This window comes from Eleutherodactylus coqui, chromosome 1 (genome assembly GCF_035609145.1).
Source record: "Eleutherodactylus coqui strain aEleCoq1 chromosome 1, aEleCoq1.hap1, whole genome shotgun sequence".
Classification (NCBI taxonomy): Eukaryota; Metazoa; Chordata; class Amphibia; order Anura; family Eleutherodactylidae; genus Eleutherodactylus; species Eleutherodactylus coqui.
The window spans coordinates 437,491,768-437,729,251 of NC_089837.1; the positions used below are offsets into that span (position 1 = coordinate 437,491,768).

At 43.5% G+C, this 237,484-nt stretch overlaps 1 protein-coding gene across 2 annotated transcripts; it reads left to right on the forward strand.

Moving 5' to 3' along the window:
* Positions 1 to 67,811: 67,811 nt before the first annotated feature.
* SGCG (sarcoglycan gamma) lies at positions 67,812 to 198,220 on the forward strand. Of its 2 annotated transcripts, none has more exons than XM_066582234.1 (8): positions 67,812 to 67,959; positions 104,298 to 104,492; positions 140,342 to 140,443; positions 144,222 to 144,309; positions 162,757 to 162,876; positions 176,965 to 177,037; positions 190,483 to 190,606; positions 197,434 to 198,220. In XM_066582234.1, exons 2-8 carry the CDS (start codon positions 104,298 to 104,300, stop codon positions 197,608 to 197,610), a joined length of 879 nt encoding a protein of 292 aa, XP_066438331.1. In that variant the 5' UTR covers positions 67,812 to 67,959; the 3' UTR covers positions 197,611 to 198,220. The 2 variants fall into 2 exon arrangements, with proteins under 2 accessions (XP_066438331.1, XP_066438322.1); XM_066582225.1 differs by having other exon boundaries at positions 67,814 to 67,959; positions 104,295 to 104,492.
* Positions 198,221 to 237,484: the final 39,264 nt, after the last annotated feature.

The window sequence follows — 237,484 nt, forward strand, 5'->3', positions numbered from 1 at the left end:
TATGGCGATGGGGAAAGCAGTCTTCCCCCTATCTAGCTCACTCATAGGCACTTGCCAGTAACCACTGGTTAAGTCTAGGGTGGAGAAGTAGGCAGCTGTACCCAAGGGTGTTAATGATTCTTCTATGCCTGGCAATGGATAAGCATCCTTCGGGTTACCTTGTTTAAGTTATGATAATCTATGCAGAATTGGGTGCCCCCATCTTTCTTCTTTACTAATACAAGTGGGGCAGCCCAGGGACAATAGCTTTCTCTGATAATCTGACTCTCCTTCATTTCTTTTATCATAGCTTTTACTTGTTGATAAGATGAAGGGGGAATAGGTCGGTACTAGAGATGAGCGAACTTACTTGTTTAGGGCGTTTTTGCACTCGAGCACCGCATTTTCCGAGTAACTGACTACTCAGACAAAAAAGATTCGGGGGGCGCCGGGGGGCGGGGGGCGGCGTGGTGAAGCGGGGGGTAGCAGTGGGGAACAGGGGGGAGCTCTCTCTCTCCCCTCTGTAACCCCCCGCTCACCCCCGGCGCCCCCCGAATCTTTTCGCCCGAGTAGTCGGTTACTCGGAAAAAGCGATGCTCGAGTGCAAAAACGCCCTAAATGAGTAAGTTCGCTCATCTCTAGTCGGTACCCTTCTTTATTGGGAGTATGGCCATTCGTGGGTATTGTGTGGAAGATGCCTTTTACCCTGCCAAGGTCCATGCTATGTTGATTAAAGGCAGCCTGCTTTTCGATAGCTACATCTCTGACACCTTAAATCTGAGTGGCAGAAGTTTGAGTATTTCCTATATAAAGATCATTCAACCAGGCTGGTGAACTACTTGGATCTGAATGAATTGACTGCGCCTCCTGCTGGACACTATTTTTTCCACTATCTAAAATGTCATAAGGTGAAAGTAAGGTCACTTGTGCAACGGCCGTGTATTTTTTAGCTGAATGGGGACATTTCCAATATTAATCAGACGGGTTGGGACTCTCCTGTCTTTGACTGTGACTACACTTTGAGCAGCCATTAAGAAAGGGTGCTCGTCAATATCTATGGGCTCCACTAAGGCCTCATATTCACGGCCAAATAGGCCAGGCCATGTCTGGCACCACAATAGGAATTCAGACTCAGGGGGACTACAACTGGTCTGATATCCTTTACATGGGCTCTGCCCGCATGCCCCTGTGGGTTGGCAAATCTCTGCTGTCCCGTTAGTGCCTTTATCGCGGCCTCGCTGAGTCTGAGATGCTGCGGGAATGGTACTCTGTAAAGCCTCCAGCATCTCTGCATAACAGTTGCGGAGGATATTCATATCCAGCGTTATCATAGATGCATTTTTATCTGGCACATCAACAACCATAATGCCCTGATTACGTAGCTTAGCTTTTCTGGCTATAACCGTAAGCTCCCAGTACCCGACTATTAGTTGAGGTAGTCCATTACTGGCCACAACATTTATCATCTGCTTTGGTGGGCAACTTAGTACATCAGGTGACCAGTATTTTTTAAAGTCAATTTTTCTTATTGTGGTCACCTGCGATCCAGTATCTAATAATGCAGGCAAAGGCATACCGTCAACATAAAGAGTTACTTTCGGATGGAGGCCTACATATTTAGATATGCCTTTAGGTGGTTTTGGACCTACTGTTTGTCCTCCCGGGTATGGTCCTTCTTCCCAGGGGTCGCCAGTTTAAAACCCCGCATGTATTTATCTTGTGTCCATATTGGTGGCAGTGATCACAAAATGGCTGGGGTGCATGCAAGTAACTTCTGGTAGGCCAGGGTGTTCCAGGCGGTAGCCTGTGTTCAGGGACTTGTGGCCGCGGCGATGGAGTCTAGCCCTGTAGCTCACTCAACTTTTTATAAAGACCCGCTATACTGTGGGTTAATTCCGCCATTTGCCGCTGCACTTTTAGCAGGGGCTCATCAGCAGGGGCATTAGACTGTTCAACCTGCCGGAATACTTCTCGATTGTGGGGATCAGGACAGCTTATCATCCCCCATTAGACATACAAGGTTTAGACTCCTCTGCTCAGTATTTGAATTGCTAATTCTTTAAACTTTATGAAACTGCTGTCCGGATGCTGTACAGAGAACATTTTGAGTTGGCTCCAAGAGATTCCCATTAAAGTTCCCTCTATAAAATGTTCCCTTAGAGCCTGGTCATTGCCATCGGCTTCTTTAGGGTCGACATGTACTACCGCCTTCATATCCTCCTGTAAGGACAGTTCATACTCACTAAGTGATTCACGCACTTTCTGCTTTTTATTAAAGAATCTTTTCTTTATTTCCAACATTGTGTGCATATCAAACATATTTTGCAATTGCTCAAAGATATCTTCTACAGTTCATTTATGCTCACGCGGCCATGTTTTTACCTCTCTAGCTGCAGCTCCTTCTAACTTTCCCATTAGGATCTCAACTTTTTGTTCTGCTGCTAATGGATACAGCCTAAATACAGCTCCCATCTTTCCTTTGATATCTCTTAAAGGGGTTGTCCCGCGCCGAAACGGTTTTTTTTTTTTTTCAACCCCCCCCCCCCGTTCGGCGCGAGACAACCCCGATGCAGGGACGTACAGAAAGCTTACCGGAGCGCTTACCTTAATCCCCGCGCTCCGGTGACTTCTCTACTTACCTGTGAAGATGGCCGCCGGAATCCTCTTCCTCCGTGGATCGCAGCTCTTCTGTGCGGTCCATTGCCGATTCCAGCCTCCTGATTGGCTGGAATCGGCACCTGACGGGGCGGAGCTACACGGAGCCTGCATTCTGCACGAGCGGCTCCATTGAAGAGAGCAGAAGACCAGGACTGCGCAAGCGCGGCTAATTTGGCCATCGGAGGGCGAAAATTAGTCGGCACCATGGAGACGAGGACGCCAGCAACGGAGCAGGTAAGTAAAAAACTTTTTATAACTTCTGTATGGCTCATAATTAATGCACAATGTACATTACAAAGTGCATTAATATGGCCATACAGAAGTGTATAGACCCACTTGCTGCCGCGGGACAACCCCTTTAAGCTTCTCTCTGCTATAAAAAGTGAAAAAGTTGCTGCTCACTTTCCCTTCATCCCTTGGCATCTAAATTTTCGCGGCTGTAGTCTAACGGATTCTTTGCTTAACCGCCCAGTCCTGCCGGCATTACATATGGGAATACACAGGAGAAAAAGTTGGCTTCATGTGAAACAGTACTTTACCTTTATTAAATTGTGCCAAAGTGCATTAGACTAGATAGAACACGTTTCAACTCACAAAGGAGTCTTGATCATCCCTGACAAGTAAGGCTGCTTGTCCACAGGCGATGATCATGCTCTGTAAAGCTTTCCATAGGATTGTTATGGAAAGCGTAACGCCGGCATCCACGAGTGGAGAAACACAGCGATTCTCCGCTCAGGGGATTTAAATCGCGGCACGCTGCGATTCTCCGCGGTGAGCCTATCTATAACATAGGCTCATCTTGGAGACCTGTCAGCTCTCCCCTCTCCTCCCCCGCGGCGGAATATCACTAGCGATATTCCGCCTTGGCCGTGGATAGGGGGCCTAAGTAACAAATGCAACTATTTAAAAACATATGTGTAATTAAAAACAATTTAAAATATCTGAACTAACCCTATGTATGCCTAACTGGCTATAGCTGATAAGAACGGTGTTTTAACCCCTTACTAACCATTATACCCGGTTTCCCTGAAAATAAGACCTACCCTGAAAACAAGCTGTAGCATTATTTTTGAGGATGAAGAATGATTTTTTAGGATTTTTGAGGATGCTTGAACTATAAGCCCTACTCCAAAATTAAGCCCTAGTTACAGTTAATTAAAAAAAAGTCAATGTGCATATTGTCCAGGCAGTTATACATGTAAAAATGTAAAATCTTTTGGAGCACAAATTAGTATAAGACACTCCCTTTTAAACATCATATATAATATTATTAATTATGAGCAGATTACTGGAATGTAAGATCAGATTTATTATACATTTATTGACACTACAGTTCCCGAAATTAAAAACCCAATATATAATAACATATAATGAATAGAGATGAGCGAGCGTACTCGGAAAAGCACTACTCGCTCGAGTAATGTGCTTTATCCGAGTATCGCTGTGCTCGTCCCTGAAGATTCGGGTGCCGCTGCGGCTGACAGGTGAGTCGCAGCGGGGAGCAGGGGAGAGCTGGCGGGAGAGAGGAAGAGAAAGATCTCCCCTCCGTTCCTCCCCGCTCTCCCCTGCAGCCCCCCGCTCCGTGCCGGCACCTGAATCTTCAGGGACGAGCACAGCGATACTCGGATAAAGCAAATTACTCGAGCGAGTAGTGCTTTTCCGAGTACGCTCGCTCATCTCTAATAATGAAACATAGGTTCATGCAGGTCGTTTTTTGGTTTGTTTTTTTTTAACCCCTTAAGGACATGGCAAATTTTGGGCTTAAGGACCAAGGCTTATTTTTCAAATCTGACATCTGTCACTGTGATTCTGAGATTGTTTTTTCATGGCATATTGTACTTTATGCTAGTGTAGAAATTGCATCAATAAATTTTGTCTTTATTAGAAAAAAAAATCCAAATTTACTGAAAATTTGGAAAAATTCACAATTTTCAAACTTTAAATTTTTCTCTTTGTAAGGGCGCCTACCCACTTGCGTTGCCTATTTTCGCGCATGAAAAACGTGGCGTTTTTGCGTGTTTTTTGCGCGTTTTCCACGCGTTGTTTGCGGCATTTTTTGCAGCCCTCCGTTGACAATCATGGGTGCATTAAGAGAAAAATAAGGACACATATGCAACTGACAGTTCCTATGTGAAAAAACCCCACGAAACGGAAAAAAAAACCCAGATGGACAAGAACAAATTCTATACTAATTGCTCTTGAGAAAAAACGCAAAACATCACAGGAAAAAAAATCGCAAGTGGGTAGGCACCCTAAGGGCGCCCACCCACTGGCGATTTTTTTTTCTTTGCGTTTTGCGTTTTTCCTGCAGAGCCATTAGAATTGAATGTACTCCTGTCCACTGGCGTTTTGCGTTGCGTTGCGTTGCGTTTTTTAACATAGGAACTGTCAGTTGCATATGTGTCCTTATTTTTCTCCTAATGCACCCATGAAAGTCAATGGAAATTAATGGAAAAGCCGCGAAAACGCCGCAAAAACGCGGCAAAAAACACCGCGAAAAACGCGGGGAAAACGTGGCGTTTTTCACGCACGAAAATCGCAAACGCCAGTGGGTGGGCACCCTTAGACAGAAAGTCAAACACCACAACATAGTTAATAATTAACATTTCCCATAGGCCTACTTTGCACTTCAATAATTTTTTAAGTGTTATTTTATCTTTTTCAGACTTCACAAAGTATATAAATTTAGCAGTAATGTTTTACATTTACTAGCAAATTTCAAAACCTGAATTTTTTAAGGACCAATTCAGGTCTGACATGGATTTTAAGAGCCTGTATATCAGAAAATCCCAATGAATCGTCTCTTTTAAAATCTGCACCCTTCAAAGTATTCAAAATGGCATTTAGGAAGTTTATTAACCCTTTAGATGTTTTACAGGAATTAAAGGAAAGTGCCTCAGAAATTAGAACAGTTCCATTTTTCTACAGATTTTCAATTTAAAACCATTTTTTTCCATAAAGCAGCAGGAGTTAGAAAAGAAACAAAACTTGAAATGTATTACCCACATTCAGCAGTTTTTAGAAATGCCCAATATTTAGGTTTAGGCCCAGATTTTTATTTTTTACCAGGGGTAGAAGGGCAAAAGGTACCCCATGATGTGTTACTCAATTGCTCCTGAGCACAGAAATGCCCCATATGTGGACATAAACTGTTATTTGGGTGCAGGGCTCAGAAGGGAAGGACTTGGTATGTGGCTTTATGTACAAGCTGTGTGGAGTACATCAGGGTAAAATGTCAAGGCAATAATAAAATTAAAATTTCAGGGAATTCTATGCAGAGTTTTATACATAGGCCAGGTTGTGTGGGGCACATTTCACAATGGTATATGGTGTCCTTCCTTATCCTTCCTTTGTAGCACACTCTGCACTTCTTCCCAGTGGAGGACATTTCACCAGGAAAGTGTTGCCCTGCACAACAGGGCCTCGCTTCCAGAAATACTGGGTTGCTCCTCCACGTCCTGGTCCCCAAATATTAGGGCCTTGATGACTTCCTCTTGAAATTCAAGGAAGGAGCCCCTCTGGCCTGCATCTCAATACAGCACGTAGGCATCATACAGTGCCATTTGTACAAGGTGCATGGACAGTTTTTTATACCACACCCATATTTTCCGCATGGCATTGTATGGCTCGAGTACTTGGTCTGACAAGTCAACCCCTCCTACGTATTTATTGTAATCAAGGACGTAGTCTGGCGTGGGGGTTTCTATACTGCTACCTCGTACTGGGTGGGAGGTACTGCTGTGGCCGTGTATTGTGGTCGATATAAGGACTTTGTTGCTGCATAGTGCCTGGCTCTCCCCTTCTGAGCGTTTGCCCAAACAGCGTCTTAGGAAGGCTTTTCTGATTTTTTCAAACAGTGCCACATGCCACTGTTCCTCTTGAAGCAAGGCTCTGGAATAAGGGGACACTAGTATAAAAGTTATCCAGGTAAAGATGGTAATGCTGGTCTAACAGTGGGTGCACCACTTCCCACCAAATTTTTCCTGTTTTCCAAGCACGGGGGGCATTCTAGGGGCTCAATTTTGGTGTCCTTTCCCTCATAAATGCGGAACTTGTACCCTTATGTGCTCTCGTACAGCTTGTACATTTTCACCCCATTCCATGCCCTCTTACTGGGCAGGTACTAGCAGAATTTAAGCCTCCCTTTGAAGTGTATGCCTGGGCAAATTTGGAATTAAAATGCTCTATTACTGGCCTGATTTTATATAAGCGAAGTACCCCGCTGCCAGGACGTACACTTACGTCCTGTGATGGGAAGGGGTTAATTAAAAGGGATTTTTTTTTGCATGTGCTAATATATATGCATATAGAACATTGTATTATGCAATTTATGTAATAATAACATAAAAGGAACATGAGATAATTCCTTTTTCTTGTTTGTCATATATATTGTGATATGCTGATTTATTTATGGGTATGTATTTCATCTGTGGCTTTCATTAGGTTTAGTATGATATGGAACCTTATACATAGATAAATGTTTAGTCCAAATTTATTAGTTACATTACCTTCAAAAAATATTGCTGTTATTATTGTATATCTCTAGTAATCTGCTCATAATTAATAATATTATATATGATGTTTAAAGGAGAGCTTCTTTATTGAAGATAAATGTGGGAGAATCCCTATAATGGCTAGGAGGGAGTTAAAACTCTGTTTCTATCAGCTATAGGCAGTCAGGCATACATAGGGTTAGTTCAGATGTTTTTTATTGTTTTTAATTACACATATGTTTTTAAATAGATGCATTTGTTACTTACTTGATAGAGGTGATCAAGACTCCTTTGTGAGTTGAAACACGTTCTGTCTAGTTTGATGCACTGTGGCACAATTTAATAAAGGCCAAGTGCTGTTTCACGTGAATCCAGCTTCTTCTCCTGTGTGTTCTCTCCACTATACTTTGGCAGCCATGGAGCACCACGTGTGTACGGCACAGAGGCGTTTGTATCCTGTCCGTGATGCCAAAGCATGTGTACAGCGTCTGCCATTGTGGAGGAGACCACAGGGAAGCAAGATGGATGTCTCAGGTGGCTCTGTGATCTCTCCTGGCAATGGTGGCAGCGGTGCCTGACTCGGTCATTGCACAGTGGCAAAAAGGGTTTTACAGTCTATGAATACTAACAGTGCCTGTCAAGTGACTCAAGCACCTCATCTGGGACCTCTAGGGTTAACAACAAAATAACTGACACGGGTCTTGGTAGCTTTGATTAGTAAATTGGAGGTCCGCAGTTTTACTTTAGCTCAATTTTGTATTCACAACAACAACAATGGCAGTCCTGCAGTAATGACAGAGATATTACTTTACAGTAAATAAAACGTTGATTCACAGTTGAATTCAGTATAACACAAGTAAATCTTCAACGCTCTCTCTATCACAGAAACTTGGAAGCAGCAGTCTTATAACTCCCATAGCCCTAGACTGGAAAACAGGCGTAGTGGAGGAGTAGGTGCTCTTCTCTTCCCGAATTGTACCTACCAGGTCATTTCCCCGGACCCTCACTCACTTTTCCATCATTTAAGGTGCATTCTCTATGACTTTTCCGTCCGCTGTCCATGCGAGTAGCACTCATCTTCCGCCCCCCAGATGCTCCTCGTCTGTTTCTGTACCACTTTTCCGCCTGGCTCCCCCACTTTCTATCCTGCAAAATTCCAACCCTCATCTTAGGTGATTTTAACATTCCCATAAACGTCCCCATCTGCCTCTCAGCTTCTATCGCTCATGTCCTCCTTTGATCTCTCACAACTCACAGCCTCTCCCACTCATAAGGATGGCAATACTTTTGATCTAGTCTTCCTCAGTCTCTGCTCTGCTTCCCACTTCAGTAACTCCCCTCTCCCACTCTCTGACCATAACCTTCTCTCTTTCTCTGTCAAGCTTCCTAGTAACTCCCCAGACCTTTCTATCTGCGGTACACACAGGAACCTTCAGGCCATTCACACCCAATACTTTGCTGAGTCCCTACAGTCCTCTCTGTCACTTATCTCTTTCCTCTCCTGCTCCAGCCTGGCTGCCGCACACTACAACTCTACTATCAAACATGCCCTGGATGAAGCAGCGCCCCTCCATGACCCAAGTCATCCCATGCAGACCTCGGAAACCCTGGCTCATGCCTCAAACGCGCTGCATCTGGTGGTGCTCTAGATGTGCTGAACAACTGTGGAGAAAGTTGCAAAAGTCAGCGGATTTTCTTCATTACAAATTCATGCTCAGAACCTACAACCTAGCCCTCTACCATGTCAAACAAGTCTACTTTCCCTCTCTCATCTCCTCACTATCTCACAACCCTAAACGTCTCTGTGATACTTTTCACTCCCTTCTCAGCCCTAAACTGCAGCCCCAGTGACAGATCTCAGTGCTTGAGAGCTGTCTGCTTACTTCAAAAAGAAAATCGACGACATCCAGTAGGAAATAACCTCTGATTCCCAGACTAGCCTCGACCCATGTCTTGTCAGTACCAGCTCCTGCTCACTCTCTGTACTCAGACCAATGACAGAGGAAGAAGTCTCCAGATTGCTTTCCTCTGTTCGCCCCACCACCTGCACTAGCAACCCTCTCCCCTTACACCTCCTCTGGTCCTTCTCCCCAATGGTTATCTCCCATCTCACCACTATATTCAACCTCTCTCTGACCTCTGGCATTTTTCCCTCCTCTTTCAAACATGCCATCATATTCCTGCTGCTAAAGAAACTGACTCTTGACTTGACTGATGCTGCTAACTACCAACCCATATCAAATCTCCCCTACATCTCCAAACTACTAGAACGCCTTGTTTTCTGCCACCTTATAAGCTATCTATCAGAAAACTCTCTTCTCGACTCCCTACAATCCATCTTCCGCCCCCTACGTCTACGCTCAGCAGAAACTGTCCTTACAAAGGTGTCAAAAGACCTCCTGACAGACAAATTGAGGGGCAGTTACTCCCTATTGATCCTCTTCGATCTCTTCGCAGCATTTGACACTGTTGACCACAAACTTCTCCTCAGTATGTTTAGCTCCGTCAACCTAAAGGACACCTTTCTCTCCTGGTTCTCCTCCTACCTATCTGAATGCTCATTCAGTGTTTCCTTTGCTGGCTCTACCTCCCCTCCTCTTTCCCTTGCTGGTGAGGTCAAATTCTGCTGTCTAGTGTTTAGCTGGCGATACAATAACTCACTTATAGACATTGATATGCGCTATCTTTTGTCCGAGAATCAGACAAGAATAGGGCATGCTGCAATTTTTTTTACTTGGACTTAAAAAAAACCCATGTGCATGCACTCATTCAAATGAATAGGTCCTATCACCATTCGATTTTCACTGGAAACCTGTGCATGCACCCTTAAATTTAATGTAAAGTAGATTGCAAAACAAAACATATTTATAGGATTTTTCGGCTAAAATAAAAACAACTGGTATGCGTGATGAGTATTTCAAAGACTTATGTAAAAACGTTCAAGTTACGGGTCTCGGGGTGTACAGTGCATTTGTTTGTTAAACAGTCAAATATCTTAGCTTTTTTTGTATTCAGTCATGGTCCAGGCTGTTAGTGATATATTGGAATATACGCAGGATGAGAATCCTGAAGGCTCTGTCACATTCCTGACACACATCATGTTTTACACTCTACTGGCTTACATTCAATCAAACAAGCCTCTCCATAATATGTGTGACGGATACTCTATGTGATTGACTGCCAGGAATGACGGAGAAGACTAAGGACAGACACTTTATGGGTGAACAGGGGGCCTAAAAAGCAGTTCCTTGAGAGCTAATATGGCTGATGATAATAATTGCCAGTGACTTTCTGTCTAAAGCACAAACATTTGAATTTACAAGAGTGCACTCATTTAATGTATATTCAGGACTCCAAGACCTTTTGCACCAATTATCAGTAACCTTGGAGTCCATGATGACAAGCTAAATGATTTCTTGATTGATGGACATTGGTTTTCTACTCCAAAAAGTGTTTGTTCCTGCTAAAAAATGAATCCTGGTCATTAAACATAATCACCCCAATCTTCACATTTAGCTTTAAAGAGTTGCTCCACCTTTTGATTTTGGCCATTGTCCAAATGTTAAAGCACCATAAAATGTAATATAGCATGCAGCACAGAAGTCCTATAAGCACCAACTGGTTGTCATGACCAGCGCAGACTTCGGGTTTGCTGTAGAGGACAGTAAGGCTACCTGTCCACGGTCGTGACGGAATATGGCTTGCGATATTCCACTGCGGGGGAGCAGGGGGAGAGCTGACAGGTCTTCACGATGGGCCAATCTGATAGATAGGCTCACCGCGGAGAATTGTACGAAATCACAGAATGCCGCGATTTGAATCCCACGAGCAGAGAATCACTATAATTCTCCGCTCGTGGACAGGGGGCTGCGCTTTCCACAGTTAAGTCTATGGAAAGCATTTATTACGTTCCCCGCGGCTGTATTATCACCGCGGATAACGCAGTGACATATCGCTCATAGACAGGAGGCCTAAATTGTCAGGTTAGGGAGACTGCTTTAATAATAATAATAATAATAATAAACTTTATTTGTATAGCGCCAACATATTCCGCAGCGCTTGCTTTACCATATCTACCAGTCAGTGGCTCTCCTGATTGCAAGAAATTGGAGATCTGCCGCCTCTTCTTCTATGGAATCCCTGATAGATTTGGTTTCCAAACATTGTCTATATGAAAGCTTATTCCACTCTAGGCAGGTTAGGTCCTCTACATTACATCTTTGGTGGGACTCTTGGACCCACAAATTCTCAGGATGGGACCTTCCCCAATGACTTCAGGGACTTCTCGGTTGTAAAGCCGGGTTTTGACAGGACCTTAGCCGACGTTGGGGCACAGAAAACAAAATACCGTTCCATGAGCCTAGACATGATTGTCTGTTCTACTCCATCTGAATAGTAGAAGAGCAATGAAACTCCCATTCCCACTTTTATTTTATTTTTATTTTTTTGTTCTGTTCATGCTGTTTTCAAAGGATATCTTAATCTGCGACATACTTATTTAGTGTAGTGCGTTGAGTTGGGTTTCATAGCAATAGATTTGTACTAAAACATTCTCAATCTGTATTGATGCAAAAATGTAATAAAAATCTTTAATGAGAAAAAAAATGTGGTATTTGGGTAAATAAAACTTTGGTGAGATGTAGAGGTCGGTAGGACTTGCCAAAAAACGTACTTTTCATGTTATGCTTGGAATTTTACTTTAAATGGCCTGTGAATGGCGCACTGAATGACCCTTATGCAGCAATGGTGCACATGTGTAACAACCGCTCCATTCACTTCTGTGGGACAGAGGGAAATTTCTGACTGCATTTATCTTTGCTTATCCGATAGAAGTGAATGGATTGATGGTCGAATATGCGCACCACCTTTCCAGTCACATGGGGCATTTAGGTGCCATTCTCAGGATCACTGGGGGTCCCAGTAATCGCACCCCTCAGTAATACAACATTTATCCCTTATCCTGTGGATTGGGAATAAATGTCTTTGATGGTAAATCTCCTTTAGGCCACCTGCACACAGGCATTTTTGCATTGCGGAATCTGGAGCGCCTCCGGCAGGTTCGCTCGTATGTCGGCTGAGTACAGGGTCGGATTCCGCTGCGGGATTCACCATGCCGAATCCACCCCACCTGTGTGTAGGCGACCTTAATCATCTTAGATATGCCATTTTTGGGAAGGTGTGTTTATATGGAGTATCCATGAGTAATTATGTTTATGTATAGTGACCCAGAACGGTACTACAAATCTCTAATGAGAAACTCAGGTAGTTTTGGCACTTACTCCAGGTTCAGGAATGGGTTAAAGCTGTGCCCCTAACGGGTGAGTGCAGACAGCCGTGTTGGATCCCGCCGTGAGAATTCTCGCAGCCGGATGTGACCTGTGCCCCTCCTCCGGTGTCTTCTCTCTGCTCTGCGATGTGCCGGCTGGCGCAGAGCCGGCGCGTTAGCGGTAACGTTATTGTGTGGGCTTCTGCGAGGCTCGCACAGAAATAGGACATGCTGCAATTTGTTTACCGCGCGAGTTTTCACCTGGTCAAATCGCGGCTGTTTGCATAGGATTGCATAAACCAATGCAATCCTATGGCGGGCGGAAATTCTGTGGGAAATCTCGCCACGGAATTTCCGCCCGTGTGAATTCACCCACAGAGTAAGGATGTCTGCCTAGCGACAGGGTATGATAGACCCTTGTTATTGGCTGCAGGCTGCGATTTTTCTGTTTGGCCAGTCTGAGAAATAACAGGATTGATCAGAAGACAGTGGTGTGAGAACAATACAGAGCCTGGGATTGGGGGAACGGTTGCCTAAGGGATGGAAGGTCCTGCTGAGAGAGACCCGCACGGATAGGACGTGTGTGAGGAGTCTGCTTACAGAGAGACTCAAAAGTGAATCCTGCGAGCAGCCTAAGCTACAAGCAAGTGATTGCGGAGACACTGCTACTGCTACTGGTGACAGAAGATCCCATAAGCCACCTTATTATTGGAGAACAGAGTGGGAAAAGTGGAGGAGAACCATGTATAGTGAATCGGAAGGCATCCGGAGTCCTCAGCCAAACCGGACCCATGAGTGCCAAATCCAGGAAAGTTCGATTAGTCACTTTACCCAAATAACAGGGCTGGAAAACCCTCACAGGTCGACCCGCGTGCTGAGGCCAATTCTACATTTAAACGCTCTTCCCCCCTATTTGAAAATTGGGCTGACACTCAGTTCAGCTGGGGGTTCAATGCTAAATCTCTCTACAGTCTCCCGCCATTTCTGCTTATATAGAAATATAATGCTGTTTACTACTGTCAATGCAAATGTGCTGTTATGAAAGTTGTAAATCAGTGGATATCTACCGTACTGATTCAACTCTACTCTCTACTTCTGCATTATTGCTATTAACCCTTCCCAATCCAATTTGTATCCTGGTTTTCCTAGGGGGCTTACTCTTTTTCTGCCGTTATACAATGGCGCTATATGCTGGCTAAAGCCAGTACTGCATGAGGTGACACGTTGGATAGGCTCCGACAGCAGACAGGCTGGCAATATACAGTAAGAGAAACCCGACGGACGTCTTCCAACATCGGAGCTGTACAGCCTTAAATCGTAATGTCTTCAGAGGTCAAACAGTGGATTGGAAAGGGTTAATTCCATAATTGTGCCACACAGCACTGGAGTCACCATTATCATTTACAGTAAAAGGCACAAACGCCCATGTCAACCGCTGCAGGTGCTATTGGTGGAGGAAAGTGTTGGTGATAATCACCGTGATCCAAGTTACCGACTACCACCCTCATCATCTGCAGATCCCTCCAGCACGCTGCATATGTACCAAATGTAATTATATATTTGTATACTGTAAGTTAACAGATTTCCAATGAAACTCGTCAGTAGACTCATGCTGCTCTAACTATGGGCAACATTAGATATCGAAAGGCTCCTCCAGTATAAAGACCTACATTTTAATCTACTACTCTTGTCTCAGAAATAGTTTTCAAAGAAGGAGGACAAAGAAAGTAGTGTTTCTGGGTACCTCCTCTCTGGCGTCTGGCTGCCCAGTTTGACATGTCTATTTGTGTATAGGAAGGGACCTGACAATTTTAGTGAGTTGGGCAGGAAGTAACAGAAGGGAAACTGCAGTCCTAAACTCTCACTCAGGACCTGAAGGTTGCGAGTTCAATCCCCTCGTGGTTCAGGTAGCCGACTCAAGGTTGACTCAGCCTTCCATCCTTCCGAGGTCGGTTTAATGAGAACCCACCCAGCTTAATGCAGGGTAATAAATAAATTACCTGAAAGCACCGAGGAATAAGTTGGTGCTATATCTTTTTGCGGTTTATGCAGAAGGCTGCCATAGAAGTCTATGGTAGGTTAATATAATCAAGAAGTAAGGTGTGACCCAAAGTACAAAGCAGGGAAAAGAAGACAGCTGGCCCTTAGTAGGCTTTAAATAGCCATTCTATTTCATGGAAAGGGAGTAACATGCTCGTGTGTGAACTGGCATTGCGAACGCAAAAATTACAGTACTGTGTGCTGACACGTATATAAGCCTGATTATTGCGATCTCCAAACCTTGTTCATGCACAAATATGTTCTGTTGCGGCGAGTGTATTTGCGCATACGTTCGTCTGTCAAAGCCCTAAAACTGCTTTTTTTCTGAAATGGGATTCTGCCAGTATTTTATGATTAGGACAGCATGAATATGATGGCAGGTTCCCTTTAATAGAATGTGTCAAAATGCTTAATTTCATGAATTAGAGTTTATATATTTTCCAGGTTGATCAGTGAGGGCCCAATTATTTCCAACCTTAGGAGTTTTAGAGTTTGATCTTCTGTAGCATGATAGAAGTTATGAGATGTACTCTTGTCTGAACTCTATCATGGTTCCGTAATGGAATCTAAAAACGATATAAATCACATTAATTATCGCACAACACACTGGAATGTTCTTATCACATATTAATTAATATTCTATATTATATCATTAATTGTTTCAAAATACTCCAGATTCGGCTTACTTTTCATAATTTATAGTGTGTGCTGATTTTATTTTCATTTAATTAGAGTTTTAGACGGCTTACCTTCAATATTTCAACATAATATGTTCCCCTGGCTTAATAAAGTCCATAGGGGATTTACTTGTGTAATCATTTAATTAATACAACTGAATTCACAACAGAGCGTACAGAGGAGCGACGCTTTGATGTAAGCTGCATTCTTAATTTGTTTGTTTTGCCTCGTCAAAGTTTTGTGAACTCGTAGACTACAGCGAACAACAAATAAACATGGAAATTCATAGCTCCTTACTGACCTCATTCTTGCTTCCAGCATACTAAAAATAGAGCTGATCGCAAACTACACACAACCCCCAACATTTCAGGGTGTGAAATAATACAGAATTTGATGTATAAATCACCTGAGGTGAGACCATGTTCATTTCCAGAATTAAGGGCCTCCGGCACTTCAAGTTGCTACCACTTCGTTGCAGGTTCTTTATGTGACATGGACACTACTGTGGAAGTAAGACTTCATGCAAATGCAGAGACAGGGTTATTCTGCATGAGAAAAGTGGAGAAAAGCATTGTATATACAACATCCCATGGAGCACTGCCAAATTTTTATCATCCTGAATCCTACAGAAATAGCTTTTCTATGCCTCTGTATAAAATCAGAAAATACTGTATGTAGATGCTAGCACACCCCAATAGGGGCAGAGGTGTAGTACAATATCCAGAAGTCACATTGTCATAGGCTCCATCTTCTGAAACAATAGAACCTATATATCAGCCAGCACATACTTGGGAATAAATATAACATTTTTGAAGGTTTATTAGAAAAGCTTCAGATGTACAAAGATGGAACAAAGTTTTGGGCAAGGAACTCTTTATCAAGCCAGAGAAAAACTGGACCAGGACTGACGGTGGTGGTGATGAATGAGTGGAACAGTTTGCCACGGGAGGTGGTGAGTTCTCCTTCAATGAAAGTCTTCAAACAACGGCTGGACAGACATCCGTCTGGGATGATTTAGTGATCTTGTATTGAGCAGGGGGTTGGACCAGATGACCCTGGGGGTCCCTTTCCCACCCTACCGTTTTAGGATTCTATAATCTGTGTATATCTGGAGCATTTCTTATAAACCTTCAAGAATTTAGCATTTATTCTTATGCATGTGCTATCCAGATTCTACATTCTACTGTATTAAGTGAGAGGATACCAAACGTACAGTAGACGCCATAGTAGTTTGTAAATGCCATACAATCTTTGGTAATCATGTCAAGCCTTGTGAGTTTCTTTGGGTCTCAGTTCACTGGCTTTCACCCATGAAGAATAGTAATAATGGAATCTCTTACATGGACTGTACTTAAAATGAAGCATCCAATTTCTTACATTTTTTTACCCATAAGCAAACATTAAAAGTTTTTTCTGAAAATAAAAAAAAGTTGAAAGGCCTAAAAATTAAGAAAAAATGAATACTTGCCTGTCCTGGCAGCTCCACATCCAGCACTGAAGCCTTAGTGCCTGCCACACAGAACCTGGAAGAAGCAATGGGCGGTCCCATGCAGTTCATTGTGCACGTAACTGCTCAGCCACTCACAGGCTTCAGTGGTGATTCTTCTATGGCCTCTTAAGCCTGTGAGTGGCTAAATGATCATGTGCACTTCTTTCAGGTTCCGTACAGTGGGCATTGGGGATGCAGTGCTGGATAGGGCGCCGCCAAGATAGGTGAGTATTATTTTTTTCTTCATTTTAAGCTCTTTTAGCACTTTTAACTTTTTTTTAATGAAAACTCATTTAAACTCCAGGGACGCAGAAACCTTTTGTATATACTATATGTTCCCAATAAGTGTGGTAATTGTTTTACTTCTAGAGCGGAATGAGTGCCCTTACCCAGGATGTGACCAGAATTTAGGTGGCTGACCTGCCTCAGGGTGCATTCACACAAGTGAGAGCCGGTCGTACCCAACATTCTTGAGCTCGACTCGCATTGCACAGCATACGAAGACTATGTCCATGTGTTGTGCAAAGTGTGGAAGACCGCACATCCACATGTTCTATTCTTGTGCGAGATTCCCACAAAAATAGAGCAAGCTGAGATTTTTCTGCCTCGCAGCATCACTGCAAGAGAAAAGTCGCCCATGTAAATACGCCCATTGCAAATAATGGGTTGCATTCTTATGTGAGTTTTGTGCAACTCGCAACACACAAAACATGCATGATTTTCTCATCCACGTGAATGCAACCTTATTACGAAAAAGAGAAATAAACCAGCTCACTAAAACGGTCAGTGGTGGCAGCGAGTACCTTTTGGACATGTAGAACAGTGTCAGGATGTGACTTATTCCATCTTGCAATAAGTGCAGGACTGAGAGAATGGAAATAAGTCAATCACATACGGTTGAATCAGTGTCACAAGGCATGAAAGCCTTCTGTTGTGAGAAGTGGCTCTTCTGCGGAATTGGACGGGAGAGTCCAACCTTTCGCTCTCCATGTGCATCAATGAACCTTTGGCACCCATGACCCTGTCACAAGTTGATTAGTTGCTCATACTTGGACACTTTTAGTAGATACTAACTACTGTATGTCTGTATAAACTAACAAGATCTTCTGTTTTGAAGGTGCTCTAGCCTAATTGTCTAGGCATCAGAACTTTGCCCTTACCAAAATCCCTTAGAGCATTACACTTGCCCATTTTTTATCCTTCCAACACATTAAGTTCAAGAAATGACTATTTACCGCCTATTATATCCCAGCACTTGACTATTGTAACATTGTAATGAGAAATAAATAAAACAAAGGGTCAGAATAGCGCTCCACAAAGTAACATAAAAAATAAGTAAAGTTGGCGGGACGTACCCGGTACTTAATTGGGTACCGTGTGAGGGCACCGCACTAGTACCTCCATGTCCCAGTAGGCTTGTAATAATAGGTAGATGTTCCTTCACGATCCTTTTTCTCAATCCTTAAATCAGGAGAGCTGCTTCGTGTGCTTGTGTCCCCCAAGATAGGGGACCCAATAGTGAATAGCTGAGATAAAACAAGGAAAAAACACCCAGGATGGACCATAGGATTCTTCTATCATGTATGGTGTAAAATTCTTTTATTGAATATGTAACGCGTTTCGGTCCGTTCTCTTAGAGCCTTTATCAAGGCTTTTTCCTTATTTTATCTCAACATTGTAATGAGATAATCAATGTATTCACTTCACCTGTCCCTGGCAAATGGGTGTAATAGTATATTGTATATAATATTTTCTTTAAAAATCCACATTTCTAGAAAAAAAAACATTTTTGGTGTATCATCTTGTAGAATTGGGTCAGTTTGTAAGATGTCCTGATGCTGTACGATAGTCTGTTTTATCCAGATGTGTTTTTAAAAATGTGGTATTAAAATGAGTACTGAAAGTTGGGGTACATTTTGGTTTCAAGCAAGGTTCAAAGACGAATTTCAATATCCTGTCACACGAAGATCTTATCAATATGCATGGATAGCCTTTAGTTAGGAATATGTTAATAATACCGGACAATTTGTATTTAACATTCAAGGCATAAGTCCAATTTCTTCAAGTTCTCCTCATTTCTCTGAAACAGATGTAATTTTTCCCATTTTTATGCTGACAAGTTTTATAGTCTAAGTAACTTAACTATTGGCGACAACCTGTTTGAAGTACCTTTCTCTCAAGAGATTTGTATCCTTAAAGGGGTTGTCCCGCGGCAGCAAGTGGGTCTATACACTTCTGTATGGCCATATTAAGGCACTTTGTAATGTACATTGTGCATTAATTATGAGCCATACAGAAGTTATAAGAAGTTTTTCACTTACCTGCTCCGTTGCTAGCGTCCTCGTTTCCATGGAGCCGACTAATTTTCGGCGTCTAATGGCCAAATTAGACGCGCTTGCGCAGTCCGGGTCTTCTTCTTTCCTCAATGGGGCCGCTCGTGCTGGATGCCGGCTCCTTGTAGCTCCGCCCCGTCACGTGCCGATTCCAGCCAATCAGGAGGCTGGAATCGGCAATGGACCGCACAGAAGCCCTGTGGTCCACCGAGGGTGAAGATCCCGGCGGCCATCTTCAGCAGGTAAGTAAGAAGTCACCGGAGCGCGGGGATTCAGGTAAGCACTCTCCGGTGTTCTTTTTTAAGTCCCTGCATCGGGGTTGTCTCGCGCCGAACGGGGGGGGGGTTGAAAAAAAAAAAAAACCCTGTTTCGGCGCGGGACAACCCCTTTAATATAAATTTTAGACCGAAGAATATCTTCTCCATTTGGCTGATTTGTGCCAAGAACTGCAACTTCCCTCCATTCACTCCCTAGTAAAAATGGTAAAATCGACCTTAAGGCCTTCCTAAATAACAATAATAAGGTCATCAGTCCAATGCTTAGAAAATGTGAGCCGTGGATTACTTACCGTGTATTGCATTCAAAAGCCCCCATATATAAGTTGGCATAGTACAGTGAGCATTTTATATCCGTAACTGTTCTTTGGGTATGAAGATAAAACTTTCTAGTATATGTAAACCAAAATCTAAAAAGTTTTTTTCTGTATCTCCATTAAAAAAAAAATTGGAACTTTGCCGTTCTGCAACACCTAGCTGTGTGTCTACATCATACTGAAATAAACATCAGCCATGATGTGTATGGAGGCATCCTGACTATCCTCCAGATATCCAGGTAATAAGGACTGGGCTTGTTTGATTTTAACACGTCCACTTGTTAGGGCTTTTTTACACGGGATGACCTGTCAGGCGAAGATGCCCGACAAGCCATCCCAGCGATGATTTCTGCTGTTTTTTTTTACACAGGAATGGTCATCACAGCGTGAATGGAGGTGGAATGGGTCGGGTATCGTTCTGGCCTGCTTGCCTCCATTCACAATAAACAGGCAGTCGTTCATAGATGAACAACTGCCTATTTACACGGACCGATCATGCATAAACGGAACGACGAACAATAAGAGGACAAATTATCATTCATCATTCAGTCAGTGCATGCATTTGGAATGAATGACAATCATTCAGATTCTTGCTGGAGTGCTGGAATTGGAACAATTTATCTGGCAGTGTATAAAAGGGTCTTAGCTGCAGTAACAGATAAACTGCTGGCCAAGGTGTCTGATAATGGAGCTGTCTCTAGTAAATTTTATATATATTAACCTATCCATTTGGTCGTGTCTGACTCATAGGGACTTTATAGGCAAACATTCTCCATGTTTCCCTGTCAAGCACTGCTTCTTAACTGCTTTATGCACATATTAGTATCTATTTTGATGATGTTGAGCCAGCGTGTTCTATATATACCGTTTCCCCAAAATTAAGCCCTATCCTGATTTTTCAGGGGGAGTGGGGGACTTGAAAATATCTGCACTACATTGAAAAAAAAAGAATACATTACCTAACAGGTATGGTCCAGGTCTCTCACGCTGCTCTCTGGAGCTCCGACAGTGCTTCTTACAGCCCTCGGACATCCACAGAAAATCACTTCCCTCAAGAAAAGGATGGCTTTGATTGGTTCTCGAGCACTCCTTAGCCATTCAATGCAGCGCTCAATGAACCAATGCTTTGGCTGTGATTGGTTCTCAGGGAAACATGGCATATTTGTGTATATATATGTTCAACCAATGTTTGTACATGCCTACACATATCATTTGAACCTCTGTATCATAAAAAATCATAGCCTTGATGACTATTCAGATATATTAAAAGGGTCGTACCCTTTATTAAATTTATAACTAGAGATGAGCGAACGTACTCGGTAAGGGCGATTTCGCAATCGAGCACCGCGATTTTCAAGTACTTCACTACTCGGGTGAAAAGTACTCGGGTGCGCTGTGGGGCGGGGGGTTGCAGAGGGGAGTGGGGGCTAGCAGCGGGGAACAGGGGGGAGCCCTCTCTCTCTCCCTCTCCCCCCACTCCCCGCTGCAACCCCCTGCTCACCCACAGCGCACCCGAGTACTTTTCACCTGAGTAGTGAAGTACTCGGAAATCGCGGTGCTCGATTGCGAAATCGCCCTTACCGAGTACGTTCGCTCATCTCTATTTATAACCTTTTAATTGGTGAAGGTCTAACTGCTGGGACCTCAACTGATCCCATGAATGGGGGTCCAATCAGTCCCTGAGTGCCAGAAATTGCCGAAGCAATGACAGTGCCAGAGATTGCGGAAGCTCCTGAATTCGGTAATCTCTGTCACTGAAGTGAATGGTAGGCAGTGTGTCTACGTGACCTTCACTCCATTTACTTGGCGGCCAACTGGACCCCTGTTCTTGAGATCGGTGTGGGTCCCAACACTTCAACCCCCACCAATCATAAAGCTATCCCCTATCTTGTGGATAGAGTATAACTTAAAGGGGTTGTCCCGCGCCGAAACGGGTTTTTTTTTTTTTCAACAGCCCCCCCGTTCGGCGCGAGACAAACCCGATGCAGGGACTTTAAAAAAAAAACGCACAGTGCTTACCTGAATCCCCGCGCTCCGGTGACTTCTTACTTACCGGTTGAAGATGGCCGCCGGGATCTTCTCCCTCAGTGGACCACAGGGCTTCTGTGCGGTCCATTGCCGATTCCAGCCTCCTGATTGGCTGGAATCGGCACGTGACGGGGCGGAGCTACACAGAGCCGCTCTCCGGCACGAGCGGCCCCATTCAGAAAAGAAGAAGACCGGACTGCGCAAGCGCGTCTAATCGGGCGATTAGACGCTGAAAATTAGACGGCAGCATGGAGACGAGGACGCTAGCAACGGAACAGGTAAGTGAATAACTTCTGATAACTTCTGTATGGCTCATAATTAATGCACAATGTACATTACAAAGTGCATTAATATGGCCATACAGAAGTGTATAGACCCACTTGCTTTCGCGGGACAACCCCTTTAATAACTTGGCACAATCTCTTTAAGAAACTAAACTGTACAAAATGAGGTACCATGGTGTTAAAAGATAGACCTCCATTGTTTATACACATTAGATCAAAGTCTGTAAACCCACCAACATCAGTGATATCAACTTGAATTGTTTTTTAATTTGCAAAGGACCACAATATAAGAAGATGAAAAAAGTGAAAGGGTCTAAAGACTTTTCAAATGCATTGAATAAACTGTATAAACACTGTATAAAAAAATTGTAATCTCTTTATTTCCATGTGGCCATTAAAATGTCTTTCCTATGTATGTTTTCTATATCGAAGGTTGGGTCCTCTTGCAACCACTTGTCAATATTATCAACACCAGTTGGCCACAGAGCAACCTCAATCAGCCAAGATCAGATTTCACACTTTCACAAGGCAACATGAGAATCCAGAATGTGTGCAGCCACGATCTTCCATAAGTGCACAGTTAAGCCAACCACTGCAGCTTGCTGTTTCTTGTATCTTTGCCCAGCAAAATAACAGTTAATAGTCCGTCTGAGTATACTTTAGTATTTCCTTTTAATGTTGATAATGAATTCACAAGTTAAAATACATTGTTGAGAGGGGTGTAACTGGAGAACTCTGGACCCCATGTCACAATTTCTAATCGCCCTCCCACATCCCGCAACCCAGTGATCGCTGCACTATGAAGCTCTTGTTTTATTATTTTTTATGGTGATATAAGGTAGATGGAAGTCCTAGAGGAGAGGATAAGAAGTCGCACTACCAATCCTGCTGGACTTGCAACTCTAGTTGAGCAGAGCTATGATGCACAATAATAACCAAACGGAGGAATCAGATCAGATCTACATGATTCAAGAGTGATCTTCGCATAATCAATACTGTAGCTTTCAACTGGATGTATATCTTGGGAATGCATATCCAGTTGAAAGTGCTTGGAGATAAGAAAAAAATAAACTCTTATGGAAAAATGTGGAGCAAAATTAAAGCTAGATATACAGAATCAGTAAAGACAAAAACTATAATAAGTTTAATTAGTAATAACGTTGCTAAGAAGTAAAGAATGCCATAGACATTAGGGTGTAGTTTACTGAGCAAAATGAGCAAGAGTTCAGTCTCGAATTGCACTGAATATGGAATGTGCGAGATTTAATGTGTTGTAGGTGATTTTTACACCGAAGTGGAGAGTAAAGAGCATCTACAGAAAAGGGATGTGGCTAAGAGAAGCCAAAATATGTGCTAAATTTATCTAAAACGTGCTCCATGCTTTGTCTCAAAATATTGGTATAAATGATCGCAAAGAAGATTCAGCACGGGGAAGACCAAAGTTGCCTAACATGCTTAGCAAGTTGTGCCAGTTTTACTATGCTATGTGCACACTTTTTGTAAATCTAGTATCATTTTCCACATGCATCTTGTGACACTATTGAGAGGCTGTTCTTGTGTGTTCACATTCAACTTGAGCAAGTTTTTTTTTTCCCAAGAGGCTGGCCACACCAGAGGTCCTTGGCCGCCACCTACCCTATGTTCTGTTATAATAACATACTTGAAGAAACACATTTTGCTTTGTCAAATGTGTTTCTTCAAGTACCCTATTAGAAGGTTCTGTCCCCACTCTAAAGCAGTGGTTCCCAACTCCAGCCCCCAAGATCCCCAACACCCAACAGGTCATGTTCTCATCACTTCATTAGTATTGCACCGATGAGGTAATTATTGTCAGTACCTCTGAAATGGCCACACATGTTCTCTCTATAGAATATCCTCAAAGTATGACCTTTTGGGGAGTTGTGGGGACTGGAGTTGGGAAACACTGCTCTAGAGGACCCATGGACTGTCCTTTGTTTCCAGTGGGAAGTGTGTAAGGCTTCATTTTAGCTATGGTGGCACTACAAGGGAACTGAACAGTTGTGCAGGCTAGAGACTACATCTGATTGCTGGAGTGTTCAGCAGTGGGTTATATGAAGGAGTTGTGCCAAGAAGGCCTCACTATAGCTCTGTTTTTTTTGCTCCCCCTAAGCACGCTGCAAGGTGAAACATGCTGGGGTGGCTATAGGTTAGATTTTAATAGGGTTAAGACACACTTTCATTCATCTTTGTATTACAGGACAGTCGTTGTGTAATACTACATTTCCCCACTGCAGGGAAATGCCTGTCTGGATGCGACTTTCTCTAGAAAAATCTGCTTTATGCTGAAGTATGCCGGGCTTGGGACCCGGGGTATATAACTGTTCATCTAGGGTTCCTCATTCTGAAAGGCCCAACCAGGCTTGATGGCCCACCCCCTTTGAGTGAACATGCACAAACTGCAATACCAGGCACGGCTTATAGACAAGAGTGGTGCTGTTTTTGAAAGATTTTTAAACACTTTTTGGATCCCCACCAATCAGCTGATTGATGGGGCTGTGGTGCTCCTACAGGTGTTGTGGCCTATTCAATGTTTATATCTGAGCATGATCGTGTACATAGTGCAGAACGCCATATTAATAATTGCTAGAATGTCCAGGAAAAAAATACTGGGAATAAGGTGCAAGTTGATAGTTGTATCATAAGAAGCACAAATCTCAAGATTATGATCTGAATTCTTCATCTATTTACAGTACTAGCATAAAAACTTGTTTCAATAATGGCTCTACTTTTGGAGTAAAGAAAACCTAGATGTGTCTTTAGGTAAAGGGTAAAGTTCCCTGGTGCAAGCACTGAGTCATGGCTGACTCCTAGGGTGACGTCACATTGTCTTGGCAGACTATTTTTGCAGAGTGGTTTGCCATTACCTCCCCCAGTCATCTTTTACCTCCCAGCGAGCTGGGTACTTATTTTACCTGCAACCTTCAGGTTGTGAGTAAGAGCTTAGGACTGCATTTCTGCTACCCTAACACTGCACCACACGGAACTCCATCTTTAAGTAGAAGAGAGCCAATGTCATTGACATTGATTTGGACATGTCCAGGTTTCCTCTGCTCCACCTGACCCCAGCGCTACTGAGGAAAAGGCATTACTGTCTCAAAACACATCTTTCTGCTGGTACTGTAAATAAATGAAGACGTCAGATCATAATCTTGGGATTTGTGATTTCTTTAATACAACTATCAAGTTGCGCCTTGTTCCCAGTAATGTTTTATCTTTGATATTGCGACTATTTACGTGCCCAGCCTTGCAGGTATAGTGTTCAAGTTTGTTGTCTGCTTCTGAAGTTCCATACCAAGGACTAGATTTATATCATTGGGAATTTTTTTCTTTTCTCCCACTACATAGGAGCTATAACTCTATACCACCCATCCAACATCGGGAGCGCTTCTCTCCTTCTTCTTTATCTACTACTATTTGTTTCATTGAGGGGCTGTTCTGAGTACTACAGGCTTGTTCCAATATGGCATTCTCAGATGTAAATATTGTTGTGTTGTTCATATATGTGCTGTGGCTTCTTCAATCAGCGGATCCCACCAATCAGATATTGATGGCAAATCCTGAGGACAAGCCATCAACTTTACATATTTTGGATAGCCCCTTCTGATAGATATGCTGGGTAACAAAGGATATGCAAGCAAGAATGCTCACAGTTGTGAGATCTGGTTAGCACAATTTTAGCACTCCAAAAATAGCGAGGGCTCAAGCTGGAGAATACAAAAAGGTCATTTTTAATTTATGACTATAACACAAAAACACCAAGGAGTAAATACTGATGATGTACAACTAGCTGCCCTCTGAGGTCCAACATGTGCTTTATGTGTTCACTTCTAAACTAAAAAACACCTTTGTGCTTTCCCCAATTTATGGGTCCTTGTTGTTTTTGGGTGCAGTTCCAGTACCTACAGCAATGACTACAGTTTTCAGTAACTCAGTGTTCGCTTACAAGAATAAACCTTCCATTTATTTTTAAGCAATGTACCTGCAGAGAGAAGGAAATTGTAGTTTAGCATGTCAATTTGAACAATGATCGTGCCAGTATAATGGAAAACACATAATAAAAAGATCATAGACCCAGGGGACCAATTTTTAAGGTCGGCGCAGACAACAAAATAACTGTACTATTTGAAGACAATCCATCAAAGTATCAGTAATTTACTGAGGGTTAGTACAATTGAGAAAATTGCTAGATACAAGGTGAAAGTGAATATTGAAATAGAATTGTGTCTTGATTTATTACTTAGAATGTCGGAATGATTCTACAAACTGGCATTTTCATTAAACATTTATAGACTTTTCACCCTGTACTGAATCATCAGTCCGATGTACTCTAAACAGAAACATCTACAGAATGTGACTACTCTTATCTGATCAAGTCAGCTTGTGGGAGAACCACCTTAAACTCCAATTCAAGGCAAAAGTATATGGGATGCAGAGGTAGCAGTTGTAACTGGCCCTGGCGCCTGAGGGGTCCAAAGCCTCGCTTGCCACATAAAAAGAAACCAGTATTACAAATGGAACATGGTAGGTGGGATCCCTGGTGCAGATTTTGCATTGGGGTCCAGAATATTCAAGTTATGCCTTTGAGGGCTATGTACTTGACTATTTTATGAGCATCGTGTCGATAGGTTTGCATAAAGGACAGTTGAGAGCAAATGTAAATTTAAAAATCTTTCCTTCATATTTTAAAATAGGAGCTTCACTGCCAACTTTTCAGGGGCTACTTAACCCGTTTACGCAATCCAACATTAATACAAATTGGAGGTACATAGGGTTAGTATGCAGTGGGCTTGTGAGCGGATGGTAGGTGTTAGCAGCATTTAAATGGTTTGTCAGAGAGAGGGGATTCCATCTGTCTCCTGAATTGTCCCTCGCAATGAGATTGCAAGGTGCCGTCAGGTGTCATGGTTCCCAGAGCTACCATATATTTCTGCCTATTAAGCCGTACGTGTGGCAGAGCTTAAAGTGGTTGTAGCAGAATTTCAAGTTATCCCCTATCCACAGGATATCCCCATCCTCCTCACTGCAGGGTTATTGCACCCCCCCATAGTGAAGTGGAGAATGAAACGAACACTGACCATGCATGTGCGGCCAGTGCTCCATTCAGAGTGACGTCACTGAGGGGGGGAAAGCAACCGACGCAGTAACAGGAGAATGGGACACATGAGTCGGCGGGGGTCTCAGTAGTGAGAATAGGGGATAACTTGAGGTCTACGACAAGCCCTTTAACCACTTAATGACAGCCCATGTGGCTTATTGGGGCTGTTAAGAGGCAGAGAGCTGTGTGAGTGTCATGGCAGCTGGGGGCCTTCTGAAAGGCCCCATGGCTGTCATGGGAAAATGCCTATCAAGCCGTTCCCGTGGGGTGGCTTGATAGACTGCCTGTCAGATTGCTGTATGAAGTAATGCCATATTTAGAATAAAAGTATGAATTTAAATAGTAAATTAAAACCCCATATTTAGTATCACTGCATCCGTAAAAGACTGATCTATCAAAGTAATGCATCATTTACCGTGAACGTCATTAGAAGAAAAAAAAAAGAACACCAGAAATGCATTTTTTTGGTCACCTTGTTTCCAAGAAAAAATGCAATAAAAAGCGATCAAAAAGTTGTATGTATTGCAAAATAGTACCAACGCAAACTACAGGACGTACTGCACAAAATGAGCTCTTGTACAACTATGTTGACAGAAAAATAAAAAAAGCCGGTAGTGTGGTCAGAGGAAGCCAGGGGTCAGTAAGCAAGTCATCTCGTTTGCAGGCAGGTAGAGAAGTCAGGGGGAAGCCAGAGGTCGGTACACATTTAGTAGCTATTTATAGAAGGAGGAGCTTGACTACAGGTTGGGAGCTCAATAATCATGCAAGGATTGGAGGTGCTAGGCCAGATTATATAGGGTAACTAATTAGGAAGCAGGGTGGAGCTAATCAGGAAGACAGAAGCAGGAACAAAGAATAGGTACAAGGTTTAGCAGGAGAGCTGTCCAACAGGCTGTATAGTTCACTAGGGAGAGCAGTTGCCCAGAGCACAGGAGGTCCTGGGTTCGAGTCCCAACACTTATTCTGAAAAGAATCCTGAAACAACAGGTATACTTTAACTCGATTACAAAACAATATTCAGGAAGCTCCTAATTTTTGCCTACTAGTGTCTGCAGGAAACAAAGGTGTTATGACTTTAAGGGCTGTCCAGATTCTGGAAAAAAAAATATAAACAGAGCTTCAAATATTATTAAAAAGCTGCTCCTGGGGTCCTACTGGCTTCTGTGCTGAGGGGTGATGCCACTTGCACTGCATGTAACTGCCAGAGCCATTGATTGACTGCAGCTTGTAAACAAGAACAAGGACATCTGTGCAGAATCATTGGGGATTAAGGAGGTGAATAGTGTTTTTTTTTGTCATACTGACCCCCACTTTAAAGTGGTTGACTGCTGAAGAAGGAGGAAGTGAAGTGCAGCCCACAGTTCTGTAGTTTAGGGAGTTGCAGTGCTCTTGCTGAAGATCTTCGTCTATTTTATCCTATACCTACTTTTGCATTCTTGCACTTATACTGGAGTCAGATGATATTCTTTGCCTTTCCTTCAAATGCCACCTCTAGATTGGCACGAATTCACAAATAATCAGCCCAATCTTCCTCAGAAGATACATTTCATGCCCTAGTAGACCTTAACATGCAGACTCTAACCGTGTGGGTGTTTGTGGACAGAAACATAGCAAGCGCACCGCAGGAGGCACATGTTTTTCAATTTCATAAATTAGTTTCAGCGTCAATGGTCCATGCAAGCTGAATAAGAACAGGTAATGAGATTTACAACTGGCGTATAGATAAACATTAGTGGATTCCTGCATTTGTCCATACAAAGAAAATGGCTTGTGCTGAGCTTTAAACACAGAATATGAGCAAAAATAAACTAAAACAGATTTTGAGGCTATCAAAGTGATGGTCAAGTTTTTACCTCCGGAGATTGGCAGACTCATCTACGATGTGTTCAAGGATTATCCCGGTATACAATTACAACCTTTTTGAAGTCTGCACGATTCAGTACGACATATTTGCACCGAGAACGAGTCTTTTCTGTGTGCATATCAACGTACGTTAATTATACTCTTTCCGCATGCAAGTTCTGTTTTTTGCGTGCAGGACACACCCCCACTTTAAATGGCTATTAATCCCAATGAGGTCCAGATATGTTTTTCCTGTTGTACTGCTCATCTCCTTCCATACTACACGTGCATTTCCATACCCCTCATTGACTTCTATGGGGACCTTTGCATGCTGCATTTTTTTGTGCATGTAAAAAGGGGGACTATGCGCAAGCGCAATGAAATCAATGGGTTCTATTCTCTGCGTATGGCCGCCTGCAGACGAGCGGAAATCCCGCCGCGGGATTTCCCGCGGGATTTCCGCCGCTGAAAGTCTGCATAGGAGTGCATTACAATACGCACTCCTATGCAGACGGCCGCGGTTTGGCCGCGCGAAATCTCACGCGGCAAACAAACCGCGGCATGTTCTAATTTTCTGCGGGGCACGCACTCACCTGGCCGCCGGCTCCGGTCTGCGCATGCGCCGGCTGCGCGGCAGCCGGCACATCAAAGAGCCGGGGCCGCCAGGCGCGGGTGAGTACGCGCTCGTCCCTGCAGGCTCTGGGGTCGGATCGCGCGGCGAGATTTCTCGCTGCCGGATCAGACCCGCTCGTCTGCAGGCGGCCTATCCCCTGTTCTTGCATGCTCATTCCATGCATGCAAAAAATGTGCAGCATGCTCTACTTTTGTGCACATTTGCACACCAAAGGTCCCCATCGAAGTCAGTGGGTAATGTGCAAATGCATGCGCAATATGCAGGCGGATGTGCAATACGCTGTGCAATTCCGCATAAGATGTGGTGTGCAGCTCTACATGCCAAGGAGCAAGGCCAAAGCTTGCCTAGTCATCAGTCCCTATAAAAGGCTCCTAAGCTGGAGCAAGAGGTCTTTGTATTAGATGTAACATTTATACCCATTCGCTGGATGGTCCCATAGGGACTGGCCATCGGTTTCATTCAAATTCAGCATCTCCACTTCATCTGGGAGAGCCACATATGGCTTGAAGAAGCGATAGTTGGAGGAAGAATGCAATCTTGATCAGTACAGCAAAAACATGACCATCAGAGCCACATATTGTTGTATAAACTTGCTTACTTCAGCTGCAAACTCATTACCAACCCCGGTAACTAGTAATGATAGTCTTTATACTAGCCAATTCCACACAGTCAAGGATGGCGTGTAGTAGATGACTCATGAGGCATGGTAACTACTTTGCTAGATATCTCTTACATTAGAGGCAATTATATGTTTCTTATATACATCCTTTCATGTGAGTTCTATTGTCCGTTTTGCTGAATGACATGAATTCGGAATCCCTGCTCCTCATTGACATGTAAGGTTGTGGATGACATCCCTTTCCAAACAAATTGATATACTCTGTTATTATGAACGTGTATATGCATATGTTAATTGGAACATTTATGACATATTATAGGTTTTAACCCTTAAGTAATTTTATTTGTATGGCCATTGTCTAGCTACGTAGGCCTGGCAGTAGGAAAGTCCTGCCCCATCTATCTTGCACATGGGATGTGTAAATCTTGGCCATGGCACTGGCCGGTGATGGTAAAAGCATTAAAACAGTCTTCTGTCGGTGGCAACCCTGCATGTTACTGTATCACCAGCTTACAGACATTCAGGCCTGTGCAAAAGTTTTAGGGCAGGTATAGAAAAAAATGCTGCAAAGTAAGAATGCTTTCAAAAATAGAAGTGTTAATAGTTTATTTTTGTTAGTTAGCAAAATTCAAAGTGAATGAACAAAGGTAAGGTAAAGTCCCCTGGTGCAAGCGCCGAGTCATGACTGACTCCTAGGGTAAAGTCACATCATGACGTTAACTTGGCAGAGTGTTTTTGCAGGCCAGTTTGCCATTGCCTTTCCCAGTCATTTTTTACCCCCCCCCCCCCCACCACCCACCAGAAAGCTCATTTTACTGAACTCAGAAGGCTCAGTCAACCTTGAGTCGGCTACCTGAACCAAGTGGGGATTGAGTCCACAACCTTCAGGTCATGAGGGAGAGCTTAGGACTGCATTTTGCTGCTTTAACACTCTGCAGCACACGAGGCCCCAATGAACAAATGAGAATCCTAAATCAAGTTAATATTTGATGTAACCACCATTTGCCTTCAAAACAACATAATTTCTTCTAGACATACTTGCATAAAGTCCAGGATTTTGTAAGATTATAGCCAGGTGTATGATTAACCAATTATACCAAATAGGTGATAATCATCATTTTCATATGTAGGTTGAAACACAGTCATTATCTGAAAAAGAAACAGCCTTGTAGTAAGCTTAAACCTGGGGGAGGAACAGTCAAAGTCTACCACAAAGGTGAGGTTGTGGAAGACAGTTTCATGTCACAGGTCATACACCATGGTAAGACTGAGCACAGAAACAAAACACAAACATCCATTGGTGTGTGAGCACCTGAATCCCCTCCATCCATTGTTCTGCAAGCACCTGAATGTCCTGTTTGTTGTGTCTGGTGTGGCTGTTGACTCCTGTCTGTCTTGTGCCTTTTCCTAGTCCTGTTGGCATTTCCATCTGCTGTACATCCTTCCCTATCCTCTATCTAGGCACAGGCTAGGTTCCTTAGGGAATGATCTCTTTACTTTTAGGTAGGGTCATCCAAGCCAATATTGGTGAGGGGTATCACACCCAATTCTGATTTTGCTTCATCCCTTGTTTTGATGTTGTTATATATGTGCTATTTGCGGCAGCAGCGCCGAGTGACCTAGCTGAATCTGTTTATGGAGTTGGTGGGTCCAGGGGCGTAACTATAGAGGATGCAGGGGATGCGGTTGCACCCGGGCCCAAGAGGCTTAGGGGGCCCATATGGCCTCTCTTCTCCATATAGGGAGCCGAGTACTATCAGTAAAGCATTATAGTTGGGGGTCCCGTTACAGGTTTTGCATTGGGGCCCGGGAGCTTCAAGTTACGCCTCTGGGTGGGTCGGTTATCTCCGAAAGGCGTGCAGCTTCCTTTGTATGCTTGAGGATGTGTTGCACTGTCAGCACAACTGAATCAGCTAAGAGCTGTCTTATTCAATATATATTTCTCAGTGTGAAGGTCTCCTTGCGCTATGGAGCACTTATAACTTTTCAATTAGATCTATTTAATATCTCATACAGATCCTTCCCTATATGCTTTACTCTGTATATCATGGTAGATGGGATACAATGTAGTCATCCGGCTTTTGAATGAGGTACACAGCCTCATTCCTGTGTGGCTTATTTCTTGTTAGTGGGATATGTTGTGATCGGCACTCTGTGGGGTTCTTCAGACTTGTGCTCCATCACAAACTAATTCCCTGGTGGCGTCCGCACTATCTGACATAGCCAGCAGTTTTCATTTCTCCTTAACTCAGCTGGAAGTTACTTTGTGTTCAGCTTATTTTCTTAGCACTGTACGTTCTAATACAAATAAAGCCATTGTTATTGCACACAATATTTGACACTTGCCAACTCATCTAAACGAATGAATAAAGGGACAGAGATGGAAGACGTAGAAAGTGTGTATCCGATTAAAGGTAGAAAGACGCCACACTGGTCTGTTTTTACAGAGGGTTGAATGGAATTGTCTTCTTTTGATGAAGAACAAGCAGTGCTGTTAGAATTTATGTTTAGATTGCATTTTGGGTCAAGTTTGGCGCATAGAATACGTCAGTGAATTCATTCAAAAAAAAGTGTGTCCTACGGCTGGTATATGTTAGTATATTTTTTTATTCTTTTGTATTAAAAAACATTGTCAACTACACTTTTCAATACAACCATATATATAAAAAGCATCATGTAGTATACAACTGCAAAAAAAAGTAAGTGAACCCCTTGGAATTACCTGAATTTCTGTAGTAAAGGGGTATTCTGGGCATTTACTATTGTTGACCAATCATCATGATTGGTCCTCAATAGTTGATCAGCTTGGGATACCTTATATTCAGCTGATCCTTCAGCCTGCTGTCAGTGCAGTGGAGCCATTCGTCCACATCAATGGTCAAGGCAAGAAGTGTAATAGACGGCTTCACTTGCATTGAAATTAATGGGCGCAATGCCTTCTTTTACATTTCGAGCTCCTCATTACCATCACACCTGGAAGTGTAATGAAAGGCATCACTTCCATTGATTTTAATAGGAGTAAAGATGTAGACATCCGGCCTCTCTGCACTGACAGTGAATGTCCAGAAAACCCTTTTAATTACTAATAACATGAAGCTTGATAGCTATCTACATCACAATTACATACAAAAAATCTAACTAAAGTACTAATGCATACACAGTTGTACCATTCATATGCATTTTACTGAGCATACAATATCTACAGTGCAGAGAGAAAAAGTAAGTGAACCCTTGAGTTTAATGACCTGTAGATCCACTTTTAACACTAATCAGCTACAACAAACATCTCCTGTAGCTGCAAATAAGGTTTGCACAATGTTGAAGAAGGATTTTAAATAGAGATGAGCGAACGTACTCGTCCGAGCTTGATATTCGTGCGAATATTAGGGTGTTCGGGATGCTCGTTACTCGTAACGAGCACCACGCGGTGTTCCGGTTACTTTCAGTTTCCTCTCTGAGACGTTAGCGCGCTTTTCTGGCCAATTGAAAGACAGGGAAGGCATTACAACTTCCCCCTGTGACATTCAAGCCCTATACCACCCCCCTGCTGTGAGTGGCTGGGGCGATCAGATGTCACCCGAGTATAAAAATCGGCCCCTCCCGCGGCTCGGCTCAGATGCCTTGTGAGTTAGCTGAGGGACAGTGGTATCGTGCTGGAGCTGCTGTAGGGAGAGCGTTAGGAGTTAGTGTAGGCTTCAAGAACCCCAACGGTCCTTCAGAGGGCCACATCTAATAGTGTGCAGTACTGTGTTAGCACTGTATTATTTTTTTTTTTCAAAATTGGATTTGCAGAGCATTGCGCCCTGCAATAGGGACAGAAGTGGTGGTTAGGCAGGGAGAGTGTTAGCAGTGAGTGTAGGCTTCAAGAACCCCAACGGTCCTTTCTAGGGCCACATCTATCCGTGTGCAGTACTGTCCAGGCTGCTGTTAGCAGTGTTGCATTTTTTTTTTTTTCTTCTCAAAACCGGCTGTGCAGACCATAGCACCCGGCATTAATACTACAGGGATAGAATTGTGTAGGCAGGGCCAGAAGACATACATTATTCATTGAATAGACGCAGTGTGGCTTGTCCTTTGAAAAACAAGGAAAAAATTCTATTTCGCCTGCCTCTGACAGTCCTCAGGGCTCTGGGTACGTGTGTGCTGCGTGCAGAACGTTAAAAAAAATCAGACGCAGCCAGCTACGTTTTACTGCAGGCTTGCGCCAATTTTTTTCCTGCATGGGAAATCCCTGATCTGCTGGAGCCAATAACTTTGCATCACTGCAGTTCTCTGACACATTTGCAGGGCCACAACACAGTTATTAAACTTAGTAGTATTCATTGAATAGACGCAGTGTGGCTTGTCCTTTGAAAAACAAGGGAAAAAATTCTATTTCGCCTGCCTCTGACAGTCCTCAGGGCTCTGGGTACGTGTGTGCTGCGTGCAGAACGTTAAAAAAAATCAGACGCAGCCAGCTACGTTTTACTGCAGGCTTGCGCCAATTTTTTTCCTGCATGGGAAATCCCTAATCTGCTGGAGCCAATAACTTTGCATCACTGCAGTTCTCTGACACATTTGCAGGGCCACAACACAGTTATTAAACTTAGTAGTATTCATTGAATACACGCAGTGTGGCTTGTCCTTTGAAAAACAAGGGAAAAAATTCTATTTCGCCTGCCTCTGACAGTCCTCAGGGCTCTGGGTACGTGTGTGCTGCGTGCAGAACGTTAAAAAAAATCAGACGCAGCCAGCTACGTTTTACTGCAGGCTTGCGCCAATTGTTTTCCTGCATGGGAAATCCCTGATCTGCTGGAGCCAATAACTTTGCATCACTGCAGTTTTCTGACACATTTGCAGGGCCACAACACAGTTATTAAACTTAGTAGTATTCATTGAATACACGCAGTGTGGCTTGTCCTTTGAAAAACAAGGGAAAAAATTCTATTTCGCCTGCCTCTGACAGTCCTCAGGGCTCTGGGTACATGTGTGCTGCGTGCAGAACGTTAAAAAAAATCAGACGCAGCCAGCTACGTTTTACTGCAGGCTTGCGCCAATTGTTTTCCTGCATGGGAAATCCCTGATCTGCTGGAGCCAATAACTTTGCATCACTGCAGTTCTCTGACACATTTGCAGGGCCACAACACAGTTATTAAACTTAGTAGTATTCATCGAATACACGCAGTGTGGCTTGTCCTTTGAAAAACAAGGGAAAAAATTCTATTTCGCCTGCCTCTGACAGTCCTCAGGGCTCTGGGTACGTGTGTGCTGCGTGCAGAACGTTAAAAAAAATCAGACGCAGCCAGCTACGTTTTACTGCAGGCTTGCGCCAATTTTTTTCCTGCATGGGAAATCCCTGATCTGCTGGAGCCAATAACTTTGCATCACTGCAGTTCTCTGACACATTTGCAGGGCCACAACACAGTTATTAAACTTAGTAGTATTCATTGAATAGACGCAGTGTGGCTTGTCCTTTGAAAAACAAGGGAAAAAATTCTATTTCGCCAGCCTCTGACAGTCCTCAGGGCTCTGGGTACGTGTGTGCTGCGTGCAGAACGTTAAAAAAAATCAGACGCAGCCAGCTATGTTTTACTGCAGGCTTGCGCCAATTTTTTTCCTGCATGGGAAATCCCTGATCTGCTGGAGCCAATAACTTTGCATCACTTCAGTTCTCTGACACATTTGCAGGGCCACAACACAGTTATTAAACTTAGTAGTATTCATTGAATACACGCAGTGTGGCTTGTCCTTTGAAAAACAAGGGAAAAAATTCTATTTCGCCTGCCTCTGACAGTCCTCAGGGCTCTGGGTACGTGTGTGCTGCGTGCAGAACGTTAAAAAAAATCAGACGCAGCCAGCTACGTTTTACTGCAGGCTTGCGCCAATTTTTTTCCTGCATGGGAAATCCCTGATCTGCTGGAGCCAATAACTTTGCATCACTGCAGTTCTCTGACACATTTGCAGGGCCACAACACAGTTATTAAACTTAGTAGTATTCATTGAATACACGCAGTGTGGCTTGTCCTTTGAAAAACAAGGGAAAAAATTCTATTTCGCCTGCCTCTGACAGTCCTCAGGGCTCTGGGTACGTGTGTGCTGCGTGCAGAACGTTAAAAAAAATCAGACGCAGCCAGCTACGTTTTACTGCAGGCTTGCGCCAATTTTTTTCCTGCATGGGAAATCCCTGATCTGCTGGAGCCAATAACTTTGCATCACTTCAGTTCTCTGACACATTTGCAGGGCCACAACACAGTTATTAAACTTAGTAGTATTCATTGAATACACGCAGTTTGGCTTGTCCTTTGAAAAACAAGGGAAAAAATTCTATTTCGCCTGCCTCTGACAGTCCTCAGGGCTCTGGGTACGTGTGTGCTGCGTGCAGAACGTTAAAAAAAATCAGACGCAGCCAGCTATGTTTTACTGCAGGCTTGCGCCAATTTTTTTCCTGCATGGGAAATCCCTGATCTGCTGGAGCCAATAACTTTGCATCACTTCAGTTCTCTGACACATTTGCAGGGCCACAACACAGTTATTAAACTTAGTAGTATTCATTGAATACACGCAGTGTGGCTTGTCCTTTGAAAAACAAGGGAAAAAATTCTATTTCGCCTGCCTCTGACAGTCCTCAGGGCTCTGGGTACGTGTGTGCTGCGTGCAGAACGTTAAAAAAAATCAGACGCAGCCAGCTACGTTTTACTGCAGGCTTGCGCCAATTTTTTTCCTGCATGGGAAATCCCTGATCTGCTGGAGCCAATAACTTTGCATCACTGCAGTTCTCTGACACATTTGCAGGGCCACAACACAGTTATTAAACTTAGTAGTATTCATTGAATACACGCAGTGTGGCTTGTCCTTTGAAAAACAAGGGAAAAAATTCTATTTCGCCTGCCTCTGACAGTCCTCAGGGCTCTGGGTACGTGTGTGCTGCGTGCAGAACGTTAAAAAAAATCAGACGCAGCCAGCTACGTTTTACTGCAGGCTTGCGCCAATTTTTTTCCTGCATGGGAAATCCCTGATCTGCTGGAGCCAATAACTTTGCATCACTTCAGTTCTCTGACACATTTGCAGGGCCACAACACAGTTATTAAACTTAGTAGTATTCATTGAATACACGCAGTGTGGCTTGTCCTTTGAAAAACAAGGGAAAAAATTCTATTTCGCCAGCCTCTGACAGTCCTCAGGGCTCTGGGTACGTGTGTGCTGCGTGCAGAACGTTAAAAAAAATCAGACGCAGCCAGCTATGTTTTACTGCAGGCTTGCGCCAATTTTTTTCCTGCATGGGAAATCCCTGATCTGCTGGAGCCAATAACTTTGCATCACTTCAGTTCTCTGACACATTTGCAGGGCCACAACACAGTTATTAAACTTAGTAGTATTCATTGAATACACGCAGTGTGGCTTGTCCTTTGAAAAACAAGGGAAAAAATTCTATTTCGCCTGCCTCTGACAGTCCTCAGGGCTCTGGGTACGTGTGTGCTGCGTGCAGAACGTTAAAAAAAATCAGACGCAGCCAGCTACGTTTTACTGCAGGCTTGCGCCAATTTTTTTCCTGCATGGGAAATCCCTGATCTGCTGGAGCCAATAACTTTGCATCACTGCAGTTCTCTGACACATTTGCAGGGCCACAACACAGTTATTAAACTTAGTAGTATTCATTGAATACACGCAGTGTGGCTTGTCCTTTGAAAAACAAGGGAAAAAATTCTATTTCGCCTGCCTCTGACAGTCCTCAGGGCTCTGGGTACGTGTGTGCTGCGTGCAGAACGTTAAAAAAAATCAGACGCAGCCAGCTACGTTTTACTGCAGGCTTGCGCCAATTTTTTTCCTGCATGGGAAATCCCTGATCTGCTGGAGCCAATAACTTTGCATCACTGCAGTTCTCTGACACATTTGCAGGGCCACAACACAGTTATTAAACTTAGTAGTATTCATTGAATACACGCAGTGTGGCTTGTCCTTTGAAAAACAAGGGAAAAAATTCTATTTTGGCTGCAGGCTTGCGCCAATTTCTTTCCTGGCTTGGAAATCACTGGTAATACAGCATGCTGAGGGGTAGGGGTAGGCCGAGAGGATGTGGACGCGGCCGAGGACGCGTAGGCCCAAGTAAGGGTGTGGGCACAGGCCGAGCTCCTGATCCAGGTGTGTCGCAGCCGACTGCTGCGCGATTAGGGGAGAGGCACGTTTCTGGCGTCCCCACATTCATCGCCCAATTAATGGGTCCACGCGGGAGACCTTTATTAGAAAATGAGCAGTGTGAGCAGGTCCTGTCGTGGATGGCAGAAAGTGCTTCGAGCAAGCTATCATCCACCCAGAGTTCTGCGCCGTCCAGTGCTGCAAATCCGAATCCTCTGTCTGCTGCTCCTCCTTCCTCCCAGCCTCCTCACTCCACTACAATGACACATGCTCAGGAGCGGGAAGACTCCCAGGAACTGTTCTCGGGCCCCTGCTCAGATTGGGCAGCAGTGGTTCCTCTCCCACCAGAGGAGTTTATCGTCACTGATGCACAACCATTGGAAAGTTCCCGGGGTCCGGGGGATGAGGCTGGGGACTTCCGGCAACTGTCTCAAGACCTTTCAGTGGGTGAGAAGGACGATGACGATGAGACACAGTTGTCTTGCAGTGAGGTAGTAGTAAGGGCAGTAAGTCCGAGGGAGGAGCGCACAGAGGATTCGGAGGAAGAGCAGCAGGACGATGAGGTGACTGACCCCACCTGGTGTGCAACGCCTACACAGGACAGGTCTTCAGAGGGGGAGGCACGGGCAGCAGCAGGGCAGGTTGCAAGAGGCAGTGCGGTGTCCAGGGGTAGAGGCAGGGCCAGACCAAATAATCCACCAACTGTTTCCCAAAGCACACCCTCGCGCCATGCCACCCTGCAGAGGCTGAGGTGCTCTAAGGTCTGGCAGTTTTTCACCGGGACGCCTGACGACCGACGAACAGTGGTGTGCAACCTTTGTCGCGCCAAGATCAGCCGGGGAGCCACCACCAACAGCCTCACCACCACCAGCATGCGCAGACATATGATGGCCAAGCACCCCACAAGGTGGGACGAAGGCCGTTCACCGCCTCCGGTTTGCACCGCTGCCTCTCCCCCTGTGCCCCAACCTGCCACTGAGATCCAACCCCCCTCTCAGGACACAGGCACTACCGTCTCATGGCCTGCACCCACACCCTCACCTCCGCTGTCCTCGGCCCCATCCACCAATGTCTCGCACCGCACAGTCCAGCCGTTGCTAGCGCAAGTGTTGGAGCGCAAGCGCAAGTACGCCGCCACGCACCCGCACGCTCAATCGTTAACCGTCCACATAGCCAAATTTATCAGCCTTGAGATGCTGCCGTATAGAGTTGTGGAAACGGAGCCTTTCAAAGCTATGATGGCGGCGGCGGCCCCGCGCTACTCAGTTCCCAGTCGCCACTACTTTTCCCGATGTGCCATCCCAGCCCTGCACGACCACGTCTCCCGCAACATTGTACGCGCCCTCACCAATGCGGTTAGTGGCAAGGTCCACTTAACTACGGACACGTGGACAAGCACAGGCGGGCAGGGCCACTACATCTCCCTGACGGCACATTGGGTGAATTTAGTGGAGGCTGAGACAGAGTCAGAGCCTGGGACCGCTCACGTCCTACCCACCCCCAGAATTGCGGGCCCCAGCTCGGTGGTGGTATGTTCGGTGTATGCTTCTTCCACTAAAGCACCCTCCTCCTCCTCCTCCTCCTCAACCTCTGTCTCGCAATCTAGATGTGTCAGCAGCAGCAGGACGTCGCCAGCAGTCGGTGTTGCGCGGCGTGGCAGCACAGCGGTGGGCAAGCGTCAGCAGGCCGTGCTGAAACTACTCAGCTTAGGAGATAGGAGGCACATGGCCCACGAACTGCTGCAGGGTCTGACAGAGCAGACCGACCGTTGGCTTGCGCCGCTGAGCCTCCAACCGGGCATGGTCGTGTGTGACAACGGCCGTAACCTGGTGGCGGCTCTGCAGCTCGGCAGCCTCACGCACGTGCCATGCCTGGCCCACGTCTTTAATTTGGTGGTTCAGCGCTTTCTGAAAAGCTACCCACGCTTGTCAGACCTGCTCGTAAAGGTGCGCCGGCTCTGCGCACATTTCCGCAAGTCCCACACGGACGCTGCCACCCTGCGCACCCTGCAACATCGGTTTAATCTGCCAGTGCACCGACTGCTGTGCGACGTGCCCACATGGTGGAACTCTACGCTCCACATGTTGGCTAGGCTCTATGAGCAGCGTAGAGCTATAGTGGAATACCAACTCCAACATGGGCGGCGCAGTGGGAGTCAGCCTCCTCAATTCTTTTCAGAAGAGTGGGCCTGGTTGGCAGACATCTGCCAGGTCCTTCGAAACTTTGAGCAGTCTACCCAGGTGTTGAGTGGCGATGCTGCAATCATTAGCGTCACCATTCCTCTGCTATGCATCTTGAGAAGTTCCCTGCAAACCATAAAGGCAGCCGCTTTGCGCTCGGAAACAGAGCCGGGGGAAGACAGTATGTCGCTGGATAGTCAGAGCACCCTCCTGTCTATATCTCAGCGCGTTCAGGAGGAGGAGGAGGAGCATGAGGAGGAGGGGGAAGAGACAGCTTGGCCCACTGCTGACGGTACCCATGCTGCTTGCCTGTCATCATTTCAGCGTGTATGGCCTGAGGAGGAGGAGGAGGAGGAGGAGGATCCTGAAAGTGATCTTCCTAGTGCGGACAGCCATGTGTTGCGACAGGTACCCTGGCACATATGGCTGACTTCATGTTAGGATGCCTTTCTCGTGACCTTCGCGTTACACGCATTCTGGCCACTACGGATTACTGGGTGTACACACTGCTCGACCCACGCTATAAGGAGAACCTTCCCACTCTCATTCCCAAAGAGGAAAGGGGTTCGAGAGTGTTGCTATACCACAGGACCCTGGCGGACAAGCTGATGGTAAAATTCCCATCCGACAGCGCTAGTGGCAGAAGGCGCAGTTCCGAGGGCCAGGTAGCAGGGGAGGTGCGTAGATCGAGCAGCATGTACAGCCCAGGCAGTGCAACAGTCTTTAAGGGCCTGGACAGCTTTATGGCTCCCCAGCAAGACTGTGTCACCGCTCCCCAGTCAAGGCTGAGTCGGCGGGAGCACTGTAAAAGGATGGTGAGGGAGTACGTAGCCGATCGCACGACCGTCCTCCGTGACGCCTCTGCCACCTACAACTACTGGGTGTCGAAGCTGGACACGTGGCCTGAACTAGCGCTGTATGCCCTGGAGGTGCTTGCTTGTCCTGCGGCTAGCGTCTTGTCAGAAAGGGTGTTTAGTGCGGCTGGGGGAATCATCACAGATAAGCGTACCCGCCTGTCAACCGACAGTGCCGACAGGCTAACACTCATCAAGATGAACAAAGCCTGGATTTCCCCAGACTTCTCTTCTCCACCAGCGGACAGCAGTGATACGTAAGCAATACGTAGGCTGCACCCGCGGATGGAAGCTACGTTCTCTCTCACCATCCAAAACGGGGACATTTCTGCTTCATCAATCTGTGTCTAATATTCCTCCTCCTCCTCCTGCTCCTCCTCCTGAAACCTCACGTAATCACGCTGAACGGGCAATTTTTCTTAGGGCCACAAGGCTCACTCATATAATTTTTCTAAAAAATTTTTATACGTTTCAATGCTCTTAAAAGTGTTAGAACTTTAACTTGAACCAATTTTTCGTTAAACTGGGCTGCCTCCAGGCCTAGTTACCACTTAAGCCACATTAACCAAAGTGATTAATGGGTTTCACCTGCCATCTTGGTTGGGCATGGCCAATTTTTACTGAGGTACATTAGTACTGTTGGTACACCAATGTTTTGGGGCCCTCACCTACAGTGTAATCATAGCAATTTGTATGTTCTTCGCCTGCACTCATGGTACAGAAGTGTGTGTGGGGTTGGCCTACACTTTAGCTACATAAATGTAACTTGGGCCTTTGCTATACTGCAGCTACTGAAATGGAACTAAGACTGCGCTCCCACTATACTGCTGCTTCGGAATTGTTCCTGGGGCCTGTGTAGGCTGCTAGAATGACTTAAATGGAACTAAGACTATGCTCCTCCTATACTGCTGCTTCGGAATTGTTCCTGGGGCCTGTGTAGGCTGCTACAATGACTTAAATGGAACTAAGACTATGCTCCTCCTATACTGCTGCTTCGGAATTGTTCCTAGGGCCTGTGTAGGCTGCTACTATTACTGAAATGGAATGAAGACTGCGCTCCCACTATACTGCTGCTTCGGAATTGTTACTGGGGCCTGTGTAGGCTGCTACTATTACTGAAATGGAACTAAGACTGTGCTCCCCCTATAATGCTGCTAGTGATATCTTAGTGGGGCCTGTCGCTAATGCTACGGCTGAAATGTTACTAATTCTGGGCTCTGCCTATACCACTGCTAATGGTATGTCTCTGGGGTGTGGAAACAGAGGCTTCCCAAAGACATGATGGCGGCGAGGCCATTTCCCACCAACGCTGTTACTGTTAAGGTGCATATAACCACGGACACGTGGAGAGGACACGTAGTGCCTCCAAAACATCCCCCGCCACGGCCCACTTAATCCTGGCCACATTACGAAAACCAACAAAATAAAACCGCGCTACTAGGTCCGCAGTCACCACCACATTACCACCAACGCGGTTACTGTTAAGGTACATATTACCAGTCTGACTGGGGCATGCAGTGTGGGCCGAAGCCCACCTGCATTAAGCACGACATTACTACCTCAGCTGTGTTGGGCAATGCAATGGGATATTTCTATGTACCGCCGGTGGCTTCCTGGCACCCACCCATGCTGTGGGTCCACAGGGAATTATAAATGCATCTGTTTCCACTTGTAAAGAACCCCAGTCAGACTGGGGCATGCAGTGTGGGCCGGAGCCCACCTGCATTAAGCACGACATTACTACCTCAGCTGTGTTGGGCAATGCAATGGGATATTTTTGTGTATCGCCGGTGGGTTCCAGGGAGCCACCCATGCTGTAGGTGCACACGGAGTTTAACCTACATGTGTCCACTTGTAAAGAACCCCAGTCTGACTGGGGCATGCAGTGTGGGCCGAAGCCCACCTGCATTAAGCACGACATTACTACCTCAGCTGTGTTGGGCAATGCAATGGGATATTTCTATGTACCGCCGGTGGCTTCCTGGCACCCACCCATGCTGTGGGTCCACAGGGAATTATAAATGCATCTGTTTCCACTTGTAAAGAACCCCAGTCTGACTGGGGCATGCAGTGTGGGCCGAAGCCCACCTGCATTAAGCACGACATTACTACCTCAGCTGTGTTGGGCAATGCAATGGGATATTTTTGTGTATCGCCGGTGGGTTCCAGGGAGCCACCCATGCTGTCGGTCGACAGGGACTTCACAATAGGGAGTTGTACCTGCCTGTGTCTATGAATTAAAAAGCCCGGTCTGACTGGGGCATGCAGAGACACCTTGTCAGAATGAATAGTGTGTGGCACATAGGTTCCCCATTGCTATGCCCACGTGTGCAGCTCCTGATGGCGGTGGCACAGGATTCTATTTCTCATTGCTTCTGTACAGCATTGTGGGCTATCGCCCCGCCCCTTTTAAAGAGGGTCGCTGCCTAGCCGTGCCAACCCTCTGCAGTGTGTGCCTGCGGTTCCTCCTCATGGCAGACGCACTTCTAAATAGACATGAGGGTGGTGTGGCATGAGGGCTGCTGAAGGCTGCGCAGGGACACTTTGGTGTGCGCTGTGGGGGGGAGGGGGGGCGGTTGGGCAGCATGTAACCCAGGAGAAGTGGCAGTGGAGTGTCATGCAGGCAGTGATTGTGCTTTGTTGAAGGTAGTGTGGTGCTTAACAAAGGTATGCCATGCTAATGAGGGCTTTTCAGAAGTAAAAGTTGTTGGAAGGGGGGGGGGGCCCACTCTTGCCGCTATTGTGGCTTAATAGTGGGACCTGTAAACTTGAGATGCAGCCCAACATGTAGCCCCTCGCCTGCCCTATCCGTTGCTGTGTCGTTCCCATCACTTTCTTGAATTGCCCAGATTTTCACACAAGGAAACCTTAGCGAGCATCGGCGAAATACAAAAATGCTCGGGTCGCCCATTGACTTCAATGGGGTTCGTTACTCGAAACGAACCCTCGAGCATCGCGAAAAGTTCGTCCCGAGTAACGAGCACCCGAGCATTTTGGTGCTCGCTCATCTCTAATTTTGAAGCATTCCTCCTTGCAAATGTATTTCACTTTATTAATATTTCTGGGATGCCTTGTGTGCAAAGCCCTCTTAAGGTTATGCCACTATATCTTGATAGGATGAAACTATTTTGATACATCTGAGAATTAAGGCACAAGGTGTCCAGGGCCTGAGGCAGGAAAGCAGACCCAAACTGAGATTTCTGGAGTTTGTAGACTCTTCTTTAGGTCTTTGGCTGTTATTGTTGAGTTCCTTCTCATCTCTTTCAGGATTACCCATTGTGCTCTTGGATGGGGATCTTAAGAGGATTCCCACTTTTAGGGACAGTAACAACAAACCTGAATTTTCTTCATCAGTAGACAATTTGTCTAACCATGGATTCATGTACACCCAGGTCTTTAGGAATGCTTTTGTAGTCTTTTCCAGGCCAGCTTCATGAGTCTCTATAACATGTCTTCCAAGATCTTCAAAAAGTTGTTTGCATTGAGCCATGGATCACACTAATCAGCTTTTCTTGAAAAGAACAGATTTATCAATAACCAGACTTTGTGCACTTTTATTTAACAGTCTTGGGTTGACTGCAAAATGCGGTATACAACCGTTACCGTGGTGGAGTGACGTCTTAAGTATGATGCTAGTGACCAGTCAAGAGCCAGGGGAAGGGGTTGAGAATCGCATCGCCCAGAAAGCCCAGGACCACTCTCTGTTAATAGACCACCCAATAAATAGTTTGCATACATAATGAAATGCCAATTTTGGGATAACTGTTGCAGCCAGAGCCACGAGGGCGGTATATTATCCTGCCCCCAAATGTTTTCTGTGCTACCGTTTTAGTAGTCGAAAATATGCTGACAGGTGTTCTTTAAAGCAGTATTCAAATCCAGAGTCATAGATTAAGTATTGCATTAACAGCGAGGCACTACTTTGTGCAGCACTCAAATCCCTCTTCAAAGCACACCTAGCCTAAAGCTGGCATACCCCAGAAGTGACAATTATTCGCATCATGATCATAGACTAAGCATAAAGCCAGATAATGTCCCTTTAAGTATAAATATAGAGATGAAGATGATGGGAACAATGAGATCTTCATTTTATACCAAGCTGGGATTCTATATCTTAAAATACTCTGCCACATTAAAATCATATGCTAACAGCTAACAGCTTGAGCACCGCTACAAAAGATTTCTGATAGCCCTGGAATTCCGCGTCCACCGCTTACATTTGGTCCCTCTTTATTAATGACCCCGCTCATGAATGTTACTCCGGTCCCCTTTTGTTTGTGTTCACAAGAAACATCAGATCATCCCCAAATATAGTCATTTTCTGCTGGCAAAATCAAGTTAAAAAGGTCGCATGGTGAGAAAAAGAATGTGAGTTAATGGCTGTAGCGTGTCAGTCATGAGCGGCTGAAGCTCATTAATAGACTCGGTTTTCCCATAAAAATAAGCGCGGTATAAAGGCTTCAATTACTGTTAAATCAATTTATATAGTCAAGACTGAAACGTGAGTCAAATTTGTAAGCACATAATTTGTAATCTCTTGTTTAATAATCTTTTCACAAATGCACTTTATGCACAGTAGTCTATAGCCGTGCCAGAGGGGGCACTCAGAGCCCTCTCTGTGGGCACGTGCGCCGTCACCCCAGCACAGACGAGCACTGACATCACTGCTAAGGTCGTTAGTGCTCATTCAGAGCGTTTACACAGGCAGAGTCCTGCCCCATTTAGATGTGACGAGCTGTTGGGCAAACAGTGAACAATAGCTTGTCCCAGTGATGCTCGCTACTGTGCTGCTACACAGGAGCGAGTATCACTATTATCAATGAAAGAGCTGCTGGCATGGAGGCAGGGTGGCCGGGGAGCACTCTTGCGATGCCCGCCTACAATCACTGTTGTTTACACTAAATGGCGCGTCGTTCAGTTTTCTGCATGCATTTACACGGGAACGACTATCGCTCACATTCCCGTGGGAGTGTGGGAATTTGAACAATTCTGAACGATTATCATCCCATGTAAATGGCCCTTTCGGCACGGGATTGCAGTATTCTCGCTCAGAGCTTCACCGTCTATGTGAAGTGGAGAGCGTTTACATGGAACGCGATCCAGCTAGTTTTTATGCTGACTGAGGGCTTAAACACATGGGTGTGATTTCATCCCGTTATGCAGATGTGATAATCAAGGCAGCGCTAATGAACTTCGAACGCATGGTGAGTGATTTTTTGCATTTACTCCACATGATTATTGCTCAAATTCGTTTGTTTTAACGAATTTTGAGCGATAATCATCCCATGTGAATGGCACTCGGTCGCCAAAAGGTTCGTCATCACTGATCTATAGAGTCTAAAGGTTGGAGCTTCACTGAGAGCCTGCTGGGTGATCAGCTCTCACCAAGGGCTTTTACCATTAAGGCCTCATGTCCACGGGCAAAAGAAGAATTAAAATCCGCAGCGGATTTTAACTCTTCTCCTGCCCGTGGATCCGCATCCCATAGGGATGCATTGACCACCCGCGGGTAGATAAATACCAGCGGATGGTCAATAAAAGTGATTTAAAAATAAATCGAGCATGAAAAAATCTGGACCATGCTCCATTTTCGTGCGGGTCTCCCGCGGGGACGGCTCCCGCAGGCTTCTATTGAAGCCCATAGAAGCCGTCCGGATGCGCAGGAGACCAAAAATCGCAATTTACTCACCTGCTCCGGATCTTCCCTTCGCCCCGGCTTCATCTTCTCTCCGTCGCGGCTGGATCTTTTTTTCTTCGGGCCAGCGCATGCCGCATCCGTCGGGCCGAAGAAAGAAGATCTAGCCACGACGGACAGAAGATAAAGCCACGGCGAAGGGAAGATCCGGAGCGTGCGAGAGGTGAGTTAATTCTGATTTTACTGCCTCATGTCCGCGGGGCAGGAGGGACCCGCTACAGATTCTCCATGGAGAATCCGTAGCGGGCCTGATTTTCCCCGTGGACTTGAGGCCTTAAGGCTTTTATGGCATAAATGCCTGATAGATGATGGTACCAGTGGTGGGACCCGCATATGTCAGACAAACAGGGGTCCAATGACCTTTTTTTCTCCTTTTCTGTATAGAAAGCAGTGGCTAGAGGGTCTCGCATGCGAGGGGCTCTCTTAATTGAAGTTTATGAGAGTTGCACAAAGAGCCAAACAAGCTTTGCATCGGCAAAGGCAAGTCTCTGAAGCCACATTCTCCTGATAGTTGAGGGTCCTAGAGGTGAGAAGTGTACATATCAGGCATTTATTATATATTCTGTAGATGATAGTACCCTCCTAAGTACTTGAACAAGAATAGGCAGGGAAAGAACGTTTTTGATTAATGGGGTTTTACCAAGAAAGGCATTTATCCACTATCAACAGGATTGGAGATAAACGTCTTATCGATAGGGGTCCAAATGCCAGGATCCCCAATGATCTTGAGACTGGCGCATCCCGAATGCATCTCTGAATGGAGTGCCAGTGTGCTTACTTGACCGCTGCTCCATTGATTTCTATGGGAAAGGCAGAGTTTGATGTGTCATGGCAAGCTCCATCCATACCATATGAGTGAATGGAGCAATAGTCACTCATGCACGCCGCTATTCCATTTACAGCGGTATTTGGGGGTGCCATTTTTGGGATCTGTGGAGGTATCAGCAGTCAGACCCTAGCGATCAGAGATTTATTTCCTATCATATGGATAAAGGATAAATGTCTTTCATGGTAAACCCCTTTAAGGTTTCTGTGAGTAGTAGCAGCTTGAACATTCCCGTATCAGTCCTGAACACCCCTCGCCAGACATTCGCATTCAAGGCTGATTTGGGTCATTAGGATACGCTATCTCTGACAAATCTCAAATTATTGCTTTTGTCAATAAGAGAAATTTGAGTATCGAACTTTCTACCCAGGCTAGATCCGATCCTTCGAGAAACCTGCTGCAAGAACAGGCCCTCCAAAAACTAAGATATTCGTTTCTTTACCAATTGGTCTATTGGTGACCTCATATCATCTATACTGTCTCTACTCAATCCCGATTTATAATGCTCCTGATGATCCACGAGAATTGAAGTGGTGAAACGCGTCGAGCAATTAAATACGAGAATCAGCATACTAAAAAGGGAAATTCGAATACGCTTGGGTCAAGGATTTATACTACGACCCTTATCTATAGAGGCGAGGCCGTCCTATATTAACCGGGAGACTCTCTCTGGAGGTTGGCATCATATATATCTAGCAACCTCGGGAGATGATCCCTACGGCCAAGGCCAATTCCGACTATCCATTTAGGAATTGGTCAGGTACCTCTACCCTCCTTTGAAAAAAAAAAGGGGGGGGGGGTAAAAAAGAATTGTGAAGAAACGAACGTTCAAATCACTAAAAATTGCATCCATCTACGGTGTGTGGGCTTTATAAATAAAAAAGACCAAAACAACTGGGGATAATCTTACAAACCCCAAGTACCAATATACCCCTGCCTCATACATTACCGGCTTTAAGCAGGACAAAAAAAACTTTGTGGTCGCCGGTGACCAGATCACACAAACACCCACACACACAGTACAATTGGACGCCCATCTTTAGTGACGGTGTGGTTGGATGGTATTTACCACGCCCCTTACTTATCTTTTTTTGTTTTTGTTGTTTTATGTGTTGTGCCCCTATATGTGCATTTTAAAAAGTTCAAAATAAAAATTATATTTTTTAATTGAAGTCACCACTGTGAAAGGGCCTTTAAGGTTTCAGAGTTATTTTAAATAATCTGACGATTCAAAGTGAAACTTATATCCTTCATAGGTGATAACATATAATTTTGCAATATAATTGTGCCAACCTGGGGGTACTTGCTCTCTAGGATCGCAATCTTCTCTATCCAAGATGGTTGGCATCACACGCATAAGGGCTCAGGACCAACGAATGACTTCAAATTCTGTTTTCCACCAGTTTTATTTCATACACAGCAAACACGTACTGGAACATACAACGATCTCAGGGTTTACAACCCACTGTGTCCCCATCAGTATCCCCCACCTGGGGTGTCTAGAGGCATCCTCCTCTGTCAGACCTTGTGATGGGCCTAGTCTGGTCCACGCCGGACCTCAGGCTCCCACTTCCTCATACTGCCTCTGCAGCCTCTCTCTCTGGCTTTCTGCCAACTTCCCACTGAGTGTGACAGGAATTGATCTTTTTACCTTACTTCCTGCCACACCCGCAGGTGTTCTCTCTCATTTCTGGTACAAGAATGCCTGTCTACAGCCCAGTAGAGGCCATTCTGTGTACTGTCCTACTACTAAAGTCATGACTTGTTTTACAAAGCTGCATAGATATGGCTTTACCTGTGATACACCCCTTCCCCTTTTAAATGGCAGTATGGAAATCTGAAGGTGGCTAGAAGGCAGAGGAGGTGCAGGTCAGCAAAAAAAGGTACTGGAGATCAGTTTGATGATTTAGATAAATGTTTGGAATAATGGCAGTAAGTGGAAACATTAGAGCAATTTTTTACATTTTGCCCAGTCTCCATAATACTCCTTTAATACAAAATAGTCTTATTATCTTCTTATAATATCATTCCACCATAGTCAGAAACTAAAATACTTTTTTGACAGTGCCCTAAAAGATAGAGCATACTTAAAAAATGACAATTTGTCAATGCTGAAATTTAATACAAAGTGTGTTAGAAAATTTCAGGACCTGGGAGTCTGAGTTCATAGCCACAAGCCACTTTTGTCTTCACCACGGTATTTCAATACAGTGCTAGGGAAGTAAAGTGAATAACTATGGTCAGAGCCAACTTTAAGTTAGATAGCACCTTGTGCGGAATGTATTTTTGGCACCTCCTGATCATAAAAAAATACTATATATTATATATAATACTATATATCAAGTGATAGTGAAAAATACTATATATATTACTGCCTGTATTCTGCTTGTACAGAACGCAGCAAGATAGCAGCATGCCCACAGTAGAAAAGCTCATTGGATAAATAATCTACTAGAACCAAGCTTATAACTTAACTACAGCATGAATCAAACTCCTCCCATGGGCACAATACCAGAACCAAGCTCATAACACAAATACAGCCACCGAACCAAGTTCATGACATAAATACAATAGCAGAACTAAGTAATAAGGTCAATAGGCTGACACCTTGGAACATCAGAGGGGAGAAGACCGAGCCAGGAAGAGAGTTATTCATGCAGTTCCACAAGAAACTGACACAGAAAGAAGATCATCAGACCTAAGGAGGGATTACCTGTAGCCTATGTCCACCTGATGTCCGCTGGTCGCTATGCTAAGGCCGTCCATGGCTATGACTGCTGAAATATGAAAGCATAATGGAGAAATAGAGCAGAATCCTGAACCATTGATGAGACAGGAGGTTTCTTTTAGACCACCTCAGATTTACTTTACTTTACAGCTTAGATATCATGCTGCTTAGTTGCAATCACTGATCATCGTTGTGCCCTAATGTTCCTAAAAAGCAGCCAGGCAGGCAGCCCTGAGTACAATAAATAGCAGGTAGGCATCACTTCAGCGGGAATTCTGCTTTCACTGTTTTTCCCGTGTCATGGAGTTTGACCCAAATAATAAGGAAACACAGCAAAACAACAAGGTTAGAATTAGGAGAGAGTATTAGCAGTATCATTGCATTTTTTGTATTGCATCCCACATGATTCAAACCCTTAACTAGATCTTATATTACAATACTAAAAAGTTTTCCTTTCCTGTGTACTGCAATCTTGTAATTGTGTTAGCAGAATTGCTCGGCTTTGCATGACTCTATTTCATGTAAGTAAAATCTATTCACAGAGAGTAAAGAAAAATGTCTGGGTTGTTACACACAGAGATTTGAAGTCTCGACAATGGTATTACAAAGAGACTTTATTTAAAGAAGTTGTCTGGTTACTGGACAACCCCCCTTCAATAGGACCCCCTGTATTAAAATAATAAATCAAACTATACTTACCCCTCTGTAGCCACCAGGATCCAGCACTGCAGCCGCGCTGTGGTCCCGGTGATTGTAGTGACAGATGATGTGACAGGAAATCAAAGGACCACTGCAGCCAATAAGAGGCTTATTCTCCTGGCATTGGTGCTCTTATTCTGACCGTCATAATGCCAGGAGTTGAGGAACGTGATTTGATCACTGAGGGTAGATGAAACGTCTTGCTAGAGGCATCTGCATTTGTCCCCCATTCGTTTATCCTTTACGAACCTTCCCGGGCTTCTGCACATGCGCCCACCAACAAAATTGCGTATACATAGGCCGAAGCTGGAGAGGGCCCGGGAAATTTAAAATCTCCTTGCTTCTGGCTACCAAAGGTAGCAGACGGCCTGGAGCTGTGACTGGAGGCCCCAGTGAGCGGTCCCCGATCACATGATCGCCGTTATCCCATGGTATAAAAAGGTAGCGATCTACCTTATTCAGATTACTACCTGTAATATGTAATTTACAATAAGCCCCGGGAACGCTCACCTTCCTGCAGTTCCAGGAGCAGCTTGTTGAGCGCCTTCTGTTTGAGATCACCGCACCTCAGCAAGCTTACAAGTCTGAGGAGGTGTGAAGCCTCACAGAGCGCCACTTTCTACACCCCATCCCTGCCACTTAGGTCAAGAAATAACCCCCCAAAAATGTCGGGTTTGCAGCAAGCATGGGAGGAGGAGGGATACCTGGTTTTAATGCCTTATGTGCCCATCCTAAACGGTCCTCCATAATTACCCCTGCTTAGAGACATACCACACAGTTAACATTATTACTTTTATCTAGGATTTAGGGAATGACAAAAAGGATGGAAGGATCTATTTAGGGAGTCAATTTAAAAAAAAAATTTTCTGCACGAGTCAGCAATGGGGCCTGGAATTTATTCAGTTGCGCCCTGAAAGCCAATGAGTGTTTCCTCCATTATAGGCCTAATGTTATGTTCACCACTGCTGACTCACAGTGTTCTGTTACGTATCCTTCATGTGTTAACTAATGAACAACGAACAGTCCTCACAAGTAGAAATGACATACTCTCCATCGTTTTGGGAGTTCAAGGACTCTACAAGTGTGCTATGGGGCTTGAAGCACCTTCAAGCAAAATGTCTGTTCTGAAAGCCAATGGCTGCTCCTTTCGATTTGGGCCCCATTGTGCATACAGACATAATACTAGGGCCACAATGGATATGTTTCTGAACACAGGACAAACAGAGGTATCGATTTTGGTGTGAAAATCCTCATTTTTACATGCACTATAGAAAAAACAACTCTAAATTGTATAAACTCCCGAAAAGAAATTGTGAGGTCAAAATACGCATGACACCCCTCAGTGAAAACATTAAGGAGTGTAGTTTTTAAAATGAGGTATCTGTCATTCTGACACCTACAAGCCTTTGCAATCTTGACTTGGTATAGGAAAACACAATGTTCCTCAAAATTGTAATAATTAATGTTACATTTGTACGTCTCCTAAATGGTTAAAAAAATAAAGTTTTTACAATGTGCTTCCAAAATAAAATAAACAGATGGAAATATATAACTTATCACAAATTTGGCACTTTTAAGAAATATACACAAATTCTATCTGTCTAGGTTTATTACCTAAATGAAGTACAATATGTGGCAAAAAAATGTCAGAATTACTTGGATATGCGAAACCCTTATGGAGTTATTCTATGTTAAAGTGAAACATGTCAGATTTCCAAAGTTTGGCCTGGTCGTTAAGATGCAAACAGGCTTGGTCACTAAGGGGTTAAGGAGAGGACATAGGAGGTGAATGAGGAGACTTGTCAGGCCATGCATGCTCCTCTGGGAAATATATGCAAATAAGAAAGATGGTTTTCAATTCCTAATCATTGTTACAATGACCTGTATAAAGGGTCGGACATTGATTTGCAGGAATGCTGCCATCCAATTGATGGCACTGCAGAGGTATTCTTCCATCTTCCTTAGCAAAGAAACATAGAACAAGGCTGGGTTTCAGCAAGGAACTGTCCAAATCTTGGATAGCCCAGGGAAGAAAGCTGCTGTCTCGCAGCGTTGTACTCATCACAGGCCACTCTTTCTGCCAGCAGAGAGCTGGCAAAGATCGTGTGCGGGTTGTGATTGGCATTGCGCATGCCCGGGATTCTGGGGTCACGAACATGCACAGTGTGACTTTTTTATCCTCCAGATCGCCCGTTCTGCACAGAGTGGGGCTCCGTATTAAACGCTGTCCATTGGCAGGCATTGCAAAGGGCAACGTTTCAATGCACAATCCTTCAAGGGCTGCAGATGAAATGCGGAGAAGTAGAGCATTCTGCAATTTATTTCTCCTGTGTTTTATATTGATGTTTTAATGCAGGTGTGAATATAAGAATGAAATCCCTTAGACTTTTCATTGCATCCATTCACTGCGTTTTACACACCGGAAATACGCGTGCGTAATATGCGGTGACAATACGCCCGTGTGAATAAGCCCTAAGGAACCTTTGACACAGGCAGAATTGTCCCGTAACACACAGTGAAATTTTACTGTCAGGCAGAAAATTCTACACAAAAATCTGCATGGCTAATATGCAGATTTTGATGTGGAATTGAAAATTGCATAATTCTGGCTGCAGTTTCACATCAAAATCCACATTTAGACTTGCAGACGTCAGTGTGGTTTTCCGCTGCGGCCTGCATGTTGCAAAATGATTCAGTTGTGAGAGGTCCCTAAGGTCAGTTTCACAAGGCCAAAATTCTCGGATGAATATGAACCCCATTCTTTTGAATGGGGTCATACACATGAGCAATGTGATGCAGGAAAAAAATCGCAGCATGTTCAATCTTTGGGCTTGCCCTTGCATCGCATTGGCCATTGTTTGCAATGGGGCTGGCAGCGTGTGCACTGCGAGGTCTCCCCTTTAAAAACAATAGGAGACACTCTGCGATCCTCCACTGCGACTGACAGCGGACAGGATCGATACAAACCCTAAAGTGATGCAAGGCGGTTTTGATATAAGAATGCCTAGCATCTGCGGGGGAATTGCATGTTGGTGAGTGCGATATCACCTAAGGGTAACTTCACACAGGTTAATGCAATATTGAGCCACGAATCACCAATAGTCCAACTGCCGGTCGCAGTCAGTGTTTCACCACTTGCATTTTGAATGCAAGACACTGTATTGTAATAGTAGCCTATGAGTGGACACCCACTGACTATATGAAAGCCTTGTGATGCGAGAGTGAGTGAAAACGCAGGATAATGAAACCAATGATTTTCAATGGTTTTATCTCATTTGCGATATTTTCACAGTAATCTTGCATGGCAAAGAAGAATGTGCGATATCGCCCATTGTTTTCAATTGCACCAGCGGCAGCACCGCTGGCCCCATTGAAAACATAGGGAGAATATTGTGCTCCCCTGACACAGCTGCCACAGCTATGGCAGGGGATTCCTTCATCCTCGCGGGGACCGCGAGGATGAAGGAATCCTCTGCCACAGCTGTCACAGCTGTGGCAGAAATCAGTGATGCTATCCCATTTCTTCCAATGTGGCCGGCACTGCTGCGGCCCCATTGAAAGCAGTGGGTTTGCAGCAATGATTTTCGCAGAAGGGCTTGAAATATAAGCCCTTCCTTGAAAATCATAGAAAGCTGTAAAAAAAGTTAAAAAAAAGATTAACTCACCTAGAAGAGCCATCCGGCTCTTCTCTCCAGCCCCGGCAGTCTTCTTCTCTGTTCTGGAGGCCGAGGATTGAAAGCGCTGCCTCTGATTGGCTGATCGCTGTGGCCAATCAGCTGCCTCTGATTGGCTGAGCGCAATGTTCTCCCTATGTTTTCAATGAGGCTAGCGCTGCAGCCACTGGCCCCATTGAAAACAATGGGCGATATCGCACATTCTTCTTTGCCATGCGAGGTTACAGTGAAAACATCACAAATGAGAATGAAACCATTGAAAATCATTGGTTTCATTATCATGCATTTTCACTCACTCTCGCATCACAAGGCTATCGTATAGCAAGTGGGTGTTCACCCTAGAGGTGCTATTATACATGTGGTAGAGCTACGGTATGCTCACGCGTTTTATCTCTAATTACTGTGCTCTACCTGCAATTTGAAACCATGGCAAGTAGAGATGCAGCTCGCAATTAGCAGTAATCCCGTGTAATAGCATTCTTACTGCAAACAGTCTTGGTGTAGTCCTTGCCTTCCAGGCTTTCAGACCATCTCTCTTCTCACTATCCTGAGGCTAATTGATATTACTCTTTGAGGTGTAATAAACAAGGTAATTTCACTCAGGTAGGGTGCTTGTCTTCAAGGGTCACCAGATCGGAGATACAAGAGGAGCAGCTAATCAATGTTATTTTAAGTGGAGAGCGGTGGTGACCGTGTCCATTTGTCTTTTATGCACATTGATCCTAGAAACAAAGCAAAGTATATAAATACATCCTCATTACAGGAAAAGTCTTGTGTAAATGGTACACCCGTCTTAAATCAACTTGAAATCAGTGGAGGAAGTTGAATGAAGGTGAAAAACTTAAAGAGGCTGTGCAGCTCAAAAAAAAATGAGGAAGCAATGTTTATGTGATAAAGCCCACACTAACCCGATAAACCCCATCACTCCAGCATCGTTACACCCATGGTACCCCCGCCAGTCTCTTGACATCACAGCAATCGTACATCCTGGCATCACTACTGATTGGCTCTGGTCAGCTTCTGGTGAGGGTTATATAGACATGGAATAAGGCAACCTCCTATTCTTAGTCTTTAAAAGGACTATGTCGTAAAGCCAGCTTATGTCCAAATGCCCAGTTATGGGCATTAGAGGAAAGGCTTCATGCATAGAACCCCTTACTATGAACCAAATTACTAAGTAAGAACAGCTACCTTTCTGGTGAGCTTGGGCTGTCCATGTATTATAGTTGACTATGCATTTGAATGACATGCATAGAAACATACATTGGCACAACAGCAGACATACACTGTCCTACCCAAAGTAATTGGACACCTGAGCTTAAGTCAAAAGTAGTATTTATTTACATATGTACATATATAGTGGGGCTTTTTGGCCATGAAAAGTATCCAATGTCATTAAGGCCAAAGGAAACCCCACTAAGTAATAACATATGGAAATAAAAACTACATCTTATTCTTGCTTTGCTGTCCAATTACTGTCATATAGACATGCATGTCCTATCTTTTCGCGTTCCGCTGAACGCATCGCCCATTGTTTTCAATTGGAAAGTAAAACACGTTGCACTGCATGCAATGTGCACATGAGTGCGATGTGAGGTTTCCCATTGAAAACAGTGGCAGACACTTTTTGATCCTCTAAAGAGGCTAAAAGCATCGCTACTTCACAAATTTGATAAGAGGTGTTTTTGCCAGAAAAACGCTTCGTAAGGACATAAAAACACACGCTGGGGAGCACGATACCAAGTAGAGTTTCTTGGCCCGATATCTTGCTCGCCCATGTGTAGGTAGCCTCACAGTAAATTTGACGGAACTACAGACCTTGGCAGGATTTATTTATTGAAAGCTCTGAATTACATAAAATTATGATCTATTAGTATTCTAATAGTAGTCTCTTTCACACGTGCTGCTTAGCCCAATTCCTCCCATTCTGTATGTGCTTTCTTCATTTTTCTTGCCCAGATGTAGGACTTTGCATTACTCCTTGGTAAATACCATTCTGTTAGTCGCTGCCCACTATTCAAGCTTTTGTAGATCTTTTTGAATACTCTCTCTCTCTTCTCTAGTGTTAGCTATCCTTCCTAGCTTTGTGTTGTCAGCAAATTCGATCAGTTTCCCATCAATTCCATCCTCCAGATCATTTATAAAAATGTTGAACAACATTGGGCCTAGGACAGTGCCTTGTGGTACCCCACTTGATACATTCTTCCACTTGGGTGTGCAGCCATTAATGACCACTCTTTGAGTAAGATCACTCAAAAAAGACTTGTCACTTGAAAAAGACTTTGGTATACTAATAGATCATAGATTGAATATGAGTCAACAATGTGATGCAGCAGCCAAAATGGCAAACACAATTCTGGGATCTATTAAGAGAAGCATAGAGTCTAGATCACATGAGGTAATTTTCCCCCTCTACTCTTCCTTAGTCAGACCTCATCTGGAATAGTCTGTTCAGTTCTGCGCACCCCACTTTAATAAAGACATAGACAAAATTGGAGCAAGTTCAGAGAAGAGTTACCAAGATGGTGAGCGGTCTGCAAATCATGTCCTATGAAGAACGGTAAAAGTATCTGGGAATATTTAACTTTCAAAAAAGAAGGCTGAGAGGAGACTTAATAGCTGTCTGCAAATATCTGAAGGGCTGTCACAGTGCAGAGGGATCAGCTCTATTCTCATTTGTACAAGGAAAGACTAGAAGCAATGGGATGAAACTGGAAGGGAGGAGACACAGATTAGATATTAGAAAAAAAATTCTGACAGTGAGGGTGATCAATGAGTGGAACAGGTTACCATGGGAGGTGGTGAGTTCTCCTTCAATTGAAGTGTTTAAACAGAGACTGGACAGTCATCTGACGGGGATGATTTAGTGAATCCTCCATTGAGCAGTAGGTTGGACCTGATGATAATAAGAAACTGAAATCTTATTATTAAGGCAGGTGTCAAACCGCAACGAAGTAATTATTATGGGGGACTTTAATTATCCAGATATAACATGGAAAACAAAACCTGTAAATCTCACAAGGGTGTTAAGTTCGTGAGAACACTTAAAGATAACTACCTTACCCATCTGGTGCAGGAGCCAACTAGAGGGAAGACCACTCTAGTACTAACTAACAAACCGGACCAAATAATGGGGGTGCAGGTTGAGGGGCACTTGGGAAATAGTGACTACAATATAATAAATTTCCAACTCTCATTCAATAAGAAACCTTACCAGGGAGCGACAAATAAACTAAACTTTAGTAAAGGAAAATTCTGACAACATCTTCAAATATATCAGTACAGACAACAAGTGGGAAAAGTTTAAAAATATCCTAGTTACCTCATGTGAGCAGTTCATAACCTTTAAAAACAAAAGAACTACAAGTAGAAGGAAACCAATGTGGCTCGACAAGACTGTAAGGGGGGCAGTAAACTAACAAAAGAAAGCATTTAAACTACTAAAACAACAAGGCAGCGAAGAAGCACTAAAATCATACAGGGAAAAAACTAAATATGTAAAGGAAAGATCAAGATTGCTAATGAAGAGGCAGAAAGACTGATCACCAAAGAGAGCAAAAACAGCCCTAAACTATTCTTCAACTATATTAACAGCAAATGGAGTTGCACTGAGAGCACTGGCCCTTTAACGAATAATGCAGGAGAAATCATAGAAGACAATGGAGGGAAGGCAAATCTATTAAATGGTTTCTTTTCAAGTGTATTCACGAACGAAAAGGAAATGTCACATGAGATGCAGGGGAATAAAACGAACCACCCGCTACACTACATATAGCATGTCTAACACAGGAGGAAGTGCAGAGCGAGTTAAAGAGGATTAAAATCGATAAATCACCAGGTCCAGATGGAATACACCCAAGGGTTCTAAGGGAACTAAGTGATGTGATAGCTAGACCACTATTTCTTATATTTATGGACACAGTCAAGACCGGGGTTGTACCATTAGATTGGTCGCATTGCCAACGTGGTTCCAATTTACAAAAAGGGGTCTCAAAGTGAGCCTGGAAACTACAGGCCGGTAAGTCTCACTTCAATAACAGGAAAAATATTCGAGGGGTTTAGAATACCTCCAGGAGAACAACGGAATAACTCCTCATCAGCATGGGTTCATGAGGGGGTCGATCATCTCAGACCAATCTGATCAGCTTCTACCATGAAGTTCTAAGCTGGACCTGGGAGAGTCTATTGATCTCGTATGCCAGTTCTGGACACCGGAGCTCAGGAAGGATATTGTAGTGCTTGAGGGGGTAACTAAAGAAGGGCAACTAAACTAATAAATGGAATGCGAGGACTAGAATATCCAGAGAGGCTATCAAAATTAGGATTATTCACCCTGGAAAAAAGACGGCTAAGGGGCGATCAAATAACTATGTATAAATACATGAGGGGACAATACAAGGATCTCTCCCATGATCTGTTTATACCCATGACTGCGAGGGCATCCGCTACGTCTAGAAGAAAGCAGGTTTCATCACCAACACAGAAGGTTTTTTTTACTGTAAGAGCAGTGAGACTGTGGAACTCTCTGCCTGAGGACGTGGTGATAGCAAATTCCATTGAGGAGTTTAAGGGCTCAGTCAGATGAGCAGCCATCCGCGCGGTTCGGACAAAAATTTTCACCTGCCAGAGAAAGAACATATGGGTAGCAATGGACGTGGTCATGCGGATTTTTGCCCGCACGTGGTGCGGACGTTTTACCGCACAGAAATACACGCGGATCACCGCTCGTCTGACTGAGCCCTAAGAGGGGACTAGATGACTTTCTAGAGTGGAAGGATATTACAGGATATAGACATTAGGTGACCAGCGGGTTTGTAGTTCTGGGCCTAACAGTCAGGTAGGAACTATCAAAGGTTGATCCAGGGATTATTCTGATTGCCATTATGGAGTCGGGAAGGAATTTTCCCCTAAATGGGCTAATTGACTTCTTCCTCTTGGGGTTTTTGCCTTCCTCTGGATCAACTAGAGGGTGGAGATAGGCTGAACTAAATGGACATGGTCTTCATTCAGCCTAACATACTATGTTACTATGACTCAAATACCATTCTATGATTCATTCCCTATGCTTCTGATCCTGATTCTGAATTGCTCCTGATCCTAACCTTGACCTTGTTCTTAGATACTGCTCTTAGTATGGGGCTCGGAAAGTAACATGAGCTATTGCAGGCAAATGGAGGGGGTTAAAACAGAAATAGAAACACTAGATGTATCAGCAGCGGTGTATCTGTAAAGGTAGCCAGCCTGTTCCACTTTTCAGAGGACATGACAGTTCCTCTTAAAGTGTACACTATTTAACCAAAAGTATTTGGACACCCCTATTAGTAGAATGGATTGAGCCTTATTAGCATGTCACGTGTCCTAAATCATGCTACATAAGATGTAGACCCTTGGAGGTATCAGTGATGGGAACTGCATTCTATTGGATATACAGGATAGGCTGCTGTACACAAGCCGTCCATCACAAAGCGCAATGCATAAGCCCATCCACAGTAGTGCAAGAAGTGTTGTCATTGGACAGTTGAGCAATGAAAGAACGTTATCTAGAGTTCAAATCAGATGGAGGTGCCTTGGTGTGCAGGATGCCTGGGGAAAGCCTTTTGTAGTTAAGTACGGTGGGGGTTCCGTTATAGTCTAAGGAAGTTTTACGTGGCATGGTATCGGTCCATTGGTTGTAGTGGTAAGAACCATGAACACGGGGGGACCTTGTCATTCTAGACAATAATGTGCTGCCAACAATGTAACAATACTCTGGGAATGGTCAGTTATGCTTCAAACAAGACAACATGCCTTATCACAACTCCAATGCTGTTGTTACGTGTGCTGCTGAGACATGTTGTACTACTGTGCTTCCAGCAGCACAGCATTCTCAGGGTTAATGATTGAGCTGGCTGGGTGTGGTTCTTCCTGCTAGCCAATCTCCTGGGTCTGTGCTCACATATAAACCCAGCTCCTGCTCAGTCTCTGTCTGGGGTTCAGGGTGAGCAGTCATGACTGAACGCCAGACAGAGACTGATCAGGAGCTGGGTTTATATGTGAGCACAGACCCAGGAGATTGGCTAGCAGGAAGAACCACACCCAGCCAGCTCAATCATTAACTCTGAGAGTGCTGGGCTGCTGGAAGCACAGTAGTACAACATGTCTCAGCAGCACACGTAACAGCTATTTTATGTTGACTTGAGGACATGGATCTTCTACAATTCGACTGGCTGCACAGAGTCCCAGCCTGAACCCTTTTAAACATATTTGAGACAAACTGGAACGTCGGGTCAGGAAATACGAAAAACATCCATCTTCTTTGGGAGAACTTGCCAGACGTTTGCAGGATGAATGCAGAGAAAAGCCAGCTAAAATGTATCAGACGTTAGCAGAACGTAAGCAAAGGAGAGCATCTGACGTCATTAGGGCCAAGGAAGGCCTCATTAACTATTACCATATGCAAATAAATACTATTTTTGACTCTTGCTCAGGTTTCCATTTACTTTTGGCAGGAAAGTGTGTAGGGCTGAGCTGAAAAACCAAAGCTAGCCTATTGGCCACACTGTTTCGGGAAGAAAATATGTCCTGTTTTTTAAGTTTATGCAAACCCTTTAAATTACTGTATGCTTTATAAATGTAGAATTATAACATTTAGTCAGGCCCTTTACAACAGCCAGAAAAAATGTAAGAGAATAGTTTCCTCTTCTGTGACTTTGCTTTATTACTATTAAAAATGAAATCATGGTTCAGCTGCTGATTAAAATGTTCATGACAAATGATGGCTTGTATAATTGCTGGCATGTTGCTTTGATGAATTATATTTGCAGTGACTTTGTGAAGAAATGTAATTATTGTACTATACAGCAAATATTAATGCAGCATGTGCTCACTTCTCATGTAAATCAATAGAGTCATAATTCACCAGAGGCAAAGTTTGTTTTAGGCAAAATCAAGAAATAAGTTTGGAGGGTTCGGTATAGATTTGTTAACTTGCTATGCTTTAGTAGACTGCCAAATCCAGTCAGCGAATGTATTGCTCATATCTTTCAAATACTCAAATCCCAGAGGTTGTACGATAAGATTAATTTATAGCGGAAATTCATAGCTTAAAAATTGAAATTCATATTGCAAATACAGTAGGCCAAGGTGACAATATTTTCCCTATGGCCTTCCCATAACATGAAACCACCTTGAACAGAAATGCGCAAATATGAAACATGCAATTGACTGGAATGCCGATACCTACTAGTAAATGCAAATACACACATCGCATTGGAGGCAAGTGCAGATACTTAGAGGGCAGCTTATGGCTGAGGGCCTAAACAGATAGGCGTAGAACACCGCAATTTTGCGCATGGGAAATCTAGTGTGCGTAATGTGGAGAACAGATCCCACTGATTTCAATTGTGTCATTCTCACTTATTTTTTTTTACAACTGCTGTTTTCGCAGGCGCAAAAAAAAATAGAATCTGCCCTATTTTGCGCATGTTTGCGCACTAGAGAGTCCCATAGAGGTTTGTAGGACGTGCACAAACATGCACATCTGCCGGCATGTGCTAAATGCAGTGCATAACTGCGATCACCGACACCTCTTTAAGCAAATTAGGCTTTTAAATCTGGGTCGGGTGATTCCCCCGCCCGTGTGAACAAGCGGTGCCTGCGCAAATACCCACTGTATTTCCGCAGGTATGACTGCAAAATACACTCGTGCACTGTGCAAACAAATTGTGCAGGAGCGAGCGTATTACGTTATTCGCTCATCTGTCGAAGCCCTGAAGTTCATGAATTGATTAGCTTTCTAGTAGTGCCTGCTGTTAGTGTGCAGGGCGGCGCGGGGTCCCGCGGTCAGCGCGCGCCGCCCCGGCCTCGGCTCCGGCATCCTGGAGCTCTGACGTCAGGGCTTCCCTGGCGATGTGGGGCGGCAGACGTGCAGCGGCGTGGGCGTGTCCGCCCGTAGGGTGCCGCCCGCACTCCTCCGTCTCTCTTGTACCGTGAGTGCGGGAGATGGCTCCTCCCACTCTCCGCCCCTGGGCGGAGTCTTGTAGTCTTAAGGCTGGCGGTGACCTGAGCTCACTGCCAGTCATTGGTTCTGTCAGCTCCTAGTTAGTCCTGTCTGCTGTTCTCTCAGTCAGTACCCTAGTTTGCTCATCAGCTTCCTTTTCCAGCTTTGCCTTGTGCTCTGTATTTTCTGTTTGGTCACTCCATCTGCCTTTCTTTGTCGGTACTCTGTCCCTCGTTAGTTAGTTACATCTAGCGCAGTCGCCAGGTCCCTAGCCAGGGTAGGGACCGCCGTCCAGTTGTCCGCCTGGGGTTAGCCAGGTCGAGGCAAGCAGGCAGGGACAGTGGGGTGCGGTAAGTTCAGGGCACCCCACCAGGCGCTCGGGGGGGTCAGAGTGCCGTAACACCTGCGGTATAATACATTGTCAAAAGTACTGTACTGCTTCTACCTGTACTACATGTATTGTACTATATCTGCTTGTATTACATGTACTGTACTGCCCTCTACTTGTACTACATGTACTGTACTAATATCTACCTGTACTACTTGTACTGTACTGAACTCTACTCGTACTACATATACTGTACTAATATCTACCTGCACTACATATACCAGTGATTCTTAACTGGGGTGCCGCGGCTCTCTGGCTGGAAATCACATCGGTAGTGGGGACATGCAAGATGCTGCTGGAGGAATGCTGCCAGGAGCAGAGACTGAGCAGAAGCACAGCTCTGCTCACAAGGGACATGCAAGACGCAGCTAAAGGACCTTCAAGGACATGGAGGAAAGCTGCCAATAGGGAGTTAGGGGTGTATCAGGGACGTTCCTACATCCCTGCACTGTCAAACCCCTAGCTTCCTGGTGGTGTCAAGATACACCAATACCAGGAGGTAAGTATATGGGTTTGGGGGGTTAATGTTATTACTGGAGCGGGTTTTTGTTGTTACTGGAGAGGGGGGTTAGTGTTGTTACAGAGGGAGGTGAAATGTTGCTACTGGGGGGTGAAATATTATTACTGGGGTGGGTTATTGTTATTACTGGGGGGGTTAATGTTGTTACTGGGGGGTTAATATTGTTACTGGGGGGTTAATATTTTTGCTGGGTCTACTGGGGCCGCAATAGGGGTCGCTATAGCTACTGGGGCCGCAAAAGGGGTCGCTATAACTACTGGAGCCACAATAGGGGTCGCTATAACTACTGGGGTCGCTACTGCTATGGGTGGCTGCAGTAGGGGTTGCTATTGCTACTGGGGCCGCAATAGGGGTCGCTATTGCTACTGGGGCCGCAATAGGGGTGGCTATTGCTACCTGTGTCATCGGTTAATGCCGGAGCCGCAATAGGGGTCACCTGTTACTGCCAGGGCCGCAATAGGGGCCACCTGTTACTGCCAGGGCCGCAATAGGGGCAACCTGTTACTGCTGGGGCCGCAATAGGGGTCACCTGTTACTGCCGGGGCTGCAATAATTACTACAGAGGCCACTGTGGGGCTGACCATTACTACCGGTGCCACCAATATAGGGGGTCGCTTTTACTAGTGAGGCCACCAATATAGGGGGTCGCTATTACTAGTGCGGCCAGCAACATAGGGGGTCGCTATTACTACTGGGGCCACCAACATGGGCGGTGGAACACTATTACTACATGGGGCGGATTAGTTGTGGAATCCATAGTAGCTGTAGCAGCAAAGTGGATGAGATTTTGAAAATCATCCACACGGTGTGGAAACAATCTGTATAAAACCCGTGTGGACACTGACATGAGGTGTGGGATTTAATTTCACAGCATGTTAATTTTAAATATAATGTATATCAGTAGCCCACCCAGTACTCCAACGTTCATCCATGTATGTTTTTTTAAACAGCCCTGTCCTTTTTATAATGATGGAGGTAAAAATCATATGTGGTAATAAGTCACACAGTAGCCATGCCCCTGACCACACCATAGCCACACCCCCTTTTGGGAGGGGTGCCGCACCATAAAAATTTTTCCCAGGGGTTCCTGTTCCCCAAGGCTGAAAAGGTTGGGAAACACTGACGTATACTATACTGCCTTTACCTGTACTAAATGTGCTGTACTAATATCTACCTATACTACCATAACTGTACTGCTCTCTTCCTGCACTAAATGTATTGTACTAATATCCACCTGTACTACATGTTCTATACTTCTCTCTAACTGTACTGTTTTCTGTACTAATATCTACCTGTATTACCTGTACTATACTGCTATCTACCTGTACTACATGTATTGTTCTAATAAATACCTGTACAACATTTACTTTACTGCTCTCTAACTGTACTACAAGTACTGTATTAATATCTACCTGTACTACAAGTACTGTACAGCTCTCTACCTGTACTGTCTATACTATACTAATATCTACCTGTATTACCTGTACTGTACTGCTCTCTACCTGTACTACAAGTACTGTACTAATATCTGCTTGTACTACAAGTACTGTACAGCTCTCTACCTGTACTGTCTACACTATACTAATATCTACCTGTATTACCTGTACTGCACAGCTCTCTACCTGTACTACATGAACTGTACTAATATCTACCTGTATTACATGTACTGTACTGCCTCTACCTGTACTACATGTATTGTACTTTATCTACCTGTATTACATGTACTGTACTGCCCTCTACCTGTACTACATGAGCTGTACTAATATCTACCTGTACAACATGTATTGTACTTAATCTACCTGTATTACACGCACTGTACTAATATCTACCTGTATTACATGTACTGTACTGCCCTCTACCTGTACTACATGTATTGTACTTTATCTACCTGTATTACATGTACTGTACTGCCCTCTACCTGTACTACATGTATTGTACTTAATCTACCTGTATTACACGCACTTTACTAATATCTACCTGTACTACATGAGCTGTACTAATATCTACCTGTACTACCTGAACTGTACTAATCTCTACCTGTACTACTTGTACTGGTATATACATGTTTTCTTTATAGATGGAAAGTAAAAGTGTATTTTCAAAAACAGATTTGCTTTGTACATCTTACAGTAGTTCATTCCTTTGTTTGAGCACAATCATAAACTAAACTTGGTAAAACTTCTTTCGCTGCATTTTTATTTGCTTATCATATAAAACACTTTGTGTGATTAATCAGAAGATCCCTAACTGGCTGAACTTGCCTGAAAAATCTGCATGTGGTTGGCTTAATAGAGTACCCTGGCATGTAATGTAAGTAACTAGAAGTTCCTGCGGAGCTCACAGTGCTCTGGTTATAGCCATAATTGGTGAAAAGAGGCTTCTTATTCCCCTGGCCGCGGATTACATAAATATCACTGTATTGTTATTATGTTAGTGTTTTTATGTTTAGAGCCGATGCTTTGCTAACGATTGCACTAGCATGAAATACATTGTTCTAAGTATTGCAGATGCTCCAGTAATTTAGTTAGAAAATGTTTACACCTTTTTGAGTTTTAGTATAGAAATTAAATTCTTATAGTCAGAGAACAATTCACAGGAAATATTGTTTACTTTAGTCGGCCCTAGGGAAAACCTCCAAGTTCTTCATAACTTATTTCTTTCTCCTAGTTTCTCACATGATTATCACAAATTATATAATTCCCTTCTGGCCCAGGGGATTATATTGACCACAGGGTAAGTAAACTTTATAGATAAGATTAAAAAAGGCTCCAGGATCGGAAATACAGTACATAGTTGTTTTCTTCTGAAAACAGCACCACACCTGTGCACAGGTTGTGTGTGGTATTGCAGCTCAACCTCTTTCACTTCAATGGAGTTAAACTGCAATACTAGACCAAACCAATCGACACGTGTGGTGCTGTTTCTGGAATTAATATTGAATCAGGAATGGCCATCTGTTTGGGACCCCTGCTTATTTAAGTGGCATGTTCTCAGGGCTGTGACATTACATTCATCGGCCACATGGCCTAAAAGCTGCTTAGTCCCATTCAAGTGAATTCAATTGAGCTGCAATACTAGGCACAGCCACTGTGAAATGTGTGACATTGTGTCCGTTATGCAGTCAAGTTGAGAATGGGCCTGATCTGAGTACCACGGCCACTTCATTTAGTTGATCGGTGGGGGTCCCAAGCTGCGGGCCCCTAGAAATTTTATATTAATCCTTTGCAATCCGATTTTGGATTGAGGGTTGCCTAGGGTGTTTTCTCTTTCTGCCATTTTACAATGGCGCCATCTGCTGGCTAGAGCCAGTACTGCAGTATGTGACATGCCACAGAGGCCCCCAACAACAGAGCGGCTAGTAATGTACAGTAAGAATACCCTGCCGGACGTCTTCTGACATCGAGCTGTACAGGCTTCAATCAGAATGTTGGAAGACGTTAGACAGAGGAGGAAAAGTCATCAGTATCCGAAAAACACCCTTTAATTACATGTACATACACACAGAATATATCACCAGTAAGATGTAATTATTTGTGAATCATCCCATAAGAAATAGACCCTAGCGACAAATGATTGGCTCTAAAGTTGCTAACAAATGGGATTGTTTTCTACTGTACTTTTGGCTCATTATCATGTTGGCATCTTGGGCTTTTGAAGGATCCTCTGTTGGGCAAGTCCAGTCCTGCTTTTCTGCATTAGTGATTCAATATACTTGGTCTACAAAGGTGTTACCATATCCAAGCAGTGCTTTTACTTTCTGAGAAGTCCCTTTTGACATCATTGCACTATAAGGACAATGTCATGTTCCTCTCTGTATGAAGCTGATGTGCAAAGTGCTCTATTTATTCCAGAATCTGCATTCGTTCCATTCATACTAAACGCTCTTTCTAAGAGTAGCCTCTTCACTGACACTTATGTGTTCCCAGACATTATTTGTCAAAATATTCTTTTGCGCAGCAAAATGCATTTCTATCAATGGACCTGACGTCTGCAGGCTGGTTGAATGTAGAGCGAAGGAGCCAGCGACAATATAACAGAGTAATATTAGCTGAGTATGTGGCTGCAGTGGGCTGGAATGTACTGTACAGCCAAACATGTGAATGCGTTTTGCCTGTCTGATATTTGGCCTGTCTTAAAATATCTTCCACTCCCGGTCTGTAGGCGGTGAAGAACCTCCAAGACACAAACTCTGTCTGCGTTAAACTTTACCAAACTTTGTTTTTATCCATACAAACTGAGCTCCAGACACCAGAGGTTAGTTACTTTTATATTACCTTTTATGCAGTAGGTTATTTGCATTGGCTTATGACTGTATTGAAATCAGTTATTCTTGAATGGTATGGTATTGTCTTTTCTGGAATACTATACTTTGCACATGCAGTATGCTTGAGAAATGATTTGTTGTTATTGTGGAACTACAGCTTTCAGCATGTTCTGAGAGTTATAGCTGCAACTGAAGAACTACTGGTTGAAGACACATTTTTTATGTATATTTGATTGTTTAGTAGCATTTCTCTACCTGAAACCGAAAATCTGTTGTTCCGTAGTGTCTGCTGCATGCACAAATCTGGACACTGCAATTTATATTTTCCCTGTGTATCACTATGACCATGGCAGGTCTTAGCTACATGTGCCCCGTGCAGTCGCAGAGGGTGCTGGTCACTGGTTTGTAGCAGTGGCGGTGGGGGCACCTGATGGATGTAGGCTGGAGCGACCACCCCGCTTATGTCCGCCTAGCTAGATTGTGTTCTTCCTCCATTTGGCAGCAAGAATCATCCTCCTCCTGTCTCTGTCTCCTTCTGATGTTCTGAGGTGCCGCTGTCAGCCCAGCTCAGCCCCATAACACAATCTCTGAATTCTGCTGCTTTATTTATGAGCTTGGATCTAGTATTGTTTCCATGTACTGACGTTGGTTGTGCTGTATTTATGCTATGTGCCTAGTTCTTGTGCTGTAGTTGTTATGAACTTTGTCGTGGAGCTGTATTTATGTTGTGAGCTACATTCTGTTGCTGTATTAGTTATGAGTTTTGTTTTGGAGCCGTATTTATGTTACCAGATTGACCCGCGAACATAAAATGTTTTAAAAGTGGTGGTTGGGAACTTCTAAATCTGCTTGGTTAGGTGATTATTTAGAGCGTCACTTTGTATTTGGAGCAGATATCTAATTTTTTAAAAAACCTACAGGTCTCTCTCTGTCTTTCTCTCTGTCTGTCTTTTTCTATCTGTGTCTCTCCGTCTCTCACTCTCTCTTTCTCTGTCTGTCTGTCTCTCTCTCTCTCAGTCTGTTTCTGTCTGTCTCTCTCTCTCTCTCAGTCTGTTTCTGTCTGTCTATCTCTCTCTGTCTCCTTCTCTTTCTTTCTTGGTATCTCTCTGTCTCTTCTTTTCTCTTTCTGTCTCTCTTTGTCTGTCCTTCTCTGTCTGTCTCTCACTCTCTTTTTATCGCTCTCTCTTTCTGTCTCTCTATCACTCTCTCTATGTCTGTCTATCATTCTCGTTCTGTTTATCCATCTCGTTCTGTCTGTCTATTGCTCTCGTTCTGTCTGTCTATTGCTCTCTCTCTGTCTCTATTGCTCTCTCTGTCTGTCTATCACTCTCTGTCTTTCTATCTGTTTCTCTCTGTCTCTCTCTCTGTTTCTTTTTCTCTGTCTCTCTATCGCTCTCTCTCTCTGTCTGTTTCTCTCTGTCTATCACTATTTCTGTCTCTCTACTGTTCTTTCTGTCTGTCTCTCTATTGCTCTATTTGTCTATCACTCTTTCTGTCTTTTTATTGCTCTCTCTGTCTGTCTGTCTCATTATCTAAGGTGCAGCTTAGCAGTGTATGCTGCGTTGCTTAGCAACGCTTCACTCATTCCAGCGCATGCCTGAAGCACAGCAGCACACACCCATAGGCTTACATTGTAACTTTTTACCCGCTTGTCAGCTCTCTGAATGTATTAAACTCACATTTGATGATTTTATGAGACGGATGAGCATGTGTGTCACCTAATGACACCAACATCATACACCAAAGTTACAGCAAAGGGGACAAAGTGTGGTGCAAGAAAAAGCATGTACCGTATATACCGGCGTATAAGGCGACAGGGTGTATAAGACAACCCCCCAACTTTCACCTTATACGCCGGTATTACAATGGAGAAAAAAAAAATCATTACTCACCTCCCCCGGCGTTCTGTCGCACTCCGGCAGGATGTCGCTCGCTCCTCATCCCCGGCGCAGCATTGCTTTCTGAATGCGGGGCTTGAAATTCCCGCCTCCAGAAAGCTAATACACACGCCGTCAGCCAGTTACATCCATTCAATGACATCATTGAATGGCTGTGATTGGCTGAAGGCGCACGTGGCTTCAGCCAATCACACTATTCAATGACATCATTGAATGGGTGTGATTGCTAACACACGTGCGCCTTCAGCCAATCACAGCCATTCAATGATGTCATTGAATAGTGTGATTGGCTGAAGCCACGTGTGTTTTAGCCAATCACAGCCATTCAATGCTGTCATTGAATAGCTGTATCGGCTGACGGCGTGTGTATTAGCTTTCTGGAAGCGGGGATTTCAAGCCCCGCATTCAGAAAGCAATGCTGCGCCGGGGACGAGGAGCGAGCGACATCCTGCCGGAGCGCGACAGAACGCCGGGGGAGGTGAGTAATGATTTTTTTTTTTTACACTTTTTTTTTTGTATTACCGGCGCATAAGACGACCCCCGACTTCAGAGCAGATTTTTCGGGGTTCAAAAGTCGTCTTATACGCCGGTATATACGGTAGGCTTATTTATATTAAATGAGATTGGTTCTGCTGCTGTAATTATGCTGTGAGTTTGGTTCCGATACAGTAATTATTCACTGAGCTGTTCTGGTATGGGTATGCTGCTATCTTGCCACTCTGCGCAAGCAGAATACAGGCACACTGCCTATCAGCACAATATATATTGCTTTTTTTTCTTATGATGAGGGGAGTGGCAGCAAAAATTTCATTTAGGGTGCCATCTAACTTGAGGCTAGCACTGACCATGATGCTGACACATGCTATGGCACTCTACAGAGATTGAATTAATGAACTTTTCATATGTGTAAAATAAGGTTTCAATGAAGACAAAATAGTGAAGTAATAAATGTTCTAATGTACTAAATGTACTAATTTCCTCCCCAATCCCTTGCCATTCCTTGTCATATTTATGAAACCTTTATAAAAACATAGGCAACCAAAAGTACAGTATCTTATGACATAGTCTACCCTCCTTACACACGATATGGACGAGTCAGGCTCAGAAAACAGCCTTTAAAGGGAATGCACCTATATTTTTATATACTAAAACCAGATAGTGAAACATCTTATTTTCTTTAATCTGTTTTTATTTTCTGATTATACGTGACTATTGGGGTGACAATCTTGACTGAACTACAGTTAACAGAATTTAGAGATATGTCTTACAACAGAACACATGGGCTATAGACACAATGGATAGGCGAGAACCCTTAGACTTGTATGGCAGAGTTTCTTAGCTATGCTCTGTAACATGTGCAGATCTTATTGTGCAGGGAAGAGGAGGAAGTCAGCTGCAACCCACACTTAGGCCTCAGATGACGGATGCGCATCCGCAAATCGCATGACCGGGGCTGAAAAATCGCCGGAAAAATCTGCTCCTAGCCACGTTTCCTTTGAAACGGGCCCAATCACAGGAGTGCTGTCCAGCCCATTGAATTCAATGGAGCCGGCAATACAGCCGGCTTCATTGAAAGCAATGGGCTGCCGGCGAGCACAGGATGAATTTTCGGGAAGGGCTTAAGAATATAAGCCCTTCCCTGAAAATCATCGCAAAAATGTGTAAAAATAAAATATATATATATACTCACATTGTCCGTGCAGCCGGAGTTCAGCCGCGGCCGGCCGGCAGTTCTCCTCAACTGCTCTGAGTAGTATTCAGCAGGCGGGAATTTAAAATCCCCGCTTGCTGAATGGGCTGCCTCTGATTGGTCACAGCCCTCACCAATCAGAGGCAGCTCTCACTCACCCATTCATAAATTCATGAATGGGTGAGTTAGTGCTGCCTCTGATTGGCTGGCTCAGCACAGGGACCAATCAGGGGCAGCCCTCAGCTGTCATTCAATAGCTGAGAGTTGTATTGCCGGCTCCATTGAATTCAATGGGCAAACATCATTCTTGTCTGCCACAGCTGTTACAGCTGTGGCAGAGGAGAATGATTTGTGTAGTATATGTTCTCAATGGGGTCGGCGCTGCTGCCGCCGGCCCCATTGAGCGCATATAGAGAACACAAGGAATCGCAGATCGCATATAGGCGCGATCTGCGATTTCTTGTGTCCTATAATTTATCAGACAAGCACATAAAAAGCGCCCATGTGTCCGATGCCATTGCAAAGCAATGGTTCTATAAAATCACCGATCGCATGCGCAAATCGCGCGAAAAATCGCCCGTGTGACCGAGGCCTTATTGTGAATGATGGATACTATGTTATATATATATATATATATATATATATATATATATATATATATATATGTCACCATTTATTCTAATCCTGCCAGTGAAGATAGTGTGATTGCTGAGAAGTTTTCTCTACACAACAGGAAGTGTCAGACTACTATTCAGCTTAGTGGTCAGTGTGAAAACAGCAAGATTTTAGGAAGCCTTTGAATGGCAGATACTATTATATGGCATTCATCACGGGTCTTATTCGGATATATATATTGTGAGTGTATACAGTATCTCCCACAGAAGTATCAAATGTTGTGGATAAAGAGTCTTAGTACCCAAGATCAATAGAATCATAGAATGGTAAAGTTGGAAGCGACCTCCAGGGTCATCTGGTCCAACCCCCTGATAATGCACGATTCACTAAATGATCCAAGGCAATTGTCTGTCCAGCCTTTGTTTTAACATTACCATTGAAAGAGACGTCAATGCAAGCCATCCCTGCAGGATCCGCAGGAAAATGGAGCATGCTGCGATTTGTTCCCACACGTGCGATCTGCACGGCGGGAAAAAAAATCCCATTTGCATGCTTTTACTTGCCGTGCAGATGCTAATGCATCCCTATGGGTGGGAAAAGGTGCGGATCTCCCGCCTGGGAGACACAAGCGGATTTTAATTATAATTTGTAGTGGCCAGACTGGTGACATTGACACCACAAACAAAGAACTGCAATATTCCCCACACCAAAGCATAGTTAGTCTGTCTGCTTTCCTCCTATATACATTGACAGCAGCAGAAATTTGCCCTCTCCCAATGTACAGACCACGTTTTGTATAAGCATATCATAAAATCATAGAATAGTAGAGTTGGAAGGAACCTCCAGGATCGGGTCCAACCCCCTGCTTAGTGCAGGATTTACTAAATCATCCCAGACAGATATTTGTCCAGCCTCTGTTTGAAAACTTCCATTGAAGGAGAACTCACCACCTCCTGTGGTAGCTTCTTCCACTCACTGATCACCCTCACTGTCAGAAATTTTTTCTAATATCTAATTTGTGTCTCCTCCCTTTCAGTTTCATCCCATTGCTTCTAGTCTTTCCTTGTGCAAATGAGAATAGGGCTGATCCCTCTGCAGTGTGACAACCCTTCAGATACTTGTAGACGGCTATTAAGTCTCCTCTCAGCCTTCTTTTTTGCAAGCTAAACATTCCCAGATCCTTTAACCGTTACTCATAGGACATGATTTGCAGACCACTCACCATCTTCATAACTCTTCTCTGAACTTGCTCAAGTTTGTCGATGTCTTTTTTGAAGTGGGGTGCCCAGAACTGGACCCAGTATTCCAGATGTGGTCTGAATAAGGAAGAGTAGAGAGGGATAATTACCTCACGTGATCTAGACTCTATTTCTTAATACATCCCAGAATTGTGTTTGCCTTTTTGGCTGCTGCATCACATTGTTGACTCATGTTCAGTCTGTGATCTATTAGTATACACAAGTCTTTTTCACATGTGCTGCGTAGCCCAATTTCAATTTTCTTGATCTTTTTGAATACTCTCTCTCTCTCTCTTCCCTAGTGTTAGCTTTGTGTCGTCTGCAAATTTAATCAGTTTCCCATCAATTCCCTCCTCCAGATCATTGTTCCCAGACACTCTTACTTTCTTAACCATTCCCTGTTGGTAAGAATTAAGTCCAATATAGCAGATCCCCTTGTTTTCTCTTCTACCTTTTGGAAGATAAAGTTGCCAGCAAGAGCAGATACGAATTTGTTGGATCCATTACTTTTACCTGAGAGAGATTCCCAACAAATGTCTAGATAGTTAAAATCTCCCATGATCACCATGTCATGCTTTTTTGAGAGCTTGGCCATCTGATGTAGAAAGAGTTCATCAATATCTTCTGCTTGTCCAGGCGGCCTACAGTAAATGCCTACAATGGTGTCCTTTCTGTTGTTCTCTCCTTGTATTCTTACCCAAACAGTTTCTGCAGAACTCTCATGCTCTGAAGCTTGAATCTCCGTGGAGATTAATGTTTTCCTAACATACAACACAACACCTCCTCCCCTTTTTTTAGGTCTGTTTCTTATAAAAAGGTTGTATCATCCCACCATGTTTCCGTGTTGCCTATGACATCATATTTCTCTTCCTGTGTTAGCAGCTCCAATTCTCCTTGTTTGTTTCCCATTCTTTGTGCATTTGTGTAGAAACATTTTAGTTTGTGATCGGTGTCTCTTGCTCCTCTACTTTCCTTCTGAATTTTTTTGTCTTTGTTCTTTCTTTGCACTTCTAATAGCAATGTTCTCTAATGTATTAATTAGCTGTATATTTTCACCTGGCCTTTCACTTCCCTTCCCATATTGTTCTAGTTTAAAGCTCTCCTAAAGAGTGTAGCAAGGCGCTCACCAAATGTATGCTTATCTGTTTTTGTAAGGTGCAACCCATCTCTAGCAAACAGTCCATCGTATAGGCAATTCTGAATTTGGGACTGAATTTCAGCAGAATATTTCCTATGTAACTTTTACAGTATGCTCAGACTATATAGCGGATCAGTCAATCTTTTCCTCCTGCAGACGGCTCTACAGAACCACATACACTGCGCTGGTTCTTCAGATACACTTGACATCTGGTCTGCATCGTCTGGTCCTAGTGCTGTCCACCCGTGATAACAGGTTCATTTCAATGCAGAGGGTCATAAAGCGAGATATGCTATTGGACTTATATTTGATTAGTATGGAAACTGTGGTTGGTAGTATGTCTGCTTATTAATATGTTTGCTAATTAAGCCTAAATATTTTCCTAAAGACAGATAAATTATAGAACACCTGAGAAGGCTGGAAGCCAGAGATAGTAATCTTCAAGCAGAGATAGGCGAGTTCAAGTGTTCAGCTATCTCCAGCAGACCCATTGAAATAAATGGAACAGCGGTGCACATATGTGGTTATTAATCAATTTATTTGTGGACACTCCCAACCCCTGTTCTCCCAAATGGTCCCAGTTGTTGGATCTTCACCATTCATCTAGTTATCCCCTAAGCTGTGGGCAGGGATAACAAATTTGTGGGACAACCCCTTTAACCTCATATACATCATATCACAGTACACAAAAACTGTTCTGTTCTACTTTACTTACCCTAATTATTACTTCCTACTACTTTCAGAGCAGAATAGAATTTACTGGACTTCACAGTTCTGTATTATAGCTTGAGTCTCATTGTAATCAAGCTTCAAGAGCAGTTAGGAATATCTATATGAGAAAAAAAGTCATTGTTAGAAATCATGCTGCTCTCAACAATACTATAAATTGTCTAGAGGTGAGGCTAGTAAATGCAGCCTGATGCAAGAGTTTTTGAGAACAAAAGCAGTTGCCTTTGTAAAAAGTGCCCCAAAGTAACACTGCTAAGCAGAAGTGTAGCTTGGACTTCATTTACCAGGACATAAATTCAGTTTTCTGTCCTAGTCTTGTATATACTTTGGCCAAGGTACATTGTGCTCCTGGGACCTGTGGTTCTGTGGGTTTCCAGGAGCACACTGCTGCAGGTGTGGCTGATTGCGTGGTGTTCTCCAGCTAGCCAATCACCAACGCTCTGCTGCATATAAATACCAGTCCCTCTTTCTGGAGCATGCTGGTCATTTATTCAGACTCTCATTTCCACTCAGAGTTTGGGGGTTATGCATAATGTTAGTTTGAAGTGTTTCTCCCACCTTCCCTGAGGATGGTCTGTACACCTGTATTCCTCTTCTGCATGTTATGCAGGCCCCTTCTCCCTTTCCCTTTGGCAGGTGCGGCCTCCAGACGTCTGCTGTGTTGTCAGGTTTGGTGTATAATGGTCTTTCCTCATAGTGTGAAGGCACTTGCACTAGCTTTTGTCTAATATCTGTATGCATGAGTTTTCTGAGTGGGGTTTCTGTCATTAGTTGGTGTGAATGACAACCTGTTCAGTGCCTGTGTAGGTGACTAGACAAGAGATGTGAACAGTTACTTGTTCAGGGTGTATGTCCATTGTCTTTTGGTGCATGTGAACGGTGTCCTGTTTCTTACCATCTAAAGCAATCCAGGCCCCTAGGTTCCAGCGTGGGGCAGTCCCTATAGGGACGATTGCCTCGCTTATAGATAGGACTCCTTGGGTTAAGTTGTCTTGTTAGAGTAGGTACTCACGAGACAACGAGGATCCTTACCATCTAAAGCGAGCCAGGCCCCTAGGTTTCAGCCTGGGGCCGTCCCTATTAGAATGATTGCTCTGCTTATAGATAGGACTTCTTGGGTTAAGTTGTCATGTTAGAGTAGGGACCCACGATACAACGAGGACCCTTGTATTGGGCTTGTGAGCTTAAGTATCTTGACCACAATATCAAACAAAACCTCGTATGTACTTTAGCTATTCCATCTGCTTATGCGTGTTAGTATTCTAGGTAGGTTTTTTGGTGGTTGTCAGTCATTGTTGGATGCCTGCTCGCAAGTACCGTTTGCAGTTCACTTTGTTATAGTATTCAGCATGTATGCACGTTCCCCTATCCCAATATTTTTCAGCCAGCCCATATTTGGGTTGTGTTCGGGTAGATAGTTTCCCCCACAGCCTGCCTGAACTTGAGACATTGGCTCGTTCACTCTTCTTCCTAGCATCCAAAACACAGGGAACATGTGGCAGCAGCACTCCACCACCACCACCACCCAACTATCCCCCTGATTAGAAGAACCATTAGAAGTCAATACAAAAATGGCAGTTGTAACGAGATTTCTTGCCAAACTTTTGTACATCAATTCCCATTGTGGCGTACAAGTCTATTGTGCTGGGTTGTGGTCAGAAAAGAAGAAGTTGAGCTTTAAAGGGGTTGTCTCGCAGCAGCAAGTGGGGTTATACACTTCTGTATGGCCATATTAATGCACTTTGTAATATACATCGCGCATTAAATATGAGCCATACAGAAGTTATTCACTTACCTGCTCCGTTGCTAGCGACCCCATCTCCATGGATCCGTCTAATTCTGATGTCTTCTTGCTTTTTTAGACGCGCTTGCACTGTGCGGTCTTCTCCCCTTCTCCTAGGTCCAGGCACGAGCGGTGTTCTGGCTCCGCCCCCTTCTACGCGTCATTGCGTAGCTCCGCCCCGTCACGTGTGCCGATTCCAGCCAATCAGGAGGCTGGAATCGGCAATGGACCGCACAGAGCCCACGGTGCACCATGGGAAAGGACCCGTGGTGCATCGTGGGTGAAGATCCCGGCGGCCATCCTGGTGAAGGAAGAAGAAAGAAGAAGGAAGACGTCACAGAGCGGGGATTCGGGTAAGTAATATGTTTTTGTTTTTTTTTTACACATCCCTTGTGGTTGTCCTGCGCCGAACGGGCGGCCTATGGGGGGAAAAAAAAACCGTTTCGGCGCGAGACAACCCCTTTAAGTTGAGTGGTAGATATAGGGCTTCCTTAAAAGGACTATAACACCAACATTTTTTTTGTATTAATTATAACCAAATAGTGACACATAATCCATTTTTATTTTCTGAGTGTATAATTTGTTATTCTGTTGTCTGTACATGACGATGGGGGCTGCCATCTTTCCTGAGCAATATTAAACAGCTTTAACAGCATTAAAAGATTTCTTTACAGCAGCTTCAGGGGCCATTCACACAATGGACAGGAGGGATCGGCTGACTTGTACAGAAGACTGTTCTAGGCATGCTCTGTATCCTGTGCAGAGGTCATTTTGCAGGGAGGGGAGTAGATAGTCACAGCTTATCACCTATTTTGAATGGTAGATCCTGTGTTATCTACATAGAGGTGTTACCTCTCAGTGTAATTCTGTCTGTGATGTTAGTGAGATGACTGCTTAAATGCTTTCTCTACACAAATGAGGAAGTGACAGACTAGTATTAGGCTCTGAAGTCAGTGTAAAAATGCATGGATGTAGGATTTTCAAAAAAATACAGATTATCTGCAAGTTAAGGTACATATTGTCAGGACCTACCTGGTCCCATATTGTGAATGATACCTTGGAATGTTAAAGATGTATGTACATATATTTTGTTTTTCTACTCTGTAAATGTTGAATTGCAGTTTTATATGGAAAACTTATAAATCAAGAATTTAAAAAAAATAATACAGATTGTGACTAGATATGAGCGAACGTGCTCGTTTAGGGCAATTACTGAAACGAGCATCGCTTTTTTCGAGTAACTGCCTACTCAGGCGAAAAGATTTGGGGAGGGGGTGGGAGGTGGCAGATGAAGCGGAGGGGAGCAGGGGGGAACAAGGGGGAGCTCTCTCTCCCCCCCCCCCCCCCCCGCTCACCCCCGGCACCCCCCGTAACTTTTCGTCCGATTAGGCAGTTACTTGAAAAAAGCAATTGCAATTTCTGCAAGCAGATTTAAAATCGCAGCATGTTCTATTTTACTGTGGATTTCCGACGGATAGCTTCCACTGAAGTCAATGGAAGCCGTCCGACCCATAGCCTATCCGCAATTGACACTGCAGACAAGCTGTGGGTACCCACGTCATTGCCTAGCAATAGCGTGGGAAATGCAAATGTTATTAAAAAAGAAAAACATACTACGCATGACCGCCGAGCGTCCGCGGTCATCCGCAGTACAGAAAAAGAAGGTACACAGGGGTGTCCGGCTGCTGTCAGAGCCGGATTCTGCTGCAGACTCCTGCATGCAGAACCCGACTCATTTGTGTGCAGGTGGCCTATGGCTGTGATCATATAGTTATTTATGAAAGGCTGAATTCAGTTCTTGCATTCTAAAAAGCAATTTAGCCCAGTGGGCTGAGCAGTTACTTTATAATCAGCTGACACAACCAGAAAGTATCTCTCTTATCTCTGACCTTTGCAACAATATCAGACTGCAGGCCAAATATTACACTTCTTAGAATCCCAATTGTCAAAGTGATTTGTTTCCTATTTCTTTCAATACTTACATTCTGTACTTGTATGTCATTCTGGTCAATACTGTATTCTTAAAACTACTGTATTTTAAGACTACTGGTGTAGAATGATTAGAAGTAACCTTGGGCAGCTCTGGCCTGCAGAGTTCCCAGAAGTAGCCGATGAGCACCTGTTTGGATGCTTTGCTGGACTCACGTGATCTATTTTTTAATTAAAAATAGACAATTGGCGAAAATCCCAGGCATAGATAAGTACATACCTGACAGATAACTCTGAGAATGGCATATTTCCTCATAAATGCATAGAATAAATAACAATTACTTTTGATAAGCAGGTTTGCTAATGATACAATGGCATAAAGCCTAGAAAAACAGATGTGAATATCGGATGTTTTGATAGATTTATGTGAAAGATGACGTAGGTCCACCATGATTGTTTACCTTTGGCAAATTCCTGTCTTTGAAATTTCTAAATAGCTACTTACTGTTCATTTCTGATCTTTTGACCACGCAAATTAAAACTTGCAGATGTGAATGACGTAGTAGGGAAAATTCCAGTGTTCCCACATTCCATGCACAAGCGCAAAAGATCATTTACTAATAAAGAAGGCTATATAAATGATGCCCTTGTCACAATAAATCTGTTGTGCCCCAATATGCCCGCAAATGAACTTTGCTCACTACACAAATATTCATCGGAAATAATATTTGTAGAAAGATCGCATTCTAATGTCCAATGATAGACATTAGATGAGCAGCGTTGTTTAGGGACTGCTTATCCCTCTCTGTGGGGCTGTTTGCTGTAGGTCGCTTTTGCAAGAAGTTCCGTCTCCTGTGTCAACGAATGATTCACAAACGTAGTGTATCCGCTTTCTTTAAAAACAAGGTCTTCCTGTAGCTGCAATGTGTTTTATATAGTTGCTCAGATTGGCCCTGTGTGCCTTCGGGCATGTTGCCATGGAAAATCTGGCACTCACACAGATGCCATAGTTAATGTTTTATACTGATCTGAATTTTCAGACCTCCATTGACTCTTGTGGAGAATAGTTGGCTTGCGTACAGCATCTATAGAAGCATATAGTATAGGAATAAGATAAATGTATCTAAGTCCTTCAACTAATACTAGCTGTGTATTTAAAAGGGTAACAGATCCATAATGTACAAAAGTGCCCATTTCCCTCCTCCCCCATCCTTCTCCTCTTCCATGATGTATGTCTATGGGGGTTTATTAAAGGGGACGTTCACATGTTGCAGAAACGCTGTTGTTTTTTGACAATGGATTTGGCTGCCTGTCTTCAAGTCAAAATCCTTCCAAAAACCTACAAGTAACATATATGGATTTTGATGCAGTTTTTGATCCGAACTCAATCCACACCAAAATATTAGGCATTTTATTCTGCTGTGAAAATTCTACAAAGTATGAAAATTCCCTGAGGTGGTCTACAGAAATGGGAATCCTGGGAGCCTGCATTCTACAGTCAGGGGATCCTGATGTTCGTCAACTTGTTTACCATGGTTCAAGAAGAGTGTCTTTTTACCTTGGTGTATTGTATTTGCTATTGTCTTTTTAAGGCTGCCTGCAAACGGGCAGGTTCAGAATTTCTGAATTACGGCATATTCTATTTTACAGCGGAATCCGCGACATAGTGCCCACTGTTCTCTATGGTCTATACACAGTTACATTATGGACTGCTGGTACCCATGTCATCGAATATAAACAAACAAACAAAAAGTTGTACTGCACGGTACCGCCTGCGTGAGTATGCGGCCGTACGCAGTGTCACAGCTGGCCTGACAGCTGGAATTCGCTGCATGTCTCCGCAAGTGGATTTCACATACAGCTGTGTGAGGCCGGCCTGAGGGCAGAAGCAGACAGTCTATGCAACTATGTTCACCATTACGGTGCATTGTTGCACATGAGCAGGGTTTTTTATCTTTCTTTTGGACTTTTCAAACTCCACGCTACTGCATGCGAGTTTTAAAAAACAGCTGAAAGAGAGGTAATGCCCTATCTCACCCATATTATTAACAGGCGAGAATCCAGCTAATGAAAATGAAACCATTGACATCCATGGTTTTGTCCCCTTACGTAGCCGTGATTATCACGGTCACATAACAGGACGAAATCACACCCTTGTGGAGAAGCCCTTAGTCGGTGGAATGGACATGGGTCAGGAACGCTATCTTTTCTCCTTAGGGAGAGCACCTAGAAGGTGAATGAGGAGACTTATAAGGCCATTCATGCTCCTCTGGGTAATATGCAAATAAGATAGACAAAACAATTCCTCTGCAGCACCACCTATTGGAAGGCAACATTCCTGCATGTCAGTGTTAGACTCTTTATACAAGCCTTGTAACAATAACTGGGAATTGAAAGCCAAGCCAGTATGGATTCCCAGTCATTGTTACAAGGCTTGTATAAAGAGTCTAACATTGACTTGCAGGAATGCTGCCTTCCAATAGGTGGCGCTGCAGAGGTTTTGTTCCATCTCCCTTATTCGGAATGGACATTTCATGTTGGTAATGTGAAATTAGTGTAGAATTATTTTGGTGCTGCTGATGCCTTCACTTATTTATACCAAATCTTTTAGCAAATTGTATCATGTAAGTGGTCTGCAAATAGTTAATCCTCACAGCAACCACTCCAAGTTCCAAAAAAAATGCTTTGTCTTTTCTAGCTATAAAAAGAAAGACCGTTTACTTCTGGTATTTTCCATGTGCATATATTATTTTGCAAAAATGTTCTCCCAGGCATTGTGTAATCAAAACGAAGCCAAGGAGAAAAAGTGCTGATGAAGACTGAAAAGCGGCCCCCCGTGTTTGTGGAACAGTGTGAGGTTTTTATTAATGCACTGTCACAGCAGAGGGGATATTGTGTATAAGCCATATTTGATAAGAACCGTAATTGTATTTACCACAAGAGCCCAAATCCTTTTATTCTTTATGAGCTCTGCTGATGCATTGTCACCAGAATTGCTAGCATGGTTGATGAATTGCAAATAGCTTACCATTTTTTTACATTACCCTCTAGTCTCTCCGTAGTTTTGCTGTCAAAATTCCTATTGAAGTTGCAGGTTATTGGCTTGCTGCAGAACACTTAAGCAAGACTTTTACATACTTATTCCTGCTTAGCGAGTGAGGAGATATTTATAAACCCATATTTCAGTGACACTTTTACAGAGATTGGGTGCGCTAAGCCAGAGCAATTTGGAGAACGCACTTTTGGAGCATTATTTTAAAACTTGGAAATAGCTCATTTTTTTTATTTTACACTGCTGTTCAGTAAATCAAATGAGGAAAACACTGTGTCCAAAGACAAAACTATTACCTTTCCTTTTCTGTCTGTTGACGGCTTGTCTAATGAAGACAATCTCCCCATCGGTCATGTGGGACCCCTCAGACAGGTAGATTTCTCAAACTTTCCTCACTGTTTTTTCATCTCCACTTTTTAAGTGCTATAACTTTTTCATTTGTCTGTCGAACTAGTTCTGTGAGGTCTTGTTTTTTGCAGAAGTAGCTGTATTTTTTAATAGTATGATTTAGCGTACCAAATAATGTACTGAAAGACGTGTCAAATTTGTTAAGTGAGGTGAAAGAGAAAGAAAACACAATCGGGTTTTGCTTTTGCATTGTGTACAGTGCAGCAGAAATGACGCTAACTTTATTCTGCAGGTCAGCACAAATATGGCGCTACCAGATTCATACAGGATTTTACGTATTATGACTTTTAAGGAATAAAAGAACCTTTTTTTTAAAAAAAATGCTTTCTGTCGCCATATTGTAAGATTTATAACTTTTCATTTTTCTGTCAATGGGTAGAGGGGTTATTTTTGTGGGGCAGCTTATAGTTTTTATTGGTACCATATTCAATTTTTTAAAGAGACAGGGTGCATTTTTTTCTTATAACACTCACCAATAATGATTTAGTTAAGTAGTTTGGACTTTAGGGGGCGCGATGATTAGAGTTGAGCAAACATACTCTTCCGAGCTTGATGCTCGTTTGAGTATTAGCATGCTAGATGGTGCTCACTACTCAAGCGAGCATGACACCGTGTTCGACCCCGCCCCAGTTTTGGCCCCTCCCCGACGCTGATGTGTCAGATTTGACCCCTCCCTGCTGCGACGCTGCACATGTTAACGGTAGTTTGAGGCTGGCTTGGCGGAGGAGAGAGAGAGAGAATACGGAAAGAATACACAGGAAAAAAAAAGAAAAAGCTCGGCAACCGGCGGGTCCCATACAAAAATGCTCAAGTCTCCCATTGAAGTCATTGGGGTTCGTTACTTGAATAGATCTCTCAAATTTTACGAAAAGCTCGACTCGAATAACGAGGACCTGAGCATTTTGGTGCTCGCTCATCTCTAGTGATGATACCAAATATGTTTCTTTGTTTATTTATTTATTTTTGTAAGGTGAAAAATGGTAAAATATTTTTTTAAATCTTTTAATATTGTTAACAGTTTTATAAAAGTTATTTTAGTGTATATTTTTTTAGTCCCCACAGGAAACATGAACTTGCAATCACTTGATCGCTACTGCAATGCTTCTGTATAGCAGTATATTGTGCATTTCAATGTTAGTCTATTAAGCCTTGCCACTCAGGTTAATAAACTGCAGTACATAGCAGTCTTCACTAGGCTCCTGTCTGCCATGTGAACCAGGGCTCTCTTGCTGCACCCTGCTTTCAACTGCATCCAACCTCTTCCACTATCACGAACACGATACTGCAGGGCTTTTCACAACTCAAACAAACTGGGTGCACCCAACAGCTTTCACATGTCATAAGTCCCTGCTACTGTACTCTACACCCCAGCTCTCTCTACCACCGCAGCAGCAACAGAAAGAACTACACTTGCATGCCACATCCTTCCATTTGTACCACCTACAGGCACCTCCCTGTGGGGTGAGACATGGCTTACCATTTGTACAGTGAACTCACACACCGCCCACTCCGGAGAGTCCTGTAACTCAAGCATAGTTGAAACACATGAAACATAAGTAACATAGTATGTTAGGCTGAAATAGGGCAATGTCCATCTAGTTCAGCCCGTTTCCAGCACCCTTGTTGATCCAAAGGAAGGCAAAAAAAAACAAAACAGTGAGGCAGAAGCCAATCTAGCCCATTGAGGGGAAAAAATTCCTTCCCAACTCCATAATGACAGCCAGAATATTCCCTGGATCAACGTTTTAAAGTTCCAAGACTCGGATCAACAACCCCGTATTTCTCTCTATAGCATTTCTCTCAATAAATAGGACTGGTACTTTCATTCCCCATACACTCCATATTCTTAGGGCATATAGAGGGGGGGACAGGTTCCCAATGTGGACCGACACAGTTGATTCCGAGCAGAAAGCCGTTCACAAAAAAGGGTGTTGCTCTGGCTTGCTCATGTATTATATCATCAGCTGTTAATTTGAAAGGTTGGTGCATGATACTACCTTTACTGTAGAGACTACGTATGGCTCTATGGTATGGTGTAAGCGGAGAAAATCGTATAGTAAAGTACTTTGTGCACAGGTTAAAGAGTATATCCATCTAAAGTTGATTTTCTGACATATCATTAGCATGTGCACCAGTACCCTTGGTCTACATTCACATAAGCACTAGACTTTTCCCTTATTCTGATTGTAGGAGCCGAACAACGAAAATGATGGACCCAGCACCTCACGAGCACAAATGGTGTAGACAGATCCGACCAATTAAATTGGAGTCCATCAAGCTTCTGACTTGATACCTGACAAAATAGCACAGCGTGCTGTTGTATTTCATCCAAGCTTTTGTGCCAAACGGTGCCTCCAACACAGATGTCAGCAAAACTGTAGAATGCCTTGCCAAAGATTTTCTTGGATACTAATCGTTAAGTGGCACCAAATGGGTTTAGGTGCTCTACAGTTTCACAAAGCAGTTGACATAGAAACTTAGTTGATGATCTTGTAAACTACTATATTGTCTCTTTGGTGCAGTAGACATATGCATTAGGTTGATTTCCTCTTCAAAGGGATTCTCTGTTTTGGATAATCCTTGATTGATAGAAGGTCCTTTGAAAATAAGCAAATCATAAAATGTCCCTCTACTGTAATCTGAGAGACAATCTGGCCGTACGTATTCGATTTTCCTGCCTCGTCACCACAGGGGAAATTAAGGGGAGTCTGTCAGCAGTTCTGCCGATGCAAAAGTGCTGACAATGCTTGATATCGTCAAGAGATCAGGGTGTAGTAACATCTATGAGCAGGCTTTTAGTATCAGCATTACTGACAAAACAAGTTTCAATCACTGTTGCACTGCTGCCGCAAGTATCATGAGGGCGAAACTTAATTTTGAAGTGCCCTCCACTCTGTTTATTGAGCTGCTCCACAGCTCTGGCTGACAGCCGTAGCATCCAATCAGGAGAGTGCTACAACTGCCAATCAGAGCTGTGGAGAAACTCTGTGGACAGCTATTCAAAATATTTGCTAAAGAGTAGCGGAAGCATTAAAATAAAATAACTATTAGTCATCTGGTAAATCTCCCAGTACTACTGCATTGCCAGTGCCCCAGTCAGTCTTTGTTAGCTGCCCTGCAAAGATGATGTTCCGACTACTTGTATAGATAAGGGAGATGGAATAATACCCCCACAGTGCCACCTATTGGAAGGCAGCATTCCTTCAAGCCAAAGTCAGACTCTTTATACAAGCCTTGTAACAATGAGTGGGAATTGAAAGCAAGACTCCATGCACAGACAGCTGTTTCAGGATATTTGCCGTTCATCAGTGTATAGTAGGAGTCTGGCTCTGCTAGTGAGAGGCCTGTGTGATTGTTCTCAGTGAGAGAAACCAAGTAATCTTGTAGATACAATACCTTTTATTGGGTAACAAAAATGCATGATGTTACAGCAAGCTTTCGGGGATATCGCGCCCCCTTCGTCAGGCTATTGAATGAAACTAGTTTGGATGGCACATAATTATAACATACAGATGAAGAGGGGAGGGGAACACATTCCTCTTGATCTAAATAAATGTTCACACACAGAAATTTGAGACTGTTTTGCACTCAAAACTTGAAACAATTGACAAACAGAGCGGAGACATACATCGTAAATCAGTCCACTGAGCTCAGGACAGTTTTATGATGTGTATTATCTTTCCTACAACCTGCACATGGAAGGAGAAGCAGCACTACCTATTGGATTGCAACATTATTACAAGTCAAGTTCTGAATTTTTATGAAGTTTTGAAGAAAGGAAAAAACAAAATAAAATATGATTGGGAAGAAGACATCCCTCTTGACCTCCTTCAGACCCTTCATACTTTCCACTTATACAAGAATCCCGGGCTGAGGTTCATTCCTGGGACAGGGGGTAAGAAATGCTATCTTTTCCCCTTAGGGAGAGCACCTAGACAGTGAGTGAGAAGACTCAAAATGCCATTCATGCTCCTCTGGGTAATATGCAAATAAGGGAGATGGAATAATACCTTCACAGTGCCACCTACTGGAAGGCAGCATTTCTTGTCTCTATTACTTGTGTGTGACTGCTGCAGGAAATCACTGGCTGCCTAACTGGCTGCAGCGGTCACACACAAGTAGTAGAGACAATACCGCAAAGCACTAGACAGCATGGTGAATGTCTAGAATATATAGGAAACATTGTACTGCTATGTATTACAGTGGAGGCCTTCCATTACCTGTTTTGAAGTGAGTTGTTATAAAAATCATTCTTGTTCTCTTAAAACAAGTTGTGAAAAGTCTGGATTCTTCTTTGTAAAGGTCAGCCATTTTTCCTTAATGTCACTTTACAGTACTAATATTTCTATAGAGAACTCCTGTCTCCTGAGAAATAATCTCTGTAACCCTCAATTATATTGCACATGTCTAGACTATTGTACTTTGATATCTATTTCTTAGCTGTATAAATTTTACTACAAACAAAACCTTTTGCTCAAATTAAATGTGACCTACATAGCAACCTGTGGAAGACAGTATTAAAGGATTTTTAAAATTAAATTTTTTTCAAATACTCAATTAGTCAATTTTAAGTTAATAGAGGGGGTCCGGAGAGGTACAAAGAGCACCTCCTGCTCTGGAGTAGATCTCCATGTTTGGATTTTCAAGATGTTCTAACATTTAATGACTTCTTTCCAGGGTGATCATATAGCAAGGGGCTCCCCAAAGGGGTTAAGCTGTTGCTATGGTAATGAACACTAAAATGCGGCACAAAATTGCACCAAGTTATCGCATGCACCACAATCTGCACCAGAGTTTGATGCAGTGGTACTGAGCGTGCTCTCTGATATAGAACTGACTAGTAATTATTGGGAAATTAAAATTATAGCAACAGTGTTTCTGGTGGCGCAATGCGTCACACAGCTCTGCTACACGCACGTCACACACACTGCACTACTAAAGGTACATCACATCCAGCTCTGCTACATACATTTTCATCCCATGCAACAAGGATCACAACCAGCACAGCAGAATCCTGCATACACTGATCAACCCTGGACTCCTCCCACAAAGGTGATCACATGACGATGACATCATCACAGGTCATGTAAGCACATGGCTGTTGTCTGGCTCTGTAGGTTTTTAATAAAGTAAAGGACATGTGATGACATCACAGTTATGTGATCAAAGGCGGAGCTCAGACCCCGGGGGACTGATCCCATGATGGTGGCATCTTCACATGTAACTCACACAGTCACTTACTTACAGACACGTGGTTGTTAGTATTCCATAGTAACTGAGGCCACAGGGGGTTGTAGGGGATATAGTCTGCCCGTAATCTGAACAGGGATGAAGGACCTGTGATGACATCACCATCATGCGATCAGGGGCGGATCATGTAACTCACTCACTCAAGGACACAGAGCCCAGGTGACTGATCACATAGCAGTGACATCATCACAGGTCCCGTAAGCACACTGCTGCTGTCAGGCTCTGCATGTTTTATGTATGAGGACCTTTGATGATGTCACCATCATGTGATCAGGAACAGAGCATGTAACTCACACAGTCACTCACGGACAGGTAGTTGTTAGTATTTTGATGGGATGATGCCTTGGATATAAAAAGGAATCTTTGCTGCACCACAGGGACAGCACAGATTGTTATTTGCTGATCTGGAGGTGCAGCCTGAGAGCTGCTGGAAATTGCAGGGAGCAGCAGTGGAGAGGGCACAACAGAAAAGAAGAGACGGCTGCTGACAAAGAGTGAACACAAGCTAGATAAAGGAGCCGAGTAGCGGGCTGTAAGGAGGGGCTGAGGAACTGTTCCCAAAGCTGCTGCAGGAAGGTTCCATGGCTCTGAGTAGGGAAGAGCCAACCAACACTGTTAAGGACACAGAGAGGAGATCGAAGAGTTCGAATGCAACAGCTTGTAAGTGAGGCTGGGCTCAGTAAAACTGCTTGGTTGTGCACACTGATAGGGACAGTACATTAGCAGGCCTGAAACTAGAAGGGCTAATATTACAGACACTAATATTTTCCAAGTTTCTTGCACTCTAATCTGGGCTATGCACTATGTTATTTAAAGAGACATTATACTTATTATACTTATATACGGGAACAAACCTTTCTAAAAGACTGCGTTGGGGTGGAGGTGAAGGTAGTGTGTTGTATTCCACCATATGGTCTTGTTAATTATTGAGTGTAATTGACATTGTCCACAAAGTGTTACTGCTATTACTTATTGTGCATAGAATATTATTACTCCTACATTTTAGCTAGCAGTAGATAACGCCTAGAAACTCAAAAGTACAAGTTCAATTGGTTAACCATTATTATTCAGTTATTTACTGTTATTTCTACGTTCACAAATTAATTTTGTATATTTTGCTTGCCTCGTCGCTAATATCCCATCCGTCGCTATCCCACCATCTGTGACAATATCAGTGCAGAAGTTTGTTCCTCTCTCATAGTAGTAACATCAATAAATATTCTCCTAAAAAATGAATGTTTTAGGTGAAACAAAGAAAAAAAAACTGCAAACATGCATTTCTGATATTAATATATGATAACTCTAAAAATACTACTCCTAATATTAAACCTCACTATCACCTTACTACCTATTATATTTAAGGGGGATTTCAGTGGCTTTAAAAATAATTTCAGTGGCTCAGAAATGTATAAGCTAAAGGACAACCACATACTGAAAAAGGTGACAGCTGCCTGGAGTATCCAGAAGAAGCCAACAGGCGGTCACATGCCTTCATTGTGTATGTGATCGCTCAGCCAATCGCAGACTTCAGCGGAGATTCTTCCATGGTCGCTGAACCCTGTGATTGGTTGAGTGGTCACATGCACAATTCTCGGCACATGACAGCCTGGTGGCTTCTTCCGGGTTCTAAGCTCCAGACCACAGAGCTCCAGTCCTGGACAAGTGCTACTGGGGCAGGTGAGTATGTGGTTTCTCTGTATTTTATACATTTCTGAAATTTTTTTCAAGACCAAGAAAACCCTTTTAGTGCTCGGGTTTGTTAATATTATGAGTAGCATTTTCGTTGAAAGGGGTTTTCCGAGAGTAAAATAAAAATTCTGGGCAGGAAATAAGCTAAATTAAAAAAATAAGCCTTGGTTTCTGCGGCTTCAGCCTTGGAAGGTGACAGCAGTGTCCATGTGCCATTCATTCTACACCGGACCACTCAGCCAATCACTGGCTTGAGTGGGGATAATGCTATGAACAGCACTTGACCATTGAAGGCGGAGGTTGTCTGAGCAGTCACAGGTACTGTACAATCACCATCACATGACTGCTGCTAGCAGCTTCAGTTACTTGGGTGGCTGGCTGCTGTGAAATTGGGGGGCACGAATTAAGAATGTGATTACAATTTATTTTTTATTTAAGCCCATTCCTTCACTAGAAAATGTAGCTTTTTGCGCTATGAAAACCTCTTTAATTTATAGAAGTAGGAAAATACTGTAACTCAGTCATCTTGGTAAATCCACATGATGTTTGTAAGGAAGCATGTTTGGTACAAAAGAATCTCTTGTCTTCATAGAACACACCCAATGACCTCGACAAATGATCTGCTAATAGCATGTCTCCAGGCAGTACATTAGAATAAGAGTCTAGTGTTTTCCTGCTATTCATAGCGATCTGTGACATCTGCTCCAGAATTAAATTAAGACTCACTGCTGTACTTCTGAAATAAGATGTGCCCCAGTTAGTGTAGCAGGAGGCTGCTTGTTAAAAGGGTTGTCTGAGGTCCATATTTTGTATTATTTTATATTACAGTGATCAGTAACATTTTTGTAATATACTTAGCATTAAAAAGATGCCCAATTCCACTGGATGGCTGCATATCCCGGCAGTCAAAAATCCCAAGCTTCTACTGACATCATATACAGAATTGAGGAGCTTTCGTGGCTTGTTGTCTACATGTACATCAGCAGCTGCATCCCTGTATGCATACACACCAAGCCTTGAAGGGCCCTGGGTTGCGTAAATCATGTCAGCAAAAGTTTGGGATATAAAAATAATCTATTAGACCTTACTAAAGCAAGCCGTAGCGGAGGCCCGAAGGGCCTTGGGTGGGAGCCGCCCATGACAGGGTTAACAGTGAAGACTGTAGAGGGAAATAGGTACAAAAGTGTGGGAAAGAAGAAGGAAGAGCTACACAAGAGGGGGAAGACAGTGTGGAGAAGAAGACAGAAGAGTAAACAGCAGGAACGAGGAAGTCCAAACCCAACTGCCCTATGGAGGAGATAAAGAGTGGTTGGGATGGGTAATGTTGTTACGGAGGGGTCATTGGATTCGGCATAAAGTAGGTTGGGGAGAAGGCAAGGGCTGGATAGCCACCTTCCCCCTTTGACTAATGTTATGGTGGGTCTGTCGCTTCTTGGCTATGACAGGGCAGAGTCCTTGCAGAGAAGGTGGTGTTTAGTCTTGTAATGGCTTGCTGGGAGGTGGGCGGCAGGAGGCAAATAGCAATATTGGGTCTCCCGAGTCAGTTGGCTTGTGGCAGGAGGCAATTAAGAAATTGGGTCTCCCGAGTCAGTTGGTGTGTGGCGGGAGGCATTATGAACCAAAATGGTGAGCTGACAGATGTTTTGGGGCTCCAAGGACCTCCCCCTTTCAGTTTTATGGTTAAGAGTGGGGTTTAACGACATGTTAATTTATGTAAAGTTATGTTTGAATAAAATTACTACTATAGCCAAATTATTAAAAAATAAAAGGATGTATGTCGTTATTTGAAAGGGGGGGGGGGTATTGGTAGAGATATAAAATCGGTAAGGCTACAGCTGGGAATGACTCCATTATACCCAGGTCATGATAAGTCCTTTGTGTATCATGATAACAATAAAGATATGAACGCAATTAAAAAACATGATTTGTTTATAGGACGAACCTCAATCATTTCCTATGGTGGGTCCGAAGAAACCCAGTGTGACACAGGTATAGACCTCAATTCAAGTGTGGTTGGTCTTAAAAAATAGCTGTAGGGTATATTCACTATCCTTGTGCTACTTGTCAGATTTGTATAATCAGGAGGAATTGATGAGGCTACCAGAACAAAGTCAAGACTAGTCAAGGTGAAATAAGGTACCTTTACATGAGGCATATGGCCCGACAGTTGTCCCAGGTAAAGGTACCTATGGGTACCAGTTGCTGCTCTTAAATCTTGACTTGAACCCTTTGAATAGTTATATATTCAATTACATTGTGTTACATAATTAAATGTACAAGACGTTTTAGAAATTCACTCTTGACATTGACATTAAAGAGTCCTTTTCTGTTGAAAAGTGTCAAAATAATTATTAAAGGTGATTCATATTGTAGCATATGCATGGATATGTGTTAGACAGAGACAAGATGCAGAGATGTAAGTAGTTCTAAACTAGTTTAGTATGAATAATGTATAATAGAATGTCTTTACATTCAAGTGAAATTGAGGGACATTCTCTGCAAAATGCTGAATATTCATCAATTTCCAAGAAAAAGACATTGAGCTGAATAGAAGTGTTATCCATTGTTCTTCTAAAAGGAACACATTTTCAACATGCTAGTTACCCTACACCATATTATCATGTGGGAAAAGTTATTATATACGTAGCAGATTGGAAAACTTTCTAGCGGGAAACAAAACCGGCACAAATTGCAATAAGCCAAATGCTTCCTATTTACTGTTAAAGGGGTGGTCTCGCGAAACCAAGTGGGGTTATACACTTCCGTATGGCCATATTAATGCACTTTGTAATGTACATTGTGCATTAAATATGAGCCATACAGAAGTTATTCCACTTACCTGCTCCGTTGCTAGCGTCCTCGTCTCCATGGTTCCGTCTAAATTCGCTGGCAGCTTGCTTTTTTAGACGCGCTTGCGCAGTCCGGTCTTCTCCATTCAGCACGAGCCGCTTCAGTGTGCTCCCCGCTACAGCTCTTCTGCGCATGCGCAGACGAGCTGTCACTGCTCGGGAGTGCGCTGCAGCGGCCATTCTGTACCTTCCTCTGTTAGAGGAAGGTGCAGAAACTGGAGCTGCCCAGCGGAGAAGCCCAGCCCAGCCCAGCACCCCCGAGAAGCCTCCCAGGTAAGTGATTTGTCGGGGGGGGGGGCTGCCGCTGCGCCGGGCTGCGCCGGGGGGGGGCTGTCGCTGCGCCGGGGGGGGCTGCCGCTGCGCCGGGCTGCCGCTGCGCCGGGGGGGCTGTCGCTGCGCCGGGGGGGGGGCTGCCGCTGTGATGGGGGAACTAGCGCTAGGCCGGGGGGGCTGTCGCTGCGATGGGGGGGCTGTCGCTAGGCCGGGGGGGGCTGTCGCTAGGGCGGGGGGGCTGCCGCTAGGCCGGGGGGGGGCTGCCGCTAGGCCGGGGGAACTAGCGCTGGGCTCCGGAACCTAGCGCTGGGCTCCGGGGCCTTCACCTGGGCTGAGGGTCTAGCGCTGGGGAGCCGGGGGCTAGCGCCGGTTACCTGCTGCCTGGCGGTGGGCGTCTGGTCGGCGGCTGCGGGGCGTCTGGTCGGCGGCTGCGGGGCGTCTGGTCGGCGGCTGCGATGCGTCCGGTTGCCATGGAGACACAGCTGGCGGCGTCTCGGGAGCGCGCACGTCGGGCTGCAGCGAGCGACGGGGAAAGAGCCGGCGGCCATCTTGAGGAAACTTTTATAAGTTGCTGAAACGCTGGAACGGTAAGTACGAACCAGCTAGAAATGTCATTTACAGGGGGGCTTAGTAATGTGTACTTAATGGGGGGGACTGGGCAAAAAAAAAATTTAACTGCTTCCTCGAAACATCTCCTTTAAGGTGCTTTGCAGGTCAAGTGTCTGAATATAATGTTCATGCTCAGGTTATGAGTCTAGTTTTTCACAAATGAAATTTCATAACAGAAGCATTTTCATCAACTTGAGATTTGCTCCAGCTGGTTATGAAATAATAGACAATATTGCCATGTACACTCATTGTAAAAAAAAATCCTCCCCTAGAAGGAGTTGTCGGAATGGAATGAAACTTTCTCTGTGTGATTGTAACGTTGATATAAGTGATTACAATATCAGAGCAACAGGATAATTTATTGTGGAAAACTGACCCCTTGAAGGGAGGCTCTAGTACCCTGTTGTATTGCCTCTAGCTTAGATGCAAGATGTGATACAAGGGGCATGGAGGCTCTAGTACCCTGTTGTATTGCCTCTAGCTTGGATGCAAGATGTGATACAAGGGGCATGGAGGCTCTAGTACCCTGTTGTACCACCTGTAACTTGGATGCAAGATGTGATATGGGCGGGTATGGAGGCTCTAGTACCCAGCTGTACCGCCTCTAGCTTGGATCCAAGATGTGATACGGGCAGGTATGCAGGCTCTAGTACCCTTTTTTACTGTCTCAAGCTTGGATACAAGATGTGATATGGGCGGGCATGGAGGCTCTAGTGCCCTATTGTACCACCTCTAGCTTGGATACAAGATGTGATACGGGGGGGCATGGAGGCTCTAGTACTCTGTTATACCGCCTCTAGCTTGTATACAAGATGTTATATGGGCGGGCATGGAGGCTCCAGTACCCTGTTGTACAGCCTTTAGCTTGGATGAACTTGGTATACAGGTGGGCATGGAGGCATACTGGTTCTGTAAGGCACCCTGTGGCATATCGCTCCACATTTGCGGTAACTGAGCTTCTAGATCGTGCAAACTCATAGGCTGTTGAAGTTGGCATCCCAGATGGTCTCATACATGTTCTATTGGTGATAAAGCTGGTGACTAGGCAGGCCACAGAGGTATGGCAATGTTATGGACACATTCCTGTGACACCCTTGTGTGAGTTGAGCATTACCCTGCTAGAAAATGCCTCTTGGAAGCTGCCATGAGAGGAACACATGTGGCTGCAGGATGTCCTGAACATATCGCTAAGCTGTCATTGTCCCTCGTACCACTACTAGTGGTGACTGACTGTTGTATTTGATGCACAGACCATCACACCAGCAGGGGGCAGTGTCCGCTTCATAGTAAAGTCAGGATTGAGGCGCTCACCCTGAGGTCTCCAGACATAAACGCAGCTGTCGTCAGTGGCCAAACAACCTGAATTCATCACTGAAGACAACCGGGTTCCACTTTTCGGCAGTTTAGTTTCGTTGTTCACAGCACCACTGCACACAGAGGTGGTCAGTAGATGGGTGACAAAGGCAGTATACATAATAGGCTGCATGAGACCAAGTGTCTGGAAATGGTTCCAAAAGGCATAGGGGCCTGTAATGATGGTACTACATGTCTCTGGACAACAACAGTTGGAGCCGCCCGTCTTTGTTGGATGATCAGACGATTCTCTACTGGTGGTCTGTTGAAGGTGTTCTGAACTCAGTCGCCTTGTGGGTATGCCCTCCTCATGTATGCACTGATCCCAACACCTCCATCAGTCTAGTCAGAACGGTCCAGCTGGCTGGCATTTTGGCGATACGACGATCCAACTCGTATTCCAATAACGTGCCCCTCTCAAACTCTGTTAACTGATATTATATTATTTTTTTCAACTGGCTGCAGTGTGAGGATTGGGTCCAAGCTGACATCATGCCATCAGTCCCGACTCACAACATCCTGATGCTGGCACATGCTCTTTATCATTTCAACACTTCCTTTGGATAAGTGATAGATACCAGATTGGTTGATCAGCTGTTTGAAGAGGCCACAGTGTTTGTGTGAGCACTGTTGCGCCTTCAATGAATACCAGGCAGAGCGCCATCCATTTTGTAGTGGCAGTGCCTGATATTGCAGCTCAGTCCTATTCACGTCCACAGTGCCTTCAAACTATCACGACCTTTCACACGTGTTCCCGCACATTTTACTGTACTTATTTACGCTGCCGGGCCCGTGAAATTGTGCAGTTATGCTGGTTTGAGAACGTAAATGTGCACAAAAATAGAGCACACTGCGTATTTTTTCTCCGACTAAAGTGCGGGTGCAAAAAATCTGAATGTGAAGGAACTCATTGGAATCAATGGGTGCTATTGTAAGCGGTTTGTGTAAGTGATCTTGCGTGCACATAAAAGGGCGCAAAATCGCCTGTGTGCAGGAGCCCTAAAAATTTTGCTTGCTTATGATTATAGTAGAGTCTCCAGGGCGAGGGGTTAATGAACATGTATGATACATACATCACATATGTGCTCGGCAGCAGCTGCTCTTTCCAATAATAGCGTGTTGGGTGACTTCTTATTCACAGACGCAAACAGCTGTTTAGAAGCAGTTGGCTATTCCGTCGGAGCCCAGTGACAGGTCGGAGAGCTGTGAGTGACCTGCAGGTTATTCTTTATGAACTGTGCCATGTTCTGTCTGGAGAAGTGAATGCAACAAGTAGAAAATGTTCACTTAGATGTTGTGTTTTATTAGTTTACAGTCGCCTGGTTGCCAGTGTTTGAAATAGGACCGGATTGATTTTTTCTTCTCTGTGCCTCAGAGGTAGTTTTCCAGTAGAGAGCAGTAATAAATCAGTTTTCTTTCTCATTTGTTTTATTATGTGCCACTGTCCTTCATAGGCTCAGTCTGGTACTGCACTGGAATGGAGCTGAGCTGCAATACTAGACAGAGCCAATGTGCAAAAGTGGCGCTGTTTCTTAAAATAAATAATAATCTTGGACAACTCCCTTAGGCCTCAGTCACACGGGCGTTTTTTCCCGCGATTTGCGGATTGCATAACGGATGCGCACACGCAAATCGCGTGACCAGGGCTGACGATTCGCTGAAAAAGCTGCACCTAGCAGCGTTTGCAGTGAAACTGCCCCGCACTGCCCGCTATCCTCTGCCACAGCTGTACCACAGCTGTGGCAGAGGAGAACGATGTTCGCCCATTGAATTCAATGCAGCCGGGAAGGGCTTAAAAATATAAGCCCTTCCCTGAAAATCATCCAAAAATGTGTAAAAAAAAAAAAGTATACTCACCTTTTCCCTGCAGCCGGAGTTCAGCCGCGTCCGGCCGGCAGTTCTCCTGAACTGCTCTGTGTAGTATTTAGCAGGCGAAGATTTAAAATCCCCGCCTGCTGAATGGGCTGCCTCTGATTGGTCACAGACCTCACCGATCAGAGGCAGCTCTCACTCACCTATTCATGAATTCATGAATGGGTGAGTGAGTGCTGCCTCTGATTGGCTGAGCACAGGGACCAATCAGAGGCAGCTCTCAGCTGTCATTCAATGGCTTATGACTATCTCTAGGCACGATAGGCTAGCATGCGGACATATGCTATCATATTGAATAAATAAAATATGATAAAAAAATGTAAATGAACAATAAAGTTTTGTTAAAAAACTAAATAGATGCAAATGTATATACTGTATAACACAAAATAACCCCCAAATATCTGGAATGTCCATGAGCATAACAACGAAAACATCAAAGGGGTTTTCCACCTGTAAACTACTGATGGCCTATCCTCAGGATAGGTCGTCAATAGTAGAGCAGTGAAGGTCCGTCGGTATGGACTGTTCTTTGTGCTGATGCACTCATGCACTGAGCTGATGTCTGTAGGAAGGTAAGTTCCCACTGCAATGGCCAGGCTTGGTGTTATAGGCAAATTTTGCAATAAAATGAATGGGAACTTTGACTGTAATACTAAGTCAGGCCACTGCAGGGGAAACGGAGCTGTTTGTTTCCTCCAAAAATAAGCTCATGGCACAAACGTATTGACATATATATATGAAAAAGAAACATGGAGAACTTGTATTGTGTTGTTCGTACTAAAAAAACTGACTTGATTGTTTTATTGGAACAATAATGGTCAGAAGCGGCGCTCCAGTGGTATAATGGGAAAACAGAAAAGGCTTAATACGTATGGGGACTTACCGCAACTGAGCCGGTCCTTGGGTTAAGGCACCGGTCAGTTTATTAGTCCACGTGTGCCTCTAAGGTTGGAATGTGGTTACTGTCAGGTCAACGGTCTTGAGACATCCCAGAGGGAGAGCAGCAGAAGAAGATAACTCCAAACATATGTTTAAGGAGGAAGAAATTTGCAATCAGAACAAATAAAAATACTTCAGCGCTTCGTTGAGCTGTAACAGTAAATGTCAAGATCTTACTTGTTTGGGGGTGCCCGATCTCCTGGCACCCCTCACCTCCAAGGAAGCAGAAAACCCAATAGAGAGTGGCGTGTTCTTTTTTAGGTAAAAATTTAATATTTTTAAAACAAATTAATAAATAATGCGACGTGTTTGTTTTAAAAATATTAAATTTTTACCTAAAAAAAAACACGCCACTCTCTATTGGGTTTTCTGCTTCCTTGGAGGTGAGGGGTGCCAGGAGATCAGGCACCCCCAAACAAGTAAGATCTTGACATTTACCGTTACAGCTCAACGAAGCGCTGAAGTATTTTTATTTGTTCTGATTGATTGTTTTATTATTATTACTAGCAGTAAAGCACATTTGGCTCTCAAAGAATTTTGTTGGTTGTTTCTTTAGAAATCCCCTCTGTAGTCTACACAACGTTGATGCTTTTATATGGGCGCTGTACATATGAAATACAAAAGGCTCTATGTACATAACATGAGACAATAAAACATTAAGTACATTAAACATAGAGAGCAATAGACAAGTATAGAAGAGAGAGAATCCTGCTCACAAGAGTTTACAATCTACAAGGGAAGGGGGAAAGAGACAGTAGGGGAGGGCAGAAATCACCGGAGAAATCCTGTAGAAGATGATATGAAAATAAAAAATTAAATGCTAATGTATATGAACCTCAAAATGGTTCAACTAGAAATTGCAAATTTAAAAAAAACAAGGCCTCTATTAGCCATGACTAGAAGGAGAAGGAAGAGAAGTATGGCGGATCAGCGGTTAGCACTGTTGCCTTGTGCAGTGAGCTGAAGTGGGCAGAAGTAGCTTGAGTGTTTTTTTTAAACTCAGGCCTAGTCACAATGGTGGCTACTCTGTGTAGAGCACTGGCCCTGCAGACAATGGATTACACAAGGATGACTGATGTCAGCAATGGTTAATAGTTCTACGTGATGCCAGTGTCTCTGAGTATGATGGTAACTGTGAAATAAAGACTCCAAACAGATAAGTTTTTGTAAAACCGGAGTGTGATTGTTCTCAGTAAGAGAAACCAAGTAATCTTGTAGATATGATACCTTTTAATGGCTAACAAAAATACACAATGTTACAGCAAGCTTTCGGATCATCTATTGATCCTTCCTCAGGCTAAAATGGAACTGGTTTGGATGGGCACATATATAATACACAAATGCAGAGAGGACACGCCTTTTGATTGAAATACAAATTTTCACACACAGAAATTTGAGACTATTTTGCACTCAACACTTAAAACAGCAGACAAACTGAGCTGAGACATAAATCCTAAATCAGTCCACTGAGCTCAGGACAGTTTTATGATGTGTTTTACCTCTCCTTCAACCTGCACATGGAAGGAGATGCAGCACCACCTATTGGATGGCAACATTATTACAAGTCAAGTTCTGAATTTTAATGACATTTTAAAGAAAAAAAATGATTGGGAAGAGGACATCCCTCTTGACCTCCTTCAGACTTATCATATTTTCCACTAATGCAAGAATCCCGGGCAGAGGTTCATTCCATTCTTGAGTGTATCAAACATGGCCATAAATTTGTGCTCCCAAATTCTTCTGTGACGCTGCCCTTCAGTAGGATAACTCTCATCTGCTCTATGCTGTGTCCCTGACCACAAAAATGTTTTACCATAGGTAGGTAGTTCAGTCTTTCCCTCTCTAATTCAGTGGCGATGAGATCTCATCCTGGCATGTGGAACATGTGAATGTCCCAGGGATCTTATAGTCCTTCTGTGTGTTGGGGATCCGTATCCTGTCCGCAGTCAGTATATGTGAGCAAAACCGGAGGCACACAGTTTTTACTGAATCTTTCCAATATACGGTAGGTAGCATTCACGTAGCATGTCCAATAAGCAATAGAAATCTTCAGTACTTTACACAGACAAGCAACAACGGTTTATGCATTTCCTAACACTCTCTCTCACACTTTGGATGAGACGGTGACTATTTGTGGAGAAATGGAGGAACTAGCACGGGCTTGCCAGGCGGCACACTGAGTGGATGCTGCGCAGGTACTGGTAAGACTCACGATTATGTGCACTACTCTCTTTCCAGTTTTCGCGGGCCTGCCCAGGGTCCAGTTCCATCCTGCAGGGTGGAAATGGACTCCACATTCCCTTAGACGCTGTCGAGTACAATCCTTCTCTGACTCCCAACTAATTTCTTTGCACCGTGCTGATTTTCCAAGCTCCTCTCACACACACCCGCTCTCCTTGGCTTCCGACACTATTCTCTCCTGCTGCTGACACACTTCCTCTACTACACCCTGGCTTTTTCCTGGGCTTTAAACAACTCCTCCCACTCCACCAAACAGGAAATTACATGCCGACAGTCACTGAATGGTTACTAGGCAGACTAGCTTTAACCAATTGAGAAGGGAGAAACAGGGTTCTTTCCCCTAAAGGATGCTTCCTACGTCCCCCTAAAGGCTCATAGCGAGGTCTCCAGGACTTAGTAAGCCTTTTTACTACCCTGTAGTGTCCTCTGGGCCACTACACCTACAGCACTGGGATACTGGGTTTAAATACAATCAAGGATGACATCTGCAAGGAATTTGTATGTTCTACCTGTTTTCCCCCAGAGGAGAGAAAAAAAGCTTAGTGGTTAGTCGGTGACCTTGTAGTACTGGGATCCTAGGTTTAAATCTGGCCAAGCAGTTGTCCTTGGTCAGATTTGAATATATAAGGCTAAGACTCCAGTGCTGCAAGGCAAATGAACCATATTTGAGGAGCACTATTATGGCCTTAGACAGTGTTATTCACCAGTTTTAGATGTACTGGTGAAGTTCTGGTCAAACTATTTTGAACCAAGCGTTTCACCGTCAAACCTGCCAGTCCAGACTTTTCAAAAGTTTGCTTAAAACTAGTCATGAAGATTGTGTGCCAGTGCATTATGACCATACACATCCTTAGTGTGAAGCTGTACGGCCTTTATGCACTGCCTGTCAGGTGCTGTATGTATGGTTATTAGAGATAAGCAAGCACCAAAATGCTCAGGTGCTTGTTTCTCGAGCCAAGCTTTTTGTAATGCTCAAGAGCTCGGCTCAAGTAACGAACCCCATTGAAGCCAATGGGAGATTCTAGCATTTTTCGAGGTGCCCCATGCTCCCTATTGTTTTCAGTGGAGCAGCAGCTGCTGCCGGCGGCTCGATTGAAAACAATGGTCTGCTGGCACCCCTGAACTGTTTTTCATGAAAGGGCTTTACATATAAGCCCTTCCCTGAAAAACAATAATTTTAGTGTAAAAACCCCCCCAAAAAAACGTACCCTCTGCCCGCTGCTGTGTCTCCCGCAGGGATGAAAAACACATCTGCCGCATGCGGCAGATGTTTCCTTCATCCCAGCTAGTAAAAAGAATTCCCTGCTGCTACATCTGCCACATCTGTGACAGATGCAGCAGAGGAATTCTTCAATTCCCTACCACAGCTGTCACACATGACAGCTGCGGTAGAGGATCCTGCTGCCGCCCCCAGGTAATTGGATTTCAGGAAAGGGCTTTAATTATAAGCCCTAACCTGAAAAACCAGAAAAATTGTGTAAAAAATTTTAAAAAATAGATACTCACCTCCCTTTAGCTGCCGCGGCTCAGCTGCATCTTCTCCGCGCTGTCCCCGGCTCTGTAGTAGTGATCTATCAGCAGATCCCCGCCTGCTGAAAGAGCTGATTGTGATTGGCTGAGGCGCTCAGCGAATCACAGGAAGCTCTCGCCTGTCATTCATTCGGCGAGAGGAAACATGTGTTCTTCATCCCTGCGGGGGACAAAGCAGCAGCGGAGGGTACGTTTTTTTTAATATATATATTTTTTTACACTAAAATTATTGTTTTTCAGGGAAGGGCTTATATGTAAAGCCCTTCCATGAAAAACAATTCAGGGGTGCCGGCAGATCATTGTTTTCAATGGAGCCGCCGGCAGCAGCTGCGGTTCCATTGAAAAGATGTGGGGAGGAGAGGGTGAAATTTCCTCGAGAACCGCGTGATGCTCGGCTCGAATGACGAGTACATCCGAGTATGCTAAAGCTCGGACGAGCATGCTCGCTCATCTCTAATGGTTATATTTCTGTCTAGGACATACAAAAAAATTTTCGGTTTGATTTGTAACCGCAAAGAAAAATTCTCTGTTTGCCTTGGAAGCATGCAGAGGTACAGTAGAGACCCTATTTATCTCTAAGGCAGACCCATTATGACCCATAATACAGCTGTGTACATGAACTCTTTTTTACTTTTATAAACTTTTCAACCAACACTTCAAATCAATTTTTTTCAATGCTTATGGCTGATTTGTGTAAGTGACCCATGAGTATAGAAGAAGCGGACAAGCTATTCATCTTCAAAGCAACTTCAGAAGAAGGATGTGTTTTAATCAATGAGTGATCCTTGTGGGGGAGGAGAATTTGTGAAAAATTTCCTTATAATTGGTGCAACAGATAATATACTTTTTTTGACATCAGTTGTCCTCTAGCATCACATTAACGTTGCCACTCTTAATTGAACCTTGAAAGGAGAATGTGGAACAAAGGCTCAGTCTTCTCTATAGTTCCGAATCAAACTGGGTTTTGATATATGTGGAATGAAGGAAGAACGGCTGGCTGTGTGATTTACTCTTCAATTAAAGGAAATCTTATGAAGACTATTTCTGAGGAATTATTAATGTCTTACTGAAAATGTGAAATTTAGCAATTAACTATCCCATATGTAGCATCGTGTCTCTCCCAGTCATCCCATCCATGCATTAGATTCAGCTCAGAAATGAAAATAATGATTTTTCTACTATGACCTCTTATATTGAATTAGATAAATAATTAATGTTTCTGTTCAATTAGAAGCTTTAATCAGTTTCTTTTGTCCAACAAAACTCAAAATTCTCTGTAATTAATGTAAAAGTTGGTGTATGTGTTAGGAAATAGAAACAAGAGTTTAAAGGGGATGTCCAGAAACTGTGCCTGGCTTGTCCATGGGCTGTGTCTGTCTGTGTCACTTCAATGGGACCTGTGCCTGCAATAACACATCAGGCCACTGCAGAATCTGTGGAGCTATGTACTTCCTGCTCTGTGCAGAGTGACAGTGGCCTGCCAAACAGTTCCTTGGCCAGAGTCTTAAGTGCCCAACAGTTGTCCAATGTAAAAGCACCCTAAGATTAGGAAAATTAGCTTCTACCTGATTGGGGTCAATAGCACTCACAGCAACTGAGTGTTTAGACAAAGTGAGTTTTTTTTAATTGATGGGCTAAGCCACCAAGAGTAGATTGTTGGGGGTCTGACTATCAGCATCCCTGTTCATTAAGGTCTAATAGGCTCCCATAAGCCTCCCATGGGCACTCTATGATCACATTGTAGGGGTGCCTATGTAAAACCACTCAGGTGCTGTGATCAGTACCTTTATGGTGCAGTGTGGGAACTACATTCCACTGGGACCGACAATGTAAAGCTAATAAAAGAAAGGGTATACCCTTCTGTGGTCTGTAGCCTGAAGGTCCCCAGCCGTCCTGCCTCGTTTAGAAATACTGGGAAGGGGCAGCAGAGATGAATTAGCGCCTATTCGTATAAATGATCACTGGTAGTCCTGAAAGTCAGAACCCTATTGATCAAGAAATAACATCAAATACCATCATAAGAATACCCCTTTAAGGGGTGCACAAATAAGCATTTATACCCGGTAATATATATTACATGGATGAATTATTTTATACATTGTACAGTTAGCTGTATAAGTTTGGCATGAGAATCCTGTAGCACTGTAAATATAGTAACCCTCTATGCCAGGAACTACTCAGTGTGAAGTAATATGTACTTTAATGTAACAGCCCATTAACTTTAATAGTGTCTTTCATTAGGTGTAGTTACTGCAAATATCACTGATCATGGTTATTGGAGGGGAAGAATTCAATAAGGATAGTTCAAGTCTATCTATTAAGAGCATAGTTACGCAAAGTGTATATAAATCCATGGGAATTAACTTTGTAACACTTTTCTAATTTGTCGCCTGAAGCATTAAAGATAGATAGATAGATAGATAGATAGATAGATAGATAGATAGATAGATAGATAGATATGATATAGATAGATAGATATGAGATAGACAGATAGATAAATAGATATGAGATAGATAGATATGAGATAGATAGATAGATAGATAGATAGATAGATAGATAGATAGATAGATAGATAGATAGATGGTAGATAGATAGATAGATAGATAGATATGATATAGATAGATAGATAGATATGAGATAGACAGATAGATAAATAGATATGAGATAGATAGATATGAGATAGATAGATAGATGTATGATAGATAGATAGATAGATAGATAGATAGATAGATAGATAGATATGATATAGATAGATAGATAGATAGATAGATAGATAGATAGATAGATAGATAGATATGATATAGATAGATAGATAGATATGAGATAGACAGATAGATAAATAGATATGAGATAGATAGATATGAGATAGACAGATAGATATGAGATAGATAGATAGATAGATAGATAGATATGAGATAGATAGATAGATAGATAGATAGATAGATAGATAGATAGATATGACATAGATAGACATTTGGGTGCCTATGAATCATGGTGCAATCACAAAATTGCATCATCATGCATGTTTTTCAACCTTTTATCCCACAGGGAACCATTAATGTTATGACCGAGTAACAATCCACTCTAGCAAAATAATTGCAAATAGCGAAATAATATCACCACCGTACAATATGTTTTTCATTTAGAAGGTACATTTTACATCCATTATGTAAAATTATTTAGCATATTCATTAGAGAATCAAACACTTTACTAATAGTATGTTTTTATTAATTTCACAGCAGATGGTCCGGGAGCAATACACCACAACCACAGAAGGAACAAGCATAGAGCGCCCGGAGAGGCAGTATGTCTACAATATTGGGATTTATGGTTGGAGGAAGCGCTGCCTTTACTTGTTTGTCCTTCTTCTCCTCATCATCTTAGTAGTGAATTTTGCTCTCACTATTTGGATTCTTAAGGTCATGTGGTTCTCACCGGTGAGTAAAGGTTACATTTTATAATACATTATACAGGTATACTACATAGAATCCAAGAATGAAGTGTCATCCTTTCATGCTGAAGTAGAAAGATGAAATCAATTATTCTTCTTCGAAAAGACGATGAGATAAAATACTATTTCAATATCTAGTTATCGTGAATGGGCCCCTCACAATCCAGGGCCAAAAGCAGCTGCTGAGCCAACAACTGTGTTTAGTAAACTGCGCCTTAGGGATTAAACACATGGACGTGTTTTAGTGCCGTAATGTGGCCGTGATAATCACGGCCGCATAACGGGACAAAACAAAACCATTGATTTCAATGGTTTCGTTTTCACTATCGGAGTTTGAACGGCCTAAGGAAGATAAAAAAACCTCATTTATGCGCAATTACACCCCGTAGCGGTGAGCATAGTTGCGCATACGGCCATGTGAAACTGTCCTCAAAGTCTCAGAGCCTAAAGCAAAATAAAGCATGCCTTGTATGGAAGTGGAGTTTCCTTCCTTTCAGAAAGCCATCTTGGTTCACATTGCATCGTTATTTTTTTCCTTCTGCTTTGCTTAGATTCATTCAAAAACTATGGGGTCAAAACGCACAGTAAACCATTAGATGAATTCGTTAGGGGTCTAGTTTTCAAAATGGCGTCATTTGTGGGGGTTCTCCATCGTTTTGGCCGCTCAAGAGCTCTACAAGTGGGCAATGGGGACTAAAATACCTTCAAGCAAAATTTCGGTTCTGAAAGCTACCGGCTGCTCCTTTCATTTTGGGCCCCATTGTGCATACGGACATAAGATTAGGGCCACAATTAGTATGTTTCTGAACGCAGGGAATCCATTTCGGGGTGTAAGTCATTTTCATGTGCATCATTAAAAAAAAAAACTGTCTTTAAAATGACATATTTGCAAATATATGAAATTTTATTTTTTCTCCTCTAAATTGCATTAAAGGGGTTGTCCCGCGAAACAAAGTTGGGGTATACACTTCTGTATGGCCATATTAATGCACTTTGTAATATACATTGTGCATTAATTATGAGCCATACAGAAGTTATTCACTTACCTGTTCCGTTGCTAGCGTCCCCGTCTCCATGGTGCCGTCTAATTTTCAGCGTCTAATCGCCCGATTAGACGCGCTTGCGCAGTCCGGTCTTCTCCGTGTTGAATGGGGCTGCTCGTGCTGGAGAGCTGCTCCTCGTAGCTCCGCCCCGTCACGTGTGCCGATTCCAGCCAATCAGGAGGCTGGAATCGGCAATGGACCACACAGAAGACCTGCGGTCCACCGAGGGTGAAGATCCCGGCGGCCATCTTCGCAAGGTAAGTAAGAAGTCACCGGAGCGCAGGGATTCGGGTAAGTACTATCCGGTTTTTCTTTTCAACACATGCATCGGGTTTCTCTCGCGCCGAACGGGGGGGCTATTGAAAAAAAAAAAAAACCGTTTCGGCGCGGGACAACCCCTTTAACTCCTGAAAAAAACAGTGGGCTCAAAATACTCCTGACACCCCTCAGTGAATACATTAAGGGCGCCCACCCACTGGCGTTTGCGATTTTCGCGGCGTTTTTTGCCACGTTTTCGCCGCGTTTTCGCGGCTTTTCCATTAATTTCCATTGACTTTCATGGGTGCATTAGGAGAAAAATAAGGACACATATGCAACTGACAGTTCCTATGTTAAAAAACGCAACGCAAACCAAAAAAAAACGCCAGTGGACAGGAGTACATTCAATTCTAATTGCTCTTGAGAAAAAACACAAAACGCAAAGAAAAAAAAATCGCCAGTGGGTGGGCGCCCTTAGGGGTGTAGTTTTCTAATAGGGTCACTTGTGGGGGTATCTATTATTCTGACACCTATGAGCCTTTGCAATCTTGGCTTGGTGTAGGAAAACAAAATGATCCTCAATATGTTAATAATTAATGTTAAATTAGTATGTGTTCCAATTTGCTGGAACAAAAAAACTAACGTTTTTCAAACGTGCTTTCAGAATAAAGTAAACAGATGTAAATATATATCTTATCAAAAATGTATACAGTATGCTTACCACAGCCTTTGGGCTCAGTTAGACGAGCGTTTTCTTTTTGCATGCCTATGTGCACAAAAAAACCTGCACTCCACGGATGTGCAAAATGTGTTTAACCGATGCTCCATGGTTTCTTTTACATGTGTCCAAAAGAGTGTGTGCAGGTCTTCAACAGGCAAAGTTTCAGATGCCCGTTCACTGGAGCAGCTGTACTGGTAGAAGCGCAGCTGCTCAATGAAGGTCCCCGCATCACTGAACACTGTGACAGCACTGTCACAGTGTTCAGTGATGATGGGACTCCCCGCGGGCATGCAAGAATCACTGCCGGCCCCATTGAAAGCAATGGGATAGCATTGCGGTCTTCTGTGACAGTTGTGGCAGGGGATTCTTTCGTCCCCGCTGCAGACCCCTCATCACTGAACACTGTGATAGTGCTGTCACAGTGTTCAGTGATGAGGGGACTCCCCGCGAGGATTAACGGAACCCTCCAGAGGTCCCCTCATCCCTTGTTACCTCTGTAACAGCACACAATGTCTTTACACGCAGCACAGACCTTACCGTCGCGCATTATAGGCACGTGTGTTCTTTTTTTTTGCGGGTGTGAGTATTTTGTGCCTTTAAAAAGCGGACATGTGAACACTTCATAGGAAACCAATAGTTCTAATAGACATGATTCTTTTGTACACTTTGGCGCACAAAAAAAAAAATAGCTCGTCTAAATGCAGCTTTCATCTGTAAGATAGCCGCAGCTTGTCCTAAAGTGTGGGGCAGCAGAGAACGCACATACACATTTCGCTTCATTCACTTCAGTTGAACCTCCGAAGATAGCCAAGACATCCCATTACTTTGAGACATGCCGCAGCTGGATTACAAATAAAGACTGTAGTGAGATAAGCCCTTTAAGCTCATAGACATATGGGTATATTAAGATATATACTAGCTCCAAGTTGTATAGAGCGGTGATACGGCACTCATAGACTTCTATGGAGCTTTACTCTACCTCCATATGCCTTTAATTTCATATGACATCATATAGAGTTTTTTCTGTCAAATTCTGTATGCAAAGAACATGCAGAACATGTGTACACATTAGGTCTAATTCCCACCGGCAGAAATCCACAGCGTTGCCCCGCAGCTATTAGATTCTTTCTTTTGAACCTAATAGCGCAATGCTCACGGTGCCTAATTCCCCATTTGCTATTTGCCGCGGGTGTACACATGGCCGGCTTCCATTGCAGTCAATGGAAGCCGTCCGTTACGCTATCTTCCGCTGTAGCAAAGCGCCAGATAGCGTGAAAACGCTTCCCCGCCCACCGACGCCCACATCACTGTGGGTGTATCATATGATGCTGCTGGCGCGTCACATGACACTGCCGGCGCGTCATTTGCGCTGGCACAGGATGCGGGAAATCAGGCAGCGGATCCGGAGGTGAGTATGGGGTCTCTGGAAGGGCGCCGTGACGGGCTCCGCAAGCGGAATTCTGCAGCGTGGGCACTAAGCCTTATACATTGGCTGTATTACAGAAAAATTCTATACTAGAAACATATCTTCTAGAGAAAAATGACATATCGCATTGTGCAGATTACCATTCCATGGCTTACAGGTTTCCAAGCACCTCTGTGCAGTCGCCGTTCAGGGCTGACGAACATATTCAACTGGTCTTCTACAGTGAGAGCTAATGGACCGCTCACCCAATTATAAATATACACTAATAGCAAAGTCCTTTTGAGGGTGCTAGTACAAAAAGATTTTCAGCCACCGGTAATGCTCACGATTTACCGCTAATTGTCGGGCTGCACCTGGACTTGCTATTGTTTCAAGCTGCAAGTCCAGGTGCATTCCAGCAGCTAGAAGTATATCGAAAGCATTGCCCGCAGCCTAAATCGCTGGTAGAATAGCACTCTAATGATATTTTTATGACAAACTGGCAAAAATTTGAAAAATTGATCTAAAGTCTAAAGATTATTATTACTGAGCTGGTAAAATGTCATTTTTATATTACTCAAAATTTTATTTGAATTATTTACGATCTCCAAACCCAGTTAAGTATGATCGTTCATCTTCTTTATTACGTCTCCACCATCGATTTTAATTGTGAGCCACAATGTAATTGTTTTCATTCCACATTTGCCAGTTCTTTTATTGTTTAGTTAATGTTTTAATTTGTATTTCTCTCCGTGCCGGTTACACGGTTAATCACATTGCTAAAGGTTTTTGCTTAAGCTATTATAATAAGTTCTAGAACCTAATGTTGTAATTAATCTTTTTTCAATTGATGTTAATTATTATGGATATCAGCCTGTTAATGTTCCATGATTCAATTTAGTTCGTTTGCATCTCTGCTTAGGTGTGTCTGCTAATTGTTCATTTTCAGTTTAATGATTTACGAAGTCTACAAAGGATGAAAGCAAATTTTTATCTAAAGAAGAGGAGAACTATACAGATATAGCAAAGTTTAAGTGGACGTTGATAACTTTCTGCAATCTTAACATAACAAAAACTATTGAAAAGCTATTGAAAATGCAAGAAAAAGTTATATGCTGCAGAACACAACTATGTAAGTGTCAATTTGAACTTTGTTATATCTGTACCTCTAGCTTTGAATTGTATATTTTAGAATTTTCCCCAGGGCAGATTTCAGACCTGCTTCTCCTAGTTTGTTTCTAGTACATCCCTACCTCTACACAAGCATTCCAGCCATAATACCCCAGATGGTAATAATGCCCCTGTTGGCGCACCACAAAGTAATAGTGCCCCTTTAAGGCTTCACACAGTAATAGTACCCTTTTTGTGCACCCACACATTAACAGTAATAGGGCTGTTATACAGCAGTAGTGCCCGCTCTGTACCCCTATACAGAAATAGTGCCACTTTGTGCCCCCACTGTGTTCCCATAAGCTAGTAGAGAGCCCACAAAGTAATAGTGCCCTCACTGTGCTCCTCTCCAGTAATAGTGTCCCCATACAGTAATAGTGGCCCCTATATAGCAATAGTAGCCTCTATATAGTAATTGTGGTGCCTTTGTGGTAAGTAAAACAAAAAAACCCCACTGGGCATGATCATGGTTACACCACTTCCGACTATGATCGCTATGCTACTAAATTAGTTTCAGCTCAGAGCTGACTATGTATGCCATCTATTTACAGTTGCCCATCTATACAGACCAATTGTGTGTCATGAATGTCTTTATCATTTCACGCACATGTAATATCCTTTGGTAGCCCTGTCCAATCCCAGGTACAATGCAGAGCTGTGTACCCTGGTCCTGTATGGTACCATGCTCAGTCCTTATGGTGAAGTACTATAAAGCCACAGGCCCTCTGTGCATTACTGTAAGGTGCCTTAATACGACACTGTATTACAAATCAATGCTTGCAGGGAAAAATAGCATTGAAATTTAGCATCCAGTAGAGCATGGTATTTTTTGTTGAATTCTGTATAGATCAAATAGAAAAGGCCTCCATGTGGTCTTTTAGACTTTAAGTACTTTACTATAAATCTTTACAACTCAGAACTCGTACGCAGTAATGTGGTTGTGTGCATGGGGCTCTACATTTATGGCATATGCATTTGCTGAGATTTTTACCTATCACAAAAATGAGGGTCTTGGTCACATATGCACAATCACCTTCCCGTATAGCCCATACAAGATATAGTGTGAGGGGCTACCCTGTTGGGTTGTGTGAATAAAATGCACAAGTAATTGTTATAAGTGACAAATTTATAAAAACTAAAGTAAAACTAAGGAGTAGCTCAGGAATAGTGAGCATTCCCCAAGTCTATCCTGCTGGTAGAAAGAGACAGCTACATGAGCTGAGAGTAGGGAAGAAACACTTAGAGCAGCAGTTCAGTGCTGCTGGGAAGAAAAGAAGCAGTGACGCCATACATCACTTCCAGGGATCTGCAAACATTATATAGAACACTGATGGTGGTTACGGAGTAGCTGAACTTAAACAACAAGTGTAAGTAGAGACCAGTCTATAGGGTAGGACTATGGTGTGCACACTTAAAGACAACTACAATGTTACTTTAACTTCCAAGTGTTTAACCAACACCATTTTTGAGCTTGGACCGGTTACTGCCTTCATTTGCCCTACTGTGTACAGGAGAGTGCTCCCCAAGCCGAACCACTAAGAGAGGTTAAATTAGACTCTATTTGTCAGATTTGTCTGCGTTGCCGCTAAAGATATAAGCACACTGATCAATGAGAGCTTATACTGTCCTGATCAAGCAGTGTACTGACTAGCTATTAGAATTACTAGAGGGTAGTAATGTATACAGAGCCTATGCATAAGACTACAGTCACACGGCAATATAAATTACTGGGACTATTTCAGTATCTCCCTTATGGCTCAAGCATGTAGTCATATTGTGTCTCCCTACAATCCCCAAGTTGTACAGAGCCATGTTATAGCACCCATACAAGTGTACTACACCTCCACAGGCTCTCATTCCAGGCCTATCATAGGCTTTTTCTATCATATTCCATACAAATCCAACAGGAAAAATCTGTCATGTCCTATGAGAAGCAAAAATATTGCACACAGTCATGTGCATGAACCCTTAGATATCAATAGAGGGTGGCTGCGCAACAAACAGTAAAAATAGTGGCATGGCCAATAGTGATCAAACAATGCTTTTTGCTTGTAAGTTGGAAACTGCTTTTGTGACTTTTTTTTAAATAAATGTCATTTATCACCTTCTTTTAAACATTAGAGCTCATTCACAATACCTTGGTGTGGGCAGACACTGTATAACACTACGGGTCCATATTGCAGACCCATAAGCACTCCATTTACCACTATATGATGCTTCTGTAAATCATCTTATTCTTCCCTAATGTTATCACTGGTTATCACAGATGGTACAGCATCCCATAGGGACACCCCGGACACCTGGCATATGTGGGGAGGGGTAAGTGATGGCTTGTCACGGCGGCACTTATCAGACTCCTTTCCCGGAGGTATAACACGCAGCCAAGTCCAGAGTGTAATTGCAGGCCACCAAAGACACCCCTATGATAGGGAATGCCAATAAACAGGAGGATGAGGGTTGTAGTTGTCACGGGTGACGCCACCGTTCCTACACACCGGAATAATACGAGGTGGAAAATAATTACAGACACAGTTTCTTAGTACCTCGATCCCCAGGAACGGTTAGGGCCCGGTAAAACTTTACTATGGTAAACTTGCAGTAAAACAGTTTAGGTACAGTCAATACAGTGCAGACAGACAAGAGGCTTGAGGTCAGGGAGGAAACACAGGATGACACCTGTCCTGCAGTCCATGTTATCTGTCAAGAACCCCTCCTGGAAGGGAACACTCCGGAGGAGGAAAGGGGGTAGGGGTCAATCTACAGACACTCTGACAGTAATTATTGACTTTTACCCAGCCCCAGAGACGCGTGGGTGTAGCCAGGATCCCCGCGTACTTCTACGCTGGGATCCTGGCTCTGGACGGCCGCATAGGAAAACTTGAAGAATTTAATTAGCACCTCTGCACTGGCCTTGTCTTACAGAATTACTTACGAATGCTCTCTCTTATGTTTGGGGCTCACTCCACTCACATCCAGAATTCAATCATAACAGGGTATCTCTCCTCCGCTTTCATCTTCACCACAAGGAAGCTGAAGGTGCTTCCATGTGGCTCTGTGTTTGGTGGTCATCCAGATGGAACACAGGTTGAAGGTGAAGGCCTTTTCCCACTCTCAGGCACTCCTATTTATACCTTCACTCATACCACATGACATGACAGACTGATACATTTACATGCAGGCAATGATTTTATTAGAGTTAACCTCTCAAGCGCCACAGCTGTGCAACACACACACTGGAAATAACAAGACAGGCTTGCACAGTGCATCTACATGGGACAAACATGTATGACATTTATGAAGGGGACCAGGATGATGTACTAGGCCACTACAGCAGTGTCACCTCCTTTTTCCTACCATCTGGAATAGCCAGTGTAATATCCTCTGTGTTGTCTGCAGCAAATGCTTCATCTACTGGCTCCCATAGAGTGCAAACAAGGAAAGGGCCAGTGCGTGCACTTAACTTTCCAGTCCCCAACCAATCCTGGCAGGTCCTAGACTATTTAAGGCACTTCGCCCATCAATAGGTGCCTGCGCAATTAGTCTTCATATTATGTAAAGATACAAGTTTGTTTCTGTCTGATCTCATAGTATTTAATTCATGCCTAATCTGCCCAGCTTTCTTGACGTCTCCATTCCTGACCTGAGCTCACTATTTGACTAAAATTTCTTGTTTGCCGCCTGCCCTGATCCTTGGCTTGATCTATATTGTGAAAGTATTCCTGGCACTGTTCTCCGTCTATATTCCTGTCTACACCTTCTGGTAGTGCAATACAGAAAACCTGACCAAATGTGTCAGCTGCTTTTTAACTGAGACCATTTTTTGTGGTAATGATCAGGGAATCCCCACAGCGAAGACCAGATCCCAGTTGGTGGGGTGAAAGGGTGAAAACCAGGCAACCCTGGGTGCTGCCTATGGATCTAGCCCCAAGTCAAATCAGTTCTGAGACAAAGCAGATCCACATCTGCTGCTGTTACACCTAGAAGTGGTGTTTTTTTTATCTCATGAGTTCCATATGAGTCTATGAGCATAAATCTACGTATAAAACTCAGAGGTACATTACGGGTGTAATATACTTTGTTATACAGCCCTTTAAACTACACACGCACCACTATGCACTCTATCCTGTGCAATGATTTGGAGTTTTGTATACGTTTTCTATTGTGTGACATTTACAGTATTTTTAGATTTTTTTGTCATACCTAGTCACATATTGATAATGGAACTTAGTGTATATATAGAACTAACCTCCAACTCGCTATCTTGTCGAGGGCCCAGCTTGATCTTAATGTGGGCCGTGCCTTAATTGCCTATTTTAAGCACTGTCCGCCTCCACCTGTTGCTGTAGCTTTCAGTTACTTACTGCGTGTTGTGATCCTTTTTACTTGCAATTTGGCATTCCAGCAATGGTAATGAAAATAAAATGAAATAGATCAATCATTCATCTGTCAACACAACTAACTGTGCTGAAACTCCTATCCACCCCACTAAACACCCGCATAGTACATTATGTTCCAACCTGTGTATACGCATCACTAAGTAAAAAAAACACATTTCAGCATGTCACTTACTTCTGTACATTAACTCTACACTGCACTTCTAGTACAGGATCAGGTAATGCACTGGGTCTTTGATACATAGCCCATATTCACTTATATTTTCTTACCAGGTAGTATTGAGCATCTTTTCTTAAGGCTTGCTTCAGACAATAGTTTTTGCATGTATTTTTGCGCAATGTGCAGAGCATAGGTAGAACCCATTAATGTCAATGGGCTCGTTCTCGTGAATGTGTTTTGCACGTACAGTTCGCGTGTGGGCAAAAAAAAAGAACTGCTGTATTTTTGTGTGGATTTGCTTACCATGGGCCCCATAGAAGTCTATAGGAGGTGAGCGAATGCACGGGGGAAAAAACACATAATTAGGCTAAATAGTCTTTTAAATCTCCGGCATGTGAACTGGCCCTGCGTGCACAAATTGCACAGTACTATGCGCACAAATCTGTCTCATTAAATGCCTTTTAGTTTGCAAATACGTTGCGTTGAAACGTGCGATATTGCACTTACGGTCGTCTGAAGACATCCTGACTTATAATTCCGTAAAAGACTTTATACAGCGAGAATCAAAGCCTCTTGACATTGTGCCCACGTCACGGCAACAGCGACTATCCACAGCTTACATCTGTGACTTTCATAAAAGTGAATAGTTTCAAAGTATTCATGTTATGTATCAATGTATTCGTAAATACCCATGCAATACAGTTATGTAATCTATTGATGGTGACAGTAAATGGCTTATAATGTACTTCTAAAGCTGTTGTTTGGTGTGTAAATATTGGGGAATTTAATAAGCTAAATTGTGCTGCAATTTGCACCAAAAACTTGTCATGCATGCCGTGCGCCAGATTTATATTGTAAAGGAAAAGAGCATTTCAGTTTTGGACAGGCAGAGCTCATTCTACTTCAAACGGCTGTAGCTCCGTTTCTATCAGTGCTGCTCAGAAGCTTTTGGTGTCATTTTTAAGATACGATTCTTGGCTTGTTCCGAGCATCAATAGAACCAGAGTTACAGCCGTTTGAAGAGCAGTCAGGAATACTAAGATTACAGCTGTCACCGGCCTGTCTGTACCGCAGAGGAGATGCAGTGGGGAGGCGCAGGCAGCACAGGATAGATCTGGGATTCTCCTGCTTGTCTCTGTACCCCAGAGGAGGGTAACATGGACTTTTGTTCAGGGTATCACCTTCCTTATTTGCTCCCTGATTGTCACATATGAGAGGTCTTATTTTTTTCCTAGAAAATAAGAGAGTGAGATGATGAGCACTTGTCCATCTAATCACTTCTCTACACCATGTAACCCTGCATGTGCCACAGTCATTTCTGACTATGACAACTAAATGTTTCACTGAAAATTTGAAAAAAAGTTTTTTTCTCCTTACACAATGCTTTAGATATTGAAAAATAAAAAGAATTTTAAAAAACTACACAAGTGATATTGCCATATCCATCACATACTATAAAATATTACATTAAATTCAGTAAAAAAATAAAATGTCAATGCACCCATTTTCTGTTCCTCTCTCCTCCCCAACACAGGATTAAAAAGTAATCAAATAGTCATGTATACCTCAAAAAGACACCAAAAAAACTTCAGGTTTCTATAAAAAAAACAAGCCTTCATACAGCTCCGTTGACGGGAAAATAAAACTGTTCTGATCTTGGAATGTTGCTTTATAAAAAGAGAAAAAGTGTCAACAGTATTTATCTAAAATTAGTCCTTATAAAAACTAGAACTTATTCCACAAAATACAAAGTCTCATACAGCTACATAGACTAAAAAATAAAGTTATAACTGCTTAAACACAAAAGGGGAAATTGTCTGCTTATAAAAACAAAAATTAGTTATGTCACTTAGGAGTTAACAATAGACTAAGGGCTTATTCAGATGGGCATATGTCGGCCAGGTTTTTTTACGCTTGGCCAACATACGCTGTCCCTGTCTGCAAGAGGAGGAGGCAGGCTGGGCCGGGAGCTAGTGCACTGAGTGCACTTGCTGTTTTTACACCAGCCGGAAAAGCTAGGTCTGGACCAATCTTCCGGCTGGAATCCGCTGGCCAGGCCCATGGACTTCTATGGGAGCCTATGAGAGCTGCCAGAAAAGGGAGGAGAGGATGGAGTTTAGCAGCGGCACCATTATGGGAGGGGCAGTTAGGGCCTGAGAGGGGCATTACTGCTGAGTGGGGGCTTATGAGGGCATTGTTACTGTATAGGGGCCTGTGAAGGCATTATTGCTGATTGGGGGCCTATACGGGGCATTATTACTGAGTTGGGGTCTATATGGGTTTTATCACTGAGTCAGGGCTTATATGGGTCATTATTACTATGTGGGAGCCTATTTGATCAATACCCATGTACTGTGATGTGGCTATCATTATTACCCTGTGCAGTGGTTTCATTGTATTATTAATTCTGTATTGTGACATCACTACAAACAGTATCTCTCATTCTGGAGGACATGGCACGTATACCTGTATGCATTATATAGACAGCCAATTTAACAGGAACTGTGTAATGCTTTAATTTACCTCTGGAGGTGCTGTAGGGAAGTTTAACACAGTCACAGCAGCAGGATTCCCTGGGATCAGCTTATCACTGGGAAAGTCTTTTCACAGAAAGGGATTGCCCAAAGTAAAATTATAGGACTTGTCCTATCTTTTAATGGCACAACACCAGCGGCTCCAAAGTCTCCTATGGGAGTCTATGCAAACCGACCTGCAAAGGGAGGGAGTTTAACATTCCCGTAGGTTAAAAAAAAGCCTCCACAGAGATGAAGGGAATCTCTGCAGGGACTTCTTTTATTTCCCTGGGGATTTCAGGGTTGTTGCAAGACACTGCAGCCAGTCGTACTAACTTGCGGAGAATAGCTGTGACTTTTAGCGCGGCTATCGGAACGCTACAATGACATTCGAGTGAAAGAGGCCTTACTGAGATGTTTTGGAAAATTCATGAATCGAGAACATATTACGTAACACTGAGAATAGGTGCACTTTAAATTGTAGATGAAGCGCTTGTGCTGGTCAGTCAGACAGAAATGCTGTGCCTCACACATGATCCTGATTTATGAGACCGGAGAATACATATTTTATAAGACTGTAGACCATGATAAATTAGCTGTGGCCAAACCTGAAACATTCACAGTCAGCAATAGCATAGCAAATCGTCCATTAAAGCTTTGACCTTTATTGGATAATAGATCTGCTTCATGCATTTAGTTCTTTATTGTTCTTGTAAATGTTCATAGTCTCAGTGAAATTAGTATAGAAACAAAGTAAACAAGAAAAAAACTACTTGGTTGCATGTTGTAATGAAATACATGCACTCCCTACCCAACAACTAGAAGGCATAATACCGTACACACTACAGCTATGTTGGGTTGTTCCTATGTTTATTAACATGGTCTTGTAAGAACTTTTTTGCTAATCTTGATTATTGTTAATTTTTAAAAATATGTATTAAAACACATACAATGCCTAAAAACACATAAACATAACAACAAGTATTGTGGCAGAACTAGGGCAGAAGTATTTGAAGAAGTATAAGTCTCCCTCAGGTTCCCGCCTAATACAGTCATTGAGAAAAAAACTCAAGCACCTGGAAGGAGTTGTTGGACTTGAATGTGTGACTGTAATGTTGATATAGGTGAGTGATTACAATATCAGAGCAAAAGGATAAGGTCTTGCAGAAAACTGAACACCTGAAGGAGGATCTAGTACCCTGTTGGGCAACCTCCATGGATGCAAGATGTGATACGGGCGGGCATAGAGGTTATTGTACTCTGTTGTGCCGCCTCTAGCTTGGATACAAGATGTAATACAGGCGGACATGGAGGCTCTAGTACTCTCTTGTACCTCCTCTAGCTTGGATGCAAGATGCGATACGGATGAGCTTGTGGGCCATCGTCAGTGCCCAAACTAAACCTGGATTAGTTACTAAAGGCAACATGGTTCCACTCCGTAACAGTCCAAATGTCCTTCAGCTAAGCACCTAAAATGCTTCCGATAGACACAGGCCTGTAAAAATGGTGCCACCTGTCTCTGCATGGTGGACAACGAAACAGTTGGAGCTGCTCGTGCTTGTCATACAATCAGGTGATCCTCTATACAGGTGGTCTGTCAAGGGCATCCTGAGCTCGGTCACCTTGTGTACATGCCATCACGCATCCACTGGTCCAAACACTCCTAACAGTCTGTTCAGTTCGGCCCAGGTGGCGGCAATTTATTGATACAACCATTCAGCTTCTCGCATTCCAATAATGCGCCTCCTCAAACTCTGACTGGGCAAAATCTCTTAGATTGCATCATAGATGCGTTTCTAGTGATCAACAAGCTCTACGGAAGTGGAAAAAAGGTCAATACACAGAAGGAGCCTCTGAAAGCCTTTTTATAGGCCAAAGGTAGAACTACTTTTTGGGCCTCAGGTGGCAAGACCGTTCATCTAATCCCACTACAACTCTAATTATTTGCATATCGCCAGGTTTTGCAGCAAAATGACAAAAATTGTACATTTTAAAAGGTAGCCAAGGACTTTTCTTTAGGAAGGAAACTGTAAATCTTGATTAAGGGATCCTTCACATGGGACAGAATTGTTCAACAGGATGTAGCGGAATTTGCTGTCCTGCGGAAAATTCTGCACCAAGACCCAGAGTCTAAGCAGCAGAGTATAACATATGGATTTTGATGTGGAATTGTGCAGCGAGCAGGACTTGGCAGGAGTAGCTCAAGTGGGTGGGGTGCGCCAACTTTGGTCTAGTCATGGTGGTGGCTACTTTGCCTACAATGGTAGCTCGTGCAGCAGGTAGGATTGCAAAGGAATTCTTGGTGATAGCAATTAGTAGGTAGTGTAAATTCTTTGTGATGCCAGTGCCTTTAAATGAATGCATTTTGTTGGTGAAATGAAGAGACAAGTCCGTTAATGTATCAGTAAAACCGAAGGCACACAGTTTACCTAAGCTTGCGGACTAAGTACACTATTCACACTTTTCTTGTAACAAACAGTTAATTCTCCAGCAACTTCTTGAGCATATGGAATGACATACATTTATTCCTTGACCATCTACTGAAAAATGGGGGGGGGGGGGGGGGGGGGGCCAGGTTACGATAAGTGGTTTCTGTACTAGGAGGTTATTTCAGGAGGAATGGGGGGAACAGTGCTGGCTCTAATGTGGACACACTGACTCCTGACTGTGCAGGGACCAGTTAAACTCACAGTTGTGATAGCGGATTTCCTTCCAGCTTATGCAGGGCCTGCCCTGGCTCAGGTTTCTTCTGGCAGGGTTGAAAGAGACTCCACTCCTGCTCCGCCACATCACGGCTCTTGGCTCCTGCACCTCTCTAGTCCTTGCTGGCTCCTTTTCATCTCTCCTCCTCCTTGACTTTCCACTCTCTCCATCAACCAACTTCCTGCGCTCTCCTTCCACTGACTCACTCTTCTTTCCCACACTAGCCCACTTTCCAGGGCTGCACTAGACCCCTCCTACTCCACCAATCCTGAGACTCTCTCCTCAGGATGAGACTCTCCCCTGGGTCACATGACCAGTCTCCTTCAATCACATAAATCCTCTCAGATGGAGAGACTGGCTGACCAGATAATTAGCTGCAAGCAGCCAATCAGAAGGCGCGCTGTTGCTAGTCAAAACACTTTTAATCTGTTGTTCAGGCAAAAACAGGATTTTTCCCCCTGAAGGGTGCCTCCTATGTTCCCCTAAGGGCTCTTAGCATGGTCCCTGAGACCTATTAACCCTATGCCTACCCTGTAGAGCCCTCTGAGTTGCTACAATTGAAAATAGCTTAATTCTCCCTGCAATATCACATCAAAATCCACACCAGTGTATTCTTGAACAGATTTCCCCGGCTGCAAATAGAAGCTGAGTATTGTGTAAATATTCCATCCTGAGTGAAGGGTCCTTAAAAGGACCTTTCTACTGCAGTACAGAGAGTTGAGTGGGTCTCTTCTCCATTTAGTTACTTCAAGTATTTGAAATTATTGTGGGTTATTTCCTGGAAAGCTGAGGTCTGCTTAAGGTTAGAGCAACACAGCGACCAAATCACAAGCTGATGGCTCTGTTTGCTCCTAAGATAAATTGCTGTTAGTAAAGGGATTTTGGCCGCAGTTTGCAAGTCACATGTGACTTTTTCCACACTAGACATAAATTCAAGTCACTTGTGACTGTCACTTTCCTGCGGACAAGTTGCACAACTTTTATGCTATTTTATGCATTGCGCACTTGTTGCCTTGTAGCCCTAGCCTAAAGCTACTGTTTGTTCCATTTTCGTTGGGCATACTGCACACTAGGCTCAGCTCTGTTAGCGCTTTATGTACAGTAAGTGGCTGGACAGGTCTAGGATTGTATTCTGTACCATTTGTGTTTTCTTTTCCAGCCTGAAAAAAAAGAATAGAACTGCTTGTGGCCAGTTGCAATGCATTTAACTGCAGTGGTCTAGATGTGTCTAACCCAGGAGATAGCAATCCCATGCGCTAATCCATGGTAGTATCCAGAGCGTTATTGAGGCAGTGATTCTGTTGCTAAATGTACCTTTGCATGGGTCATCTCTTGGGTGCATAGGCACCAGAGAGCTGTCCTAGTGACTATTGTTACGGTGCTCTTACACAGGAGTGATAGTCGTTCTGTGAATGGAAATGGAGCAGCTGGAGATAGCTTCTGGCCACCTGCATCCATTCACAGTAAACAGGCAGTTATTCATAGATGAACGGCTGCCTGTTTACACGGACCAACAGTCACTTGGTTTTTAGGTAAGCTAAAAATCAGGTGACTCAGACAAGTGAGCTATTTCTTGCTCAGTTCCCTATCAGCGGCTACTTGTACACAGAACAACAAGTCTTTGGCTTTCACCACAAAAAATTGATATAAAACAAGGAAATTTCACAGTTATTCTGCATAGTGCTCTCAGATATCAATGCACTTCTGACTGCAATGTTGCAACTTCTTTAACTCATCCAGATAGAATTCCCTTGGTTGGACGGCAAACTAGGCATCAGCCGCTGCAATTGCGCCAGAAATTGCGGCAAATTTAATTCCCTTGAAGTACCAGAGCAGGCGAGTAAGCAGGATGATCCAACACCCTGAAGCGCAGGTCAGACAGTTTGCTCTGGGTGATGGTTGCTGTGTAGGATGAGGCATTGTGATGCAAGGACACAACATCTTGAGTCAACTCTCTGCTCCTCTTTGTGTTCAGTGCCTCCTTCACTTTATTCAGAAGTGTTGCGGAACACACCGCTTGACAGTAGACCCCTTTGGAAAGTAGTCCACAAGCAGTATTCCATCTTTATCTCAGAAGACAGATGCCATCACTTTGTATGAGGACTTCTGCACTCTGAACTTCTTAGGATACAGGTAACCACTGTGTCTTCATTCTTTTAACTGCCCTTTTGACCTAGAATCATTGATGTTTTATCCATCATCATGAGTCGGGACAGGAAAGCATCAGTATCCTGCCAGTAATGCTCAGGCATGCTTTTGATCTGCTAAGAAACATTTCGGGACCCACTTGGCAGACACCTTACTCATGTCCAAATAATTGTGAATTATGGACCCAACTCTTTCTCTGGAAATGTGCAGAGTCTCAGCTGTCATTTTAGCAGACGTTTGCTAGTATTCTAGAATTATATCATGGATCGCATCTATAGTTTCTAGAATGGTCTCCCTGAACGATCTTCATTGTCGATGTTGATGTTGATGTATCCGGATAATAGTAAGTTTGGGAACCCAATTTTTGACTGTGGAGTACGAAGGGCACTTGTCGTCTGATGTGAAAACAAATTAAGATTGCAAAGCCAAGGATTTATCAGCACCCCCTCGTATAACATATGTGTCAAAAGTGATAAGAACAAGTAAGAGTAACTCAACCAAAATTTATAAGACACTTGTTTGCAATAAATAGCAATAAATATGGAACAAGGACCTTGCCAGGTGTAAGGGATATAATGCTTTCCTGTGGTTGATGAACCCATCTCAAATAAGGATAAAGCTATGGTTGGCACAGGACACTCGCTACTAGGGATGAGCGAGTATACTCGCTAAGGCACTACTCGCTCGAGTAATGTGCCTTAGCCGAGTATCTCCCCGCTCGTCCCGAAAGATTCGGGTGCTGCCGCGGGGCGGGGAGCTGCGGGGGAGGAACGGAGGGGAGATCTCTCTCTCCCGCCAGCTCTCCCCTGCTCCCTGCCGCAACTCACCTGTCAGCTGCGGCGGCCCCCGAATCTTTAGGGACGAGCAGGGAGATACTCGGCTAAGTCACATTACTCGAGCGAGTAGTGCCTTAGCGAGTATACTCGCTGATCCCTACTCGCTACACATTCAAAAATATGTCCATAATACACTTGTGTGAAACCTTAGCACAATCCTTAGATAGAGTTAACATTTAAAGGGGTTGTCCCGCGCCGAAACGGTTTTTTTTTTTCAACCCACCCCCCCCCCCCCGTTCGGCGCGAGACAACCCCGATGCAGGGGTTAAAAAAGAACACCACACAGTGCTTACCTGAATCCCCGCGCTCCGGTGACTTCTTACTTACCTGCTGAAGATGGCCGCCGGGATCTTCTCCCTCGGTGGACCGCAGGGCTTCTGTGCGGTCCATTGCCGATTCCAGCCTCCTGATTGGCTGGAATCGGCACATGACGGGGCGGAGCTACACGGAGCCGGCATCCTGCACGAGCGGCCCCATTGAGAAAAGAAGAAGACCCGGACTGCGCAAGCGCGTCTAATTTGGCCATTAGACGCCGAAAATTAGACGGGCTCCATGGAAACGAGGACGCCAGCAACGGAGCAGGTAAGTGAAAAACTTCTTATAACTTCTGTATGGCTCATAATTAATCCACAATGTACATTACAAAGTGCATTAATATGGCCATACAGAAGTGTATAGACCCACTTGCTGCCGTGGGACAACCCCTTTAATTATCACTGTGTTTCTTAGGACCCATGTGCACATGTCCAGCCCACACATGCTTTTTTTTATTCACCAGAGATAGACAGTTTTGTGTCTGGCGGCAACAGGCCGTGCCAAACAGGTGCACATATTTTCCGCTGGTTTTGTCCGGGTAGAGCAAAAAAACATAACTTGAGAACTGTCCAGATACAGCTATAATATATGAATGAACCTCCACAGTTTAGGTAACATAGTATGTAAGGCTGAAAAAAGACCGTTCATAGTATGTAAGGCTGAAAAAATGTCCATTCAGTTCAGCCTATTACACCCCAACGTTGATTGAGAGAAAGGCAAAAAAAACGCGATGAGGTTAGTCTCTTAGTCTTTTTTTTTTTTTGAAAAGTCAGCCAATGCAAGATATTCAGATTCAATTCCATTTTACCCTAATGTCCTACTTGCACCCTTGTCATAATTTTAAAAGACCAAAACGCTCATCGAGAGTGGTCTTCTTTGGGGTCATTATACTTAAAGGGGTTGTCCCGAGGCAGCAAGTGGGTCTATACACTTCTGCATGGCCATAATAATGCACTTTGTAATGTACATTGTGCATTAATTATGAGCCATACAGAAGTTATAAAAAGTTTTATACTTACCTGCTCCGTTGCTGGCGTCCTCGTCTCCATGGTGCCGACTAATTTTCGCCCTCCGATGGCCAAATTAGCCGCGCTTGCGCAGTCCGGGTCTTCTCCTCTTCTCTATGGGGCTCCGTGTAGCTCCGTGTAGCTCCGCCCCGTCACGTGCCGATTCCAGCCAATCAGGAGGCTGGAATCGGCAATGGACCGCACAGAAGCCCTGCGGTCCATGAAGACAGAGGATCCCGGCGGCCATCTTCAGCAGGTGAGTATGAAGACGCCGGACCGCCGGGATTCAGGTAAGCGCTGTGCGGGTGGTTTTTTTAACCCCTGCATCGGGGTTGTCTCGCGCCGAACGGGGGGGGGGTTTAAAAAAAAAAAAAACCCGTTTCGGCGCGGGACATCTCCTTTAATATTCTGGGCATCTAATCCTTTGCAGTATTGTTGAGCTATCTTCAGGATAGCTCATCACTAGTTGATCGGCTGGGACTGCCACTCGGGATTCTTGGCAGTTGTCTGATCCACTGGCCTGCTATCAGTGCAGTCAAGCTGGATGTGCATTCAAACTAATAGGAGCTATGCCTTCCGTTGCACTTCCAGCTCCGACCCTAATGCAGATGGAGCTGCCAACATTTGGCCCGCTGCAGCGGGTGCTGGGCCTGAGATCAGCTGATTGCTGGGGGGTTCCAAGTGGCGAAAACCTGAAAATAGGTCATCAATACTGTAAGGAGTTTAATGCCTGGAATACCATTTTAAGAACTGCTCCTCAGACAGTAATGAAAACTCGAACATTGTGAACATTTCTTACATGACAAAAACTTAGGTCAGGACTGTTATGTTATACATTTATCGCAATGGACAAGCTGTGTTCACATCACATTTCAGCTTACATCCAGCCTTTCGATCCAGAGTTCTGTCTCGATTGTCAAATAAGGGAATAGGGTACTCAACTAGCTTATTGGCCACTCAGCAATGCAAGCATGTGGTTCTGTCCAGAGTTCCATCTGGATGTCTGTTTCAATCATTTCGACAGAACCCCTGGATGGAAAGGATGAATGTATGCAGAAATGTGATATGAACTCACCCATACATATCCCACTCTTTCAGGTTTGCTGGAGCCATTTTTTCTGAAGCAGGATTATCACATAGAAAGGAAATCAAAATGTCTGGAATAGGAGGAAGCTAAAGTGATGTATTTGATGATTAAAGATGTTACTAAATACACTATCCTACCAAAAGACACCTGAGCAAGAATCTAAGGAATCATTTATCTAGATATGGTGATTGGGATTAGTGGAGATCGCCCGGGATGTGCACCACAAGTCAAACCTTCAATGCAAGCAGACTGGACATGGACTTTCCAAACTCAACTTGGCATTTATTTACTTTAACTTGAGGTGCAGCTATACAGACATTAGTCACTTCAAGTAATAATGCAAAAATAACTTTACATGGAATGGTTCTTATTGTCAACTGGTGGGCTACCCCCTCCTACCCTTGTTACATAGGCAGCACAAGTCCAATTGTAAGTCCTGTACTAATTTGAGTTTTCACAGTATAGCAGTTTTCAGAGCTTTCATTGGGTCTCCAGAAGACAGAGAATGCACAATTCCTTTGCCTTTTTTACACACACCCACTAGTACTGGCCATTATTTGACAAGCAGGTGAACTTACTTCTTACTGTTTCACAGAATGATAGGAGAAATATAATTCCCATCCACAACAACTCCTGTCATCCTGTCATAACATGTTAATTCTTAGTTGGGTTACCCCTTGGCCTTAATGACATCAGATACTCTCCGTGGTATACTTTCTACTAACATCTGATACACTTCAGCTGGTATTTCCCTCCTTTCATCCTAAAAATGTATGGGGCGTTTTCTTAAAGAAGACGTCTACAATAGTGTAAGGAGTGTAGTCATTGGACAGTTGATCAATGGAAGAACATTATATGGAATGATGAATCAAACAACAACACCTTCAAATCAGATGGATGTACCTGGGTGGGAAGGATGCTTGAGGAACGTCTTTTGCATGAGTGCGTTGTGCCAACAGTTAAGTATGGCTTAGGTTCCTTTATGGTTTAGGAATGTTTTACGTGGCATAGTCTTGGCCCATTGGTTTTATTGGCAATAACCATGAACACGGAGCTGTATCTCGACATTCTAGACTATAATCTACTGCTGACAATGTAACAATACCCTAGGAATGGTCAGCAATACTTGTGTCATGACAAAATGCCTTGCCATTAACCCCTTAGTGACCTAGCTTTTTTTCCATTTTTGTTTTTTCCTCAGCTCTTTTTTTAAAAATCATAACTCCTTTATTTATCCATCGACATAGCTGTTGCCACCAGGTGTCAGCTGTAAGAATCAGCCGGCACCTGGGATTTATGAAGAGAGATCACCGTGCAATCTCCCTTCATACACGTCCTGCATCTGCAGGACATAAAAACACAATAGGCCAGTCACTAAGGGGTTAATTCGTTTGAGAATATGGATGTTCACTGATTGGACTGTCCGGCAGAGAGTCTGACCTGAACCTTATTGAACTACTTTAGAATGAACTGGAACATCAGGTCAGGAAATATGTACACCGTGCATCTTCTTTGAGACAACTTGTTAGATATTCGTAGGATGAATAGAAAGAAATACCAGCTGAAGTGTAACAGATGTTAGTAGAAGGCATACCACAGAGAATATCCAATGCTATTAGGGCCAAAGGAGCCCCACTAAGTATTAACATATATAAATAAATACTACTTTTGATTCTTGTCCAATTACTTTTGGAGAGACGACACCCCTTCCAACCCTCTTCCCACATTGTGACAGAATAGCGAAAAACAGACAGACACACATTGACCTAGATCTGTGTGCTGATGAACTAGACCTGCACTAAAGGGCTCCCTTTGCTGCCAGCCTTTTATCTTTTTTAAAGATTCGCTAGTGCTAAAAAGGATCTACTAATCTAGTAGAGCTGTACTAATGCTTAAGATGATTCATGCTGTGCCTGACTACTTCTTCAGTAGCTTCCAAGCTTCCTGACTGTTGCTGGTTTATGGTGTGCACAAAATGCTGTGGGCTGTGGGAACATTATATTTAGGCTGGATTCACACGGGGCGTAATTGCCGCAGAATGTCCGTATAGACTTTCTTCACAGACATTCCACCCGTGACTTTTTGTTCCGGGATTAGCCAGCAAAGTGGACGAGAACAAGCCACGCTGAAATGGACATGCCACGTGGAAATCAAAGACTCGACATGTCAATTCTTTCCCTGCTTCTGCGGCGGCCTCTCTCCTCTCTTTGGGGAGAGATGGCCACAGCAGAATACAGGCAGCGAAGCCGCTCCAAAACCCACAGCCATTCTGCGGGATTTCAGTCCTGTGTGAACCCAGACATCAGGTATTTGTTGAGTGGAGCATATTCAGAAGGTGGTGCACCAAGGCAATACAAATCACCCCAGATGGTAGAGATGGTGGAAGAAACTAAAAAAGAAGGTGATGGTAACTATTTATCTATCCTAATATCACATTATAAATGTAGACCAATTAATGGATCTCAGGAATATGATCATGTCAGTGTTGTAGGATAAACGAATTGTGGTCGGTCACTTTTAGATATAAGCTTTTTTACAGTCACACTATGGTTCCATCTGTTTGTAAGATGGTTACACAGAGTAACATTTCCATACCTGCAAATCCAAGATCAAGCATATTAACTTCAGAAGGCTTGTACTGTGCAGTCTCATTTAGAGAAGGCAGATTTGCTTGACCTGTTTACCAAAGTATCCTGGCAGCCACCGCAAAGTAGAACAGACAGCTAGATTTTATGGAAACCATCACGAAATCCGCAATGATGTTCTTGTTTTAAACCCAGATGTTTCTTCTCCTATCAGCCCCGTTGTAATGCTGTATGGGCATTAACCAGTACGACTGCAGATTATTGCAGATTTTTATCATGCTGTTAATTACACCTTTATGTGAATAAAATACAAATGTCTGATTAAATATAGTGCACCAGGGTGAAATTCAGCGAGAGAACATTATCTTACGCTTGGCTCTAATTCACAGAGAACACTTTATTGTTGGCTACGGAACAACAGTTTTAAAATAGGATCTACCAAGTAAAAACAACAGAATACCTGAAAATATCGTGTGTTTTTGAAGTCTTTTTTCAGTTGAAGCCCTTCCTGGTGATCGGAGCTTTCATGGCTTGCGTGCAATGCTGGTTATCTACAGTACATCATTGTATCTCAATGCCAGTCCTCAAGTCCACCAACAGACTGGGTTTAATGGGCACACCAAAATACCAGACAATCGTGTGGTGGGCTCAGGTTCTGATACATTTGCAGCTAATTAGAAGTATATTCTTTGCTAGTAGCTACAATTCTTATAGGTTGATTTACAAATAACTTATTCAAATGTGTTATTGCATGTAGGCATCATAGAGCAGGATGCCAATATCTAGAACCCCAACTATTAGCCAGAGTATGGAAATCCACTAACAATAAGCAGTTCTTGATCTGAAGGTCCGAGTCTATCGATATAAGACATAAAGGACATTCATTTTCAGGATTTCAATAGCATTGCATACAAATGTAGCAGTTAACAGAACTGGCACATTGTGATAACTCGATTTACAGCATTATTAGCACAATCTATGTAAATGATCAAAATGAGTTAAATGTCAAGATAAAGTTTTCTAACTTTAAGGCTGGGGTCACACGGGTCGTATTCTCAGCGGAAATCTCACGGTTTTGCCGCAGCAAAAACAGCGATATTTCTACCCGGAAAGCGCAGCTTCAAAACCCACGGCACTCAGACGCGGGTTTGGAGCGGCTTGGCCGCATGCTTTTCTGTTGCGGCTGGCTCTCCTATAGAGGAAAGCGCGGCCACAGCAGAAAAAAAAAAAAGAATGGACATGCTGGGTCCTAGGAATCCGCGCCACAGAGCTGGCTTCTGCCGGCTTTGCCACGACGGATTCGCCGCCCTGTGTAGATGAGATTTATGACAAATCTTGTCCACATGGCTGGCCAATCCCAGAATTAGCGGCCGTAGGCGGATTTGCCACAGCAAACTTCCGCAGGGAACTTCCACAGCAAATCCGCCCCGTGTGATGCAAGGCTAAGAAATTGCCAGAGGGATCCTCTTCACGGGACATTTTTCAATCATTCATGACCTGTTGGGCAATGCTGTAGCTTAACAGTCATGGACCCTGGTGGAAAGGTTTAACTTTGGCCTTCTTTACCCCCAGTGCAACTTCGACCTATGTTTCAAGGCTGTGTCCTTTGTGTGTCTGCCCCCCATAAGGGATAGTGCTCCCTTCATGCCCATGCCACCCAATAGTGATCTTCTCAGACCCCCATCTGTCTGGTACTTTCATATCTTTATGTAGAGTGCCGCTGGTGCTCAGAACTCTCCGCAGCCTTGATTCTCCTTCTCTGGCTCCTCTATTCCAGCACCTGAGAGAACACTAGAAGAACCAAAGAGGAGGAGTCTATGGAGATGGTGATCAGAGCTGGCCAATCAGAGCAGCATATAGTGTCTTAGACTACCGATGCACTACCAATACACACTGCATCAGGTAGTCAGAGACGCGGTATGGCAATCTTGGTTTGCCTAGGAATGGAGGGTCACTATAAATCACAGAGAAACAATATTATGCAGAAAAGTCACATCTAGTACAAGAAGGGATGGATATAAAATATATTTAAGTTTTCTAAAAAAAAAAAAAAAAAAAAGTTGACATGGAAGAATAAATGGACCCACCTCTCTTTTATGTTATCACAGCTTGATAGAGTGCTCTTTAATTTTCATAACGGAATGTCCTGCAATGTCTATTACACAAGTGACACAACGATGGATCTCCATAGGAAAACAAAGGTCTAATATCTGCCAATGTATAATGGACCACAGCGCTGAAATATGAGAATCCCGGAGCTTTCCACATTAAAGCTTACAGCCTGTGTCATCATTCTCACAGTTATCTGCTGTTGGTGGTAAAACTGTCATTGAGGTCAACAGCAGTGTTCTCTACTTCTGGGAATATTGAATCAGTGCGGCCTATTAAACTCCTCATTTTTATCACCATGATGTACTGATATACAGGCAGGGTAACAAGCATCATTTACAAATAAAACAAGCTGACATGGCTGCTGAATTTACCGGATGCTTTATACTTATCATGGCTTTTCCGCTGTCTAATTTAAAGAGGACCTGTCAGCGCTCCTGTTTAAGTAAATACTTGCTATCTCAGAGTTTCTTTTCATATAATTTTACGTTGTGCCATTCCTCTGCTATTCCTCCTAGACATATATTAATAATTTGCCAACTTTGGCAACCATTTGCCTTATCAGTGGGCAGTGCCAGCCTTAGATTAGATGGCAGCCTGTGCAGATTTTTTTTGTGGCCCCCCCATCACTGATTATATTGCACTGATAGGCAGTCTGCCTGTATTCTGCTTGTGCAAAAAGCAATAGGATAGCAGTATACCCATACCAGAACAGCTAAGTGTATCAATTCTGTTCCAGAACCAAGCTCAGCACATAAATATAGCACCAGTACCAAGCTCATAGCAAAAATACAGCACCAAAATCAAGCTTAGTACATAAATACAGCCCTAAAACTAAGCTTATATGAGAAATACAACCCCAGAGCTAAGCTTATATCAAAGTACAGGACCAGAACGTAGCTCATAACATAGATACTGCACAAACCAACCGCAGTACATAAATACAATAGAAGAACCTAGCTCATTACATAAATGCAGCCCCAGAACCAAGTTTATATAAATACTGCACTGGAAACAAGTAGAGATGAGCCAGCACGCTCGGATAAGTCAGTTACTTGAGCGAGCATCGCTCCTCTCGAGTAACTGCATTTTTGTCCGAGCAGGCTCGGGGGGGCGTGGGATAGCGGGGGAGGGAGTGAGAGAGATCTCTCTCCCCCCCGCTACCCCACGCTGCCCCCCGAGCCTGCTCGAACAAGAATACAGTTACTTGAGAAGAGCGATGCTCACTCGAGTAACTGACTTATCCGAGTGTGCTCTCTCATCTCTAGAAACAAGCTCATAACATAAACACAGTAGCAAAAATAAGCAATTGTGTTGTGAGGGCCCCAATGGTCTGACAGGGGCACCTCGGGACAGTAGAGAGGAGTAGGCAGAGCCAGGAGGGTTCATGTAGCTCTACAAGACTCTGCCTCATGGAGGAAGAAGATCTGGTCAGGCAGATCTAAGAAGGGTCACATGTTCGCAGACTATATTTGCCTAGTGCCACCCCTATAAGCTAATGGCTAGTACCCTGCTACTCCGAGTGCATATTCTTTGCTTCAACTTAACTTCAGTGCATCAAAAGTCAGTCTTTTTACAGAGGGTTAGCTTGTCTCTAACGTTGGCAGGGTGCACTTCTTAGGGTAGGCCCTTCAACATTCACACTAACTCTTTGTTCCACTCCAGCCTTCTGGCTTGCTATATGACAAACCCACTCCGGGACCTCCATTTCATTCTAGTTATCAATTCACTCTCTCCGACACCGCTGACCATCACTCTCTGGCTGCAGCTGTTCTGACCAGTACTCTGGCATACTCGTCAGTGTACAGACTCTCAAACTTCAGTCAACGAACTCATCTCTAGTATCACTCAAAGGGTGCAGTTACATTGTGAGAGAGCATTATAAACTTTTAAGTCTCCTCCTACCTTCTAAGTGGCCTCCACAAGGAGAAAGTGCACTCCTCCTGACCCACATCATAGGCCTCTCACTCAGCCAGCCAGCAACCTACTGCACACTAATGAGGGGTAAAAACCTCAAAACAGTCTGCCTGTGCATAGTATTCTTTTCCCTCCGCAAAAGACTCTGGTTTTAGCTTCTATTTCCAGTCACCCAGTCATGTTGTAAGGCCTGTTCAAAGTTCAGACACTGACTTGTAGTAATGCTACAATAGGTGGCGCTGCTGAGGCATTATAAAACTTGCATACCAAATTTCCCAGAGGAGCATTGCATGGTCTTTCAAGTCTCCTCATACCTTCTAGATGCTCTCCACAATAAGAGACTATAGGCACCTTTATGTAAGGGGCCACCCACAAGAGGTTAATACAGGCAGCCTCTGTGTATAGAGGATAGTGTATGGGTGTGAGCCCAGCCTCTTCACATGTCCTACAGTCATAGAGCTTGGCAGGAAGTGTTCAGAGTCTAGAGTGTGGCTACTTGTAAGAGTTGCTCCTATGGAGATGGACTTAAGGAGGTTCTGGGATACATCCCTGAGTAAGAGGGGAGTATAGCATCTGGAGGAGAGGCACCAGGATTCCCCCTAAACCCACCGTAGCCCCAAGGAGACAACGGAGCCACAATCTGCAGAGAAGGAGATCAATTACTAGAACTTTTTTTACAAGGCTCACGTGCTGCAGCTTGTGTACTTGAAAACTGGTTAAGGGAATACTGGAGCAAAGATGCTTGTACTCTGCAGCGACAAACTGTAAGTGAGATCCACTCCAACCTGGATCATGAGTGTGCACGCTAGTCCAGACTCACAACAGGCCTGTTGAATAGGGAAACACTGCAGTGATTTCTGTCATGTCATGGGGGTATAGACGCTGTGTTTAGTTATAACACGTTCCTTGTAGTGATGTTCAAACCTTGTTCAAAAGGACTGCCGCTTCCAGTGTCTGCAGTCTGCTCTTACTAGTCTAACTTTTAAAATATCGTTCATGTTGTTTTCATTTATCTCTTCTATTAAGTAACAGACACAGAACTGAGTTAGTGGCACAGTATTAAGTAACCATAGAGTGAAACTCAGATAGTTTTTATATTGTCAGTTACTCTTGTTGCTCCTTACACTCATACTGGTGTAATCATCATTTCTGTATTTGTAAATTAAACATATATTTTTGATAACTCCTTGGCTCCATCGTATCCTGAAACCTAAGTCGCACTCCACCTCCTCATGATGTTTTCACAGGGCGACTGTCCGACAGTGCTTTACACAGGAGCAATAGTCATTTAAGTGAATAGAGGCGGAGTGGTCGGGGATCATTCCAGCTGCCCCCCACCATTAACAGTAATAGAGGCGGAGTGGTCGGGGATCATTCCAGCTGCCCCCCACCATTCACAGTAATAGAGGCGGAGTGGTCGGGGATCATTCCAGCTGCCCCCCACCATTCACAGTAATAGAGGCGGAGTGGTCGGGGATCATTCCAGCTGCCCCCCACCATTCACAGTAATAGAGGCGGAGTGGTCGGGGATCATTCCAGCTGCCCCCCACCATTCACAGTAATAGAGGCGGAGTGGTCGGGGATCATTCCAGCTGCCCCCCACCATTCACAGTAATAGAGGCGGAGTGGTCGGGGATCATTCCAGCTGCCCCCCACCATTCACAGTAATAGAGGCGGAGTGGTCGGGGATCATTCCAGCTGCCCCCCACCATTCACAGTAATAGAGGCGGAGTGGTCGGGGATCATTCCAGCTGCCCCCCACCATTCACAGTAATAGAGGCGGAGTGGTCGGGGATCATTCCAGCTGCCCCTCACCATTCACAGTAATAGAGGCGGAGTGGTCGGGGATCATTCCAGCTGCCCCCCACCATTCACAGTAATAGAGGCGGAGTGGTCGGGGATCATTCCAGCTGCCCCCCACCATTCACAGTAAACAGGAGTCACTTAAATATTGAGTGGCTCCTGTTTACACGGCCCGACAGTCTTTTAGTTATTAGTTCTGCTACAAAAACCAAGCAGCTCCAACATGTGAGCGATTTCTCGATCGGTGTCCTGTCTGCGGCCTTATATACAAGGTATGATCATCACCTGAATTTGCTGTTTCCAGGCAGAATTTGATAATACCCCGTATAAAGGTACTTTAAGCCTTTCCCGACAAACTTTCTTAAAAGAACACTATCCCAGATAGTAAGCCAATGTTTTACAATAAACACCTCTACATCTATCCCCAGGAAATGGAATTTATCATAGTATGTACTAGAAAGTAGCATGCAAGATATATGTTTTCTCTTAAGGGTCAACACTCACTTGCGTATTTTTAACACTGCGATATCGCTGCGTTTTTTTTACATGATTGTCAATGGGACTTTCTAATGTTAAAAACACACCGCAAGTTTGTGCTTTGCAATTTATGTGCGATGCGTTTTTAACATTAGAAAGTCCCATTGACAACCGTGTAAAAAAAACGCAGCGATATCGCAGCGTTAAAAAAACGCAAGTAGCTGTTCACCCTAAGGCCTCCTCTTCACGGCCATGACAGAATATTGCTAGCGATATTTCGCCGCAGGGGACGAGGGGGGAAAGCTGTCAGGTTTCTGCAGTGAGCTTATCTGACAGATAGGCTCACCATGGAGAATCGCGACAAGAACCCCACGAGCGGAGAATCGCTATGATTCTCCGCTCGTGGACAACGGGGCTGCGCTTTCCATAGCAACGCTATGGAAAGCATTTATTACGTTACCCATGGCTGCAGGTAACGCAATGTACTATCGCCCGTGGACAGGCAGCCTAACTCAACATATCCCAAGATGTGTACTGTAAAATGCAAGAAAAAAGTATACGTACAGTAGATGTTATTTGTTGGCCATCCTTACCATAAGCTTCCCTATTAAAGAAGCATATATACACATACATAAAAGCTTTTTTTGTTTGCTGGATAGAGTGAGACTGTACTAATTGTATATCCTGAGCAATTGGAGTCATTAAAGGGGTATTCTTATTTTGGAAATCCCCTTTTGATGTGTTAAAAATGTCAAAATAATCCACTGACTTGTTCATGCTGCCCAGAAGCCCATCTACTGAAAGAAACAGCTGATCATAGCAGTAGCCATGGTCAGGCCAGGAGATAATCTTATGTGCAAATGTATTATTTTGACATTTTACACACACTGAAAAGGAACTTCAAGATGGGAATACCCCTTTAACGTAACCCTTTGCAATCCAATTTTGGATTCAGGGTTTCCTAGGGGTCTTTCTCTTTTTGACATTATACAATGGCGCCATCTGCTGGCTAGAGCCAGTACTGCGGTATGGGACATGCTGGAGAGGCCTCTGACAACAGAGCGGCCAGTAATGTACAGTAAGAATACCCTGCCAGACGTCTTCTGACATCGGAACTGTACAGCCTTCAAATCAGAAAGTCTTTAGACGTCAGACAGTTGATTGGAAAGGGTTAATTCAAGAAAAGTTACATGTGGACACATCTGCGTTCGGTCGCTTCTATTAGTCTTATTTACTGTCTTGAATTAAACCCTTTTAACACAATTCAGCATTAGTTTTTACAGCTAAGTAATATCATTTAATGGGTTTTGCTTTCATTACAAAAGTTTGTGGAGCTCCGCAGCTACTGTTCTGCAACCTACTTTCTTCTGTTAGACGCCTTCCAAAAGCTGTTATAGCTGTTGCTCGTTAAAAATGGTTTCCAGCTGCCAGTGCAGCGGTGCCAAAGATTTGTATATTTAACTATAGCACAAACTCACCCCATGCAGCAGACGAGTAACCAGGAAACGATCTTTATGAGGATCCTAGAGTAGCCAGGCTATATCAGTCTCATAAAACATAGAGGGCAGACATAAAAACCAGAACCATATGCACATGCAGGTCACATAAACGGGATATATATAAAGCAAAACGCTCGGATATTCATGCTGCTTTATGGTGTGTGCTAACTTCATCCTTCAGAACAGGGATGTCGAGCATAGTAATGCAAGTTCTGGTGGCTTAACTACAAAGTTTTGCTGATGTTGCAAAGAAGATATGCATTGCTGATCACTGATTATATAACTTAATGAGACAATGTATTCACAACCAAAGTGTCCGTCCAAAGGAAGCTCAGAAGTTCATCAAGTTACAGAGTAAAATGAACCATAGGAGAATGCAAGGAAATTGTTATTCTATAGAAGCATATGTACTTAAATGGATTGTTCCAAGAGTACAACCCCTGTGCATGTGCCATATTAGAGATCCCCGCTCTGGACCCTTGTCTGTAACTCAGAATGGAGAGACACTCAGTAAGAGCAAATGAAAAAAGAGGTCAGCACTAGAGATGAGCGAACCTACTCGTTTCGAGTCATTACTCGATCGAGCACCGAGATTTTCGAGTACTTCCGTACTCGGATGAAAAGATTCGGGGGGCGCTGGGGGGCAGGGGGAGGCGTGGGGTAGCAGCGGGGAACAGGGGGGAGCCCTCTCTCTCTCCCTCTCCCCCCCCCCCCACTCCCCGCTGCAACCCCCCACTCCCCCACGGCGCCCCCCAAATCTTTTCGCCCGAGTACGGAAGTACACGAAAATCACGGCGCTCGGGCGAAAAAGGGGCGTGGCCGAGTAGGTTCGCTCATCTCTAGTCAGCACGCAAAAGCCTCAATAAAAAGAATTTTTACATTTTATTAAATAGAATTATATTAAAATATCACATTACGGAAGAGACGAGTTCCAAACAAAAAGAAATAATGCATCAAAAATGAATGCATTTAGCATGTCATGTTAATAGAGAAATGTATATGCAAGAGATATCCAATGCTGTCACAATCAGGTATGCAATGATAATACAACAAGCATATTAAATACTGTATCGAACATGAAAATAATAATAGTGCCAAACGTATAACCTGCGTCCCAACACGTGTTTTGCTCAAGCTTCCTCAGGGAATTCAAGGAGCTCCCATTCTGGCAGGCCTTGCATCCCAGCAAGATCAGATGATTGCTGTCGGAGCGGGAACCAGGGCAATTAGCTGTTCAACTGGGGCAATGTATTCTCAGAGGGATTGTGTAAATTGGCACAACACCTTTAAAACCCATGCATATGGCTAAGTCATGTGGACAGAGCATTTCTGGCAGTGATGATTGTATAGTACAGAGCAATAAGGCTGCTCTATCAGGTGCCATGTCTAAGCAGTTATTCTAAGCAGGGGCGTAGCTAAAGGCTCATGGACCCGGGTGCAAAGTTTATCTTGGGCCTCCCAATGTCTCTTAACCCCTTAGCTTAGAGGTGTAACTTGAAGCTCCGGGGCCCCAATGCCAAACCTGTAACAGGGCCCCCAACTATAATGCTTTATTCATAGTACTGGGCTACATATTTGGAGAAGAGAGGCCTTATGGGCCCCCTAAGGTTCCTGGGCCCGGGTGCAACCGCATCCCCAATAGTTACACCAGTGATTCTAAGTATTACCGTTATTAAAGGAGATGTCCCGCGCCGAAACGGGTTTTTTTTTTTTTAAACCCCCCCCCCGTTCGGCGCGAGACAACCCCGATGCAGGGGTTAAAAAAACCACCCGCACAGCGCTTACCTGAATCCCGGCGCTCCGGTGACTTCTCTACTCACCGCTGAAGATGGCCTCTTCCTCCGTGGACCGCAGCTCTTCTGTGCGGTCCACTGCCGATTCCAGCCTCCTGATTGGCTGGAATCGGCACGTGACGGGGCGGAGCTACACGGAGCTACACGGAGCCCCATAGAGAACAGCAGAAGACCCGGACTGCGCAAGCGCGGCTAATTTGGCCATCGGAGGCCAAAAATTAGTCGGCACCATGGAGACCAGGACGCTAGCAACGGAGCAGGTAAGTAAAAAACTTTTTATAACTTCTGTATGGCTCATAATTAATGCACAATGTACATTACAAAGTGCATTATTATGGCCATACAGAAGTGTATAACCCCACTTGCTGCCTCGGGACATCTCCTTTAAAGATTTCTGGGTTATATAGTGTGGTTTATTCTTACTGTATCTCGAGTATGGGATGTGGGAGGTTCAATGGGCTCCAATAGCTGGGACTTCTGCTGCTGGAGCCACCAGTGATCAACAGTTATCACCAAGAGAAGGGCTGGATAATACTTATTTCTCCTTAAAGGAGTTGTCCCAAAATCTAAAGTTATCTGGTATACACAGGATAGGGGATAACTTTATGATCAGTGGGAATCTCATCTCTGAGACCCCTACCGATTCCGAGAACAGGGGGTCTCATTTCCAGGAACCTACTTGTCTAGGGGTCGCTCTGGACGTGGTATCTGTGCACAAAGATGAACCCGTCTGTGGTAGTGGTATAATATCAAACCCAGTTGTGTCCCACAGGCTGGTCATATTGGGTCATCACTCCATAATAGTGCAGTAGGTTTTGTTTCCACATGGAGTAGTGCTGCTATTGCTCCCAGGCCTGTTACTCCAGCTTTTCTTGCTCCTGCTTATACTCCACAACAGACCACATGTGCTAAAAAATACGTTGGATGCACTAGCCGGAAACTGAAAACTAGAGTACCAGAACATGTGCGTTATATCAAAAATGGAGAGACAGGCAGTTCAAGAGTGGCTAAATACTTTATAGATATTAATAATAAAAGTGTTGATACATTTATATTCTATGGCATAGAGCTACTCAGAAAAGGCAGAAAATTTAAAGTAGACCAAGAACAATTATATTAACGAGAGGCATATGAGATATTTAAACTGGATACTCGTTATCCTAAGGGATTAAATTAGAGATCTGATCTTTTGTGCATATATTGAACGACATGTATATATATATATATATATATATATATATATATATATATATATATATATATACATATATGTATATTGGAGTTAATATTATCTGGTTTCACATAGAATTGCAAGTATCCAATGCAGAGATGAAAGGTATTATATTCATATATACCTTTTTGCATGTGCTTTAATATCATTTTTATTTTTACACTTTGTAATATGAAATGTATTGTTCCATTAGAAAATATCGTATATTTGATTGATATCAACGAATCCTGTGAATTGAAACATACTTTGAAACTTTGTATTAAGCAAAATTGATATATAGTAACAATTCAATAGTAAGAAGTCAAGGTAAATGGCTTTCTTTGCATATTCTAATTCATGACTAGAGGAGTAGGAGTTAAATATCAGGTGCAACCCTTGTTTTTAATGAAGTTTTTAATCATGTCTGACTTAAAAGGAGTTATGTCCTATTCAAACTAGGTGATCAAGACTCGCTTGTGAGTCAAAACACGTCCTTTGTGACTGACATATGTGGAGCACTTAAGAAATAAAGTCTATAAGATTTTTAACAGTAAAGCAGCTAAACTCCCTTTTTCACATGTGCTGCAATTGCTTCAGAAAGTAATTGAAACCTGTATCCCATGGTATCCTCTCCTCCAGTGGGTATTCCAGTAGCTACCATTCCACCGTGTCCTGCAAGCCTACTGAGTGCCAAACAAAAGTTGATTTGGGGCGGTCTAGCCTCTTCCCATGGTTCACCCTCACCAAGACCTTGAATGCTTCCCCTGCTTGCACATCTGAACCAGTTGTGGGCCCTGCAAGGACCCCCATCCTGACAACTATGCTATGTTGAAAGGAAAGTTCACTGGCAGGTACTGGGTCCTATGGCAATCTATTGTCTTGAACATATATGTCCCTGATGACACACGGTACATGTGTGCTTACCAGCAGGAGGTTTTTGCAGTGAAGCTTCTCTGAATCCATCTGCAGACTAAGTGCACCGGAACTTTATTAAAACAGTCTCTGATGGCAAGCAGTCAGCTAGGAATAGAAGAACTGGCAGACATTGGGACCTCTGGCTAGATAAACAACATCATGACTTTTGTCAACTGACTCTAATTCGAACCATAACAGTCTTGAACTCATGAGCTCCGTGATAGAGACCACTGTCTCATGTCATGGTCAGGGACTTATTGCTGACGCTGTTCTGTGGACCTGGTGCAGTACCCTTCTCTCCCTTTATTATTGGCCATAAGTCCGGCATACTTCCTACTATTCACACCCATTTTTTAAAATTTTATTTTTGTGAAGTCCCACATCAGTTCATCCTCCCAATATGACTAACTGCAAACAGTGAGCATAAAACAAGAAACAGAAAGCAATGCAATTACAATTCTTGAATACAGTGTATCAGGCACAAATCATAAATTAAAAATAAACAGTTGCAACAAACTCATTAACATTCGACAGTCTCAAGGAACCATGAGGGTGCCCCACCACATGATGTACAAAGCAGCTTGGTCTACTAGACTACTGTTTCCCAACTCCAGTCCTCAAGAAGCCCCAACAGGTCATGTTTTCAGGATATCATATACAGAGAACACCTGTAGCCATTTCTGAGATACTAACAATAATTACATCACCCGTGCAATACTAAGGAAATCCAGAAACATTACCCGCTGGAAGTACTTGACGAATGTAGTTGTGAAACACTGGCCTAGGATAAAGATTTCATATGTTTTCAAAGTGCTTAGAGTGTCATAATCTGGAGCAAGCAGATCATGGAAACCCCAAATAGAAAATTGCAAGGGATAGTTCCTAACTAGAGATGAGCGAGCGTACTCGCTAAGGCAAACTACTCAAGCGAGTAGTGCCTTATGCGGATACCTGCCCACTCGTCTCTAAAGATTCGGGTGCCGGCGGGGAAGAGCGGTGAGTTGCGGGAGTGAGCAGGGGGGATAGAGTGAGAGAGAGATCTCCCCCCTCGTTCCTCCCCGCCGCTCCCCGCCCCCACCGGCACCCGAATCTTTTGAGACAAGCGGGCAGGTACTTGCATAAGGCACTACTCGCTCGAGTAGTTTGCCTTAGCGAGTACGCTCACTCATCTCTATTCCTAACCCAATCAATTAAATCATTAGCTTACTTCTACACCTACAAACATTGTAAAAGCGTTCATCAGTGCCCTCTACTGTATTATTGCATATCAGTTAAAACGGTTATGTTAGACTTTTGGGACTTTTACTATAAATAACCTTTACTCAGGACCAGCAGGGGTTTGCTGCCCGGGATCCCCTCTGATCAGCTGAGCTCGCATTCAATGTGGACTGTGCTGGAAGTAGACAGCGTTGTATGTATCATAGGGGCCCACATTGGTGCTGCAGGCAAAGCTTCCATTGAATTGAGAGGAAACTTAGTATTAAGGGGAAATTTTGAATTACAGGAAGACCATGCACAGTTGCAGTGGATTGCTACGGTGTTGGAAGGAAGACCTATAGTGACAAACCTCAAACTTAATTATCAGGGGTAAAACCAAAAAATAAATTACAAAATGGAAAATATATAAAGATGGCTGTCAGATGAGTGTAAGTTGTGTGAAAAGTTAGTATCCAATTAAGACCTCACATTTTCCATACAGAAAAACACATCATTGCAGATATTATGGCATTAACTTGTTTATAGTAAAATATTTTCCTTTTCTTGTAGACTGGAATGGGACACTTACGTGTTACAAGTGAGGGACTACGTCTTGAAGGGGAATCAGAGTTCCTGTATCCATTGTATGCCAAAGAAATTCGTTCAAGGCTGGTAAGCATTTCATGAAATGTCAAGGGAACTGATAAGATAAGAAATTTTAGATAGAGTTAAACTTTAAGATGAATGTTTGAAAACTTGTTGCATTCTGTTTTGTTATTGAGTTCAATATAATACTATTCCTCCCTGCAAATGTGTTCCAGCTCATCAATATTTTTAGGATGCCTTGTGTGCATAGCCGTCTTCAGGTCAGGCCACAGCATCTCCATAGGATTAAGATCAGGACCCTGAGTTAGCCACTCCAAAATGCTAATCTTCTGTTTCAGCCATTCTTTAGTTGACATGTGTGTTTTGGGTCATTGTTTTGTTGTATCACTCAACATCTCTTCAGCTTAAGGTCATAGACTGCTGCCCCTACATCATCATGTCCAGGCCCTGGGGGAGCAGAGCAGTCACAAACCATGATGCGGGCTCCACCATGCTTTACGGTTAGGATGAGGTTTTGGTGTTGATGTGCAGGGTACTTTTTCCTCTAAACACAGTATTATGCAGCTGTACTAAAAAGTTCCACTTTTGTCTCATCTGTCCATAGAACATCTCAGAAGTATTGTGGAACATCTGGGTGGTTTCGAGAAGACCTAAAATGGGCTAGAATGTTTGCTTTTGGACATCAGTGGTGTCCTTTGTGGTGCCCTTCCATGAAATTCATTCTTGTTTAGTGTTTTTCTAATGGTGGACAAAGGAACCAAGGTTTTTGTAGTTTGTAGAGTCTTCTGTTGGTCTTTTCCCGTTATCCTTGGGTTTTTACTGATGATTTTACATTATGTTCTTGGAGTAATTTTAATAGGGTGCCAACTCCCTGGGAGAGTAGCAACAGTCCTACATTTTCTCCATTTGTAGATAGAGAAAGACAGGAATGATACAACTATTTGTGTGTCATTACTTAGACTTTGTTTGTCTATAATTGTGACTTAGCTACTATAACAAGCGGACGCCATTTTATTAGTGATTAATGCAGCCATCCAGATGATTCCAAATGGTCCACTTATTTTTTCTTGAAATTGTATATAAACATTAGGCAGTAGACTCATAAACTCGCTCTAGTGTTGGTTTTAGACAGTTCATCATTTAAAGGGCTTCTGTCACTACCTATAAGCACCATAAACTAGTTTATAGACGAAAGCGCAGGAATGGGTACCCGAATAAGCACACCCCTGGACCCATTGGAACCTGCCCTGTGAGCACTAACTTATTTTATGGTGCTCATAGGAGAATTTTTTAAACTATGCCTATAGTGGTGAACAGCTAAAACACGTACATGGTGTTTATTTTAACAGCTCCAGTAAGCTAGATTCGAACTGAACAAATTGCAGTTGATTTGACTTAATACATTTATTATTTGCTTATAAGGAAATGATTCAGTCAGGTCTGTTTTGAGAAGTTTTCTGCGCTGATTACATAACTATTCCATCTTCCCTAATTGGGGACGAACAGATCTCCATGGTCATTTCTAGCCATGGATTAAATGTCTTTATTAAAGACTGTTGGTGTTAATAGAGTCCCACATTTTAACTACATCCAACTTGATTTATTTTCTGTATGTTCCTTTGTGGCATTTAATCTATTGTAATAAATGTCTTGTTGAGAACATTCTCTTTATTTCGCTATAGTTCACTGTTGTGTCCTCAATTATGTTCACAATTAATAGCAAACAACAATGGCAATGAAATATTACATTAACATTGATTTGATATAGTAATTGAGTTAGTCGTGTACTTTATGTCCTGATTTCAGAACAAATGTAGCAAGAATTTTCGTGACTGCAAAAAAAAACAAAAAAACAAAAATAAAGTTTTAAGACCCCAGTAGACATCAGTGTTCAGTTGTTCAAAGCCACCGATAACAGTAGAGCTGGACGACTCTCTAATGCATATGAGCGCCCTTCAACTTTTTGCCCAACAGATGATGTAGGGAAAAAGAAGGATCGGGAAAATTTAATTTCAGCTTTCGATCCTTTTGTTCCAGAAGAGATAACCTGGCTACGGCTAACCTTCCTAAACATCTGAACATTAGGCCCAGGCGAACATTCTTGTGAATATGGGGGCTAAGAAAGCAGTAGGCTGAACAATAATTTGGCTGACAGCTGTTAAAGGTGTTTTCCAGGGAGAATACATTGATAACCTATCCTCAGGATAGGTCCTCAATACTTGATCGTCTGGGGTCTGTCGCTCGAGACCCCTACCGATCAGCTAAGCGGGCGCATGCTGTCAGGGCCGCAAATACATAGAGGTTGGAGCTGAAGCAGCGGAAGTATACACGCCGACCTCTGTGTAGTGGGCGGCACTTGTAACTACAGACACAGCTCTCATTGAAATTAGTGGGATTACAAGTGCCGGACACTACACGGAGGTCGGTGCTGAGGCTACTGCTCTGACCTCTGTGTATGCGCCCGCTCAGCTGATCGGTTGGGATTCTGAGCAACAGCCCCCAGCCGATCAAGTATTGATGACCTATCATAAGGATAGGTCATTCATTGATATCATGAATAGCATTCTTCCTGTAAAACCCCTTTGAAGAGCACTCCCTTCTATTGATTTTAACCCTTTCAAATCCACTGTCTGACTTCTAAAGACATTATGATTTAAGGCTGTGCAGCTCCAATGTTGGAAGATGTCCGTCGGGGTTCTCTTACTGTATATTGCCAGCCTCTCTGCTGTCGGAGCCTATCCAACGTGTCACCTCATGCAGTACTGGCTTTAGCCAGCAGATAGCGCCGTTTTATAATGGCAGAAAAGAGTAAGCCCCCTAGGAAAACCAGGACACAAATTGGATTGGAAAGGGTTAATAGTCACAACAGTTTTGATCACCAGCCTCCTCCAGAATCTGGTGGCATCAGTCTTCCAGTTTCTATTATATCTAGGTAATGTAGCCAGTGTTTCTTTAATTTTGAACTTGCAAATTATGCTCTCTAGGCATACTCAGTAATATCTTTTTTTATCCTTTTTCTTGTTTGAGCAAGGCAGTGATCTCTTCACTTAACTTTTTGGAACATTCTCTTGACTTAGCAATATTTCTACATGCAATCAAACGTCACAGTTAACACAGCCCTAGCCACTCCACGTATTTGATGTGTTTTCTCTCAAGCACACCCCATGCAACTAATGAAGCCCTTGATTAGTTGTATCAGGTGTTCTTGAGACACCTGACTTGCAAATGTGTGCTCTTATGAGGCATTCTTTACAGGAGATTGAATACTGTAATTCTGAGACAGTAGTCATCAAAAGTGGCATTGTGTGTTGAATTTGGAGAAACCACTTGTTATATTAGTAGTGTTGAGCTATTTAAATTGTTCTTGTTTGACTGTTTTTTTTTTTTTGCAAACAGCTGAAAGTTTGTAAATTTCGTAAATTCGCCATATAAAAGTAATTTGCAGTGGGATTTAAATAATTTTGATTGCAACTGCAACTATTGATATCATTGCCTATGCCTGATTAGTAACTGCCCCTTTCTACTCATCCATTTTCACAGGGCCATATTCTAGTTAGCATTTTGCATTAGAATTTACAAGCCAAAACCAAGAGTGGGTCCAAAATACAAAAGGGGTGCAAATCTTTCCAATATAGTTTTTTCAGTGTATTTTCCACTCCTGATGTGGCAAAATGGGTATTTTGGCACCAAGAATGGGGAATGGGACTGTTGTCTCTGCACCCCTATGTCTACACACCTTTCTGTACAAGGTCTTTGTGTAGTATATGTAAAGCACAAGCCCGAGGCTGTATATTGTATATGTAATGCAGTATATTATGTGTAACACATGTCTCTTTTACCATAGGACAATTCTCTACATTTGCAATCTTCTCAAAACGTGACTGTAAATGCAAGAAACTCTGAAGGACAGATCATGGGCAGATTGACAGTTGGTAAGTCACGTCTGGTGGGAAAGAACACATTTATCCTGATGAAAGAAATCTGAATAAAGACACAGTCGCCTTGTGATGTAGCAGCGGCATGCAATTTTTGATGCTGCAACTCTCCGAGCGAAGGAAAGCACCATAAATGTGTCTGTAGAACCCTAACATTAGTAATGGTCTCAGGATGGTGATAATGAATAGAACATACGTTTCCATGTAAAGAATATGCTTACTGCACTGAATAATGAGGCAGGAAATGCAGAATATCCCAAACAACATATTCCTTAGCAGTATTTTTCAGTGTAATGTTCAATATACTTAGATAGAAGCCAAGGATTGATTAAACAGCAGAAAACTTGCATACTCTCCAAATGAATGCATGTAAGTCATACAGCCACTGTAGATCATTAGAGGATGAAAGTATACTCAATTGTGCTGCAATAAATGAGAAATATTGGACAGAGGAAGTACAGAACACAAAAAGATACACAGCAAAAGAAAAGAAAACTTTTTGTGTAGTCCGAACTATAACATGTAGTCTCATTTACTTTCAAAGAAGTTCTTTGGTTGGTTTAGAAAACTCATTGTACCCTATTAGGGAATTCTGAGCTAACAGACAATTCAAGACCATCTCCTGTTAATCAAATGGAGAGCAGCTAAAAAGTGTAGGACCGGGCACATCAGTGCATTAGAAAGACAGCTCATTGATTTCACCTGTGGAGGTACTGCAGAGGAAACGAAGAGTATCTGACAAAGAGCCCCATAGATTACATGTCAGTGTCGTACAAAGTGGATGATACATTTATGACTGCTGTCACAAGTTCCTTTCAACTAAAGTCTAATACATTCTCATCCAGGCTTCATACAGTGGCATCTGGGATGGAAAATAACATTATTGTATATTCCTTGCATGCTATGGACATTGTAGTTATTCTTAACACACATATAGTCATCTTTACACTTTATTCACATGAGCATTTTTACGTTGGCTGAAAATCGCGACCATCTGAAGCGTTGGCTGCCAATGCATTCATCCAGATGACCGATTTTTGGCTGCGTAATATTGTTGTGCCGGGAAAAATAGCACATACGCGACCGAAATCGGCAACAGAAATTATACTCTGCCGGAAAAGATTGGTCTTGCTCTATCTTTTGACCGATATATGCTGGCGGCTCCCATAGACTCCAATGCAGAGAAAAGCTTACAGGTGCTTCTATTTAGGCATTAGAAGTCATTCTGAGGATTTATGCCGATGGATTTCCGGGCTGCAGCATATTTTTTCCCTAATACGTTGCACCCGGCCATGTGAATGGGCGAGAAAACGCTAATTAAGCTCTGGATTTGATTGCGTCCATAAAAACGCATACGTTCATGTGAATAAAGCCTTAGACTAATTAAAGGGGATTTCCAGCACTAAACTGTTGATGACCTATCCTTAGGAAAGGTCATCAATAGTTGATTGCGGAGGTCCGTCGCTTGGGACCCCCGCTGAACAGGTAATTAAAGAGGAAGAAAAATACATATATACGCCTTTGCAACCAATTTTCTTTTATTACTTCAATGCATCTGCAGAGAAAAAGAAGCAATTCCGAAAATAATCTTCAATAACAATTTCCTACTATTTTTTTGTCTCTATCTGCTATGCAGACTTGTGTATCGCCATAGTAACAGACTACAAACAAACTCTGTGTAGTCACGTCCTGTAGTCACACTCCCTTCCATTTTCACTCCATGTTTTCATAAGATACATTTTGAATATAGGCAGAAAGCTGGGAACAGATAGAAAAATTATGATTGCAGGACCTGACTACACGGTGTTTGTTGTCTGTTACCATGGAGAAGCACAGGTCTGCATAAGAGCTGCAGACACAAAGAAATGGTAGGAACTTTGTAATGCAGACTATTTGCAAAGTTGCTTTATTTTTCGTTTTAGAGGCATCGGTTTAAAAGAAATGGGTTGCAGAAGTGTGCATTGCCTTTAAGTATTGAGCAGTTATTCAGTTGGCTCATCTAAAGAGTACCAAGTTTGTTGTGTTTGCTTGCGGGTGTATTACTTGTCTCCCAGATAAAGCTCTTTAATCAGGAACTGTCTGCTTTAGCTGCTGCACTTCAGTAACCATCACTTTCTTCAGCCCTGGTAATTACTGGAGTACTGTAGTAACATATTACATCTACGGAGAATATGCCTCCAAGTCCCACATACCGCGCATTTGCTCCTATTCATAATACGCTTGATTGCAGATCATATTTTATAGTGAAATTCATTAATTTGTAATTGACAATTCCACAAAGCAATTAACTTCTGCCTGTGTGTGCTTTGGCATTGTGTTGCTCGGTCTTTTACCTTTAGATATTTGTTTCTCCTTTAGGAAGGATGAGGAATAATTAAATGGCTGTACAGTATTTTTCTTGGCGACGCTGAAAAGTTAGCTTATTTTCTCATCAAAACTCTGTGCCTCATTAATATTAAAGCCTTAAGCACACGGAAATACATACAGTATATACAGGCAGAATCAATAACCTTAAAGAATGTGTGCCGCTTAGAAATGTATAATGAACTGGCATGCAAAGGAAATCTCATTTATTCCTATGGACCTGTGACACCTCAATAGGCACATCGTTTTAATTGCCTATTAATTCAAATCTCTTAGTTACTCATGGTCTCCTGCATAACAACATGTCATAGAATAGACTTACTGTACACATATTGCTCACAACCTAATGTTTGCTGGTTCAATCCCCGCATGGTTCAGGTAGCCGGTTGACTCAGCCTTCCATCCTTCCAAGGTCGGTAAAATGAGTCCCCAGCTTGGTGGGGGGTAATAAATAAATTGCTTGAAAGTGCTTGCAGAATAAGTGACCACTATACAAATAACAAGATTTATTATATTATTCTATTTTACAGTAAAAACAATAGTTTACACACTATTTAAAAGCATCTCAGACCTTTGAACATAGGTTTTGAGTGCCATCCGGTTGTTTTTAATACAAAGTTAGTTTGGAAACTTTGTCATTGGGAGAACAAAATAGAAAAGTATGATCCAAATCAGTAGAAAATAGAAAATGATTCCTCACTAGTTTGGTCGTGTTAACAGTTCTCAGTAGGAGAGAAGTCAGTGAAAGAAGCCACTGCCAGATCTATCGACTTTTCTCCTGTGAGGACAAAGAAATCCAACATGCCGACCGCTCTTGTCTCCAACATCTGTGGACGCCCATATATACATTAGATTTATGTAATACCCAGTCAACGCAGCCATAACAGGGGTATTCCCAAGATAGCTGATATACGTTTAATCGGTGGGGGATCCCTACCGATTCTGAGAACCGAAGTCCTTTGTTTCCCTCATCTCCCCTCTTCAAGGTCACTGCACCCCCCACAGTGAGGAGGAGCTTGAATGGAGCAGCATTTGTGTATGTATGCTGTCACCGCTTCATTCATTTTCAGTGGGACTGACGGAAATAAAAGAGCGCTTGTACTTGGCCATTTTGGACAGCCCCATTGACATGATTGAAGCATACTCGATCACCACTCCATTCAATTGCCTCCTTACTGTGGGGGCTGCAGTGAGCCCAATAGACCACCTGAATAGGTGATGAATAGAGATGACCGAGCACCAAAATGCTCGGGTCCTCGTTATTCCAGTCGAGCTTTTCATAAAATTCGAAAGCTCTATTCGAGTAATGAACCCCATTCACTTCAATGGGAGACTCGAGCATTTTGTATGGGACCCGCCGGTTGCCGAGCTTTTTTTTTTGTTTCCTGTGACGGAGGGCCAAAACTGGGGCGGGGTTGAACACGGCGTTGTGCTCGCTCCAGTAGTGAGCACCATCGAGTATGCTAATACTCGAACGAGCATCAAGCTCGGAAGAGTACGTTCGCTCAACTCTAGTATGAACATTAATCTTGGAAATACCTTTTTAAATGCAGGTAATTGAGTTTCCGTTTCTGAAAATCAGCAAGAATCATTTATAGGAAGCATCAAATCTACTGCAACGTTATTTGTTGAATACAAAGCAATACCTCTGCCATTACTGCAAGACTGTAATTGTTGTTTAGACTATTACTAAAAGCTGAAGTAAACTGTATACCTCCAGTTTGCTAATCAAAGCTACCAGGACTCGTGTCAGTCATTTTGTCATTAACTCTTGCAGTCCCTGGAAAGTGGCACTGGCGTCATGAGACAAACCACAGTTATCAATTGTTGACTGAAAAAAAAGTTTGGTACCATGTGAGCCTATATGGATGTGATTGGTTTGCATTTAAAAGAATACTGCAACAGAAACAAACATTTTTAACCAGACACTGATAAGGGAGTGAAGGTTTTCTGGTCTCTGAATTACTGTTACGGGTAGTCATCAAGCCAGTAGTATTCTCTAAGTAAAAAAAAAGCAGAATGTTTTATTTTTGCCTGATTTTCTGATGAAAATTGCCCATTCAAGTAAAAAAATGGATTTCACTCGCATGATGCAAATGATGAGTTCGAGCCATTCTTAATGCATGTAACCATGGGGACCATAACAAAAAATTAAGAGAACCATAAAGTGCAAATCGGTAAATTTTTGCATTTTTTATGTGGGAAAAAACAATACAAATCTGATAAAATTGCATATGAAAATCACAAAAACACATGAAAATCACAAAAAAATTGGCACCAAAAAATCACACAGCCATATATGCCTTTACACTTTCCGCATCGCAGGCAAAAATCACATAAATGAAGAATACCTGAGATCAAGTCCCGAACTAAATTAGAGTTTTCTCATCTATTACATGGCAGCTGCGCGCGTATAGGCGAAAAAATATACTGCTCGTGTTGGCAAAAATTCTCAGAATGACTTCTAATTAGAGATGGGCGAGCACCAAAATGTTCGGGTGCTCGTTACTCGGGACGAAATTTCCGCGATGCTCGAGGGTTCGTTTCGAGTGACGAACCCCATTGAATTCAATGGGCGACCCGAGCATTTTTGTATATCGCCGATGCGCGCTAAGGTTTTCATTTGTGAAAATCGGGGCAATTCAAGAAAGTGATGGGAACGACACAGCAACGGATAGGGCAGGCGAGGGGCTACATGTTGGGCTGCATCTCAAGTTCACAGGTCCCACTATTAAGCCACAATAGCGGCAAGAGTGCCCCCCCCCCCGCACTGTCAGCATAAAGATCGTTCTTCTCTGCCGCAGCAGTAACAGCTGTGGCAGAGAAGAACGATGTTAGCCCATTGAATTCAATGGAGTCAGCAATACAGCCGACTCCATTGAAAGCAATGGGCTGCCGACGATCGCGGGATGAATTGCAGGGAAGGGCTTGACGGATGCGCATCCGCAAATCGCGTGACCGGTGCCCGAAAATCGCCCGAAAATCGGGCGGAGCTGTCCAGCGCATTGCATTCAATGGAGCCGGCAATACAGCCCGCTCCATTGAAAGCAATGCGCTGCGGGCGAGTGTGGGATGAATTGTCGGGAATGGCTTAAATATATAAGCCCTTCCCTGCAATTCATCCAGAAAAGTGTTAAACTAAAAAATATATATATACTGACCTGCTCCCGGCAGCCGGAGTTCCGCGAGGCCGTCCTGCAGTGGGTGTGAAGGGGGTGTGAGTCAGACCTGCCCCCTGATTGGCTCAGCGCTGAGCCAATCAGGGGGCAGGTCTGACTCACACCCCCTTCACACCCACTGAATGGGTGTGAGTGAGACCTGCCTCTGATTGGCTCAGCGCTGAGCCAATCAGGGGGCAGGTCTGACTCACACCCCCTTCACACCCACTGCAGGACGGCCGCGCGGAACTCCGGCTGCCGGTAGCAGGTCAGTATATATATATTTTTTAGTTTAACACTTTTCTGGATGAATTGCAGGGAAGGGCTTATATATTTAAGCCCTTCCCGACAATTCATCCCGCGATCGTCGGCAGCCCATTGATTTCAATGGAGTCGGCTGTATTGCCGGCTCCATTGAATTCAATGGGCAAACATCGTTCTTCTCTGCCACAGCTGTTACAGCTGTGGCAGAGAAGAATGATTTGTCTTCTATATGTTCTCAATGGGGTCGGCGCTGCTGCCGCCGGCCCCATTGAGCGCATATAGAGAAGAAGGACCGTTGGGGTTCTTGAAGCCTAAAATCACTCCTAACACTCTCCCTATAGCAGCCCCGGCATCAACAGCACTTTCCCTCAGCTAAGTGAGAACGCATCTGTGGCGAGCCGCAGGCCGGCAGATTTTAATACTCGGGTGACACCTAATCTCGCCAGCCACTCACTGCAGGGGGGTGGTATAGGGCTTGAACATTGCAGGGGGAAGTTGTAATGCCTTCCCTGTCTTTCTATTGGCCAGAAAAGCACGCAAATTTCTCAGGGAAGAAAATGAAAGTAACCCGAACATTGCGTGGTGCTCGTTACGAGTAACGAGCATCTCGAACACCCTAATACTCGAACGAGTATCAAGCTCGGACGAGTATGCTCGCTCATCTCTACTTCTAATGCTTAAATAAAGTCAGCTGTCTTCTTTCCCTGGCATTAGACACAGATAAACTCCCTCCCCCTCCCTTTTTTTATCAGCTCACATAGAATCCTATAGGAGCCGTCAGTGTATCTCGGAAAAAGATAGGACAAGACCTATCTTTTCATGCACCGTATAAAATCAGTCGCCAATGTGCTATTTTTCCGGTCATGATGTTTTACGTGCTCAAAAATTTTTCATGTGAGAAGTGGAACAGCTAGTAGTCTTCTCTTGTGCCCCTGCCTCATGTGGGTTACTAGTAATGTGACCCAGTAGTTACCAAGGCCTCCAATACGAAGAAATTCTATGCATTTTAGAATGAATGCCCTCCTTCGTCATGGGGCGCTTCTCATCGTTTTCCTTCCTTGCTTTTTCAGCTACTAGTTTGCATCTTTTCTGCCTACGCAGGCACTCTCGTGGAAGGGCAGTTAGCTCACTGCGAAGTTCTCACGTGCAACATGCGTGCTATCAGCCCACCCTTGTCACTGGTTCACTTGTGGAAAACTCAGCCAGAGCATTATACAGTGTGAGTTTTTCATAGAACGGTAGAGTTTGAAGGGCCCCCCAGGGTCATCGGGTCCAATCCCCTGCTCAATGCAGGATCAGCAAATCATCCCAGATAGATATTTGTCCCGCTTTTGTTTAAACACTTCCATTAAAGGAGAACTCACCACCTCCCGTAGTAACCTGTTCCACTCATTCATCACCTTCACTGTCAGAACATTTTTCAAAGTATCTAATCTATGTCTCCTCCCTTTCAGTTTCATCCCACTGTTTAATGTAACTTCCGCTGTACACTTGCTGCAAGAGCAGTCTGTTGCGCTTGGACTCAATTTGTTATCTGCACCTTAGTTGGGCTTTTCATTGTAAAATAGGTTATACATTTTCTGTAAATTTAAGAACGGCCATGCAGACCTCAGATAAAAATACAATCAAAGGGAGGTCTTCTATTCCACAGGGGGTCTTATGAATTTGACCGCAAAGTAAATTCTCCTTTGCCCGTGTCTAGTACTACCTCAGCTTGCCTTCCCTTAGGGCCTGCACCTTTACATTATATGAAAGGATGGCATAGAGGAAAGGTTAGTGTAGTTTGTATTTATCCATGTCTTGGATGAAGCTTGGCACATAGTGTGCGTTCCATCTTCTCCTGGCTTAATGTAAGCCTGCATCTGCATCTTCTCCTTAAAACTATGTTTGATCTATTTCAGGAAAGAACTTTGGATAAAGTCATTAATTATGTAAGTCATTCATTATCCTAATCACAGTAATCCTCCACCGGCTCCCCCTTTTGACAGTTGGCTCAATAATTTACTGTCAGAGCAAAGGGAATTTGTGTGCTGATGTCAAATTAAAATGTTCAGAATCCTGTCATTAAAAAGCTCCAAATTTTCCTTCACTTATTAATTTGTGTTTGCATTGGGATTAATCATGGATTTTGTTGTACCTTGTGGAAAGGGGTCAAAAAATGCTCACAACCCGTTTGTGCATAGTCTACATTTAACACATGGCTCTTGGAACAAGGTTGTCATGATGAGTACAATTTTTGGGAGATGCATATTGGTCGGGGCACATATTTCTTAGGTTATATACTAGGGGTAGCATGGATACAATGTTGCAATATTAATTCACACCAGGATGGCCATTGTAAATTGAAAATTGCGTAACTTGATAATGAAAACTAGTTATTGGCTCTGAAGGAACAAAATGCCATCCCAAAATTGGAATAAAGAACTATAAGAAGAGAACAAATACATATAGAACAGTTTGTTACATATAGAAGTCATACAGAGTTGCTGGAAGATGTAAATCACTTTCTATGGTGAGGACAGGAGCTTCTTCAGGGTTCTGTACAGAACACACCGTGTACCAGAGAAAGAACATGGAGTCGCCCTCGCCTGGTGTCACAAGGAGCGGCTCATCCTGGTACAGGTAAAGAACAGTACAGAACATGTAACACCACACTGTACTGTAGGGAGGCGCTATTAGACAGCCAATCAGTGCAGGCACTTCAGTAATACAGGTGATTTACCAGTGAGACGCCCATGCTGTTTGCTGGATTTTTTAGCAAAGTGCACATGCCGCTGATCCGGGCTGTCTGTGACATTCTGTATTGAGTCTGGCATCGAGTTAAATAGTCTTGGAAAGACCACAGTATGTTGAAGATATTGTAACCTGAGGCCATGGTAATATAAACTGTTGCACCCAAAGGGCCTGCCTGACTCCATCCAAGGGACACACATTGAATGTCCCACACCTGCTATTTGCAGCATAGATGTGTGTGGTTACTCTCCATTACACTACGGTGGGCACCGGAGTGAACGTACTCATCTATTTCAATATATATGTATATTGTTACATTATGAGCAATATATATAATTTATTCACTGCATAGTAAAACCAAAGGGACTCTAAGACTTACTAGTGTAAGCAGGTTTATCACCAGGCTAAATATACCCAGGGAGGACACAGTATGACTCAGAAGTCAATTCTGGACTCAGTTGCGTGACTCCTGACTCACTACCACCAAAAATTAACTAAAACAGTCCCGGAATCCTAGAAATGTCCTGGAATGACAAACGTGATGAATGATTGTCTCCATCTAAAACTATTCTGTGTTTTACCCAAGCAACTATAAACCCCCCTAAAAGCACCCTTGGATTTCTGTGCATACACTTGCCTATAGATGATGTTACCCGACTTCACATCCCCTACTCCCATATTACGTTATAACTAGATAAAAGCATCTAGTTATCGTCTTTCTTTATATTTAATGGGCAATGGTCTTTATTTACATTTTCAGTTTTACTGTAAATTTAACCATAGACCAAAAGAACAAAAAAAACTAAATCCCTGTTATGTTGCTATATTGTTGCTATGTAATTTAATGTCAAATGTCATTTTCTCAGCCAGAGAGCTTATACCATGTTTTGCATTTGCAGTACATAAAGGTTGGGATCTGAATATACAGATTTTTTTATTGCAGTGATGTTGATTGTTTTACTATTAGATAATATTTAGCTCTTTTTTTGTGCCTGTTTTACATTTGTATAAAGGAATAAGCAAATTATATTTTTGTACTCCTTGCTAGACAGAACAAAGTATTGGCGTGGCATAATAGTGGTTACTATACTAGGATATTGTAGCCTATGATTAGACTGAGTCATTAGGCTACATACACACATTGGCATCCAGGCTGCTAGACAACGTCTGCATTCGCACACATGAATATAGAACACAGTTTCTGTATGCATGGTAATATCCTACAGTCCAAGAAGAGTTGACTTATTATATTATACATATTATTATTATATTTCATACTGAACTATTTGCTTTTTATCTAACTTGAATTTCATTTTAGATTTTCATTTTGTATATGTTTATGGAAACAGCTATCATGTTTGAGCTGCTGCCATAGTAGCTCCTGAGATTTGGTTTATAGAAGACACTTAGAAATAAGAAAACTAAGTCAGAAAATGACCTATCCACTTCTAAGGGGGAATTTTGTGAGCATGCTTTAAGTCACTGCAGGGAAGGAGATTAGGAAGAAGAGCAATGCAGCTGAGATGTCCTCCTGTGTTATCTCCCTCCAATTTTGTAATAGAGCCGTTACCTTCCATTGTAATACTGCTCTGTAATTATAATGATATTGCACCACCCCTGTGGTATAGCTATAGGGGTTGCAGGAGTTGTAGTTGCAACCAGGCCCCTAAACCAGGGGGCCCAAAGGCTCCCCTCGCCACTGTGTCTGTCGGGTTACCCCAACACTTGTGCCAGTCATTAGCCTCAGATTTTCAATCCCTGTGATAGCTGCATTTAGCTGCTGTTGCCTGACTCCTATTGTAGCTCATACTGTAGTGAGAACTGCAGACTGGGGGGGGGGGGGGGTGTTAAGACAGCAGCAACTGAGTGTAGATGTCACATTGACTGAAGATCCTGAAGATCTGAAGCTACTGACCAAAGCTACAAGCATGAGTGTGGACAAATTGAAAGGGGGACCACTCTAACTACATTGGGGCATAGAGGGGGCCACTATAGCTATGTTATGGCATGGAGGGGCACTGAGCCACTAAGCTTTTTCCTTCTTAGGCCTCATGTCCACGGGGAAAATCAGGCCCGCCGCGGATTCTCCATGCAGAATCCGCAAGCGGGTCCCACCTGCCCTGCGGACATGAAGCTGAAAATAAGAATAAACTCACCTGTACGGATGCTGTGGATCTTCCCTCCGTTGCGGCTGGATCCTCTTTCTATGGCCCGGCGGATGTGCTCAGCGCATCCGTCGGGCCGAAGAAAGAAGATCCGGCCACGACGGTGGGAAGATTCACAGCGTCTGCACAGGTGAATTTTAATTCTGGTACGGGTGTTCCACAGATCCAGACGGCTTCCATAGGCTTCAATAGAAGCCTGCGGGAGCCATCCCCGCGGGAGACCCGCACTAAGATGGAGCATGTCGCGTTTTTTTTCCCACGCGCGGATCCGCGCCTGAAGGGAAAAATGACATCCGCAGGTATTTAACTACCTGCGGGTGTCCAATGCATCCCTATGGGGCGCGGATCCGTATGCGGGAAAAACACTGCGGATTTTAATCCCGTGGAGATGAGGCCTTAGTCCTTCTGCTTCTTCTTCTCTGGAGTAGAAAGATAAAACGTAGGAGGGGGAGAAGGGAAGCTCTTTTATTCTCCTTATCTCTTACTTCACTTTCTCTTCCTCTTCTCCTTCTCCTCCTCCTTCTTGTACTTCTTCATCTCGTTCTCTTTGTTCTTCGTCTGCTTCACTTTCTTCTTCTTCATTTGAGGAGGAGGAATAAGAAATTGTTAGAAGGAGAAGATGTAAGAACTAGAAAAAGAATGAAGAACAAAGAACAGGCATGGTGTCTCAGTCTTTAGCACCGTTTCCTTGCAGTGCTGGAGTCCCCGGTTCAAATCTCTCCAAGAAAAGCATCGGCATGGACTGTTTCCCTGTCTTCTTCCCCTCTTCCAGAGAAGGAAGACCAATCATGGTGGCTCAGTTGCTGGCACTTCTGCCTTGCATTGCTGGAGTTCCAGCTTTAAATCTGATTAAAGGCAACATCTGGATATTTTTTGTACTTTCTCTTTGTGCTTCTTCATGGTATTTTTTGCCTTCTCTGCACTAGAACAGACAAGTGGGATGGCTCACTTGTTACAGCTGCTTTGCAGTGCTGGAGTGGTGCATTCAAATCTGATCAAGGGCAACATCTGAATGGAGTTTTTCAGATATTATCCATGTTAGGATTTAAAACTAGGAGCCCAAAACTGAAAGGCAACAGTGCTAAAATGATAATCTGTTCATTTTATATATAAACCTATTATGCGGCACGGTATATCCAGATATACAAGATCAATAGACTCTCCCAGGTCCAGCCTAGAACTTACTTCATTGTAGAAGCTGATCAAGTTGGTCTGATATGATCGACCCCTCATCAACCCATGCTGGTGAGGAGTTATACGATTGTTTTTCTTGAGGTATTCTAAGATGGCATCTCTTAGAAACCACTTGAATATTTTTCCAATTTTTGAAGTGAGACTTACCGGCCTGTAGTTACCAGGCTCTCTTTTAGAGTCATTTTTGTATATTGGAACCACATTGGCAATGCACCAATTCAGTGGTACAACCCTGGTCTCAATAGAGTCCCTACTGGTAAATATAAGAAATAGCGGTCTGTCTATGACGTCACTTAGTTCCCCTAGGACTCTTGGGTGAATTCCATCTGGGCCCGGCGATTTGTCGATTTTAAACTTTTTTAGCCAGCTCTGCACTTCTTCCTGCGTTAGATAGGTAATATTTAGTGGTGGGTTCATTTTATCTGCTTGCATCTCTTTACATTTCATTTTCTCTCAGGAATAGACTTGTGAGAAAACTCTTTAATAGATTCGCCTTCCCCCCATCATTTTCTAGGATTTCTCCTGCATTATTTGTTAAAGGACCAGAGCTCTCAGTGCCGATCCTTTTACTGTTTATGTAATTGAAAACTAGTTTAGGATTATTTTTGCCCTCCTTGGCAATCAGTCTCTCTGTCTCCTCCTTGGCAGTTTTATCTTATCCTTAAACATTTTGATTTTTTTTCCCTGTACGTTTTCAGCGCTTCTTCACTGCCTTCTTGTTTTAGTAATTTAAACACTTTCTTTTTTTCACTGATTACCCCCCTTAGGCCTCATGTCCACGGGGAAAATCAGGCCCGCTACGGATTCTACATGGAGAATCTGCAGCGGGTCCCTCCTGCCCCACGGACATGAGCGCTGAAAATAGGAATTTAAAAGAATTTACCCATCCGGAGCGGTTCGGGAAAGTCTTCTCTTCCTCACGGCCGGATCATTTTTTTCGGCCGGCGGATGAACTCGTCACGCCGGCGGCACGTCGCCGACGTGCCGCGCGCATGCGCTGGGCACATCCGCCGAGCCGAACCAAGAAAGATCCGGCCGTGAGGAAGAGAAGACCTTCCCGGTCCGCTCCGGATGGGTAAATTCTTTTAAATTCCTATTTTAGGTCTCCCGCGGATCCGGACGGCTTCCATAGGCTTCAATAGAAGCCCGCGGGAGCCGTCCCCACGGGAGACCCGCACGAAAATGGAGCATGGTCCAGATTTTTTCATGCTCCATTTTTTTTAAAATCACTTTTATTGACGATCCGCGGGTATTTATCTACCCGCGGGTGGTCAATGCATCCCTATGGGGTGCGGATCCGCGAGCGGGAGAGGAGTTAAAATCCGCTGCGGATTTTAATTCTTCTTTTGCCCGTGGACATGAGGCCTTACAGTCTTGTTGAGCCACATTGGTTTACTTCTATTCGTAGTTCTTTTATTTTTGAAGGGTATAAACTGCTCCCATGAGGTATTTAGGATGTTTTTAAACTTCTCTCATATGTTGCCTGTACTGTTATTTAAATGAACTTCATATATGTTACAGACACATGGGCTGTGTAAAGTTTATATTGGTAAAGAGTTTTTATTTTGGTTGGTAAAAGGGGCCATGTCCTTAGTGAACCAGAATCACAGTCAACAGTGGTAAAACCTATGGTGGTCTACAAGTCCTCTCCAACACATTCTCCAAAATCTGTGCACCATGTTGTAGAATTAACACATTGTTGACTAATCAACAAGTTTATTGTCTGATACATGGCTAGTATCTTAATTGAGCTTCTACAGAGCAGTGGAGAGTTACATTTTCTTACAGGAGATCACTACCCAAAATATAAATAACCAGATCAATCTCTGTGCAGACATTGAGCCAACAAGGAAGGGAGGAAGGTTTCATCGCTGAAGAATTGTGAATGCAGCTCTGGGGTATCATTCAAGCCACACGGCATAATCAAGATAAGAAAAACAATGTATTTAAAAAGTTACTCAATTTTAGATATAGATTATGCTACGTGAAAGCTATAAAACAATATACAAAGGTTATAATAATGTATGTCAATAAGTTTCCATTTACAACCAGCAGAAATGTGAATACTGCTCTTGACTATAATTCAGACTGTAAAAGCCCTTTCACACAGGTCAATGATTAAGAGCAAGGATTTTTTATAACGCTTGTTTAGCTGACCATTGCAGCGATCTACTAGTGAGCGAGCGAGCAGTCTCTCCAAAAATTGCTGGGGAATTCCCTAGGACTACTTACCACAGGGTACATGTGTGCCTCCCTCCAAAATGAAAATCCAGGGTGCTCAGGACAGGTCATCAAACAGTTGATTAGTGGAGATTCCTGGCAATTAGAGATGAGCGAGCGTACTCGCTAAGGCAAATTACTCGAGCGAGTATTGTCTTTTGCGAGTACCTGCCCGCTTGTCTCAAAAGATTCTGGTGCTGGCTGGGGTGAGCGGTGAGTTGCGGGAGTGAGCAGGGGGAGCGGGGGAGGGAGAGAGAGAGAGTTCTCCCCCCCCCCCCCATTCCTCCCCGCTCTCCCCCGCCGGCACCCGAATCCTTGAGATGAGCGGGCAGGTACTCGCAAAAGGCAATACCCGTGTCGAGTAATTTGCCTTAGCGAGTACGCTCGCTCATCTCTACTGGCAATCAGCTGATTGAAGAGGCCAGGGATTGAGTTGCAACATCAGGCACAGCCGCTAAACAATGTATAGCACTGTGCATGGTATGAACTGAAGTAATAGCTGTCACTTCAATCAGGTGATCGACGAGGATCTCGAGCGATGGACGCTGCTGATCAACTATTGATGACCTAGCCTGAGGATAGGTCCTCAATAGTTCACTGCCGGAAAACCTTTTTAAATTGAATGGGGAAAAACAATCCTATGAATGCTTGTTTGTCCCCCATATCAGCCTGTGTAAAGGCATAGTTAACCGAGCGCCGATCACAGAGATTGGCACTTGCTTAATGCAAATATTTTCCTGTGTAACTTACTCATTTTTATGTAGTTTTTCTGCACTTTGAGAAACAGGAAAACATTGTGAGAACATTAGCAGAGGGAGTTCAAATCCAGGCGAGGGTACAACATCGACACATACTGCGTTTGCTTAGCACATGGTCTATAGCCTTCAGTGTGTAGAATAATGAGATATTTAGCATCTGGACAAATTTCAAAGTCAATTAAAATTTGACTCCAGAGTATATCTCATATCTCGGTGTCAATAATATAAATCTGCTGCTACCCAAATAGCAGGAGACTAAACCAATCAGACACCTCATATGCTTTGATCCGCCCGGAGACAGAATAATGAAAACAAATGGGGCACGCGGCGCTTTTCTTACCGTGTTATTAAATAAGCTAGAGCCTGTTGCTCGCGCTCTATAATAACATCTGAGAGGAAATTATTTTATGCATTTTTATAGGGCTCTGGTTTAACTAAATATGTTTTTTTAAGTACATATTAGTCCATTACGGCACTATGGGAAATGATTGCTTGGCGTTAATGAAGCGTGTATAGAGGGTAGTTCTCAACGAAACACCCTAAAGCCAGGTTTGCAAACTTGTCTTAATGACGAACATAATAATCTCATTAGGTTTGTATCTTTTATGAATCCGAAATGAGAGTGGTTTAGAATTCATCTTCCTAAATCGCCTGTCCCCGTTCTGGCTTACTAAAAAGCAGGGTATTTTTATTTCTGATCTGCCGCCTACAAAAGTCCTTTGTACTTTTTTTTTTAATTAATATGTTGCTGGTCCATTAGGGTTGCTGATTTAATACAAGGGTGATTGCAAACGATATATTACAAAGTTTATCAAATTACCTAGAAGCATATTAACAGCGGTGGTTATGGAGGGTTCCTAATGAACAATGGAATGAAAGTTAAAATAATGCTGATCTGATAAGATGTAATTACATGTTGTAGGTTTGACAATGTCTAATTATTCAGTCTGCACTCCTAGAAATGTGCTCATTTAAACAGTTCTTTACATTTAGCTTTTTTTTATAGATAACTTTTAAAGGAGTTTTTCAGGACTTTAAAGGGGTTGTCCCGAGGCAGCAAGTGGGTCTATACACTTCTGTATGGCCATAATAATGCACTTTGTAATGTACATTGTGCATTAATTATGAGCCATACAGAAGTTATAAAAAGTTTTTTACTTACCTGCTCCGTTGCTGGCGTCCTCGTTTCCATGGTGCCGACTAATTTTCGCCCTCCGATGGCCAAATTAGCCGCGCTTGCGCAGTCCGGGTCTTCTCCTGTTCTCTATGGGGCTCCGTGTAGCTCCGTGTAGCTCCGCCCCGTCACGTGCCGATTCCAGCCAATCAGGAGGCTGGAATCGGCAATGGACCGCACAGAAGCCCTGCGGTCCATGGAGACAGAGGATCCCGGCGGCCATCTTCAGCAGGTGAGTATGAAGACGCCGGACCGCCGGGATGCAGGTAAGCGCTGTGCGGGTGGTTTTTTTAACCCCTGCATCGGGGTTGTCTCGCGCCGAACGGGGGGGGGGTTTAAAAAAAAAAAAACCCGTTTCGGCGCGGGACAACCCCTTTAAGTAAAACAGCTAAGGGGTAAAGTAATAAACTATAAAGTGCTCACCAAATAAAGGTTTACTGAAATTTACAAAAAAATTGCCCCTAATTAGAGAATGGTATAAAAAACATAGCTATTACCATTTCACGTTGTCTCCAGTTCAGCCAATTCAAAAATCCTGCCTACACAATGCAATGGATGTTGATTGGTTCTTAGAGCGCTTCTTAGCTAATCAATGCAGCGCTTGATAAACCAATCACAGCTATTACATTGTTTCATCAAGCGCTGCATTGTTTGGCTGGCAGCGCTCAAGAACCAATCAGAGCCATCACTTCCTGGAAGCGGGATTTATGAATCCTGGAACCAGTAAGCGTGGGAGGACATGGATCGCGACTGCTAGGTAATGTACTTTTTTGGGGGGTTTTTTTAATGTAATTCGGCTAGGGTTTATTTTTGGGGTAGGGCTTATATTTCAAGCCCACCTCCCATCCCCCTAAAAAATCCTGGTAACACGGTAGTATTTTTTTCTCATTACTATTTATAGAGCTGTAGGAAAATTCGCAGGGCCCTTTTTCTAGAAAATAGGGCACTGGCCAACAAGCACAGGTCCCCCTTTCCCCATTTTAGACAATTTTTACCATAAATGTATCCCACATTGTATTGCCATATAGTGCCTAGATAACAGTGCCCATATAATACCATGTAATAATGCAATTTAATTCTCAAATAATAGCACTATATACCACTAAATGGGACTGGATGGCTTTAGCTTGCTTCTGTATTTCTCAGGGTCCCCTAGTAAACAAGTGTCCTGGGAAGCACAGTGGCTCAGTGGTTAGCATTGTTGCCTTGTGGCACTGTGATGCTGTCTTCAAATCCGACCAATCTGAATCAGCACGCTCTCCCCATTTTTGCATGGGTTTCCAAAAATAAACTAAGAGGTTAATTAGCTTTCTAAGAAATGGTTCCTAATGTATGCGTCCGCAATAGAGAAAATAAATTGCAAGCTCCATTTGTGACAAGGACCGATGTGAATGGTGACAATCTCTGTACAGTTCTGCAAAATATGTTGGTGCTGTATAAGTAACAGAAACCAAGCAAAAAAAATTGCCCAGATTACCATTCTCTGAAACTGGTACTGCCTTTTGGACCTTTTGAGCTGGTAAATAGATATGAGGAGACTACTCAAGATCTTTGCTATTGGCTAGAGATTAAAGATGCGTCTCTGGCAGTCGTGTCATTCTTAATTTGGTGCTGTACAAGAAATAAGCAGTTACATAGCAGCTTAGAAAAATAACTAATCACAAAGAGCCACAGTTAGAAGATGTGATCTTCTGCTCTCTTGAGGGACGTTCGATTACAGGGCTGTTAATAATATATGGTACGATTTATCATGAAGTATAAAGAATGTGGAGCATACCAGATACTACTAACTGCTTTGATTGAAGAAGTGAACATCTCTGTAATTGATTGTTGCACCTAGTTTCAGAATATCTGCAGGGAGGGCACATAACATACTTTTTTTTATTGTAAAGAGTTCAAACCAACAACCACCTTTACTACTAATTTACTGTGTTATATTACATTAAAGCGACCCTTCAGTCCTGGAGCCAAATTCTGTCTAGAGGCTAGAGTTATATTACCTGCTGTTGGTCTTTTGTGCCATTATCCCTCCAGTCAATTCTGTCCCGATCATCCAGGAAGGTTGCCACAATCTTCTAACTGCCTAATCCACATAGCGCATTGGTAGTGTTAGACTACCGATGCATTATGCCTGCTTTCTAATTAGCCAGTGCTACTCACATGGTCAGTGCTGGATAATCAGAGAGCAGAAAAGAGTGTGCATTGGAGAGTTAGAAGATTGCAGTGGCCACCTTGGAGGACTGAAATATGCCAGGAACTGGCAGATTGGAGGGACTATGCCACAGAAGCCCAATGGCAGGTAATATCACCTGCACCACTTCAACTAGAGGTTCACTTTAACAAGTATATTGTTATTTAGGGCTTAAAAATATCCTGACCATTAAGCCACATTTATTATGTATTCTTTATTTCAGGTCCTGGTCTGGTAGAAACCCATGGTCAACAGTTTCAGATAAACTCTGATAAAGGAAAAATGCTGTTTTCTGTGGATGAAAAAGAAGTTTTAGTTGGAACGGACAAGCTGAGAGTCACAGGTGGGTGGAAAAAAGTAGGGGTCTGGTTTGATATAATTCTGTACTACTCTATGACTCCTTTGATGCCTTTGCCTAAGTCCTTCATACCAAAACACCATCACTGGCACCAAAACATCAGTAATCTCAGATATTTGGAATCTGAAACATTTTACCTGATTAAAATATAAGTTCCACTATTTTGATACTTCATTGGGTGAATGTACAATTACACTCTTTTTTAAAAAATATCAAGCACCTAGAAGTCATTTTACTGCAAAACTCAGCATGCAGTTACATCTCAGGCAGATGTGCAAATGGTTAGAGTTGTGGTGTCATTAGATGAAAGGCCTTGTCACCTGAGGCCCTAATAGTGGTTCCACCCTTGGCCTATAAAAAGGCTCTTGTGTGTAGTGGGCCTCTTTTTCCGCTTGTGTAGAGTTTGTGGACCATTAGACATGCCTCTACAATGCAATCAAATAGATTTAGTCAAATTAATAGATTTTGAGAGGGGTCACATTATTGGAATGTGAGAAGCAAGATGTACATAACGAATCGCCTACCACCTGGGCCATTCTGACCTAACACTTAGGAGGTATTGGGATCAGTGGATGTGCAAGGCGACTAGGCTCAGGATGCCCTCCACAGCATTGGCAGACCACTAGTAGAGAGGATCGACTGATTGTCAGACAAGCATGAGCAGCTCCAACTGTGTAGTTGTCTGCCATTCAGACAGGTGGCACCATGCGCTTGGCTGAAGGACAGTTGGTGTCATGGTGCCCATTACGTATACTGCTTTTGACAACCACCCACCATCACCTCCATTTTCAGTGGTGATGTGAATGATGAAACTGTACTGAGTGAAACCGGGTTGTCCTCAGCGATGAATCCAGATTTCGTTTGGGCAATGACGATGGTTATGTTCATGCCTGGAGACCTAGGGATGAGTGCTTCAATCTAACCTTTGCTGTGGAGTGAGAGAAAATGACAGCTCAGCGATATATTCAGGATATCGTTTAGCCACATGGGTTCCTCCCATGGTGGCTTCCAAAAAGCATTTTCCAGCAAGATAATACTCGGCCACATGCAGCAAGGGTCTCATAGGAATGTCTCCACAACATTGTCACACTTCCATGGCTGCCCGTTCACCAGATTTATCACTAATAGAACATGTATGGGACGATCTGGGATGCCAACTTCGACAGCCTCGAGGTTTGCATTATCTAGAGGCTCAGTTACAGAAAATGTGGATTGATATGCTGCAAGATATGATATGGAACCTGTATGCCCTCATGCCTGCCCGTATCACATCTTGCATCCAAGCTAGAGGCGGCCCAACAGGGTTCTAGAGCCTTCCTTCAAGTGTTCAGTTTTCTATAATAAATTATCTTTTTGTTCTGATATTATAATCACTTACTTATATCAACCTTAGGGCGCCCACCCACTGGCGTTTTTTTTTCCCTGCGAAATTCGCAGCATTTTTTTTCTGCAGGGGTCTATGGGACTTGTAATGTTAAAATCGCGATCGCGCAAAAGCGCAATTTACCGCGATTCGCGGTAAATTGCGATTTTGCGCGATCGCGATTTTAACATTACAAGTCCCATAGACCCCAGGAGAAAAAAAATGCTGCGAATTTCGCAGGGAAAAAAAACGCCAGTGGGTGGGCGCCCTTACAATCACACATTTCATTCAATTCTGACTACTTCTTCTTGGGGAGTTTTTTGACAATGAGTGTAATATTCGTTCACCCACAGAATGTTTTCTGAACTATTCTGTGTTTTCCCTGCCCCAAAAGGGAAAGTCTCTAAACAATATGTTATAGCTCTCCGAGAGCAATAAAGTATTCTTCGACTGGCTAACCTGGTACCAAACGTATTTATTTTCTCCAATCAATGTTATGCATGATGGTTTCCGTAGACTTATAATTTATCTTGTGTGATCATTATTCCAATTTACTGGTGGACTCCTAGTTAGTGATGAACAATTAGTGGAATAATCAGTTTGTGTCAGTATTGGGCTGATTTCCCGGAAATCATTCTGAATTAGGACAGCCAAATCCAACTCACATTAAAGTGATATGAGTCGGAATCAGTTTCACCACCTTGCCCTTCAGGAGGCCCTCAATGCAGCTCAAGCCCCCCAAATTGCATACAAGTACAGCCACAGATCTGGGGAACACTGTGCTCCTCCAACAAATTGGTAAAAGTAGTGTACAGTGGTGTGAGGATTAGTCGTAGCAAAGGGGTTTCACGGAAAACAAAAGAAGGCCCTCAGATATTGTTACGATCGTGTGGGCAACCTAAGCATGGGAGCCCACATGATCGTACCCCAAAAGGGGATAGAATGGATGGGATGGATGCACACAGGTTGCACCAGGGTCACACAGGTTTCAGGCAACTGACCCTGTTCTACACGGGAGGATGGCATGGCCCTACCTAAGCGGGGGATTTGCCCCAATAAAGGGCGGCCCAGCGGTCTTCAGATCTGGGCCCTAGCTGATCCTAGGAGCCACGCCACAGAACAGGAGACATACACATGCTACATGACAGAGACAGAACCACAGGATACACAGAGCCAGAATACACAGCATACAGCAGAGAAAATGCAACCACTAGTAACAGATGATAAGCTGAATGGAAATACCAGGTATTAGTTGACATTTTGTACAAAACATGGAAGCTAGCGGGCCACTTCACGGCTCCTGGTTATACTGCTAGTCCCTACACTAACCAGGAGTCCAGCAGAACCGGACAGAGTTCACACAGAAAGCTGCAACAGGACAGGACACAGATAGCAGGTCATGCAGCAAACTGACAAAATTTAAATGTACAAACGGACATGAACCAGCAAGACACAGAATACTCAGCAAAGCTTGCAACAGGACAGAACAGAGCACTGGACACACAGCCAGCTGCAACATATAGAAACCCAGACAGACTCCACCAAGAACTCACATGTGCACAGATGAAACTCACAGTAAGTCTATGTGTCCTCATACCAGGGGGAATAGACAGTCAGCTACACAAGCTGACATAGGGAACCATGTCAAGTTACACCAACTGACACACAGAACAGACAGTCAACTACACAAGCTGACTTAGGGAACCATGTCAAGTTACACCAACTGACACACAGAACAGACAGTCAACTACACAAGCTGACTTAGGGAACTGTGTCAAGTTACACCAGCTGACACACAGAATAAGACATAAGGCCTTTGGAGGCCGCACCTGTAAAGGGGGAAGGAAAAGGGGGCTGCATGTACTGCAGACTAGGACTACAGGTGTCCAAACATTCTTTAGGGAAGCAGAGAGACCCAGACTTACTTGCAAACACAGATCAGCGTGGGAACAAGCTGAACATGACTGATAACCCTGGGGGCCCAGCCAAACTGACCAGGAGCTGGGTTTATATGTGAGCACAGATTCAGGAGATTGGCTAGCAGGAAGTACCACACCCAGCCAACTCAATTAACCCTCAACTACCTGTAGCTGTGCTGCTAGGAGTACATAGTACAACAGATCCCAGCAGCACACGTAACAGATATCTTAGATCAAAAATTGTACCAAGGAAGAAAGCAGGTGTGCTGCTTGTTTTAAAAAACAATGTTATATATTTTACAAGGACAAATTCTACCAGGTGAAGACAACACTCAAGGAAGGGCTGCCTCCAAGGAACAGCTAGCTGTAGAGCTACAAAACATTACACTATGCAACTCGGCAGGTGTGGTGCTTATGTTAAAAGCAATGTCATAAATTTTACAAGGAGAGATTCTGCAAGGTAAAGACAATACTCAGGCACGGGCCTCCTCCTCCAAGGAGAAGCAGTAGAGTTACCAAAAATTACACCGAGGGAGACAGCAGGTGTGGTGATTGTTTTAAAAGCAATGTCATAAGTTTTGCAAAAAACAAATTCTGCCAGGTGAACAGAACAGCCGAACATGGGCCTTCTCCAAGGAAAATCTGCAGAGCTACAACTGGTTCTTGTGCTTTAGAAAATTTTCATTTTGAGAGAAGGAGGAGAAAACATGACGGAAGCTGGGAAAAGAAAGCAGCAACAGCAGTTTGAGGACAGAATGTGCTCCTCATGAAAACAAGAGGCTGCTGACTAGAGATGAGCGAGCATACTCGCTAAGGACAATTGTTCGATTGAGCATTGTCCTTCGCGAGTACCTGCCCGCTCGGAAGAAAAGATTTGGCTGCCGGCGGCGGGGGAGAGCGGGGAGGAACGGAGGGGAGATCTCTCTCTCCCCCCCCCCCCCCACGCTCCCCCCTGCTCACTGCCGCAACTCACCTCTCACCTTCGCCGGCAGCCGAACCTTTTCTTCCGAGCGGGCAGGTACTCGCTAAGAACAATGCTCGATAGAGCAATTGTCCTTAGCGAGTATGCTCGCTCATCTCTACTGCTGACACTAAGGCCTCATGTCCACTTGCACGCACAGATTCCACTGCTGAATCCCGCAGTAGCATCCGTGTGTGTCTGCGAACATGGAGAGAAAAAGACAGTTTCTTACCTCTCCAGATCCAGCACGGGTCTCCTCTGAGTCGGTTGGATCTTGTTTCTTCAGCACGGCGGATGCTTCTGGGAGTGTCGGGCGACGCGCCCGGCGCATGCACAGTGCTTTCTTTTTTGTTTTTGAATCTCCTGCTTTCCCACAGATCCATGGCACAGCCACAGTGACAGCTGCAGGTGTGCCATGGCGGGGACGGCTTCCATTGACTTCAATGGAAGCTGTCCCTGCAGGATCTGCAGAAAAATGGAGCATGCTGCGATTTCTTCCCGCACGTGCGATCCGTACGCTGGGAAAAAAAATCCCATCTGGATGCTTTTACTTGCGCTGCGGATGCTTATGCATCCCTATGGGTGGGAAGAGGTGCCGATCTCCCGTTTAGGAGACACTCGCGGATTTTAATTATAATTTGAAGTGGCCAGACAGGTGACATTGAACGTCATCTGAGGCCACAAACAAAGAACTGCAAATTCCCCACGCCAAAGCATTGCTTGTCTGTCTGCTTTCCTGCTATATTTATTGACAGCAGCAGAAATATGCCCTCTCCCAATGTTCATACCACGTTTTGTATAACCCCCTGCTCAGTGCAGGATTCACTAAATTATCCCAGACAAATATTTGTCCAGCCTTTGTTTGAACACTTCCATTGAAGGAGAACTCACCACCTCCTGTGGTAACCTGTTCCACTCATTGATCACGCTCACTGTCAGAAAGTGTTTTCTAATATCTAATCTTTCTCCTCCCTTTCAGTTTCATCCCATTGCTTCTAGTCTTTCCTTGTACAAATGAGAATAGGGCTGATCCCTCTGCAGTGTGACAGCCCTTCAGATATTTGTAGACCGCTATTAAGTCTCCTCTCAGCCTTCTTTTTTGCAAGCTAAGCATTCCCATATAAATGTGATGTAGCTTCTTTTTTTGCTACCTCCAATAAAAAGCTCTTTAAGTTCTCTGCTAGTATACAAGCTTTCACACCAGCAGCAATTTATTGCAAAACCTATTACAAAATGACTTATTGTGATGATGTACATTAGATTTAGTAAATGTTAGTCTATGCCCAGAATACCCCTTTAAATCTTACTTTCCAAATAGAAACCAGGGCTGCCAATGCACCCTTTTGGCGTTCTTGTGAGAGTCATCTTACCACTGAAGTCACTGGGTCTACTCATCCTAATGACTTCCCATATTCAGGTCACATGGCCTGGTAATGGAGAGCTTGTATATGGGACTTGTATACAGCTTGTATACGGGACGTCGCTTGTATGATTCTCTCATATTGGCTAAAGTCATCCCAATGGTAAATAACCACATCACCGCTGCCATGAATGTAAACAGAGACCAGATGGGAGTGGTGATGGGGTGGGGAAACAGCAGATGGGTGAAGAGATGAATATTAACTTTATTTTATTATTTCATCCCCCCCATCAATATTTCGTTAAGACTCTGCCTCTAAAAAAAATGAAGAAGTGCTGAGCTTCAACTTTCTTCTACTCATTGAGCTTTTCAACAGATTTACAACGTCCGTGTCCTGCACACTGGGTAGAATTGCTGCATCTCACCTACAAAACCGCTGAAAGAGCAAAGTTCCCACTTTAATACTTTAGCACCCTAGATCTTTATAATTGTCTTACAAAATATAAGAAACATCAACCCTGCAGAAAATGTCAACTAATTACAGGAAGTACTATTGATGGGACCCCCAGTAGTTAACTATAATCGAAGGGGGAACCCAGCAGCTATTATTTGTTATAGGATCTAATCGGGGGATTATCCTTTATTAACTCCGAATGCCATAATGGGATTTGAAGATTTTTTTCTTTCAAACAAACAATCTTTTTAAGCTACAATGCTACATTTTTCTTCAGGTCAATGTGTTGTTGTTTTGCCGCAACTAGTTTCGACTGGATGACAGAATGTAGACGGTAAAATAATGCAGTTCTATGTAACTCTCGCAATCATTTAAAAATACAATTGCAGAGTGTTCCCAGTACACGCATTAAAAGCACCAGTGTGAGAAATCCGGTAAGTGTGCACTTTACATAAAGTCCATTCACTAGCCAAAGCCATTAGTAGAAATCTTTGTTGCTGTCACAGTTGCTGCTGGTTGTTTTCAACTTAGTAAAAGCTAAGCTCACTTGTTCTTTTATTCAAGTTTCTAAGATTTTCATGCAGTAATGAAGAGTAATGCAAAATACAAGTTACTTTTTATGGATGAGTATATTTGTCTGATAATAGAAGTTTGGGCAGAAAATGTGACAGTTCTGTTTAGTGGAATGGCTCAAGTTTTTATGCTTTGCGCTTAGATTTGCACCTTAAAGAGTTTTTCCAGCTCTAAAAGCATTAGTGACCTATCCTTATGATAGGTCATCAATCGGTGATCAGTGGAGGTCCAATGCTTGGAATCAAAGCCAATTAACTGTTCTCCAGGCTACTGTCACGGTGTACGTAACAGGAAGCAGATAGTTTCATACATTGCCCATTGACCCACTTGGGAAGCCCCTTGTTTGCCCCGGAACGGAGAGCCGTACAGAAAGAATGGCTGTCCTGTATTACTACATCTTACCTGTAGTTCATTGTCGTTCATGCCAAGAGCTGAACCCAGGGCAATCAGCTGTTCGCCCCAGTCCCCGCATTCTGGGTGGAGTTGTGCATCTTGGTATAATCCATTTAAATCCCACTTCCTCTGTCCCATCCATGTTGTGCTCCTCAGCATCTGCTGGAGGCTGGGTGCTACTGGTTGACTGCTCTGTTCCCAGACACAAATTAGATGTCTATGGGGTGTCCAATGCTTCCTGTTGCCATGGGAGGGGTTCATCTCAGGAATGCACATCTTCGGGTGCCAGACAGATGAAAGACCCTCTATGGGTAGAGGCAGATACAGCTGAGACAAGTATCCAGTCCCATGACTTGAGGTCTTTATATACAACTACCTCTACCCCTAAACCATGGTGATGACAGGGACAATAATATAGAGCTGATCTTCTTCTCTACTATAGTTTCTTATAACAACGCAAACCAGTTTTGGAGGTACACTGTCTTGCATAAATCAATAAATCAGTGGGGCATAAGAAAAATAATTTTAAGCAGACTACGTGTACCACATTTTGCATCTATCTTGGGTATTTCCCTGATGTCCCTTTTCATAAATGGCTAAAAAATTAGTTCTTTCTGGTCACATTTTCCAGTACGTAGGCAGAGTGGATAGTTATTGGATTTAAGCTTTGTTGTGCACAGAGTACCTGGATGGGGTCATTGCTTAGTGGGTTTTTGTTATAAAGTTATATTCCCTTTTGACTCTGTACTTATGCATTACTTTACCAACTGGATAGTATTGATTTTGTTTTAAAAATGTGCTATAATTACAATGGTAATTTCATTTTATGATTCTTATGTTGGTTTGTTCATACTATATTAAACTGATTTCTTCCTTGGGGATCCTCAGTCAGAACTCACTAGAAAGTACTTGGTTTGAAAAGGTTAAAAACTCTATACATAGGTAAAGTTTACAGCCTGGTGACCACAAGCAGCACTTGGATAATTTGTTTGCAATTATTGGCTACAATGGCAGAGCAGGTGCAAGCACTTGGCTCCAGCAAAGAGGTATAAGTAGCTATTGCTACATCCTTCCTAAATATTCTACCCTAAGGCTAGAGCAGAAGGGAGCTTTGACTTTGTACAATCTGAATCATGCCACCTTCAATGAAAACCACATGACATTTTCATTTTATTCTGTCCAGTGTAAAAACAAAGTAATTTTCATTCCATCCATAAAACGTGTACTGGGGGTACAGGACGTTTTACCAGCACTCCGGGATCAAAAACATGACATTGTATTTATAGATCTGAAAGAGGTCAAATATATTGTGTATTTGCAGCAAGTAGGAACTCATTTTGCTCTCATAGGTATGACTAAAGCCAGCCATACACATGAGATATCTGTCGGTCGAATGCTTGTTGGGCTGACAACTATATCTCCCGATTTCCCAAACACAGGTATGCTCAACCAACAGCTATATCTCCCAGTTGTCTCTCCAAATGCCCTATACGAATGCCATGTTGGCTTGGCCTAGCTATCAGACATCTCTGACAGTGGCTTCTCTACCAAGAACAAAAAGATTAGGTAGTTGAAATACAACGGCTTGATCCTCATTTTCCCTGACATTTGCCATTAAGTGAGACTCAGGACACTGCCATACACATTAGATATTTGTCTGGTCTTGCCAAAATCAGCGAGTTCAGCTGATCTATATTTACTTTATACGGCCAACCTCCAAGACTTGTATTAGACTGCGGATTCTTGGGCTTACCGGAGGATGTCATTCTGATGACCACCAAACAGCTCTACAGAACATGTCCACTTTTAATTGCATCATGTTGCTATCATTATGTACTCATACAGACTTACACAAGTTTCAAATAACTGTGCGGAGTAAATTGTATTATTTTCCTAATAAAATGGGAGTTTAACTGGTGTATTGTCTTAATACAGATTATACCATTATTAAAAAAATTAAATATCGTAAATGTGATCCCGCACTACAAAAGAACATTAATCTTTCCAAGTATTTACTGCCGTATTAAGTTACATATGGGATTTATTTACCTAATTTTTAATAACTTTCTATGAAGACCAATCAGGATTTCTGCTGATCACAGATTGACTAAATTAGTGAAAAAATCTAATTACCCTGTAAATATTTTTCATCTAATTTATGCTAGAAATTAAATTCATCACCACATATTACCATAAGACATGTGTACTTCCTCTACGGAGTCTACTAGTGGCTATAATGAGCACAGTAACTACATTATGTAGCTCAGTACAAGTGTTGTTATTAAACTAGCTTTCCCTTCTCTGTCCCAAGCAGGTCATAGACTTTAGATACCCAACTAGCTATCTAACCCACCTCACCCTCCCATACATATACATGCTCAGCTTGACCAAGCATGCATGTGCTTTCAATAGAGGGAGGGGAATATACCACTTCCAGAAACCTCTGGCAGCGGCTTATCTCCTGTGAGAACAAAGGATTGGGCACTTCGAGGAGAGTTGGGACAATACCATACACATTCGATGTCAGTCCAGTCCTGCTGAAATCATCAGGTTCTTCCGACAATCATCTGATATGTATGGCCACCATAAAGGGATTGATCCGCAATTAAACGTTATCCCCTACTTACAGAATAGAGGATAACTTGCAGATTGGTGCGGGTCCGATTTGCAGTCTCTAAAAATACAATAAATTACCGTCAGCTATGGAAATACATGGTAAGAAGCCCGCACTACCAAGAGAAGTTGCAGGCAGCCATGCATTCAAGATTATTCAATTAACCCTTTCCAATCCAATTTTGGATTCAGGGTTTCCTAAAAGGCTTTCTCGTTTTGCTGTTATACAATGGTGCCATCTGCTGGCTAAAGCTAGTGTGCGTGCGCCAGAGTGGCTCCGACAGCAGAGTGGCTGGCAATAGACGGTAAGAATACCCTGTCTGACGTCTTCTGACATTGGAGCTGTACAAGCTTCAATCAGAATGTAGGAAGATGTCAGACAGTGGATTGGAAAGGGTTAATAGCCTACAATGTAAAATATGGTTATAATTAAGGACTTGAATTGAGTTGGAAAAGCGTCAACTTGGTGTTTTTATGGTTTGCATATCATGAGTTTTTAAACCTACTAAAGCATAAAGTTTTAATGTTAAATTTGGTTCTGGAATCTACCATTGTTTCGTAATATATGGTTGTCCTGTGTCAGCCACACAGAAACTAAGTTTTTCCAGTAGTTCTGCACTTTCGCATGTTCCATCTGGTATTGTGCTTAAAACTTAGCAAGGAGTTCATTTTGACAAACCCTTCTTATTAATAGATTTCTGATACTTTGGATGATTACATATTGTTGGAAAGGACCGCAAAACATCCTTATGTTTTGGTTTCTGGGGTATAAATGTGAAATGTTATGCACATAACACATCCAAAAATATGGATGATGCTTTACATATTTTGGAAACATGCTATTGTTCTAGTCCAATTTATCATGAGTCTGGCACATGTAGTTTTAAGACAGCCTATAGCTTGACATTACATTTGTTATGAATCCATTGCCACTTGATAATTAGACATATATTACAGTCCTTCAGAGTGAGAATTTCATCAGCAATTTATGGAAACTCTTCAGGATTCATCTCCAGGTTTTCATGCATCCTATGGGACTCTAAATGCCACATAATCACCACAGCTTTTACATCTGTATAATAGACAAAAAATAAAGTCATCTAACCCAAAATTGGAATGAAAAATAATTATCCAAAATGCCAAACCTCCTGTGGTCCAATTAGTTGACTTAATTGATAGCCTGAGCTTCCGAGAAAGAACATCAGAATATCTTTATAAAACTTTAACAATGGACTCATTGTTACCTTGACTCTACAGTAAACGGAAGGACAGGAGATGACAAGTCCATAGCAATTTTCTTCACAGCTGTAACTTGGGACAGTCAGAGCCCCTGTCATTAGCCGTATACCGTGGATTTCAGGATGCTAGCGCTCCCTAATGATTTATGTTAGCATTTGGAACTTTATCTTTTATTACTACTATTGTATACTAAATGTAGTAGCAAATACTGATACAGTCATATTGTCAGAGACCCTCATTCATCTCGCAGAAACATTAGCTTTAGAGCCTGTATGTAAAATAGAAATCAGATGTTTTGATACTGGAAGTTTAAAGTGTACTTATCATTTCATTGCATTCTCTATGAATAGGTTCAAAGTGCTCTACTCATTCATTTCATCATATAACTTTGGAGGGGATGGAGTTCACTTTTTCGGAATCCCCTGATTCCCTTTAATTAGACATGTAGTTAAATGGGTTTTATGGGATTAACATATTAATGACCAATACTCAGGGTAGATCATCAGTATTTGATTGGTGGCTGTTCATCTCTCTGGACCCCCGCCGATCAACTATCTGAAGTAGCAATACTTAAGGAGTAGCCAGCAGGTCAGTGTGCTGCCTTACCTGTAGACAGAGTGTGTTTGCACTCTGTGGAAGTGTACCATATGCTAAGGGGGCTGGTAAGTATGGTTGCTGTTAAAAACCCAGTGACCCTGAGATTTTTCTCTAAATATCCATGCTATTATCTATATATTTTTAAACAATCCTGAATTCTTGCAGTTTTCACTCTGGCCATTGACCTTATAATAGTCTGACACTTTTTGTTCTGTAGAGAAAGGCTTTCAGCAGTCATCTTATTATCAGGACAGGTAGGATTATAATGAGAGGAGACACCTATATATAGATACTGTAGCACAGGATTCACTATAGCTGATGGTCACAGCTCATCTCTTCCTCCTCCATGAACACTGACCTCTGCACAGGTCACAGAACATGCCCTTAATGCTCTCCCATAAAAGTCAGTGAATATCTACAGACTGCAGGTTCCTATTGTCCATGTAGCTGCTGTAGATCAACTCTCAACTGTTGAGAATAGAGTAAGGGCTCATTCACACGAGGGACCAAATCGCATATTAATTTGGCACGCAAAAAAAAAAGGCAGCTAACTGCGCAAAAAAATGTGTGAAAGGATGATTTATCCACGCTGAAGTGCTGAGCTGTATCAGCACTGAAACAATAATGAGTGATAGAAAAAATTTGCTGCTGTTCGGGGACAAGAGAGAGAGATCACAGCAGCAGCCCCGAAGTTCCCTGGAAAGGCAAGTTTTCACTTTTTAAATGTCCCGCTGTAAGCTCCTGTTAGTCCCCAGTAAGGATGAAGCGAGTCCCCAGCAGTGATGAAGGTAACCCCTGCCAGGGACTCCCTTCATCCCTGCCGGGGCTTCCATTCATTTCCTCCAGGGGTTCCCTTCATTGCGGGAATGAGGGGACTCCCTGGGGCTTCCCTTCACAATGAAGGGAAACCCCAGGGTAATGAGAGTGTTCCCCCGCCGTGGGGATTCCCTTCATCCCTGCGGAGACACAGTGCTTCTGGGTTTAGTTGCGTAGCAGAACTCAGTCCTCCTCCCTTTATTTCAGCTCCCATAGGAGTCTATGGACACTCCTGCGCATTGCGTACCAAAGATAGCTCAAGACCTATATTTTCACGCAGCAAGGAATTTCAGTCGCTGATATTCTATCTTTTTAGGTGCACAGCTAAAATTCCTTCCGCACATTTCCATAGGAAACCATTGGATCTAATAGTCACATTTTCTTGCGTGTGTATGTTAGCTGTGCAAATTGCCCTGTGTGAATGAACCCTAAAGCAGTATCTCTGGCAAGACAGACACCCCCGTAATCATGTGCACAAATTAGAATTAAAAAATTGACTACCAGAAAATAAATATGTATTGGAAACAAAGGAGTGTTTCATGCCTTCACAAACATTTTTTCAGCACTTTGCTTTGCTTGTAAAAGAGACAGTGAATTTCAAGCATTTTTTCCAAGTATTTTTTGGCGCTGTTTTTTGTATTTATTTTATTTTTAACAAGTCCTATATAGAAGCTTATGGGAAAAATGTCTTAAATGTCATATCTTACATTATGCATATACATTAGGAAACCTTTAAAATAAGTCTAGTGCTTTAGGGTGACTTGTAGCCACACAAATTCCAGTTCTCTTCCATTCTGACTTCAGTGAGTACTCTCAGTGAGTAGTCAATGGGCTAAGTCCACATGTGGCTGCCCATTAAGACAATTCTTTTTTTCCACAACGCGGATTTTGAACTCCGTAAGCATAAAAATCTGCAGCGTGAACTATGGGGCGGATTTCCATAGCATTCAATTGAATTCTAAAATATTGTGTGTTCTGACACAAATCCTGGCGCCATATGGACGGGGCATTACATCAGCAAGTACATAGCATGCAGCTAGGCGTTACCGTTTCTTGTTCCTTTTTTTTTCTCTCAGCTATTAAAGGGGTTGTCCCGCGCCGAAACGGGTTTTTTTTTTTTTTCAACCTCCCCCCCCCCCGTTCGGCGCGAGACAACCCCGATGCAGGGGTTAAAAAAGAACACCGGACAGCGCTTACCTGAATCCCCGCACTCCGGTGACTTCTTACTTACCCGGTGAAGATGGCCGCCGGCATCTTCTCCCTCCGTGGACCGCAGGGCTTCTGTGCGGTCCATTGCCGATTCCAGCCTCCTGATTGGCTGGAATCGGCACGTGATGGGGCGGAGCTACACGGAGCTACACGGAGCCCCATTGAGAAAAGCAGAAGACCCGGACTGCGCAAGCACGTCTAATTTGGCCATTAGACGGCGAAAATTAGACGGCAACCATGGAGACGAGGATGCCAGCAACGGAACAGGTAAGTGAATAACTTTTGATAACTTCTGTATGGCTCATAATTAATGCACAATGTACATTACAAAGTGCATTAATATGGCCATACAGAAGTGTATAGACCCACTTGCTGCCGTGGGACAACCCCTTTAAGTGTATTTTACATTGTAATAGACTATCAGACAGAGTGTATACCGACTATATGGCAAGAGTTTTATAATGTTTTTAGTAACTTTCACATATTGTACTCAAAGATTTTATTTTGATCAGAACCTTGATATAATCAATTAAAAAGTTAACTTATTACAAATCTGTATTATGTATTTTGTTGCAGGACCTGAAGGTGCTTTGTTTGAACACTCTGTGGAAACCCCTCTAGTTAGAGCCGACTCCTCCAAACAACTCAGGTACCAATATCTAAGTACAGTAATACTGATTCTATATACTATGAGATGGTGACATATGTTTATTGGCCATAATGAAAGGGGTTATCTATGGTTATAAAGAAGGGTTTGCTTTTTTCCAAGTAACAGCGCATTGCTTGTCCATGGATTGTCGAGGTGTGGGTGCTAGAGGTCTCTGAGCATAACACCACAGCTTCAGCCCTGGACCTCATGATGTACCATCTAGTGCATGGGTACTGTCAGTTGGTACTGCAACTTGAAGAGAGAACATTTCCTTTCTTTGTTAATCTGATAGGCTGCTGAGGCAAATGACAGAGGGCCTTTTCAGAAGGTGCAGATAATACAATTATTTCAGGTCTAGTACATGGTTGGGTGGAGTTTGCCTCTTATAGTTCAGTCAAGTGTATTGTTTGTCTTTGGTCTATGTCAGTTAGTCCCCTTATATTCTAGGTCATTTCTTTCCTCCTATACCTTTTGTCAAGTGTACACAGTGTTCTAGTGGGTGTGTTCTGTCCCCAGGTTCCCGTCACAGGGTTGCCTTTTTCAGGCCAGGTGCTCCACTTTAAGGCAGGATTGGCCACTTCAAGATCAGGGATGGAGCCTTGCCCTTCCTCGTCAGTAACCTTGGTGTGTCTCACGTCTCTCCACCTGTCTTTGTGGTTATCTGTGTAGTTCTAGTCAGATGTGGCAGTTGTATCTGGTATTGCAGCTTAGCCTTGTACACTTGAATAGGGCTGAGCTGTAATACCCAACATAGCATATGGGAAAATGGGTTACTGGTTCTGGAGAAAAAAGGCAGACTTTTATTCTAATTCCTAAAAATGTATTCTGCTGCTACAGATGGCAGGATAAGGATAAATTATTGGATAGAGGCATTGCCGCACACTGACCTAACAGTAAAGTAAAAATGTATAAATAGGGATAAGGAATTAAAAAGATGCAGTGGAGACTCAACTTAAATGGATGTGCTACTGTGTAGGTTGAAGGCTTTTACCAGTTTGCAATATATGCTACAGGCATCTGTAATTCTGCTAATTAACTGTATGTAAGTAGACTGAAAATCGGGTAAATGACAACATAAGACCAAGCACACCTCCAAGGAACTATTGTAGTGGCCCAGAGTTAGGGGCCCCTCCAGCACTGAATCTGTTTGTCTCATGTCACTGTTGCGAGTGGTGCATGGTGCAGTATTATCTGTATTAACACAAAACAGGGCATGAAAGAGTTAATGTCTGGTGTCTGAAAATTGTATCAGTCTAGTCTAGTTATGTGTATTGTCTGTCCTAACTTCTGTGTGCATGTGCCTTATAATATGTCAGGTGTTAGTGGGAGGAGTTAGGCCTCATGTCCACGGGGAAAATCAGGCCCGCTACGGATTCTCCATGGAGAATCTGCAGCGGGTCCCTCCTGCCCCGCGGACATGGGCGCTTAAAATAGGAATTTAAAAGAATTAACTCACCCGCAGCGGACCGGGAAGGTCTTCTCTTCCTCACGGCCGGATCTTCTTTTTCGGCCGACGGATGAACTCGGCACGTCGCCGGCGTGCTGCGCGAATGCGCCGGGCACATCCGTCGAGCCGAAGCAAGAAAGATCCGGCCGTGAGGAAGAGAAGACCCTCCCGGCCCGCTGCGGGTGAGTTAATTCTTATTTTAGGTCTCCCGCGGATCTGGACGGCTTCCATAGGCTTCAATAGAAGCCTGTGGGAGCCGTCCCCGCGGGAGACCCGCACGAAAATGGAGCATGCTCCAGATTTTTTCATGCTCCATTTTTAAAAAAATCACTTTTATTGACCATCCGCGGGTATTTATCTACCCGCGGATGGTCAATGCATCCCTATGGGGTGCGGATCCGCATGCGGGAGAAGAGTTAAAATCCGCAGCGGATTTTAATTCTTCTTTTGCCCGTGGACATGAGGCCTTAGAGATTTGGAGAGAGTGAGAGAGAAGAGACAAGAGTTGATGGAGGAGAAGTGAAGTGGAGAGAATGGAGATGGATGAGAGAAGGGCTGCTCCTGCCGAGGCTGATCCAGGACAAAGTGTCTCTTCATGGGAAGTTCATCCCCTCTGGTAATAGGAATGCAAGAAATGCGGAGAAGGAGTTGGTGTGAGAATGCAAAGCCACCCGCTCCCCCTCTGAACTGCAGCTTAAAGAAACCAGTAAGAAAGCTGATTGTCATTAGTAACAGAAAGGAGAATGTGTGAATGAAACGGGATGTGTAACAGAGTTTGCTCAAGAGAAGCGACCATCAGATAACTGCGACTGAGGATGTGTATGCCTTGGCAAAAGAACTGCACTTAAATGTAAATGAGCTATAGGTTTATTCCGAATCACTGAATGCAGTACTTTGCACAACGCAAGTGAACTGTTTGTAATTGCAAATAACCAAGTTAACCATGAGTAAAAGGAAACCGTGTGCCCCCAGTTTTGAAAACCACATTGTTGTGGACTGATCTTTATTCTGGGTGGGTGATTCATCACTTATTCAGGGGCACTGGCGTCACGATGACATATAAGGACACTGTTGGGATAACTAAGTTAAATCTCCTTAGTGTCCCTCACACACAGCTGGGCTAGACTCTCTTTTCGCCATCTTGGAAGGAGGGAGACGGTAGAACCACTGTCAACTGTCTGCCAAAATATACCCCACTGTCCCCTTGTCTGAAGGCCTGGTTCCCGGTTGCTGCAAAAGAAGAACCAAAGACCAGCTAGTACTGAAGAAAACTTTAGGGTATTATTCACATGAGCCAGATTTGCTTCTGCGAATCGGGACTAAAAAAGAACATTATATTCAGCTTCTACATCTTCTCCCTGCTCCCTCACTGGTCTATCCTGGCCTCCAGCGATGCCTGTGATTAGCTGCAGTGGTCACATGTTTGTACTGTACATGTCTATAGCACTGCAAGTCACTCTATTTGTGCATCAGAATTTTGCGCTAGTGCACCGTGAGGAACATTGTCAGTCCTTGCCTAGAGAAGATACCTAAAGAAATGGACCTTAAGTAGTAGAGTCATTCATTCTGTGGAAAGATTTCATATTCTACCTGCTGTATGTATTTATTTAGCAGTGGCAAGTATGATATGTGTAAACTGCCAATGCACAGGAATCCAGTAGGTAGGGGGTCCACTGCATGCATGCCAATTCTGGAATCTCTGGGAGGTTGCTGGAAAAAGTGGAGACCTTCCACGCTTCTGGAGGAGCCGAAAAATCTCTCAGAAAGGAGGGGGTGTGATGGAGAGAATCTGACCCATATTAGTCAGTATATTCCTTTAATTATCTCCTTTCTTGCAGTTATTAGATCTTTAATCACCTAGTCTGTCACATTGCGGCACTCAGCCAGCAATGTGTATATCTTCCTTCTTGCTTCCCTGACCTCAGAGTTAGAGCGATAAAACGTTGGATACAGGCAAGCTGGACTAAAGATGCTGGCTGGACACCGCAATGTAAAAGGCAAGGTGATTGAAGATGTAATAACTGCAAGAAAGGTGATCACTTTGATAAGTTCAAGTCAGGAAATAGCTGCAGTGGGGTCACAAATGGGGGTTTATTACTTTTGGGTCCACAAAGGGACCCTTATTATTGTGAAATCACAAATGAGGACATATTACTGTGGCATGTAATAAAGGGTGTATAGCCAATGAAAAAGACCGTGACCAACACACAAAAATTTCTTCTGTTTCCATTCACCTAGAAGGCAATTTATGAAAGATGGCAAGCATGGTGCACTGCCAACCTAAACGAAGTTAGAACCTTCCTAAATGTCATTTTGGGTCTAAGGGAATTTGCTAATGAGTTTCATTCCTCACTAATTAGTGGATTGGTGAATTGGTAGCAAGACATAATGGGGTGCAATATGATGAGCTACAAAGTGCCAAGGGCCCACAAACTGTTCTTGCACAAGGGCCCTTTGCTGTCTGCGTCCCCCCCACTGTTACTTAGAGAACATAATTAGTATCTCATATCTCTACATTGTGTCAAGGTTCAGCTCTTATTTCCTAACCCCTTAAGGACCGGAGTGTTTTGGTCCTAAAGAACCAGACTTTTTTTAGCGGTTCTACGCATATGGTTTTATGGTCTAATTTTTTTTTCTCAGACTGCTAAATTTATTTTATTGCTTTTTTTCATGACATGCTGGACTATTACTTATTTTTGTAACTAATTTTTTGATATATTTGTCGCCCAAGAGGTTATATAAGACGTCTGGGGGACATTTAGGGCTCCTTCACACCGGCTATTGCATCTTTTTTCCAGCGATTTTTGAGCATCAGCGATGCTTTTTCTTGCAAAAATATCGCTGCCACTTGCAATTTTCTCACGCGTGCTTCTTGCACGATTTTGCCGCAATTTTCTTGCATGACTGAAAACGTCACATATGGAAAGGAAACCATTGAAAAACATTTGTTTTATAATTCAACGTTTTCACTAAGTCTCGCACCATGCGAAAATCATGCGATTTTATTGCAAGCATGAAGGCCCCCTCACACTGCCGCTTTTTCTTATTTCGCAGTTTTCCACTATAGCTGAAGCATTCAGGGGAGCAGCATTATTAGGAGCCCCAGTTATAGGGGAAAACATCCCCCTATAGTAACAGTAGTTACAAGCAGAGCTAGGATGGGGTGTGCTAAGACCCAGAAGCTCTGCCATGGCCTGGGTCGCCGGTGATCACGTGATTGCTGGATCCAGTAGAGGAAACAACACTGCCACTTCCTTTATTTTCTACATAGCACTCATTGAACATTTGCCGGCAAAGGCAAAAACTGTTATAAACTGCTTCTGTCTTGTCTGTCCGGTCCTTGGCTGTTTCTGATTGCTGAGCTTACGACCTGTAATCTAGCAGGAGCTTTAAACCCCTGTGGTATTTTAACTATCGGACAAGATTATCGGCCAAGTCTAGGACCAAGGGCCGTATATTTACACCACTTGTAGAGATGAGCAAACATACTCGCTAAGGACAATTACTCGAGCAAGCATTGTCCTTAGCGAGTACCTGCCCGCTCAGAAGAAAAGATTTGGGTGCTAGCGGGGGGCGGGGAGCAGAAGGGGAACGGAGGGGAGATCTCTCTTTCCCTCTCTCCCCCCTGCTTACTCCCGCAACTCACCGCTCACCCGCGCCGACACCCGAATCTTTTCTTCCGAGCGGGCAGGTACTCGCTGAGGACAATGCTTGCTCGAGTAATTGTCCTTAGCGAGTATGCGCGTTCATCTCTAACCACTTGATATTACAAGGGATAAAGTACTGAAAAACAAAATGAAACATGATATCCCCCATATTATAGTTAAAAGAGAGACATGACTTTACAAGGAAGGAGCAGTGGGGTTTTAACTTCTGCAAATTATATAGGTAATTTTAGATTAAAGTTCTGGATTCTCCTTATGGAAGTAAATATACCCTTTTCTGAGACACTTGTGATGTCCATTGTCTTTTCTTTGACACTTATTTTATGCCAAGCTGCAATGCTATTGGTAAAAAGTAGCAGCATCTAATGTGTGATGCCAAGAGGTTCAGTTTACCTTGAAAATAGTCTGACACCCTTCAAGGAGAAAAAGGCCACTGAAGACAGCCTTGTTGAGAACCTTGTGGTCTGTGACAGCGCTGCCCATAAATCAAGTATTGTCCATGTTTCCTTCAAGGTAAATTCATGGTGTTTCTGCGGAAGCGTTATCTAGAAAGATAATTAACATTACTTAAGAAGTATGACAACATCTGCACCCTGCAGATTTACTTCCTTTATTTGGGCCTTGGTCTTTTTTTCTATTAGCTTATGAATCACTGCATTATTAAAGTAAGGTCAGTGCACTCCTCGCTTATACTACTCTATCAAGTCTTCCGGTCATATATCTGCTAAAGCGACCCAGCTATTACCTGTTCTTTGTGTGGAGCTCTGCTTGTTTATTTTCCAGTGATTATGACCTCAAACTACAGGAAGGATGTTTACTAAGATGATGTTTCTGGTAGAACGGCTTTTATGCACTCGCAAAGAACTTTGATGGGTAATAGAAATCATTAAGTTAGTAGTTAAACTGAAGGGTTGACTTTGTCGTTCACCTTTATATACGTAGTAATTCCCATTTATATACACAGCACCCAATTCCCTGTTTTTCTTTAGTGATCGTGGATTAGGGCAGAACAGATACAAGGAAATTGGATTCCCCTCAGCTGCTTCCCTGGCACCATTAATAACACAGAAGAGATGAGAAGGCTGTTGTGATGTGCAGTCATCCTGAAAGCCCCTCATCTTCATCCTTGACATTCCAATGACTGAACTGTAGTGACGTTAACTTTCTCACTGCCCTCCCCCATTAAAGCAACCATTGGGATTGCACCAACCTCTTGTATATCGTTGACCTGGTGCCTCCAAAACAATTAATAGGTCACTACTTTTCTCCTGACCACCGTTAGCTGTCTTACATAGAATATACATGCTATTCATGCTTAAATCTAGATTCCGAGCATGTTGTCTGACCACTTGGTGGTCCATATGATTTTAGTCAACCATCAATTATGACTGGTAGCACTTCTTTAAGACTACTACTACAACTTTATCTTCTATAGCAATTTAACAGAATAGCTTTACATGGATTTGCCATTTATTCTCTTCTAACAGGGCACCCACTGTACCATTAAACTTGCAGGAGTAGGGTTACTACTGACCTTTGTTACATTGCAGTATCCCACTGGTACAGCCATTAATATGTTCCTCATCTTCCTCTTACTTTAGCACACAATCTCTCTGTCTAAGTCTTGATATGGCCTTTGGTCAGACTTACCAGTCTCTGTAGCTCTCTGTCTTTTTTCTCAACTGACTCATCTGAGGGCTTCCAGTTTCAGGACCCATTTTATTCTTTTTACATGGCAGTGTCTTGGGTTTGACTTCTCAGGTTTCAGTCCCTCTCTGTTTGCCTCTATTTCCACCCATTGGCCTACACTTTAGTGGCTTACTAGGCCAGACATTCACTTAGTCTCACAGGGGGTCTCCATGATTCACATGCACCTTTCTACATGTACAATCACACGCGCGGTGCTAAATATTCCCATTTATGGTTGTAGTTCAGTTGCACTTATACAAGCTGCAGTGTAACACGCCTGGCATTTCAGCGTCTACCGTCACGTTGTAAGGGACTCACCCCTAAGGAGCTTACCTAAAGCGTTAAGATGCTATGAAGATGGAAAACTTGAGGTTCTGGGGACCTCTCGTGGTCGAGTTGAAAAACTGCACCCAGGTATTGCCTCCTATGTGCTCTGCTTTGATCGGCTGTCCAGAGTTCGTATGTTGGTAGGCCCTAAAACGATGAAAGAGAGAGTAAGGACTGAGCATGCTCACTGAGAACTTTCTGGAAGGAAGGAGCCCTGATATAAAAAGGGACAAATATAGCTGCATGGTTGTGAGCTGTGCTGCTGGACTGAAGGACAGAACAATTTTGGCTGCCAGAGCACTGAACTCTGTAAGGAGAGCACAGGTACTGCCGAGGTGCTGCTGAGGAGCTGCGATGTGAGGAGAGGTATAACAGTCTACAGGGAAGCTGCTGGAGAGAGCCCATGGCTGCTGCACTGAGGAAACTGAGACTGCCTAGAGGGGTAAAGAGAGAGCGAGAGACTGTGCAAGAGCCCTGAACTGGTGGGATATCTGGGCTGCGACGAGGAGCAACAAGAACAATGTGTTGGTGTTGTATTCCTGACCTAAGGTAACCTGGGTCAGTGAAAGTGGTGATGCAGCCATAAGTGGGGCTGGCCTCCAACAGAGAGGTGTGCACACCGCCAGGGACAAAATAGTTAGACAGCTGGCCTGCTGTAAATAGGGACCAAGACATTAGTAGGCATCCAAATGGCTGTTACAATTTTTAAGCTCAAGCACTCGTTTATGGACTGAAATAGTTTAATTAATAAGGATTGAGCCTGAAATCCCAGAGACATCGATACCAGAGTGTCAATGAAACTGCTATTAATTTGCCGAATCGTGGAAAGTAAAGAGTTGAACCTTTATACATGAACACAGGGGCGTAACTATAGAGGGTGCAGGGGATGCGGTTGCACCCGGGCCCAGGAGCCTTACAGGGCCCATAAGGCCTCATTTCTCCATATAGAGAGCCGAGTACTATGAATAAAGGCATTATAGTTGGGGGCCCTGTTACAGGTTTTGCATTTATTATTACGTTACTCATTTCTTTGTTTGCAAATAAATACTCCATTGTTTTGTAACCCCTTCTGCTGCATCTTAACTTGAATCTGCATTGTGATACCACCATCTACCATAACGTCAGCACAGGACACCAGAGCAATACTGTCCTCTGACTGACACCTCCTCCTGCAGGATGACATTCAGGAATGCCATTCATTGTCTCAACTAGCCAAGCATATGACAACATCATTCAGACAACAGTTTGCCAGCACCTACTGTACATGCTAGGCCAGTGGGGGCAAACCTATAGCACACGTGCCAGAGGCAGCACGCAGAGCCCTCCCTGCTGGCATGCGCTGCCGTCAGCCGCTCACCACTTTAGTGAATACCGTCAGGGGCCACAGCTCCCCTGCCAGCATTCACTCAGCTACACAGCTGGTGGCGCTGATCCCGGCGCACACTGGGACATTAGTGGGAAGCTGGAATCCTCCTTCCCCCTCCCAACGTCGGTATTCTTGTATTATGTTGCCACCGGAAGTTAGGGGTGGCGACATAATACATGAATTTGGCATGTAGTCACACCCCCAGCTCGTGATTGGCTGGGGGCGTGTGTGGCCTGAGGAGAGGAAGCGTCGGCAGCAGAGGCATCGGCGGCAAAACGAGAGGCTAGGGCGGCAGCAGCAGCACATGCTGCGCCAGCGGGATGAGGACAGGGAGCTGGCAGTGGACTCTGAAGGGAGCGGCGGCGGCAGCACCACTATATCACTATTGTACTAAGGGGGTGCCGCTATTGTACAGGAGGCCGTCACTATTGTACTGAGGGCCGCCACTATTGTACTGGGGGCTGCCGTGGGGTTTCACTATTGTACTGGGGGCAACCGTGGGGTGTCACTATTGTACTGGGGGCCGCCATGGGGTGTCACTATTGTACAGGGTGCTGCTGTGGGGAAGGGTCACTATGGTACCGGGAGCCGCTGTGGGGAGGGGGTCACTATGGTATCGGGGACCGCTGTGGGGAGGGGGTCACTATTACCACTGGGGGGGTCACTATTACCGCTGGGGTATGTTTACATGTGGAGGAAATGGGCAGGGCTATTTCAAAATAGACCGGGTGCAGATTTTGACTGCTTTTTGGTTGCGAAATGCGGCAGAATTTTGCACAAAAGTCTCCGCTGAGGACATTCTGCCGTATTTCTGCATCCAAAAAGCAGACAAAATCTGCACCCTGTCTATTTTAAAGCGGCCCCTTCCTTTCTAGAATGATGGGGGTAAAATCATATGTCGTGATAAGCCCCGCCCCCTGACGTGTTGGCACTTTGCAAAAAATAAGTGGGTTTTGGGTTGCAGTTTGGGCACTCAGTCTCTAAAAGGGTTGCCATCACTGTGCTAGGCATTATCAGGGCCATGGGGTACTATAAATCAAGTGCAATACAGTGATAAACAGTGTTAGAACATCATAAACAGTGTTAGAACACCAGCTAGCAACTTATTGATGGAGGTTTGAAGTTGTATTAGAAAGGTAATGTTATTTTTTAATATACGAGAGGTTCAAAGAGGTTTGATTATTCTCGGAAACCCCTTTAAAGGGGTTGGCCTGACTGATCAGGAATCGCCATTTGGAAGCCATCAGTGGTTATTGGTAAGCATAGCTGCAGGGGATATGTAATAGTACATGATGTCTTCCATATGCAGTAGTACCTAGTTGCACTACAGCAAAAGACACTTTTTGCAGCGACTCTACTCTGGCTAATAAGGGAATTCTCTCTATGACATCTATATTCCCTAATAGGACTTATGAACAGGTGCTATTGATTTGGGAACACTCATTTAATATAAGTTTAGAATACTAATAATGTATTTAGAACCAGGCATGGCCGTGGTAATTTGGGCATCTTTATGCTGGCCACTTAATGACCTCCACAGCATCACCACTTGTTATGTTCCTACTATTTAGTTTGTGTAGCGTAATAACTTCTCTTAATGACCACTCAGGTTCATTTCCTCTCAGTCTGCTCCAAGTCTCTGCCAACATTCGCAAGGTGGAATTCAGCAGCTGTAGCGTAAATGGTTATTTATTGTACGTTTTTGTCTTGATCAGAGTTTGTCTTATTTTTATTTCTTTGTGCTAATTTTACAGCTTTTATGCAGCTACTGAATTTTTATTTGACACTTTTATGTGCCGGCTCACATGTCACAGCAGAAGCTTTATTGCACCGCGAGTGTTGGAGAACTCAGAATAAATCAATTGCCGTGATTGTATTATTTTGTCTTGTAAGGTAAAACGTCTCATTTCCGAAGAGCGCTAATTAAGTGGGCAGCCAAAGAATGGCATACAGTCTGCATTTAGAGAAAAGATGTCACATTCAATTACCTTCCGCCATGGAGAAAGAAGAACTGGAAGTTCTCAGGAAATGCTCATTGTTATTATTGTTATTATTACGTCTTCAGAATTGACAGCAAATTTTGGGATTCCTCAAGGATAAATCCAACATAGATAAAGCTGTAGTATGATCTCTGCGCACAGAGGCTACCTGAGGGCGACATCTCTGGTATCAATAGTGTTCTTTCCAATGAAGTGCTCAGCTTTAAGTTTTTTAGCTGTGACCTTTTGGTTCCTGTCATGTCTTCAGCCAAGGACAGACAATGCTTTCATTAAAAGACCCAGACCGCCTTGTCTATCCTCTTCAGCAGGAACACGACATGTCGCTCAGATTCTTTGTAAGATGCAGTTCTTTGTGGAGACTTTCTAAGGGTCCTGAAGAAGGTCAAGTTGATCTCAAACCCTGGGACCGGGTTAAACGAAAAAATAAGTGGAAATGATGAAATCCAAGCACTGATTACACAAGGGGAATTCATTTATAGGGACCAAATAAATGATTTGGTTGCCCTGAAGTAGCAGAAAGTAATATACAGTAGCACAGGTGATGTTTAAAGCATTTAACTCTTTGTGTGGTAGCTGCAATGTGAGTTCAATTAACACTCTGTGCACATGGTTATAATACAGTACTATGCAGGAGTCATATATTTAGTGCCTGGGACTGGAATCCTTTGAGAAAGGCTTTTGCGGTTTGCCAGGACAGGATCTGGTCTGTGATAGGCATTAAAGCGACCCTCCAGTTTCAGGACAAAAGTTTCAGAATGAGAGGGGAGGGGGGGGGGGGGTATATTGCCTGCTTGTTCTTCTCTAATGTTCCTCCAATCTGGTTCTGAGCCCTGTTTTGGGCAGTAAATGATGGCTACATCAATTTTCTAACTACCTAATGCAGACTGTGACTTTATCTGTGATTGGGCAGCACTGATCACATGAGCAGCACTGGCCAATCAGAGAGCAGGTATAGTGCATTGGTAGTCTAACCCTGCCAATGCACTGTGTGGATTACGTAATCTGAAGATTACACCAGCCATTTTAGACAGCTGAAAACAGGAGACGGAAAAGGGCAGATCAGAGGGATGGCAGAAAAAAACATTTGCAAATACACCCCTCTCCTCTTCTGGTTCCGGGAGAGAAATGTGTCCTGAAACCTGAGAGTCACCTTAAAGGGGTTAAGTAGGGAATGGGGAGTCCTGGAAACTGATTTATACTCACCAGGCACCCCATTCCAATACTGTGTCCCCGCGAAGTTGACATGCGCCAGCAGCTTAACACTTTCGGTGTGTGCATCTCCAATAGAAATGAATGGGAGATGCATGAGTAGAAAGAATGAAGCTGTCATCTTTGACTCCATAAAGTAGTTCTCTTTAAATATAGGACCTTGCATAGAGCCATATGTAATGTGTATGCAGGCCTCCTGATTATTCCCAGAAGGATATGTCTGATTTCCTCATGGTCGGGTTTTCGCTCTGCCAACAGATAAGTCAGTCTCTGAGATGCCTGGTAGTCTTGTTTTGTGAAGAGGAGAAAGGAGATGGCGTCTAAATGAACAAGTGCATGCCGTATACGTATAGCCGGCTTTAGCCCTGATCCCAAATCTTTCTGCAGATGTAGGGCATGCACTAATTCGTTTTTTTTGTAGCATATACATAGGTTTCTAAAAAGTAAACTGGATTTTTGGTGAGGAAATCTGTGCAGAAGTTGGAACCCAAATCACGATTGAGGATTTTGTCAGAATGTAGGTTGTTTGTAGAAACCAACAGATTCACCTATGGCAAATCTGTACGGTGTGACTATTACCTAGGCCTGTGTGTTTTTTAGCTTCTGGTTTGACTGGGATGTCTTTGCTCTAAGCTGAACATAACAGAACTTTATACAGTAAATTAGCTTTAGCTACCTGAAATTGAAAAACCTATGTAATAACAAATACACTTCATATTAATTAGTGGTTAGTTATCAAAATTGCTTAGATTGTCCAGGTTAACATGTTCATCCTTCATTCTGGGAGGTGTAAAATGCTGGCAAGGCCCAGCTATAATGGACAAAACCCAATCTTTTTTATGAAATGACAGGTTTTCTGGCTGTCATTTTTGATTATTTAGAGGAGCTGTCCAGGAGTTTTCAAAAAGTGAATAAGAGCAGGAATGGGTTAAAATAAAAAAACTAAGCAGTAGTCACACATTAAATGCCCTCCCCGGTCCAACATAGCTGCTTTGGACCTTGCAGTAATCATGTGCTGTTCATTGTTCATGTGACCGCTGCAGCCAATCACTGGCTTCAACGGTTACATACCGATCATGCACACACGACTGTTGAAGCCAGTGACTGACTGCAGCGGTTATGTGAATGGTGGACAGCGTGTACCTGCTGCAGGGGCTTCATGGACCAGAATGCCGAGAATCAGAGCAGCTGCGCTGGACTGGATGGGCATTTAATAGGTTACTGATTAGTATTTTTTATTTTAGCCAATTCCCTGCCCTTAGCCTTTTTTATGAAGTTTCAGGAAAGCCCCTTTATTAGAGTATTGGTTCTGGCTTGTACCCACAGCCTAATACTAATTAATTTTCAATTTATTTTTCATTATAAATATAAGTTCAACCTGAGTTCAACCCAAGTTAATGAGTTTGACCAGGATTAGAAGAACACACTGTTCTTTCTAAAGATAGCGCCACACATGTTAACAGGTTGTATATGGTAGTGCAAATCATCTCCACTCACTTCCTTTGAGCTGAGCTGCAGTACCAGGTACAACTCATGGACAGGTGTGGCGCTATTTCTGGAAGAAAGCAGCCATGTTTATTTAACATTGGAAAACCACTTTAAAAAACACATTTCAGTTTTTCTTCCTATGCCAATAGACCAACTACAAACATTAGGCCATGCTGCTCTACGGATAAATGCATTGAACTGCTCCAAGCAAGTGAAATACATTGCACAATAATTATTTCTTATTAATCTTTCAGACTGGAGTCCCCAACTCGATCCTTAAGCATGGACGCCCCAAAAGGAGTTTACATCAAGGCTCAGACTGGAGAAATTGAGGCTATTTCGCGGAAAGATATTAAATTACACAGCAGCGATGGAATGGTTTGTGACATTCATAGATAATTTAGAAAGGTTCTGACACTTAGAGAAGTTGGAAAACTCTACCCAGCAGGTTCAGGGTGGCGAGAGGTTCTTCGGAAAGTAGTGACTGAATGCATATAAGGATGGACAGGTTATTGGCCAGAGGTCTGCACTTCCCAAAAAGGGGACACCCCACCCAGAGGAGTAACTTGAAGGTCCCGGGCCATGATGCAAAACTTGTAACAGGACCCCCAACTAAAAGGCTTTACTCATAGTACTGGGTTCCTTATATGGAGAAGAGAGGCCTTACGGGCCCCCTAAGGCTCCTGGGCCCGGGTGCAACCGCATCCCCTGCATCCTCTATAGTTACGCCCCTGACCTCACCCCTCCTAGCTTGTTTTCCTCTTCAGCATTGTATCTTTTATTTATTTTAGGGGCATAACATATAATAATGGCGCCCCATAGTGAAACTTGGGATGTTGCCTTACTTCACCATACACATCTTCAGGAGAAAATTCAGAAAATGGAAAGCTTAGGATTATTTTTGTTTCCCTAATGCACCATGGGTAATGCATACTATGGTCACAGCACACGAATAACATCCCCAGTGATATCACAGTACTGGAATAATGCACACAGTGATGTCACAGTACAGGAACAACGTACACAGTGATATCACAATAGTTGGATAATTAGCTCATTGATGGCGCAATAAAGGCATACTTTGTAAAGTGACTTTACAGCAAACAAATTTTGCAGACTGTGATGTCACAATATAGGGATAACTTGATTATTCTCAGTAAGAGAAACAAAGTATAGGGATAATGCACACCATGATGTCATAGCTTAAGCATATCACACAAAAAAGTCATCATATACTCTGTGTTGTGATGTCACAATGCAGGTATTATGCAGGTATTGCATAATGATGTCACCATGCAGGTATTATGAATATCTGATGTCACAGTATGGGGATAAGGCAGTGATGTCCTAGCACAGATGCAGAAAGTTAACGGCTCTTCTATCACCCTAGTCATAACTATCTGCACCTTATGTCTGTGTGGGGTGATTTCCTTCGGTTTTTGGGCACTGGATGCTATGCTATGAGCTTTCGTATGTGTTTACTATAATCTTCACCAACTTCTGGCACAGATTATAGTAAATATGTTGGGTCATATGCAGCCATGCCCTGTAATGCAGGGCCCCACCCACATTTCGAAAAAGTGGCATAGTGCAGCCTATATGCTCAAAATGTTGCAGTTTTAGCATGTGTGCTTAATCTAGTTAGATAATGCGTGTTCCTGGGTTCCTGGAGTGGACAGCAATAAGCAGGCCCCCAGTATGATGTTCATATGCCTCTAATAGGTTATATGTGAGGGATTGTCAATTGGCGTTCTATGAAATTTACCCTTGAGCGCTTTGTGTGTGAGTTGGCACTGTGTTCCCGTGTCCTGTTCGTATTGAGATGCAGGAAGTGCAATAGTGGTGTGGTTCTCCCACTTTTCCACTGGTGACAACGTCCGGTCCACTGCACTGACAGCTGACCTGACAATCAGCTGATGGATGGAGATTCCAAGCGGTGGGTCTTGGTCAATCAACTTCTGATGACACATCCCGAGGATAGTTCATCAGTCAAAAATTCCTGGAATACACTTTTAACTTAAAGGGGTTGTGTAGGGATTGAAAAAATTACTATCTTTTAAGCAGCCTATGAGAAACCCTGTGAGAAATCCATGTGAATGTAACTAGGACAGGTTGAATTCAGCTCTAGATGGGGGGATGGCTCAGGGTTACAGGCGGGCTGGGGCCTAACACCTCACTGTTAATTTATGTCAGGCTGAATAATGAGATGTTAGGCTCCACCCCTAAACCTATGCCCCAATCCCTCTCCTTACCTGCTTTCAAACTTTCTGTTGTGGTGGTCCTGGGAGCGCTTTCCTGCTAGATAGTCTGGTGCAGGTTTGGGGTGTGTTTCTGTCTTCTGGCTCTGAGTGGTTTTAGATCAGACATGCTTGATCTCACTGTGAGTATTTTGTCAGGGCTATTTAGCCTGCCCTTGGACTTGGCTTGGGTGCAGTTTATTTTCAGTCTTCCACTGGCTATGGAGGAAACCAGAAGCTTACAGCTGGTTCCTCTGTTTACCTGTGACTGTGCAAAGCTGAGTACAACAGTTTATTTTTATTTCATCTTGTTTTACATGTTATTCCCTTATCCCTTATAGAGTTAACCAGTGCCGAGGCATGTAGTCAGGTTAGTTTTTGTCAGGACAGGTTATCCTCTGGTTAGGCAGGTCCCTTCCTTGGTTTGGCTTATTATGGAGAGTTTGTTTTTTTTATGCAGTTGTCATTATCTTGTACTGTTTGGTGTGCAGTAGCACAGTATTTTCAGGTTATGTATCCAGCATGTCCTGTGCAGACGTGACACTTTCCTAGTTTCATTTTATTATGGGTTTCTCACAGTCTGCATTTTTTCAATGTCTACACAACCCTATTTAAATCACCTGGGTGTAAATAAGTAATCTGAAACAAGGTCTGCGTCCTACCTTATGCCATTTATAGTACCTTGTTTCCCCGAACATACGATCTACCCCAAAAATAAGCCCTAGCATGATTTTTCAGGATTTTGGAGGAGGCTTAAAATATAAGCCCTACCATGAAAAAAGATTAGAGTTACAGTTCATAAAAAAAATCAATACAAATGCATTAGGTGCTTGAAAAGGGTAATTGCTGCATTTTTACAGCATTTTTCACACAGGTCAGCCGAGTCACTTATACAGCAGTCTCGGACCAGGTCCTCCCCGCTGCTCTCCCTGGCGCAGTTCCCACTGTCCTTGGCGCCCACACAGGATCACTTCCTGGCTACGGGATACATAAATCTCACCTCTACAAAGCAATAGTTGTGATTGGTTCTCCAAGCGCTGCATTGATTAGCTGAGTAGCATTCGAAGAACCAATCATAGTTATCGCTTCGTGGAGGCAGTATTTATGTATCCCGTAACCAGGAAGTGATCCTGTGTAGGTGGCTTTGGACTGCAAGAACCACACTGGGGTTCTGGAGAGCAGTGCGAAGGACCTGAACCCTGCCTACTGGGTAAGGGACTCGGTTGACCTGCATTAAAGTAAGACACCCCCTGAAAGTATGCCTTAGCACGTCCTTTGGGGCAAAAATTAACATAAGACCCTGTCTTATGGAAATAATTGAAAATAAATCAAACAACAAGGTAAACACTAAGTCAGATCTGATCATTTATTTACAAGGTGTATTAGAAAGATAGGCAAGCATTTTAATGTGCAAATTACAAAAAAAAAATGAAAAGAAGCACATTTTTAAAGTTCTGCTTTCCATGTGATTAGCATATTCATTGCTTGGCTTAATTATCCATGCTGATTGCTCCTTCTATTAATTAAAATACACATTTCTATCTAGACCATTTTCTTACCAAAATATAAGCCATTACTCAATATAAATCATTCCAGTGCTGTGCAGCCGGAGCTCTCTGCAAACCCATCAATCATCCCTAGGATGAACAAGGCACTTGACACTTTCTATGTTCACACTGCAAAATAATAGCATTGTGGTCATTATGATGTCCTGCAGGAGTCACAATGGGATATCGACTTCTAAAATGTCATTATCTATAATGGCCTGGAAAAAAAAGGCTTTTAGTGGAAAGTCCAAGATGGCCAGTTCTTACTTTTGCAGCAATGCTCTAAGCTGCCAGTTACCAGGCCAGCATACAAAAGTTTTTTTTTTACCTTCTTAAGCTCTGTGAACTTTTGTGTTAACTTTATAAGCCATAAGTATCTTACATTACATTCATAGGTGTACGGCATGGTTAAAAAGCCTTAATTGTCATATCTGCATAATGAGTAGGACCAGTGATAAATGAAGCAGGAAATCCAAGGACCAGTGATCAGCTTCTGCGATTCCTTACAGACTGATTTGCATTTGTAGTGCGCACAATTTTGGGGAATCTTTTGGCCATTTTAGCAGACCCATATATCACATTTTAGGAAGAAATATAGAAAAAGCCTTTTAGTGCGCACTTTTTTTGCTAGCAAACCCTCAAATTGCTTCCATGTACAGCAAAACTCCTGGCCACCCCAACTGGGTTGAGGAAAAGTGGGTAACAGAGGAAATCCACCTCACTACGGTTCATGTGCTTTTAGAATCCCATGCCCATGATGAGCCTCCAGCTTGACCTGTATTCACAGTGGAAAAGGACTGGTGCAGCAGAAGACGTACTGTAAGAGTTAACTATAACTCTATTCAATTCCAATAAGTTGGAAGTTGGGGTAAATCAAAACAGCATCATGCACATTTTAAAGAGGATTTGTCCTGTAGTTTGAGATGCAGAGCGAGCTGCATATAGTGCCTTTATAGCCATGCCCTTACTAATTCTTCTACTGTTTTCCATTTAGCCAACCTCTGTCTGTAATGGCTCATTTCTGTCCACAATGGCTCCTGTTAATTTCAGAGCTTGATGCTAGTAAGTTGTCATCTGGCCAATCTGCATCACCCATTATCAAATGTCACATCAACCACTAACACTGGGCGGTGGAGACCGCCTACTTGACAATCGACTAGTATCGGGCTTGGGCTCTAAAAGTAATACGGGCAGGCCCAGACTGGACCTTTAGAGCTTTCCCAGGTGGTGGGAAATCTAATAGGTCAAGATAGTAAGTTCCAAACTATAGGTGATGCATAGGAGAAATACAGGAGATAATTATGTGGGAAGCTTACTTGGGGAGAGCAGAGGAGGAGGTCTTGCAAAGATCAGGGGTTACAAGTGGGGAGAAATTGGGAAAATAGATCAGAAATGTATGGAGGTGACATGTTGTGGACAGCCTTGTATGTAATTGATAATAACTTGAACTGGATTATCTGGGTAAAAGGTATCCAATAAAGGGATTGACCGAGGGGAGAGGAAGAAGACTAACAGGGGGAGAGGTGAATAAAAGCAGAGCTGTAGGTCCATTTACATGCAAAGACAATCTTTCAAACGATTGAAAGATTGACAGTTCTAGTGATCGTTTTGCATAAACTGCTAATGGACACTAATGTCCATTAGCAGTTTATTACCTTCATTTGTGTGTAAATGAGCCTGCAGCAGCTGTTTGCAAATTGCAGCATGTGGTCTGGACTTTGCATTCAGCTGTATTGTCTTCACGTGGGCTGCTATGGGCTGTCAGCTGAATACAATGTAATCAGCTGCTCCCGTGAAGAACACAGCATGCGGTCCCTGCTATCTCCAGATGAACAATGGATTTTATACTCACCTAAAAATTATTGTTCAGGCAAAGAGTGAAACATGGAAGTGTTTACATGCAATGATTATTGCTTAAAAGCCATTATTTGAATGAATTTTGAGCAATAATCGTTGCATGTAAATGGTGCTTGAAGATAGATTGGAGTGTTGCAAGGGTATTGGAAGGGAGACTACAGAGAAGAATTTTTCAGTAGTCTAGAAGGGAGACTAGCATTTTTGTTGACATCAAAGTGTAATAATTTATACAAAATGCATTAAGATTCAGGTGTTGTACTTAAGATATGCAACACTTCCAAAGAATAAAAGTTCAAGATCTCCAGAGTTCCTACGTGCATACAGCATATACAGTAGATGCCCTATGGAGTTGACAAATGACCTGATTAGATGCGAGGAGTGCTTGGATATGTAAAAGCTCATCTTCTTCCTCCTTTAGAAGACTTGGCAGTAAAAGCGTTGGCTGCTTGGGATAGTTTCTATTTGTTAGGAAAGTTCCTTGAAAACAAATGCATCACAAAGTGTCCTCCTGCAGAAGCCCTTAGCGATCAGCGGTAGTCTGCAGGCAAACCTGGCAGTAACGCCTTCTTCACACGACCGTATGCGCTTTTTTTGTTCACCCATACGCACCGTATAATCGCATTAATGAAGATTTGACGCGATCCACTCCTGATCCTTATTTGTATATTTCAAACCATTCGGGCTTTGCAGCTGGGAGCTTGCTGCGTATCACGTCCATATTTTATGAGCTGTATAAAATAGACAACCGAAAACGGTCACGTATGCCTTATTGTTTGTCTGAATGAAGCAATTGAAATACAATACTTCACATTGTTGTCTTTTATGTGAGATTTTCTTTTTTATGCACTAAATACCTGCATAATTCCAGTCACCTAAATAATCCCTAAGGGCAGCTTCACACAAGGCTATCCGCAAAATTCTCTTCACGGCGCACCGTATTTGTGCATCAACAAGGTCTGAAGAGATACATAATAAGTGTGTTGCATGCATGTCTGCACATAATACTGTACAATTTGCGGACAAAAGGCCAGTTCACACACTTGTGTTCGCAAAACGCACTTATGAGAATGAACCCATTGAAATCTATTCTCTGTGTTGAGCATATGTAGATTTTGCATTTGCATACCTGTTCAAACATGGTCGTGTGAAGAAATCCTAAGTGGTAACTTTCCCTGCAGTGCCTCCACAGGTGACATGAAGTAGTACACCACTTCCACTCATATCAACAGCTTGTTTGTTCAATGCAGCGCAGGACAGGACCTCCAGAACAAGAGTCGCTGAATGAAACCACTCCACACTCAAGATGAGGATCTTGAATAGGGGAACCCCTCTATTCCTTAAGAGGGCATATGAAATTGCCTTTTCTAAACTGGATAATCTTTATAATGGCACCAGACTATACAGTGCAATACCGCATTAACGTAACCCGGAAACACATGCATTTAGGACATGACTTATCAATTATGAAGGAGTTAATAATGTAAATATTCTGTAATGAGATATGTGCATATATACAATCAACATGGCGGTTCCTATTGTAACACTTGTTTTCTTCATAACACAGGTAGTGCTGGATGCTGAAAAAATAATATTACCCAAACTGCCTCAAGGTACAAAGACTAACGCAGCTGACAGCTCTCAGGAACTCTATGAAATATGTGTCTGTCCAGATGGAAAACTGTATCTGTCGGTAGCTGCATCACAATCCACTTGCCGAGAATACAGCCGAGACTGTCAATGAGGGACGTTTTTAAGTCACTGGATAGTAACCATGCATTTTATATCAACTGGTGACTTTCTGCTGTTTGAAAGGATTTAGATACTAAGAATCACAAAACGCGTTGGGATGCAAATTTGTATTTCAGAACACAATTTTAAGAAGAATATTACAATATTTTTTTAGCCGTTATAAACAGCACAAGTTCTCTTCGACTTGAAAAAAGTGACTCCTCCATCAGTTGGTCTTTGGCTAAAATGAGAAAATTACGGTCTGGAGTTTTTTGGAGCTCGGCCACTTAATAAAATGAGTATTTTGTCGCGTCACTGAACTGTTCCGTGATTGTTGAACTGGGTAATTAATTGAAAACCATTCTAAGTTTTTCTTCAAACTCAAGTCCTTTTCTGCTTATCGTATGCGTTATTATATTCATTTGATCTCAATGACCTGAATCAGTGCCAGCAATATACTATGCAACCTGTACTGCAATAATATATCTCCTATGGTCTGCTGTTTTTATTGTGTGTTATATCGGGTTGTAAATTTTCCATGTATGATCTCTAAGTCCTTCAATTGGCGTCTGAAGAAACAGGTAATATGCTGGTAAAACAATAAACACACCGTTTTCATAAGATTTGGTGATAGATTTCTATTTTCTTTATTACCTTGTCATAGGATTCACTGCATGAAACGATGGAGCTCCACTATAATTTGTATTTTCAGGGAACACTGGATGCATTCAGGGCCCTGTTTAAAGTTTTCACTACCGTAGGAACTTAAGCAGAGGCGTAACTTGAAGCTCCCGGGCCCCGATGCAAAACCTGTAACAGGGCCCCCAACTATAATGCTTTACTTATAGTACTGGGTTCCCTATATGGAGAAGAGAGGCCTTATGGGCCCCCTAAGGCTCCTGGGCCCGGGTGCAACCGCATCCCCTGCATCCTCTATAGTTACGACCCTGGACTTAAGTATTGATACCTTGTAGCACAAATTCTTCGAGATATTAAGCATGCCCCATGCCTATATGTACTAATGTAGTAATTGCTAACATGACTGGTGCATCATTATCACTCGATTTACAGCATTGAGTTTTCTTAATGCATTAAGTGTTAATATCCTTAATGAAGTGCCTCTCTGATTTCAGGGCAAAATTTAGTCCTGGGACCAGAGGGGGCAATTATATTACCTGCTTTTGGTCTTCTGTGCCAATGCTCTTCTGATCTGCTGTTCTGGGTCCTGTTTTCGGCCATTAAAAAATGCCCAACACAGTCTTCAGACTACCTAATACCTACAGTGTATTCGTAGTGTTAGACTATCAATGCACTATACTTGCTCTCTGATTGGCCAGCACTGTGGACATGTGGTCAGTGTTGGCCAATCAGAGAGCAGTGCACAGTGTACATTAGGTAGGTAGAAAATTGCATTGGCCATTTTGAACGTCTCAAAACGGGATTCTGAAATAGAGGATCGGAGGGACATTGGCACAGAAGTCCAGCAGCAGATAATATACCTCTAGTCACAGGAAATAATTTTGGGGGACAATTATAATTATCTAAGACCGGTGGTTTACACATCTGCTATAGATAAATGATGGCAAAGTAAGATGCCTCAAATTTCATAAGAGGCATTTAAAAAGCCTCATATCACATTTGTCACATCTTGGGCTGGTCATACACCACTTTCTGAAAGCTACAGCAGGTTTCTGGCATAAATTGTAGTGAATCTGATGGACTGTAGTTGTTCCCACTCGCTCTACTCTGTCCACTTTTTACAAAAGTGGCAAATGTGGCATAAAAACCTGAAAAATTGCAATTTTTGCACAGTTAGGAGTTTCATAAAAACTTTAGACTTTTTGCCTCCAAAATCTGCTTATGAATTCCCCCTTTGTCCCAAAACTAGAGTGTCACTTAAAATCACCAACAGTACATTTGATACCTCCATCATTCTCCCAGACATTTGATCTAAAATTAATTCAGACCCCAATAAATCTTCATATTCCAGACTTCAAACGTAAAACGTAAGCCAGACTTCAGATTACAGACCATATAATTAATTTAGACCTCAAACTTCAACCCAGACTCCTCCAAGTGAATAGCATGTCATCAGCGTTGCAGCAGTAGCCTCTTCTAACAATCACTGATTTCCCCACCATTTGCTAATTATTTTATTGGTCCTGTGTGGCTTTCTCCCATGTTTAAAATGTTATCCCGATTACTTTCCAAGTATATGTTTATAGTCGTTGAAGCTTAGTTTTTCTCATAAAGAACTCTAAATCCACATAAAGAACATTCTGGGTGCATGCAGCAATCACTAGATGAAGTATATGAGCTTAATGCATACTGCTTTATTATTTAAATGGTCACCAACTGTTCACCAAACAATGTGATAGCCAATGTGATAACTAGCAGAAAGGCAAATCACTTTATTCACCTAAAATGGGGGTTTTGTGCTGAAAAATCTCTCTAAAGTTGTGGTCACTAAGGGTATCCCCTGCTTCTAATTTGTTGTCCCCTGCCTGTTGTCATGTGAAGTTTGTTTCTTGTAACAAAAATAAGAGAACAGGCAGTGAAGCAGGGTATTGACTCATGTTGCCCATAGAAGTCTATGGAGAGAGGGGAGGAGAATGGAGAGAGACACACACAGAAATGGCTGTTGGAGCTAATGGCAAGTGATTTAATGTACTACAGCTACTGGAATCACACCTATACTCAATATCTCTCTCTAGTGCTATCCACGATGAGGTTAATTCTGCGTGTGCTATAGAAAGTTGTGAAGCAGAATCTGCAGTGTTCTTCCCTTGCAGTGTAGAGAAGACATCATAATACTGGTCTCCACCCACCAGTTGTGAGAGGACTGAGAATTACAAATACAGCCTGCAAAGGAGAAAACTGGAGATGAAAGCCATGTACTATACAAATCATATAATAGCTGAAATGGTGTGATTCCTCTTGTATTCACAATTAATTCTGAAGAGTCAACAGAAAGTGTGGGTATTCTTTAATAAAATGTAAATGCTCCTATGTTCCCTCTAGTGGTAGGCAGTCAGAATGCTATATTTTATATATCTATGTCTATGCAGGGGATTTAGAGCTGTGCATTACAAAAACAGAGCTATGACCGCTGTAAATATATAGTTGATCAGCAGATAGTTTTAGACAACAATTAACATTCATTACATATTGCAGTATTTTATTTCACTTGGAATAAGTGACTTGTTTCTGCATTTGTAGTATCATCACAGCCATCCACTGACTACTGCATCTATTACATATCTTTGGCGTATGATTTTCCATAATATGAAATATTTAGTCTGGATGGACTTAAACAGCAGTAATGCAGCTGCAACCCTATGGTACAGGACAAGGATAAGATTCTGTAAACTGTAACCATCCTATAACTAGTCAGGGAGAGACATGCCCTGATAACCATGTTGCCCCCTTCATGCAAGTCTTGCAGGTACAAACTTCTTAGTACCTCTATACACATTAGAGTGCCATTGCTTGCCCTCCAAATCTGCCATTGTTGGCCAACTATCTGATGTGTATGGGGACCTCTTGACTCTTCCCTGACTGGAAAAAGAAGGATGGACATGTTGAATTTCATTTTCCAATCCATTTGTTCTCCCTGGAGATAAGCCTCTGTCAAAAGTGTCTAGTATGGCTTTCTTCATTCATACTATTAAGAACACATAAACAGAGATTTCATGTGTATGTGCGAGTCGGGAGAAATAGTTAAATGATCATTCAGTGGAAACCTATTAAAGGTGAATAGCACGCAAGAGATCAGCTTCTTGGACTCCTATGAGTATCATGCTCTGGGGTAGATTGTGTTTAAAGGGGTTCTCTCATCTGGATCAGGCCCATGGACCACCTTTCATTTATATACCACATTTTTTCAACTAAATGAAGTCTGAATGGAGTGTATGAAATTTGCTGTGAAAAGCTATCGCTTTTCTGCGACAGACAGGAGTTGAAAATCAACATCATGACTTTTTTCCGCCGCTGATTTTTTCTGTTCTGAGTGCGCGGTGTTTGCTAAAACCTCATTCACTTACATTGTACTCTACTTTGTTAAGGAATTTTGGCGCATATTCTGCAGCTGAAGCTTCGCAACAATTCAATGTGTGTGAACCCATGCTTAGGGCTTCTTCACATGGGCGTGTTTCAGTCCCTTTATGTGGCCGTGATAATCACAGCCACATAATGGGACGAGACAAAACCATTGATTTCAATGGTTTAGTTTTTATTAGCGATATTCTTGCCCGTTAATACTACGTGCGGTAAAGATAGGGCAGGACCTATTTTCCTGCAGTTTTTTTCAAACTCATGCATTATGGTGTGGCATTTGAATGACGCAAAGAAAAAAAAGCCCTGGTTCATGCACAACTACATTTCATAGCGGCGAGCGTAGTTGTGCATACGACGATAAGTTTTTGCCCATAGGGCTTAAACAGACGTACGTATTTGCAGAGGTTATTGTGCGCATGGAATTCACACCTGTAAGATGCGACGAAGCAAAGCCATTGATTTTAGTAGATTTGTTCTCACAAGCATGTTTCTTGCAAGCGAATTCTGCGAGCGAGAAAAGATAGGCCTTCCGCTATCTTTCTTTGTGTTATGCAGGAAGTTGCCATAGAAGTCTGTGGCAACTTAGAAAAAAGGAATAGAGGGGAGTTACCCTGCGTGAAACGCAGGGGAAAAAAGACAGCTGGCCCTAATTTGGCGTTCCATTTCAAGGAAAGGTAGTAACAAGCGCACGTGTGCACTGCTATTTAAAATTACAGTAATATGCGCTGGCAGATGCGCATCATCCTTTTGAAGGGTAGTTTCAGATAGACATAGGCGCAACTAAGCCGATACAGCAAGCGTAGTACACTTTCTACAAGCAAGCGTAGTTGTGCCTGAACGAGGGAAATTTCTTCTCCTTTGTTGGCCGCTCAAACTCTATGCCGTAGCGCAGGAGTTTGAAATAAAACGTGGGAAGATATGTCCCATCTTTTTTGGGTGAGAAAAGAGCTGGTAAAAATGAAACCACTGAACTGCATTGATATTAGCAGTTTTGTTTCATCCCGTTATGCGGCTATGATAATCACAGCTGCTTAAGGGTAGAAAAACATGTGAGTCTAAATCCACCCTCAGTTCTTATATGAAGAAGGATAGCTAACACTAGAGAAGAGAGAGAGGATTCAAAAAGATCTAGAAAAGTTTGAGCAGTAGGCGGTGACTAACAGAATGGTATTTAACAAGAAGATATGCAAAGTCCCACATCAGAAAAATGAAAAAGCACATACAGAATGGGAGGAATTGGGCTAAACAGCAGCACATGTGAAAAAGACTTGGGTATACTAACAGATCGCAGACTGAACATGAGTCAACAATGTGATGCAGCAGCATAAAATGGCAAATACAATTCTGGGATGTATTAAGAGAAGCATAGAGTCTAGATCACGTGAGGTAATTATCCCCCTATACTCTTCCTTAGTTAGACCTCATCTGGAACACTATGACCAGTTCTGGGCACCCCATTTTAAGAAAGACAAAAAACAAACTGGAGCAAGTTCAGAGAATGGTGAGCGGTCTGCAAATATAATGTCCTATGCAGAATGGTTAAAAGGATCTGGAAAAGTTTAGCTTGCAAAAAAAAAGACTGAGAGGAGACTTAATAGCGGTCTACAAATATCTGAAGGGTTGTCACAGTGCAGAAGGATCAGCCCTATTCTCATTTGTACAAGGAAAGACTAGAAGCAATGGGATGAAACTGAAAGGGAGGAGACACAGATTAGATATTAGAAAACACTTTCTGACAGTGAGGGTGAACAATGAGTGGAACAGGTTACCCCGAAAGGTGGTGAGTTCTCCATCAATTGAAGTGTTTTAACAAAGGCTGGACAGATATCAGTCTGAGATGATTTAGTGATCCTGCACTAAGCAAGTGGTTGGACCCGATGACCCTGGAGGTCCCTTCCAACTCTACCATTCTATGATTCTAGGTGTCCTTATCTTCTGTATACATGCCACACAGAACTCAATTCAAACTCATCACCCTCGCGTCTTACCCACAATGCTCTCCATGGAGTTGCACCAACATATGTCGCTTCCCTCCTGTCCGTACATCACCCCAGCCCGCACGCTCTGCTCTGCTAACACACTCAGACTAAACACCCCTGTAATATGAATCTCACATGCTCACCTCCAGGACCTCTCTAGAGCAGCACCCATCCTCTGGAACGCTCTACCCCAAAACATCCGGACAATCCCCGATGTACGGAACTTCAGACGCGCCACTGTTTAAATCTGCACCAATTCTGCTACGTGTGAACATACCCATCTAGTACAGTAAGCCTGAGTATCTGTATTTTGTGGCATTTAAGATTTTACCAGATTTCAACCCAGCAATATTCAGTAAAAGCCTTCTGTAATTAGCAGGACTTCTGTGTATTTCTATGCTGGGCACATAAACAGGACACGGACATTGACCTTGGGTTCCTATGAGTGGCCTGCATATGAATAAATAAAGATAATGGTCGCTACCCCGTAGTCTCCTGGACTGCCTTGTTAGATAATACTCATTACTATGAAGAATATCACATATTCAGCACTAGCATCTAAATCTCATGGCAGGCCTTTGCTTGACCTTGTAATGCCTTCCTATTACACAAGGCCCTTATTCCTTGCCTTTTTTTTTCAGGAAGCGCCATGAGGCTTTTTATTCATGTTTTCCTTCCCATAACTCTCTCCCGTTATTATTATGATAATGAGGCGCGGTAACTATTACCATAAAACATTTAATGTTTTGCCACCTGTTCTCATCCTAAATTGACATAGACACACCATCAATTTCTCAAGAACACATAAATTCTTCATTGTGACCTTCTGATATAAATGTCCTGTGGGATTTTATATCACGGGGCAGTATTGAATGCTGGGTAACTAGAAGATTTATCCCATTCCCATTGGAGGACACTTTTATAATATCACAATCTACATTATAGAGTGTCCCAAAAAGTATATACACGCTTCAGCATGAAAGGTACCAGCATCAAAGCTTTATTACTAGATATATATAGATATCAATAGATAGCTGTAAGTTATGTTTGACCTCTGTAATCACATTATGTTTTCAAAGTGTCACCATTAACATCCCCATACTTCTGATTTTGGCAAACTACCGTACGAACAACATTGGTAACAGAGTCCACAGGGATTGTTCTGCACGATACTTCGATTTCTTCCCGTAGTGCAGCCAGTGTGGTTGGCTTTTCTACGGTTCCCCACAGGTAGAAATTGAGGAGTGTCAAGTGAGGGGTATAAGGAGGGAATTCAACAGGACCTCTTCATCCTGTCGAAGGGCCCCACAAAATGTCATCGAGATAGGCTCTCACGGCTCATTGCTAGTGTGGTGGTGCGCCAACTTGACGAAACTTAAATTGCTCATCCGCATAAAGCAGACACATGGCTGGTAAAATGGATGTACAAAGCATTTCCAGGTACTGCATCAGTGACTGTGTCTTCAAAAGGAATAGTCCAATTAAACCCCTGGATGACAGACCGCACCAGACATTGACCCCGGTAAATTGACTGCTTTGTCCACGTGTATGTGAGGATTTTCTGAAGCCCAATAAACACAATTATGACAATTTACTATAGTATTTAGCTTAAATTGGTCATCATCAGAACAAACAATATTCTCCACAAACTCCTCATCCTCCTGTAGCATGTGTTGAAAGTAATCACAGTCCTGCAGACATCGATCAGGGACATCGTCATTCATGGTACATAACAATCTCAGGATGTAAACCTTCCGAATGAGTTATATGCTTCATCTGCTACCCCTGCCACACATATGCCTTGTTTGACAAATAGGTCATGTCTTCAGGATTTGCTTAGTATTACATAGGTAATGTAATCTTTGGCAACGCCTCAGAAATTGTTCTCTCTATAGGAAGGACATCTTTAAATCATGTCCTGATGGGGGGAACTTTAGGACCGAAATTGATGTACACTGATATAGGGGACAATGTCAATAGACCATTTCCTATAAGTGCCACTTAACATAATGCTCCATACAGCACCAAGCAAGGACTTGAAGCCGCTAAAGGCCCATTAACACGCAACAATTATTGCTCAAAATTTGTTCAAATGACCGCAAATGAGCGATAATCGTTGCATGTAAGCGTGGGCATCATGCACTTTTAGTCTGAATGATGATTTTAAGGTGAGCTTAAAATCCTTTGTTCAGCCTCAGAGAGATAAAGTATCTTTCAATAGACCCCATGCTGTGTTCTCAGTGGGAGGCGGGAGATGACAATGTATTCTGCTGGCAGCCCTGAAGAGAATAATGCAGCTGTGTGCAGAGCCCAGCCCACATGCTGAGCTCTGCAAACAACTCTTGGGGGCCCTTTTGCATACTAATTAAGATGCTAAATGATTGGTAAAACTTTCAATCTTTCAATCGTTTGAAAGATTATCTTTGCATGTAAATGGGCCTTCAGTGCACCATTAAAGAAGGTGATAGTTCTCCAAAGACGTGAAGAAAACATTCACTGATTTACAATAACGTCTGTCATACAGACTTTCCGTGTTTGACAGGCACCCACTGTAACCAGAAATTTCTAGAAAGGTGGCATTATGCGGCACTATGTGGAAGGGAAAGGGGTAGAAGGATAGAGGATGGTGGTTTATGAATAATGCTAGAGGAAAGTGGACAATTAAATGATGGGTTATCCAACATTTATCATGTTGAACTTCAAGGACCAATGGTGGTGGTGGGTGTTCTGAAATCCCTGGCTTGGGCACCAAGAAAGATGTCCCTGCTCAGGCAGACTCCATAACTGAAATCATCTTACTTCTATAGCCTATATCCACTTATATCACCATTTTCCCATCAGCTTACTAATGAATGATTCTGAGACGATAAGGTGTCCTTAATTTTTGAAGAAAAGTACGGTATCATAATTCTTAAAGGGGTTGTCTCGCGGCAGCAAGTGGGGTTATACACTTCTGTATGGCCATATTAATGCACTTTGTAATGTACATCGTGCATTAAATATGAGCCATACAGAAGTTATTCACTTACCTGCTCCGTTGCTGGCGTCCCCGTCGCCATGGATCCGTCTAATTCTGATGTCTTCTTGCTTTTTTAGACGCGCTTGCGCTGTGCGGTCTTCTCCCCTTCTGCTCGGTCCAAACACGAGTGGTGTTCTGGCTCACGCCCCCTTCTACGCGTCATCGCGTAGCTCCGCCCCATCACGTGTGCCGATTCCAGCCAATCAGGAGGCTGGAATCGGCAATGGACTGCACAGAGCCCACGGTGCACCATGGGAAAGGACCCGCGGTGCATCGTGGGTGAAGATCCTGGCGGCCATCTTGGTGAAGGAAGAAGGAAGATGTCGCAGAGCGGGGATTCGGGTAAGTAATATGTTTTTTGTTTTTTTTAACACATCCCTTGTGGTTGTCCTGCGCCGAACGGGGGGCCTATGGGAAAAAAACCAAAACGTTTCGGCGCGAGACAACCCCTTTAAGCTTTCTGAGGACTATCTCATTGTCTCGGCAGGAGGAATTTATCACAGATCACTGCATCAAAAAAGACAGATCAGCACAGGAAATAATGTGTTTGAGGCAAGAAAGGCAGGAGAATGCTAAAATTAAAGGGGTTTTCTGGGACTAAAATCCAAACACAACAGCTCAACCATACATGTAGATAAGTCTGCTTCAGCCCTACTAATGTGAGCTGGAGTCTCTCCAATCTGATGGTCGGCTGTGGTTTGGGGTCAGACTTCCACCGATCAAATATTGAGTGCATAGCCTAAGCAAAGGCCATCAATATTTTTCTTCCCAGAAAACAAGTTTAACTTCTGCCTCAGAAGTAAGTTACTTCCTTTTCCTGTTTTGATCTATGTTTATCTAGATGAAGTTGTCTGTGATAGATTTGTATTGACATGACAGTAGTCTTGTGCTACTAGATAACAGATACATGAGAGCCATACTTACCTTTCTAATGGCCTTCCCCATTCATTGCTGCCACTCCCGTTACACCAGTCCGATCCCTCAAGTGACTGCAGCAATCACATGCCGTTTATTGCTCACATGACCACTCAGCCAATCACTGACCTCAATGATTATGTGTCGTTCATGTACAGATGCCCTCTGAAGCCAGTGATGGGCAGCAATAACGTGAGTGATGAATAGTATCTGATTGCTGCAGTCACTTCTGGCATTCTGTTGGCGCGGACCGGAGTGGAGGCCATTAGGAAGGTGATTATTAGAGATGAGCGAGCACCCAAATGCTCGGGTCTGCGTTATTCGAGTCAAGCTTTTCGTAAAATTTGAGAGCTCTACTCGAGTAACGAACCCCATTGGCTACAATGGGAGACTCGAGCATTTTTGTATGTGGGACGCCGGGTCCCGAGCTTTTTTTTTTTCTTTTCTTGGTTCGTGTGTTCTCTCTCTCTCTCTCTCTCCTGCCTGCCAGACAAAAAATTTGCCAATGACGCACGCTGCATCGCGGCGGGGAGGGGGCAGAACAGGCACATCACAGCGGGGAGGAGCCAAAAACTGGGGTGGGGTCGAACACGATTTGATGCTCGTTCGAGTAACGAGCACCATCGAGTACGCTAATACTTGAACGAGCATCAAGCTCGGCAGAGTATGTTCGCTCTACTCTACTGATTATGTTTTTTTTCCTCATTATCTGCGGCCTGTAATGTTTTCATGTTGTAAAGCCCCTTTAATGCAACCTACAAAATCCATTCACCTAATCAAAGCAGAATCGTACAGCCCGCCATGAAATCCAATTACCCTACCATTAAGTGTCATTACTGGAAGTGGATACATCGCTGTGATAATGTTGTTTTTTTTAATTACTTCCGGAGGTCCAGCATTTCTGATAGTTTAGCAGTTAGCACCCCAAGAATGCCAACTTATTAGAAATTTACTATATTGTTATGTGTTTCAAGAAACTTCTTTTAATCAGTCGTGAAGCCATAAAATGCATCACAATGCAGCAGGTTTCACCGGCTGGAGAATCTTGAGATATTTATCTGTTAAATCTTATATAAACTTTGTGCCATGAATAGAACGTGTCTGCCCTTTTATATTATTAAATGTCACAAAGAAAAGGTTAAAGCACAATGTACCTGCTATTAAATATAAAAACCATTTCATATCAGAGAAGACGGAACTCTGTCTCCCGGACTGTGCTCTAAAACTAGTTTATATTGCAAGATCAGAATAAAACCCCTAGAACGGGGGTTTCACATATAAGGGCATGCATGGGGATGTTGGACCCCTTTTTGTTCATATGTCTGAGGACTGGCATGAGTATGCCAAGTACTGCTTAGTGATATTATATTGTTACTTATTGCACTGTTTTTTTGTTCCTGCGATGATTAAAGAAGTGTACCGGAATAGACCATTATCACTATCCATGGGTCTTATCGTTGGGAGTCTCATCGCTAAAACTCCTACTGGTCTCAAAAACGGGAGTCCCATTTCCCCCTCTCCTCATCACTGCAGGCTGGCTGCACCCCCCAAAGTGCGGAGGAGATTGAATGGATTGACTGAAATGGGTCATCAGAAGGCATTTGTTACTTCAGCATGTTGGAATATTAACCATAAACTCCCTATTTACATATATATCTGAATCAGTACAACAAGGCACCTCATCTTCACCATCATGACTAAACATTATCGTACTTTACACCATAGGCATAGGTAGGTCTTCTGTCACTTGGGGGGTGGGGGTGGTTCGACCTATTTTCTGCCTTGAAACTTCGATCTTCACTTCCAGGTGCAGGGAACCCATCACCCCTACTCTGCACCAAATGTGACAGCTGTAAATTCAGTATTTCGGACTCGACTTTAAACACCTGTAGCGCCAATTCTTAAAGTGCTGTAGACATGCTTTAGCTATCCCTTTAAAGCCCAAAATACTGCTTTTAAAAAGAGTCTGAAAGCATATCAGTTGCAGTGAAGAACCGGAGCTACAGTCATTTGAATTTGAACAAGCTCAATTTGTCAAAAGTTGTAATGTCCTTTTCCTGCAGAGCCAACTCTCTTCTAGGTAAGCTGTAAAGGGGTTATATTGCTAGACTGGCACTCCCCCTGAGTATTGACTGCACCCAGGGCACATGCTCCCCCCAGTAATGCACCTGCTTTATACTATACTTATGTTACGATCGTGTGGGCAGGCAAAGCACGGAACCCACACGATCGTGACCAAAGGGGACACACACGGGTTTCAGGCAAATGGCCCTGGCTACCGGGAGGTTGGCATGGCCCTACCTAAGCGGGGACATTGCCCCAATAAGGGCAGCCCAGTGGTCTTCGGATCTGGGCCCTAGCTGATCCTAGGAGCCACACACCAGAACAGGATGCATTCACATGCCACATGACAGACCCAGAATACACTGCATACAACATGCAACCACTAGTAACAGATTGGAAGCTGAATATAAATACCAGGTATTAGTTGACATGTTGTACAAGATGTTGAAAGCTAGCAGGCCACTTCACGGCTCCTGGTTATACTGCTAGTCCCTACACTAACCAGGAGTCCAGCAGAACCGGACACCGTTCACACCGCACGCTGCAACAGGACAGGACACAGATTGCAGGACACACAGCAAGCTAACACAAAGCTGACAGAATTTAAACGTACAAACGGACATGAACCAAGTCACACTGCAAACCTCACCAGACAAGCATTCATGACTACTCACCTGAGGGGCCATGCAGTGACTGACCAGGGGCTGGGTTTATATGTGAGCACCAATCGAGGATTGGTCAGCAGGAAGAACCACACCCAGCCAGCTCAATCATTAACCCTGAGAGTGCTGTTCTGCTGGAATCACCATAGTACAACATGTCTCAGCAGCACAAGTAACAGTACCTCCCCTTTAAAAAAGGGGCCTCTGGACCCTTTAAGCATAACCCAAAAAAAAATTATGCAACTCCTCCAAACCGCGCACGTGTACAGGATTTATCTAAAAAGGACCTGACACCACGGCAAAGATGGCAAAATGGGAGAGAGTAAGGGAATAAATAAGCAGGACCACTGCGCCTTATACCAAAAGGCCACCGAACAGTAGCCTGCATAGAATATGCACAATCCAGAGGGAAAGATGGCTACCCTCCCTACTGACATAGCGTGAACAGGACTTATCACTACGGGCCTGATGCGGACGCTAGCCTGTCAGCAGGAGAAGGAAGTACACCCTGGTACCTCCCGCACAGGGGTCTACAACAAATTATGTCCGCAGGGCGCACCTCGCCACAAAACGGACACCGGAACAGGAATACAGACTGAGATAGAACTCAGACACAACATGCATGCCACCAAAGTTGTATGGAGCCACCACACCCACCGTACAGGGGGAAGGACCGCCAGAACACCTATCTGGCCTATAAGAAAAATCGTGGCCGGCGTCACCAGCTCGCACCACGCACACAAAAATCAGATGTTCGGAGGCGGCACCTGCCAAGGGAAAGGAGAAACCTGCGAGTGGCTACACTTGCGCGGTCACCGTACCGCACCTACTGAGTGCACCACCCCAGAACGCCAGGAGGGGAAGGAACAGCAGGTGTCCAAACCATCAGCGGGGAAGTACGGGGAAACTTGCTCCAACAACCGCATGCAACAGACACTACAACACAGAGTGTCTACCATACATATGAATACCAACAGCCACAGAACAGGACTATCCACACCTGATGTCTGGCCACCTGCACAGACTCTGGACCTGTCACTGTTCACATACAACATCCTCAGAACAGGACTATCCACACCTGATGTCTGGCCACCTGCACAGACACTGGACTAGTCACTGTTCACACACAACATATCCACACCTGAACATACCGTGCACCCCCTTTTGTAAGTGGGAGGGGCATTATGTTACGATCGTGTGGGCAGGCAAAGCACGGAACCCACACGATCGTGACCAAAGGGGACACACACAGGTTTCATGCAACTGGCCCTGGCTACCAGGAGGTTGGCATGGCCCTACCTAAGCGGGGACATTGTCCCAATAAGGGCAGCCCAGCGGTCTTCGGATCTGGCCCCTAGCTGATCCTAGGAGCCGCACACCAGAACAGGATGCATTCACATGCCACATGACAGACCCAGAATACACTGCATACAACATGCAACCACTAGTAACAGATTGGAAGCTGAATATAAATACCAGGTATTAGTTGACATGTTGTACAAGATGTTGAAAGCTGGCAGGCCACTTCACGGCTCCTGGTTATACTGCTAGTCCCTACACTAACCAGGAGTCCAGCAGAATCGGACACCGTTCACACCGCACGCTGCACGCTGCAACAGGACAGGACACAGATTGCAGGACACACAGCAAACTAACACAAAACTGACAGAATATAAACGTACAAACGGACATGAACCAAGTCACACTGCAAACCTCACCAGACAAGCATTCATGACTACTCACCTGAGGGGCCATGCAGTGACTGACCAGGGGCTGGGTTTATATGTGAGCACTGATCCAGGGGATTGGTCAGCAGGAAGAACCACACCCAGCGAGCTCAATCATTAACCCTGAGAGTGCTGTGCTGCTGGAATCACCATAGTACAACATGTCTCAGCAGCACACGTAACAACTTATTGAAGGTCAGTGGCATTACACCAACCATCACTCTCATCTACTTGGCCTGCTGTAATTTAGGAGCTCTGCAGCAAGATACAATATTGTGGACTCAATGTAAGTACAACCATACAGTTTACCTGACACATAATGCCACTACCATAGAGTGCTTTGCCCCCCATCACATGGTCTTTTAGAGATTACATCAGCTGTAGGTTCCCTTCATGGGCCTTTTCTGATCATGTGGTTCTAATTCTTTTATTTTTCAGTTGGCAAATCCAAAGTAAACCACCATGAGATTATCTACTCATGAGCCACAGCTGTCTTTGACTGTTCCAGTGGGGACAGGCAACACAGGAACCAAATTATGATGCGGACAATCTTCCTTTGCTAAGGAAGAGAGAAATTGCAGTCTCACCAAACTGTTTTTACTTCAACAGTCAAGTACCAGGAAAACTTATAGATATTAAAGGCAATATGACCTTGGCTAGGCTCCCAATTCTTGTTGCATCAGCAGATACAAGCTGTCTCTCACTCCAAAAGTCCACAGTGCTCTTTCGGGGCTGTCTGGTCCACAGTCTCCAATTGGAGAGCCTCCTCCCGATCAGGAGTCTCTAGGGCCTGCCCATAGTCATACATCAACCTTTTCATCATTCCCAACTTCTCTGCACCTTCCTCTGTCACCAGCACTCATGACCACAACGGCCATGTTCCATGCCAAAGATACTCATCTACACCCAATTGACTCCTCTTCCCAAGCCTTTATTCGACATTCAACAAATGTTTGTCCCTCCTTAGTATGGTTGGTGACCAGTTATTTCAACCATTTCGGTGATCACTGTACTGGACTGGGATCATTCACCCTACAACCAAAGAACTAGACTGTAACCAATAAACAGTTGTGAACACATTTTGCAATAGTTACACACATTTCTACACAGTCTACACCGGACCTACCAACATGATATACAGACAACTAGGAGAATGCCTAAACACCACGCAATACAATTTCTGCTGGGACTTCGGCCTCATGTCCACGGTGAAAAGAAGAATTAAAATCCGCAGCGGATGATCCGCACCCCATAGGAATGCATTGACCACCCGCGGGTAGATATATACCCGCGGATGGTAATTAAAAAATTTCTGGAGCATGAAACAAATGGACATGCTCCATTTTAGTGCAGATCACGCGTGCGGGAGCTCATAGAGCACATAGCTCAATTGATCTCCTGCATGAAAAATAAAAGACAATTACAGTGCATCCGCAGCCCAAATCCACGTTACAAATCCGCAGCGGATCTGATTTTCCCCGTGGACATGAGGCCTAAGTGGTTGGAATCACATATACTGTATTTGTGGTAGTTTTTGAACCAAACACAGGTGGACTTACAATAAAAAGACGTATTAGTTAGAGATGAGCGAGCACCAAAATGCTCTGGTGCTCGTTACTCGGGACGAAATTTTCGCGATGCTCGAGGGTTCGTTTCGAGTAACGAACCCCATTGAAGTCAATGGGCGACCCGAGCATTTTTGTATATCGCCGATGCTCGCTAAGGTTTCCATTTGTGAAAATCTGGGCAATTCAAGAAAGTGATGGGAACGACACAGCAACAGAAAGGGCAGGCGAGGGGCTACATGTTGGGCTGCATCTCAAGTTCCCAGGTCCCACTATTAAGCCACAATAGCGGCAAGAGTGCCCCCCCTCTCAACAACTTTTACTTCTGAAAAGCCCTCATTAGCAATGCATACCGTAGCTAAGCACCACACTACCTCCAACAAAGCACAATCACTGCCTGCATGACACTCCGCTGCCACTTCTCCTGGGTTACATGCTGCCCAACCCCCCCCTGCACGACCCAGTGTCCACAGCGCACACCAAATTGTCCCTGCGCAGCCTTCAGCTGCCCTCATGCCACACCACCCTCATGTCTATTTATAAGTGCGTCTGCCATGAGGAGGAACCGCAGGCACACACTGCAGAGGGTTGGCACGTCTAGGCAGCGACCCTCTTTAAAAGGGGCGGGGCGATAGCCCACAATGCTGTACAGAAGCAATAAGAAATATAATCCTGTGCCACCGCCATCAGGAGCTGCACACGTGGGCATAGCAATGGGTAACCTATGTGCCACACACTATTCATTCTGTCAAGGTGTCTGCATGCCCCAGTCAGACCGCGGTTTTTTATAAATAGTCACAGGCAGGAACAACTCCGCAATGGGAATTCCGTGTTCACCCACAGCATGGGTGGCTCCCTGGAACCCACCGGCTGTACATAAATGTATCCCATTGCAGTGCCCTGGACAGCTGAGGTAACGTCCGATTAAATGCAGGTGGGCTTCGGCACACACTGCATGCCCCAGTCAGACTGGGGTTCTTTAGAAGTGGACACATGCAGTTACAACTCCTTGTGGACTGACAGCATGGGTGGGTGCCAGGAAGCCACCGGCGGTACATAAATATATCCCATTGCATTGCCCATCACAGCTGAGGTAATGTCATGTTTAATGCAGGTGGGCTTCGGCCCACACTGCATGCCCCAGTCAGACTGGGGTTCTTTAGAAGTGGACACATGCAGTTACAACTCCGTGTGGACCGACAGCATGGGTGGCTCCCTGGAACCCACCGGCTGTACATAAATGTATCCCATTGCAGTGCCCATCACAGCTGATGTAACATCAGCTTTAATGCAAGTGGGCAAAAAATTAATTGGATTACACTGTAGGTGAGGGCCCCAAAAAATTGTTGTACCAACAGTACTAATGCACGTCAGAAAAATTGCCCATGCCCAACCAAGAGGGCAGGTGAAACCTATTAATCGCTTTGGTTAATGTGGCTTAATTTGTAACTAGGCTTGTAGGCAGCCCAGTTAAAATAAAAATTGGTTCAGGTACAAGTTTCAACGCTTTAATGAGCATTGAAACGTATAAAAATTGTTTACAAAAATTATATGACTGAGCCTTGTGGGCCTAAGAAAAATTGCCTGTTCGGCGTGATTACGTTAGGTTTTAGGAGGAGGAGCAGGAGGAGGAGGATGAATATTAGACACAGATTGATGAAGCTAAAAGTTCCACGTTTTTGATGGTGATAGAGAACAATGCTTCCATCCGCGGGTGCAGCCTATGTATTGTTTAGGTATCGCTGCTGTCCGCTGGTGGAGAAGAGAAGTCTGGGGAAATCCAGGCTTTGTTCATCTTGATGAGTGTAAGCCTGTCGGCACTGTCGGTTGACAGGCGGGTACGCTTATCTGTGATGATTCTCCCAGCCGCACTAAACACCCTCTCTGACAAGACGCTAGCCGCAGGACAAGCAAGCACCTCCAGGGCATACAGCGCGAGTTCAGGCCACGTGTCCAGCTTCGACACCCAGTAGTTGTAGGGGGCAGAGGCGTCACGGAGGACGGTCGTGCGATCGGCTACGTACTCCCTCACCATCCTTTTACAGTGCTCCCGCCGACTCAGCCTTGACTGGGGAGCGGGGACACAGTCTTGCTGGGGAGCCAGAAAGCTGTTAAAGGCCTTAGAGAGTGTTCCCCTGCCTGTGCTGTACATGCTGCCTGATCTCTGCGCCTCCCCTGCTACCTGGCCCTCGGAACTGCGCCTTCAGCCACTAGCGCTGTCGGATGGGAATTTTACCATCAGTTTGTCCGCCAGGGTCCTGTGGTATAGCATCACTCTCGAACCCCTTTCCTCTTCGGGCATGAGAGTGGAAAGGTTCTCCTTATACCGTGGGTCGAGCAGTGTGTACACCCAGTAATACGTAGTGGCCAGAATGCGTGTAACGCGAGGGTCACGAGAAAGGCATCCTAACATGAAGTCAGCCATGTGTGCCAGGGTACCTGTACGCAACACATGGCTGTCCTCACTAGGAAGATCACTTTCAGGATCCTCCTCCTCAGGCCATACACGCTGAAAGGATGACAGGCAAGCAGCATGGGTACCCTCAGCAGTGGGCCAAGCTGTCTATTCCCCCTCCTCCTCATCCTCCTCATGCTCCTCCTCCTCCTCAACGCGCTGAGATATAGACAGGAGGGTGCTCTGAATATCCAGCGACATACTGTCTTCCCCCGCCTCTGTTTCCAAGCACAAAGCGTCTGCCTTTATGCTTTGCAGGGAACTTCTCAAGAGGCATAGCAGAGGAATGGTGACGCTAATGACTGCAGCATCGACGCTCACCATCTGGGTAGACTCCTCAAAGTTTCCAAGGACCTGACAGATGTCTGCCAACCAGGCCCACTCTTCTGTAAAGAATTGAGGAGGCTGACTCCCACTGCGCCGCCCATGTTGGAGTTGGTATTCCACTATAGCTCTACGCTGCTCATAGAGCCTGGCCAACATGTGGAGCGTGGAGTTCCACCGTGTGCGCACGTCGCACAGCAGTAGGTGCACTGGCAGATGAAACCGATGTTGCAGGGTGCGCAGGGTGGCAGTGTCCGTGTGGGACTTGCAGAAATGTGCGCAGAGCCGGCGCACCTTTCCGAGCAGGTCTGACAAGCGTGGGTAGCTTTTCAGAAAGCGCTGAACCACCAAATTAAAGACGTGGGCCAGACATGGCACGTGCGTGAGGCTGCCGAGCTGCAGAGCCGCCACCAGGTTACGGCCGTTGTCACACACGACCATGCCCGGTTGGAGGCTCAGCGGCGCAAGCCAGCGGTCAGTCTGCTCTGTCAGACCCTGCAGCAGTTCGTGGGCCGTGGGCCTCTTCTCTCCTGAGCTGAGTAGTTTCAGCACGGCCTGCTGACGCTTGCCCACCGCTGTGCTGCCACGACGCGTGACACCGACTGCTGGCGACGTGCTGCTGTTGACACATCTTGATTGCGAGACAGAGGTTGCGTAGGAGGAGGAGAAGGAGGGTGGTTTAGTGAAGGAAGCATACACCGCCGCAGATACCACCACCGAGCTGGGGCCCGCAATTCTGGGGGTGGGTAGGACGTGAGCGGTCCCAGGCTCTGACTCTGTCCCAGCCTCCACTAAATTCACCCAATGTGCCGTCAGGGAGATATAGTGGCCCTGCCCGCCTGTGCTTGTCCACGTGTCCGTTGTTAAGTGGACCTTGCCAGTAACCGCGTTGGTGAGGGCGCGTACAATGTTGCGGGAGACGTGGTCGTGCAGGGCTGGGACGGCACATCGGGAAAAGTAGTGGCGACTGGAAACTGAGCAGCGCGGGGCCGCGGCCGCCATCATACCTTTGAAAGCCTCCGTTTCCACAACCCTATACGGCAGCATCTCCAGGCTGATAAATTTGGCTATGTGCACGTTTAACGCTTGAGCGTGCGGGTGCGTGGCGGCGTACTTGCGCTTGCGCTCCAACATTTGCGCTAGCGACGGCTGGACGGTGCGCTGAGAGACATTGGTGGATGGGGCCGAGCACAGCGGAGGTGAGGGTGTGGGTGCAGGCCAGGAGACGGTAGTGCCTGTGTCCTGAGAGGGAGGTTGGATCTCAGTGGCAGGTTGGGGCACAGGGGGAGAGGCAGCGGTGCAAACCGGAGGCGGTGAACGGCCTTCGTCCCACCTTGTGGGGTGCTTGGCCATCATATGTCTGTGCATGCTGGTGGTGGTGAGGCTGGTGGTGGTGGCTCCCCGGCTGATCTTGGCATGACAAAGGTTGCACACCACTGTTTGTCAGTCATCTGCCCTCTCAGTGAAAAACTGCCAGACCTTTGAGCACCTTGGCCTCTGCAGGATGGCATGGCGCGAGGGGGCACTTTGGGAAACAGTTGGTGGATTATTCGGTCTGGCCCTGCCTCTACCCCTGGCCACCGCACTGCCTCTTCCAACCTGCCCTGCTACTGCACTTGCCTCCCCCTCTGAAGACCTGTCCTCAGTAGGCGTAGCAAACGAGGTGGGGTCAGTCACCTCATCGTCCTGCTGCTCTTCCTCCGAATCCTCTGTGCGCTCCTCCCTCGGACTTACTCCAATTACTACTACCTGAGTGATAGACAACTGTGTCTCATCGTCATCGTCCTCCTCACCCACTGAAAGCTCTTGAGCCAGTTGCCGGAAGTCCCCAGCCTCATCCCCCAGACCCCGGGAACTTTCCAAAGGTTGGGCATCGGTCACGACAAACTCCTCCAGTGGGAGAGGATTCGGAACCATTGCTGCCCATTCTGGGCAGGGGCCCAAGAACAGTTCCTGGGAGTCTGCCTGCTCCTCAGAATGTGTCATTGTAATGGAGTGAGGAGGCTGGGAGGAAGGAGGAGCAGCAGCCAGAGGATTCAGAGTTGCAGCAGTGGACGGCGCAGAATTCTGGGTGGTCGATAGATTGCTGGATGCATTTTCTGCCATCCACGACAGGACCTGCTCACACTGCTCATTTTCTAATAAAGGTCTACCGCGTGGACCCATTAAATGTGCTATGAATGTGGGGACGCCAGAAACGTGCCTCTCTCCTAATCCCGCAGCAGTCGGCTGTGATACACCTGGATCAGGAGCTCGGCCTGTGCCCACTCCCTGACTTGGGCCTCCGCGTCCTCGCCCGCGTCCACGTCCTCTAGGCCTACCCCTACCCCTCAGCATGCTGTATTACCAGTAGTGCAGAAACAGAACGCTGTAATTAAATGTGCCGCTTATTGGCCTGTGGTTGGAGGCTGTCTTCCCTTACGGAACGCACAGCAGAGCCAGGAAACAATTTTGCGCCAGCCTGCTGTAACGCTTAGCTGCGTATTAATTAGGACTACTACCCCCAGCAGATAGATACTGTGGGCAGCGTATAATATTATGTATACTGTTTCCCTCTGGCGGGATGACAGCGCTGATGTAACAGAGACAGCAGATCCAGGAAACAATTTTGCGCAAGCCTGCTGTAACGCTTAGCTGCGTATTAATTAGGACTACTACCTCCAGCAGATAGATACTGTAGGCAGCGTATAATATTATGTATACTGTTTCCCTCTGGCGGGATGACGGCGCTGATGTAACAGAGACAGCAGATCCAGGAAACAATTTTGCGCAAGCCTGCTGTAACGCTTAGCTGCGTATTAATTAGGACTACTACCCCCAGCAGACACGCAGTAAACTGAAGACGGTCACAGGCAGCCCAAATATAGTATTTTTCCCCAATTTTTTGGAAAAAGCCCACTGCCTATATAGCCTGAATATCTCTTTCCCTGCCTCACCAGTACTGGCCCTATACTCTGCACAATGACTGCAGACTGAGGACGCAATGCTCTGCACGGCCGATATACAAAAAAAAAGAAAAAAGTGCAACACTGCAAAAAGCAGCCTCAACAGTACTGCACACGGTCAGATGTGGCCCTAAGAAGGACCGTTGGGGTTCTTGAAGCCTAAAATAACTCCTAACGCTCTCCCTATAGCAGCTCCGGCACCAGCAGCACTTTCCCTGATCTCTGTCAGAACGCATCTGTGGCGAGCCGCGGGAGGGGCCGATTTTTATACTCGGGTGACACCTGATCTCGCCAGCCACTCACTGCAGGGGGGTGGTATAGGGCTTGAACGTCGCAGGGGGAAGTTGTAATGCCTTCCCTATCTTTCTATTGGCCAGAAAAAAGCGCTAACGTCTCAGAGATGAAAGTGAAAGTAACTCGAACATTGCGTGGTGCTCGCCTCTAGTAACGAGCATCTCGAACACGCTAATACTCAAACGAGCATCAAGCTCGGACGAGTACGTTCGCTCATCTCTAGTATTAGTCTTTCCTTTTAAACTTTTTCTTTTTTGTATGCACTCCCAGCTTTAGCTAAAAAAGACCTGCACATGTGATCCCAACCGGAAGATTGTAGTTGCACGAGTAAATTGCCCGTGCAGATGAAAAGATTAATGAAATGCACAGATGTCTGTAAGCCTATCACCGAAGATTTGCAGTCTCCAAATGAATTTGATAGTTTGTTATAAAATGAGCATCTGCTATCCGCTATAAATTTGTAGATATTGAAGCTCAGACTATTTTATATGCATAGAATAAGGCACGTCCACCCCTAGTGTGACCCGAGCTCCTCATCAACGTATAAAGAGTCTCATGATAATGTCTCAGATAAACTGATGACTTGGATCTTAAAGGGGTATTCCCATCATAGCTTTTCATGTCCAAAGGACTCAGTCAGACGAGCGGAGATCCACACGGAAATTCACACCTACTAAAGATAGAACATATGGGTGGCAACGGACGTGGTCATGCAGATTTTTTCCCGCACACGTATTGCGTTTTTTGCAACGCGGATCTCCGCTCGTCTGACTGAGCCGAAAATGGGAAAGCCTGGTGCTTTGTTCTAACGACCTTTTGGAAAGCGCCGAGTGCTGTTTTTGTAGCTCCCTTTTAGGCTGGGTTTACACAGGGCGGATTCCCATTGGAAATCTTGCGGTTTGGCCGCAGCAAAAACCGCGAGATTTCTGCCGGGAGAACCGCCGCGGTTTAAGCCGCGGCGGCTTTGAAGCGGCCCGGCCGCTTGCTTTTCCGTTGCGGCCGGCGCTCCCATAGAGGAGAGCGCGGCCGCGATGAAAATAAACAAAAAAGTAAAGGTAAACAGCCGGATTTACCACAGCGGATTGGCCGTCCCGTGTGGACGAGATTTCTGAGAAATCTCGTCCACATGGCTGGCTAATGCCCGAGATTAGCGGCCGCGGGCGGATTTGCCACGGCAAATCCGCCCTGTGTGAACCCAGCCTTAAGAGAATGAAAGCTATGCTGTTTCCTGTAACTTGGGTAGGCTATTAACTATGGCAGTTGTTTTCTATCTCGGCTATGAAAAGCTGTGATGGGAATACCTCTCTGAGGGCTTAGTCACACAGGCATCTGTCACCCGTGTGACTGAGCCGTTACTGCAGGAAGAAGACGGCCGTACCTCAAGACGGACGACTCCCCGCAGAGCTGAAGAAAGAACACATGACCGGCAATGAAGCAGGTCACATGTTCTTTCTTCCGGCGCTGCAGAGAGACGTCCGTCCTGAAGTGCGGCCGTCTTCTACCTGCAGTAACACGGGCGACGATGCGCTCGTGTGACTAAGCCCTGAGTTTCAAACTAAGTTTATGGATAGTATAATGGCAAGTAATGCATTTAAATTTCCTATTTTTAATATCTCAGCTTACTGCACATAAAAGTAATTTTCATGTCCAGAGCTTCATTACTAGAAAAAGCTTTTATATCTGCGTACTTAGAATCATAGAATGGTTGAGTTGGAAGGGACCTCCAGGGTCATCGGGTCCAACCCCCTGCTCAGTGCAGGATCACTAAATCATCCCAGACAGATATTTGTCCAGACTTTGTTTGAAGACTGCCATTGAAGGAGAACTCACCACCTCTTGTGGCAACCTGTTCTACTCATTGATCACCCGCACTACGTTTGACATGGATCAGGATAAGGCCTCATTTACATCACTGTTTTAGGGTTCTGTTTTCCTGCTCCCATAGTGGAGTGGCTGAATGGAATCATCATATGATGGAACAGAATAGCGCAGAACGGATCCTATTGACTAAAAATAAAGGGTCCATTTGGTTTCTGGTGAGCCAGCATTTTGTAGGATTTGACAGGAGGAGATAGTGCAGAGCTATTTTGTCCTGTTTTTTAGCAGAATTCAGCAACGAAGGTTCCAAATAGAACCTCTAACGCAGATGTTAACATATCTGAAGATATTAAGCTCCGTAAGGAACTTTACTATTCACTTGCAGCAAGCGGAAAACCTAAAAAAGTACATTTAAAAAGTTTTTATTATACAGTGATTATGTTTTCATCACATTGAAATAGAAAATGTATTTACTGGTGCAGAAGTTAAAAAGTTTACTCGCTATTAAAAATGGAGTCTCACAAAATGTGTAAGGTTATGCTGCCATCTAGTGCAATATTATGGTGAGACACAATATTGTATTTTCCAGCCTAATCCCTGAAACAATTACCCAGTAGAGTAATATCGAGTATAATAAATTAGTAGCATGCAGATCGGCTAATATATTTTTGCATAATAATATAAATGCACATTGTAAATCAATTTTTATAAAACCAGTCATGTAAATGTTTCACGTAAAGCAATGGTTGTAAGGCTGCTTTCACATCTGTGTCAGGGGTTCTGTTTGCATGCTCCGTTCGGAACTAAACTGCACTTAATGGACCCCACTGACTATAATGGGGTCCATTCGGTTTCTGCTCAGCTGTCCGTCCTGTTAGTGGAAGTAAAAGCACTGCATGCAACCCTATTTCTTCCGGTATTTTGCGCCTGTTCTGCGACGGAGGTTCCAATGCAGATATGAACTTGGCCTAATCAATATGTATGCAATAATTAATATATTTTATCATACAGACAAACATACAAATTATAGAGATATCATAATAACTATTATATATTATAAGGATAGTTCTTATTTCCATCTAGTGGCTCAAACTTTAACCTATTCAAGACCAGAAAGTTTTCATTTTTTTATTTTAGTTTTTTCGTCCCCAGCTTCCCAAAGCCACGATTGTACATTTTTTTAATCAAAAAAAATGCAATCGCATCATTTTATGGGGGTGGGGTTAGTTTTTACATTGTTCATGGTGCAGTAGAAATGACGTGAACTTTGTTCTGTGGGTCAGTATGATTACGGCAACACAACATTTCTCTTTTGTTTTAAAATTTGATACATTTTTTAAAACCAAAATTGTTTCCGTTGCCATATTCTGAGACCAATTACGTTCACATTTTTCGTCAACTGGGCTGTATGAAAGCTTATTTTTATGCGGGGAGACCTGTAGTTATTAGTATCTTTTTAGGATATGTTTTTGATTACTTTTTATTCCATTTTTTTGTGAGGCAGTGAAACCCTAAACAACAATTTCAGCATTTTGTACTTTTTTATGGCGCTCGCCGTGTGGTATCAAAAGGGCAATATGTTAATATTTCAACAAACGCACTGATAGTCAATGTATGGATTTTCTTCATGGCTTGATTTTTTGGGAGGGAAAGGGGTTTTTTGAACTTTCAATATATTTTATTGTTTTGAAAATTTTCTTAAACCAAGTAATCCCTTGTTTGCTTGTACTATAAATTGCAACACTTCAGTATTGCAGTATACAATCATTTTCAATGTTGCCTATTAAGCCCTGCCACAGGCTAGGCTTCATAAACATCCATGGCAGCTCTGGAAGCCTTCAAAAGGCTCCAGGCTGTGATTCTAGCCTATCTGTACCCTACCATTCCAGGGTGACTAATGGAGCACCAATGGGGGAATCAAGCCTTCTGGTTGACTGTTTAGATGCACAGTCAGTTTTGAGTACACCACCTAAATAGTTAACTATCATGATCAGGGTTGCTGGCAGCTGTCAAAAGTGAAAGCTTTAACCACCTCAGGATCAGGTCTTTCTTACAAAATTTACCAATTCATAAAATAAAATTGCCTCTTGGAATTATTAACAAGATCACATCACACTTTGGAGAAGTCTGCTACCTGACACTTTTATGATATATTAACAGGAAATCAGAAGCTGTCGAAAAAATCTCATATGTTAAACTGGGGAAGGAAACTGGGAGGAGAGTTCTTTGCAGATGAATGGGAAACATCATTTAAATCAGCAGTTCAGTCCACTCGAGGCATGGCTATTCTGGAATCGCAACTAGAAATACAAATGAGATGGTATGATTCTCCCCAACTAATCGCTAGCAGAATGAGAAGTGCAAATGGTGAATGCTAAAGAGAGTGTGGTCAGAAGGGGTCTTTACTGCATATATTTTGGTCCTGTTCAAGGATAAAAAGGTTTTGGAAAGAAATATATGTTCTGCCCAACCTTATGTTACATATACCCTGTTTCCCTAAAAATAAGACAGGGTCTTATACTAATTTTTGCTCTAAAAGATTTTACTTTATGTGTGTAGCTGCCTGGACACTATTTACATAGCTGGACACTATTTACATAGCTTAATTTTGGAGTAGAGCTTATATTTAAAGCATCCTCAAAAATCCTGAAAATCGTGCTAGGTCTTATTTTCAGGGTAGGTCTACTTTTTAGGTAAACAAGGTATATATTCCTAAAGATCCCAAAATGGCTATGCTTTTGATAGGCCTAGATAGATGTCCGCCGTCGCACAGATACTTGATAGGTCACTCTCTAAGGATGGCAAAAACAATTATAGCCAAGCACTGGAAAAGATACACACCTCTGGCAATAGAAGAGTTCAAGAACAGACTGTATATTTGAAAAATGGTTAGCTTTTCTTCCTAATTCATTAAAATGTATTTCAAGTCTAGGGATGCATGGTTAAAATTTATAGATCATTGATAGTACTACAATTATAACAATTTGTGGAGCAAGGATGCCTAGTTCTTATAGTTTTGATAGTTCTTACTATCATTTTCATGTTTAGGGCCTATTTACATGGCTGTAAGGGTTTTACGTGCGCCCGCTGATGCTGTTAAAAACGCCTGAACGGCCAAGGGCCCAGCGCATATGCAAAGACATTCCCCTTTCCCTCCCCTTTGCTGGCTCACCTCCTCTCTACTTCCCTCCAGTCGTTTGCAATAGGAGGGATTGAAATGGGGCGGAGTGGAGTTAAACTCCTGCCCCTTGTCTGCAGCCAGCAATGGGAGGAGGTGAGCGGGCAAAGCATAGCTCCACCCCTGTCCCGCCGCTCCCATTGCAAACAGCGGCAAGGGGTGGAGAGGAAAAGAGAAGGGGGAGGGAATTTAGCAGCTATGCTGCTAAACTCCCTTCCACCTCCCTTCTCCGGCAGCTAGCATAGGCTCCCATAGGAATCTATGCAGCTGCTGTCGGAGCCATTGTGAAGACGCCCAGTTGGACGCTTTCACGCCGTGGAGATACGCCCCTGTGCACTTATGCATTGTAAGCCAGAGGCAGTGTATAGCAGCCGGGCATGAAAACCCAGCCGATATATGCCCGTATGAATGAGCACTTATATTGTTTGAGAAAACGAAGGTCAGGTAGATTACCTGGAACATAACGAAGCATATTGCAACATAATAAAATGTTTCAGTAAGGAATAGCGGTATATAAATATATAAATCATATGCTGCATGTGCATGTTAATTATAGACAAACATTGTATCTGTCTGTTTATATCATTGTACGTTTTATACCTGAATATATGCTATTGTATTGTATACCACCTAAACTTGCTTCCAATAAAAAACCTAATGTTGGGGGGGGGGGGAAATACGCTGATAGCCACCTGGTATGGAATGCTTCTTACACCCTTTGCCACCAAAGTCTGTCTGGGATGATTTAGTGAATCCAGCACTGAGCAGGGGGTTGGACCAGATGACCCTGGAGGTCCCTTCCAACTCTACCATTCTATGATTCTATGACCACATGACGTATATTTACAAAAGTTGCAAAAGGGTTAAAGGGGGTTGTCTAGGCAGCAAAAAAATATGCACCAATAACACATGGGAAAACCACGCTAGGTCATGTGGTCAGATGTCAGCCAGTCATGTCTAGGGAAAGAATTACAGCTCTTTCTGAACCCTGGAGGGCACTGCAGAAAGGTGAAGCAAAGATATGTCGAAAGAACAAGTATATTAGTAAATGGGGTCATCTCAAACATATACTTCACTCCACTAACCTTTTGTATTCATTTTGTATTTTTTAAGACTGCTTGTTTAATTTCATTTACAACTTTATTCAGACTATGATACACTGCCTCATACAGAAATGCCACACCGTGAAGATTTTGTCGCAATATTACGCAATTTTCAGGTTATGTTCCAACAAAACCGTTATGCAGAACAATGCAGTTTCAGGCTAATTACCTGATCTGGCAGCATGATAAAAGGTGAAAACCATTCTGTGAAGCTAACTTGGGAGATGTCATGCGCATGAAAACGTCTTTGTGTTATTTTTGGGTGTGGCTAAAAATTAAGGAGTGAAGATGTCTCTAAGACGCCACTGAGAGCCATTTCACCAAACAAACAAGTTTACTGAAGGTTTTACCATAGTTTTACATACAGCCAGTTGCTGTTTACATTGTAATGTGGCAGAAACCCAAGAGGATGCCACAACTGTCAGTTGAATTATCAGGTGTGCTTTGCAAAGTGTCCATATGATTCCTTGGCCAGCATGATGCCCAAATCTTTCTAGAATTGAGAATCCATGGGAGATGATTGGATTTCAAATTAATGCTTAGCCACAGCCTCATAATAAAGATGAACTACGGACTATGGTCAACACCATCTCCAGACTGTATTCCAGGAGTCATTGAATTAATGCCATGTTGTGTTAACAACTATATCACCCAAAATGGTGACCCACTAATTACTGATCATCCTGTTTAGTGGGCCACAGGAGAAGTATAATTGTTTGAAATGAAAATCAATTATTCAAAACTTAATTCTCTATCTCTGTGTTGAGCTTTATCACATTTCAAGCATTTCTTCATGTTGTGGTATGGTTTATTCCTATCAATATTTGAGCAGTAAGTATCTGACACCAGGACTCATGTTGATCAGAACAAATGAACCGCAGAGCTCAATAAAGAGCCTCACTCCTTAGTTTAGTCACTCATTCATATATGTGGCCATGTCAGGTACTGCAGCTTAGCCTCATGCAAAGCTGCAAAACTTTCATTACAAGGATGGAACCCCACTCATCAAGCATTTATCCTAAGGATAGGCCATGAATGTTTTTGTTTGGGAAAACATCATTGAGCTCATATTAAATGAAGCCATTAAACTGCGCATGCTGAGTTACTTCTGGAAGTAGTCTTCCTGTGGATAGGCTATCAATGTTTGATTGGTAGGGACTGACCTTTGGGACTCTGGTAATCAGAAGAATAAATTTATCCCAGTACTCCATAAGGCATTTCAATCCTCTTAATTTTTAGTGGTTGCGTCTTGTATTGTACATCAGACATACACATTTGAAGTCACATTGAGGCCTCGGTCAGACGACCATTTTTTGCCGCGATTTGCGGATCGCATGACGGATGTGCATCCGCAAATCGCGTGACCGAGGCCGACGATTCGCCGAAAAATCTCCAGCTAGCAGCGTTTTCGGCGAAACGGGCCCAATCAAAGGAGCGCCGTCCACCCATTGAAATTCAATGGAGCCGGCAATACAGCCGGCTCCATTAAAAGCAATGAGCTGCCGGCGAGCACGGGATGAATTTTCGGGAAGGGCTTAAACATATAAGCCCTTCCCTGAAAACCATCCAAAAATGTGTAAAAAAAAAAATATATATATATATATATACACTCACCTTGTCCCTGCAGCCGGAGTTCAGCCGCGGCCGGCCGGCAGTTCTCCTGAACTGCTCTGTGTAGTATTCAGCAGGCGGGGATTTAAAATCCCCGCCTGCTGAACGGGCTGCCTCTGATTGGTCACAGCCCTCACCAATCAGAGGCAGCTCTCACTCACCCATTCATGAATGGGTGAGTGAGTGCTGCCACTGATTGGCTGAGTGCAGGGACCAATCAGGGGCAGCTCTCAGCAGGGACTTTATTTAATCTATTCAAACAGGAATCCAGACAATTATTAAAATTTCCCATAATTAACATAGGAACAGCAGGGGATATAGCCACAAATAATACAGTTGCAGAAATACAAAGGGGGGATATGTATTGCCACTAAATAATATTTCTTTTGTGCAATAATACATTTAAAACAAACAAATCTCCCCATAGAATCTATAAAAGTTGACTCACACTTGAAAGAGATATTTTTATGAATCAGAACGCTTACTCCTTGCAAATAATGCAAGTATGTAGAATAAAAAGATTGTGTCCATACAGAAAGGTGAAGCACGTGTACAGTATTTCCCAGTGTGTTTCTAATAGACAAACAATAGATGGTTGAAAATGTTGAATAGATGAAAAAAATTGCATATCTTTTAGTTTTATGCCTCCTACATTCACAAAATTATAGTAACTTCTTGAACCAGCATATTCATTATTTATGTTTTACACATATAATTTAAAATGCCAGCTACATTGCATGCTAGAGAGGAGGAAGGAGAGGAGGAAGTGAGAGAAGTGGAGAAGAAAAAAAAAAGCACCCCACCACACCCAACCTCATACACACATACCCATATCCCCTAGGGCGGTAATCACGTAGGCGTAGTGATAATGGTAAAAAAAAATCCAACTATCACAGTAAGGTCACTAACACTAAGGAGCAGTACCCAGGAAGTTTCCACCTATCTAACAATTTCATTTCATTAATATGGGTGTCTGCTTTAGACAATCTCTCAGTAACTTTCTGTAAATCGTGTCTTATAAATCCAACAACCTCTTTTTTAGGCTACCAACCTGAGCATACAGCGAATCCAAAACAGTATTGCTTTTAGTCACAGCTATAAAAACATTGCATACGGTAGGTGCATTTTGTCTATCATTTTGCATATCCAAACCACTAGTTTGTGCTGAAATGTTCTGCATAACAGTATTCGCAAAGACAGATGAAGCAGGTAAAGCAAATAACACAGGGCCATGCTTATCCTTCTCAGCAGAGTGAGATAACGGATTAAAAGTCCCATCAGTGGGGGCAAATGCAACTGTAGATGTTTTATAAGCATTTCTTACCAGAGTTGTAGGAAGAATTGAGCAAGCAAATTTTGCCAACCTGTTCGCTGCATCGCGGTATTTCTCAGTAAAGCAATCAGAATGGTCAAAGCATTCAATGCATTCCGCATGATCACCCTGCTCAATATTCCATATTACCTCCAATGTTGTATGGGCAGCCTCATTGTGCAAAGTATTCGCAATAGCATTTGCAGGTGACTTTGCCTGAGTGCCATCATGAAGCCCACCTGCACAGCCAGCTTCTTTCCTACTTGTCATCGCAACTTGGTTAAATGACAGACAGGCTTGACAAAAGACCAGCCTCTGCTATCACTGCTCCTCTGCGTCTTCTCTCCCACACAACAGAAACCGTGGTACAGCACAAGCAAAGTCCCAAGGATCAGCAAGGCAGCCAGTGTAGCAGAGTCAAAAACATTGCCTCACAAAGAAAATCAAGGTAGGAATCTAGCATAACAAGTGGGAGCTCTCCTGGTGTATCTATACTGCTCCTATCATGCTCTAGGCCACACCCCTATCCGTACATAGGATTTTAAAATTATTTTTTAGCCCTGTTTTGGGGGAGTGAAATGATCAGAAAACAGCCATTTTAGCTTTTTTAGCTTCTTTTTTTACAGAATATACCATGTTGGATAAATAATGTCATATTTTATAGTATGGGTTCTTTTGGATGCGGCAATGCCACATGCAATTATGTTTTCTTTTCAATATTAAAACCTTTGTTTAGAGAGAGAAAGGTTTTTTAATTTTATTTCTGTAAAAAATGTTTAGATACCGCAGTCAGCAATGACTATGGGCTTAAACGGTGTAGTGGAATGATTAGATGAGCAAGTCCTCATCATTTCATTATTTTTCTGGGGAAAACCCCATATGTGACAGTCAGAGAGCAAATTTGCTCTCTGATTCATGGTAGATTATAACATGAGGAAATGTCCATGTACTCCTGGGACAGAGAGATATACAGGTGAAGCACAGATCTTCTCTGCTGCCTGTTCATCATCCCTCCCCCTCCGTCTACACACAGACTGAAAATTGACAGCTGAAAATTCAGTATTCCGAGCTCCACTTCAAATGGCTGTAGATCCAGTTCTGTAAGAGTTCCTTTTGATGGTCTTTTACAGCAAAAATCTTAGCTATAAAATGATATTAAAGGCATGTTGGTATCCTTGACTCAGAACCATAGTTACAGCCCTTTAAACTAGAATGAGCTCAGGTTTTCCAAAACTGTAATGTCCTTTTTCTGCAAAACAACAGAGCTTGTCCTAAACCGCTGGGGGATTAATCTGCAAAATTATTGAACATTTATTAGGGATGTGCCTGGGGTAAATGTTCTTGTGTGTTTCATTTGAGGACAGCTCTTATGTCATGTTTGATTCTGTTACAGGGAGCAGTCCTGGATAGTTGCTGTCCGGGGGCTGAGCCTCAGCCTCTGTCAGAGTGCATTCACATATTGCAGTAACACTGTGGGGGGTTTTCTCTGCGGAAACCTTTACTAATAAAATGAATGGGATTAAAGCAAAGGCTTTTCACATATATAGAGGAGAAAAAAAGGCTGTGAATCTCCTGCTGTAACTGTACTGTAACCCTAATCTTGGTTTTGCTGCAGATCCACTGCGGAAATTCCATTAACAAATCTGCAGCATTTCTGGAAGCACGCTTAATGATATTTTACTTTACAGGGAGAGAAGGAAAAATATTTTGTTTTGAATATATATATATTATATATATATATACGCATTAATGTAACAGTTCATTTTGATGTGTCTTATGCTGTTCACTGCAAAAGCTGGCGGTTTCCAGGTGGTTAGCAACATGGCAGCAGGAAATTACTGCCCTTCGATAAATTGTGACAGGCAGCAGAAATAAAATATTATAAAGAATATTATATTAGAATATACCCAGGGTACTATTTTATAAGTGAATCCAGATCTTTAAGAAGGGGCATTACCAAGGGCGTACATATCATAGAGGAAGACCACTAAGCCGCTATGGGTGCTATGGAGAGACGGGACACAGTAACATTTGGGTTTAGCCTTTTTACTACTGGGTAGCTAGAACCAGTGCAGGAGACACCTCTGAGAAGGAGGTTGGGAAATATATTAAGAGTCATGATGTCAGGGTAATTCCAAGTACAGCACCAATCAGGCCCACCCCACTTGCCCCGCTGCCGGCCGTAAAGAAAGAAACACCACACGGAGGTCTGGTATCTGCTATCCCTAGGCAAATGGGAAGTCTACTGACAGTCCATCTTATGAGACCGGGGAAGACACAGTACTAGTACATTTCTCCATTCTTCTGGTAACGTATCTGGTTGTCATTATCGGAACTGGCTCTTCATCTTTTTCAAACAAGGGAAATTTTGGTCACATTGTCCAGTCCCTTACTCATACTCTTTTTAATCAAAGGGATAATACACATACAGGAAATTACATACCCCACCTCTTTCTGCTAAAATCATATCCATGGCCACTCTATTTTGGAACGCCATGGATGCAGTGGGCCCTAACTGGTCAGCTAACCCTTGCAAAAGCATCTCTAGTGTAGTTTACAAACCTCTGCTGATTGTAATAGATATAATTCATCCAATCTACATTATTATTAACAGTGACAATAGCAAATAAGGACTCAAAACCTGCTTTAACCTGATCTCTAGAATTAATATTCATCTGGCACCCCCCTTGGCACTCCTATTGCATCTATGTATACATGTGGGTCAAAGTTACCACCTTGAGCGTCAATGTCTCTCTTAGCACGATGCGGTGTTGGATTCTCACCCTCAGTGTAGGCTTCATATTGCACATTTGATTGTATTAATTTGTTCTGAAAAAGGGGGCTAGTGTACAGTAGTCAAAGGTGTGTGTGGCTACTTGTGTGTGTTAGAGGAATTGTACCACATTATAGCATTTAAAGGATATGCAGGATCATTAGTTTTTTCAGTGCGAAGTGTGGATCCAAGTGGGCTTTCCTTCGAGCTTGACTGCAGTTGGGGTGGTGAGCAACATCTGGTAAGGACATTCAAACCAGGTTTCTCTCTCAAACTTTTTTTTAGATAGACCCTGTCACCTGGTTTCAGATTGTGACACTCATCTGTAGGACCTGGGAGAAAAGCAGAGACTACAGAATGCATTATTGACAATTCCTTGGAGGGGCCTATGACAAAATTAACAAGAAAATCATTCCCCAAACTCGGCCACTGTGGCATGTACCCTCCTGGAGAAAAAGAAAAACTAATAGAAGACACTCAATTCAAAATTTGCCCATTTTCTCTATTGTCTTTTGGATCTACTTTCCCACTACTCCGCGGATGGTAGGGTGTGTGAAAAGCCTGGAATATACCCAAAAACAGACATGATGTGTTGTACTATTTCACCTGTGAAGTGTTTACCTTTGTTGACTCAATCACTTCCGGTACCCCGTATCTGCAGATTACCTCATTCATGAGCTTCTGTGCGGTTACCTGCTTATTTATAAATACTTTGGTAACAGAGTAGGTCTCCAACCTGAAAAACATCAACAACAACAAGCACATATTCATGCTTCCCAACAAGTAGGAGTGTAGCCAATTTGCAATCCCTGAAATGGGTAGAGTGGTCTAGGCAAGTGTGATGTGGCAAATTTACTTCTGCCCTGTTGCTTACGGCAAAGATCATGCAAAATTGGACAAATGATGCAGCAGCTACAGGAAACCCAGGAGCCACCCGTCCTTGTTCAAGCGTCGTCATCATTGCTGCTTTGAGAGGTGCGTCTTTCCGTGCGTCAGCTGGGCCATCATGGGGCACAGGGATCGTGGTAGGCAAGTGCTGTTGACTGTTCGCCATACACCGTCCCATTTTAGTCCATTTTTCCTTTTCTTCCTTGCTGGCTTGTAACTGTAAAGTCTTTAGCATATCAAAGTCCAAAGTTATTATCAAAGTCCAAGTTCATATCAAAGTCTACGGTTTAGTCAAAGTCCAAAGTTATTGTTAAATTCTTCTTTTCTTCTTTTCTTCCACGGCTTGAGGGCCGCTGCCCTTGCTGTGTGGTCTGTGATGGCGTTGCCTCTCGCTTCTCCGGTGTAGGAATTGGTGCGAGCTTTCCACCTTGTTAGGTAGAAGTAGGGCCTCCGTGAGACCCTACACTGTTGCATCATTCTTAATTGGCTGTCCTGCTGAGGTAAAAAACTGTCTGGCCTTCCATTTTGGGCCGTAATCATGAGCTATGCCAAATGCATACCGGGAGTCAGTGTAAATGTTTGCCGTCTTACCTTCCACCACTCTACACGCCCCAGCGAGGGCTTTTAGTTCCGCTTCTTGTACTGCGACATGCGGAGGCATTCTGCTTTTAGGACATCTTGTTGTGTAACCACTGCATATCCAGTGTGGAGTCGTCAATCACCCTGGTACCATCTATAAAAAACAACTCAAAATATGCATTGTTAGCAAGGGCTTTCGTAACTTTTTAAAACTTAAATTTTCTTGTTGCATCAATGCTAGACAATCAGGCTGATATTCTATTTCAAAAAGATCAGAATCTTGTTGCAAAAAATTTAAAAATGGCTTGCAAAAAATTTAAAAATGGCTGACTTGCAATACCTAGATCACCTATGCCTTCTCCTCGGCCCCCCTTTGAAACAGGGTACTTAATTGGAAGAAATAGTAGCCGGGTTCAAGTTAGTACAACATTGTAAAAAGATTTGATGGATGCAGATAAGGCCTGTAAAATGTTAGCACCAATAACAGAGACATGAGTTACATCAGGGCAGAATAATCTACAAAACACCTATTCATATTGGAAATGTGAGATCCCTTTAAGTGAATTCATTATTAATCTGTTCCTGCCTGCAATGTCTTATCAAAAATTGAGACAGGAGAAAAAACAAAACAAAAACTTTTACTAGCTGTTCAAGATCCTCACCCCCTCCCTTGGACAAGAGGGATGAAACATTACTACGTACTATTACATCATCTAGCTCCACCCCTTCGATATTGGCTCCTTGCGTCTTTCTTCTCAGCTTAATTTCAGCTTAACAGTCTACACGTCCACATCTCAACCAAGCAAAGTCCCATGCCTGGGGAGGACTTTTATCCCCAGTCATTACCTGCATCACACATTCCACACAGCCCGAACACGGGTCACTAACTCTCATCCATCCATGCTCTCAAGTCTGCTCCGTCACCCCCTTTGAAGGTGTACCAGTACATGCAGATGCACAGACAAAAAAAAAGTTTGACAAACATACATACATCAGTTGAAAAACATTGAGGTGAGTGCTTTTAATGTTATAAAGTACATGATTCTATTGAGATGAGATTGTGAATGAGCGCTATCTTTGACAAATTATGTGAAAAAAGTTTGCTGAGTGACTGAGACATTCTATCTTTCTTATTTACTGAAGCTATTATTTGCTGTATTAAACGCTGAATTATTTTAGAATACGTGGGTATTTTTCAGCCCCCCTTGTCTTTCTTCCTCTGCATTTGACCCTGAACAAAACGTGAAGTCTGAAAGCCCCCACCTTTTCAAAACATCTATCTCTCTACGAATATGAAACACAGACTGAATTGTTTTAGCTTAACTATTCCCTGCATTTGAACTCATAATTAACACATATGCTGGGACCTTGCAACATTCATTTTCAACCCCTGTATAAGTAAGAATATACCTTAGAAATTGCTATATTTCCTGCCTACTAAGACAGTATAATTAATTAAATTCATTTCAAGCCTTCATTCCTTTACAGCAAGCAGATATTTTTCCAGGGTTATTATTGCATTTTCTCTCGCTTTGTTATCTTCTTGACCTTGAAAAGCTTACACAGACTCTACAGCTACATGTCAACAATCTTTCTCATCTAAAAGCAAGCTCAGTTAACTATTTGCACATACAGTATATATATATATATATATATATACTCACATATATATCCATATCTATTATCTATCTTGTATTATACACTTTTTCTTCTTTCTCTCTGCCAACAAATCACATGCATTGTAACTTTCTTCTCGACTTTGCTTGTTCCTCTTATTTCTCTCCCCTACCTAGCTGCCAATATAACCTTTAATAGACACTCTCCTGACGCCCTCTTGATCACTTACTGTACTTTTCAACATTTCACTTACGGATACTTTCTTAAACAAATAATGTGTACATACTTAACTTACTCTGACTGTCTCTCTCTCTCCTCCTCCTCCAGCACTTTCTAGCAAACCTTGATCTTCCAAGGCACCTCTCGGTCCTAAAGACCTCCTCCCAGACACCATTTTTGTAATCTACCGTGCGGGTCGATGTCACACATTTTCATAAGTTTTCTTACATTCTACAAATTGTAACTCTCCTCCACCAATTCATCCGCACGGCGGCAGCCCTTGAGGGGCTCTGTCTTCTTTAATAAGGTCTTACGCATATTAGAACATCAACACCAATAATAATAACACGCTCCATAGAATGCATCCTTCTTAATTTTCAAATTGTCAGCCCCTTATATACCGGCAAAACAACCGAGGGTCCCTTCTCCTATGAAGCCTGTCTCACAAAATGCATCCCTCTTAATTTTCAAATTGTTAGCCCCTTATATACTGGAAAAACAACCTAGGGTCCCTTCTCTTGTGAGACTAAATGAAAAGAAAGAGAGAAAAAATTCTGCAGATACAACAAACAACCTTCACTATTGCTAAAACACTACGGACTTCAACAACAAATAGACTACAGACTAGTTTCTGGGTGAGTGATTGGTGCGCATATCACGGTCAGTGGTCCATGACGGCAAACCCGAAGCCCACACGAGTTACCGTGTAGAACTCTTAACCCAACCCGTCCGGTCACAAACCACAGATAGTCAGTCCCGCTGCAAGACTCTCAACGTAAAACACAACATAAATATATGCTGGTCTTACCTGGAGTTCTGTGAGTTGATCAGGCTCGGTTTGCAGCAGGATGGCTTCTCCGCGGCGTGGATCCGGGTGGAATGCGTTGTAGGCTCTGGCTTTGTCGCCCCACAGTTGGTTGCGCCATTTGTCAGGGTAATTCTAAGTACAGCACCAATCAGGCCCACCCCACTTGCCCCGCTGCCTGCCGTAAAGAAAGAAACACCACACGGAGGTCTGGTATCGTTCCTCACACAGGGACATGGCTGCGCTTCGCGCTTTATTACAGATTACATGAGATCTTATACCCTTTGTCTCATCACCAGGAATGGGTGATGGGCCCATAACCATATATGGGAAGTCCGGATTTCCGGCCTGAGACAGTGAAAACAGTCGTTATCTTGCTACGGCGCCTCTGGAAAAACAGCCAAGTATGCGTCCTTGTGTCTGGTTCTTCCTTTGCTGGGTTTTAAGATACATTTTGTCTTCGCCTTGCAAGGCCTTTGGAATATCTGATGTAAGGCGACATATAAGTTTTTTTCTCATTTGGAATTGAATAGAACTTGCATATAGGTATAAAAGCATAAAGAACATATGGCAATATATATATATATATCCTCACAATGAGAATGGAGTGGAGGAGAAAACGAATACCAACCCTACCAGCATCTTAACAAGGAGCCCTTTTTTGTTTGGCAATGGGGGCCTCCTCTCTTCCATGTATTAGCTGTAATAAAATTGTGCAGTCAGGTATCTCCTATATAGTGATGAACAGGCTGGAAGATGTGAACCAAAGTTGGTGATATCTAAAAACTGCGAAGAATCACTGTCTTTTTTCTAAACATCTTGTTAGGTTGTTCTACAGGTTTCTCAGAGCATACCTTCACAGGTGTGGGATAATTGAGCTGGCTGGATGTGGAGTTCTCCAGCCAGCCAATCCCCGTCCGTCTGCTACACATATATACCAGCCCATCTAGCTAAAGGATACGGTTTTCTTACACCCTGGGGTTTTGCTTTCATGCATGATATGTTGTGTGTGTCTGTGCAGGTGGCCGGACATGTGCGTGAACAGTGATGTGTTCTGTGGGTCTGCGAGGTGGCATGTTTCATTGTTGTCTTGTGAGAGTAAGAACCCACGAGACAATGAGGACCCTTGCCAGTGGGCTTGTGGGTTTAAGTATCTTGGGCACTTGTTAGTCATTGGTTTATACCTGTCTGCGAGTCCCATTTGCAGTTCTGTAGTTCACGGATGAAGAAGAGGTAACACATCTGAAGAGCTCACAAGGCACGGTAGGTGGGAGGTTTCCACCTTTCACACATTGTATGGCGTTGGGTACACCAAATCAACCCTTGGCTATCACAGTTGACTTCAGAGTTAATAATGCTGCAGACCTACCTGTAGATTCTTTACTGACCAGAGAATGATTAAGCATGCTGGATCCAAGGAGATTTATCTAATAAATATGGTTCCTCTGAAGCTTGCAGTGATGTGCAAGTACAACAGGATATTAAAATCTTGTCGCTATCTTTAACTTTATATTCATTTTCGCGTCACTGGAATTTAGGGCAGTTGGAAAAACATGATTATTGTCTTTCAGTAGCGACACCTCACCTGCAGCTCAGCCCCATTGAAGTTAAACTGGTTAAGCTTCAATACCACACAAACTGTGGACACAGGTGTGACACATTTCAGAAAGAAGCTGTTTTTTAACACCTTTAGGGCTTCTTCACAGCTTATATGCACGTTCTTTTATATGCACAGAAAGAATACACACAAAACATAGAAAATAGAACCCATTGATTTCAATGGGGTCATTTCCATGAATGTGTTTTGTGTGTGCATATCACATAGGCCAAAACTGGCATGGGAGGCAAGTGGTTAAACAAAGTATTTTTTTCATTCCACTGTACCAGTTTGGACTATTTTGGCAGGTCTAATACATAAAACCTAAATAAAAACCCATCTCCATTCCAGGTTGTAATGTAATGAAACAGGAAAAACACCA

What these genes read in the sequence shown, in the direction of transcription:
- SGCG (XM_066582234.1), top strand. Translation starts at nt 104,298, where the DNA reads ATGGTCCGGGAGCAATACACCACAACCACAGAAGGAACAAGCATAGAG. An exon ending in AAGAAATTCGTTCAAGGCTG is followed by an intron (nt 140,444 to 144,221) that starts GTAAGCATTTCA and finishes CTTTTACCATAG; the next exon opens with GACAATTCTCTACATTTGCA. An exon ending in GACTCCTCCAAACAACTCAG is followed by an intron (nt 177,038 to 190,482) that starts GTACCAATATCT and finishes TTAATCTTTCAG; the next exon opens with ACTGGAGTCCCCAACTCGAT.